Source organism: Macrosteles quadrilineatus, unplaced genomic scaffold (assembly GCF_028750875.1).
Source record: "Macrosteles quadrilineatus isolate MER2022 unplaced genomic scaffold, UCM_ALF_1.0 Scaffold_4__1_contigs__length_99947679, whole genome shotgun sequence".
Taxonomy (NCBI): Eukaryota; Metazoa; Arthropoda; class Insecta; order Hemiptera; family Cicadellidae; genus Macrosteles; species Macrosteles quadrilineatus.
The window spans coordinates 9930238-10190034 of record NW_026542597.1 but is presented as its reverse complement, the minus strand read 5'-3'; the positions used below and the strand labels follow the sequence as shown (position 1 = coordinate 10190034).

At 34.8% G+C, this 259797-nt stretch overlaps 13 protein-coding genes and 1 long non-coding RNA gene across 22 annotated transcripts; 6 read left to right on the top strand and 8 right to left on the bottom strand.

Annotated features, from left to right (window-relative positions):
* Positions 1-6505: 6505 nt before the first annotated feature.
* LOC128992212 (GRIP and coiled-coil domain-containing protein 2) lies at positions 6506-36539 on the bottom strand. Its single transcript, XM_054415677.1, has 18 exons — positions 36360-36539; positions 33370-33856; positions 32560-32699; positions 25513-25599; positions 22826-23010; positions 21553-21731; positions 20262-20362; positions 19230-19373; positions 18747-18937; positions 17666-17891; positions 16391-16558; positions 15247-15683; positions 14382-14562; positions 12317-12523; positions 11145-11253; positions 10361-10587; positions 9975-10083; positions 6506-6872 (listed from the first exon to the last, which is right to left on the bottom strand). The coding sequence occupies exons 1-18, from the start codon at positions 36360-36362 to the stop codon at positions 6817-6819; spliced, it is 3237 nt and encodes a 1078-aa protein (XP_054271652.1). The 5' UTR covers positions 36363-36539; the 3' UTR covers positions 6506-6816.
* Positions 36540-44911: 8372 nt separating this feature from the next.
* LOC128992222 (nose resistant to fluoxetine protein 6-like) lies at positions 44912-72769 on the bottom strand. The gene is made up of 14 exons (XM_054415693.1): positions 72558-72769; positions 70118-70309; positions 69380-69549; positions 67741-67940; positions 65209-65279; positions 63649-63851; positions 63285-63448; positions 52050-52218; positions 51364-51554; positions 49844-49976; positions 49113-49308; positions 48445-48587; positions 46419-46527; positions 44912-45157 (listed from the first exon to the last, which is right to left on the bottom strand). The coding sequence occupies exons 1-14, from the start codon at positions 72610-72612 to the stop codon at positions 45081-45083; spliced, it is 2073 nt and encodes a 690-aa protein (XP_054271668.1). The 5' UTR covers positions 72613-72769; the 3' UTR covers positions 44912-45080.
* Positions 72770-74467: 1698 nt separating this feature from the next.
* Positions 74468-76440, top strand: LOC128993522 (dnaJ homolog subfamily C member 21). The gene has a single exon (XM_054417484.1). It carries the CDS (start codon positions 74595-74597, stop codon positions 76344-76346), a length of 1752 nt encoding a protein of 583 aa, XP_054273459.1. The 5' UTR covers positions 74468-74594; the 3' UTR covers positions 76347-76440.
* Positions 76441-85991: 9551 nt separating this feature from the next.
* LOC128992568 (ras-related protein Rab-39B) lies at positions 85992-92292 on the bottom strand. Its single transcript, XM_054416213.1, has 3 exons — positions 92044-92292; positions 88066-88175; positions 85992-86861 (listed from the first exon to the last, which is right to left on the bottom strand). Exons 1-3 carry the CDS (start codon positions 92149-92151, stop codon positions 86423-86425), a joined length of 657 nt encoding a protein of 218 aa, XP_054272188.1. The 5' UTR covers positions 92152-92292; the 3' UTR covers positions 85992-86422.
* A 1420-nt stretch (positions 92293-93712) lies between these two features.
* On the top strand, positions 93713-104139 carry LOC128992563 (uncharacterized). Its single transcript, XM_054416201.1, has 5 exons — positions 93713-93891; positions 96031-96183; positions 98087-98278; positions 101128-102145; positions 103939-104139. The coding sequence occupies exons 2-5, from the start codon at positions 96031-96033 to the stop codon at positions 104016-104018; spliced, it is 1443 nt and encodes a 480-aa protein (XP_054272176.1). The 5' UTR covers positions 93713-93891; the 3' UTR covers positions 104019-104139.
* Positions 104140-106927: 2788 nt separating this feature from the next.
* Positions 106928-135004, bottom strand: LOC128992566 (torsin-1B-like). 7 transcript variants are annotated; one of them, XM_054416204.1, is made up of 7 exons: positions 134898-135004; positions 130312-130638; positions 124490-124755; positions 116461-116609; positions 115305-115450; positions 112756-112903; positions 106928-107820 (listed from the first exon to the last, which is right to left on the bottom strand). In XM_054416204.1, exons 2-7 carry the CDS (start codon positions 130529-130531, stop codon positions 107682-107684), a joined length of 1068 nt encoding a protein of 355 aa, XP_054272179.1. In that variant the 5' UTR covers positions 130532-130638; positions 134898-135004; the 3' UTR covers positions 106928-107681. The 7 variants fall into 7 exon arrangements, with proteins under 7 accessions (XP_054272179.1, XP_054272183.1, XP_054272182.1 ...); XM_054416208.1 differs by having other exon boundaries at positions 130565-130638; XM_054416207.1 differs by lacking the exon at positions 134898-135004 and adding an exon at positions 134760-134777.
* Positions 135005-136129: 1125 nt separating this feature from the next.
* LOC128992565 (abl interactor 1) lies at positions 136130-153607 on the top strand. Of its 2 annotated transcripts, none has more exons than XM_054416202.1 (8): positions 136130-136326; positions 137085-137181; positions 141426-141564; positions 142036-142245; positions 148259-148663; positions 149644-149724; positions 150453-150659; positions 152126-153607. In XM_054416202.1, exons 1-8 carry the CDS (start codon positions 136320-136322, stop codon positions 152264-152266), a joined length of 1287 nt encoding a protein of 428 aa, XP_054272177.1. In that variant the 5' UTR covers positions 136130-136319; the 3' UTR covers positions 152267-153607. The 2 variants fall into 2 exon arrangements, with proteins under 2 accessions (XP_054272177.1, XP_054272178.1); XM_054416203.1 differs by lacking the exon at positions 136130-136326 and adding an exon at positions 136391-136450.
* A 1212-nt stretch (positions 153608-154819) lies between these two features.
* On the bottom strand, positions 154820-163610 carry LOC128992571 (cysteine-rich hydrophobic domain-containing protein 2). The gene is made up of 4 exons (XM_054416216.1): positions 163394-163610; positions 160643-160853; positions 157353-157469; positions 154820-155997 (listed from the first exon to the last, which is right to left on the bottom strand). The coding sequence occupies exons 1-4, from the start codon at positions 163510-163512 to the stop codon at positions 155947-155949; spliced, it is 498 nt and encodes a 165-aa protein (XP_054272191.1). The 5' UTR covers positions 163513-163610; the 3' UTR covers positions 154820-155946.
* Positions 163611-169568: 5958 nt separating this feature from the next.
* Positions 169569-176384, bottom strand: LOC128992574 (uncharacterized). The gene is made up of 3 exons (XR_008490722.1): positions 176241-176384; positions 171115-171259; positions 169569-169718 (listed from the first exon to the last, which is right to left on the bottom strand). It is a non-coding gene; the product is annotated as an uncharacterized LOC128992574 (long non-coding RNA).
* Positions 176385-179367: 2983 nt separating this feature from the next.
* Positions 179368-190016, top strand: LOC128992573 (short coiled-coil protein B). Its single transcript, XM_054416218.1, has 4 exons — positions 179368-179711; positions 184457-184582; positions 187468-187554; positions 189320-190016. Exons 1-4 carry the CDS (start codon positions 179648-179650, stop codon positions 189460-189462), a joined length of 420 nt encoding a protein of 139 aa, XP_054272193.1. The 5' UTR covers positions 179368-179647; the 3' UTR covers positions 189463-190016.
* A 5344-nt stretch (positions 190017-195360) lies between these two features.
* Positions 195361-202141, top strand: LOC128992569 (fibroblast growth factor 9-like). Of its 2 annotated transcripts, none has more exons than XM_054416215.1 (4): positions 195361-195492; positions 198614-198786; positions 199047-199153; positions 200878-202141. In XM_054416215.1, exons 1-4 carry the CDS (start codon positions 195422-195424, stop codon positions 201064-201066), a joined length of 540 nt encoding a protein of 179 aa, XP_054272190.1. In that variant the 5' UTR covers positions 195361-195421; the 3' UTR covers positions 201067-202141. The 2 variants fall into 2 exon arrangements, with proteins under 2 accessions (XP_054272190.1, XP_054272189.1); XM_054416214.1 differs by having other exon boundaries at positions 199047-199159.
* A 1390-nt stretch (positions 202142-203531) lies between these two features.
* LOC128992572 (prefoldin subunit 2) lies at positions 203532-208189 on the bottom strand. Its single transcript, XM_054416217.1, has 4 exons — positions 208147-208189; positions 207907-208111; positions 206165-206288; positions 203532-203880 (listed from the first exon to the last, which is right to left on the bottom strand). The coding sequence occupies exons 2-4, from the start codon at positions 208056-208058 to the stop codon at positions 203713-203715; spliced, it is 444 nt and encodes a 147-aa protein (XP_054272192.1). The 5' UTR covers positions 208059-208111; positions 208147-208189; the 3' UTR covers positions 203532-203712.
* Positions 208190-220917: 12728 nt separating this feature from the next.
* On the top strand, positions 220918-239402 carry LOC128992562 (cilia- and flagella-associated protein 52). Its single transcript, XM_054416200.1, has 16 exons — positions 220918-221119; positions 222660-222859; positions 224588-224765; positions 225303-225490; positions 225843-226032; positions 226799-226956; positions 228013-228182; positions 229938-230086; positions 231239-231384; positions 233180-233331; positions 233877-233952; positions 234430-234591; positions 235777-235847; positions 236585-236826; positions 238062-238130; positions 239207-239402. Exons 1-16 carry the CDS (start codon positions 221053-221055, stop codon positions 239263-239265), a joined length of 2277 nt encoding a protein of 758 aa, XP_054272175.1. The 5' UTR covers positions 220918-221052; the 3' UTR covers positions 239266-239402.
* LOC128992567 (40S ribosomal protein S3a) lies at positions 239306-257417 on the bottom strand. Its single transcript, XM_054416212.1, has 6 exons — positions 257291-257417; positions 248859-248962; positions 245339-245535; positions 244351-244476; positions 240738-240899; positions 239306-239476 (listed from the first exon to the last, which is right to left on the bottom strand). Exons 1-6 carry the CDS (start codon positions 257350-257352, stop codon positions 239336-239338), a joined length of 792 nt encoding a protein of 263 aa, XP_054272187.1. The 5' UTR covers positions 257353-257417; the 3' UTR covers positions 239306-239335.
* Between the last annotated feature and the right edge of the window lie 2380 nt (positions 257418-259797).

Sequence of the window (259797 nt, the reverse complement as noted above, 5' to 3'; positions counted from 1 at the left end):
CATATTACACTAAACATTTTATAAAACATAAAGAAAAAATTTTGTATATTGAAGCGTTGTTTTACTGAATGTCCAACGGTTACGGAGATAATTAAAAAATTGTAAATTTAAAATTCCTATGTTATTCTTACGGAGAATAATGGAAATTTTGTTTAATTAATACTAAGCTATCGACATTGCAATAAAAAAAAAAAACACATCTTAATATCTTCCCTGTAGCAGCAAACTTAAATACTCACTAAAATTAATGTTAATTAAATAGGAAATAAATCTGACAATTTTTAGGGAATATTTTAGTATAAATCCAGCCAGGTAAATGGAAATTCGCTTAGTCTGCAGGTTTGCTGCGGTGAGGGTATTTACTTTGCTGCATCAATGTATGTATGTAAATGCTGTATGTATGCTACATTATCCTATGTAGCTTTTATATTTGTTCAACTATAAACTGTTCTTGAAAAATCTGTTTTTTTCTTACTTTTATATAAAAACATAAATAAAAATGAAATGTCGCATATATGCTACGTTTGGGATATTTCAAGATATCCCAGCAGATTTTCGCCCGTGGTCTGCGTGTACTGTTAACCAAGGGACAGCCGGTCTATGTATAGATTAAATTGTATACCTCGGTCCGTGGCAATGACCGCGGCGACGCTCGGTAGTGAACGTGTTAAACTTTGCAATGAAGTTAAGTATTGCCTGCAAGATGTTCTTTTCAAACCAAAGACTACCCTCTTCAGGAGTTGGAAAAGGAAAGACATTTTCCCACACTCACCCCCCACATCGACACTGTACATCAGGTGCGGTATAATTACTCCATAATATGCTGTAATTAAAATATCATATTTTGCGAACTTAAAAAGTTGGCGGGAGGAAAAAATAAAAAAATGAAAAATGAAAGAAACCCTTCTACTCACAGCGTCAATATGGAAAGCGCAGGTTTCTATTGAGCACCAATTCCAAGAACTTAACCTGATCAGTTGCTTCGAGCTCAACATCATTCAAAAGGAAATTGTTTTTGTTTTTCTCAGCTGAACTTTTAGAGAAATTTACAAATTAAGTTTTTCTGGCATTTCGACTCGGCGAGTTGTTCTCGAACCACTGCATCATGGAGCTTGCTTGCAAAAATTGTGACTCCTACTAGTAGGTTTAGTGAACACCTTGTAATCTTCCATTTCCATAGGAAGAGACGGAAGAGACGTTGTTTTGTATGTGTAGCAAGGAATTTAACACATATTGTCTGTAGATAGTCAAGATGCCAAGACAAGACATTGGGATAGAGGCCTGAGTGAATTCATTCTTCATAATTTCATTGACGTCATCACCCTCAAAGTCTTCTTCTAGAGGTCCTCCACTGCAGGGGGGAGCATGGAGAGGAAATTTTAGTCTTAAAAAAGAAGTTGGTTGGAATTTTATATCTTATGAATCCCTACAGGAACACTGTAACCCCCTTGTTCATTCAGCTACAAATTCCAACAGTGATTAAAATTTATTTATTTGACTCTGTATCATATATTTTAAAAAATCCCGACTTAAACAAAATTCTCATGTTCACAATACAAGGAATAAAAATTTTGCTACTAGATTTTTTCAGACTGTCAAAAATTCTTAAAAGCCATATTATCATGCTATTCTCTAAATGATTTTTTTTAAATGCATTAATTTTTAAGTAGAGTTAGCAAACTGACTAAAGTACTGTTGGATTTTGTTGGTAATGGGGTTTTATCACTTCGATTATTCTAAAAACCACAAAACTTTCTTAGGAATAAGAATAATCAATTGTAATATTTAAAATGTGTATTGTAACATGTCTCATTTTGTCTAGTTCGCTATATTGTATTTATAACAGCTGTTTTATGACATTGTCAAAAATTTGTAAAAATTCAAAGGGCAATAAACACATTTCATTTCATGACACCAGAGGAGAATATCATAAAAAATTACGTGACTGTGAAATAGTGAGAAGTAATACGGTAATGAAGTACTGTTCAGTGACAAGAAGAAGAAGGAAGACAACCCCTTGACAATTTTATGCAGGATTGAGCTTATGAGGTGATCTCAGTACAATTTTTGGTCCAAAATCAGAAAGCAGCTTTACTGGAATGATTTCTTTGGTAACGATTTGATGTAGAATACCAAAAACTATGGTGTCTCGTGTCCAGAGAGAAGTTTTAGAACAGTTACCCATAGTCCGAATCACACCCAACAGTAAAACTGCTCCACAAGATTTAAGTAGTGTTAAATATTTTATTGTGAGTCAATCAATCTAATGAACTAAACACTCTAAGTACTTCGTCATCCAGGCTGCAGCAAATATCAGTCTCAACTTTGTTTATTACACGTTAGTTAGTAACAAAGCTGTCATTTCATCCATTCAACACACATTCTTACTCCTCTTCGCCTTAAAATACCTCGGTCTGTCAGCTTCTTAAAGATCTACATATAATCTAATCTTTGATACTCTGAAAATCATCTGAGGGTAATCTTTACAGTATATTATTAAATTGATAGTAAAATTTGTTGTCATTGTTTAAGGCCATTGACCAAATAAAACTATAGGCATATATTACATCAAAATGAAGCTAGAGTGTGTCGATTTGCCAAAATTATTGGGAGAATGAATTCCCTAAGGGCTAAAAGAATATTGGCAAAAACCAGAGGTCTCTATCTCAACCCATTACAGAATGGCGACCTTTTTTAATTTTTTAGGTTAATTGTTTAGGCGGCCAGGGAGACTAAAAACTCATTATTATTGAAACAAGAAAGTTAAAACTACTTTTTCATCAGTATGTTTTTAGGAAAAAGCATTTAGCTTGGATTAAATAAATAAATATAGGATGGAGAGGACACAGCTAACTCACCTGATGAAAGGTTGCAGATGAGTCAAAGAACACATAAAATCACACACATAATTTACTTAATATTTCGCCTCTTTCAGAGGCTTCTTCAGAAGTAGGCCTAGATGGTAGTAACTACCATCTAGGCCTACTTCTGAAGAAGCCTCTGAAAGAGGCGAAATATTAAGTAAATTATGTGTGTGATTTTATGTGTTCTTTGACTCATCTGCAACCTTTCATCAGGTGAGTTAGCTGTGTCCTCTCCATCCTATATTTATTTATTTTTCATCAGTATGACATTTTTGCCCGGGACCCCAAAAGGGAGCAGAGCAGCTCAAAATCTTTGCCCCCAAAATAGCCCATTTTGGGGTACCGTACGGGGCAAAATCGTCATACTGATCAAAAAGTAGTTTTTACTTTCTTGTTACAATAATAATGAGTTTAGTTTCCCTGGTACAACCAATAAAAACGCTAATAGGGTATATTGGTGTATATTTTTACATGGTCTCTCTCATGCCGATGAAAAAAACATGGCTGCCTTTCTGTAATGGGTTGAGATAGAGACCTCTGGTTTTTGCCGATATATTTTTAAAACTAATGGCCTTTTAAATCTTTCTTTCTTAAAAAAAAAAGAGGTTGGCGGCTTCTTAATGATGTGCTACTTAATAGGGGTTGATATTTAAACATTTTAAGCAGCAACCCCTATTGGGGGTGAATTTCAAAATACCCTTAACAGTACTTTACATTACCGGTACCCTAGTATTTGTATATCTTGTTGTTGTTGTAAACGTTTTTGTCTTGTTTATTAATTTTGTTGTTACTTCTTTCAATTTATATTGATTTTACTTTATTGTTATTATTATTATCTTGGTACTGTCTTTTAATGAATAACTGATGAAGCCTATTATGATCATGTATTACTTAATGGTGAATATACTTCTTAATTCTTGATTCTAGTAACATGTGTCGAATATATGCAGCCGTTTAAAAATCAACCAGGGGGCCTATTATGGGACACCCGGTATAAATCACCATCTTTTTTAGTGTAATATTATTATTTAGTCTCAATAACAATTGTAAATAGACTCCTGCTTTTATGATTCAAACTAGATTGCTAAGCCCGCTCAAATTTCCCACCACAGTAAGGTCTATTTTCCTCTTTACTAGATTAACCATAACTCACCTGACGGCGTGTATGCTTCTATCGCATTTCTGATGGGAATCAAATTGTTGGGCCCCCTCTAAACCACAATTGTATTTCAAAGTGAAGCCGGTCATCGACATCCTACCAGTCTTCGGCGTCCATCACTCACGGTGTTTAACTACTCTTTACTCCGTTTCTCTTCTCTCTACTTAATTCCCCTTTTTTACCCCTTTTTAATGTATTTTAAGGCTATGTCACATAAAGAGATGTCACAGGAAAACACCCGTATTGTATTATGTATAGAGAATATAGATTACCCAGCTGTTGTTTACTGTTTTGTAGGTTCCTGAATAAGAAACTTGCTGGAATGAAAATCGGAGATTGATTTTACTCTAACTTGGATTAGACTTGTACAATTTTTGAAGGCCGCTATTTTGAAATTATAAACTAGACAAAGTAAATTTTGAATATAAGTCTCATCTACATTAACATATAAGCCGAGTTTCAAAAAGATCGGTTGACTAAGTTCAAACTCAAAGGTTAATCTTTTTTAGAAAAAAACATTTAAAATGACTGATATCTGGTAAATTAATCAACAGGACACTCTGTATTTCTGGCAATAAATATCTAATTGTTCATTAACACCAAAACACTTATGTGCTTGGTTACTTAACAGCAAATATCTAGTCTGGTTCCAGTGTACCAATGATCATAGTGATGTTACAAAAAGATACCAACATATCAAAATAATCATTGCAATGTGAAATTCATGGGCTAGAACTACAACCATCACTGTTCACACAATTAGGTAAACTGGTTTGTTAACAGCACAGCCACGAGACCACAGTCTTACTTTATATGCAGCAATCAAATAAAGCTGCTAGATAATTATCAATTATCAATGATTGAGATGGGGACGCCCCCTAGGTGCGTATTTTAACCCAAATATGAGTGAAGGATGAGTGTAGAATGGTGTGTGATGACCTGTGTAGCTTTGTTACTAAGATCAGCGGTTTCAGGAATAGGATAATTCAAAACCTGTGTACTTGAAAGCCAGACCGGTACCTCACGCCCTTCGAGAAGCTGTTGAGAACGAACTATTTAAACTGGAAAAGGAAGACATAATAGAGAAAGTGGATCAATCTGAGTGGGGTACACCGATTGTTGTGATTCTGCAAAAGGTAGCTGGTTAAAATTTCAATTTATAAATACAGAATAAGGAATTCCTTATATATAATACGTGAAGGCGATTTCTACGAAACACTACTCCTCCGTTAATAATGGACGGATTTTTACAAACGAGGTGTCGTAATTAAGTATTTGTTGTGTAGACCCCCCCCCTTTCAACAATTCCTGCATTAAAAGTCCTCGGGCTTTGCCCCACAGGCCATCAAAATCCCAATGTACTTCTTATGAAGGAAAGATTTTGTGTACTTAAACACTAAACAGACAAATTTGTATTAATTGCAGCTGTTCATAATACACACAAGAGCCATGACAAAACGTTTGCCCGTGCCGCGTCGTGTGGGAACTAGTTCCAGATTTTTATGTTAAATGTTAAATAGTATTCGTATCGTATCCGTCAATGTTTTTATTTATTTAAATGTCAGTGTTTTGTGTGTTTGTAAAACTCGACGACCTCGCAAGAGTGACAAGAGCCTGATGATGAGGTTATAACATCGAAACCGGTAGCTCATACTACAAATTAGGATCATAGACAGAAACAGGTAATCTTATACCATTTTAACACACAAGAGCGTTTGTTTTCAGAGACAACACTGGAGTGGAGTGAGCATTTGTTTTCAGAGTGAGTTCGTTTTCAGTTTCGATAACTAGAGTGGAGTGATTGATAACATTATCTTTGAGTAGACTTTTTTCGGAAATTATGACTGTTATTAGTTTTGAAATAACGCCTGTAATACTTAGCAATTGCTCGAATTCGAGCAACAGGTGTACTAGTAAATGATAATCATGTGAAAATAGTTTGAGCTACAAAAAATAGATAAATAATTTCAAGCTGAACGAATAATTCGAACTCAAGCTTTACAATGATACATACAAATATTTATCTTGACTCTGATACACCCCTTTGTCTTTTAATAGTGAAAAACACTTTTGCGTTAAGAGTTTTAGTAACCCTTACATAAGGTTATAATATATAATAGCTTAAAATTTACTTTTTTAAATTTTACCAACAAACATGTTTTTTATACCAGAATAATAGTTGAATCTTTACTTAAACAGTACATGAGTAGTAGTACTCACGGCTACTGAGAAACATGCATATTTGTCAGAATTTGTAAGGGAAATACAAGGCTTCTATCAGCTATTAGACTCATTATTACTCATGAAAGGGAAATATTATAATGGTGAGAACCAGTACTCTGCACATTTTGTTTAGGTTTTCCATTGCATTATTACTATATGTAGCCCAGATCATACATTGACAACACTAAAACTATAATTAAGCATACAAAGTACACTACAAAAATAAAATGCAATTTGGATTAATAAAATAACAATACACTTAATACTATTTGTGTATTTATGCTCTTAATGTGTAGGCCTACAATAAAACTATTTACAAATAATATTAATGCTCAACATTTTACAATTTAAATGAGCGTTTAACAAACTTTCATTTACAACGTGTCCGTTAATAATAACTTTACATTAGGAAACATTATTTGGAATATTTAAAAATGGTATTGAAGGAAAAACTACATAAGTAGCAAATCTAAATCGTGAGAACTACCACAGTTCACCTATGAACCGGTTATCACAAGCACAGCAACTAAGGCACAGACGAATAATCATGCGATGGGAATGTTCTTGTTCTTATCTCCACACAGGCAAGTAGCTGCTCCACCCCCCTCCACCTTCAGGGCTTTGTCCTGCGGAAACATACATTTCCAATTTTAAATACACCATATCTTATATTACAATTGTGATAATTTTGTAAAATATAATTTAAACCATCAAGCTCAACTTTGAATTGAATGTGAATCAGCACAATCTAACACATGATTTTATTCTTGTGACTCCAATAAAAATTAATGACAATGTACCACATAATTACAGTTATTTTTTATAAACCAATGTATGCCTACGTTTAATTGTGTATTGTGTGATTAGTTACAACATAAGTACATATACTTTTTAGATAGCAACAAATACAACACTAGCATTTCCAGAGTTTTGGAAACCAAATTTAAAAATTGACATATATAACTTTATTATTAGATTAAAATAAGTTAAATTTCATAGTAAAGAGAATGGGTCTTAAGTTCAGTTTTATGTGACATAAATAAGTCAAGAAGACTGCGGTCTAGATGTGCTGTATTAATCAAAAGAATGATTTAACAATCTATCAGATATGAGCTTCTGACCCTAGGTCAGCAAAAACGTGACCTCTGTAGCAGCTATTTCTGACACAGCTGAATTTTGTATCCAACTGACACCATTACCATACTTCATACCTGAACATCATTCACCAAATATGGCCAAACAATATCAACTTACAAATTGTATTCACATTACATTATAAAAAGAGTTACCTTACCTTTACAAGTATTATTAGTAAAAATATTAATATACTGTAGGTATATTTTTTACTAACAAAAGCATACAGTATTGTAATATTCATTTAAGAAATACCATAGTTTCTTTTTTGATATTTTTATTTACTGAATCTTATTTCGACACTACTGTTTGTTAGGATGTATGTAAACAATAAACATACAGAACAAAATGAATATAAAATAATTATTAAACATAATATCCTAGTAAAAAAAAAACAAAAAAACATATTATATCCTAAATATCATGCAACAGCAAAATTATAATCAAACATTTTAAACAAAATCAAATAAGTAATACAGAATATATCAAGACGCACATGGAAGAAATGACATGATTTTTTCATTTATTTAAATTTTGTAAACTAAACTATGAAATTCTAAGTAAAGTAACTGTGATTACCTTAATGTTAATGTAATCACCTTAATTACCTTAATGTAATCAGCAGGCCTAAATAAAATTAAAATATCAAACAAGTACTCTGGTATTTCTAATACAATAATATTATTTCCCTGTCTTGGCAGTACCTAATAGTGTACCTCGCTAACTAACTACTTGGTAAATTATATAATGTACCAACATTTATTTGTATACGCCTTTGATATTATTGGAAACATTTTGAATCGTTTTACTAATTTATTTTGAAAATATCAATTTGCAACCAAACATAAATGTTCCAATGAAATATAAAAACAATTGCAAGTGTCTGATCAGTGATCATTGTAAAATATGTACAGGGGAAGTGATAAAATAAAAGGAACTAGTTTATGTCGATAGCTAAAACAAGCAAGATATAGCTTTTTACTTTACCCATGACAAACAGACAATGAATGTACACAATGATTGTGTTTCACGGTGAATATGTACAATCTTAAACTATAGAGTAGAAAGGCTAATTGAATTTTCCAGAAACTGACTCTTTAACCAGGATAAATAATTAAAACTGGTTACTAAAACTAACTTGGAAACTAAGCCACCATTAAGAACTTAAAAAAAAAATAATTAAAATTAAGAACTCTGAATGGAGTCACCTCATGAAAATAATAAACATAAAAAAAAATCTATAAATTAATTTTTAAATTATTGATAAATTGCAACTTATCTGCTTTATTTATAAAAAAGGTCACAGAAAACAACTTTGTATCCACGATCCACAGAATTATTATTTTCTTAAGTGAGCTAGCAGTACCTTATCTATTCAAACTACCCCTAATCAGCCACATGGCTTTTCCTTAAAAGAATTACTGATCTAAGAAAATTGAAGAAAATATTTACAAAGTGGCCAATATTATTTTACATTGTTACCTCTAGTTTATAAACCACCTTTTTCTGTATGGATAAATCTAAATTCACTTTCAGTAGTGTACTTTATGTAAGTGCATCCCTGTTCATGCTCACCCATTCAAAAACAATTATAAGAATCTTACTGTTCTGTCCAAGGTAAAACTCGCTACTTTCACATCGTAGTTCAACAAATTTCAAGAGCGTAATACATTTGCTCAGTTTCACCTATAACATTTTTACGATATTGCATTCAATATACCTTCACTGATTGTTAGGAAGCAAACTTACCGGTACCATTGACTATTGGATACAGAAGTTGTATCAATAGTCAAAGCTGGTACCATGAATGTTATTAGATTTTATTATCACAAGGAACATACGGGGGTGATGTTCATAGTGGGCAGACATTGAGATTGACCCCGAATATTTCCCATGTCTCGTAATGATGTAGCATTGGCTTACTACTCCTTAAAATTTGCATTATTATGAAAATAATAATTTTATGAAAATGAACATTTCAAAGATTTCTAAACAATAAAGTTGATTAAGAAAAAAAATAAAAAAAAAACAGAGAAAGAAAGGCAAGGATTTCATTATAGAAATGATTTATTATTTCTTTCCTTCCTTAATTTTGAAATCCTTGCATTTCTTTCTCTGTTTTTGGTTTTCTTAATCAACTTTATTGTTTAAAAATCTTTGAAAAGTTCATTTTTATGATATTATTATTTTTACAATAATGCAAATTTTAAGGAGTAGTAAGCCAAGGAAGGCTACATCATCACGAGACATGGAAAATATTTAAAGAAACTCTAAAAATGTTTATAAAGTATTTTGATGTATCATACGGTACAATTGGTTTTTAAAATAACTGTTTTTAAGACGCAACATTGTAATAATATTAGTATTACCTATAAATATCTCTGATTAATATTATTAATATTATGACAATTCAGGTATACCTTCCAACTAAATAATTTTATTTTTTAAAAACTAATGATTCAATAAATCACATAGGAATACGAGGATGGAGAAAATATCTAATACAAAATCTATTTTATCTTAGAATATCACATTAAGTAATAAATTTAAGTGTCCTAAGATAATTAAACACTACCAACTGACAAATATGTTACCTTTGGCTATAGTGGTGAGCTGTTGGGTTTCTTCAGGACTGAGTTGTAGCAACGTAGTGATGACAGGAACCAATCTCATCCTGTCTTCTCCCACCTCCAGGGTAACAAACTGCCAACAACAAAATGGTTCATTAGGTGGGAGAAAGGTTCTTTCTTTTGCCCAAGCGCATTCGGCTTGCCACTCTAATTGACACACTCATTCAAAGTAACTTACACTTTACATGGATTTTATGTTATCTTTGCTGTGAAGGGAGTTCTTACGAGTACTATCGCTATTAAGACAACTGGCTGTGGTGAGTGTGGCGTTATTTTATCCATTTCAATTCACTTTTCACAGCTTCAGGAACATTAAAAAGTATCTAAAAGTAAAAGGCAATAACAATAACCTTGAAAACGATATTCTTCAAGTACTCAGTGTTTTTGGCGTGAGGCTGCCGCTGGATGCATCGCTCCAGTCGTCCTATCTCCTGCTTCAGCACAGCTATGAGGTGGTCTTTACGGGCAGCGTCCTGCTCAGTGTCAGCTAGCAGTGCTGCCTGGTGCTGGGCTCTCACACGACTGTGCTCCAGCTCAGATCTCAACTGAGCCAACTCTGCCTCCAACTCCCTCTCTCCTGGACATACAGACATAAACTAACTTTGGCTTCAATTAAAATTTCATTGAAAAAAAAAATTACAAAGAAAAACTAAATTTTTGTGATAATATAAACACATTTAATCTTAAACTCTTTATTTATGTCAGCACACTTTGTAGTGTCAAATGACAATGATAAAGCAAATTTGCACTGAATCATAAATTAAACTACAGTACTGCCTTAAATATTTATTATCCTTATGGATCCGCTGATCACAATTTCAAAGTTAGTTTTGACTGGTTCATCTAGGGGCGTTTTGCCTTTTGCTGTTTGTTTCACTTGTTATTTAACTTACGTTACAACTATTTTAACCAAATAAAACAATAAACAACAGCTTTCTTCCAGTAAAAAAAAAGCACAAACCGTAAAATCCACTAGACAAGAAACATATTCTGACATCAGTGTTCTCCAAACAAAATACCAACATAAAACACAAGTAAAACACTGAATTTTTACGATAGGATGAGAAGGGTCTACTATTCAAAGTAGTTGATCATATCTTGTTTCATTGGATGTGTAAAAAATATAAGACTGACCGTGGAGATTGTCATTGGATTCCAACAGTTTGTCCAGTGGTAGCAGCGGCTTAGGAGAGATGGGGGGAGGGGTGTTGCTAGGCGAATACTCTGGGATGTACTCCGAACCCTAGAGCGACACAAAGCTATTGTTAGCGGTTAATTTAAAAACAATATGGTATAGAAGACTAAAGTGTAGAGTTAATTTTAACACAAACAAAACAAAGTAGGACACTTAAAGAAGAAGGAAGAATGAGTTAGGTAGTAAGGATAAAATAAGATTGTATGTATGTCAAACTCATTTATCGGGATCAATAAAATCCCACCAAATTGGTAATTTGAGAAAAAAATCTTATATAATAACAACAAAACAGTAATCGATATTAATAAAATACAGGTTTGTCAGTACTTTGCACACAATCATGAAGTTTAGGATTATTTTTAAGTTTCATAGCGTAAGAAAGAAAAAAAGTCTTATCTCAATTTCTGATGGTGACACTCAACATGGCAATTTAATTTACTCTGCCTACTTGGGTAAAACTAGGGCACCGATCAAGATTAAACTTTTTCCCTGTATTCACTAAATTTTTGAGAATGTCTTATACAATTTGAATAACAACCAGTGAGCGGTATTGGTCACATTTCCCCCAAGTTTCACACAAATAGAATAACAAAAATCACCGAACAAATATCAAAAAGCTAATTATAGAAAGATTCTTTCTGCCATCTGTTACTGATATTTAATGTTATTAGTTTTTTACAGCTGTGATCGTTGGTGTTGAACCTTTTTACAATCATACTAGCCTAATAGCCAACATTTTAATTTTCAAGATGTAAAGGATTTGTGGTTTCAAGAAACATGATAAAAAACAAAACATTTAAATAATTACTATGCATGTAATCAAGTTGTGTCGTAGTTTTATTCTGTCTCAATATAAATTTATGAAACAAGAATTTAAACAAGGATTGCAACATTAAATACACAATTGGAGATTAGCATCCAACATGGGACCTTGGAAGCTGAAGACCACTCTACCACTAGAGTAGCGTGATCCCCAGTAGTAACTAATTAACTAGAGAGACAAAACCTAACATTTCCTGTGTTTCTTTATAGGATAACAAATCTACGGAATGCTAACAAAATGTTTTCAACGTAAAAATTAAGGATTTACGCATAAAGTGTGTTTTCTTGCCTCTCCGTCTTCTCTCTCTAGCAGCGGGGGCTCTTGTCGGATTCCGGCCCCCCCGCCAACAACTACAGGGAGCTCCTCCGCCACTGCTGCAGTCTCCGGCTCCTCTGTCAAGCTACGCTCCCGCAGCTGACATCTGACTCCCTCCAGTTCCTTGGTCAGGGACGCCAACTGCTCCTGCAAACTCTTCTCCTTCTCCTCCAATTGACTCTGGTAAACAATTAAGTCATGGAATGCCAGAACAAAAATGTACTCAATTAATTTGAATTTTTAATGTTCATGTTTAACTATTTACAGCTGAGATTTCTGCCTCGAAATATGTCTGGCTACGTTTGAGAGCATGCAACATTGGTTGGCAAAGCAACATCACAGACAATGCTCATAATTGGTTGAAAATGTTGGTTTCCTGAAGAGTCGTTGCTTCAGTTAGTCACCGGCATCGTCTCTATTCTTGTACAAGGGACACTGTACATGTATGTACAAGCTGTTCTGAAAATTCTAGATAATTTTCTTGTCTCGCAATCTTTTTTCTGTTAACTGCGCACTCGCTAATTATAACTCATGATATACATCTTTAATTGAAGTAAGAATTTAAAAGAATCTAATTTATGTTATTTGGTCAAATAACTCAGTAGATAAAGAACAATAGTGCTTGATGGTAAATCTGTGTGTGCATACCTTTTAATTTAAGACCAAAATTAAGAAAATCGGTTGGAGAGAAGGACCAAACCAACTCGGAAAAGAAAAAGTCAATATGTTTTTAATATATAGATAAATAATCATGATATACTGCAATTATTTGTGTACCAAATTTTTTTCTATCTAGAACTTGTAAAACAAATTTATAGCTGAAGTAAGTCTTTTTCATAAATTTTCAATTTGAGTTTGCCAATTTAAATGAGAGTCTATTTTTATTCCTAAATAATAAACTGAATTTTGAGAAACTATCAAATTTGAGTTTGAATAAAGAGTTATCTTGTCTTTTATATTTGAGACAGAGAATTGTATCAGCTGTGTTTTGGATACATTCATGGAGAGGCTGTTGACAGTAAACCAGTCCTCAAGGGAATAGAGCTCTCTGGTAATTGTGTGATTAATGTCAACATCTTTTTTCTCTTTGAAAATTATTGCTGTGTCAACTGCATACTGAAATATTGGAATTCTTTATACACTTCCTAAGTCATTTACAAATAAAATGAATAGACATGGTCCAAGAATTAATCCTTGAGGCACTCGAAACGGAACCATTTAATTGAGCCTCTCATAGGGTGATAAAAGTGATAAAAGATGATACAGCTTACAATAAGTCTTCCTTTCTGTTTGACTTAATTGAAAAGTTATAAATCAGTAATATACATCAGCACAATCTGTTGGTCTGGAGACAAATGTTACATTGAGGATGGAATGTCTAATTAATCAATAAAAGGTTACAGTACCTGCAGACTGCCTTGTGGGTTTTGTTAATCCAGTAGGATTACGTACGTTTCGGCAAATATATTGCCATCATCAGATCCAGAACTTGAAGGTTAAAATCTTGATTTTTCGACACACATGGTCACGTCAAAGTTTAAAATAGAACACATACACAAAACGAACATTAAATACATGTAGGCCTACTATTAAAAAACCGAACAGGATATAATATGATGCAAGCATCTCTCTTGCCGAGTCTCGACTGGTGGTCGTCAGGTCCTGTGAACTGGACAGAGACCGACACTTATGATACAGGATGCCTTGGGGTCAGAGTCCAGTTCACAGGACCTGACGACCACCAGTCGAGACTCGGCAAGAGAGATGCTTGCATCATATTATATCCTGTTCGGTTTTTTAATAGTAGGCCTACATGTATTTAATGTTCGTTTTGTGTATGTGTTCTATTTTAAACTTTGACGTGACCATGTGTGTCGAAAAATCAAGATTTTAACCTTCAAGTTCTGGATCTGATGATGGCAATATATTTGCCGAAACGTACGTAATCCTACTGGATTAACAAAACCCACAAGGCAGTCTGCAGGTACTGTAACCAAAAACAACTACATTATGAAGAATGTCTAATTGTTTAGTTTACCTTGTAACACTGGACTAGAGTGTCCAGACTGAGTTTCTGTGAACGGTGTTCAGCGACAGCCCTCTCCAGCTGTTTGGTCTTGTCATTCAGAGCAATGTTGAGGTTGACACATCGCGTCTCAGCAGCCTCTCTCTCATGATTGGCTGACACTAGCTCGCCCTGCAGCTTGTCTATGCGCGTCCTGGGGTCACAAGGAGTAATGTTTGAGCATTTAAGAAATGTGAAACCCTGTATTAGTCTTTTGGGGCTTTTAGGGCTCAAAATGAAAATTTATAATGGGCTGGCTGGATATAAAAATAACTGCTACCAATATCAGAAATCAATAAAAATGTAAAAAAAAATTTAATTCAACTTTTAAAATGCTAGGCCTACCTCTTGTTACAGTAAAATTTATACTTAAATTAGTTAGACATTATCATTAAAACTGAGCTCTCCTTGAATACAATCATTGACATTTGGATGATTTATAATTAAACTAAATTTGAATTTAAACTCCTGAAATACCATGAGAATAATACCCACAGTCTTAAACAATGTAAAAAAACATACAATACACACAGAGTTTAACCAAAATCGATTTTTTTTAAATAATCTATTTCAGTGCACTTTGTCAGTGGCTCAATTAAACCAGATTCAGTTTTATTGCAAGAATCAACCAATTCAAAACTAATCTGCGCAGAACATATTAGATATTTAATGCTTGGCTTTAAATCTGTAGTTCGCTGGTTTGATTCTAAATTATATACATCCTGGATCCCTGCCATTCAGCCCAGTTGTGCTATAAATTAATCAAAACAAGACTAAGGTTTTGACTGTTCTCTTACAAAAACTGTAAAGAATGCTAATGACACGAAAAAAATCGTACGCAGTTTCATCCAGTTTGGCCTTCAGTGTCTGGTTGAGCTGGCGCAGTTCCTCCGCTCGTTGTATAGCGTCTGTCTCCGCCTGACTAGCAGCCGAGCTCTGATGTTTCCGCAGCACACTCGCCGCTCGTACCTTGTACTTGTCAAAGTCTGCCCGCACTGCTGCCAACTCCTCCTCCCTGGTCTGCAGTGTGCTGGTCAGTGTTGCCACATGTGAGTCCAGACTTGCCACCTGCTGGGACAACTCTTGCTTCTCCTTCAGCATGATGTCCGTGTTGGTCTGCACTGCGGACGACAATGATGCCAACTCGAGTGTGGCTGCCTCAGCGCTGGCGCGTTCACTCTCCAACTGTGCGCTTAGCTGTCCTGCACGGCGCTCTAGTTCCACCATGTTCTCCTCACATTGATGGAGTGTGGCTCGAGTGCGGCTCAGCTCCTCCTGCGCATTCAAATTATTTTCTGAGAGGAACTTTTCAAACTATTTTGAATTTTACTTTTTCATTAATTTTATTCATTCATTCAATTCCACTAAGCACTGGTTGGTTTTGTTATATATATATAATACAATATTATAATAAGCATAAAAAGGCAAAGTAGGTTTACATTTCTAAATTTACAGCTCCTGTGATTCTGAATTATATCTTACCAAAAACAACCACCATGATTCACTTAAGTTTCGATTGAAACAGCTGGAATACAAGGAGTGTAATACCTTTGTAATACCAAATTTGCATGTGGTTAGTTTATGGAAAATGAGTACAATATTCTTTTACTTTTATTGATGTTATTGTTTCATTAATTTATTTTGCTGTGCCTATTTAAAATTTATATTGTATTTTTATTTTATTATTATTATTATTATTAGGCTACTATTATCTTAGTAATTGTCTTGATGTAATGTATAAGCAGATGTATAACTGAAATCTACTCTAGTATTACTCAATGGTCAATAAACTTCTTGATTCTTGAAGTAGTCACATAAATTTGAATGGTTAACACTTTTGTGTATTGGACAGGAAATTAGGTAAAAGTAATTTAAATCAGCGCTTTCATTCAGTGGCTCAATTCAGCTCTGTTCACTTGAATCTTTTAGAATAGAATGCCTAGTTCTAGTCAATAGTTATATGTAAGGGGGAAGAGGGGTACCTGAGCCTGTTGACACCTGTTGTCCTCTGTAGTCACTCTGTCCTCCAGTAGTCTGATTTGCTCCTGTAGGGAGTCCCGGATGTCCTGGAGAGTCTGTACCTCAGCCTCCAGGCTAGACACTCTGCCTCGCTCAGCTCCCAGCTGTGCATCCAACTCTGACAGGCTCTTCTGTAACCAACAAAAATGTGACCAAGCTAACACTTCCAGGTGGTTTGACAACCTGTCACTTGTAAAAAGACACTCCTATGGTTTGACGAGACGTTCTTGCAACACGATAAATTTTGGCATCTGACCACGGACCAGTGAACTATTTTGAACTAGGACTTTATACAGCACACATTACCCATGACTTACTTTACAGCTGCTCTAGGTGTTAGTAAGTGGGATGGAGACAGATGTATTATTTTCAAACAAGAAAAATATGAAAGGTTGGAAATTATAAATTCAATCATGACTAGCACTAACAATTATTCTGAACAGCAAAGGGCAAAACAAGAGATGGTTTGGCGTGACTTGGGAAAAAAACATGGGGAAAAACATTGGAGAGAAATGTTATGTGGATCGATCAGGTTGAAGCTATTTTAAAACGTTTTTATTAGTTCGCTTTCTTGTCCGGTACAAATTTTGCAATCAATTTCATACTAACTTCCCGATGAGCTAGACACATGAAACTTGAAACATAGCTCACAAATGGATGACAATGCAATATTATATCATTTAATTTTCATATTTCCCTAGAGCTACGCCTATTACACCTGTTCTAAAAATATAAAACAATCATTTCAAAGTAAAGATAAAACATCTGATTACAGATAATAAGGTTTTGGTTGTTTATTAGGCCATATAAAATAGATTTTACATATTTACACATTAAAGACTAAAAAGTATAAATTATTTTATACTTTTTAGTGTGTTTAAAAACGTGGCATTTTTAAAAAGTATTTTTGTTCATAAATTATTTATCTTACTGTGCATTGATGTTTTCATCTTTTGAAAGGATGTTTACCAGTTTCTTTGACACTTAGACTTGATAGTGCACATTGTTTTTAAAACATTTTAGGTCACCATGGAAGCTACCTCTGTCCCCTGACAAAAATACAGTAATCCAATCCAATAACTGAAACTACTTTAGATAAAATGTTATGCAGTTTTTTAAAAAAGCGCATAAGATACATTCAAGACCAGATTGCTTAACACCTTGATTAAGGCCTGGATAAACAAACATTTGCGATTGGTATAAAAAAAGTATAACTTAACTATAAAACACAGCTCTACCTCATAGTTCTGTATTTCCAGGGACAAAACACCCTGTTTCCTCGCCTCCAGTTTGGCAGATTCCACAGTCTTCTGCATGGTGGCCATCTTGTCTTGCTCCTCCTTCAATCTCTCCTTTAGTTCTGTGACCTCCTTCGCCTTCTCCTTCCTTATCAGTTCCTCAGCAACTTTCTCCTTCACAGCTGTCTCCAGTTCTGCTTCCTTGACAGCCAGAGTTTGGGCAATGCTAAAAAGTTATAAAGAAAGATTTGAATGCTGTACTTCTTTATTTAATTGGTATGGAGATTATTAACTACCAAGTATTTAACAACAAGCAAAAGGACCTACTTTTTAATTATTTTTGTGGAGATAGCATGTTTAAAATATGGTATGGCTTAATAGATCCGAATGGGGAAATACTCTGACAAAACTTTGCTCTATACACAAAAATTAGAATATTTCACTTTCACTGACAGCAGGTTAAGTGCAAGAAAGGGCCATGTGGCCCTAACTTTGCCTGTTGAAATAAAGGATTTTCATTTTCAAAGACAGGTTTGAGTTGGAGAGATTTATCTTCAGTCACAACGCAGGCCAGAAAGTAGTGACTGTCGGGATCCATGCAGACCACTACATCTGGCAGATCATTCAGGAAGGACCCAAGAGTAAAGAGAATTGGGCTGTGGAGGGGAGGGGTGTGTTCGTGTCAAAGTATGTGAGTCGCATCTTAGTCAAAGTCCGCTGTACAACATGTTTGTGAGTTCCTCTATTAATGCATGCTCATGTAGAATAACTACCCAGAATCAAAAAGGAACATGAGAGAAGAGCGTTTTACTTTGTTTTAGGACGGAAAACTAAAATCGCTGGAAGGCTTAAGAAACCTCCTAATAAGGGAATTTATACTGTTTTGAACTATGGGAGTGTTGATTGAAGAAGTATACGCTGTGGTGAATGGTGAGTATTTTAAATGTGAACAAAGTTTTATGTGATAAAAGTATGAATCATGCAATTATAATACAAAAATTATACCTCTGAGGGACACCATGGGGAAAAACTAGTTTTTAATAGGTCTAGTGGTAAAAAATGTAACTGCTTGTGCACCAACCTATCCCGTTCTTTGATGGCCAGATCAAGGTTAGTCTTGAGTATCTCAATGTTGGTCTGAGCCTCCTCCAGTTTAACCTTGAGGTTAACCTCTGAGGTCTTGGCGTCTGTCGCAGCCTTCCTCAGAACCTTTACCTCTTTACGCTCGGCTTCCAGGTCGTCTGCCAGTCGATCCAGCTCTTGCTGCAGCGTCTGTCAACAGATAATAGGTAAATCAGTGATCAAGACCTTCTCTTTAACGACCTTCTGTTAACCTCCGCTTGGATTAACTTCCACTCGGATTAACTAACTGCCCAAGCAAAAACAGAGGTTGGTTTGTACTAAATTTAAAAAATGGTTGGTTCAATCTTTTTCTATTAATCTAGAGACTCTGTTATTGTTATTGCAGTTAAAAATAACGTTGTTTGAACAGGTCTGGTTTTGTTACAAAATGCACAAATAATAATTAGTTACTCTATCCAACTTAGTTGTTGTGTTGTCACACCTGCATATTCCGAGCTGATGCAGTCAACTGGTTCATTTTGTTGACCATTTCTGTTCTCTCCGTTGTCCACTTCTGTCGCTCATTGTCTAACGTCTGCTGCGTCTCAGTTGCTCGTTTCTTCAACTTTGCTGCCACTACTTTAAGCTGGAACAAAACAGAGAAGATAGAAAACAAATTGAAACACAATTAGAAATATTTACTTACACTAGCATTTTATCAATTAACAAATTTTAGACAGCTTAACGGTGGGAAACTGGGCCGTAAATTGAGTTCATCTTTAATTTTTTAACTATTAATTACTCTAGACTTTTAGTAATCTGTGTCAGAATGCTTTGCTCTATGGTTAGACGATCTTCCCATTGCAAAATCTCTTATATCAAAAGTAGAAGCCCTCATGCCTGTCTATCAGTGTGACTATGTATTTATTTGTTTTGGGACCAAATCTACTAAACTGAGATGAATGTCTACACAAAGGTCAATCATAAACCCAGCAAACACATCCTATTTGAATTCTAAAAATCTCCTAAAGCTATGCCTTTTTTTGTACGTACAAAGTTTTAAGAAAGAGTTTTTGGAAGAAATTTTACATTGTCTCCCACTAGTCCAACGAAAAACCCTACAATTTACATACAAAATACCTAATCATGTTTGCTCTATTTCTAATAATAAACATATCACACATTGTAACTAGACAATATAGCTTCAACCATTTCCCTCGATCCCATAACTACCCAACCTACACAACAGCCTACTGTGTCAAAGGTCATAAACATACGGCTCATTTGGAGTCAGTTACTGCCTCTGAAGATGACAAACAAGGTATTCCAGTTTGCTTAAAGACTACAATAAGAACTTCCCAAAACAATTTAGCTTTTTAACGTGTTTTGGGCTTTTTGAAAAATGGCATTCTCAAGGAACATTAATTAAGGTCCTATTTATTCACAGGTAAAATTTTCAGATTGTTTTGGCACTCAATCTACAGTAGGATTAGCAGTTGTTTATAGAAATCATGAGACTAATGGCTTGTCTTACCTTGCAGTAACGATCCTCGAAGCTGTCCTCAACGTCCCTCAACCTGCCAGACTCCTCTACTCGACTTACTGTGCTGGTGCTGAGATGATCAGTGTCTCCTCCTGTAGTTGTAACATATACACAGCTGATAGTAAAACAGCAACACAGCATTTAAAAACAATATTCAACAACAGTTGATTCAACAATGAGTTGTTGGAAACAATAATTGTTTAATGGTAGATTGTGAAGGTGTGAGACTCTGTATTTCAACACCAGAATAGTAGTAAGCAATATACTTTGTGAGTGCAAAGGAGATTTCACTTTGGTAGACCTAACACAACACTATAAAAATTTCTTTTTATATTTTGGTCAAAACTATTGCATTGCTATCTTGTCTTGTTATAACATGCTATGTGATTATATATATTTTGTGTTAAAACCAATTATGATATTATCTTTCTTGAGTACTTAGCAAATTTTTTTTTTATAGAATTAATTGAACCCAGTTTTTACCACTTTACTATGTTTTATGCCACTCATATTATAGTCCGTTCGCAAAATGTGGGCGGTTAGGGGAAGTTCCCCCACCACCTTTCTGTTCTGAATTCATCTTGCAGCTGATTGACATTTGATTGTTAATATTCTAATGGTAGCGGGTGGTTACAAACGAAAACATAACTCTCAGAAAAGTTTTAAGTAATGATTGTTAAGTCCTTAACATATTGGATGCTGCCTGCAGGTAATCCCGCGCGCCATGCCTTCTTGAGAGTGACATCATCGATCGAGGGTGCCCTTGTCGTCTAAATATAAATGTGTTATTAGCCATCTAACGCTGCCCTGAGAACGTTCAGTGTAGGATATATTAAGTTGTAACAGTATATTAAGTTACTAGTCCTGAAAATAGGTGTTTACCGGACAAGTTTGGTGGTTCCCGTGCGAGACAAAGTCATGTGCGGGATTACTCTACAAGTCCGGTAAATACATTTTGGACGAGTGACGTACTATATTTTACGCCATACAGTACTACTCTAAGCTAACTTAAGAATAAAAATCTGGACCAATTCTTATATTCCCACCGACTAAAGAATTAACAATAACTACTCTTAACCCCTAAGCGAGGTTATGTTTTTGTTTATAACCACTCATTGCCAAATATAATCAGCTGGTTGGTGTCCAGTAAAAACTCATTACAGTACAATAGTACGTAATGAAACCCCATTTGATTAAGCTGGCGGCAAACAGCTGTTTCCTGGACTAAATCCTTGAGTGGGAAGTTTGTTAAAACAGCGTAGGGTGGCGTAAATGTTATTACCTTGGTGTTCTCTCAGTCTAGACACCTCAGTCTCCAGTTCACTCACTGTGTTGTTGGCAGCACTGAGCTGATCTCTCAGCTGTTTGATTGTATTGTTGCTCACGTTTTGTTGACTGTCCAGATCCTGCAGTCGAGCTGAAGCGTTACTCAACTCATCTCGCAACTGGCTCATCGTATTACTGTTAAAACATATCAAATTAGAACATCTTAATCTATTAGTGTTTATTTGTTTGTCTTAAGTGTTGTAAATTAGAAATATACATGAACAGATGTTTATTAATTATAAAAACAGTTGGTAAATGTGTTTTTGATTATTTGTGGTTTGTGTATTGTTTTTTTTTTTATATGTGAATAACGTTTGATATTATACTTGAGACAAGTGAACAAAATATGTGATGCCACACAAACCCAAAGTATTACAAATAGTATGAATATTACGAAAGCTATCTACAAAACCACTTGGTTAATCTATTAGTGTTTATTTGTTTGTCTTAAGTGTTTTAAAGTAGAAATGAGGAAATATACATGACCAGATGTTTATTAATTATAAAAACAGTTGGTAAATGTGTTTTTGATTATTTGTGGTTTGTGTCGTTTTTTTTTATATGTGAATTACGTCGAGCTATCTTCAAAACCACTTGGAGAGGAAACCGAAAGGATTTTATTTCTTTAAATAAACTAAGGAGGACAGCTAAGTATGACCTTTTCCAGTGTTTTTAATAATTTGTCAAGAGAATGGTCAGGAAGTAAGGAAGACTTACTACTCTAGAGAACATCCCCAGAAAGTGCCACTTCGCCCACTAGCTACACAAATAACTATTTAAGACAGTATGCTATTTACACATTGCAGTAACAGTCTAAGAATGAGTACAAAGACCAAGTTATTTCAACTCTCCAAAGTATTAGGCTTACTAGACCAGAGTTTAGAAGAGAGAGAAGTGGCCAGCTTTGCACCGGCCGATTGATTGATGGTTATTCTTGGTCCTTAAGGAAGGTCTCTCACTACTACCACCACCCTTCCTCCTTAAGAGGCTGCCAATGTGGCTACTGCTGGCATCAGTGATTTCCCCTCAAATTTAAACCAAGGTTGAAGAATTTGTAAAACCGTTAATCATTTCGCAAGTGTCTACATAAGAAATTCATGGAGAGAGAAAATGAACCCAAGAGTGGTTGGAAAATACAGGTAGGTCTGATAAAATGAGTTCCAGTATCGTTAACTTAACATTTTATGGCTACAATAAACCTGTTAAGGTGAACTGAATTGCATTATCACCTGTTGGCCTCCTGTTGGTTGGTGAGTTCTTGCAGTTGCTGGTTCCTGTCGGCCAGATCGTCTCTCAACTGTTTGATGGTACTGAGGTCGCAGTTTTGCTGATTGTTCAGCTCACTGACTTTCTTCTCGTACATGGACACCACTTCCTTCAGCGAAGAGATAGTTTCACCTCGTCTGTTCAACTCCTGTGAAAATTATATTTTTCCTACAGTCACCTGACAAAGTGATATAATTACAGACCAAAAACATTAACTGTTTATTTCTTGAACAACTGAAAAATATTGGTAAATGGGTAGTGACTATTGCTGAACTATCTATATTGTGTGATAATAACAGTTTGCCAGTATTAGACAAATATTTCAGCACAACATATCAAACCATTGATGACCAAAAATATTAACTTATTACCGTATTTCTTGAACAACTGAAAAATTTTGTTCAAAGGTTTATTGCGGACATTTTCCATCACGATGGTAAAAAACAATACACAAAGTTTCGGGATCTGGAATCTGATCCCGTCCTCAGGTGAAAAAATCTTAACTAACACATTACATCTAACAGTACACAAACGTCCAACCTAAGTTGGAATACACTACAAGGGTAGTAGTAAAAAAAAAATGTCCCCAATAAACCTTTGAACAACATTAACTCACCATCACCAACAATTAACTTCAAACAAAGAACTGAAAAATATTGGTTCATAGGTATTATAGTCGAACTAACCATGTGTGCAAATAAGTTTGCCAGTATTACAGACCTTTTAATGCAACACCATCACCAGCAAGTGCAATTTAAAGCCAAATTAATCATCAAGAACATGAAGACATTTTAAATGCCCCAAGAAGAAAAATATGACAGCACTTACAACTTTTCCCTTTAACTTTAAAGGAACAAAACAGATTCAATAAAAAAATATTCCCTTAAGTTAAAAGTTGAGGAGACTACGACATTGATTGAGCTGCCATTGAGTCTGATAGAATATAAATTACTCCATGAATCACTATTTGATTAGTAATGGAGTTAGTTAAAAGCTCGTCAATATTATTGTTTGGAATCAATCAACCATGATGTTGTCAATAATTAATTTGACAGTAAATACAAAATACAAATACAAGATTTGGGGAAGTATAGCATAACAAATATGTGGATCATAAATTGTCTGATGCAATTTATATATAGATACAATTTGGCTCCGTACATAGTTGGATTTGTTACAAACTCTTATTACATAACCTAACAGGAGCTAAAGGTGTTGAGAACCTAAACCTATATTTCCAATCTAACACAAACTATCCGCCATAGCATAGATACATGACAGTCTAAAGCTGCATCACTGCAAAATAACAGCAAGGCAGCATTTGTCTTAAAGTGGAATATAGCATAACTTGATAGTTCGACACTCCCTGTAAGTTGATAAGTTTGTTTATGTTTCTCAAGTTTTATCTATCTATTAAATTTGTTTGATTCATCTCACCTTTTAAAAATAATCTCCCTGATGTGTGTATATGTCCAGTTTACTACAGTTTGACATTTAGATAGTTCAACACCCCCTTAGACCACAAAGATTCTAACAACTTTTTACTTTTCTTTGAAATGGCGACCATACAAAGGTAGGCATTTTAAGCCAAGTATGAATGGAGATCGAGTGTAGGATGAGTGGCACGATCTTGTAGTCTTGTTAGTGACTAAGCCGACATATTCCTTAGACACAGCTGTTAATTAATAGCCCATACAGCTAATGGCAACTAAAGGGACCTACAGTTTATAGTGGAATCCGAACCACATTTTTTCCTTGGTATTAACAAATTGGTCTATTCAGGTTCTACTGTATTTTATTACTCTTAAAGACTTAACTTTCTCTTGTTAGTTTGTACCTAACCATGTCAGTTGTCTCAAATGAGCCTACATAATATTTACAATAAATCAAAAGCAAAAGAGCTTTGTTACAATGCATATGTATGTTAACTCTTAAGTACTATCCATAAGCCAAATTTCTTAACTACTATCGTGGGGTCTGAGGGACCACATTTTATTTAAAAAATTTTGTGAAAAAAATTTTTGTATTTCATATTTATACATTGTGGGTTTTGTTGTTTATATATATATTGTTTATATATGTTTATATTGTTGGGTTTATAGTTGGCAAAGCACGCTCCACAAATTTTTGCACGTTTTGTGCAAACACCCCGTCCTTTTATTTCTATTGTAGAAATAAAATGTGAGTTTGGACTTGTAGCCAGTAAAAATACACCATTTTTCAAATGTCGACGTTACAATAGTTACTGCACATATTACATTCAAAAGTCATTACAATCTATCCAGACACGTATACTATCGAAGGTACCATGGACCGGACAATGCTAAAAACACAGTAGCATTTATACTATCCACGGTCTACAAGACCACACTGTACAAACTTAAAACTTGCAGTAATACTATCGTAGGTCTGTCAGACCTCAAAACATAAATAGCTCGAGACAGGAGAAGAGTGACACAACCTCACTTTTACCACACAATGTCCAGGCCAAGACTGGAAGGTACTGAGCGGAACCAGTTTAGGGGATGAGAGGGTGGGGAGGGAGAGCATGGCAAAATGGCGGGGCGGTCCTGCAGACCTATGATAGTACATAAGGGATAAACAGAAGCAATTTAAGTATCCTTATACAGTTACTAATGTTAAGACTAACCTCATTCATGCTGGTCATTTCTGAGAGAAGTTCCCTCTTTTCCTGGCAATCTCTTTGAAGCTGCCCTTCAAGTGACCGAAAAGATTGCTAAAAGTCAAAATATTTAAATTATGATCACAAATCACTGAAAATAAAAATCATAAATTTCACGAAGTTTCTAATACAGGGTTATTACAAATGATGTTCATGATTTCATACATACATAAACTATAGTTTTATTTGTTGTACAAAGAATTAAAATGGTTACAACTTTTAAAAAACTCAAAAAGTTTCGACACAGATACACAGAACTACAAATGCTCGATACGGGAACCCCTTGTGGTACGACAGATGTCAATAATGTAGTCAAGCTCTTGCTAGACTTTGAAAAGTGTGTCTAGGTCTATTGTTTCGATAGCATTGATAATCCGTTGCTGGATCTCAAGTATGCTATCTGATAATGGTGGTGTGTACGCCTTATCTTTGATGTATCCCCACAAGAAAAAAATACAGGGGGTGATGTCCGGAGATCTTGTAGGCCAGTTCAGGGGTGTGTCATTATTCGGACCACCGAGCTCGTTCCATATCTCAGGCAGCACATTGTTAAGTTCAGCCCTACTACAAATAACATTCAAATGCAGCCATTTCTCATAAATTTCAAGTGTCACTTGACAATATAGTGGTTACTAGGAGGATAATCGTTAAACCTGGTTCTTAAGTGTCGTCTCACACTAATAACAGATTGGTTAATGTAATATTCCAACTGGCAAAAAGCTTTCCTGCCTTCAAATTCAGCCATTACACAACACTTACAACAATTGACTTGACAAACAGCTGATATGCACCCAAACCAATGTAAATGAAAGAAAGGTTAAGGGTGTAGCATAGAGCACAAGGGCCTAGATTTTTTAGGATTTTTTGAGAGGATAGCAGGCTTACCTGAATGGGAAAGAGTCCAAACTGGCACAGGAAACACAAAACATAACTTTACACTATATACACAAAACATTAGAATATTTCACTGTCACTGACAGCATTTTCAACTAAGGAAGAGAGAGTTTTTTAGACCATGTAAATGAAACTTTATGAGTTTTTCTTTCCAATGGTACCAACTAAAATAGTCTTGAAACAAATTAAACCAGTAATATTTATAATTAAAATCAGGAACAACATTTGTAATAACCCTGTACTGTACTTAATCCAAACATGGGTCAGTAAATAACGGCTTCTGTGGATTATCCTTTAAGGGATGATATCTGTGGAGGTGTTAAATTTAATTGCTACATCCAACCATGAATTTTATCCTTAATTCTACAGCCTGTATGTTATCTATGTACGAGTACAGTAATTTAATTCCAAAGTTTTGTTACGAAAATGTTCTTGTTTGTCTTTCAAAATCATCAATACTTAAACTATGATTATGTGCTAAGTAAAATTAATAGTACCGTATTCCTAAATAAGTATAACTCACAACGATTTGTATAGACAGTGTTTCTCAGTTTTCATTATGTTGGTTGTACTGGCTTTTAATGTAATAACTATTACTGTACTCATGTAGTCCTTTCCTTGACATTATTATTGCCTATAGTTTACTGACGAATAATTAGAATAGCATGAATGCCTGCTTGCAGTAACAGGGGTGGCTTTTAACAGTTAGAAGTTAGATTATAAAAACCACCCTGAAGACTTTGGTTTATTCTATACAGTAGAACCTCAATTACTCGAACCTCAATATCTCGAATTCCTCAATATCTCGATTTTTTTTAAATCCCCTTGAAATCCACATTAATCATAATGTTAAAAGTACCTTTATAAGTCGAAGTTTCTAAATATTTAACCTCAATAAGTCGAATTTTAACAACTTTTGAACAGTAACATTCTACCTCTATAACTCGAATTTTCCCGTCATCGAGCCTCAGTAACTCGAAGTTTACCTTTATAAGTCGAAGTTCGCATGAATGTGCCTCAATAATTCGAAGTTTTGCCATAACAGTGCAAGTCAGTTGTGATTCCTGTCGAGACGTGAAAATCAAACTTCCTGTGTTTGCTTCCCGTGTCTGTTTGGCTAGGCACTGTAGTCAGTGTAGTTTACCCGTTTTGCCAAAGTAGATTCAGTACTTAACTACATTACGATGCATTTTGTTTATTATTTTAATCACACTAGAATTTTCCCTTTAAATATTACTCTCTACAGTCTACATACTTTTTGTATGTACAGTATTGTACCTATTCAGTATTTTTGTTGCTACAGTACCTAGCTTGTTTTTACAGTACATATAAAGAGGTTGACTAACGTTTGCTTTAATCAAACATTATACACAGTAAATGTAGTTCCGTGTATGGATGATATATACTGTATTATTGTTTTGTACAGTATTTAAACTATTTTTTTTGTCATTTAAAATGTTTTTTATGTACTTTATCAAACTTATTGCCAAATAATAAATACAGTACTTTATGTGCATTCAAATTGTTTTATTTTGCTTCCAAAGTTACTCTTCAGTAAGTTACGTATAAATACAGTTTGAGTTCGATTATTAAGGTTTAACATGTATAAGTCGAGTTATAAAGGCCATGACGTAACATCACTGTCAGACCCCAACACCTCAGTATCTCGAACTTTTTCATATGGAACCTTCATAACTCGAACCTCACTAACTTGAAAAACTTGATAACTCGAATTTTTATCATAACCCCTTCAGATTCGAGATATTGAGGTCCTACTGTATTATACTAGTCGCCATCGCCATACCCGTGCTTAGCAATGGGGAAGAGCTAAAGAGAATATTTATGTTCTATAGTTGAATAACTTCTTGATCAGCATCGTACATGTTATTAATTAGCTGAAAAACAAAAAGCCATACAATAACACTAGTAATAATATATTTACACTTATACTGTTGGGAAGCTCACTTAGTCTACAGGTTTGCTGTGGGTGGGGGGGGGTATTTAGCATATTCTATGAAATGCAGAGACTGCATCACAACCTGTGATTACAAGGAAAATGAATAGGTTGCTGCAGATATCTGGAGGGAGTTAAGAACACAAAACACTGAAACATTTTTATTATTTTAGTTATTAGCGGCCTCCATTTCGAAACGACTTGATCAAACTTGACCATTGACAGCCGGGGCCGAGATAATGTATTCAAGTACTTGTATGCCAAGTTTCATTAAAATCGGTTCACGCATATGGGTGTTATAACCAATTCATGGCAACCCAGCATCCTTTTACAGCCGCCATTTTGATAATGTCACTACGGACGACTGAGGTCCTTAAAAATTGGGGTCTGGGCGGTTTTAAGTTCAGGGACTTGTATACTAAAACTACCTCAAGTTGCATGTTCCCTGCCAGAACTGAAATATTTTTCGGCTACCCATCCCCACTATTTAAAGTAAAGGCATCCCATTGGCCAAAATTAACGCTAGATTTATTTCTGTTCAACATAAAAAAAAAACTACTATTAGCCTAGTGTAAGATTATTGGTGATATTCCTCCTAAAGGTGCAATTGGCTTTACATATTCTATCAAAAAAGGGCCTTCTCAACGGCTGTTCCCTAACTATTTTGCGAATGGTTAGGGTTCCATTACCCACTTATCAAAACCAATCATGAAATTACTTTTCATCAGCATTTTCGACATGCATACTTTTGGTTAATTTTAAGAAACGGAAACAACCTCTAGGTTTTATTGTTATATAAGGATGCTCCGTTTACCACCGTGGCTATTTTTTAACGTTGCTTGGAGCAACAGGCAGTACCTGGTTAAAATCTCCTCCAAACAATATTTTTCCTGTCCATTGGAGCTTGTCAAAGTACTTACTTAATGAACAAATGTATTGCCTGTAGGAACCTAATTCATCTTTATTCCCAGGTTGTTTTCTAAGAGTGGTCGTTAACGTTATTCCACTTCATACAAAAAATAGTGATTAAACACTACAATAAATCTAAAATTAAAAATCTTGGTAAAAAAAAGTGTAGAATAAATCTATAACATATGTTTTGAAATAAAACCAAAGCAGAAGTTTTTCATTCAATATTGAATAGTTTTTTCATGTTAAACATTCCTTCAACAGTACAATAAACTTCAAATTAAAAGAATAAACTTCATTATTTTTTCAGCCATTCTAAGTTGAATTCCTTTGAATTGAGCCTTCTCCTATGATTCTACTACTTATCATACGCTAATTAACTTAAAAATACACAAGTTTGAAAATTGTGCAGTAAAATAATTGATTTCAAGACGTAACTAAAAAGTCTTAATTATTATAGGCAACGTTAACCCTGGTTTTATATAGTATACAGTACATTGCAGAATTGACAGGCAAATTAGTAATCCAAATATAATATTGTTTACTGGCTTGGTGATAAATCACCATCAGCTGTATTGAAGTAAACAAAAATCAGCAGTAAATGGCTTCTAATGCTATTCTTATAGAGGACAATTTATGATATATCTAATTTTATGTTAAAATTTGGGGGATTTCAATATTTTTCCCACCATCACGGGATTGAGACCTATAATTCGAGCAGTCTACCATCGTTCTACGACTTCCCAGTCGCCCACAATTTTATCGCAAAGAATCGCTTTACGTAATTAATATATAGATATAAATGTATATGAATTTGAACGGATGGTGTTTTTGACCTCTGGGGACATAAAAAAAAGTAAATCGGTCCTGGGTCCAGGTCTTTTCATAAGACCTACGGTAATAGCTTATTCCCTATATGGAAAATTCGCTAATATTATATAAGTAGTCTTAATATTAAGAACAAACTTAGTTATAAGTTCAAAATGTCTTTAACTTTTCGTTGGAGAACCGTTGTATTCAGTAATTGTCTTACTAAATGTTGATACTACTGAAATAAGATTTTGTTGTTGTAACATCAGAGTTGACAAAATATAATGTGCAATTTATGTAAACAGAAACAAGCTTTGTGCGTCAATATTTTTCTCTAGTTTCAAAAAGGGTCACTTTTGCTCATTAGTAGCACAAAATAACTATTCTTTAAGTTTATGATGATGATATAGATTCAAGATGTTATTGACTCCAGAAGAAAGACAAGAATGATAGCATTATCAGCTGGTGGATAGTGATAGCAGCATTGCTATCTTCCTGTCACTGAACATGGCAAATAAAACTCCAAGTTATAACTTCCAATTTATCTGTGAATAAACTTTGTTCGAACTTGTACCTTTCTCATTTACTTAATGAGTCAATATTTTACAGAATAATAATATATAGCCTATGCTTACACTTTTTAACACTTAATTTTTCACAACATTGTTGAATTCACAGTAAAAACTGTATTGTTTTGAGAAGTAAGTCGACTTATGAATATTATCCTCCTACTAATAATAAGATTAATAGTAATTAATATAAAGATAATTAATTAATAAGATTGTGTTGACTTTGAAATTCTTATTAAAAAGTTAGTACTGTATGGGTTTAACAGATCTTCTCTAAATTTTCTTTCATCTTATTTAAAAAACCGGAAACAAATAGTAAATTCTAATGGGAAAAAGTCACAAGAAAGGGAAGTAACTTGGGGCGTTCCACAGGGATCAGTCCTTGGCCTACTTCTGTTTTTAATTTACATTAATGACCTTCCAATGGCAATAAGTACTAAAACTATTCTGTACGCGGATGATACAACTTTTTTTCATGAAAACAATAACCATCTTGTAGGCCTACTTCAAAATTTAGTCCATGTCACAAAATTAAACGCTTCCAAATGGTTTCATGCCAATGGCTTCCTATTAATGACCGTAAAACTCAAGAAATATAATTTACATTGAAACACAATTCTGCCTTAAATAATGAAAACAGTGCTGTCACAACAAAATTGTTGGGTCTTCATATTGATAATAAACTATCCTGGAATGAGCACATAAATTATTTGTCTACTAGACTATCTTGAGTAATTTTTCTTCTTGGTCGTCTCAAAGATGTACTGTAATTCCAAAGAACTATTTGAGATCGGCTTATTTTGCATATTTTCAGTCTGTAATAAGATATGGATTGATATTCTTGGGTGGGTGTGGAAGAATTAATGAAATTTTAATCCTACAGAAGGGGGCTATCAGAGCTAGACGAGCACTGCAAGCCTCTTTTTAAGGGTTTTAAGATTCAAACTGTAATCAATTTGTTTATTTATGATCTTGCCCTTTATATCTTAAAAAACCCTATCACCTAAAATTCAGTAATCATAATCACAATATTGATGCTTATCCGCAGGAAAAATATTAGTCCTTGTTTTATAATTGGCTAAAAGACAACCCCTTCATATAGCCTGGACGATTTTTTCAAATCTCGCCAAATAAGTCGATTGTATAACCCTGCTGCTAACCTGTTGCTTTATCAGGTCCATATATTGTTGTTTGTTTAGTCATATGTACATATTTTAGTTATTAAGCCCTATTGTTTTGACAAAATATTGAAAGTGTTTTTGATTTTGTTTTGTTTGACGATTGATGTATGATCATGATTTTGACTTTGTCGATGATCTAATGTATCCTTATGACAGTTAAAGATTTTTATTATTATTATTATTATAACTATCAAAGACTGGAAGTTATCTGAATGAAGCCTAATTCATACAGTCTCGCAAGCTTAAAGCTTGTAGAAGCACACTTTCAATGACAACAGAATCATTCCCAAAAAGCATTACATTATTGCCTCAATATTGTTGTCTACATTAATTCAATATTGCCCCAATATTGATCAACGGGGTAACAATATTTTTACAACGTTTTTGTGAAACAAAATACATTGCCTTGACAATTTAGTTGTCTTAATATTTTTATTTTTTTCAACATCGTTTCAATATTACAGTATAAAGAAACATTAAGCCAATACTGTATTGAGAAAATGTAGAAACATAACCTGTATTTTGGTCAATGTTTTCCAATATTGTTAAAATATTTTTGTATCAGCTTTATTATCCTGTCAATATTAGACTGGAATACAATCTATTTAAAAGTTTCAGGATTATTTATTATGCTGATTAAATCTTCTGCTAAAAATGTAAGTTTAGATGTAAAGATAAAAGCTGCCCCATAAGTTACCTGAACATCCTCTTTAACTGTCGTTAGCCACCTTTCCATATCTCGATGGTAACTAGCAATGTCTGAGGCCAAGCGGAACTTGTCTTGCTTCAAGATCATCAACATGTTTTGCAACTTGCTGATTTCAGATGATTTTTCACCTAAATCAGAAAAAGTTGCAAATGAAACCATGAGTACCAACTTAATATTGTTGAGTCGGGAGACTTTAGGCCCAAGGCAAGGATGTCGTGGATTAGGATCCTGGTTCTTACTACTACTTTTTATCAGTGCAGTTCACCCTTGTACTGTATCGCCTCACCCCTTGCTTTGATGGATATGTTTCCATCACATGGAAGCAGCTGGACATATTTGTTTTAGAAAACTTTAACAGACAGTCCAACATTCTATGGCAGTTCTTCGTACGTTTGTAAGAAGGAAAGATGCAGGGACATATTAGTGTTTAAGATTTCCTGTAACAGCAGGAACAAGGCTGAGAAATAATTTTTAAATTGGTTTTATACTGACATCGTGCTAATGTTAAAATATATCCAATTCTAGCAATGTAATGTAAATGTCAAAAATTGACAGGATTCAGTTTGTTCAGTTTGCAAGGCTCAAAGTCATTACAAGCAGGCTCAACAGCGGGTACAAAACTGCAAGTGTAGACACTGGCAATCGGTTCGAGATAAGCTCAAAACGATTCAGAATAAAGTAATTAGGCGGATTATAGCAATAAAATTTACTATGAATGAATCTACTGTGCATGACTAATTATGTATAGTAAAAAAGAATAAAAAATAACAAAGTGACAAAATAAAAATGTTACCTTACCTTTTTCATTATTGAAAGTTTGACGAAGCTTTATGACTTCTCTTTCCATTGTTTGTTTTTCTTTGGTTAAGCTCTCAATTTCATACAATAGTTTCTTCTTGATGGTTTCAATGTGTTTGACTTCTTCATTATCATAATTTCTATGAGTAGGTAACATTTCTTGGACATTACCAACTGAGACCGCTTTGTCACAAACACTTTCTAAAGCATTCTCATTCCCACTTGAATCAGTATTTGGACATGTTTGATTGGTGTAAACATTTTTATTTTGAGCCTGTTGAATCTCACTAAGTCCTGTGAGCCCATCATCTTCCATACTTGAAGATTTTTTAGAATCATCGACATTGATTATGCGATTTGGTGTTTCATTAGATAACGTTTGGTCTGTATCTTCATACAACACTATTAAATTTTGATTTGCATTGTCACTACTAACTTTTTGATTAGGATTCTCATCATTCAAAATATTTTCTTCTTTTAAATCCTCCTAAAGAGAAGAAAAAAACATAATTAAAGTATGTAGCCTTAGGCACTGTAAAACGTAGCCTATCTTCAAAAAGTTATAAGGTTAATGTTAGTTTTAAACGCAGCTACTAAATGCTGTAGCTAGCAGCACAGAATATAGAGTAGCCACAGAAGTCTCAAAAGATGGGGAAAAAGCGTAAGCCGATTCTTATAGTTTTCGAGTAAATGTAGCCCGCTGTTTTGGCGTTCAATCCAGTTTGAACACGCTGCGTTGTCACGCCGTGCAGTATTGGAATCCCCGTTTCCACAGGGCACTAACACTGCAATCACACCTGCGCCTGATTGGGGTGTAGCGTCTGTTACTTACTACAGTAGGTGCAGTACCAAAAGCCTTCACTGTTCTTGTACAAACAAGAAAACAAACCATAAAAAAATATTAATTCAGTCAATTGTTTCGATATTTCCTCTTTTATTTGAGATGGATGTCTGATTACGTTAACAATAATAATTAATGTTATAAATGTTACTTTATCATTGATTCAATAAATTCCTAAATTAAACTTTAATTGACATGAGTGTGTAGATTAATAGAGGCTGTAATAATAATATATCTATCTAGGGCCTATATCCTTATATATAATATGAGAAGGCGATTTCTAGGAAACACTACTCCTCCATTAATAATGGACGGATTTTTACATACAATGTGTCAAAATGAAGTATATTTTGTGTATACGCCCCCTTTCGCCGATTAATGTAATAAAAGTCCTCAGGCTATGCCTCACAGGCCATCAAAATCCCAATGTATTTCTTATGAAGAAAAGATTTTGTTTACTTAAACAGACGAATGATTTGTATTAATTACAGCTGTTCATAGTAAACACATAACACACAAGAGCGTTCGTTTTCAGAGTGAGTTCATTTTCAGTTTCGATGACTGTAGTGGAGTTGTGATGGTAGGATGACTTTAATTTTTGGGGAAGAATGTAATTTAATAATAAACTTAAAAGTTCATATTGTAAATGATTTTCAATCAATCAAACAATTGTAGAAGTATCAGTTACAGCAGTTGGTTGTGTAAAGTAGATTGCTGAGTGTAAGCAGTTTTGTGCTGCTTCTTGCATTCAGTAGGTTCAATACCCAACAAATTGCTGATTATGGCCTTACCCTCTCTCTTTGCAGCCAAATTGAAAGTACCATCGGTGGTAGACCTTTTACCAATAATTCACTCTTCCTTAGGAACCAGCGCCGGCTGGCCAAGGTAAGGCCGTTATACTCTTTTAATATTTTTGGACTTAGAGCACAGATAGATTTGAAATACTAATAAAGACACTTAATACTTGTCATATTAAATTCATACTTTTAATAACACAGAGTTATTTGAAATAATATATATAAATTTACCAATTTCTATTGCCTCTTTGGTTGAATAGTTATTTTGAGAATAATAACATAAACAATTATTTTTGATTGAAAATCATATTTTGTCATTTAGTATTTGCCATTCATTGTCCTTGATAAAATATCTATATTCTATTTTTCCCTTTATCTCTGTAATTATTAAAACTACTTGTGTTGAGAATATAATATAGAATTTTGTATAATCGAATCTCGAGTACCTTTCTTTGTGCTCACTGCCAAGCGAGCTCACCCCCCACAATATACACTATATAGTAAGTTAATAAACATTATTTAAAAGAAGTAACACATAAAAACAAACCGTTACATAGTGATTGATTACACATTATCTTTGAATTGACTCTTTTAAATCATCGGAAATTATGATTGTTATTAGTTTTGAAATAACGCCTGTGATACTTTGCAATTGCTCGAATTCGTAGCATGCTAGAAATGTAATGACATAGAATAGAATAACGATACGATACTGAATGTACTGTAGCATAAAAGTGAAAGGAACGTAACCTCAAAATGGTTGCTTGATCCCATTTTTGCGGTTTGTTTTGATGGAGTTTCCGGGTACTTTGCCCCCTTTATTCGGCAATACTGAGGACATGCTAGCAGTTTTTTTAGTAGGCCTACTGCTATCTATTGAGGTTTTGTAGCATTACGTCCACAACGTCTGGGACGTAGTACATGCTATAATATGGCTCTCCTATTGGATGAAACTAAATTCAAACATGTTCGCGCACACATCCACGCAGCGCATTATTAGCTGTCTGCGCTCCCGGCAGCGGAAGGCCATCACGCAGCCATGTAAAGAGCACTATAGCCTACTATTCTATAAATCTATCTAATAACATTAAGTTTTTGTTCTTACCAGTAAACAACTAACATTAGCAGCCTGATATTTGTCTACCAGTCAAAAAACATTAGTAGGCCTACATGTTTGACTGACATCCAAACTGTAGCATAAACATTTCAATTTACATAAATTATGTTTTTTTTAATAGGCTACCGCACATTAATTAATTTCTATTTGATTAGGCCTAATATGCCAACAACAAACGTAGACTGATATTATTACAAATAGGCCCATTATTAAGAAATCATATTCAAATACTTACCATTTTAGGACTAATAAATCCTACGGTAAACAATTGTTAATGTGTCACCATTCATAACTTATTTTTTAATACTTATAATGCAGAAATCGCGTAAGTTACTTCGATTTGATTGTTAGTAAAGTAAACATCGCCATGACAAGAAAATGACATGGTTGGTTTGGTTGACGAAGACGACAACATGACAACTCAAACAACAACAACTAACCTTCAAAACGTCAGACACAGACACACAGAACACAGAAGAACAGAACAATCAGCTGTGAGCTGTCTTAAGTTATTGTTTTTTGTTTTTGTTTTTTTTCATCAAAGACGAAAAATCATTTTTACATCAACACTAATTTGATGTTGTAACATTGTGTATAATATAATTAATCTAATATAATATATATTGCATATTAATCTAAGAATTTCATGACGGATTTCTTTTCAGTACCAACATTCAAAAGTACTGTGTATCACTTGTTTGACCTATAATTAGTTTAGTACCCTTACCAGATAGCCCACATTAATTCTATATTGAACTATCCTAAATACACTTTCTTCGGTTGGTCAGTGTAAGATTTTGCATTAATTTTGCCGATTACCATAGATGGGGGACGCCACCTACACCTTGGTACACATTTTTAACACAAATATGAGTGAAGGATGAGTGTACAATGGAGTGAGATTGTCATGTAGCTTCATTTGTTACTGAGTAAGATCAGCTGTTTCAGTAGACAGATAATTTTTTGAAGCCCAATGATTGAATAGTTGCAGCTGGGTCCGTTTTTGAACCATCCACTTGCTACTGTCTTTTCTCAGGATCGAACAGGTGACCTATTAATTTCTAGGCGAGCACTAACCATCACTCAGCTCCTCAGTCAGTTTACACACTGATATAATTGTTGATATAAGTGAAAGAGCAGCTGTAATTTCTGTCCTCATCAATCAGAAGAACAGCCAGTGGCGGATTATGACCTCAGTGGCCCCTAGGCACATGTAAACCTGGGCGGCCTGCCCCCCCCCCCCCATGGGTGTCATTTCAGACTTTTAGCTGAGTGGCAAGATCTACCGGGGTCTGGTTTGTACCCCCTCACCCGGGAAATTGTAAGAAACTGGCTTTAAATTTGTCCGTTTTTAAAGCTTTTTCAGAATATTTTTATAACAATTTTTTATTTTTATTTTTTTGTCTGTGACCCCCTGAGATCTGCAGCCCCTAGGCAGTGCCTAAATAGGTAATCCGCCACTGAGAACAGCATTTATTGGCAGGTTTGGACTGCCCTGAAATTGTTTGCAAAGCTGGACTTTCAAACACCTCAAGGAACTCCTAAAGCAGCATCTGTTTCCCAGAGAGCTTTACCCAACTTCATACCTCGGGGTGTGTAACCATTTCGGTAGATTAATTTTAAGGATCCAAATTCCCTGTTCTAGCTCATTCCTTTGCCAAGTACAGGTGTGGCGGTTAATTCTGCAATATATAACTTAGCTATGGACACATTACCTGTGTCATAAAATAAAAAAAAAACTTTTTAAAGTAAAACAAACAAACAAAAAATAAGAAAGTAGTTTCAGGAGTACAGGGAGATTATTTTAGAGTCTCATTTGTGACCCTTTTTCCTCCAGACTGTCCATAGCTATAGAGCTACAAGTCCACACTCGTGCACTATAGATTGAAAGGTCTAATGGATATTATCTCAATATAGTGTGTATGAACTTTATAAACAAGTAATTAATGATATAATAAATAACTTGTTAATTTTAAACTTATTAGACCCTTATGAATATTTTATTTAGTTTGCTATATTAAAGATGGACCATAATTAATTGTAGTATGGAAAAATAAAAAAATCTCAGCCAACTCACTCTTACCTTGGACAACAACTACTAATTTCAGTAAACAGTAACTTGAGATTTATTTAATACTCAAATCTGCTGGGTGACACTATAGGTATGGCCTGAGAAAAATCTCAACTCTCTTGGATACCATGGTTCGGGGACGCGCCAAGGTCCGCGGCCAACAAGGTCTACGACCACCAACCTGACCTACGATTGGTGGTGCGAAATGTCCGAGCTGAACCAGTTCCGTGACGGGTGAAGGGGATGTAGTCGTGTTTGCTGCCGGTAGACCTTGTTGCCAGTGGCCAACGCATCTGTTAGGCTGGTGCGGTCAGGACAAAGTCTCCTTTACGTAACTAATATGCATTTGTTTATTGATACTATCATTATTATAGTATTTAAATGGGATAAGAGTAAGACTAATACAAAAGTAACCCGTGCTATATATTTGTATAGCATTTTTGCTACTAAGATAAATAAATCTGGTTTTTGCTTATTTTCTTAGAATAAAAAAATCCTTTTGTATTTTTTGAAGTTAATTACCCTTTTCGAAGCCCTCCTATAGTAGGTGAATAATTTACTTTAAACTTTGTAATGTTAAATAAATATTTTAAAATCAGAACGATAATTAAACTTTTGGCCAGAAGACATCATAATAAGTTTTATTTTTAAAAAGGCAACTTAAATTTTTGGGGAATGCTATTATTGTATTAATTGTAATAATAGATGAGTGAACGAAGTGAACGAATCTTCTTACTACACTTATATTAACAATTGAGTTATTTGCATTTACAAGGAAATCAATGTAAAAATAAAGCTTGTTATACATAGCCGGCACTTATTGTATATGTATGGCTGAGTACCATACGAAACAACGCCTGCAAAAACTAGTATACCTTTTGCAAACTCCGCCGTATTGTGGGATGACAGGAACGCCTTTTCCATTCATTTAATCAATGGATTGTTAATCTTTGTTGCTTTTAATAATATTTTATTTATGCGCTGCTATGTTGTAGTTTTGTAAATTTTTTCAAAATGACATCATATTTTCAATTATTGTATAGTACTAGAGAACCCGTGAGGCTCAATGAGCCGCATAGTATGAAACATAATGCTCAGAAAAACATTAAGCTTAAATTCGAATAGTTTTAGTTACATCTTAGAGTTGTTTGAAAACTTATTAGAAACTAATTATATATATCTCTATTTGTGTCGTCAAGGCTCACTTACATTACCGGTATTTCTGCTCTCAGTTTTAACTGATGACTTCTAATGAATGCTAAACGATCTGCTTCAATTCGAGGTAACATGCTGCAACAAAGTGTTTCCAGAATCGGGAACTTAAGAAAACCTTATATGCCTTGCTGATAACCTGTGTTAAGTAATTTAGTCGAGTCATTTTATTTCTTTGATTTGAGACATACACCAACCTACTCAAACGAATTTTCCCCGTAGAGAATCCTGAAAAATGGGGTGATATCAACCATTTCATGTGCTACATAATTTAACACAGAATACAGTACCTAATACAAAAAAATCACACTTATTTTAATAAGGAAATAAATTGAAAGAATAACAAACAAATAAGTACAGCTAAGGTATTTTTAACATTAGGTATATGGAAAGTTCGCTTTAGAAATGAATTACGACCTTAAAGGGCAATTTACGAAATAATGGATAGTTTGGATAGTAATGGAAGTTTGACAGTTTAACAGTTTGCTACAAACACTTGGTTGAAATGAAACATTTACTAGTGTACATGTTGCTCGAAATCGAGCAATTGCGAAGAAGTAAAGTATGGTAGTTGTTTAAAAACAAATAACTTATTTAAAACCTAATAAAAGTCATAATTTCCGATGAGTTTAAAAGACTCAACTCATAGATCACGTACCTAACAGTTCCATATAATCAACATTTCTTGTAAATATTTTATCATTTTTCAAAAGCTGATCTAGTTTTTTAGTGTATTCTACGAATATTTCCCACTTATAGCCGCATTAGGTTGTCCATGTTGATCTTCGTCAATGATAATGTAGTCTGCATGGTACTACCCATTGTTGCCAATACGTTTACAAATTTCTATAATTTTTTTACAATGGTAACATTTTGTTTACATTACTTAAGAACTGCCTGATTTTCTGCATAGCCTCGTTAGAGAGCGTAACGTTAAGTTGTGCAGGAAACTTTCTGCTTAGGGAAATAATTAGAGAGTGAGGCCCAGAGGTCATTTAAAGTTTCGCATTTCTCCATAAGATTAACATGGGAAACAAACACTGTTATGAAATTCCAACCACTGTTGGCAGAAACTAAAAGTGAGAAGAAGAACATATGTTAATTGTAAACAGTCAATACGTTTGCTAAGAAACTATTGATTTCCTATAGGGAAATTTGCTAAAAACCAAGTGTTGCACGTGGTAGGGACTTAAACGTGAAATCTGTCCATAAAGCACATTTGTCTGATATAAGGTTTTTGCGTAAAAATTAAGCTCTTAATTAGGACATTGAACTATGATAATTATTATAATTCATTTTTATTTTAACAATATCTATCCACTACCGTCAATGCGTCGATGATATTATTTAGCTACAACTGCAGCGACCCTTGTCGCGGCTGTAGCTACCTGCCACCGAGAGAAAGCTCGCACCCCAACACAACAGTCTTTGTTAGGGTTTCAAGGAATGCAAACTCTTTGTTCTCTTGCTCGCAAAACTGGACCCTCTGGTCATCGAACCGCCGCGCCGCTCCGCTTCTGCGGTGTTATGCAGCCCACGAGGCTTTGCACCCCCTGTGGCCACCCCGTGTTTTGTAGTAGGTGTTTGGTGTTTGAGGGCATTTGTCTCTCAACAGTTATTCTCTATTAATGGAGATGGTACTCAAGTAAGAGTACCGATAACGTGCCCAGCATGTCATTCCATTGTGGACCGAATAATTAGGGGTTGTTATTTAAATTAAATGAATTGTTGTGTTTACATATTTTATTTTACCCAATCTGGCTGCTTCCATAATTTATGTTATTTCAATTATACATACACTCACTCACATTTACGTACGGAAAACGCTTTAATCTGTCATATTATTCGTTATTATAATATGTCGTATTATTATTATATTAAGAATCTACACGCTGAAGAAACACTCTTTTCCATTTTGAAATTCATAATCTCATATGTAATAATTTATTTATCTTAGGAAGGTGGCTAAGGGATGAATGCGTCCTAAAATAGCCTACTATTATGGAGGGCCCACCACAAAAAGCAGTTTTCTTTTAATTAAAAAAAGTTTGCTTATTGCCACTGGGGACATTGGGTCACTTATTCTTGCCCCATAAGGAAGCCAATGGGCCCCATTTTTAGGTAAATCTTCTTCTAATTAAATAACAAATACTTATCATTCTATTTTCACTCACAATTTAATAACTCTTTATAGGTGTATTAAATCTTTTAACCATGATTGAAGGGGTATACTGTAAGACATAATAAGTGGGCCTACAACGTATGAAATCACTTTATAATGCAATGTAATCATTTTCGAATTAAATAATGCCAGAGAGGAGATATGATTATCAAAAAACTAGCTGAAGCCGGCAGACGTTGTCTTGCCTTTGGCTATTTATATAATTTAAGTATCGAGTAATGAAAACCCAAACTAATTCCAGGAATATTACAAAAATGTGTACGTTATCTTATATATTGAAACGTAACAGGGTTTTTTTATTTTACGATTCTGAATCAACCAATTGACGGATTTTCATCGTTTTTGCGTTGAAAGAAAGATTTGAAAGAAGCCAATTTTGGGAACTAGGGAATGTCGAAGCCACAATTTTAGTTTAGGGTTTCAGTTTTTTTTAATTAAGCTTAAAATTTTAAAAAGTCCAGCAGCCGACGCTAACATTCTACTCTAGGTTTTGGTATAATACAATTTGCTTAACGTAACAGCTGTAAACAATCAGCGTTTTCGACACAAATTCAGCATTTGGATGAAAATGAAATGACATACGTAGGGTTGACTTTCTATACTATGTGTAATGCTTTAATAATTGATACGTTTATTTATTCGGTTAGAGGACGAGAGATAATTTAAATATACAAAGTAAAATTAAAATAATAGATGTTCTAATTTATTTTTTCAACAGTCTATAAAATCTTTAGTTTGTTTTAGTGCAATATAATTTGTTATAACTAACAGCTGGTTGAATAATATTCTAAGAACTATGAGGTTAGTTTATTTACTCTGTGATTTTGTCATTGATTATAGAAATTAAGTAAGATTCTATAACCATTGCTTTATACGAATCGAAGCTCACGAGACTTCAAAAGAAAGCTTATGAAAATTGTTTTACCACCCGAATTTTTGAGGACAGGTTGGGAAAGTAACAACGACCAGAAATTTTAATTAATCTTGGTAGCTTTTTCTTTACAATAAACTTTGAACTGCTTTAAACTAAGCTTGAATTAGGAATAGACATATTGATACAACTATATACAATTTTAATGGACTGCTCGATTCCCGTACGTAGGACGGGCCAACAGCTCGTTTTAAAATAAAACTATTTATTCCCGAAACATACCATTAATTTACATAGCATGTTTTGAATTATACTTCATCCATATATTTTGTTAGAAAAACAAATCTATTTAAAAATCATAAAATTTAAAATTCCTGCCGGACCGATTTTGTTTCTTAATCGTTGGAAAGCCTGATTCGTGTAGATTTTCAAATAGTTATGAAAGTGTGATTTTATTACTTTTTGAGGAGAAAAAATCAAAATAAAAAATAATACATTTAAAACACCTTTTTTCCAAGTTTATATTTGTAGCCAACTTTAGACTGTCTTTATTGAGTATTTTCCGGAAATACATGATAGTAATTTGTAGGAAATTTTATTCTCTATCAAGAATATGACCGTCTACTTTGGTCGATTTCCTCACCATTTAAAAGTTACTCTATTTTCAAAAACGTTAAGCAACCTCCCAATTTATAGTAGTGAGAAAATACTGAATGAAAGATGTTGTTGTTAAACTTTGTACAATTAAATCTACAGTTCTACTAAACCGATTTTATTAATTAATAGGTCATTGGTAAGCCTAATTTGTGTAGATTTGCAAATAATTATGAAAGTTTGATTTTTTAAAGATTGACTAGATGAAACCCGTCAAAGTCGACAGTTACTGTTGAGGTTGCAAGCAAGATCGTTTGACTATAAATCGATGATAAATAACTCTATTTTTTGAACAATTTGTGTTGTTCGTGATTTAGCTGTGTCCTTTAGGTACGTCCAATCTTAATAATCAATAAATCAAAAGGAAGCTGGTATTTCACTGAAGGTTCTTAGGTCAAAACAAATAGAATAACGTAATTTGAATTGAGTAAAAATATCACAAACTAAATTCCACATCCAAGATATAATCAAATTTATGTTTTCTGATTGAGCGATACAGTATCTTGAAGTTAACTGATTACAGTGCTTTAGGTACGATTATTAAGATCGGAATCTTAATAATAAATAGCTCAAATGAAAGCTGGTATTTCACTAAAGGTTTTTAGACCAAAACATATAGGGTAATTTAGTTAGAGCTGCTGAAATACATCTTTAATTGAAGTAAAAAAAATTAAATTTTTTCGTTGGGTAATACATTAGAAAAATTAATGATTATGTTTGATCACAAATATTTGCTTGCATAACTTTATTTTAAGACCAAAATTAAGAAAATGGGATGGGCAGAAGAGCCAAACGAATTTAAAAAAACTAATTTAACTCCCATAAGAAAAGTACAGGGACACATTTTGTGCATAACTCGAAATATACGTAAATAAAAATGAATGCCGATTCTTGATTGCAAATCTGTAGTGCGTCCATACCTTTAGTTTGAGGCCAAAATTATTATGAAAATCGGTCGAGTAGAAGAGCTAACCCGACTCGGAAAAGAAAACCCAAATATTATTATAGATGGCCATAGGTGGTTTATCAGTATGCATAATCTAATCATACGAAACCTTTTGTGTTAATAATTAAACGGCTTATTGTTATTTGATTGATTTGTCTTCAATTAAATGTTGTCGTTAACAATTTGCATTTGTGTTTAAAGTGAATTATCATTCTAATGTTATGTGCTTAATCTGTACCATTAATATTAGTGAGTAAAGTGGTGTATGGATTTCAAAACCATTAATAATCGTGGAATAGATATAATTGAATAATTATTTTTCGTAGCCAAGCAAGTGTACGGTAATTTGTACAATTACTACTTTACAGAAAACGGTCTCATTAGTCAGCCCGCAATACAGCAGTGTTTTGATAAAGTACCCTACATTTTGCAGGCGTAGTTACGAGTGAAGTAGTCTCCAGTTGTCCGCCGCACCGTTTGGTTAGGTCGGCCAAACCAAACTGTGCGACTCAGAGGCAAGTGGGAGGGATTGTTGGTCTCATGCTCCGCCGCCCGCAGACCTTGCGGAAACTAGCGCGGGGGAGATTGACCGCGGTGGACCTAGGTATGACTCCCCATGGTTCTATGGCGTTGGTGACGAAGCACATGCCATTTTTTTGTTATCAAAACTCAGTCTGAGTTTTGATGAGAACCATGTATAACATATGGATTATTGAATACCGATTATTTTGAAAGAGTAGGACCTATTAAGATTCTGTGAAATAATTTTATTGATTGCCCATAGGCATAATAATTAGGATTGAGAAAATATAAAAGAACCTAGGTGTAAAATAAAATATATAGCCTACATTTTTAATGTACAAAATCATATTTAATACAAAATATACATGATTGGAGTGTACTGTTATTTGTTCCATGAACAGAAGATAATACCAGGACCCGTATAGCCCTGTCCAGTTCACAATCTACAGTATAGTCATAGTCATCACAGTTGGTTGCTTCATTATTTTCACTACTTTACTATGCTTTATCCTCAATCATACACCTTGTTCTCTTTGTTTCCTTGTTATTTAAACTGAAAGAATCCTTTGCTACTGCTGTAATCATAAAAAATATAAATTAATATCAAAATATGGGGAAACACTACCAAAACAAACATAAATAAACTTCTAGTACTTCAACAGAAAGCTGTGAGGTGTATGGCGGGACTAAAGCTTTGGGGGCCGGGTCTTGTAGGGTAACTTTCAAAAATCTTGAGATTCTTACCATTTCTTGCACTATAATTTACAGAGTTTTAATATACAGGGCTATTCAAAAATATAAACCCAACTTCATGACTTTGTATCTCAAAAAGTATAAATCGGGCAGACATAAATTTTACACCACTCAAAAGAGGAAATTTCAAAGTTTTTTTGACCTTGGTTCTGTAAACGGCCAAAAAAGTTATCACAACAATGGGCAGCCATTTTGTATTACTATCTGTTAGTTATTAGTAATTAAGATGGCTATGCAGCATAAGATTTCCTGTGTGACAGAGTTTACAAAAACTGAGTCTCCTATAACAGTTCAGTGGGCTTTTCACTCGAATTTTATATTGAACCACTGACTAGAACCATATAGACAAATAGAACAAAGTCTTGTTGGAATTCCTCCAAATACAGCTCTTTTAATAAGCTACCTGTATTGTTTCAAGTGCTTGACTTTAACAAATTTAAAAACAAATTGGCTTCTTGACAGAAGGAAAAGAATTATATCCGAGATCGCACCAACATCCACGATCACCCAGTGTAGTTGTGATTTTTTAATGACACAACAGCATTTGAAACGCCGTTAAAATGCTAGGAGGATTAAAAATAATGTTTAATCCTCCTAGTGTTAATAAGTGGAAACCTCGATTGTAGGCGTTTGGTGCCGTTATCAAAACTCAAGTTCAACTTGATAGGTACTCACCGAATCTCCAGTTCCCAACCTGGATGATGGATAGTTATTTGATTTAATTTACAGTTACATATTGCCTATGCGATCAATCAATCCTTTTAGTTTATTAAAACTTCAATCAAACCATAGTTTGTTAATACTTCAGTAGGCCAATTTACATGGGACCAACATGGAAAATTTTGTTTTGTGATAACCAAGAGTACATTATTTTCAGATATAACGAATTGATTGTATTTTAAATTAATTAATAATTATATTTACGCATTTAAGTGGAGTATACAGTGAAGCGTGGTTAGTGGGATTTACTCCAAGGGTCGGGAGAGTCCATCGGAGGGACAGTATAGGCATTGTCCAGCTCTACCCTCTGGTCAGGTAGTCTGTCTTAACTTATGTTGAGACAGCCTTTACCATAATACACACCTTTTTGGAAGAAAGCTTTTTCAAGTCTGATGAAAGGAGCTTCCACACTCAAACTCAAGAGAACAGCTTGACCTATCGACAACATTAGCTCACCCAAGACATCTCGAGCCTTGAAAAATAATATCAACATTACTTGTCAGATTTTTTCTCTAGGCTATTAAAAAAATAGGTTTGTTGTACAGGGAGAGTGGTAAAGTGTGTTTTAATTAAATGCATATAATATATCCATTTATGCAAACTACAACATACATATTCTCTATTAATAAGAACTAGTGGTCGTCCAGTGGTCGAAAACTCAACCAAAAATATGTAATGTACAGGATTCTCTATTTTCACCCCACGCTGTAAATAAAACATGTAATTAATTTCTTTTTATTTTCTTCTTCTTTAATTCTTAAAGAATTAAAATTAATTAATTATTTTTAATTTCTTCCATTTGTTTTGATTTTCTCTTAACATATTTCGTTGTTATTTTGTCACCAGCCTGGCAACCCATAGGACCATATTAATTTTTCAAAGTTTTAAATTCATTTGTTGTGCTTATTTTTTAGCCTATTTTAATTTATAAAGAGATTCTGCACATCAACAGGAAAATATTTTTCTATCAGTGTCCGTAGATTTTCCCTGCGATGCACACGAGCTGAGAAAAAAGGTTTTAAAGATGCTTGCCTATTAATATATTTTTAAAGGTCCAAATTAATTTGTGTGCTTATTTTTTAGCCTATTTTAATCTATAAAAGGATTCTGCACATCTACAGGAAAATATTTTCTATAAGGGTGTATAGATTTTCCCTGAAATGCAGCTGAGGTTTTAAAGAAACATGCTTGCCTATTAATACTGTATATAGATAATGTATAATTTTAGCGTATTTCCAATATAGGGAATAAGTTATTACCATAGGTCTCGTAAGACCTGGACCCAGGACCGATTTACTTTTTCGTTTTGAGGTTCCCAGAGGCCAAAAAAACCATCCGTTCAAATTCATATATATGTTGTCCCATGGCACGATAACTCGAACAAAATTGAAAAGTTTTTGATGAAATTTGGTATAAACGTATAAACCTACATTTATTCGAACAAGTTCGCAAACCAGCATGATCGGACTATGGAAACGGGGGTTTATGGGGGGGGGGGGGGGGGTTTATGGAGTAAAAATGGGGTTTTCTTTTTTTTGACGCTAAAAACATAAAATTTTGGAATTAATTTCAAACAATTTTGTAGAGTTAAAAAAAAAGAAACAATTTAGTATATTGAAGCATGATTGTATGCCAAATGTTACAGAGAAAATTCATAAAAGTGTAAATTTAAAATTTCCATGTTGTTCTTAAGGAGAAAATGAAAACTGTTGTAGTTGTTTATGGATATATGTTGATAAAATTTGGCAAATTTATTTATTTCATCTTATACTTTTGACGTTTGTACATAAAACACTTTTTACCTTCCCTGTAGCAGCAAACCTAAGTACTTGTTAAATCCAATGTTATTTAAATTGGGAATAAATATATCTTATGTATGGAAATATTTTAGTAAAAATGTAACAGACAAGTTGAAATTCGCTTAGTCTGCAGGTTTGCTGTTGCGGGGTATTTAAATTTAAGTTTTTTCCTAAATCTTCTCTATAGTTGTAAGTCTACAACATTGCTTCAATCTACTAAATTATTTGTTTTTTAAGGCCTACAACATGGTATAGAAAGAAATTGGGAAAAACCAATTTTTACCCCATCTAACCTCCCATAAAACCACACAAGTTTGAACGTTTGTTCAAATTTTCATCAAAATCAAATAATTTTCTGTTGAGTTAGCAAGCTAACGGAAATATAAATGAATTTGAATGGATGTTGTTTTTGGGTTCTGGGGACATTATCAGGAAGAAGTAAATTGGACACGAGTCCAGGTGTTACCAAACCAATGAGGTCTACGGTAATATCATTATATGGGAAATTTGCTACAAACAGTAAGAATGTATGATATGAATAACTTTTAAAGAAATATATTGTAAATTGCTACAGGAAAAGGCTTGATTACCATATACAAAGAGCTGAAATATTGTGGCGCTTGTTGAGACGCCACCATTGCATATTGTATCCCTCCGTGAACCATGTAAAGACTGAATGCAAGCCTTCCCAAAGGCTGGAATAATCTGCTGGCCAGAAAACTTCTTAAGAGACCTATTGGATCGTAATTATAATTTATTCACTAATATCATCACTAGTAATAAAATCAGAAGATAGAGCAAAAGTAAAATAAAGTTTTAAAATCACATAAATGCCAATCATTTAAATACCATTAAACTCAATCAATTAATAACAAAAGAGTACATCACAAACTTTACAGCACTAAAAGAAAACATGTTCTGGCTTTGATATGTCAAATGTGCATTAGTCAAGTTACCCTAATTATGGCACTTTACTCTAAACATTGGTTAACTTTTTGTACAAATGTGTAAATGTTTTTAATTTCCATTCAGGCTGGAATAACTGTGATTGCTGTTGATTAGGTGCTCGGCAAAATTGGATTATTGTGTTATTTTAAAAATGCTCGTCACCAATCTATATCATAAACACAAGTCTCAAATTGCTGTAATACAAGCAATTTTAAAAAGCAGTTAAATACCTCGCCTTTAAATCTGAAAGTTACAGGTTCAATTCAAGGGCCGAAACTGATTTAATTTAAACTACACATTAAACACCAACCTGCATTGTCAGTTTCACAAGCAAATATGAGCCAAGCCACGGCTACAGCCCAGCACACCCTGTGTAGACTGATGTACAAGGCGGATTGTAGAGGGTTGTAATGCAACATCTGATAGTCCTGGTGAAAGTATGACACTCCGACAACACTGACACTAGCTAGAACTCCAGCACAGACCCATCCTGTGACCACCATCACCTGTCCACCAAAAGGTAAATCAGTACCAGCAGATCCAAGTCTTACCATGAGACCTACAGCAATAGCTTATTTCCATATGGGAAATTTGTTATAGTTCACAAAACATAGCCTGGATTTATTGAAGGACTTTTTTCAGAGAGTTAGTCGAAGAGAAATATTTTATTGTGTATAAATAGCATGGACTCTAGAGTATTCTAGATAACAGTAAGTTAGCTGAACTTTATAATTTTTTTTTAAAGTTATACGCCACTTGGATTTCAAATTTAAGGAAATGTTTTTAACAGTAGAAAACTGGGAACTAAATCTAAGTTATAACTTATAATTACTTAAAACAGAAAACAATTTGTATTTTAAAATAAAGGCCATACCTGTTGCCTGTTGTCCAATACCACTTCATAAAAATATGTTAGTTTATGTTTTTGAAATTTTTTAAATTATCAAAAAGGGAGGGCTGGGTTAAGAATCTAATTGAAACCGACATAATCATTAAAGAATCCAGCAATTGATAGGAGGAATCGAGGAATGTATGATTTACTTGTGACATTTTGAACTTGAAGTCTTTCAGACGATGAAGCATGTATCCTAGTCCGATACCCACAAGCCAGGGAGCTGCTCTTGTGTGTGTTGTTGTGTACTCAAGCCGGTAATTGTCTGCTGTCCTCAAATCTCTATGATGAAACATGGCCAAAGTCAAACCAATTAACAAGACAATGTGTAAACAGCAATGAATAAACCTTTCATTCTGTATAAAAAAAATTGAGAATCCTACATAAATACACAAGTCAAATTAATCGTGTATTTTATTGGGACAAATTGAGAATAACACCATTGTATTAGCCAAGTCAATGCAAAGAATCTAATACCGTACCACCGTATTACATTTGTATTACTATACTAATAACAGTACTAATATTAATTATAATATAATATAGAATCTCGTTTAGTCGGACCAGCCAGTACCGCGGCCGATCCAACTTGACAAAAATCTGTGTTATTCAGACAAAAAGTAAAAAACAATAAAAAAATACCCCTCTTGCAGCAAACCTACAGTCTAACCTAATTTCCAATTGTCGGATTTGATTTTTACTAAACTATTTTCTTTAAAAACATGTAAGATTTATTCCTTATTTTAATTTATAGGTTACCGTGAGTACTTAGGTTTGCTGATACAGGGAATAGTAACAGTTTTTTTTGCTTAATATTAATAATACCTATATTATGAACTAAACTGATTAATTTGTCAATCTGATTCAAATTTATCAATAAACAAGCAAACTACAACAGTTTATTTATTCTCCATAAGAATAACACAGGGAAATTTTAAAAGTAAAATCTTTTTGAATTTTCACCAAAACCTTTAATTGTACTTAACAAGCTTCAATGAACAAAATTGTTTTTTTTTTTAACTCTACACAATGTAACTTATGCAATGAAAATTTGGCGTTTTCTTGTTTTAAGGGTAAAAATATGAAAATAGTTATTTGTGCAACTAGTGAGAAAAGTGATCAATTGACTCACTCGAGAGAAATCCTTACTCACGAGCCGTAGGCGAGTGAGGAATGGTTTCTTGAGTGAGGCAATTGTACTTTGAACTCGAGTTGCACATTATACTTTTCCTACAGTTACCATAAAATAAATAAATTGGTGAAGAAACATAACCTATTTTTACACAGAAGTGAACTTTTAATATAACATTTAATGTGAAGTGACAAATGCAACAGTACAACAGCTGACCAGCTGATTTACAGCCAGTGCTGCCAACGTATTTCGCACGCATACGACGTTGCCTGCATGTTACGCGCTCACTATTTCGTGCCTTCACGTTGAAAATCTGGAGTGAGACAAAGTAATTAGAGTGAGACAATGTTAAAATTGTCTCACTGATGAGCGAATTCGCCACTTTGCTTTCTCAAATCAGTGAGAGAACATGTACATTGTTAGGTAACTGTAGGAAAAATCTATTTGTTACGGTATTTTAAGTCTACCTACCTTATTTCAACAACAAGAATTAATTGTCAATCATGAAAAATCAAACAGTGAGGTAAGGTACAGTACCTTGTTATAAGCGATCCAGCAGGTAGTTTGTTGTAAAATGCGACTAGAAAATTGACAGAAACAGCAGCTATAATGAGTAGAGGCAAGCCAATTCTAGAGAAATTCCTGTAATGTAGCAGTGGAAACAGCACAAGCGGAGAGAAAAAGTAAAGATGCATGTCAACACACAAATACCAGGTGAAAGAAACACACTGCAACAGGAAACAATGTATTAAGGGTAGAATTGTGATGTTTTGATGACTATGTAATATGGATCTTGATTGTGGTTTTAGTAAATAGTTCTGACCAAAGAAACAGCTACTACACAGGTATCTCTCACTCCATATTCTATACAAACACTCGCCCTGCAATCAATTCCAGCTTAAAATATAGATACAAAATTGGTTCAATGTCTTAAGTGAAGAATTAAACAAAAACAAGCTATCATAAGACTAAAAAGAAACCATAATTAGTTTGAAATATTTGACTTAGTGGGTTGGTAGTGTGGCGGATGATCCCTATACATTAAAAAATGTTTATATTCAGCAATAAATATTATATAATCGTAAAACTATTATTATCTTGCAATGTACTGGCTCACCTCTTGCCTTGCCTTACCTTGCACGCACAGGCCAGAGGACTCCCAAAGATTCATTGAGGCCACCTACCTAAAAATTGTGATCAGAGAGACTGTAATGTGTGCATACCTGATTGTCAGTATAAATATAATTGTTGAGATATAGCAGGTTAGTCCAGCCATGCGCTCTGCAATCCTCCTGGTGTCTTAAGTAGAACGTTTGCCACAATGGACCTCTACCAATACGAGAAGACAACGTGGCAGCCAAGAGAACAACCAAAGCCAGCGCCGGAGTCACACTGTGAAGTGTTAAGTATTTGTTAGTTGGGCATTGTAAAGTTGAAAATAATTTAATACATTCAGATTATTTTACGTATTTCTTAGTGGCAAGAACTAGAATATTTAATTATTGAACTGTTGTTACCTTAGGAGGATTTTAACATCTTTCTGCAAGAACAAAGGCTAAGGTAACAAAAAATGTCATCTGTCAATTCCGATGGAAAGGAATTTTGTGTTTGGCTTCGACAACTAGAAATATACCCCCGTCGCAGCAAACCTGCATACTAAGCGAATTTCCATTTACCCGGCTTGATTTCTACTAAAATATTCCCTAAAAATTTACGGATTTATATCCTATTTAAATAACATTAATTTTAGTGAGTAGTTAGGTTTGCTGCTACGGGGAAGATGTTGAGATGTGTTTTTTCAATTGAAATATTGATAGCTTAGTATGAAATAAGCCAAATTGCCAAATTTGATTACTTAAAATATATCCATAAACAAGCAAACTAGAACAGTTTATTTATTCTCCATAAGAATAACATGGGAATTTTAAATTTACAATTTTTTGAATTTTCTCCGTAGTCAATGAACATTCAAAAAAACTTCAATATACTAAATTATTTGTTTTTTTAAGCTCTTCAAAATGGTCTAGAGAGAAATTTAGAAATTTAAAGTTTTTAGGGGCAAAAATGAGAAAAACCCATTTTTACCCCATAAAACCCCCCATAAACCCCTGATCCCATGGTCCGATTATGCTGGTTCGCGAACTCGTTCGAATAAATGTAGGTTTACACGTTTGTACCAAATTTCATCGAAATCGGGTCAATTTTGCTCGAGTTATCGCGCTAACGGACACATATATAAATATATATATATATATATATATATACTTTTGTGCCCACCCGGTTTGGCAGTCAGTGCGCTGGTAATTTACTCGGTGTGGCAGTCACCCGCCCGAAAGCCAGTCAGCTCTCCCATAAGCCAGTCAGGTATGGCTTCCCGTGCACTTTATACGTATGAAAACAGCAAACCGGTGCTGCTGCCTGTGTCGATAAGCGTAACTGCAATACCAATGCGGAGACTGTCTCATCGTGTGTTCTATCGTGGAGTAGTGTAGCCAGTACGGCACCCTACCCTACTTTGTAGCGGTAAAACCCAGCGGTCTGTAACCTTCGTTTACTCCTTGTTACTATTTGTGTTGGGATAGTGATTAACTACGTGTTAATGTTTAAACATGTTCATACTCCAAATAAATATGATGCACCTCTAATAAGGATCGTCGAATATTAATTAATTATAATTGGTCGAATCTTGATCCTACCCGTTCATCATCTCATATTTTAAGTTATTTTGATTTTTTTTCCTTCAGTTGAAATTTTAGTCAACTTCTCCTTTATACAATATTTTTTATCCTAGTATTTACAGTGTTTCCACGGACCGGGAACTATACGGATTTTCTTTATCTCGAGAAATATACGTGAATCTTGTCCGAGATACTGGAACTGTTTTTTACGCAATTGCGTAACGCGAAGGAGTAACTATTACATATGACAACGATATTATTCTATCTGATAAGAATAACCATGAAACTACACTCGAAAGATAAAATATTTTTATAATAATTTCAATTTTACAAACAAACTATTACAGGAATTATATTTTGGGGCGGAAGAATGATAAGGAAGCAACAAAAAGTGGTCACGAGTGCAAATACGGGGGGGGAGGGGGGTACAATATAACGAACGCCAGAAACGATTATTTGTTTACTTTTCAGATTCCTTATCAAATCTCTCTCTCTCTCTCCCTCTCTCTCTCTCTCGCTCTCTAACAATGTACAGATTGTGGACTTTACGATTTAAGTTTTCCTGCAATTATTTCAGTTCAATCCCATACCTATCCTTATGGTTTCCTATCTATTATTTTTCAAAATAAATAGTAAAGCAGGTTAAACTATTTTTTATTTTATTTTCTTGAAACCAAACACTCTTTACCATCCGGTATTCTGCAGAGTCAAATGTTTAACACTGTGTTTATAAAAATTGAATGGCCACACAATTTTGTGTTTTATTTTTATTTTTTTACTAATAGTAACTGGGATATTTATATATACCAATAAGTGCTGCAAGCTGTAATAAATGCTGCTGATTAATATCAAAATGAGTTATAATTTATTTTGTATAATACATCGGTCATTGAATACAAACCATAATGGGTTTTCTATTTGTAACTTTAACTTGCAAATACAGTAGAACCTCGCTTAACTGGAGTCGCATCATCATGATGCCTATATATTATATAACCTCACAAATCCCAAGAAAATGTTTTATTAACTGTGTTTTTCAGTCTAATATTTCGATATGAACGATATATTTAACTATTTACGGTAATTTTTAGGTGCAGTAGGTTCCCAATTATTGAAATATTACAGTTCATTTAACAAAAATAAGATGGAAGCAAAACGGAGAAATATCGATCAGTATCGTCAAGGTCAACCTATACGCTAGCACCTACAGACTGACTGACATACTGACAATCGTCTGCTTCTGTCTGCTGTCACAACACTACAATATTTTGTGGTTGGGTCGTTGGGTGATTAGTAACCATGACAACTTGTGGATGTAGATGAAACCAAAGAAAGAATAGAACAAAGAGAAATAATAAGAGGTGTTTTACATCATTTTTATCTTTATCTTATTTTTATCATTGTTATTACTACCAGAAAGACTTAAGTACAGTACTATGATTTTATGGTGTTTTATGAGTTATTTAATATTTTTATCCCCATACTTCTGTTCTGAAACATCATGTAGTAGTAGCCTAGGATGACTACGGTATCAGTAGTCTTCTAGTCTACATTTTCATTTTGTTTTGTTCTTTACGTGATTTATTGCTGTACAGTAAGCAAGTTTTGTTTTGTTTGAGTAAGCATACGGTGTAGTTTTTATTAGTTAACCAAGGTTAATGACTTAACATATCACGGTTGCGCAATACCTATTGTATTTTGACTATGTAAAATGCAAATTTATAATCACGTTAACGTCCATTTATACCGGGTGTCCAAAACCACCCGTACACCCCTTTCAAAACGATGGAAACCATTTCTTACAAACAAAAAATAATACAGAACTAGCTAAATTGGGCACGGTCTACCAAATGGTGATAATTTCAAATCCAAAATCAAACCGGAAGTGGCTTTTTCAGACCCGAAGTTGACTTTTTTAAATGTAAACTACCAATTTTGATTACAGAATCGGATTTTACGTTGAAAAATACTTAACTTTTGTCACAAACATTTTTTGAAACACTTGTTTTCTACCTCTAATCCCCCATTAAAGTCAATAAATTTTGGTCATTCATGTGTCAAAGTTACTTGAAACAATAATAGAGACAAACAAATAACAAAGTTTACATAAATACATATGATTAATAGAATCAGCTGTTTATTTTAAACTCCTTAGCAATTGAGTAACAGCTGGTCTACACATTGCTAAGTTGAATTTTTTTTATAATTTATTGTTACATATGACTCCTTAAATGTAAAAATAAATTATTTATTTTTAAAATAAAATGAAATTAAGCAATGTGTACACCAGCTTTATCTCAATTGCTAAGGTGTTTACAATGAACAGCTGATACTATTTATCACATGTCTTTATGTAATATTTGTTATTTGTTTTTCTCTATTATTGTTTCGAGTAACTTTGACAGATGAATGACCAAAAATTATTGACTTTAATGGGGCATTAGAGGTAGAAAACAAGTTTTTTCAAAAAATGTTTTAGACAAAAGTTACGTATTTTTCAACGAAGAATCCGATTCTGTAATCAAAATTGGTAGTTTACATTTAAAAAAGTCAACTTCCGGTCTGAAAAAGCCACTTCCGGTTTGATTTTGGATTTGAAATTATCACCATTTGGTAGACCGTGCCCAATTTAGCTAGTTCTGTATTATTTTTTGTTTGTAAGAAATGGTTTCCATCGTTTTGAAAGGGGTGTACGGGTGGTTTTGGACACCCGGTATAGTGTCCCGGAACGGCATTGTTCCTGAGTAAGAAACATATAAATATCATATTTAAATTATCCAGAAGTCCTTAGTTACTCACACGGGAAAAAAAGTTTTAGGCCTAAATCATTTTAAACCTGTACATTACATATTTTTGGTCGAGTTTTCGACCACTGGACGACCACTAGTTAAAGTTAATTGTATTACAACAATCTTTATAGTAAGCAATATAAGCTTGAATCGGACTTATCTGCCTTCAGCTAATCCATCATATGATAGTACGTTAGAGAGTATGCCCATGCTGAAGTTTTACTTATACTTGAAGAATGACTTAATTTAGTACCAAGAAATAAATCACACCCCTTACATACACTGTGCTGTTTTAATGCTGTGTAGTTGATTGCTACTGTATTAACCTGTGATCGCATATTAATTCATTCATTAGGAACGTATTTAAAAAAATACTACTTTTATTTTTTTTTAATTTCTATGATTTATTTACAATAACAGAAATGTGTAAGATTAAAATAAATTAATGTGTTGCATTGTCCATTTAAAGTTACATCATAGTAAATTAAAATTCCACTGAAACTTAAACAATAAAAGCCGAAATTAGTTATAAAGAAAACACGAGTTTCCTTTATATTGCTTTTACAATCGAAATATACATACTGAGCCACGGCTCGGTCCCCCGGTACTTTTCATTTTAAATATTCAAATGAAGTCGATTATTTTTAATGTTTTATGAAACGTGACATAGCAAATTTCCACGGAACTTTTTTTGTCGGCTACTACTTTATTTTATTTTTTGGTCAGGTTAGTTTAAAAACAGTGGATTCTGTATACAAAAAGTTAAATGTTCTAAATCATATTTTTTTATTTTTGGCTTATGTACGTAATTTAAATTGTACGAGAGGGGCTTCCCACCGTGCCGGATTGCGCCGTGCGGGCATATTTTGATCCAGTGGCGGGTGTTTGGTGTTTTGAATAAGAATACTGAATTGCTCGTTTTAAGATCGTATCATTACAAATCCTATCATTTTAAGATTTGCTTACACTTACGAGAAATGCATTTTCCATTTGTACATTTCTCAGGTACAAATTTTATGAAATAACGTACATTATTACGCTGTTTGACAAGTAGCTGGGGTTCGAGCTTTGTTCGGGAAACTTTACACTTTGAGAGTATTCCTTAGTCAATGTAATGCTATCCCAAAAATAATAATTTGCGGTATTTTTTTTCTTGACATTTAACTTCTATTAAAATAATAATATCATAGTTTACTGAAATGATGAGATAGAAGAGTTTTTAAAAATTTGTTTGGTTCCCCTAAATGGCCGAAACTATAGAAATTACCCAGTATTTTTCACGCTGAATTCAAAGAAGACTATTAGTAGTATGAAAATCTTCCCACCTTCCTTCCTTTGAAGTATTAGTCACTGCAAGAACTTGGACTCGCTCCAAAACCAGAACCGAAACGTTTAATTTACCCTCAATTTTTAAAATGTAATAAGTTACAATTTTCTGGAAACTCAGGACACTTTCTGACTGAAAATAATTACGGTTGATCCTTGTTGGTGAGTACCAAAAAGGAACCTTAGGTATAAACATGGTTGTATATCCAAGTTTGGTTGTCCTTGATATTGCACTATTTCATTGACACTGACAAATTAGGGCTAGGCTGCACTATAAGTTAATTGGGAGTTTATTTTATATCTAGTCCTAAGCTTATAGCCATCTTAAGGCAAACATAACCAAAACCTAACCACAGACATATAAATATAAGTGATATAAATATAAACACTCATCCTCTGTAGGCCTAAAGCTACCTATCTATATTTTTTTTTGGGTTAGGATTAGTACTTTTTTGAGAGAGTGTCATTATGTACTGAGCACACTTAGATGATATAGGGTATTAGTGATTTATGAAATTATTTATTTATAAAAAGCAACCTAACGGAGTTACCTTAATGATGCACCCAGTATTTAATACAAAAATTAAAGCTTATGCCTATGTATCACCTATGCAAATGTAAGGCACCTATAATCTAGATTAGGCATTGATTAGTGTTTATAAACTTAACATGGATGAACCACTAAGTCAAGCTACTAATTCAGTTGTTCAGGCTAGGCTAAACTGAACTCTGAAAGCATCCATCTCAAAACGGCCACAACTTAAGAACAGATCCTGGAATTTGATTTATTTTAAACTTTATTTTCCTGAAATAGATAGCTAAACTGTCCAGTGCAATCATCCCACACTGCAAATAGCAACACTCAAACTTAGTTAGGTAAGCTAGTGGTAGGTTACAACTAATTATTATCCCTGTGACCGATTCAGTGTAACATCTGACATCAGTCAGAATCAGACGACATTATTGACAACGACACTCGTCGTGTCGTTTCTTTAATTTACGGTATAATATAGTATAAAACATCTACCATATCCATAATAATGTTCTACCACTGCACCTAAACAGCAGAAAAAAGCAAATCACCAAATTCAAATCACCAAGATTCGCACAATATGACAAATTATTTATAAATTAAAAACAGTATATCTTCTGTGCCAGTAGTTAATGCGGGATTGAACTTCAAACAAACAAACAAACACACAAACTTTCACATTTATAATAGTAAGATAAGATGTATTAATTAAATATTAATTACTAGCTGTGTGCCCGTTCTACGCACGGGGATCCTCTAGTGGTCAGTTGAAACCTTCCTAAATAAAGAAACACTATTGTGACGTGGGGCCCATATCCCACGCAAGTCGAGAAGACTGCTGAGACAGCATCCCCGAGCCGTGGTGTCTTGGACGAAGGCAGAGGCAGTGAGCTGCGAGACACGGGGCCGAGAAGGTCTCCGAGTACAGAGAGCGTCGGTACTTCCGCGTCGCGCCGACACGGGAACGGGTAGAGGGTCGGTCGGTACCTTGATGTTTTAGCGCAGGGAATTTTATTAATTGTTTTTGTTAGAGTTTAAGTTAGGGAAGTTCGTTATTAATTTTTTTTCAATAAATAGTTCGTTCGTCTGCTGATTTTGTTGTGCTGTTTTCAACCCCTCACCACCTCTCACCCAAACGAGCACCCCCCCCCCCCCCGTCACAAGGGTAGACGTGACACTATTGGTTTGCATATTTTCAGATATGCTAGCCAAACTATTATATACAAACAAATACAGTATCTGACAGTTTCAAGTAAAAAAAAAAATGCGTAATAGATCTATGAGGGGTACACTTCCATATCTGTTGGCACAAACAACTAAATTAGTAATATTGATTATTCGATTGTTTAATTCCATATATCGTTTGGTTAGTTAGGTTAGGTTAACCTTACCTAACCAACCAAACGATATATAGTTAAAATACTATACCTCAACCTCGCCATTAAACAGTCAGGTTGGAAATTTCACTATCAAAGGTGCTCTTGGCCTGTCCGTACGGAACACTGAGTTATATGCGCTACCAACTTATGAATAATTGTACGAACCCAAGAGATGGATAATTGGTCTGTTGGACGTATGGTCCAGCGAGCAGCACATAGCGTTGAGAAGACACATTAGAAATACGATTTGAGCATAATCCGTAAACCTCTGTTACAATCACCCACTGCAGTTGTCTCTAAACACTTTACACAACCACCATTGAAGTGCCGTCAACGAGTTGAAACCTTATATGTAAGCTATTGGTAACGCTTATGTAAAAAATGTAAGTTTCCCAGGCATATAGAACACTGAGTCAAAGTCTTTTCCCCGGTTATAAACCCAAAACTCGATAGAAATTCTATACACAAAGAAGCTCTATTTTCATTTACGGTTACCCTACACATTATTGCACTTGCGATTAATTAAATCCGTTATGTAAGGAAAAACGGTTTTAATCCAACTTGGTTTGGATTTGCTTTTGAAACTTGATCTGAAATGATTGCGGTATTTGTAAACAATATTCAATGTAAACATATCAGTGACAGCTAGAGAAAAATAATCTTGATCCGAACAGCTGTTCGCTATTTCATATGATGATTATGTGATAAACATTGTGAGAAAACTTGACAAAAATCACACAAAATTGGGTTTTAAACGTCCGTAAGTTTTTTTTACAAAGTAGCGAGGCATATTAATAGCTAAAGACACTTTCGCCAATCCAGTGAATACATTAAAATGATTCGAGGATCTTGATAGGCACTCTCGTTTTCAGGAGAAAGCCGCGTAAAATGGCCTTTGGACCGTGACAGACGGAAGATAGACAACAACGGAATTGAGATAATAATTGATGATTGAGATAATAACGGAATTGAGATGAAACTTTTTTCGGATTCTTGAATGTTTAAAACGTAGAAATAATCTAAAAGTTGATGATTCTGAGCAATGTACAGACAAAACTCTAATTTTATTTATATAGATTAGTACCTGTGGTGATTTTTATTAGAAATTTATTGAAGTAAATAAACAGCAAAGTTAAAAACCATCTGACCAGTGTTTTTATTTAAAAAGTACGTAGGCCTATTTGATTGGCTTTGTTTTCTGAACCAAAATATCTATTTCCTGATCTATTTTTAGTTCCTGTTTTCGAAACATAATTTGGCAAAACAATTATTTATTCATTAAACAACTTGATCGAAAAATAATTTCTAAACATTGGAGGACAATTAAAAAACTTTTGAATTCTAATAAATCTAGCTGCCGTACCTGTGTTTTACATCGGAGAGGATTTTGAAGAGAAAAAGTTTGATACACGTCACATATTTCAAATCCCACTCCAAACACGTCATGTTAATACGTTTACTTCCTTAAATTAAGAATGTCAGAATCTCCAATTAACAGGCCCGTAGCAAAAGTTAAAAGTTTCACAAATCGAATCGTTTCTACCTTTTGGACCGCAAAATCAAAGAACTTTATTGACAGCATTTAAAGCTGACTTCGTTAAACATTCTGTTATCTACATTCTTCAAAAATGTAAACATTGTGAAACTTTAGAATCCCATGGGGCGTAACTCAAAGAAAACACGTTAAATGTAATCGGTATATTTGTTAACCAGGTACAGGGCTACCTCTTGAATTGATATAGATAATAAATCGAAAAATAAAGAAATATAAGTTGATTGATTATTGGCTCTTACAAAAGGGCAAACAATCAAGGAACATGATTTAATTAAGTAACCACACATCACTGAGTCTATATCTTCATTCTTTCTTGTAAAAATCGCTTTGATTGTGGCTATATAAAATAGGGAAGTAATATTTCACTGTACAACGAGCTCAAAAAGCTCGAGAACCAGCAATAAGATGGAAATAACCGGCAGAACCTTTAACCATCCACTGGCTCGCTAGTCGCTACCCCAGGTCGGTCGGTAGCCGGGTAGCCCATCAATGGAACCCGTTAGGCTCGCCCCTACCTCTCGCCACAAAAGAGACAAGAATTTTGCCTTGTTCCACACGCCTTTGATTGTTTGAGGCGGGAAAACTATTTGTGTGCTACGGCCTGCGCAACACAGGATATTGTTTTCGTATTAGTTGGCCTTTTTCCAAGATGACCGTGACCGTTAACTTATTTTATGGACTCCCTTGGAGAATAATTCAAAACTACAAAGAACATTTCTAATCCCACAGTATACTAGCTATTTAAATTATAAACACTTTGGTGTTTGAAAAATATTTTTGGACGATAAATTTTGCAGCTTTTTGAAATCATCCAAGATGGCCGCTTGCCTCCAAGGACTCAACAATAGGCCTAATTGTGCGACTATAAAGCAATAACTTCCCACCTTACGCTTGCGAATTAGTACGGTACATATTTGTATCCACAGTTGCCAGGACGACTATTAAGACGACCAAAGATTACATTGACATTTAGGTATTTAATCTGTAGAATAGTAATTGTTAAGTAATCTGGAAGACAACTAATTAAAATGAAGTGCGCAAGATGGGTTATGAGAGTGCTCAATGCCTGAAGCATAATCCATTTGTTTGAGGTGCGGATTTTCAAGCTTGTAGAACAAATAAATATCACAAAGTAGAAGGGCAGGGGTGAAAGTGACTGAAGTGACGGGATACCCGGGTGGATTTTCAGTGACTGGATTCCAGTGGTATGCGGTAAAATATATAGTGACTGGCTTAGCAGCACAAATTTTACGTGACTGGCTTTCCCATGCAAATGCGGTGGTGACTGCATTAGCATAGCATTTTTTACGTAATTATTTTTTAGTATTTTTAAGAAAAAAAGAGATATATACGTTCAGATATGTCTAGGCTTAAGATATTTACCAACATATATTATATATATATCATAGTCTTGAAATATATTGGGGGGTGCAACTGACTGACTTCCAGTGTATATTTTATGTGACTGGCTTCCCGGGCGCGGCCGTGTATAAATATATATATAAATATATATATATATATGAATTTGAACGGATGGTGTTTTTGGCCTCTGGGGACCTCAAAACGAAAAAGTAAATCGGTCCCGGGTCAAGGTCTTACCATGAGACCTACGGTAATAGCTTATTCCCTATATGGGAAATTCGCTAAAAACAGAGAGACCTTTTACACAAAGAGTACAAGGATGTTCATCTTAACAAAAAATAATTTGATTATTAGTTTGTTTGAATATTAAAATAAGTTGTTTTTAGCTTTTTAGGGACTTATGTCCCTATATGCCACTAGTATCATAGAACCAAACTTGTGTATTTGAAGCAGCTGAAAAAATTCTTTTATTCCTTTTAAATATAAATACTCATAGGGTTGACTTGGGTTAACATATGGGAAACCCCCAATCTTTTTTTATGCTCTATAAAAGTTGAGAAATAAATAATTGCAAAATTTCATGATTTGGGGGTCGAAAACGGGAACACATTATTTCCCCGTAAAACCCTCTCCCCATCAGGACTGTGGTACGCGGTTTTTATGTGATGCCTATTTTTCTCTTCCTTGTGACCCCAAAAAACTTTATTCCTCTTCTGGGCCCACTTATAAATGTGTCCCATTGTCCAACCATACTGGTTCGCGATTAACAAAAGTTTTATATTAGATAATAACAGAACCATGGCTGGGACCATTTTCTTAAAAAAATTTTGTGTTTACCGTATGATTCTGTGAAAGTAAAAAGGCAGCAGTTTAAAAGAACGTCTTCTAGTTCCAATCTCTTCCAGAAAGAAGTAAGCAATGAGTGTTCCAGTGATAACTAGAAACGTGTCAACTGCCAACATGGCATTCTGCAGCGGACTGAAGATGGGTCTCGGCATCTCCTGTAACAGATATGAACATAACTAGAGGAGAAAATACATTGAAACTATCAGAACCATACACATCACAACTACTCAGTTCAGAAAATGATTAAAGCCAGAAGAGGTATAACTATTCAAATTTTGATACTGTAAGTGACAAAATAAACATACCAGTTACCTTCTTTGATAAGAAATTACAGATGAGTGTTTTGTTTTCTTACCATGTAAGGAACTATCCAGTTAATGGATGGCACCAGAAAGTTCAACAGTGTGTGATGGCCAAGGATCACCCAGACCATGGAAAGGAACCTGAGACCTCCGAGGTAGGCAAAGGAGCGACGAGGGTCGGACGTTGAGAGCAGACGACGGCAGTTAGACACCATCGAGAAACTGAGCAGTAAACAACAGCTTGCATCATCTTCAGCTAGAAAAGTTGCATCAAAGAGTTTAGTGACTACTGGTATGGTACTGCCCTACGTCCTATGGGACTTGCTGAGAAATTATAGTCAGTCGTTACAATATTGGCTAAGAAACTAATCAGTTATTGCTTTTGTTATTGCACAGAATATAAAATTGTTATTCAGTAAATGGCTCTGCCTCATACACTTGCAACTTCTGTTAACTGTTCTAAGCTTAATTGTTATTGCAAAACCGCTCAAACATGATACAGGGTGTTCTTTTAACGCAGTCCAAATTATGAGTACCATATAAGACACTGTTTAACGACAAACAAGATCACATTGTGGTATTCCTGTATTCTTTATTTCATTGCCAATTTAGCTGATATTCATTGTTACATCTATGAGTTTTAGTGTTATTGGGAATCTATTATATTAATATGTATTTTATTGTGAATAAGTCTCAATTTGTCGTTTTTGCAAGCTCTATTTTATCATGCAAAAGCAATAACAGCTTTAGCAGTAAAGCCACGTTTACACGAGACCAGTAGAGCAGGCAGGTTACTTGCCTCTAATATTTCAAGTTTCTTGAGGCAAGTAACCTGCCCGTCAACTGGCCCCGTGAAAACAGGGCTTGAAATGCACTTTGAAAAATAAAAAAAATTAATTTCAAAGAAATCTTTGAACTATCTAAGATTGTTGTATGTTTTGTTCTTTATCGAGTTGTCAACTTTGCAATTGGATTTTTAATTTTGCATACTAATGATAGAACATGTTATTCTTAATCTTTATACAGAATGTCCCTGAATAATGTTGTGGTTGGTAAGTTAAAAAATGTGTTTAGTAATGCTGTTGGAGACCTTAGAGTTTTATCGCTCTTTTAACATATTTTAAAGAGTTATAACCTTGAGAAATATTTCGGAGAAATGTTGGACTACTTCAATTCCCACAGAACAATTAATAGGAATCAGGAAGTGTCCAGAAAAAAACAATGAGAACTGACTCCTAATTAGGGTGTTTTAATTTACATATCTACAACTGATAAACTAAACATGGCACGAATTGTAAATCAAGTTCATTGTTTATGTTACATGATCATATTATCTATGAGGACATATAATAACTATATTCCTAAATTATTCGTAGGTAAGAAGCTTATCATTTTTTTTTTCAAATCCTTTTCACAAAATAAAGGTGTCAAAAGACAGAACTTTTATGTTGTAGCTCACAGTAAGCACACATTTTGTTGTTAAATAATAATTTTCACCCATTTTTGTGAGTGAACAAATATGATCGTGAATGTGTCTCATTAGGTATACTTTGTGAATTACCAATTTATAGCCGTAAACAAATGTAGGTAATGTTTACAGTACTTTTACGTACCTTTGCTAGGATACCAAAGTTCATATGCTGTACTGAATGTGAGTAGAAGAAAGATAGTACAAGACACCAAACTGTAAAAACACAAAAAACACTCTATTTTATAAGTTAACAGTAATTAAGAGGCAACTATAACAAATATATAATCTCTGCTTGGTCTGAAACTAAAATAATAAACGGTATCAGCATTCTGACACATACTTTCTCCCATAAGTTTGTCAACAACCTTTATCATGTGTAAGCGGTGAAAGTAAATATATGGAAATGTAATTTGTACGATTTTGTTCAGAATTTAAAGGACTACATACTAATTTTTTTCAAAATCGTTCTGGCCATTTTTGTGAAAATCAGATTTTTCCGTTATTTTATGGTGTTTTTATGGGAAAATAACATAATTTAAAATAACTTTTAAACCGTAATTTTTACAGAAATGGGATTTGCACAATTTTTTCAGAATATAAAGGACTATAACATACTAAATGTTTTATCAAAATCGTTCAGGCCGTTTTTGGGAAAATTCTATTTTTCCGTTATTTTATGGGAAAATCCCCATTAAAAATCCAAATTTCTAAAAAAATGAAAAAACTATCAAAATTGTAAGGACCATAACATACTATGTTGAATAAAAACAGGATTTTTTTTCTAAAATCCTATTTTTTGTTATTTTATGGGGTTTTTATGGGAAAATAACATAATTTACCATAACTTTTGAACCGTAATTTTTAGAGAAATGGGGTTTTCACCAGTTTGTTCAGAATTTAAAGGGCTACAACATACTAAATTTATATCAAAATCGTTTGGGCCATTTTTGAGAAAATTCGATTTTTCCGGTTTTTTATGGGTTTTTATGGGAAAATCCCCATTAAAAATCAAAATTTCAAAAAAATGAAAAAAACGCCTGGAGATACCATGGATTAGAACCTACATACCAAATTTCATCGAAATCGGACCACAGGTGTAGTCTCTAGGTCTGTACACATCCAGACACACAGACACACACACACACACACACACACACACACACACACAGACATCACTTCGAAAACCACTTTTTTGGGTCCAGGGGGACCCAAAACGAATATATCCACTCAAAACTCAAACTCGAAAATTTTGACGAAAACAATACTTTCTCCATATACTATGGTATAGGGGGAGAAAGTAAAAAAACGGTAGGATTGAAAATTGAGGAATCTTTTTAACTAATTAAATTTATAACTTTTGAAATGTCTTTTGCAACTTAGCAAAAAGAGGATAGTGGTTTTACATTGAAAATTTTTTGTTTGTCTCTGCCATGGGCAGAGACTACTCCATAAAAAACACTCTTAAGGGGGAAACCAGTCAAATGTTCTATACTGCTTTTTAATTACGAATCAAAAACCTTATACTTTTATCAGCGGACAATCTTGTTTTTTAAAAAATCCATCATTGTTTAAAAAAAATAAAAAACTACAAGCATAATCTTAATTAGCATCATATTTAATCAATACAAAAAAAAAACCTTTAAATGAAATAAGAAGTCAAACCCCAAGCTGATCTAAAATACACTAAAGCAGTTAAAAATAAATTATTTGAACAATTTGCTGTAGCTTTAGACAATAACTATACAGGCCTGACCTGGGACCTTTTGAGGCCCTCAGCTAAATATTCTGTAAAGGGGCCCTCTACTAGGAAAATGCTTTTTAAATTGCAGTCCTGAAAACAAGTTTTTATCCAATTCAGGCACTGACAAAGAAGAAAAACCAGCTATAGGTTTCTAACAATTTAACCTGCCGCATGAATGTTCTCTAGGAATATTTTATAAAGAATTTGTCTATATATTGTCTATTGTCTAACAAAATATTGAATTATGCAATTTATTCACTTCATTATTATAAAAAAAAACACATTATTGTATGATACCTTTACACTACCAAACACCTACTATGTTCACTGTTGTTGCACCTTGTTGTTTTGTATTGTTGATTTGCATGGATTATGTAAATTGAGCACAACAGTGGATTTGTATTTCTTTGTAAAATGGATTGTCCGTAAATAAATGAACATGAAAATTAAAACATTCTGTATCCTACAACTAAACTTCCAAAGCATACGACAAAGTTTAAAAATAAAAATGCAGTACTGTATTTTATTGACGCCGAAGTGTTAATGAATTATGTCAAAATTATTTGCATGGTAAATAAAATAAAAGATAAAAACTTCACTTTCTCCCATTAACTTGTCAACAACCTTTGTAATGGGTAAGCGGTGGGAGTATCATGTTACTTTATGGGTAAAATATTGCAATAAACTTGTACCTTATATTGTTCAGAGTTAAAAGGTCATACACTTTTTTACATAAACTACTTATGAGAGTTAATACTAATTCCATAAATTAGCTTATGTTCTAAACAGTACAGCACATAAACATGTTAACTTGTAAGACCAGAATAACAGCACAAAATTCTTGGGTATTATTTATTTATTCTACTGGTTAGGATTGGTTCTGATGGTTTATACTTTGTAAAAAAGGAATTTCTAATAATGTTAGAAACTTACATTGCCATCCAGTCTAGTGTGTCAAGAGGAACAGACTCCAGCTTGGAGCAAGAGTATTGTTTGACTCTCGCAGAGATATTCCACGGAGATAGGACACGGGTGAAGTGAATTTCTACATCAGTGTCCATACAGGAGGCTGGCAGGCAAAATGATAACTTCGGATCCTTAATGAGCAGCGGCAATCCACCAAGGGTAGTTTCCTGCATAATTAAATTTTATAAACAAATTTAGTTGTACAAAAATTCATGATGAAGGTACGTCCCCAGACAAAAGGTTTGGACACCACTGATTGCTGATCTAAGATAATAAAATGCATTATAAAATGTAAAGTACAATATTTGTTGCCAGTTCAATCCTGAGATTTCCTAAACTGGACACGTCTGTCCTTGATCTGAAATAAACTAATCGTTCTGCTGTGCTTCGCAACCAAAACAGTTACACACTTACAACGGATTACAGGAATATTTCAATCGTACTTATTGTTAAATCAAAACTTTTGTGTGTTTGCATTAAAACTGAGTGGCTGAAACAAAACTAATAAACTTTATTGCAATGTAAATCTATGATGAGAATCAATAATTGATCAAACTCAGGGAAAAAGTAAACAAACAAACTGTAAATAAAAACAAATGTATAATGGCTATTCCAATATTTTGAATGAGATTAAATACAACCATGTGGTTTATTTTCTTTGGAGAGGTTTATAAAAAAAAACTTATATTTTTTGGGGAAGTTTCAGATCACGATATTTCATTCAAGTATGCGGTTGATGGGTGTGCGCCTTACAGTTTTCTCACCAGTTTAGTGATACTTATTACCTTTATTTATAGAAGATAGATTACCCTAGCTGAACGAACAACCAGCGGCTGATCTTTGGGTAGAAACACACATACAGCAACTCTGGGAGCGGGGCGGAGAGGTGTGATTTAGAGTGACAAAATCAAACCTATACAATCAAGTAGTAACTCGCACACAAACAGCTGTTAACTGTTAGCAGAGCGGAGCGGTTAACTTTGGAACAATCTTGTTTGTTTTTCTAGGGTTTGGGAGCGGAGCGGGCAACAATCTTGTGGACATTTTTAGTTCCACTTTTGCCAGTAGGCCGCTCTGTACGCCCATTCTACCGGAAAAGGAACTTACCCAGAGCATTTTGCAACCTTCTCTTTTTGTATTCAAATGTAGACATTATTCCATGAATCACAATTAACTTCATCAACAATTAACACTTCATAAGAACTGGAAACAAATTGTGAAATTCACCATGTACCTCCCTTCCTCCATTCACTCCATGCAACCACTCCTATCGGTTTGAAGCACGCAAAATGAATTTGGCTGTGCTGAAAATTGCGTACGAATTTTCTATGTGATATCTTAGAAATGATCAAACTCCCGCTCATGTCGCTCTCGCTAGTCGCTGCATGTGTGCGACGTCATTCGGTCTCAGTCGCGCCGCTACAGCTCGCATCTGGATCGCCCCGCCCTGAATCGTTGTATATGTGTTTTTACCCTTAGTCAGTAACAAAGCTATCTCCAACACTGACTTTTGACTCATCTTCCCATTATAATTCGCACCTAGTGTGTCAGGATCGTAGAACTAAATCAAACTATAACTATGTAAGCCAATTTTTCTAATACCAACCACTTGAGTATGAACAAGGCTCAAGGGTGCAGAGAAGTTGTGGATGTCAACAAGGCAGAACTGCAAGGGGAAGGGTGCATCAGCCGTGGCCAAACATTGATCAAAGTTGCCGAGGTCGTGAAGGTGACCCAGCATGAGTCCAGAGGGAAGCTTAGACGAGGAGTCCAACACTGTTGTGAGGGTGAAAACACAACTCCAGATAAAACATTGAAAACAAACATATTTGTTAGGTGGGAGGAAGGGAAAGCAAACCTTGTCTTAATCAAACATTCAAACAATAGACACTTTTTTGATTGACTTCAGAAAGGTGCCAAAACTCTATTTAGGAAGTGAGGTATTATTATATCGGTACAGTATTATTTTTGGGACTACTCCATAGTCACCAGTGGCATTTTGTAATGATGAAACTCAAACGCTTTGTAAATATTCTGAGGTATTATTTTAACATTAGGTAGGCCTATATGAAAAATTCCCTTTAGAAAGGAATTACGACCTTAACGCAATTTATGAAATAATGGATAGTTTTGTACAAGGTTTCTTGTCATGACGAACATTTCAAGTAGGCTATATGTTTTATGGGGGTGTGACTTTTAGTTTTCTCAAAAGTTCATGGGTACTTTGGAATTTGTATATGGATGCCACCTGAACTGTTAGAACAAGCAAATGAAATAAATAGCGCTGAATGTGTTTTCTTTTAACTATAGCAAGCATGAAGACTAGCGGTTATTAGACACTCACTCTGCAAGGCCCATGGCTGGAAGGACTTCAGCCCAGATTGGTAGGTTGCAGCGTCTCTGAGACATTGCCCGCTGATGGCCTGAACAGGACTATAGAACGTCACGAGCCAGGGTGGAAGCCCAGCAGGCAGCAGTTGTGACAGTTTAGAAGGTAACTGTTGTAGCCTTTTGTCATAGCTATCAGGGAAACTGGCTGAGGAAGCAAACACATATAGAATATACTACACTAGAATTATATGTAAGTAAATTATCTCCACATTTTGAAAATACTTTGCCAACTTCACGGCTGAGAACTGGGTTTATCTAGGGTTGAACTCTGCAGGAAAAAATTCTAGTTGTGTCTTTTATAAGAAAATAAACCTAATAAGAGAAATGTATAATTGTATTTATTTGCTGATATATATGAAACAGTTGAGTAGTAAACCGTCCTTTTAAAATATGTTGTTAAAAAATTAGAGGTAAGTTACCGCATAATTTAAAACAAACTTTGATACACATAATGCAGATATTACACTTATTGCCTACTTTTTTAAGAGTGCCACTTTGGACTCCTTGATAATCTATTAGGTTTAATAATACAAGTACAGTAATTAGGTTTTAGCGAATTTCCCATATAGGGATTAAGCTATTACCATAGTACTTGTGGTAAGACCTGGACCCGCAGGACCGATTTATTTTTTCGTTTTGAGGTCCCTAGAGGCCAAAACCACCATCCGTTCAAATTCATATTTATATATATATATATATATGTGTCCGTTAGCGTTGATAACTCGAGCAAAGATTATCCGATTTTGATGAAATTTGGTATAAACCTGTAAACCTACATTTATTCTAACGAGTTTGCGAAACAGCATGATTGGACTATGGAAACGGGTGTTTATGGGTGGTTTTATGGGGTAAAAATTGGTTTTCCCACTTTAGACCCAAAAAACATAAAATTTAGTAATTTCTTTCCAAACCATTTTGTAGAGCTTAAAAAAGCAATTAATTTACTGTAGTATATCAAATTGTTACTATGTGTCTATTGGTTACAGAGAAAATTCAAAAAAATTGTAAATTTAAAATTCCCATGTTATTCTTATGGCCTCTAGGGACCTCAAAACAAAAAAGTATGTGTCCCGGGTTCAGATCTTACCATGAGTACTACGGTAACAGTTTATTCCCTGTATGGGAAATTTGCTAAAAAAATGTATGGTTTTACATTTTTAGTAAGTTGTGTTGATTGAGCGAAGCTCTTATATTTTTAAAATATGTTAAAAATAATATCCAAATAAATTGAGTTTGAAACTAAACAATATAGTTAAACATCTTGAAATACTTCAAAAACTAAAATAGAAAGGGGATTGTTTAAATCTAGCATGTCTACAAAAGAACTGAAACATTAAAGCAAATACTGATACCAATAAGATACTATTTTAAATGTTTTAGATATGTATTTAAAGCTGAAGTACTGACCAAAACCTAGGAAGAGGTTAAATTTCACTCAGATTTATGCCAAGCCACCAATAGTGATGCTTATATCAAGTTATAGGCTACAAAGTTTCTAATAAAACTTGAAAATTTTAGCTTAAAATAAATATAAAAAACATTTAAAATGGTCTCTTATTTGCTATCAGTATTTGCCTTTAAAATGTTTCAGTTCTTTTGTGGACACTCTGTATGATTGAAATTCATCATGACAAATTGAAATAGTTACTTGTTACCTATGAGGTAGTTATTTCCATATTATAAAATAACAATTTTGTAATGTAAAGTTTAGAAAATTCCTATTTTTAATTATAACTAGCTGTTACCCACAGGCTTCAACCCGTTTGACATCATAAGTATTAATAAAACTATTGATTGGTTAAGTTAACCTGAAATAAACAAAATACAGTAAAGGAAACAAATAAGTACAGCTGAGGTATTTTTAACATTAGGTATATGAAATTTTCCCTTTAGAAAGGAATTACGACCTTAAAGGACATAATGGATAGTTTTGCGCAATGTTTCTCGTTATGACGAATATTTTAATTATATGGATGATGGGGGTGTGACTTGTAGTTTTCTTAAAAGTTCATGGGTACTTTTGGCTTTATGTATAGATTTATAAATCTGAGCCATGCGAACGAGATCATCTTGAAAATTAAGAAGTTAAACGGGGCAAAGTCCGCGGGTTACAGCTAGTAGATTTATAAATCTGTAATATTATTGATGACAATACTTTGTTGCATCACAGTTAAGTGATGATTTATTTTTTCATTTCAAAATTTGACAATCCAATACAATTGATTTGTAAAGCTTCTACTGGTGCAATATTGTGTCAACTTTGTTGGTATTGTTGCATTGTTGTTACCAAATACATTACAGATGATTTAATAACACTCATTGTTTATCACAAAATGTTACAAGATATGTTGGTGAAAAAAAGTAGATAAATAAATTTGTGTATTTTTACTCACCCCTCGCACTGAAGTAAAGAGCTGCTAATACAAACAGATGACATTGCAGCTTCATAGCTAACTAATAAAGCTGCCTAATCTTAAGTAACTGGCTTGTTGTCAGTCAGCTGTGAACTAACTGTTGAATTCTCAAGCTCCTGGTTCATTGACAGTCAGATGTTAACTGATCTCCTACTTCATTGTTAGTCAGATGTTTACTCACAGGTGCCTTCAAGGTTATTTACATCCTGCTGATCAGTAGAACCTATCAGCCCTTTGTATGCTATTCTGAGCCACTGTGGCAGGAAATAGAATAATTCATTGCAATAAAGAAAATTTGTTACATTCAGATGAATTAAGTTTTAGATTAATATTTTTCCATCAATGGAGAGAGTTTTATTAGAAAATTAATAATTTCTAACTGAATTTTAAACAAAAATAATATTTAGAAAGAACATTGTTTCCAGTATAATAACATTAGTAGTAAATTAAATAAATATAGGCCTACTGTACATTTAATTGTCCGGGCTAAAATAAAATAAAAACAAAAAATACATACATATATACAGTATAAACATGGTGAAAACATAAATACTTCCGCCCATGTCCGGGACCCCAGGAAACCTGCAGATTAAGTGAATAATGTCCATTTACCTGGCTGGATTTCTACTAAATTATTCCCTGAAAATTGTCAGATTTATTTCCTAAATAACATTAATTTTAATGAGTACCTAGGTTTGCTGCTACAGGGAAGGTACGTTTATTATTGAAATTTTGATAGTATGAAATAAACAAAATTGCCAAATTTGATCAAAATTCAAAATATACCCATAAGGATGCAAACTACAACAGTTTATTTATTATCCATAAGAGTAACATGTGAATTTTAGATTTAAAGTTTATTTAATTATCTCCAGGGTCACTATTATCTCTATATAGAAACGTCCCATTACCTATATTATCACAAATAATACACGTTCCTGCTAGTGCACATGCGCGGCACTTCTTTATCCAAACACTCCTCGTTAAACCCGGCCCTCTACCGGCGCTAACTCGTTTTTTGGTGGAAGGTTGTTGCCTCTGACCATACAATGTGGCGGGTTGTCGTGGTGGCACTTGACAGTGACCTTAACGCAATTATCGTATCCAACCATAAACATGGTAAATCCTGACTGAAGCGAGAGGCGGTTATCGCTTCCACAATGCAACATTCTCCCTAATAATGTATGCCACAAAATCAGAATTATAAGCTATGTACAACAAAATTGGAATTAACTATAGGCTGCGCCTCTATTTGAACATTATAAGTTGTGATACTTAAAATGTCTCATAAGTTACATTATATGATGGCACTAAGGTGAGGTTACACCGGTGGTTTGGAATACCCCCATGTAAGAAGGGGGGGGGGGTTTCCGGGAAAAATAGTTAAAGTTTGGACCTGTAAACTCTCGTTTTAGACTATTCACAGACATATAAAATGTATTTTAAATTGTAGGAAAAGAAAATTAATTGTCAAAAAGTCATGTTTTAAGGTCAAGGGGGGGGATTCAACCCCCTAAAACCCCTCTCTGGATACGTCACTACATTATAACGTTGTAGAGAAACTGTGTCATAACTTTAATTTTTCGTGAAAGTTTAGCATATCGTGTACCTAACATATTATAATAAGATAGGCTACCACCATTGATAACACATTCTAGTCTAAGTTACCTCATACATCACATTTTACATTTCCTCAGTGCCACAAATTCCTGATTATAGGTTATGCCATTAGGTATGAGAACTCACGATGAAAAGTCAAATCACTAAATGAAATTCTATGATCGATGACCGAAACAATTTTTTTTGTGCGTTTAGTTATCTGCCGTTTACTGTATCCAAACAGGATGACTCGATCCACAGCCACCTCTAATACGTAAAGTCGTAAAATTGTCTGTTCTGTTGTTGTTCGTGTCGTCTGTCATTTCAACTTTTAGGTTATGTTGAAACCAGATTTTTACATCATAGACTAATCGTATATATTTTTTATTTTTTTGAGATTCAGTATCTAATTAAACGATGAAGTGCTACTATGAAGTTTTAGGAGTTCCAAAAGATTCTGGAGAGGAAGAAATAAAAAAGGCGTATAGGAAATTAGCATTACAGTGGCATCCCGATAAAAACCCCAGCAACATTGAAGAAGCTAAAGAACAGTTTCAGTTGGTACAGCAAGCTTATGAAGTTTTAAGTGATGGTAATGAAAGGGCGTGGTATGACAAACATCGAGAATCCATTTTAAAAGGAGGTGCTGGCGAAAACTATGTTGATACTGCTTTAGATGTTTTTCAGTATTTTTCTTCAAGTTGTTTTGTAGGTTATGGCAATGACGAAAAAAGTTTCTACAGTGTGTATAGAGAGGTTTTCAATAAGATAGCAGCAGAAGATTCAGAATACTATTCTGATTCTGATAGCGAGTTTGAAATACCTACATTTGGCCAGTCTGATAGCTCGTTCGATGATGTTGTTCAGCCGTTCTATTCATACTGGCAAGGCTATTCGACAAAAAGGTCATATGCATGGTTGAATGTTTATGATATTAAAGAAGCCCCTAATCGTAAAGTTGCACGACTAATGGAAAAGGATAATAAGAAGGTCAGAGATGAAGCGAAGAAGCAGCGGAACGAAGAAGTTAGAGCTTTAGTGCAGTTTGTCAAAAAAAGAGATAAACGTGTTCAAGCACATGCATTGTATGTGAAGCAAAAGAAGGAAATCAACGAGAAGAAAACTGAAGCAAATCGACAAATGAAAATTAAAGAAAGAAAAGAAGAAATTGCTAGCTGCCAAGAGTCAGAGTGGTCCAAGTTTTCTAATTTTGAAAAAGAACTAAAAGACATCGAAGCCTCCTTGGTCGCTGAGTTTGGTGATACTTCTGTGTCTGAGAAATCAGATGATGATTCTAGTTCTGAATCATCTTTCAAAAATGATACTTTATATTGTGTTGCATGCAATAAAATATTTAAAACTAGCAAAGCTTTTCAAAATCACGAGAATTCAAAAAAACACAGAGAAAATGTGTCTATTTTAAAACTTAGTGTCATAGAAGATGATGCAAATTTTGAAGAGGAAGAGTTTGTTGAAGATGTAGAAAAAATACCTAGCAGACTTTCTTCCCCTGGAGAAACCACCTATTTAGCGACAGATAATTCTGAGGAAGAATTATTGAGTTGTAGCACTCTTCATCTTGAGAAGAGCGGTGTAACTGAAGAAACTAAAGTAAAGAAAGATAAAAAGTCCAGGAAGAAGACCAAACATACCAATTTACTTTGTTCAAGCGAGTTGGCTAGTAGTGTAGATCCATTGGAAGATATTAATTTTGGTGCTAGTAAAAAGCAAAAAAGGAACCTGTTCAAACAAAAGATTCTCCTTGAAAAAGAAAACAAACAAATAGACCACTCAGATTCAGACGTTTCAGATGCTGATGAGGATATTACCTCAAAAAGAAAAAATAGAGCACAAAAATCCAAATCACAAAATAAAAATTATAGAAAAGTTGATGAATGTGATATTAGTTCTGAAAACAAAATCGATTCTTCGTCTATGGTTTTGGACTCAGTCAATAAACCTGACAACTTGGGCCCAGTTAAAGAGAGTGAATGTAGGCCTAGTAACGAATTGACACACATTTGTAAAACATGCAACAGTTCTTTTTTGTCCAAAAACAAATTATTTGATCATCTTCAAAAATCAGGTCATGCTGTGCTTTTAGGTCAAACAGCAAAGAGTAACAAAACGGACACCAAAGCTAAAAAGAAGAAAAAGAAGATAGCTTAAAATTTTCTTGGCAAGTAAGGTACATGTACATTTTTTTTTAAATAGATGTGTATCTAAATTGCATCTTATGTATATATTAAACTAGTAGAGATTTTATTTGTGTTTTTAACTGCCTGCAAATCTCTTAGTAAAACAATAATTAGGCTAGAACACGGGAATAACATAAAATAATAAGTTGTTCACAGAAAAGACATCTGATGATGGATTATTTCAGTATTTAAATGTCTGTTTAATAAAGCACCAAACAAAAAATGAAATCTATAGGTTCTGATGGTCTTAATAATAGGCTACCTACCATAGACGTTGGATAGGCTAGGTACTGTAACTTCAGACTTCTTATCGTATTCTAACTGAAGCCATTTCTGATGTGTTTCATGCCTGGCAATGCTTTTAGTGTTTTGAGTTTTTAAGTCGACAAAATATTTTTTTATATTAGGATACATTATACAAGACTCTAATGTGGTTTGCTCATTGATGGGTATAATACCAAAGACGTACAAGGGACTCTCAATTTTATTAATTTTGATGTTGATATTTGACTAAATAGCCTATTGTTTTTTTTGAGGTAGGCCTATAATTTATTCGAGCAAGTTAGGCTATCCAACCAATTGCTTTAATATAAGCAAATCCAATTGTATGGCATTTTCGACCTAAAGCAGTTTCAGTTACATATGCTTGTGGAGAAGAAGGATTGTATTATTTATTAAACATGTTAGGCTAAAAGCTTTTGACAGATCCATGAAGATTCTTACACATTTGATTATTTTCACCAGCATATTTTCTTTCAATGAGAGTGTCAATTGCAAATATTGTTACTGATCGTAGTGATCTACCATTGCAAAAACTAAATTGTCTTTGTTTTCTTTCAAAACCTTTTGGAATTGATTGCTAGCTCACTTTTCATAATCTTCTATAAGTAGTTGGTCACAGAGATAAATCTAGCCATGTTTGTATTATAACTCCTACGTGGATTTGGAAATATTAATAGCTTAGTATAAAATAAATAAATTTGCCAAGTTTGATCAAAATATATCCATAAACAAGCAAACTACAACATTTTAAAATATTCTCCATAAAAATAACATGGGAATTATAAATTTACATTTTTTTTTATTTTCTCTGTTACCAATAACTGTACAAAAACACTTAAATATAGCCTACTAAATTATTTGTTTTTTAAGCTCTTAAAAAGGTTTAGAGAGAAATTGGGAAATTTTGTGTTTTGAAGTTCAAAAATGAGAAAAAAACATTTTTTAACCCATAAAACCAATGGTACGATTACAAAAATAATTTACAAAAATTACTCAAGTTATAGCATTTATGGACGTATATATGTATATATATATATTTATAAATCTATATATATATATACATATAATATACAGGGTGAATAAAAAGTCAAGACCCCCCCCCCTCTAACATTTTTCTAAGTAAATATACAGAGATATCCTTTTGGTGGTAGTGCAATCTTAGCAGGAAGTTTCATTTGATGATTTTGAAATGTCCCCCAAAAAGGGGGAATTTTGGGGGCAACTCAAATATTTTAAAGGTAAACCCTCTTCAAGTGACACCTCACACTATATGGGCTTTGGTTTATTTAGTTTGATTCCTATTAATAATTTGTGATGATAAAAATCAATTGGGCAATTAAATATTACTTGCTGACATAAGAGAACTGCCCGAAAAAATTCTAAGAAAAATTTATTCAGTAGCCTATATTTTTCTTTTCACTTTCATAATACGTTTTATTCAAATATTTATACTAGCCTAAGTAACCAAAACCAAAAATTTTAAATGTAAACCCCCTTCAAGTGACACCTCATTTTGAAGTGTTTACAAAAACTTAAATAATGGTGAAAACCAGAGTTCGCTATCCCCTCTGTCCAAAATGGTAGCCAATATTACAATTACGAACCAATATTACCATTTATTTTCCATAACATATTACGGGCTACCATTTTGGATGAAATGAAATGAAAATCCTTCTTTATTGAGGCGAACTTAGGACCTCACGGTCCTTTCTTACAGTTAACCTCTAAAAAACTAACAATAATGATAAACATTAACAAAATAAAACAATAAAGATTGAAATAAGCAAATAGGTGTAACAACATTACATAAATGTATTTCCCTAACACACAATCACACACACATACACCCTCTGTTGCACCCAGGCCTAATGCACGCCATCCCGCCACGCCACGGCCATCTGGTTAAGGTAATATTCAGCGCCACCGTCAGTCGGGATCGGCTTTCTAAGGATTTAATGGGATAAGGTACAGAGTTCCAAAGGTGGCATGCAGTTACTACAAAAGATTTGTTATAAACAGTCGTCCTGTGATGAGGAATACGCAGCGTGGACGAGCCAGAGCGAGTATTCCTTGCGCCTCTTTCATGCAAAAATTCAAACTTGTTGGCTCGATAATTTGGAGTTCCAAGATTAATGGCTGAATGAGTAATTTAAAGTATTCGGATTTTTCTGATGTCATCTAATTTCAAAATTGATTCATTTATATAACATGGTGTGACATGATCGTCACTTCTAAGATTGAACGAAAATCTAATGCAGTAATTTTGAACACGTTGTAATTTTGTTGCCAAAGCCACAGTCATATCATTAACCACAGTGTTGCAATAGTTGAAGTGTGGAAATACGAGTGATTTGACCAGTAAGAGTTTAATATGAAACGGTAGGAGTCGTTGCATCTTTTTCAGTGTGTGAATGGCGGTAAATACTCTTTTACAAGTATTTACCACCGCGTCAGTCCAGATAGAGATGAAATAGCAAACTCTGGTTTTCACCATTCTTTAAGTTTTTGTTAACACTTTAAAATTAGGTATCACTTGAAGGGGGTTTACATTTAAAATTTTTGAGTTGCCCCCAAAATCCCCCCTTTTTGGGGGACATTTAAAAATTTCAAAATAAAACCTCCCGCTAAGATTGCACGTCCACCAAAAGGATATCTCTGTATATTTACTTAGAAAAATATGATTGAGGGGGTCTTGACTTTTTATTCACCCTGTATATATACATAATTATACAAATTTGAATGAATGGTGTTTTTGGCCTCTAGGAACATCAACAAAATGAAAAAGTAAAACGGTCCCAGGCCTACGTCTTACCATGCCACCTACGGTAATAGCTACTTCCCTAAAAGGAAATTCGCTAAAATCACAAAAGTTGCAATAACTTTAGAACCGTAACTGTTGCGGCAATGAGTTGTACTATTTTTTAGAATTATAAGGACCATAGCATATTAATTTGGATAAAAACGAGCTTTTTTCCAAAATAAAATTTTTTTATGGGAAAATGAACCGTAATTTTTACGGAAATGGGATTTGTAACATTTTGTTCAGAATTTAAAGGACTATAACGTAATAAGCTTTTATGAAAATCGTTCGGGCCATTTTGAAAAAATTAATTTTTCCGTTATTTTATAGGTTTTTATGGTAAAATCCCCATTAAAAATAAGAACTTCAAAATATTTTCAAAAAAACCCCTGGAGATACTTTGGATGAGTACCTACATACCAAATTTCATCAAAATCAGACCACAGGTTAGATCTGTAGCTCTGTAAAAATACACACATACAGACAGGGCCGGTTTAACCCATACGCGAACTATGCGGCCGCATATGGCGCCACGATAAAGTGGCGCCAACGGAACAATTTTTTTGCGTGAACAACGTAATTTTGTTTATTTTCGCTCAGAGTTCAAGTATTCAAAGCACTACAATAAAGGCATTTATTCTGTTTGTACCAACAGCACTTGAAAATGCGTATATTTGTACAGCATATAAAGTCAATTAATTATACAACTCAAGGACTCAATGCCATTTGCAGTTCCGATTTGTAGTGAGCTGACGCTCGGCAGCGTACGGCGTGGCGCCTGTGAGTTTCATTTCACGACTCACTCATGCTCGAGATAAGGTAGCGCGCAGCGCCACTTGTCACAACAAGAAACTTCCCCCTCCCTTCTGCCTCGTGTGCTCTTAGTCTTATCCTAGAGCAGAGCATTACGTTGTATTACACTCTTTTAGTTTTATACGTATACCGTATATCGGTATCGTATTGGCATTGATTTGATGATTTATGATTGTTGATAAGTGAATGATTACGAGTGTTTTAAGTTTAATTTATAATTAGCGCATTAAATAAGAAGAAAGTATAAACTAAATAAATGAGTAAAACATCTTGCGAGCCGATACTAAGAAAACAATGGCAGAAAAAAAGAAAACGTCTGGCACTTACAAGCCAAATCAATGAGTAGATTTTTGTTGAAATCATCTGGTGGCGAGTCCAGTCAGCCCAAAGAAGCCACGATAGAAGATGGCAATGACGTAGGTATTTATTTATTTATTTTCCAAGGAAAGATTAAAACAAGCAGCTGATCACAAACGGCAAACATTACGTCATTGCCGTCTTCTATCGTGACGTCATGCTTGACGAGCATTACGGCCTGTTTTTTTTTAGTGTGGCCTTGGTTTTGCTTAAGTTTAAATGATGAGTAAAAGTGTAAAAATGTTCAATTTCTGCGAATAATACACAATCTTTTATTTCAAGTATTCTACTAACCTACCCGCAGGGGACCCATGCTTGCGTGGGTACGTGGCCTGGCGACCACGCGGACCCTAGCTCTCCCAGAGGGGAGGTAACTGCCCGGTGTCAGACCCGGCACTTCAGGTAGACCACAGTTATGGACGACTGGTAAGCGCCAGCCCCTTATGGGGAGCCTCCAGTGACATTCCCTCCATTCAGGGTGGGGGGGTGTTTAGCTCTCAGTGACGCCGTTAATTCCGCCTCTCCTCATCTACCTGTAATTGTGGTTGTGACACTGTCCTACCTGTTGTGTTCGACTGACATTTTGTGAGGCATATCCTCGACTTTGGAAGTAGCCTCGTCCTGGGAGGTGAAAAACCTAGCCCCCAAAGGGGAGGTAACTGCTGCAGGTGTTGGTATCGGCATTTTCAAGTAGGCCACAGACATGGACGACTGGGCATTGGGTCCCAGTGACATTCCTTTATCCAGGATGGAGGGGTGTTTAGCTCTAGGAGAGATGGAAGTGCATCATATTCTCTAACCTACCTGTGTCTGTGGTTCTTTGGGCTTCGGCCTGCTTGTTGTGTGCGACCAGCATTCAGTGTGGCAAATCCTCGACTTTGGAAGTAGCCTTTCCTGGAGGTGAAAACGGGCAAGTACCCGTAGCTCACGGGGACACTCAAGGGCAACGTAACTTTCCGCAGTGTGAGGGTAACGGTTTGTAGGCACTTATGCAAACCAATCCCTGTCTCTGAGCACGGACGGTATGGTTATCTTGAGTGTGGGGGGTTCTTTCCGGAACTTCAATTGAGTCAAGGGTGTCGCCACCTCTGGTGGATAGGTTCATCCGGGTGGGTCCCACTTCTATACCTGCCTCCTTTTGGGAAACCCTGATGGCAGTGATGTTGGGTCTGACGGGCAAACGAAGTAGATCGGGTGCTGGGTCCGAGCCCGCCAGGGGTATCTGGGGATCTATCGCTCTGGTTATCTCTGGTTTCCCAGCAATGGGTAAGGCCTCGATCGGGTAGTGGTGTAAATGGGAGGTTGGGGTTCCCCCCGTCAGCGTGCTGACGGTCCCCTTCCTTCTGGCTATGATGGCGGGTTCTGCCTGTCAGGGATTAGATAGGTCCCGAGTGTTGCTTGCACTAAATGCGTCGGGGCGCTCCATTATGGTCCTCTAGGGCTTGTACCTGGTGGAACCCAGGTGGAGTGACGCTTAAACAAGCAGCCGGAATCCCTGGTTAGGATTGAGGGGCAACCCTCTTTCCGAAGGGTCTGCTTCGGCAGCCGGCGAGCCTGATGACCTTAAGTCATCCGCCCATGATGTGCTAAAGGTTGATGCGTAAGCTTCGGCCTACATCATGGGGCCCGGGTATGTCCTCAAGGATAGGTACCGGGTACGCAGTCGAGGGGGCTTCGGCTCTCATGACAAAGAAATAATAACTAGAGGTCGTCCAGTGGTCGAAACTCGACCAAAAATATGTAATGTACTCACTTCTCTATTTTCACCCCACACTGTAAATAAAACATGTGATTGGAGTTTCTTCCATTTGTTTTGATTTCCTGTTTATATTTCGTTGTTATTTCGTCACCAGCATGGCAACGCATAAGATCCATGTTAATTTTTTCAAATCTTTAAACTCATTTTTTGGAGACGTAGGAATTGGCTAACTCAGGAACTCACTAACTCGGTCGTGTGTCGGAACTGGCTAACTCTGGAACTGGCTAACCATCTCAGTCAGGAATTGGCTAACTCCGGAACCCGCTAACTCGATTTTGTCTCGCGGCGGAATTCGCTAACTCTGGAAGTCGCTAACCCGGCCGCGCCCACTGCACGGAGCGTTGCCAACCTTGTTCGACGAAATACTCGTACACTGCCGTATTTCAAAATGTAAGTGTCAATGAAGATACAGTAAATGTTATTGTTTTTTGTTATCAATTTCAAAGACAATAAAAAAATCATGAAAAAATATTTTTTATTTTTATTTACTGTACAATGGCTAATTAAATGTTTATGATTTCGATCTTAAATATAATTGCCATCAGTATAAAAGAAAATTATATAATATGAAAAATATTTAAAATTCAGTTTAATAGGTACTAAATAATTAAACCTCTACGAAATTAAGCTAAAATACACGCAAGTTCTCAAACACGGAAAACAAATTTTATCGTAATGTCGTAATAAACCAAAACTATTAATTAATACAGTCATGAACCATCGTAACTTTCATAACTAATTCATAGACTTAAAATTAAATATTCGTCGTTGAATCGTCCAACCTGTACAAATATGACATAGACCAAGTTTCATATCAACTTATAGAATAGCTGTAGGCCTAATGGTTTAAACCAAAGCATTTTAGGCCTACTAGTAAATAGTTGCCTAATTCTAAAATGGGTTGAATTTTTTAGTAATAATGTTACATGTTTTAAAACAGTTTTTAGATTGTACACCTAAGCATCACTAGTAAATAATAGGAGAAGATATAATATTCATATAATAAAACGTGAAAGGTTTATTTTAATTCACGATTTTTAATCAACGACTTGACGGATTTTCCTGATTTGAGTGTTGGGTTTCCTTTATATTGCTTTCACAATCGAAATAAACTATACTAAGCCATTGCTCGGTTCCCTGTTCCCCGTTACTGAGCTACTCAATAGACTATAGCTTTGTTTTTGGATAAGATCAGGTAATTTTAGCTATGGCCACCATTCATAAAAATGATAACAAACAAGAACGACTGGGTCCATTTAGAACCATAAAAAATCCACACTTTTAAAAAGTAGGCCTACTGAAAGACGTAAAATTAATATTATTTAACAAAATTAAGAGGATGACCCGACTTCTAACTAATAACCTACGATAACAGAAATTTACAAGTTGTATTTATGCATATACAAATTTGTAATGCAATCCACGAATACATTAGTCCTACCACTTTATAATGTATTGATCAATATTTATTTAAATTCAATAGCTCTATTTAAAAAAAAAAAACACTACCACTACAATGTATTTCTGTAATGACGTTTAACGTGTACATTTTATCATGATTTATGATTCAATTTTATGATTCAAGGTTACAAGCCCAGTATATAAAATACGAACTTAATAATTCTATTTGCAGAAGTTCACAAAATGGTATTTATTTCAATAAAAGAAACAAATGGCGGACTACGAAAATAGATATTTCATAACATGTAAAAGATCAAAATTAAATGTACAGTAATATCTTTTTGCATCCCAATAAGGTACTATTTAAGTGAGAAAACCACATATAAAACCATAGATAAAACATACCGCCTTATATTAGTACATTTCTCATCCTTATGGATCAGCTGAAGACAGTTTTATTGTTAGATCTGTCCGGTGCACTGTCTTTAGAGGTCGTGTTTTGTTTACAATTGTGTCTTGTTTTCAGTCATTTAAAACCTCGTTTAACCAAATAAATCGTTCTAATCACAACTATTAACACGTCTCCTAGTTATATAACCAAACATTAAAGAACTAATCATAAAGTTAACTATAAAATAATAGAAACACAATTTCGTCGACACTAGCATCAGTGTCACCGGACATGAACTAGACACGAAATACGAGCTTCAAAGTTTACTTGTGTTGGTTAGGCTATGGTAAGACTATAATACATTTTCCACTCTAATAATCATAAGAATAATATTAAACATACTTCTAAATATAGTTTATCGACTATCAACTATAATGTAAGGTATATTTTTTTGCGATTTTATCTCTTTTAAAGGAGTTTTATCTAACTACGTTGCTCTTAATCCTATAGTTATTCGTAGGATACGACATTATGGTACTGATACGATATAGGTACCACACTTTCGGCAACACTGGCTATAAATCTTCGTGCTTGGCTCCCATTGGACGACCCGCGAGGCTTCTGATTGGGAGTTAGCGAGTTCCGCCGAGGGACCGAGTTAGCGACTTCCGTACGAGGACGGAATTCGCTAACCCGGCTCTAGAGCGGGTTAGCGGGTTCCGGAGTTAGCCAATTCCGAAACCGAACAAGTTAGTGAGTTCCTCTCATCGACCAAATTTGAAGATAGGGCGTTTAACATGGGGTTAGCGAGTTCCAGAGTTAGCCAATTCCGCGGACCCATTTTTTGTGCTTATCTTTGAGCCTATTTAAATTTATAAAGGGATTCTGCACACCTACAGGAAAATAGCTTTCTAACGGTATGCGTAGATTTTCCCTACGATGCACACGAGCTGAGAAAAAAGGTTTTAAAGAAACATGCTTGCCTATTAATATATAAATAATAATAATTCTTCTAACCTAAACTAATAAAAAGTTTTCTTCCCAAAATTATTGGGAAAAAATTCACAAATACGGTTAAGTTATGTTCGTGGGTTGGGTGGGAATTCTAAGTGGCGCTGATTCGGGTGTTCGCTTAACTCTGAAACATTCCTAGAACCGGCCCTGCATACAGACACACACAATTGCATACACAGACATCACTTCGAAAATCATTTTTTTTATTTAGGGGGACCCAAAACGGATATATCCACTCAAAACTCAAACTCAAAAATTTTGACGATAACAATACTTTTTCCATATACTACCTATGTAATGGGGGGAGAATGTAAAAATTACCCATTATACAATTAACGAAAACCGTTTTATAATGTCCCCAAGACTAGTAGACCACAAACAAATTTTCAAAAAGAGTTAAACATTTTTAGCTTCAAAATGTTTTAATAGATTGCCAACTAAAATAGAAAATAAATAGTTTTAGAGTATTGAAATCTAGGCTTAAGCATTGTTATCTTAATGAATCCATTTAAATATTGATTATTAAATTACTTATTAAAATTATTGTTTGAGTTAAAATTATTATCACGTTATTAATTTTTCTGGCAAAGTGAGAATAAATTATTGCATAGCTCATTTGCTTAAGTAGTCAATTTATTTCAGCAATAGTGGAGGTTTTGAATGACCAACAATTTAAGCTTAAAATATAGATTAACTAAAACCTTATCACTTCAGTTAACTTTTCTCTTAACAGTAAGGTAAGATAAGAAGAAGGCTTTAAGGGGGATTACACGTGGTGGAAATAAAATCAATACTGCAGTTTTCAAATAAATAAATTCATATAATTACACGTCTTTTAAGTTAAAACAAAATTAGCTATAATACAGTGAAAATAATGAGAGCTATTTTCAAACAAGGTATGTTTAAAATAATGTGTTATAAAAGGTCTAATACATTTGTAAGTAGAGTATAAGACTAATGAGTAAACATATTTAAGGTTACTTTGGGTAGGCTTCCGTATCTGTTGTCAAAAACAACGGAATGAAAATATCGATCGATATATTAATTATTTATTATTTCATTCGATGTATCATTTAGTTGGTTAGGTTACTAACCAAAGATATAGAATGTAATAATCGATAAATGGAATAATTTTTCATGTGTTTTTGACTACAGATACAGAAGTGTACCTGTTACTTTACACAACCTCGCAATCGTTAACCTAATATATTACATTTGCAAAATAGCGGCTTAGCAGCAAGTGGATTTAGCCGGTTCGGCTTCGACTAGATTACAATCAAATCCACTTGGGCGTGTGAATCCTGTTTTGATGCCATCCCATCCGTCTTCTAGCTTGTATTCTCCGGACTGTATCCTGTTGTATACTTCTTGTGTGATGGCTGTGAATGCCTCTTCTACATTGAGACCTGTCCGTGCCGAAGTCTCTATGGAGAAGAGACTATGCTTTTCTGCGAACGCTTTGACCTCTTCCTCACTCACCTCACGCACGGCTCCTGCACGCACCAGGTCCAGCTTGCAGCCCACCAAAGCAAACACTGGCCTGTGAGGCTCAATGTGGCGCTTGGCCTCTAGCATCCATGCCGGAATGTTTTCAAAGCTTGTGCGGTTGCAAATGTCATAGACAAGCAATGCTCCGACAGAGTTCCGGTAATAGGATTTGGTTATGGACCTGAAAATAGTTTGGCAAATGAATATTAAGTGAAATATATTTGAGCTAATACTATAAGGCATATATCTAATTTATATGACATCTTAAATGTGATTTTTCATAGTCCAGTTGTTAATGGCTGACACTTCCGTACATTTGGCTGTGATGAACTGTTTGTATATGTTAACAAATATTGTGAACTAAGATAATACTTTAATACTTTTCAATGAAATGGCGACCATACAAAGTAGGTATTTTAAGCCAAGTATGGATGGAGATCAGTGGTGCGATCTTGTAGTCTTGTTAGTGACTAAGACCGACATTCCTTAGACACAGCTGTAAATTAATAGCCCATACAGCTAATGGCAACTAAGAGACCTACAGTTTATAGTGAAATCCGAACCACATTTTTGCCTTGGTATTAACCAATTGGTCTAATTATCAGGATAGTACTCACTAGTGCAGACATTAATCCACACCAGGGAGTATTGTAACCACTGTGCATGCCTATAAATATCCACAATTCAGGGGTTGTCAAAATTAAATCAAACCACAAGATAGGGTTGTCTTAATTACACAAATTGGCATTTGATACACAAGACTGAACAATAAAGGTATAGAATGAGGTAGGCCTATTATATTATAATGAGTTGGGCTGTGCTTAAAAAAAACCCGTATTTCACACCTGGAAAACAGCAGATTCACCAGAGTTTTTTAAGTAACAGCATTTTTTGCTGTAGATTACGACTACTTCCTTGATAAACATATAATATTAATACAAACAGTAATACATTGGACTCTATAGCTATACTAGCTATTCTAGCCATGCTAGCTGTTCCAGCACCTGCAGTGATCTTGGTAACTCATAATTAAAAAATAACATAGGTATTCGTTTGTACCAAAATTTTATCGAAATTCAATCTTTTTTGGTTGCATTATCATGCTAACATACACACACATACCCAGGTCTAACCCTGAGAGCTACTGTAGTAGGTAGCTTATAACAAGAGAAATTCGCTAAAAGGATGGGATACTGACCACTTAGGATATATTTTTAATTTACGCTAACAAATATTGAGGGAGCAGTTACTTGTCAGATCGTATTAGCAAGTCACCTAGACAGAAATGTCAGCAAGTTAACAAAAACTACTAGGTACATTAAATTTGAAACCATTCAACACTTACTCGTTGTCGGGACGGTAAAAATTAAAAAGGCCATAGTTACCTGAATCTTTCTTGCCCAGCTGTATCCCATAGCTGAAGTTTGATTCTAGTCCCATCTTTCACTTCAATCAGTCTTGCAAAGAAGTCCACTCCAACAGTGGGGTCAGACACCTGTTACAAGCCAGTATATTATTGACTGGTTGTAATTTGTAAAGCTTAAGTACCACTGTTTGATATAATGCTTAATTTGTTCTACTGTATATAACAAAATTGCACTTTTTGAACACACATTCATAACTATGAAGGTTATAAGGAAGTTCCCAAATGACCTGGGAAGATCAAATATATAAATGACTCAGTTGCTCTTTTGGATGAATGGAAAGTGTTGTTGACAGGATTAGGCAGTTATGAAAAGCTATGAGAAAACTGAACCAAGAAATTTTGGATTTCAATTTTTAGTTGTGTATTATTTAAGTTATGGAAACAAGAAATTGCCTTGAATAAATTTTGGAAATATATCTTTATCAGATCTCTGTTATTAAATAAGAATTGTAGTAAAGTAATGAGGAGCAAAGTTTTACCCTCTCATATCATGGATCATTGTTTTGCAATTTTTGTTGTTTTTGTTGTTTGTACAAAAATTGTTACTATCTGCATAACGTGACCACAAAATTCACTGCTGGCAACACCAGACGGCGAGTATTTGTCAGTGGCTGGCGAAGTCAGACACGTTCAACTTTTGGTAGCAAGGTAGCAACGACTAGAGGTCACGTGATCACTCACACTTGATGGTGCTGGCAAATAGCATAGTCTGACCACATCTAGAAGCGCACCAGCGGTGACCAAAGCAACACGTGGTTTGTTGTGTACCTACTTGTTTTGTTTTACTGGATCCATTAATCGATTAGCCTATGTTAATAATTTGAAGCGCTGAAATGACTGAGCTAAAGTGGTCATGGAAGCAGGTTATTGATTTTTAAATGTAGGCCTAAACTTATTTCAAAACTCTTCGTGCATGTGGGACGTTTCTTCAAAGGAGGAACTTATTTAGATAGGAACTCAAAAAAAAAACAGCTTACAGTAAGTTGCAATACCTCACAGCTGTTCTTTCAAACATCCTCAATAATCGCTTAAGTACTCGTTTGCTAGGACCCACAGACGACATAGACACTAAACACTGAGCTTTAAACTAGCCAAATAGTGTGACCGGACTGCCAGCCGCTGCTTGGTGGTACTGTTGCCAGCTGCTGGTGATCAGCGCAGCCTAGTGTGACTTTAGCATGCCTCGCCCTATGGCCCCGGGAGTTTTACCCCCCTCCTCCCTCTATGAGATGTTACGATTTGACAAAAATTGTAACAGATCAATGAAAAACTTAAGGCTTGTTTTATTACTGTTTACTTTTGATCATATAAGAGTACCCGAGTTGTAAAGTAAAAAACGTTAACCATCAATTAAATTCAATAAGCTTGTTTCATAAAGACTGCAAATAAAACATGTGTTTTATTTATTAGGATATTAATTATGATCAGCATCAGATCTAAACAAATATAGTTACCGTATTGCTTTTAACTTCTGACAAAAGACATGTTTAAATAAAGTCTTATTTAATTTAGTTCTTTCCTGATTAAATTATTGTCACAACAACTACTGTATTATGGTCTAAATACAAAGCTTAACTTTTACTGACATAAGATAACTTACACATTTTCATTTCCAAGGACACTATAAAAAGATTGAATTCAAACAAAAAATTATGCTTTATTTAATATTTAATTAGCTTGCAAACATTTACCATAGAAAATTTGTCATTAATTTCCATGACTTTACATGACTATCCATGACCATTTACCATTGATTTGCATGACTCACAAACTTTAGTTGAAAACTATAGCCTAAAATATAATATTAGTTCACACACAAATCCATCCATCAAGTTGGGGATTTCCATGACTTTCAATGATCAGAATTTTTTCCATGACAACCCCTGACTTTCAAGAATGTGGACACCCTGTATGCCTAACTCATCACTCAACATTTTACATGATAGGAAAATTGTGTCTTTTCCACACTTTTTTGGCAAACTCATTAGGGTAAATTTTTAGAGTAACGTCACTTTTAATCTACACATGATCATTAACTTAAACGTTTTTAAAGGGGGAATGCCCGGACGGGGTAAATTTTCTCCAGGTACATTTTTTATGTGAGTGTAAGTAGCCTACGCGAAAAGATACCCCATGCTTCCTACCCTTCCAGTCGACTCTTTAACTTTGGAAGACCTTGAAATCTAAATTGGTAGTTTGAGATGGTAGATATTAAGTTGTATATGCCTAAAGTTAACTTCAAGGGCAGGTCCAGGGTTTATTTTCGGAGGGGGCCATTCTAGAGATCGAGTGTGTGGGGTTATTCTAATTCTAGGCCAGCTTGGCCACAACTTCCGGGGGGTTGTGGGAGGGGAGTCCGGGGTCCTCCCCCGGAAATTTTGGAAAAGTTATACTTACAAAGTCGACATTTTAAGCACTCTGACGAAGAAAAAGTATAATCTCTTGTAATCTGAAAGGGAGAGTTTAAATGCAAAACTTCCTTAAACCATTGATAAACCTTTTTCTGTTCTTACCGGCCCTGTAATTTCACCTATCTATTTTTAAATGTTTTGTTTCATAATGTCGACGCGCATTGTATTCCTTTAACAATGATTGTTTTCAGAAAATAAAAAAGTTCCTCGCTTACTGCATTTTTGACGTTTTTAGTGCTGTTAAAAATAGACCATCAATCTTAATTTGCCTAAATTAACTATAAAAAAATATGTTAAGGTTCAAACTAACTACACAGTAATAAGCACTGTCTAAAAATATATAAATTTGAAATCTTTATGTTAAAAAATAAGTGTAGCAAAGGTATGTTTGTGTAAAAGAGAGAGATCCATACGACCCGCCGGTGGCGCTGGCTGGCCTCAGTATCCCACCATTTTGAATGGTGGGCACGGCCCGTTTTCCCACCACACAGCACGCCAGTATCGCATACTCCGTATTAAGTTACAATAGATGATATCTGTACTACATTTCCCAGCCAGGCGGGTGAGCGTACGACACTGTGACGTTGATGATGTATACACTTGAACGCACATGTCTTCGTACGTGAGTGAATACTCTGTAGAAACGACAGTGTGGTAGTCAGGTAGACATCGGTAACGTCACACTCGTAGTACTTAGTACTGTAATGGCGGTAGCTCAATCATCAGTCTAGACTAACCTAACTTAGAAAACAGCTAAGCAAAGCTTAAGCCTTAAACGCTTCAATTACTTACCATTATAATTTTGTCATGTGCTTGTGCTTAAGTGGAGGGATGTACATAGGTTGAATCTTGTAAAACTGTGTTACTAATAAAAAAACCGTAACAAAACAAATACTCAACTGACTACTGAGCCGCATTTTTTTTATAGTGGGTAGTAGGATGTACTGTATGACTGACGAACTGACGTGAGGAAGGCATAGGATGGTGGGAAACGGGGATGTGCGCGGCAATTTTAAGTCAATTTTTGAAATTATAAAGCTTGACAAAAATAAAAAAAACTGATTCTCGGGGGGGGGGGGGGGGGGGCATGGCCCCCTCTCTGGAACCGCCACTGGTTAACTTAGTGCTGTAGGACTGCCAGGAGACTTGTTACCCCTTATGGGTAGGCCCTATTGGTGTTAGAACTTAAGTTATATGATGTTTTGTCTGCAGTGAGCAATACAGTACTTTGCATGGTAAGTTAGACATTGGCATTATGGTTGCTAGCTGGCTGATGGATTTTAGGGCACGTCTAACAATCAAAAGGTTAACAGTTCAAACCTTAGAAGTTGGTTAAAATTGTTGAGTAGAGTGAGTTTATCATATTATAAAGTGGGCCTGTAGGGTGTGTATTATAACTTAATAGCCATAGGATGATATTGGTGTGTTGTTTTAGTTATAATTTTTTAACTAAATTAGTTATAGCCTGAGTTATAAATCTAATCCTAAAGTAGGCCTGATTAAACTAAAACTAGGTCTAATATTACCTCTGCAAATTTTCCATCCGTGAAGTATTTTAACAAGGAACTTTTTCCAACAGTGCTGTCTCCAATAAGAATTAAACGAAACTGATAATCAAATATTGGTTCAACCATTTTGCTTTTAAGATTAGTTTAAACGTTTAGCTTCCTGTAAACATTTTAAACATAGTCCACAATAACAATTTATAATTATTACAGTAATAAATTAAGAACAAAATAGAAAATGACTAAATGACAACACTTTTGTTTTTCCGGATTATTCATTGTATTATTATTACTCTTAGAGTCAGCTGATTTAATCATGAGTCCGACTCTGACGTCATTCTTATGTTCAGTCGCGGAGGTCGGGATAAGAGCCATGAAGTGTGACTATGATGTATCATAGATTATAACAAAGATTCGTCATAATTGCCATTGACGTTGGCTAGTGCATAGTCAATGATACTTCTCATCCTACTGTAAAAAAATAGACAAAACCAACTCATTTTAAAATTTCAAAATTAATAGTAAATTTATGGTTAACAGTGTTCCATGGTGTAACATAACTATCACATAAACATGTATTGTTTTTCACAAATATGAAATGGACTTTGTAATTTGATGTATCTTTGTCGACTACAATAAACGAATTATCATATAACTTGTGGCCAAATCCTTGGCTCTATGACTATGACACATATTCATTTGAGGTAGGGACCCCAAGAGATCCAAGAGATTTATTATACCATTAAGTAAATAAATACAATATAGGTAACGTCAAACTATTCTAAAATAAACAAACCAATGCATACAACTAATTAAATGTTCATGATTACAAACCATGCTGAAATAAAAAAATGGTTAATCTTCACAGCAAACAAAACAGCAAACCATGCAGTTATGGCAAACAAAAGAAAATGAAAATTGTGACACATACCTGAGTGTAAAAATAAAATTACAAACTAAAAACAATGGCCAGCCTTCAGAGCATCAAAAAATTCTATAGTTTCATAAAAAGGATTCATTTCAAGCCAATCTTTTACAATTTTTGTGAATTTTGACTTCCGCAATGACCGTACACTTTCCGGGAGAGCATTATAAAACTTTTTGCCTGTAACAGGAAAACAGTTATTAGTTTTACTCAATCTATTGCTACTTAAATGTACATTGTTTCTATTTCTTGTAAAATATGAGTGGACATCCTTGTTACAAACCAGATCTTCTTCCATGTCCTTAATAGCTAACAAAGATTGATAAATATATACATTTACAACACATAACCACTATAACCATAGACAAAAATCTATTACGTATTTTAACTCATCATAAAATGAGTAAAGGGTGATTGTAGATTCAAATGTGACGTTTCACTATTTGATCATTCCTTATAAAAAGTTTGCATTTTCACAGTACATAATCGTAAATAGTGTCACAGTGAATAATTTAAAAATATGCACAGTGGGATTATGCTCGATGACATACCACGTGCTTAAAGGAACATGAGAGAGCTGGGCTTCATGATTTTAATTTATTGCGCGCTCTGTCTCTCTCCTCAGTTGGCTTTGTTTTGCCAAATAATGTTTGTGTTTGTTTTGTTTGTTATTAAGTTGGCTGGTTAGTGGTTTTAGTTAGTTCATGGACTGGACATAACCAACCTCATTCTATATTCTAATATCTCTTCCTCATTAACTTAATTATAAGGCTAAATTTATATTGACTAGCCGAGAACAAATATTGCAGCCGCGTTACTTTATTTTTAGTTATAGTATTATACGTTTTACACCATAATATAGGCCTAGAGTAGTATTTATAGTAGGCCTAAGTAACCAGGCGACTGTACCTACTACCTTTAAAACAGATCTCAGTAGGCCAAAGGTAGGTACTGTGCAATTTTGAATTTAAATTTACATTAGTCTATTCTGTTTTGAATGTAGGCCTAGGAGTTTATTAATAATCTCTTTGTGGTCAAAGGTAGGCCTAGCCTTCATTAATTTTGAATCTACCACAAACTTACTGGAGGATTTGTTGGGTTTACATTTACATGCAACTCTGGAATCCTCATCTGCATACATATTTTTTTCTCTGTAGGCCCGATTTGGGCTGCACTTAAGTATCGGGTCCTACACTCATTCAAATGAATATACCCTATTGATCGATATATCAATTATTCATTCGGGTAGTTAGGTTAGGTTAACCTAACTAACCAAACTTGATATAGGCTATCAAATGAAATAATCGATATATATAAGTTATGGAAAATTTAATTAGAATGAATGTAGGACGGATACTAAAGTGCAGCCCCAATTTTTTGTTTTGAGATTTGACCTGTAGGCCTAGGCCTAACTTAAGTTATTCCTTTCTTTAAGTACAATGTGAGCCATCAATATAGCCTACACATGGGTAATTATTTAGCATATCTAACTTACATTGGGATAGGATGTAATTTTTAGGGGTAGACTTTTGTATCTGTTGGCACAAACAACTGAATGAAAATATTGATTATTCGATAGTTAGGTTCTAGGTTAACCTTACCTAAGTAACCAAACGATAAATCAAATAATCGATATATCGATCGATATTTTTTTATTCGGTTGTTTGGGCCAACAGATCCGGAAGTCTACCCATGTTTAGATGTATACTTACAGTTTTTTCACGCTGAATCCAAAAATACAATCTTTGTTTCTGAACACAGTGCCTCCCCCCACCGCGGTCTGGCTGGCTTCAACCAAACTTGAGTGTGTCCTCTCCTCATCGAAATTGGATCAATTTTGCTTGAGTTATCATGCTGCTATCGGACACATGTATATATAAATAAGAATTTGAACGGATCGTTTTTGGCTTCTAGCTTTGACTCTTCTAGGGACATCAAAATGAAAAAGTAAATCGGTCCCGGGTCCAAGTCTTACCATGAGATCTACAGTAATAGCTTATCCCTATGTGGGAAAACCGCTAAAAATGTCTGTAGAGGCTAATTTTGCAACTATGTTTACCAGAGTGGTGTCAATCAAAACTGAAGAATCTCCTCTTTAATTGATTCTCATCCGGTGATTGATAGGTTGGATAGTTTTTCATTTATAGAGTTCCAGAAGTGTAACAATAATTAAAGCCGGGTTTTCCTAGGCGCGTAGTCGGCCAGCGGAGAGAGGAACGCGGAGAGCGGACTCAGCTTGTCTTAGGTAATTTAATGTTACTGTTTTCCTAGCAGCGGAGCGGAATGCCATGTTAATTTCAATTCCGCTCTCCGTTGTCCGCTCTCCGCTGGCCGACTCCGCGTCTAGGAAAACCCAGCTTTAGAATCACCCTGTATAAGAAATTACAAACAAATAAATTTGTTAGATACTGCTTACTTCTGTTCACATCAACTAGTTAACCAAGTGTAATGTGAACATAAGTAAATAAATAAAATGGTAGGCCTAATAGTGTAAAATAGTAAGTAATAGTGTAAGTGAATGTCTGTACAGTTGAGCACTCTGGGTTAGATCCTTTGTTTACAACACACATAATTTTGACCAATTTAATGCAACAACCTATCTTAAGGTTGTCAGGTAGGATATCGTTTTTAAAGTATAGGCCCTAACAACAATGGTTTCATAAACTGTGATATAATAGTCTTTCATAATAATGTTATTACTGTCAATGTTATTTAGAAATTTATTGTCATTTAGTTTTAAACTGTATCTTTCTGCCAATTTTAGCCCTAATTATTTTTATATAGGCACTTGCCCAACTTGTTTGACTATCAACAGTATTATTGCCATCGTTATCAATGCATCTGAAATACTTTTATGTATAAAAACCAGTACCGGTATTATTAGTTTATTTGTATATATATAGCATGTTCATCACTATTTACACTTGACACTGTACATTGTACTATGAATCGTATATTATCTCCATTGACCTGGCCTATTGTATGACATGTAGGCCTACTTAATGGCAATAAACTACCTATTTGCATTTGAATAAGTTATATGGCTGAATTGTGATCAATTTGTAATCAACTCTTGGTTTTAGATGCCATTACACAAGCATAAGAAAAAGAAGAAAAGTCGCAAGCGTTTAAAAAGACATTCATCCTTGAGCTCTGAAGATTCTGGCCCTTGGAGGGTTCTACTATCCGACGAAGATAGCGAGGCACCTTCAAATGAGGAACAGCTGACATTATTGGTAAGACAAACATAAAACAATAATGGTTCAGAGACCCTGCAATGTATGCAAAATCAAAAATGTTGGAATACAAAAAATATTACTTGATAGTTAACGTAAGAGTTATTCTTACATTAAATGTATATTCTTCTGCATGATTAAAACTATGATTCAGATTTTATTGTTTGAAGGATTAACAATATGTACATTTAGTTTTAAATTACACACTTACCAGCAAAACCCCATAACGTCATAGTAAGGGTTACTATACTTTTTTATGCTAAGCAATAACGATGCATATTGTAGATTTCCTAACATAAATACTCAAGGGCGTAGTTAACCCTTGATAGTCTCATTTAATAGTCCAACACTGGATAATCAAAAGCTTTAACACTGGATAATCAAACGCTTTGTAGAATGAGCCATTAATTTAAGTTGTGACAGGAGTCTTGTGTGTATCCAGTCGCTGGGGTCAGTCCGATTCTGCCGTCCTTAGAGTGAATAGTAGGCCTAGTGATAATTGGGTGGAATAAGTATTATATATGTTGACTAGGTGAAACCCGTCAAAATCGACGGTTGCTTTAAAGGCTTACGTTAATTCTTCTAACTGCGACAGAGTGAAAAAAAGTGAGGATTTAGCATTGTTTAATGAGTAATAAATTGGTGTAGAAACAATAATGACCATTGCGTTGTATTGTATTACCCAATCGAAATATTTAAAACGATTGAAAACATGTATATAAATAATCTCATGAACCTATGATGATCTGTCTTGAATATGACAAAATATTGGCAAAAGTGGTCAAAAAGGCGGACACCAATCCATATAATCGATATAAGATAATTCAATAAGAAATCATTTTAAGAACTACTGTAATATTAAGATTTTTTAATGATTTCATAATGGAACGTTATACTGCAAAACATGAGATGATGCAGAACAAAATAAATTTTAAAATCAGAAAATTACACTGCAAATACTTCTTTTTAACAAAGTCAGTAACACCCTATAATATGTGTTTTTTAAAATACAATTTAAATATTAACAGCTGTTTCATTAAAAAGTAGTGATAAATTATCCATATGATGATAATGTAAACAAAGATGGGAAGGGAACTTTAAAGGCCTCTAGGGCATAGCCCTAAGGGAATTTACTTTGTTTTTCTTTTAATGGCTCATCTACAGATTGAGACCTTTCTTTGGACACTCTACCAAGTTTCTACGCCCAGATGTTCTCTCAAATTAGTGGAGACAAAGTTTCCAATTAAATATATTTAAATTCCCCCATGTTAATCTTGTGGGAGAAAACCCAACTTTGATGGATGATCCTGCCCAAACTAATAAAGATTTCAAAAAATGGCTTAGCGTATTATATAGAAGATGTTATTTGATGGATTATTATCTCATGAATGTCCTATTTGAGTTAAGAATACAGATTATACTTAACCATACATGCCAGCGAGATGCAGCTGTATGAGAGAACAATAGCTGATAAGCTGGATCAAAATAATATTTTTTTGCACCTAGTAAGGACTGTTGTTTTTATGATTTGTTAAAATACTTAGTTTTGTTTATACACCCTATAGTCAATTTGTTAAAATACTTAGTTTTGTTTATACACCCTACAGTCAGAGAGCGTCTAACAATCTCCTTAAGTTATTTTTCTTTACCATTACTTTAAATTTGCTATAATTTTCAGTAGTATAACGCTTTAGTATCAGACAATGTTCCAGTCCTATTAGGGATGGATTATTGAGCGCCAACTGCACTTAGGGAATTTTTATGTTCAAACATCAAACATGTAGGTTCAACTCTAAAAAAGTTAGTTATAATAGAGTTCAATGTAGCACCAACTAACTTTTAACATAGGTGGTATTCTCTACTTTTTAAAATGGGAATGATTTATTTTAGTTTCTCATTCCAGGTGCGGAAAACCTATGTTAATCATCTTAAAGAGGCTCTGAGATTTAACTTTGAAAACTGCAGCCAGCATTCAGATGTGCCTGGTTCAGAATCTGTAGAAGAAATGGTCCAAAAGTGGTCATCGGCCCTGGAACAGAAAGCTTTGAGGTCATGTATGATTTCCGAGTTGTATCGCACAAGTATGGTTTCACTTGTAAGTAGTAAATAGTTTTCACAAGTAGAATAGGCTCAATAATTGATTTATTTCACATATTTGCCTACTAGCATATAAAATATGAATAGTTATTTTCACTTGTGTTATGGTGCTTTTACTATTTCATCATAGTAGGGAATAACAAAAGAAAACTGAAATTAATTTCAAAAAGAAAAGTCTGTAATTTGGGTTTTATTTTTTGTTAGCGTGTTATTGCATATGGATTAATTTAAATCATAAATATTGATATGTTACCAAGCCCAACTGATTTTGTCAACTGAATTCATTGCTCCTTTTTTATCGTAAATCTTTCTATTATTATTTTGATTTATATGTGACTAGCTGGTCGACAGACGTCGTCCTGTCCTAATGTGGTTTTATGTCAATGCTCGTTCATTTTCAAGATGAGCTCGTTCGCATGGCTCAATTATGTCCTGGATGAAGTTTGTTCGCTAGCTTACTCACCTTTAGGTTTGAACTCGTTCTCTGCGCTCACTTGCCTTCAGGTTAGCTCGTTCGCTGAAGGTTGAAGTTCGTTCGCTACGCTCACTCACCTCTTGGTTGCAAATTAGCTGTTGTCATAAATTTAAAAAAATAATAGTGCTGCACCCTGTTGGTAAACCGATTAACTTTTTAATGCTATTGATCATCACAGAATCAAATTGTTTAGTTGAACCAGATTTATTTCAATTCCTTATTAAATTCCGAATCACTTGTGGTGCAAGTCCCGTGCATCTACGATTTTTCTTGTCAGCCCTATGTTTTTCTACACAACATAAAAAATGGTACCACTTGTCGGGACCGCAAAATTTGTGAGATATTTTGTTCTCTGAAACTGAACTTTGTTGTAGGTAGTTCTCTAAATGTCCACTACAATGAAGGACAATTAATTTTTTGGAATAAAGTCTGATTATAAAGTGAATATTAGAAATGGGACCTCTTGTCGTTATGGGGAAATACCATTGAGCGACAAGAGGTACCTTTTCTCAGACAGTGCAGAGGCTTACAAAATGATTTATTTCAACCTTTTACTTCTTCCATTCGATAATTTTTACCAACACTGTCCTGTTCTATTTTAAACAAGGTAGGTATAATAATCGATAACAAACCGAATTTCGATATTTTTGACGTTGGTTACTTATATCGGCAGTTCTAAAAATTTTGCATCACCGACAAGAGGTCCCTTTTCGCTTTCCACATCACATATAATGATTTCTGTATGTTCTGTTTGTCTAAAATATATCTATCTTGTCATCGCCCCCCACCTTTTATGGACCCCTACTTTATGGACTCTTCCTCACAAAATAGTCATACAATTCCAAAAATTGTACAGGGTTTCCAAATGAGTGAAGCTTATTAAAACAATATTTCTTAGTAACTCACATGATATAATAATAAAGCTAATAAGGATCACGATCTTTTGAGAAAACCGTAAGCCGCACTACTATCAACCGCAATACTTCAATGAAAGGTCTTGCTGTGAAACTTCCTTGAAAAATATCAGTTTTTGATAAGCCCTCTCCTAAGGGCACATACCTTGACTGTATTTAATAACATTTAAAATATTGAAGATGCATCAGCTGTTAGATTTGTTTTTATTTAGTTTATTTGTTTACTTTTCTATGAGTTAATTTTTTGATTCTCATTATAGATGTTAACAATAAAGTTAATTAGTTTAGATTCTGCCACACTGTTTGATGGAAATCCACGAGATTTTCATTTCATTTAAATAAGCAATAAGTACGATTGAGATGTACATGGTAAGTGTGCGCAATGTGTAGCTAGTTTTTAAAGACCCACATTATTCTGTTAGGCGAAGCACGGGCAGAACAACTAGTTAAAGTTCAATATAATTCTGGCAGCCTTGCAAACTTTCTAGTCTGATTAAATTTCATCAGACTAGAAAGTTTGTTGCTTAATCTCCATGTTTCCTATGCCGAAGAGTTATTTTTAATAAGTTAGGCCTTATTATTATTTGTTTTTTATTAATGTTTTTCAATAAAAGATTTTAAATATTTTTGTCTATTATTATTATTTTTGTATTTAACCAGTCCGTCATAAATCAGTAGGTATTTAAAAATGTTAAAAAATCAGATCAAAATGTGGAACGTGCATTTCCCGTTATGTATGAGAATGGAAATCCCGTCTCAAAATTTTATGAGAAATAAAAAATCCCATCTCATCTCGTCTCAAACTGAAAATCCAATCTCGTCCATCCCTACAGTTTTAATACGCTCAGAGCATCATTTTTAGCTTGCACATCTCTTTTAGTAACATTAGAACTCACAGTTAATCAACATTTTTATTTAGCATCAGTAGATATGGGCTAACAAGTTCATCTACTTCTCTAATGGTTAGTTTTTATATGATAAACTTGATATAGCAATGTCCAAGCTTATAACAAAGAAAAGCAATATTCAACGCTTTTGCACTCAAATATAGAGATAATTTTTTGGGCTGCATTCAAGTAATCTAAATATATGGGGAATCATTGATTATTGATTTATGAATTGATTAAAGTACAGAATGACTCACTCCCACGCACGGGTTCTCCCATGTGGGATTAATTTCGTTTAGTTAAAGTACTCAGTTATATTCTTATGGTAATTTGATACTGTATTTTGTAAAAATGTAAAAATGATTACTTTTACGAAATAAAGACATTTTGATTTGATTTTGATTTGATCAATATAAACGAGACCTGTTAACATTACAAGCTTGTTAACTATAGATTATTAGGCAATAATATATCTGTTTCAATAATATTTGCACAATTCCTTAATACATTGAACTTTTAGTTTGAATGGAATGTTGAATGTGTGATCTTGATCTTGATGATTTTTTTCCAGATAAAGGCAGTAAAAACAAGCACAGTTGATAAAAAGCTGTACATTGAAGACAGCTCAACAACCAGCATGTCAAGGTTGAAATTAAAAGTTCCAATGAACAAATCATCTCAGACTGAGTTTGTAAATTTACGCCACGAAGCTGAAACTCAAACAGACTTGGTAACACCATCTGTGTTGCAGCTAAACTTAGCTGAGATGAGTCCTTCAGAAAGACCGTACAATCCCGCAATTGATTTTGATGATATAGATTCAAATAATGGTGGAGTAAGTAGCTCTCTAGGTTCCAACCAACCCCAGTCAAATACAGTGAAGAGTAAGAACCATGATAATTGTAATATCACATCCACCTCTGATCTTCTTGATTTTGCTGATCTGCCTACCCAAGAATACAAGGTGAATGTAGACTCTGCAGACAGTTCGGGTCAAAAAAGGCTGATAACTGAGTGTGGAATTCAAAGTAACATGTCGATTACAGAACCTGATAAATGCCAGACAACCTGCTTAAACCATGACAAATCCGATGGAAAACCTGAAAATTTCTGTGACGAGTTCCATACCGGTTCAAAAACTTTTATAACTATAAAAAAGCGACGAACGAGTTTTGAAAAAACTTCAAAGATGAATAAAAATCTTGATGAAAGACTTACTGAACTTGGCTTAATGGTAGAAAATGAAGACGATAGTTCATTACAGCAGTTGGGCAAGTCAAAGAGACTTAGTAACTGGTTTGCGGAGGAGACAGCTCAGTCTTGTAATCTTTCCAGAATATTGATGAGAATGACAACGAAGCAAAGAGAAAAAGTAATGAAAAAAATCAAGGATCTGTTTGGAGATGATCATTGTTCTCAGTTGGAATTATCAGAAGCCAACATAGCCATTTGCAGGAAGAGGATTGCCTCTGTAGTTGTAATGGAACTAACTCCAGTCTATCAGGCAAAACGAATTGCCTCGAGGCATCTGTTTAAGTTTCTGGCAAAAAAAATTACTCAGTCCATAATGGAGAAATCACTTGCCCCAGGTAAGCATATTGCTTATAGTTCAATTCAATTCATATAACTTTATTCATTTCAGTACATCAATACAGGAATGGCGTCAAGAGTGATTTAATAAAACTAACTAAAACACTCATCATTATCATGCATGAGGTAACATACCATCAATTTTAATAGCTTTTCAGCGCAAATAAAGTAAAAAAAAAATAAAAATAAGTGCAATATACAACTTTTTAAATGCATTCATAAAACTCAAAATTAAAATAATAAATAAAATTATTTTAAAACCAAAAGTCTAAATAAAGTAAAGCAAAAAAAGAAGTAGCCTACATAGATTTTTTCTTTTTTAAATTTTATTTAAATTTATTTTTGAAGTTTTAAATTTGATTTTTTAGGAAGTTTGTTATAACATTTGGAACCGGCATATTTAGGTGAATCTTTGTGAAAATTTGCAGGATATGTGAGCTTGTGGTCAGGTTTTCTCGATTTCTATTAAAGTAATTTGTGATAGTCTTCAATAAGTTGTACTATACATTTAATCTGTCTTTTACTGATAATACTGTTTTATAGACATACATTCCATAAAAAGTCATAATATTTTCAGTTTTATAATGTTCTTTGACTGTAGTTCCGCGTTTTAAATTGCATAATATTATAATAGCCTTCTTTTGCATGTTTGGAATTGATTTGAATTTTTTTAATTATAATAATGCTTAGAGACTTTAATGTCTTTTCCGAGAAACTTCATTTTTATAAAACTACTTATTCTTCACCGAGTCATCCTAACCAATTAGAGCATTTATCTTACTTGTCTTTGCGTAATGATTATAATATTTAGGAAAGGGACCTGAAGGTCTCTTCTCAGGTATTAATTTTTATAAACAATTTCTATTGTACAAAGTCATTCTAATTTAGTCAGGCAATTCTGTTCCAGTTTTTTGTTGTTTTAATATGACTGTTTGCTCCAAACAGACAGAAATGTGTGCAAATGTGTATAACTAAAATTCATGTTTTACATAGCAGTCAAGAAACATTTTTTAAAAGAGCATAATACAAAAATTTATTTTCGATAAATCTTTCTTTAATGAGCTAATTTTAATTTCATTTAAAATTGTTATTTTGTTGCGAAACCTACAAATATGATGTCAATTTTTGCTCAATGACTTTCTTCTATATACTGGTTGTTACATACAAGTACACACTATTGTGTTTTTATGGTGTTTTAAAGTTAGTTTATTATTAGGTATTCAATATTCAGTTCCGACTCAACCCTGTAGCCACCAAAACTTGTACGTACCTGGAAAGGAGTATTTCTGTTTGTCGAAGGTTAGGAAAATAAATAGTTAAATTTGCTAATATTTCCAACGAGGTTGGCAAAAAAATATCAATGGTCCTAGAATAGACCCTCAAGGTACTCCACATTTCATCTTTTTACATTTTCCCCTTTTACATAGTATATGAAGAAAATAGCTATTGTTTTGAGTTTTGGGTAAATATTTCTCTTTTGGGCCCCTCCTGAACCCAAAAAAGTGGATTTTGAAGTAATCTGTGTGTGTTTGTGGATGTCTCTTGGGGTCTGATTTTGAAGAAATTTCTTATGTGGGCACTAACCCATGGTATATCCAACTGTTTTTCCATTTTTTTTTATTTATGGTTTTTAATAGTCATTTTCCCATACCGATGTAATTGAAAAATCGGGTTAAAACAGCCAGAACTATTTTTTCATTTCTGAGATGGAATTTTAAAAATTAAATATTAAACTTATTATTTTAAGTACTGATTTGTGTGTGAAATTAATCTTGTGTTTTGCTTTTTCCAGATACCAAAGATATCAGGTGGAGGGTAAAGAAATATTTTGATGACGGAAAAGTTATTATGTCTGAAGCAGACTGCAAGTAAAATTTTTTAGTATTTATCTTATCTGTGATATTATTTACTTAAGAATGATTGTAATTATATTGTGTACCCGTTCACCCAAAAATGTGATACTCCTAGCTAATAAAATAATGTAAAACACTATTATGGCTGTCTAATGTATTAATTACAGTTTTATTTAAAACCTTGCGCTAACACAAAATAAAAATAGGGTAGTTGAATTAACGGTTGTAAAATACTCATATGTATAAAATGAGAGACAACGTTGAATGTTATTGATTTTCATTTAAGCCCCTCAAGCCACAAAGATTGATACATCAAACATCGATAAAACCTTTACTTAAATAAAAAAAAATGTTGGACTTGTAGAACACTCTAATGGATTATCCTGGTATGATTTAGGAAACTATTATGCTAGGGTACTGTATTGTGTTCTTTATTTCAACCGTAAGGGGAATGCATCACCAGGGCACTATTGCTAGACACCACCTATCCTCTGTTTGTTACTTCTCTGTGACAAATGTGACGTAGCAACCTTTCTCATCAACTAATTATATATACAGTGTGTAAATTAAGTATGGAAACAAATCTGTATTTTTAAAACCGAAATAGATAGAAATATTCTATTTGTGGCAATAATAGTTAACAAAGATTCCGCAATTTTTCACATGAAAAATATTTTTTTACCCCCCTAACAGGGTAGGTGGTAGGGGGTGACTTATTTTTTTCAAATAGCAACCCCTATTGAGTGACCCCTCATTTGGAAGAGTTTGTCAAAAGAAACACAATGACGCAAATCCGAGGTGAATATCTCACTCCTAGCCCAAATGGCGGATATTCCAAAATTTGATTTATTGTACGTGAAAAGCACCAATTTCACAAATAATGGAAAGAAATCTGTATTTTTAAAACCGAAATAGATAGAAATATTCTGTTTGTGGAATTGATTGTTGACATAGGTTCCGCAATTTTTTTAATCAACAATATTTTTTCAACCCCTTTAACAGGGTAGGGGGTGGGAGTGACTTATTTTTTTCAACAACAACCCCTATTGAGTGACCCCTCATTTTGAAGGGTTTGTTAAAAGAAAAAGAATGACGCAAACCCGAGGTAGATATTTCACCCCTAGCCTAAATGGTGAGTAATGAAAAATTTAATTTTTGTAAAAAAAAGCCCATTTTGGAATATCCGCCATGTTAGCTAGGAGTGAGATATTCACCTCGGATTTGCGTCATTGTGTTTCTTTTGACAAACCCTTCAAAATGAGAAGTCACTCCATAGGGGTTGCTATTTGAAAAAAATAAGTCACCCCCTACCACCTACCCTGTTAGGGGGGTAAAAAAATATTTTTCATGTGAAAAATTGCGGAATCTTTGTTAACTATTATTGCCACAAATAGAATATTTCTATCTATTTCGGTTTTAAAAATACAGATTTGTTTCCATACTTAATTTACACACTGTATACTGATTATATGGTTACATTTGAAAATAAATTAGTTTAATATAAAACAGCAATTTTGTCGATCTGTAGGAAATCGGGGGATAATTTCCTTGCTAGGTTTTATATACCTACACACCATGTTCCCATTGCATGTTTATTGTTAACCTACCTAGCCTAAACTTTGTGACCACTGAAACTTAAAGAAGTTTTTGTCATGCTACAGCAAAAACAGCACGAAATAGTGAGCGCGTAACATGCAGGCAACGTCGGATGCGCGCGAAATACGTTGGCAGCACTGGCTGTAAATCAGCTGGTCAGCTGTTGTACTGTTGTATTTGTCACTTCACGTTAAATGTTATATTAAAAGTTCACGTCTGTGTAAAAATAGGTTATGTTTCTTCACCAATTTATTTGTTTTATGGTAACTGTAGGAAAAGTATAATGTGCAACTCGAGTTCAAAGTACAATTGCCTCACTCGAGAAACCATTCCTCACTCGCCTACGGCTCGTGAGTAAGGATTTCTCTCGAGTGAGTCAATTGCTCACTTTTCTCACTAGTTGCACAAATAACTATTATCCATTGATCTATTAGGTAAGGTTTTAGTTTATTGTTGCATTCTTGTCAATAGTTTGACATATCGATGGTATAATGTACAGCAACACAATCATAATAGACAAAATTATTGTATCAAGTATTTGTAACAAGCTGGAAGTAGTTTTGAGAGGTTATCTTTAAATTAAAAGTATTTTTGTTTTCAAGCTTAGTTTGTTGAGTAATGATGCAGTATGGAAAAAAAATATAGTTCATCCAATGGGCAAAAAGTGTCTTTTCAACCCTCGCTCATTTTATTACCTCAGCTTTGCCTCGATCGTAAAACTTGAGCTTGGGTTGATAAGAGTCACTTTCACTTTACGCCCTAGTGATGAAATATACTATTTTGGTCTTGCCAAAAATTCAGCTCAATTCTTCTCTTTGTTATCAACTACCTCTTCTAATATAGACTCCAGTCTGGAGGTGTCTTTCACTGGTCTTTTTACTTCATTGTTAGTCTATCCTTTGGTACTCCTTGGAATACAACTTTAAGTTCTGTCTTCCTCACTTTGCCAGCCCATATTAGCCTTTCACTTTTGGCTGTCACCGGTGTGTTTAAGCATATAATTTTTTTAACTCTGTTTTTCTCACCCTCCAACCATCGTTATTGTTTACTGGTCCATATAATTATTACCTCCAACTATCGTTATTGTTTACTTTCTCACCCTCCAACCATCGTTATTGTTTACGGGTCCATATAATTATTACCTCCAACTATCGTTATTGTTTACTGGTCCATAGGAATGATAGTAGGAAGGAGTGCCTACATGCACTTTAAGTAAGCTAGCTGCTATCCTCCTTATTCTACAATTCAAAATTCTGGCCTAGAGCTTGAACAAAACTAACATTACAAAGGTAAGTTGAAAGTTAAAAAAATATGAACTACAATATAGTCTCATACAAATTTATCTTTCTAGTGCTTATTTACATTCCATGGATCGAGAGAAAAGAATTTATTTATAAAAATAAACACGTCTGCCTTAAAAAATTAGGTTGCCAATGACACAGAAAAAATATATACTATTAAAGGATTATAAAAGCTATAAGACTGATTAATTTTGATATTTGCCATACAAATGATTTCTCATTACAGCAATGAACCTCTTAATGTTTCATGGATAGTAATTTTCAAAAAGGATCTGTCCAAATCATATTGTTTCCAAAAGCAATACATTTCATAAACGTATATTATAAAAATAAACATTACTACTGATTAACAACATTACTCATGTGCATAATCCATTGAGGGACAAGAGTTCGTTGAACAACATAAGGTAACTTAAATTTTTATATTACAACTTAACTACTGCACTAAAAAAGCTAGTACACCATAATATGGACATATGGTGCATATTTTTAGGAAAAGGTGGATTAATCGGAACCCTTATTTCATATGTTAATTATTTTTAACCACGCTAATGTTTTGTTTTTAGCTGTTTTACAAACGTTAATTGTAGGCTGAATGCTGGAGTCATATTCCTCATTCTACTATACAATTATTGGATCCCTCTTTGATTTTATACAGTAACATTTTCCTATAGGATATTACTTTGCTTAATCACTCTGATTTGGTTTGAAAAAAAAAAACTATATAATGTGGATGCTTTTGTCCGAAATTAGCAAGTTGTTAATTAAAGATCATACAACTACTGCTATGCCGGTCCTCTTCCTCGCTTTCTTCTTAGCTGTCCTTCAATGTGTATCACTGCTGACTCCTCCACTCCCTTGCAGCCAGAAGTGGAATATAGTTGCTCATCTTCAGGTCTAAAAGTCATATCTTCCAGAACTAGCCTGCATCATCAAAACACATCAAGATAGTAGTGTGTGAAAACGCCACTGTCTGAGAGTAGTTACATTCATAAGCGTATGCAAAAAGGCCACATATACTTTTATACAGTACATGACTACTAAAATATCTTAATTATTTTGATTTATTCTCAATTGGCTATCCTTGGTTAGTAAGTAAGATAGAACACAAGAAAAATAGTTGTATACATACACACTGTTTGATTACTATCATCCATAGCCTATAAAAGAACTACTTATTTATTTTACCTGCGATAAAATGATAACCATACCTATTTCATTTTTCATTAAAATATGACGTTAATTTAAATTTTCTCCCATCAATGTGCTTGTTACTGAAAATAAAACCTCCCTAATTTTAAATAAATAAATAAATTGAAAACAAATCTCCCTAGTTTTATAACACACTTTGTTAGTAGGTTATTTTAAGTTGATGTTGGGCAGACTAAAATCTTTATCTATTTAAATTCATCCAATTCTTTTTGGATTGCCATCCAAATTGGCCATCTAGATAACTAGGTGGCGTTCGCAGAGGCATCCACAAAATTGAGCGGAGTCATCAAGGGTTTATATTATATTGTTTTGGTCATACTGCAGTAATACCAGTCGTTTTTAATGCATGTGTTGCGGGTCTAAAGTAGCATTTTTACTCTTTAGGAAGTAAAAATAGTTTTGATCCTCTATGGAGTAAAAATCAGCTGTTGTCAAATCAGTTGTAAATTACTATTATAAACGATTGCATGTATCGAAATATGTATCGATTCGTGATTCGTAATTATTTTAACCTACAGTCTAGAGTCTCTTCACATAGTGTTTTAGCATTGCAGATACATTAATCCATTCCCACACACAATACGCTCACCTTTACTACTTCCTTCGCCACCCCCTACGTCGTAGACCTATTTCCCTCTCTTCCCATAGCATTTTAGGATTGCAGATACATTAATGTAATTGCCAAAGACAGTTCCCACACTCTGCACTGCAAGCCTTACTACTTCCTTCACCATTTCCTACGTCATAGACTTGTTTCCTTCCCTTCTCATAACATTTTTGGATTAAAGATACATCAATCTAACTGCCATATACGGTTTTCACACTATGGTTCGAACTATGGACACTATGTAAGTATTTTAGATACATTAATCTAATTGCCACAAACATTCCCCACACTCCGCACTGCTAGCCTTTACTACTTCTTTTACCATTTTGTATGTCGTGGGGATGCTTCCATCCCTTCTCATAGCATTTCAGCATTGCAGATACATTAATCTAACCGCTACAAACGGTTTCCAGTTAACACACTCCACACCTCTCACCTTACTACTTCCTTCACCTCTTCTTACGTCGCGGACATGTTTCCCTCTCTTCCCATAGAATTTTAAGATTGTAGATACCTTAATCTAATCGTCATAAACAGATCCCACTCTCCGGACAGCTCACCTTGACTACTTCCTTCACCACTTCATACGTCTCGGACCTTTTACCTCCCTTCCCATAGCATTTTATGATTACAGATACATTTATCTAATCGTCATAAACAGTTCCAACACTCCGGACTGCTCGCCTTTACTACTTCCATCGCCACTTCCTACGCCAAGGACCAGTTTCCCTCCCTTTCCATAGCGTTTTATGATTGCAGATACCTTAATCTAATCGTCAAATACAGTTCCCACACTCCGGACAGCTCGCCTTGACTACTTCCTTCATCACTTGCTACGTCGCGGACGCGTTTTCCTCCCTTCCCACAGCATTTTATGATTGCAGATACCTTAATCTAATCGTCATGAACAGTTCCCACACTCCAGACTGCTCGCCTTTACTACTTCCTTCACCACTTCCTACGTCACGGACCTGTTTACCTCCCTTCACATAGCATTTTAGGATTGAAGATACCTTGATCTAATCGTCATAAACAGTTCCCACACTCCGGACAGCTTGCCTTGACTACTTCCTTACCACTTCCTACGTCGTGGACCTGTTCTCCTTCCTTCCCACAGCATTTTATGATTGCAGATATCTTATTCTAATCGTCATAAACAGTTCCCACACTCCGGACTGCTCGCCTTTACTACTTCCTTTACCACTTCCTACGTCGCGGACCGGTTTCCCTCCCTTCCCATAGCATCATAGGATTACATATACCTTATTCTAATCGTCATAATCAGCTCCCACACACCGGACAGCTCGCCTTGACTACTTCCTTCATCACTTCCTACGTCGCGGACCCGTTATCCTCCCTTTCCATAGCATTTTATGATTGCAGATACCTTAATACAATCGTCATAAACAGTTCCCAAACTCCGGACAGCTTGCCTTGACTACTTCCTTTACCACTTCCTACGTCGTGGACCTGTTTTCCTCCCTTCCCACAGCATTTTGTGATTGCAGATACCTTAATCTAATTGTCATAAACAGTTCCTACACTCCGGACTGCTCGCCTTTACTACTTCCTTTACCACTTCCTACGTCGCGGACCTGTTTCCCTCCCTTCCCATAGCATCATAGGATTGCAAATACCTTAATCTAATGGTCATAAACAGTTCCCACACTCCGGACTGCTCGCATTTACTACTTCCTTCACCACTTTCTACGTCACGGACCTGTTTACCTCCCTTCCCATAGCATTTTATGATTGCAGATACCTTAATCTAATAGTCATAAACAGTTCCCACACTCCGGACAGCTCGCATTGACGACTTCCTTCATCACTTCCTACGTCGCGGACCCGTTATCCTCCGTTTCCATAGCATTTTATGATTGCAAATAACTTAGTATAATGGTCATAAGCAGATCCCACTCTCCGGACAGCTCGCCTTGACTACTTCCTTCATCACTTCCTACGTCGCGGACCCGTTTTCCTCCCTTCCCTTATAGTTTTTGGAATGCAGATACCTAAATCTTATTGTCATAAACAGTTTCCACACTCCAGACTGCTCACCTTTAGTACTTCCTTTAGCACTTCCTACGTCACGGTCCTCAAGCTAGTGTCGTCATTTGATTATATTTATGATTCATACCGTTTCTGTTCTAATATCTGTGGAATAATGCTATCAGCTATTTCTTTATCTACTGCATTCAAAAGTCAACAGCTGATCATTTGTCTTTGTTTATGTGTCAAATACTGCTTGCATAAGGATTACATTGAAACTTTGAGACCCAGTGGGGCGGATTCCTGAGAGTTATTTTTAACGCCATATAGATGTTGGCACTCACCGATATGGTCTTTATCACCATCCAAAATTTGAAAACGATTGATTCAGCCGTCTAGGAGGAGTTTGCGTATTACGAAATGCATAAAAGTCGATGTATAAGAGCTTCGCTCGCTCCGCTCAAAAATGGACCAGCTGTACCCAATCTATCTATTATATTACTAAATTGATACAATCAAATTTTATGTAAATGGTTACGGCCATTAACCAAATAAAAATATAGAAATATGATGGCACATTAAAATGAAGCTCAAAGTGTGTAGATTTGCCGAAATATCTATTGATGTGAACGGATTCTATTATTGCTCTGCCGCATAGGCTTATTTTCAAAGGGCTATGCCTTACATGTTTTAGAAGTTTAAGTTATTCGATTAAATTATTGAACAACAGCTGGTCAATGCAATTGACAACAGTTTGTTTATTTAAATTTTTATTTACTTATTTTATTTTACTTTAATGTTCTTAAAAGAGGTGCGGTAAATTAACATTGATGCTATTTCTATGAACAAATAATGTCTTTGGTCGCCCAAGAGGTTGTCGCCGATCTTTACAGATCGTCGTGAAAGAGAGCGATGAGTTCAGGTTCAACCGTACCCACCTCGGCCACCTCAGGACGTAAGGTATGTAGATACCGCTGCTTTAAATGAAATAATGAAATATGTAGACATTGTAGTGCATGGCATTTTAAATATGAGAAATCTAGGAGTCGTTAAACCCTGTGTATTTATAGGTGTTTCATCTGGGAAATATGATAGATGATAGATTTTTATAGAACACGTAAGTATATATAATTCAGCTCAGCATTATCATTTGTAACATTTGGTGCAGACGTAAGACATCCTAAAGGTTATGGACCCTATTGTTTTATTGTATGTGGACAGGTCCATCACTACAAGGGTGATCTCTATGCGTCAGACCCTCGAACTCTCGGAGGATAACTTTATGTGTGAGGCTAATAAGAAAAGAATGGAGAACAATTCTCATGAGTTAGATCAGACGATTTTGTAGGAATTGGGAGCAGTTTTGACAGAAATATATCCATACGCGAGATTGTATAAGAATCTACTAGAATTTTTTATACCTGCATTTCTAACAATTTTTTTAATTGCCCGAACGAAGAGCGGGCAAAACCGCTAGTTTTTTTTATAAAAAATAGCATAGTTGTGTGAGCCAGTCTCAGATTGATTTGTTCTTTCAAAACACAATCTTATCTCCTGCACCGAACAGAACTAACAATAAAATTGTCATCAGCTGATCCAAGGATGAGAAATCTACTAGGGAGTATATTTTATCCATGCCATAGCTTAAATATAATGTAATCCAGCTACTAGGAGATCACAAATTGTGGATATTTATAGGCATGCACTGTTGATGCGATACTCCCTGGTGTGGATTAATGTCTGCACGAGTGAGTACTATGACTATCCACAGTATTATCCTGATAATTAGACCATTTCTTATATACCAAGGAAAAAATGTGGTTCATCGGATTCCACTATAAACTGTAGGTCCCTAGGTTGCCATTAGCTGTATGGGCTATTAAATAACAGCTGTGTCTAGAAGGAATATATCAGCCTTAAGTCACTAACAAGACTACAAGATCGCGCCACTCATCCTACACTCATCTCCATTCATACTTGGCTTAAAATACCTACTTTGTATGGTCGCCATTTCATTGAAAAGTATTAAAGTAAAAGTAAAGTATACATACTCTGTAAGTTCCGGAGACATGACCTGTTGTTTGGTGTTAACTACAAAATGCTCAAGGCACTGAACAATATGACTTCTCTCAAGAGGTAAGAAAGGCACATAATATGATATATCAAAATTCTTCACAAGTTGTGAATTCTTTAGACCACCTGAAAATAAAATTTACTAATTAAGTATGGATGTCTGCAGGTTTGCTACGGTAGGGGGTATTATTGTTTTCAACACCATTTCAACTATGTTAACAGTCTTGTGATAAAGCAGCACTAGTAGCCTATTGGCATCACAAGCAGTAGCTTACAGAATACACAACTCTCTACGGTTTTGTTCTTGAACATGATTTATTGCTATGTATAGCTATGATAAGCTGTGACTTTAAACGTTACAGTTTGTAAACTGAAACAAGGTCAATAACTTGAAACGTCATGATTGCACATGCACATTATGATTGTGTAATATTGTATTTTGTTGATAAAATAAATAAATTGTGACATTAATGGACATTTTTGCTTTCACAGTATTATTAGTGTTTTAATGGGTTTGTCTTATTTTTTCTGTACCATGTATTAACTGTGGTTTTACCATTTGTGGACTACCTCCCCCTTATTACCCTGGAAAATCAGGGTTCTTCTTTACAATGTCAATCCTGTTCTGTTAAAGTATTGTAGCCTATGCTACTTAATTGTGTTTTAATGAAGTTAAATCTCGACCTATGTTGTTTCTGATGCTGTTTCTAAACCTCGACTTAGCGAAATCCCTGCAAACCTAACATTAAGATAAATAACCAAATCCTTATATAACGAGGTTGGACTGTATGTATGAATGAATTTGAACATATTGTGGTTTGGCCTCTGGGGATATCAAAACGAAAAAAGAAAATTGGTCCCGGGTCTAGGTCTTACCATAAGAACTATAGTAATATCTTATTCCCTACATGGGAAATTTTTTTAAATACACCCCCTTTAGTGTTTTAGCAAATTACCCTATAAGGAAGTAGCTATTACCGTAGGTCTCATGGTAAGACCTAGGCCCGAGACCGATTAACTTTTTCATTTTGATGTTCCCGAAAGCCAAAAACACATTCCTTTCAAATTGTTATATATGTGTCCGTGAACGCTATAACTTGAATAATAATTTTCCGATTTTCATGAAATTTGGTTTGAAGGTAAGTGGCGGGGTAAACTTGAATGAGTTCGTGAACCAGGGAATGGGGTTTTACAGGGGATTTATTGGTTAAAAATTGGTTTTTCTAATTTTTGTCCCCCAAAACACAAAATTTCTCAATTACTCTATCGTCCATTTTAAAGAGCTTAAAACAACAAATAATTAAGTATATGAATGTGTTTTTGTACGGTTATTGTTTACTCAACAATAATTTTAAATTCCCATTTTATTCTTATGGATATATTTTGATCAAACTTGGCACATTTTTGTATTTTATACAGTACTAAGCTATTAATATTTGATAAAAAAAAACACTTTATTACTCTCCCTGTAGCAGCAAGCCTAGGTGTTTTTTTAACATAAATGTTATTTAAATAGATTGACTTGACAATCCTATCAGGCAAATGGAAATTCGCTTAATCTGCAGGTTTGTTGCTGCAGCGGGGGTATTTATTATAAATATCTTAACAATTAAAATTTAGTCTAAAAATACATTACAATACGAATAAATTAAATACATAAATATATACAATACATTTAATATATTATAATACATTACAATACATAAATACAAAACAATTTTCCTTAAGAGCGTTTAGGGGTAATCAAAGTAAGGATGAAAAAATTAAATATTTTACTTTTTTTTACTATTTTTTTTTTAAGTTTTAAAAACAAACTTTATTTAATTAATTAGTATATATATGAGCAAAATCTGAAACCAGAATGAAAAAAAATTATCCCGGTAAGCAGTTGCCTGCGCACAGGCTCAGAAACCGGCAGCCACTACGGCCACTTTCCATTTGAATTCCTGCTGCCGAAAATCTGAATCGGCGTGCACTCTGGACGTACCGTTACATAGGGGAGCGAACTGGTCTAGTGGTAGAGTGCGGGGTACTTTAGTGTTTGAGGTCCCGGGTCAAATCCCGCCAATCGCCAATGGATTTTACCAAGTGATAATGCCACAAACCTCTAGGGCTAGCCTGAAGCACAGAAAACGTACTACTATACCCAGAATGCCAACCGCATGGTAAAAAGCATTAAGCGGTTTGAGAGAGCTTTGCCTGTCAATCCGTAGGCAGCGCCACCAGCGTTGCCATGCAATAGCATAGCAACGCTGGTGGCGCTGCCTACGGATTGACAGGCAAAGCTCTCTCAAACCGCTTAATGCTTTTTACCATGCGGTTGGCATTCTGGGTTATAGTAGTACGTTTTCTGTGCCTGAAGTCACCACATGTAAAACTGTTTGGGGCTAGAACTAGCGTCACAGAAAACACTACTATACTACGTTTTCTGTGCTAGTGTCCTAGGATGTGAAGGTTGGACATAAAAAAATTACACTTTACATACACATTCCATGAGCTCTTTTAGACATTAAAAGTAAAATGTTACCTTCGTTTACTGCTGCAGTTGCTATCAAATTGGTCAGTCTTCTGAGATTCATATCTTCTCTTCGAATGCCTTGTTTGTAAGATGATAAGGCTTCTTTGTTGAGTTCCGTACCACCTGCGTTACTGAGCAGGATGAATATGACTTTCCTGGAAAGAAATATTGTATAATTCAGATGATAATTTGTTATGATAAATAAAACCAATAGAGATATGTGATAATGGATGATATTATGCATCGGAATCTATTATTCTAATTCCGTAAGGAATTTCTTGTGCACAGCAAAAAATATTTCCTACACAGCACACATTTCCTGAAAACGCAAATCCTTCTCGGTTGGAAAAAAAACTACACTAAGTATGACAACTGTACCTACGATCAATATTTTGTGAACAACATCAAACATCTTTTCAGTGACAGTTTGCAGAATGAAAACTGTTGGTTGAACTAAATTCTCTTGCACTGAAAGAAACTAAATGTTTAAGCGTCGGTCACTAGACTTTTTCAAAATTAAAATTCATTAAAAAAAAGCTATATACCCTAAATTAAATAATCACTTTGACAAGTACTGTGAGACACATTTTAATGACAAAACAACCTTTTATATTGGTATCTCTATTTTCTTAACTTCATTGCTGATCAGTTGATATGTGTTGTTTTGTTACATAGTTATCTACGATTTTGGTGTTGTTGGGAATTTATTTGAAATAAGACACGTTTCACCAATCTCGAAGAGCTAGAATAATATGCTGAAAGTAAATCATTGGTTTTATGCGAAGAAAGGTTTCAACTTAAGTTTCCAGGTGCAATTCCAGTACCTAATAAATCAACTTAACAAGCAAATTTATGGAAACCAAATCCAAATATGATTAAAACTTAAATCCCTAGATTTAAGTGAAAATCAAATTAGGCAAATTAAAATTAGCTTAGTCTGCAGTTTTTCTGCGACAAGGGTATTTTTTTTTACTATGGATTCGGTTTCTTTAAATTTGTACTTCAATACTTGTACTTTGTACTTTAAGTACAAATTTAAGGAAATCGAATCCATAAACAAATGCAGTCTTTACTGGTTCAATTGTTAACGTTATGCAAAAAATCATTGATTTGACTTTACTTGAGAGTAGTGAGGCGAAAAATAAATATGCAGAAGAATACTTGCCTAAAATCATATTCGCTAGTTTTCCCAATTTGTACAGCAGCACTGATAACGTCCAATATCCCATCAGGTATCTTTTCGACTTCATCAATTACAAACATAGATCTATGGCATTGACGGACTTTCTCTTGTATTGTTTGAACCAAATCTTTCTGAAATATAATGAGTTTGTTTATTGTATGCAATGTATATGCTTTTCGTATTAAGTACGGTATTTTATAGTTTTAGTTTTATTGAAGCAGTGACTCTGTAATCATATTCTAACTTTAATAGTATGATGGCTGACTGAAAAGCCAAAATACGAGCAGAGGTGCCCATCCCCCCCAAACCCAGAGGCGCAATCCCCCCCAAGCAAAAGGAGTAGTCCCCCCCCCCAATTTATGCTGCCGTCTATTTAAACCTACCCTTCCCTCACCAATTTATCTGACAATTTTCCCTTTAAATCATAAAACAAGCATTTAAAGTATTTAGTAAACTTGAGGTACGAAAAACAAACTTGCTGATAATCAAAATTAAATGTTTAATATGAAACGTCATTTAACAATACATCAATATAAATCTAACTAATGGACGAATTAGAAGTTTTTCAATTTACAATTCAGAATCTGTATTGTCAGCCAATATGTGTGCTCAGTATTGCAATTGCAATAGACAACGTCTTCAAAACGTACAACAATATAGGCCTACTCGGTGAATTACTCTACTCCAACACAGTACTGTAACTGTACAATATATTAGGTGGAGTTAATTTTTACAGGGCTTAAGAATTCAAACAGCTTTAAGTGCATTAATAATACTTTGGCAAAAAGTATATTGTTTCAAAATTATAGGCAGAGTCACGAAATAAGACAGACTTGTTGCTCGCCACTCCCAGGCTGCCTTCTACAAAAATCGCCGGGCAAAATACCCACAGTATCTCTTAATAATTGCCACCAGTACAAAAGGTTTTTGTGACGAAGTAATCTTATAATTCATTTTGATAGCCCCAGGATTGCCTTTTATGACTAATAATGGTGGAAACGCATCTTGTCAGACAATCCGTTTGTACACAAAACACGAAACGATAACAGATAGGCCTATCAATTCACGCGTGTATATATTGCCGCGGGCAGGACTGGAAGTAAACTGAATCAGGTAATGACGGGAAGACGTGGTCTCTGGATTGGTGTTTGTGTTATCAAAAGCTGAAATTGGACTAATTCTAGTGACGGAGGAGAGCGTTGAAAATATAATGGGATTCATAATTGATTTTTCCATTCAAAATTATTGACAATAATAACCAATTTATATGCTGGATGGTCTCGACATTCTACATTACTGCAGAAAAGGAAATTTATTAAATACTTTGAGGAGTTTGAAATATACATAAAACTATTGACATCACATATAATTATGAATCCCATTATATTTTCAATACTCTTCTCAGTCACTACAATAGTCCAATATCAGCTGTTGAAAACGCAGACGACAATCCAGAGACAACGTCGGTCCGTCATAACCTGAACCTGATTCAGTTTACTTTACTTACTTCCAGTCCTGCCGACGGCAATGGACGAATTGACAGGCCTATCTGTAATCGTTTCGTGTTTTGTATTAAATGTTTGTCGTATTCTGACGACACCTCCAGAAGTGGATCTTTTTTAAATCCTGACGATGGTGGAGTTAAAGAACCACCAAAACATATGTAGCAAGTAACATTCGACACTGGTGTATTTAAGGATTGTCTGGAAAGGTCCGTTTTTACCATTCTTAGAAGCTATCTTAATTACGAACGGCAAAATGTTGTTGGTGGTGATGTGAGCTACTTAGAAACACTTTTTCGGGCTGCTTATACAAAATTATACATTCATTATGACAGCTAGCAAAAAAATATCCCCCCCAAAAATCTCAAAATAAGTCCCCCCCCCAAAAATTCCTGTGGCGCAGTACCCCCCCTCTGGGCACCCCTGAATACGAGAGAAAGTAAGGAACGTTTTGAAATAAAATGAAAGTTTAGAACAATAAACATTTTATAATATCCATCTGAAAGAGCAACTAAAATACTAGTTTTCTACATAGTCGCCAAACAAATTGAGACACTTATCGTACCGGTGCACAAGCTTTGAATTTCCTTAACCATAGAAGTTTGCCACATGCGATCTCAACCATAGAAGTTTGCCACATGCGATCTTAACCATAGAAGTTTGCCACATGCGATCTCAACCATAGAAGTTTGCCAGATGCGATCTCAGCGACGTGCACCTTAAGCTCCGCGTTGTTGTCAAAGAACTGTGTTGCTAGCCAGGTCTTCATTCTTGGCAACAAGTGACAATCGCTTGGAAAAAGGTCAGGACTATAGGGTGGATGAGGAAAAACCTCCCATTTGAATGAGTCAAGTTGTTCTTTAGTGCGGTTTTTTGTGTGAGGTTGGACATTGTCATGCACAAACAAAATTATCAACGTCAATTTCCCTCAGCGTTGTGTTGAACTACTCTCCTAAGGTTGCGCAAAGTTTCACAGTACCGCTCAGAATTTATTGTTTTACCACGTTCAAGAAAGTCAATAAGAAGCACACCGAGATGGTGGCAAGAGGTACCCAGACAGCACACTTTATCCCAGGGACATCCCATATTAGTCCCATATGTCCTGAGAATGTCTCGGGATATGTGCGCTATCCTCAGGATATCCCGCAAAATCCCGGGACGAGTACGAAATCCACAGGATATCCTACAATATACCGTAATGTCCCGGGATTTGTAAGTTAACCTCAGGATATCCTGTAAAGTCCCGGGATATGTACGAATGCCATATGATATCCCAGAATGTCCCATGACATCCCGGGACATGTGCAAAATCCACTGGATATCCTGTAATGTCCCGGTAACAAACTGAAGAAAAAAATACTACCACTGATGAAATGTACAGTATATCTAAATTTAAATGTTCAACAAGGCCAATATATAATAATTTGTTTTTTTCACTAGTGCTTTCAGAAACTTGGTTTCCATCTTCAGGCTGTGTTTACACTAGTACAAAAAGTAAATATTTACTTAATAAATTAATTTTAAACAAAGTTAAAACAGATGATTTAAAGGATATTGGAAAAATAAAAAATAATATTAGAAAAATTAATCTTTTAATTTTTGATATGTTACAGTGTTGTTCTTGATGTAATTATTTTCAGTAATTCCGAATTTATAATTGGGCCGTCTTCATTATTTAACAAATAATTTTGGTCTGTTTTTTTTTTCTAAAAATAAGATTCCCACGCACTAAGATGTTGAGGTTTTATAATTTATTTTAAAAGTTTAAGGTTTCCCAGATTGAAAATATGTCTTGTTAATACTATGGCTAGCAAGGGTTGACTTTACTTTACTGACATATTACTACCACTGAGTTCAGGAAAACTAGAGTTCTATCATAGTTGTGTGGAATGTGAATTTAATTCTAACTTTAAATTAATAAAACAACAAAAACTAATTTTAATCATATAACAATCAATTATTACAGTGCTAATCTAATGGTGATTAAATAATCTATATTCAAATACCAGTATCCTCTCCAACTACCAGAAAAACAATTCAACTACTTGAGGCCTAAACAGATTAACAGAATCATATATAGCCTATACTGTAGTATCAAAAATATTTTAAGTATTGCGACCATTACAACTGTCGGCTACTCTTTAACCACTTGAAAACACCCATAATCAACAAGCGCAGATAGCTCAGGAGGTAAGGTAAGAGGCTCACAAGGCGAAGGTACCAGGTTCAAAACCCGTCTGGGCCAAAAACTTTTTTCTCGTTTTTTTCTTCAAAATTTGTGTTTATTAACTATTTAATCAATTTACTAAACTTATAATTAAGCTTTTCATACTAAATCTATATTATTTTGTGTTTTTTATGTTCAGGCCCAGACCACACTTTATCCCAGGGACATCCCATAGTAGTCCCATATGTCCTGAGAATGTCCTGAGGACTACCCTGGGATGACCTCGGATGTCCCACGGATATGCGTGTGAGCTTATCCGTAGGACATCCCCGGGCGGGGACATTAGGCATTCCTGTGGATATCCTGTGATATCCCAAGTTGTCCATAGGACCACTATGGGATATCTTGCATATCCTGTCGCAATATCCGTGGGATGTCCTGAGGAGAAAGTGTGCTGTCTGGGTAAGCCTAAGCCTCTCAGGGGGGATGTGGGCCCTTACGGATACCCTTCCCTCAAGACCGTGTGAGTCAGTTAATCTGTACTGTGTCCTTAAGTCACAGCCTACAAGAAGTGCCACTGTTATTACTAAAGGCAGCGGATCTATGGCAGTACGAATTTCAGCCCTAGAGTCAGGGAGCAGCGACACTAGTATAACCTGGGGCCGGGGTGATGGACACCGGTTCGGGCCCAGTGTCAATGAGCAGCAGGCGGAGTAAATGGATCACGGTAAGGCTGCTGCACTGACCTCCAGTTCTGGTATGTGTGCAGCCGTGCTGGAAATGGTATTGATAGGCGGAGTGTACGGAACACAGTACGGCCTTCAAACTGCTAACTGGTGTGTTTCAGAGGGAAATGATGTCTGCTGATAAAACGACGGAAACTACCCAAAGTGGGTCAACACCTAGGCGTGAATCCCACCAGACAATCTAGGCCCAGGTCCAATCACAATGGTTGCGACAAGATGCAAGGAGTCCGGACGGTGTCTTCTACTCGCGTCGGTGTACAAACCGCAGGATGGGCCCATGCAGTCACCCTAAGAGGAGGTCACGAAGCTGGTCGATCACTCGGCCAGAACTGGCAATAACCTTGTGCTGGGCTGTATCACCAACTCTAACAAGACTGTATGGGGATGTAGGGACAACAAGACAAGAGGTAAAGCCCTTCAGAATCAGAATCAGAATACTTTATTCTTGAACATAGAGTACAGAATAGGCGTCAAACATTACAGAGATTTAATTCTAAAATAGCATAAAGTTGTTGGGCTTTGAGGTGGTGTCGGTAGTGATGGTTATTACTATAGTCATAGTCATAGTCAGAGGATTGTTTAGTCCTCACTGGAACATCGGTGAAGTTCTCCAGTTCATGAACTCCTCAACTGTGTAGAATGGTCTCTCCACAAGCCAAGACGATAAGCGTTGTCTGGTGCTGCTTATGCTGGGGCCTTTTATTGTCTCTGGTAGCAGGTTCAGGAACTTCACTCCCATGTAGGAAGGCTTTTCTTTAAAAAGAGTTAGATGATGGACTGGAAGTGTGTAATTCATAGCCTGTCGGGTGTTATGGCTGTGCCTATCCGTACCTTGTTGGAGCTGTAGCCTGCTTGCGTGAGTAGCCACAGCTAGGATGTACAGGCTTGTAATCGTTAGGATTTTTAGCTCACGGAATTTCGGTCTGTGACTTTCTCTCTTGTCCATGTCTGCTAATATTCTTACTGTTTTTTTCTGGTGGATACGCACACGTTGGAAGTTGGTTGCAAATGAGTTTCCCCATACTTCAAGGCCATATCGAAGATGTGATTCAAACAGTGAGTGGTAGGCAATCTTGGCTATGTTGGTGTCACTTATGGTTTGTATCCTTCTTATCACGTAGACACTGCTACTCAGCTTACTACACAGGCTGTCAATATGGGGGGTCCATGTCAGTTTCTGGTCTATTATTAAACCTAAATACTTTGCTTCTTCTGGGCCTTCGATGTCTGGGATCCTGCATACCCCACCATTTCTCCTGCCAAAGACCAGTTGTTGTGTTTTCTCTTCATTTACTACTAAGCTGTTGTTTTGGCAATATTGTATTGCCATGTTTATGGAAACAAACAAGCTGATTTCAAGGGCTTCAGGGTTTTTTCCCCCAAGGAGGAGTACGGTATCATCTGCATACATAAGTCTTGCTGTGGTCTTCCAAATAGTGAGGGAGATCATTTGTAAACAAGATGAAAAGGATGGGGCCTAGCACAGAACCCTGTGGATCACCCCTTACTACAGGTAATAACTTTGTTCTTACTGTTTGTGTAGATCCCTTTTCAGTGTATTTGAGTTCAACCATCTGACTTCTTCTAGTTAAATAGCTCTTGAACCATTCTGCAGTTTTCCCACCAATTCCAATTTTTCTCAACTTGTTACACAGTTGTGTATGATCTAAGCAGTCAAATGCTTTGCTGAAATCAAGTAAAATTGCAGTTGGTATGTTTCCTTCTACTAGATTATCTATTACATATTCAGTTAGCACTATTGTGGAAGATGTGGTTGATTTTCCCAGTACAAATCCATGTTGATGTGGTGTGAGCAGTTCATTGGATGATAGGTGTTAAAGAAGTCTGTTTAGTACTATTTTTCGAATACTTTGGAGGATGTGGAAATTAATGAAATTGGGCGGTAGTAGAGTCCAGATAGTTTCCTTTCTTGAATTTTGGGTATAGCTTTGCAATTTTAAGCCCACTTGGGAAGATTCCTTCTTGGAAAGAACGGTTGATGATGTATGTTAACGGTCCAACAAACATGGACAAGTTCTTAGGATATGGTACCGATCGGTGGAGTCTAGACTCAACTTCCGTGTCGCCCGCCGCTCCACCGATCGGTACCATAATAGTTATTGGCCATTTTTCGTGTTTTGTGTTTTAAATGTTAAAAACTGTTAACTCAATGTTTTTTAAAAAACGACGTGTTCGCAAGAACGAAAAGACGATGACGACGTTCGCCTGAAGATGATCCCGTGAGGATCGAAACCGGTCGCCTTTCAAGGTCAAAAGGATCACTTGACAGCAGGTAATTTCACCAGTACACGTATTGATCAGTGATTTGGAGGCTTAACTCAAACAAAAAAAGGTAAGCTTAAAGAAGAAATAGTTTTAATCCCAAGAATACCGATGATTTAATCCAAATTCAGAATTACCCTTTAAATCCAAGCGACTACAATTTCCTTTGTGTCTTGCCTTCGCAATCACCATTATAAGACACAAGGGCAATTCCTGACTATCGCCGGTTTAAATTTAGAAAATGCATGCTTTTCACATGGACAGCTGTATGTTGTGTGCTCACGTCGTGGTAGGTACGCTTAAAAACTTATATATTTATACACCTAATGAAGAAAACAAAAAACATTGTTTATCCACTGGCAATTAAGCAAAATAAATATTCTATTTTTGTTTTTGGTGTTTTGTGTTTTAATTACCATTTCAAATAATAGTTGTTAGCGTAGCAACGCACGCCGGGTAACTGCTAGTAGTTTTATAGGCTACTTATGAAGTCAAACGGGGTGAAGCCCAAGGGTAACAGCTAGCGTTATTTAAATAGGAAATAAATCTGAAAATTTTTAGGGAATATTTTAGTATAAATCCAGCCAGGTAAATAGAAATTCGTTTAGTCTGCAGGTTTGCTGTGGCGGGGATATCCCTTACTGTATCAGCAAACTTAATCATTTAAATAGAAAATAAATCTGATATGCTTAAAGAAATATTTTAGGAAAAACCCAATCAGACAAATGGGAATTTGCGAAGTCTGCAGGTTTGCTGCAGCAGGGGTATTTAAATTATTTATACTGCTGCTGAGGGTGAACTAAACAGGTTCTAACCTGTATAACATGGTAAATAATCAACAAATGAACACTACTATGCCATCATAAGTAGTTAATATTTGATAAATAATAATTACCTAATACCTAGATTGAAAGAATTGTGAATACCAGCATAGACTAACCAACACAAGTAGACTTGTCATCCCATTGTAAATTTTGAAGCACGTTTTTCGTGTCTAGTTTAGGTACGGTGACACTGGGCGCTAGTGTCGACAAAATTTTGTTTCTATTATTTTAGGGCTAATTTCTTGATTTGTGCTTTACTGTTTGGTTATATAACTAGGAGACAAGTTATTGTTTATGATTAGATCGTATTATTTGGTTAAACGAGGTTTTAAATGACTGTAATAACTTGAAACAAATTGTAAACAAAACACGACCTCTACGTAAACCGTACAGAACTAACAATAAAATTGTCTTCAGCTGTTGCACAAGGATGAGAAATCTACTTGGGGGAGTATGTTTTATCTATGATACCAGTAACTAGTGTCTTACCTGGTACTGGTCTACTTTATCCTTTGATCGGAAATCAATACTACCTTTGTAAAATTTGACATATTTTGAGCTTTCCCCTTTTATAAACATGTTTTTTAATATCTTTTGAGTAACAAAGGTTTTCCCGGTTCCAGGGCTTCCATGAAAACTAAGCACTAAAGCTCTGTCAGGTTCCTCCTTACTGAGATGATTTTTTAGGATGCTCAAAATAATATTAATTGCTAATTCTTGTCCAAAAACTTGACTTTTCAGATCAAATTCTAATCCTGGAAAAAACATTATAACACACATAAATAAACGGTATTACTTCATGTTGTTTCTTGTCTCAGGATTACTGTTTTTAGATTATAAAAGGTATAATATTACCTGGATCTGCCAGAGTAATCCTAAGGCTGTCTGTCGAGACTACGGGTTTCGAAGCAATAATAGCTTCATCATCAGGTCTTCAAGAACACTTTTCACTCATCAGAGGTCGTCAAATAAATATAATTTTTACAAACATACATATACAAAAAATAGTAGGCCTACGAACCGCGTGCGCGCACTTAGACAGGTTTGTCATGACTGCAGCGGTGAAGGTTGGTGTCGTGAACTTTGTCCCTTGCCTGTCAGCTATTCCTGGTTAGCTATTACAGTATCATACAATGCATTTGACTGGAAATTTAGTTTGTCGTTTAATAGATCATAACTATGGCTTTTTGTTGCTTTGTATTTCTCGTATTCTTCTATGGCGTTCATGAAGCTTCCTTTTGTGCAAAAATGTAGGGGTGTCATGTTTGTTTCGAAATTTGTATAGTTATGATTTTCATTAATCAGATGGGCTGCATAATTGGATTTTAAATGATTTTTTGCTTTTGGAAGGTGTTCTTTGAATCTGGTTTTGAAAGCACGACCGGTTTGTCCTATATAAAAACTATTGCAATCATCACAAGATAATCTGTAAACTCCAGTTTTTTCCCCTATTTCTAGATTATTACTGGACGATGGATTTAGTAATCGTTGTAGTTTGTTGGAAGTTCTAAACGCTATCCCAATGTTTTTCTTTTTTAATTCGTTTTTCAGTATATTCGGTAGCCTTGTACCATACTCTGATGTTACAAAAATTTTGTCAATTGGGCTATCTAATCTGTTATCATTGGCTTTTTTCTGTAATTGTTTTTTGATAAGTTTAATCATGGCGGTTTTAAACCCATTTCTTTGGGCAATGTATTTGATCGTGTTTAATTCTTTGTTAAAATGATCTTGGCTCAATGGGACGGTGAGCAACCGGTGAACAAAACTGTTATATGCTGCCATTTTTTGTTTTGTAGGATGGTGTGAAGTTTCATGTATGGTTGTGTCGGTTAGCGTAGGTTTTCTATAAGTATCAAATTCAAATGAGTTTTCTGTTTTAATTAATGTTATATCAAGAAAGTTTAACCTGTCGTTGCTTTCCAATTCTATGGTTAACTGTAAGCTAGGGTTTATTTTATTTATATACTTAGTAAATATCTCTAGTTGTCTTACGTTGCCATCATAAAGGATTGCGATGCCATCAACATAACGGTGGTAAAATACAATCTTATCTTTGTAGCGGTTTTTATCTGTCCATATGTTATTGTTTTCAAAACTGTTCAGATATATTTCAGCTAGGATTCCTGAAAGTGGCGATCCCATTGCTAGTCCATCGTTTTGTATATAATATTCATTGTTAAAAGTTAAGTATTTCTGTTGGGTTACTATTTTTGTTAATGCGATGAGTTCATTAATGGCTTCCTCACTAAGATTAGAATTGCTCTTGTAATTATAAAATTGTAAAATATATTGTCTTTCCTCTGAAATTTGAAGTAGCGAGGTTCTACTGTATTATGCAAGTTTATGAACTAGTTTAAGTAAACAAACGTAAACCATCAGAATTCCATCTATTTTTAAAGTTTGACTGAGACTTAAATAAATGCCTATTTTACCCATAGAGTAATGGTGATTTTGATTAGCCTACACCATTGTTGTCTTTGGACTGTGAGACCATTTTCGTATTTTATAAATATTTTATGTGTATAACTATGGAAATACAAGATATATACTATGTAAAATGATTATAATTATATAATTTATATTTTATAAATGTATTACACTAGGGTTTCTATAAAATATTGGTGCGGTTTTAACATCCTGTAACACACTGTGTTTGTGTCGTGTTTAAATGTTTATTTATTTTCGTGTAAATATGACGCTCTTCGTATGAAGAAAGAAAACTGTCCTTGTGCAGCCTGATGATGGTGTCACACAGACACCGAAACTAGTTGTTCTAACAACAAAATTGGATTGCTTAAGAGCAGGTATTTAAACCTTTTCTAATATTATTTGGCAATCCGGAGGCTAACAAACAGTTTTGTTCACATTAGTTAAAACAGCTGTTTTGATTATTGTGGTATTCAAAACACTTCTTATTCAATAAGTTGAGTTTTTTTTTTTGACCAACATGTTTTCAGATCAGGAAAAAGCTAAGTTTGTATTGTTATTAAGTAATTTAAAGTCAGTGACTTTAGTGCAACGGGCATTTTGAAGAATATTCAATAAAGCTCCACCTCATAAAAACAACATTAATCGTTGGAGTAAGCAATTCATAAACACTGGGTCAGTTAAAAAGCATAGTAGACCTAGTACAAGGCGTATGAAAGGAGGTGTGTGCATAGTGACGTCACGTGCGAGCAAAACGTGTTTTATTTTACCAAATCATATGTTTTCTTGTAATTTCCCAAAGACTTTCGAATGAGAATCATTACAAATTAGCATTGAATATATAACACTATTTAGCGTTTTATATCCAATATAGTGTTGTATACAATATTGAATATACTGTAGTAGTGTTATATAGTATATTCAATGGTGGTAGTATATAACATTTTGATAGTGAGTACCTTTCAATCGAAAAACAGTAAAGCAGTAAATACTGTAACTGTGTCTGCCTAACAGGCAATATATTTTTAGGTGACCATATACAAATAGTTTTTAATATAATACCTTTTTTGCAGCTCCTACAAAACGTTATGTTTTATATAATTGAAAATCTCTCATTTAAGTAGCCTTAGTGGAAAATAGTTACAAATAAATTGACAAGACTGTATTTATATATATTTAACAAAAACATCACAAAACGATATATAGCTTAAGTTGTAGCGATTTTATTACTTTTTAATGACATACACTAAACCCAAGCACTAAACTACTAAACCCGTAGGGGAACCCCTCGGACTATTTTCTTAATAACTTCAAAAATTTACTAGAAGCTTACCGAATAGCCTCTCTCGTTTTGCGAAGTGGAAAATCGTGACCGCAGCAAACGATCACAAATACAGGACGTCACCGCAATCGCCAGAAATCAGGCTGTTGTCGCGATACGGAAAATCATGACGAATCTCGTCTTGATTAAGATATGATCAGGGATATGGCCGCAATCACAAATAAGCCTATAGTCATGGATGCTGAGATAATCGCAGGAGATTATCGCGGATGTTGCCGCGATTGTGTAAGACGCGAAAAACGTGACTGCAATGAATTATTAAGGCGTTGCCAACATCGCAAGCAACGATCAAACAGGGCTATATATATTTTTTTGTTTTTAGGTGGTTGGTGGCCTTTTATTGAATTTCCCATATAGGCCTAGGGAATAAGCTATTACCGTAGTAGGCCTATTCATGGTAAGACCTGGACCCGGGACGGCAAGGCGTATAAAAGAAGGTGTGTGCAAGCGCATCCCCCACCCCTCCAATCAGCCAAAATGTGACGTAGTGTGCGATGCACAGCTGATGCTACAGCCGAGCTATGTTATGCAGGAAACGCTAGTCCACTGAAGATTCCTCAACATTAAGTTGTAATTAGTTGGCAATGCCCATTTGCACTGTTTTTGGATGTGGTAATTCTAACAAGAAAAGTACCTAGTTGCTCTGGAGTAAAGTTTCATCAATTCCCGAAAGAATCTGGATTGCAAAACAAACGGATTGGAGCATGCAAAAGACAAGAAAAGATAAACATAAAATCAGGGAAATAATTTATTGAAAACATTATTATTACCGTAATTAATTAAATTATAGACCTAACTAATTTAATTTAAAATCTGTCGTCGTAACTGTACGCGATTCACTAACGATTGTTTTTGAACCCACAGATGGATTTGAGCAAGGGTATCAAGTATCAAAGTATTCGTATCAAGTATTTACTGCTACTGCTTTACTGTTTTTCGATTAAATGTACTTAATTTAATGGATTTAATGGTACTTAACTATCAAATGTTCTAGACTACTGCCATATTGTATAACACTACTAGGCTACAGTATATTCAATGTTGAATACACCGCTATATTGGATATAAAACGCTAAATAGTGTTATCAATGCTAATTCGTAATGGTTCTCATTCGAAAGTGTTTGGGAAATTACAAGAAAACATATGATTTGGTAAAATAAAACAAGTTTTGCTCGCACGTGACGTCACTATGCATACACCTTCTTTCATACGCCTTGGACCTGGTAGACCACCAGTATCTAACCAGACAGTTGAAGACATCAAAATATCTTGTGTCAGAAGTCCAAAGAAATCCCTCCCTCGCCGTAGTGAATTAGGAATACCTGTAAGTACTCTTCACAAAGTTTTACACAAAAGACTCCATCTTCATGCCTAGAAAATTTAACTTCTTCAAAAAATAAAAACAACAGATTTCATAAAAAGAGCAGGATTCGCTACAATTATGTTGAACCAAATGGCAGAAAATGAATCATTTTTGAATGAATGAAGTAGTTTTTTCAGATGAAGCCACATTTCACATCATTGGTTGTGTTAATAGGCAAAACGCAAGAATTTGGGGAGCTCAGCATCCTCATGAAACTTTTGAAAAGGAAAGAGCCTCGCCAAAAATAAACGTTTGGTGCGGCCTGTCCAGAGAAGAAGTAATTGGGCCATTTTTCTTCGCTGAAAAAACTATCAATGGAAATGTTTACTTGGACATGTTAGAAAACTATTCTTTTCCTCAACTTGATGACATGGAAAATGCAAACAGCTTTTATTTTCAGCAGGATTGAGCACCTGCACATTATAAAACAATTGTTCGAGATGCTTTAGATGTTAAGTTCCCAAACAGGTGGATTGGAAGAGGCGGTTCTATAGCATGGGGATGGCCCCCCCGGAGCCCGGACCTGACTCCACGTGATTTTTTTCTTTGGGGTCAGGTAAAGAACATAGTATATGCTCAAAAAATTCACAATTTGGACCACCTAAGGGAAAGAATCATTCATGCAGTTTCAAAGGTGACAAAAGAAATGTTGCAAAATGTGTGGGCTGAAGTAGATTATCGTTTGGACATCTAAAGGGCAAGGAATGGTGGCCATGTTGAGCTTTATTAGATATGTATAAAATCTGTTTAATGTAAGGAATCCAATAAAATAAATAGTTTTTTTGTACCTCTTTATCATTCTCGTTATCTTTTTATTTTTTAATTAAACCGCACAATTTTTTTATGGAAACCCTGTAGGTACATAGTATTATTACATTATATATAGTAATATTATTCATTTTAGGTGTCTTCGGTCCGTTGGACCAATCCCGAGTTGGGTGTCTTCGGTGTACGGGACCGAATTATACAATTGCAGACGAATCTGTAACCTCAAAATTTCGCCCCAGTGTCTGGTGGTAGACTAGGTCGAGGTAGGAAGGTAGCAGGAGACACAAGTCCTGAATCCTAGCGGGGGGAGCAGGAACTTAAAAATATTACGTCATCGCACTCACAGACCGAAGACAACAATCTAGGGTTAAAGAAACAATAGCTTAGTAAAAAAAAAAGCAATTTACCAATCAAATTTTCATGAATCCAATAATCTTCACACCCTTCGCAATATCCCATTTTTTCGCACACTTTCTCTGCAGTCCGATAAAGAGGGGTTTTCAATAAATATGTGATCAAACTAATTCCTCCAATAACAACAGCAGACAAGGGATCAATCAAACTATTGACTTTAATAGAAAATGTAAACACCAATAGAAAAAATAGTGTAGTCTTAAAAAAATCCATTCCTTTATAATTATATGCAGATGATTGTAAAACCTGTTTCGTTTGCTTTCCAGGCTACAGTTCAATCAACCAGACAGCCTCAAAGTTGTGATTGCTTTCAGTTCAACCTGCAATAAAAATCCTTTGTTAGTTCACAATCAGGTTATTTTTTACAGGTTTTTTATAGGTTATCTACACACGACTGCGGGAGATGATTACCATTTTGCCGCAATTGCAGGAGACAATTACTACGTCCCCACAACTAAGACGATATAATGATGTCTTCATGACCACGGGGGATGATCAGAATTTTACCGCGATCGTGAGAGAGAAAAGTTCAGAATTTTCTCTCATTTGCGGTAGACGATGATAGATAAACTCCTCACACACCTTGGCAAAATTTGTGACAAAAACAACCGCCGAAAATAAGTAACATTTTGCCACAATAGCGGGAGACGATTACGATGTCTACACAGCTGTGGAAGATTGTCAGAAGTTTACCGCAATCGCATGCAAATACAACCCATACAATTTTTTTTATTTTCCAATTTTTGCGCTCCCCCAAAAAAGTCGATTGCCTCGTGCCTATTCGGTAAATCGGCCCTGCACTGGAACGGATAACAATAAGGCTAGTTTCCCTCACACACTCCATACGCTCGCACGCACACATCTATTGGTGAAGTTATAGGCAGATTCACGTTGATGCTCTGCAGTCAATAGCAAAAAATACGGCTTGTGACAGAAAAAAGCGTTTGTTTGGACGTAGTCTTTTCTACAACCAAAACGCCACATCCACAGGTTATATTAAAGTGATGTAGTGGATCCATTCTTCCAATAAACATCGTAGTTGGTTAAGCCAAGCTCTGAAGAAAAAGTTCTGGGCAACTGGTTTCTCTCAGTTAGGACAAGGATACAGTGAATGCGATGAGACAAAGAAACGATTAGTTCGTTTGATTTAGTACATAGCCCATTGACATTGTGTCAAAAAGTTGTTGATAAGTCTTCAAAAATCGCAAAATACCAAAAATGACAGGTTTTTGATGAAAGAAAAACAGGATATTTCTCACAAGCATCTATGCAAATACCAGTGGCGGTTCCAGAGAGGGGGCCATAGGGGCCATGCCCCCCCCCTCCCCCCCGAGAATGTGGCTTTTTATTCTTTTTTTTATTTAAGCTATAATTTGAAAAATTGCAGCGCACATCCCCGTTTCCCGCCATCCTATGCCTTTGTCAAGTCAGTGCGTCAGTCATACAGTACCTCCTACTACCCAACCCACTAGTGGCTCAGTAGTCATTTGAGTATTTATTATTGTTTTGTTGCGGGTTTTTTTAGTAACACAGTTTTACAAGATTGAACCTATGAATAGATAGCCTATTTCCCATACGCATTTTCTGTTATCAAACAAAATTTTGAAACAGTAACTTAGCCTACAGCAAGTCTGGTTAGTTATGTTAGGTTAGTTTGGAATAGTTTCATTTCCTTATCCAATATATAGGCTATTATTTTTGCCTAAACAAGGTTAGTTCTTAAATTGTAATTGAAATGCTTTTAAAGATATTAAAACAGAAGGAATACGGATCGTCAAGTAAATAAAACAAAAATATCGATATAGGTATCAAAAACAAATCATCGATAATAAGAATGTTCCCTTTAACAGGAAAGTACCCTAAAAACTTAGGTAAGTTATAATAATATAAGTCACTACATGCATCATAAAGTCTTAGAAACTAGCCAGCTTGACAAAAGAAGAGTCCTAACTCCTTTACTAAATTTGTCATTATTAAGTTAGTTTCCATCTCAGGAAAGCAGGCTCTGGGCAGTGCATCAAACAGTTTAATGCCATTGAAAAGATATTTTCAAAAAAGCAGTTTTTGTTTTAGGATGTTTAAATTGTCCCGGTGCCTCAACCCCTAGGAGATGATTTAAGAAAGAGATAAATTTTGAAAAAACTCAAAATTTTTCTTAACAAATAGGCGTTCAAGATATACATGGACCAGAAAGAATTTTGTTGTCAACAAAAAGTGTTTTACAGGAAAATTTACAATAATGCTTTCTTAAAAACTGTTCAGATGGCTTTTTTTGTAATTCAAGACGCTTTTGGAATGCAGACACTCATGATCCAAAAATTGCAAATGCGTATGATAAAAAAGGAAAAACTAATCCATATAAGTTAGTAAGCTAAGTTAAAACAAGAACTTTTGAGTCCAAAAATTTGTCAAAAAATTTCTCAATAAGAATAGGCTACCTTAGAACTAAATGTTTTACAAACAGAATACCTAAACCCCACATTAAGTGTGAATTTCAACAGGCTGTCAATGTGGATGCCCAGAACATACCTTCTGAACAGGACGGAATTAAATTAATTGTTGTCTATAGAGATTGCAAGGGGTGCTGTTTTCTGTGTTTCTCATATGAAATTCGATAATTTGAATTTTGGTACAGTACTACAGTAGACTCCTGCAAACTTGGCGTACTGTGGACTGGAAGAGTGCCGAGTTTTTGAAACGCCGGGTTAACGGGAGCTAGGGTTAAAAATGAGGACAATACAATTTTTAAGCTTATTAACTGCCTCTTTTATTTATATTTATATTACAAGTTAGTATTAAGTAATTAATCAATTAGTGTTAAGTCATAGTTCAACAAATCCTTGGTACGAGCTGCTAATGATTTCAATTGAGCTGGCTTAAGTCTATGTTTACTCAGACTAAAAAAATCACTAATTTTCTGAGCAAGGTGATGGGCGAGTTATCCACCGGGTTATTGAGTGCGGGAGTTTGCGGGACTCTACTGTATTAACCAACAAGTTAGGACTGTTGCAGTTAAACCAATGTAATATTGAGCTGACCTGACCAATTACACCTTGAGGTCATAATTAGGTACTGTATTATGAGCAAGCAAAGCAAACCCTACCTTTAGACCCTAGGCAGACAACTTGGGAGGTCATTGATAAAAAGGGTGAATAAGACCAGACCAAGCACCGAGCAATGGGGACCCTTTCAGTGATTTCCAGCAAACAAGCTTTTATCGCTGCAGTATGACAAAAAGCCTAAGTAATAACCATTTATTTTAAATTCTTATTGGTTACCGGTAATATGCATTTTAGGGTCTTCATTCGAATTTTGAAATTTTTTTATTCTAACTTTACTTAGCCTACTCTAAATTCAATGCTCACGATCGGGAAACTACCAAAAAACGTTTTTGACCAAAACTCGTCATGTGAGTGCTCAAATTAACTGGAATAAGTTAACAAGCTGATCATGAATAACCATTGGTGTGAACCTGGCAATAACTTAGCAATAAGTAGTGTGCGCACCTTATAAAATCTACTGGCCGTTTTGCAGAAAAAAAACGGCCGCTTAGGTTATTACCGATAGTGTCAACTGATAAGAGGACACACTAACGGAAACGACAGTATCAAATATCATGTACCTGAGGACTAAGTTAGGGGGGTAAATGCAGCAATAAGTAGTGTGCGCGCCTTATAAAATATATTGCTAGCAGTTTTGCGGAAAAATACGGCCGAGTAGGTTATTACCGATAGTGTCAACTGATAGAGGACACACTAATGGACATGACAGTATCAATATCAAGTACCTGGGGACTAAGTTAGGGGGGGGGGGGTAAATGCAGCAATAAGTAGTGTGCGAGCCTTATAAAATCTATTGCTGGCCATTTGTGGAAAAATACGGACGAGTAGGTTATTACCGATAGTGTCACCTGATAGAGGACACATTAACGGACATGACAGTATCAATATCATGTACCTGGGGATTAAGTTAGGGGGGGGGGGGTAAATTCAGCAATAAGATAATTTGTTAAGGCGCGCACACTTCTTATTGCTAACTTTACCCCCCCTTAACTTAGTCCCCAGGTACATGATATTGATTCTGTCGTGTCCGTTAGTGTGTCCTGTATCAGTTGACACTATCGGTAATAACCTACTCGGCTGTATTTTTCGGCAAATGGGCAGCAATAGATTTTTTAAGGTGCGCGCACTACTTATTACTGACTTTACCCCCCCCCCCCCTTAGTCCCCAGGTACATGATATTGATACTGTCCTGTCCCTTAGTGTGTCCTTTATCAGTTGACACTATCGGTAATAACCTACTCGCCTGTATTTTTCGGCATTGTTAATGCGCACACAAACACATAAATACAAACAATCCCCTCAAAACAATTTAAAACTCCATGACTGTGAAGAGGAGCGCCGATGTAAGATGTAATAATTTTACATGCTAGCCCGGTACCTAACTTATTCATGTCCACTGCCCAGTCGATTTCGATTAGGTCTAGCCATAGGGTCTAGCATATTATAACATTAACATTCTTAAATTTATTTGCCAACGGATTTACACCACACCATTTTAACAGTAAAGGTTACCTACCAGGGTAAGGTTAGTTCATTCATTCATTGGTTCATATGTTGCATGTTCATGTTCATGTTGCATGGTTATTGGTTGCATCGTTTTTCGTTGACATTGACATTCCATTCATTGTCATTTGACGTCATTTGAGGATTGACGATTTTACTCTTTACTGACATGACATGACATGAGCCATGAGCATGACAAGACAAAGACATTCAAGACAAGAGTACCCACTCAGTCACGGCCGCCTTTAACTCCAGGCCGCGGCCTTCGAACTGGCAACGTCGCAAGTGGTGTTGTAACAGCTGTTTTTGTTTAGAAGCAGCTAATGGTATTTGTGTATTTACGAAAGATTGGTTACTGGACTATGACAAAATTTACTCCCCTTGAAAATGTACAGATATAGATTTTTAATTCTTATTGTTTCGGTTTTATTTTAATAAATTTATGTTCATAAATTTAAATCAATAAAGTGCGAATTAATGAGCTGATGACACATGTCTGGCATGTTATCTTATGGGACGTCTATCACTGAACAACACCACTTGCAACGTTGCCAATTCTACCAGGCCGCGGCCTGTAGTTAAAGGCGGCCGTGACTCAGTACTCAGTACAGTAGTCATTTAGCTCAGTGGTAGTCATAGTCAAGAACGAATACGCCAATACGGTCGTCGTATTCGCAGCCACAGCGTTTTCATGTCTAGAGTCACGCCCGCCTTTAACTACAGGCCGCGGCCTGGTAGAATTGTCAACGTTGCAAGTGGTGTTGTTCAGTGATAGACGTCCCATAAGATAACATGGCAGACAGGTGACATCAGCTCATTAATTCGCACTTTATTGATTTAAATTTAAATTTATGAACATAAATTTATTAAAATAAAACTTTAACAATGAATTAAAAATCAATATCTGTACATTTTCAAGGGGAGTAAATTTTGTCATAGTCCAGTAACCAATCTTTCGTAAATACACAAATACCATTAGCTGCTTCTAAACAAAAACAGCTGTTACAACACCACTTGCGACGTTGCCAGTTCGAAGGACGCGGCCTGGAGTTAAAGGCGGCCGTGGTATAGTATAGTTTCAGTTCAGTTCAGTTTATTGAGTCATTCATTCTAGTATTCTATCCCATTCCATTCCTATTCCTTCCCTTCATTCTCAATTCTCATTCGTTCATTTCATTCTAGTATTTATTTATTAAGTAAATAAGTATTAGTATTAAAGTGTATTATTTATTATCTTAATTTTGTGTTTTGCATGGTAGAAGGTAGGCAGCAACTAAGAAACTTCATTTGAAAAGTTATGCCACTTTTTCATATTATAACAGGGCATTTTGTTAGTTGTTATGAACAAAAGATGGTATTGCACTGATAAAAATCAAGCTGTAAAGAGATAAATTTGAAAATTTTAAGACGTCACCAACTTAGCCTAAAAATAAAAATGTCAGGTAAGCTTGGAGTGCTTTCACGATAAGATTAGTTAATTTCTGATAGCCCACCAGGAATTGGTAACTTAATCCCACTACTGTATATGGAATACCTTTGCTTTCTAGGGTTAACCAATCATATTGGGTAAGTTAGGCTCTGTTATTCTTAAAGTAGGCCTACCCCACTTAGTCATTTAAAAGTTCCATAGGCCTAAATCTAAATTAAATGTATTAGCCCAGACCCTATTACTTAAGTTTAAAAAAGGTTAGAAGGGTCTGACTCAGGGGACGTATAAATGAGGTTTTTTCAGTTTTAAGTCCCTAATTTCAAAATTTAGTCAAACTCTTTTGCTGGATATCACAGACATACAGACAGACAAACAAACAGACATAGCTCGTAATTGAGTAGCCTATAGGATTTTGATCAAATTTATTTATTTTATCCTGTACTATTAAAATTTGGTCAAAAACACTTCTTCCCTTCCCTGTAGCAGCAAGTACTCATTAAATTTAATGTTGTAAAAGGTAATAAACCTGACATGTTTAAGGAAATTGTTTATAAAAATCTAATCAGGCAAATGGAAATCCACTTAAATTTAGTCTATGATAGGTTTGCTGTGGCGGGGGGGATAAGTACTCCTCATTCCTAATTCCTACTTAGTACACTTAACTGACTTAACATGTGTGAATGTCCAATCTGGTGTGTATAACAGAACAAATTTAGCTCAATTTAGGCAAGTACACTTCACAGAAATGTTCATTTTTTGTATTTCTTGCAGATATGAAAATTCCAACACGACCAGCACCTGAACCTCCATGTTCAAAAATGCCAAAACAAAAAAGTTTAAGACATGTGACTGCAGCTTCAGAAGTTAGGTAATTTAAAATATCAGAAGGGTGTTAGGTATAGTCTGAATGATGGAACGTGTTTCTTAACCTTTCGTTTACCTCAAACTAACCTGGACCATAAACCTGAACTCTGCGACACCACTGCAGCGGTTTTCATTATAAGTTACCTTTTAGTTTCCCCACTAGTGTCAGTAATTATTTTACCCCCAACCTCATCAGTTCCTGGAAGAGGAAAACGAGGCGCTATAATCTATAACCAACACAACCGAAAGTCTAGAGATAGAAGGATACAGCTTGGAAATGGTATGCGAAATAACATCAATAAAAAAAAAAACAAGAAGAAGAGCCTTTTCCTCCTTGAAGTCTATCAATCACCTTGTGCTGACCTTGATACGTCACTACAAGTTCTGTCAGATGCACTAGACAGCCTTCCTACTCAGAGAAGTGACACACTTATCATGGAGGACATTAACATTGACAGTTTGGATGAGGTCTCTAGAGAATCTGTTACACTAAATTCGCTATTGGATGGGTATAACATAAGAAGACTAGAGCTCCCAGCCACAAGAATCTCAAAGACCTCAGCATCCTCAATTGATATGGTGTGTTCAAATATTCACACCATGATTACAGTTGTGGTCTCTCACACAGGTCTATCAGACCACACAGGACAATAACACACACTGGACCTTCCAAAAACAAAAGCAGCAACAACATATACATCACGATGGAACCCTAACCACAATAATCTGCTGATCTTGCTACACATAAGAAGAAATCTTACATCCAAAAATTAAAAAAGGCAAGGCAAGAAACAAGTGCTGCATACATTGAACTAGCAGAAAACAAAGACAAAGCCATATGGGACACCATCAACAGTGAGAGGAAAGAGCTTGACAACAATTCTACAATAGAATTAAATGACAATGGAAAGAAACTTACTGACCCAGATGTAGCAAACCGCTTTAATTATTATTTTGTAAACATTATAGTTGAGGAAACATTAAAACAAAACAGCAGATACAACACACCACCAATAGCTCAAAATCCTCTCCAGCCTTTACATTTAACACTCTCTCTTCCTTCCGTCCAACAACACCTGACGAGATAGGCCTCGAACCATTCAATCACTAAAGAACTCCACATCATCAGGCATTGATGAAATATCTTCAAAAATCCTTAAAACATGTGCAGATGAATTAATAATGCCGCCAATGAAGATTGTAAACATGTCGATGGCAGAGGGGACTTTTCCAACCAAGTTGAAAACAGCCAAGGTATTTCCTAAACACAAACAAGGGGACCTACACAACATCTCTAACTACCGACCTATCTTGCTGCTCTCATCTGTCTCCAAACTCATAGTGAAGATTATAAAAGTAAAAATCCAGGAGCATCTTTGTCAAAACCAAGCATTGACAAACAGCCAACATGGGTTTGTTCCTGGAAAATCAACCACAACTGCTCTGATAGACCTTGTTCAATATATCATTGAGAACATAGAAAATGGCAACACTATCACCAACCTGTATCTTGACTTAAGCAAGGCTTTTGATTCCTTGGGACATGATCTTATTCTAACTAAACTTCAAAATTTAGGAATCCAGCAAACAGCTCTGAAATGGTTTGCAAGTTATCTAAAAGGGCGAAGCCAAATGGTAGAAATAAAACACACGACAAAAAGGTTTACAGATACTGTCAGATCTGAATTGCTACCGATTAACAGAGGAGTTCCCCAGGGCTCTGTCCTAGGGCCAGTTCTGTTTGGGCTGTTTATTAATGACTTCCCGGAACACCTTGAGGAATACAGCAAGATGGTCATGTATGCAGACGACACTGTGCTGCTTACAGCAAACAGAAACAGAGATCAACTAAAAAAACACCTATATTGCTTTCAATATGACACAGGACTACTGTATGAAAAATGACTTAGTCCTCAATGAAAGTAAGACCAAGCAAATGACTTTGGAAATAAAAAGTTTACAGTGTCTTCTGAAATGCCCAACCTGACAGCAGCTGAAGAAATCAAACATCTAGGTGTCATATAATTGATGAAAACTTATCCTGGGATCGTCATGTAGCTTGTCTTTGCCAAAAACTCGGGCCAGCTCGCTTTGCCATAAAACGAATCAAAGAGACTAGTACCCCTGAGGCAACGAGGACTGCATACCATACATTGTTTGAAAGCCATGTACGCTATGGTATTACTGTCTGGGGTGGATCCACTATGGACAATCTTAACCGGGTCCTGGTTATGCAGAAAAGGGCTATCAGAATAATAGCAGGCATAAGTAAAGAACAAAGCTGTAGAGATGCCTTTAAAAACCTCAACATCCTGACGGTGACTCCCATCTACATCCTAGATACTGTTTATTACTGTGTAACCAAAGACCCACCTAAACAAAGAGATATATACATGAATACAACACCAGATATGCAGGAAAATATGTGCTGCCTGGCCACAGAACAGCAATGTTTGAAAAGAAACCACTGTATGCAGGAGTGAAGATGCTAAACAAGCTACCAGACCACTTGAAAATTTGAGGCCCTGTGCTGATGAAGAGGAAGCTATGGAGATGGCTGCTAGACAAAGCTTTCTACACCCTAAAGGAGTTCTTTGCATGGCAAGACCACACACAACACTGAAGAAGCTTTTCCATTTCACTTTGTATCTACAGTTGAGCTTGTACGAACCTCGATAAAACAAATTCCTCGATAAGACAAATTTTTTTTTAATCCCCTTGACACTTTCATATAGGTCAATGCTAAAAACACCTCTATACAACGTAGTAATTAAGTTAAAAACCTCCATAAGACGAATTTGTTTGTGACATGGGCTAGGACTGATTAACCTCTATACAAAGAATATTCTTAGCACAAAACCTCTACAAGACGAACGTGACCTCTATAAGACGAATTTATCATAATCTTAACCTCCATAGTACGTCGTTTTCAAAACAAACAGAAGCTTGTCCCAACATGAAACCCCCACCCATCCCTCCTCCTTCCTCAGTCATTGTTTGGAGAAACCTTGGAGCGAGGAGAAACCTCTATAAGAAGAATAACAGCAGCATTAAACCTCAATAAAACGACCCTCTTTATTAAGAATACCTCTATATTACAAATTTTTCCCGTACCCCTTGAAATTCGTCTTATAGAGGTTCAACTGTATTATACCAATGTTATTTATTGAAATTTGACGCTGTATCATTTCTTGATGAAATTGTAATTTAAAGGAATTGTCTATATATGACCAGCTGTTGCCAACCCTTTATTGAAAAATTACTTGGATGTGTGAGCCAGTCATAGAATGGACTATCTATATTTATAAAAGAGAAATGAAATGAAAATGAAATGAAATGAAAAATCATTTATTTATACAGGCAAAGTTAGGGCCACATGGCCCTTTCTTACACTTAACCTGTAAATATTGTTGATAGTGTGTGAATAAGGAGTTTTATTTTTTAAGTGCGTAATTCATTAACTTAAGACTTTCTTTTTTCCAAAATGTTTATAAAAACCTATTGAATTTGTATGGTTTATTTTATTTCCCAAAAAATAATGTCTAGGAAACTAAAGTAACCAGTTAATTTTATTAATACTTTTAGTGGATTACTAAAAGTTTATCTACATACAGCAGATCTGTGGAATGATAATTATTCTCTTAGGCGTTCTCTTCCCGTTGCGATGCACGGGTATGGTGTACGGGTATGTGGGTATGGTATTGTTTAAAACTCTTTTTTTCTAGCTTATTTTTGGTTACTGACATGGTTGATGAGTCATAACGTTATGACGTTTGATATAGCTCACCATAAGTTGTTTCACTAGGTAATAAAGTATTCAACATAAATTAGAGTCCGGACCACATAAGTTTGCAGTTGAGGGAGGAGCCTATTTACCATATGGGTTTAAATGAACCAATGAGAACTGTGCGGTGTTGCCAAATCTAATAATACCAGCTGATTTGAAAATATTGCTTAGTATATTTTATTAGTGCGATGTGGCAACGTTGCACTAGCCTTGTCTTGTGATTGGCTGTCACCAACTGCAAACTTACGTGGTCCCGACAATAGTAATTTAGATCAGCACAATCTGTCGGTGGCTCACATCAACTATGACAATATTGATTAAAATTACTCGTGACAACTTTAACATGGGGATGGAGTTTCTAGATGTATCAATAATCAAAGGAGTAACAGATTGATATAGGTCTTGAAGATTAGATAACCCTACATTGGAAATAATAGCAATAAGTATAAAATCTTTTTCAGAGACACCTGTTTTGAACGTTTTAAACTAGCTCGATCTCAATCAGCTGGAAAGTTGGGGGAAACTAAAAAACCACCTCCTCGGCCGCCACCTCCATTAAAAGTCGTTACAAGCTTGAAATCCACTCCGTCTTCACGACAGGTATGTATTATATATTGATTTTTGAGGATCATAATTAATTAGGTACTTTTTCATTAAATAAATATACATTTTACTGTTGTTATTTGTATTTGATTGTAAAATTAGTTATTATTAAAATAATACTTAAAATACATACGATGTGATAATAATAACAACTTTTTTAATATCGAGAGAGAAAAGTTTAAATGGGAAAGAGGAAATTGATGAAAAAATAATCACTTACCTATGATAATTGATGTTGGCAAGCTTATGGGAGAAAGTATGTGTCAAATTGCTGATGGTGTTTATTTTGTTTGTATACATTATTATGCACGAATGAATAGTGTAATTGAAACTAAGACTTAAACTAATGTACAAGATTCAAATCATTAAAAGAGTATAGGAACAGGTTTACTGAGTATTCTTTGTAACGTTTACAAATTAAGTTGTTGGTATTTTATTTTTTAAGCATTGAAGTTGAATTGTTCACAGCCAAGCCAGTTGCTCTATGGCTTGCTCGGACGCAGCAAAGGCAGCAATAAGGTGCCGAAGAGCCACTCCAGTACAATGTTGTCAGAACCTGCATCATGTGGACTCCTGATAGACCTGAGCTCTCCCCCAGCCTCCCCTACTCGCTCCAGTAGTGATGGTTTCAGTCTCAACAGTTTTGGCAGCGACAGTCACAACAACGCCAACTCCCAGGTTTGTTTAAACATAAGGCCACAACCCACTATTAAGGTATCAATATTCTATTGGTAATAAGGAATACTAATGGTATTTATTGTTGTTATTATTGGGAGGATAACATAGAAAAATCCTGGATTTAGCTGGCTAGACCATATAGTTTTAGCTCTAGTCAAAGCAGTGTTAGTTTATAACAGCTGCTGTTTTAGCGAATTTCCCTATAGGGAAGTAGCTATTACCGTAGGTGGCACGGTAAGACCTAGACCCGGGACCGATTTACTTTTTCATTTTGATGTCCCCAGAGGCCAAAAACCCTATTCGTTCAAATTTTTATATATGTATATATATAAATATAGACTTATATATATATACGTCCGTAAACGCGATAACTTGAGTAATTTTTGTCCGATTTTGATGAAATTTGGTTTAAAGGTGTAAAGCGGGATAAACTTGAATGAGTTCGCGAACCAGCACGATCGGACCATGGGAACAGGGCTTTACGGGGGGTTTTATGGGGTAAAAATTGGTTTTTCTCACTTTTTACCCTCAAAACACAAAATTTCCCAATTTCTCTTTAGACCTTTTTAAAGAGCTTAAAAAAACAAATAATTTAGTATATAAAAGTATTTTTGTTCGTGATTATAAATTAAAAGTCATCATAGTTTGGTATTAACTATCTTTTAAAAAACCAAAAGTAAATATTTACATAAACAACATAAACAAATGAATATTAAACATATGTTATTTGTCATCTTCCCCTTGAGCTTGGAGTCCTAATCTTTTTTTTATAAATCTAAACTCACAAACTGCAACAAAATGGTCGGATTATCATATACAAATAGTTTTAAGAAAGTGTTTACATATATATGTATGATATATTTTACTGACTTTTCATGATAATTTACCAGAACTTTATAGATTACTTGTAGTGAGTTTTGAATTTATAAATTTTATGCCATTTACAAATTTTAATAGGTACATTTATTGTGTTTTAATGTTACCCTATTAGTGAACTTGAATACCAATTTAAAAGACTATGCACGTAATATCTATATGTAGAACAATATTTTCATATTGTATTTGGTAAAAAATGAAAATTTATTATGATAATAATAGCATTGAATTTGGATATAAAAGTAGATACTCATCTTCATGAGTTGGCGGCTGTAGTAATAGCTAAGTTAATCATATTTGGATTAGTCTCTTGGCTTCTCAAAGAGTAAATTACTATACTCAAATGTTCTATTTTAGTTTTTTATTCCATGAAATTGATTGTCGGCGTAAAATAATATTCTTCCTGATTATAAATTAAAAGTCATAGTATGGTATTAACTATCTTTATAAAAACAAAAGTAAATATTTACAAACACAACATAAACAAATGAATATTAAACATATGTTATTTGTCATCTTCCCCTTGAGCTTGGAGTCCTAATCTTTTTTTATAAATCTACTAGCTGACCCGGCGAACTTCGTATCGCCTAAGTTATAGGTTTCCCCTAAGACAGACCGATGGAAAGAAAGTACCGTTACGTTTAATTTTCAAAATGATCTCGTTCGCATCGCTCAATCACGTCCTGGTTGAAGTTCGTTCGCTACGCTCACTCACCTTTGGGTTGGAGCTCGTTCGCTACGCTCACTCACCTTTAGGTTGGAGCTCGTTCGCTGCGCTCACTTGCCTTCAGGTTAGCTCGTTCGCTACGCTAACTCGCCTCCAGGTTGAAGTTCGTTCGCTACGCTCACTCACCTTTTGGTTGCAAATTAGCTGTTGTCATAAATGTAAAAGAAATAATAGTGCTGCACCCTGTTGGTAATCCTTGTAACTTTAATGCTATTGAACATCATAGAACAGAACCAACTTGTTTAATTGAAACAGCTGTTAAGATTCATTAATTCCATTTCTCATAAGGTTAACATGGGAAACTCCAGAGCCACTGGGGCGGAGCCCTTTTAAGAATTTCGAAACGGGAAATAGTTTACGTCCGATTCGCATACCTACAGAATTTACACACCAAATTTCATAACGATCGGTGAAGTCGTTCCGGAGGAGTTTGCAGACAAACACTGTGACACGAGAATTTTATATATTAGATTATTTCTTCTCTTTATACCCTTGTCTTTAATAGAAACTAAATAAGATCTGGGTTGTTGAAGTTTCTTCTCTATTACTCCTTCATCCCATGTTTTATTGAATACATCTTGAACCCATACTTCCTGCCCTTCAGTAAAGCTATCTTCACGGTTTAAAGACTTTCTATCATAATGTGACTTTTGTGCTTTCTGAGTTTCTATCATTTTTTCATAGATGCTGTCCTCAACAAGTTTGGATTTTAATAGTTCTTCTCTCATTGGAATTTTACTTCTTAAGTGTCTGCTGTTAAGAAGCTGAGCTGGAGAAACTTCAAGGTTAGATATTGGGCTGTTTCTGTAGTTTAATAAGTATAACTGCAGATCTTGTTTTGTTTCTTGACATTTTTTTAACATTTCTTTCACTATTCCAACAGATTTTTCCACTAATCCATTTGATTGGGGATAGTATGGACTTGTTGTTATGATTGTTACATTCCATTCCTGAGAAAACTGCTTTAAACTCGATACTGTTGAAAGGCATATTATCAGCAATCAGTGTTCTAGGTATCCCAAATCTAGAAAATACTTCTTTAAGCTTAGAAATAATAACTGAACTACTTTTTGAACTTATCTTCAGAGCCTCAATCCACCGAGAGTAATAGTCCACAATTACTAGATAATAACTTTGTTGAAATTCTGCAATATCAACTGCAATTTTGCTGAATGGAATGTTTGGAATATCATGATTCATCATTGGACTTCTGGTTTTTGATTTCCCAAATTTTTGACAAATTTTACATGTTGACACTACATTTATTACATCAGAAGTCATACCTGGCCAGTAAAACAACTGTTTCATTTTTTTGTTGATTTTAGAGGATCCTAAATGAGTTTCATGTAGAGTATCTAATACAAACTTTCGCAAACTTTTGGGTACAACTAATCTTTCACCATAATAAATTAAATCATCATTAACCTGCAGGTCTTGTCTGATATTAAAAAAATGTTTTATCTCACCCTCAAGTACTTTTGGATCCGGCCAACAGTTATGTAGATACTCACTTACCGAGGTCAAAATATTATCTGACTTAGTTTTGGATTGAAAAAGTTTTAGTCTAGGTTCGTCTTCAGTTATTTCGTGAACTTCCACAGTGTGAACGAAATCATCCATTAGAACATCTTTGGGTTCGTTAGTTTTTATTCCACATCTTGACATGAAGTCGGCAATGAACATATATCTTCCTGGTAAGTATTTTACTTTCAGCTGGTAATCAATTAGTTTTAGTAGGTTAAATTTAATACATGTTTCAAGTCCTAAAATAGGTACTGTGTTTTCATTTTTTACAATTAAAAAACTAACTACATCAATCTTTTGATCGGTTTCAATTTGAACATCGATTATACCACAAGGCTTAATGGAAAACCCCCCAAATGACTGCAATGTGGTGTTACAAGGCTTCAATTTACTAGGCAAGTTTAGATTTCTTAAATAGCGAAATGGCAATACATTGACATCTGCCCCACTGTCAAGTTTGAATTTTATTTCTTTGCCTTCTACCAGAAGAGTCTTATACCAAGCGTTTTTATTTTTTATGCTATCAACTACACAAAGGCTATTGATGTCTGATTCATGATTGTCTTCAACTGACATGCTGTTATCACAAACATTTTGCAAGTTATTACATTGTTTTGAACCAATGAATTTATTATTATTTCGGCAAACACTAGCAAAGTGGTTTGGCTTACCACATTTTTTACAGATTCTTCCTATTGCAGGACACATTCCATGATGGATACCACCACATCTATAACAATTATTAGTTTTGCCTACCTGTCGGTTGTAACCTCCTTGTGACGTGTTATACCCCTGCTGCTGCTGCTGATTAAAACGTCGTATTGCACTCATGCCCTGTCCATCTGTAAATTTAGAATTCAAGACCGTGTCAACTTCAAAATTGTTTTGATCTGTTTTACCTTTATTATTGACAAGTCGCACATTTTTTTCTGCAAGTTCAGATGCTTTACAGAAGTTGATTACTCTATCAAAACTTGTATCTTCTCTTAGTAGTTTTTCCTGCAACTCTTTATTATTCACTCCTAGAATTATAAGTGCTCTCAATATTTTTTCTTCCTGTTCTTCAAACTTGCAACATCTTATTAGATTTCTGAGGTCTGCATAAAACGAGTCAAAATTTTCATGAGGTAGTTGTTTCCTTGAAAATAAAAGATGAATGCTCATGGTCATATTTTGTTTTGGTACACAGTGTTTTTCCAATGTCTTCATCACGTTTTCAACAGTTTCAACCACAGACTCATCTTTTATTGAGTTGTACAATTTCAAACCATCTGTCCCCAGTAGATTTTTCAGTCTGGCTAATTGAATTTCCTTACTTTCTTTCGTTGTTTTTGTAGCAATAAAGTAAATGTCGATTTCTTCCTTAAACTGTTTAAATCTGTCTGAAATGTTTCCCTCCGATAGGTTCAGTGGATCTGGTTTATTGAACTCCATAATATTTAAGCTTTACTTTCTTTTCTTCTATTTAAACTTTACGACTGCGCCATGATTATAAATTAAAAGTCATCATAGTTTGGTATTAACTATCTTTTAAAAAACCAAAAGTAAATATTTACATAAACAACATAAACAAATGAATATTAAACATATGTTATTTGTCAGTTCGATTATTAGTAACGGAGAAAATTAAAAAAAATTTAAATTTAAAATTCCCATGTTATTCTTATGGAGAATATTGTCAAATGTTGTAGTTTGCTTGTTTATGAATATATTTTGATCAAACTTGGCAAATTTATTTATTTTGTACTAAGCTATCAATATTTTACTCAAAAACACACTTTATTAGTTTCCTTGTAGCAGCAAACCTAGGTACTCGTTAAACCTAATGTTATTAAAATATATTTAACTGAAAATCAATTCAGACAAATGGAAACTCGCTTAGTCGGCAGGTTTGCTGCGGCGGGGGTATTAAACTAACAGTTTCCTGCTTAACTGCGATTGATGATTTTCCTAACCCATTGGCACCGGAATATGTTTTTTATTTCTCTATTAATTAAATATGTGGATGATGCTGTCAAATTCTACCCAAGCCAGACACGGTTTATTTAAGGTGGGCTCATTAGTAAGCACACACATTAGTAAGCCTAACATGGATTGCACATGTACAGAATTCAAATCCATGTATGTAGAAAGAATGCTACACTTGTCAGCCTTAGCCAACTAAGCTACCATGCCACCATCGACCGAACATTTGCCACTATAAACACATAAGACTAACGCTTGCAGGTTAGATTCGACTAACTACTTTAGTGTCAGAGGGTTAGCAGTATAGCTAAATACGATGCGAGCCTACAAACATGAGTCGTCAATGAGTTATGTGAAATGTGTTTTATCTTCCTTCAATAGATTTTCTAAACATTCACTTTGCCAATCTCCTCATATAAATTTGAAGCAAACTACCACTAAGTTTTTGAAATGCTTTATTGTCTTTTTGAAACACTGGGTTGTCTAAAATTTTAATGGGAATTGAATTGATTGTGTTAAGTGTAAAAAAATGTTTAAACAATTAGATCAAAGGTGTGTGTAATAAATTCCTTGCATAAACCAATGTACTATATAAATGCGGTCTAAGGAACTTCGTATTACCTATGCAGCATCTTATCAAATATAAAACTGGGTAGCTGAGTTGCTCTAATAATCAGCAAATCATTAAATTCAGTAGGTAATAAATAGGCTAGTAATCGGCCTAGTAATCAGAAGGTCACCAGTTGGACCCTGAAAAAGTTAGAATCTATGGTATGAAACTGGACCCAGAAAATAAATGGCCCTGGACAAAGAACTAGCTGATCTTAAAGCCATCATCTCATCCTTCACTCATTGTCGCCATAAAATACCCACTCTGGCATGTCAGCGTTTTATAAATCTATTCCAATCTATTTCTTACAGGTAGAAAGTGGCTTTGAAGATGACTTTGATTCGCTGCTAATGTCAAATTCATCGACACCTACAGCTGCAGACCCTTGGTCAGTAGATACAGTCTCAAAGCGGTCACTAAATTCTGTACCTTTTGAGTTGAGCAATGAAGACCCTCGAAGTAAACACAAGGCTGTCAATGTAACAGTGAGTGTTTCAACTAAACCGACCATTATCCGGGCTAAGAATTTGAAACCGGCAAGGCCACCGCCACCTAAGCTGCTGAGACCTTGTTCAACACCTCCATCGTTTGTGAGTGCTCCGCTGGACCCACCTTCAGACTGGTCACCCCCACCACCTAACATGCCACCTCCTCCACCCCCGCCTGAAGCATTGTCTGGACCTAACCTTCCACCTAGACCCACCAGCTTGGGGCAGGTTAGTTGTAGCAATAACTACTAAAAAAATAATTTTATTTGATTGTAGTAGCCATACTAATCTATACTTATTTAATACGCAAGCATGTTTTTTTGTGACAATTACTCCTCCGAAACTACTGAACCGATTTACATGTTCTTGGTGTCATTGGAAAGAGCGTAACGTGAAGTTATGCAGGAAACTTTCTTTTTAGGGAAATAGTTAGAGGATGAGGCCCTGGGGCCCTTTAAAGTTTCGTATTTATCCATAAGATTAACATGGGAAACAAATACTGTTATGAAAGTCCAGCTGTTGTCAGAAATTAAAAGTGAGAAGGACATATGTTAATTGTAAACAGTCAATAAGTTTGCTAATTTAACAGTTTGCTACAAATATTTACTGACTTGGTTGAAATGAAATAGTTACTATTTGAATTTGGGTTGGCGTAATTATTACAATGGGAAAAAACGAGAGAGCCTGGATAAATTGATATACTAAAAAGAAAACTGAATTAACACTGTGATACATTTCTTAGTAATCATTGAAAGAGACGATTTGCAAACTATGGAAACATAGGAAAGTCATAGAACACCACCAAGGGGAAGAAATAGAAATAATGTGTGTAATAAACACTAAAAAACAAAATCAGCTTTTGAAAAATGATCAGATATTTACAAGAAATGTTGATTATATCGATCTGTTATGTACATCTTGAGTATTCCATAATCTTTGAGTCGAATCTTTTATAGTCATAAAAAAATATGACTGTTATTCGTTTTAAAATAACGCCTGTAATACTTAGCAATTGCTCAATTTCGAGCAACAGGGACACTAGTACAGTTTAAATCTGAAGTCAATGTTGAACTTCACTCAAGGATTCACACTGGCTTTAACATTATTTCCATTTGTGCACGGATAAAAAGTGCTGTTGAAATATCACATACCATATGAAAATATTTCGGAATTTGAAATTCTGTACAAGTGTGATCATTTCATTTCAGGAAGGTGAACAGAAGAAGAAGCCATACTGCATAGCTTTGTACAGTTATGAAACTGGACATCCAGATGATTTGTCTTTTAAGGTAATTTCAGTTGGTAGTTGGCTAGTTTATGCTAATAGTTTTCTATGTACAGTAAAACATTTAACCATAACCAAAAATCAAATTAACCAGGCGGCAAGAACCATTGCCAGTCTATAGTAATAGTTGGCTGAGATATTTGGAGTGTTGCACGACGTCCAAGAGTCACAACGTCCAAAATATAACTTGTGAGCTGTTTCACGACATACAAATCTCACCATGTCCAAAAGCACAGTAACTGCAAGAAACATATTCTTTCTACAAGCTTTGGACTTCATGGGATTGGTAGTCGTGCAACAGCACATTTTATACTCTAAAAAAGTAGCTGTTGCACCACGTCCAAAGCGGCTAAGCCGCACAATGTCCAATAGCTCAGCGCTGTTGCACGTCCAGAGCTTCTGCATACGGAGAGTATAAAGTGCACTCTTGCACGACGACCAATCCCATGGCGTTGTAGAAAGACTATGTTTATTGCAGTTACTGTACTTTTGGACATGGTTAGATTTGGATGTCGTGCAACAGTCAACTATTTTATGTTGGACGTCATGAAACAGCTAAAAAATATATTTTGGACTTTGTGACACTGACATATCATTGGATGTCGTGGCACTTAGATGTTTGCAATGCAGCCGAGATATAAGTTTTTTCATTAATTGCTTAACTGTTGAGAAGTTGCATTATGTTCGAAATCTGGTTTCAGGCGACTAATATGATTTATTTTATCATTTCAGGAGAATGATATAATTTATTTGATAGAGAAAATAAATGATGATTGGCTCAAAGGGACGCTGAACAACAGTGAAGGCATGTTTCCTGCCAACTTTGTCAATGTTGTGGTGCCGTTGGAGGAGATGTCCACAAGAATCACAAATAATTACAAATATGTCATTGCGCTCTATACTTTTACGCCCGAAACGTGGGACGATTTAGCTTTTGAGGTAATTGTTCATGTCTAGATATCAGACATCAATAGTTGACAGTTATAATTTCAGCTAGACTGTTAGTAGGCTGATAGTAGCTAGCTAGATTGTATCTTGTAGTCATTTCAATCTTCAAGATTGTAAATAAAGCTCTCTCTCTCTCTCTAGCAGGCTATATCTTAATGCATGTTTTTTTCCTTCTATGCATCTTGCTCGCCTTATTCCAACTTGTATACATTATTATCTTTTTAAATAAAGGTTGATCCATCGATTTTGCTTGTGGCAAAAAACCAAGACAACCCTTTAATTTTTATAAATAAATTATAGGGATGGATGAAATTGGATTTTTAGTTCGAGATGAGACGAGATTTTTTATTTCTCATAAAATGTTGAGACGAGATCGAGACGGGATTTCCCTTCTCATACATAACAGGAAATGCACGTTCAACATTTTTACCTGATTTTGTAACATTGTTAGATGACTGTTTAAACACAAAAATAATAATAATATGCGAGAATATTTAAATCTTATATTAAAAAACATCAGGAAAAAAAATTATAACTACGCCTAACTTATTAAAAAATGGTTACGATTAGGAAACATTGTGATATCAGTTAGAATAGAGTTAAACTTATCCTAAAATAAAAATAAAATAAAACAAAAGCAATATTAATTTGTATAAAATAGTTACTTGTATTGGTTATGTATTAGTAGTAAAATATGCCCCACACTACTTACACCGAACAAAACTTTTCAAATGATAAAAAAAAGGTAATATGTACATGTAAAGAATTAATTAAATAAGAACGCCTCCGCAAAAGAAATTCAACTACAACGCGCTCCTGTATTGCGGGTATTGCATTGACTTTCTGCAGGCGTTTTTAATTTTTTTTTTACTCTCGTCACGACAAAATCTTGATAAAAAATCTCATCTCGTAGAACGAGATTTAAAATTTCCCCAAATTTCGAGACTTGCCCATCCCTAAAAATTACCAGGAAAACTGATTCAGGTCAGGTGGTTATTGCATTTGTTCAATTATTCAACATAAATAGAAAACTGTATACGTTTAAAGTCAGGCCTGCTGATTACAAGCCCAACTTGATAATTCATGTACACAGACAGGTGGAACTGAAGATAAAAAATCTGTAATTTTGTATCTTTCTGTATCTTCTAAGATCTTAAGAAGTTTAGAACCATCATTACACACATTTCTTTGAGCCAAGTCTCTAAAACCACTGAAGGTTGGATTTGAACTGAGCCCTAGAAATCTGTCATATGATGTATCCCTTTATCTCGCTGCCTGATGTCCAGGATACAAAGTATCAGGCATCTATCTTCTTATCTTGTCGAGTAAACTGGGCAAGCTTTCAAACTTGTTCATATGATAGTCTATATGATTTCATTAACTGAATCTTGTCTATTCCAAAATTATTTGTCAAAACATATTTTTGTGGTAAATTAATTGTTCTTTATACTTTTCAGGAGGGAGACACAGTAAAAGTGTTAAAAAGAATCAATGATCACTGGCTGTATGGTGAATGTAAAGGCAAACAGGGTCAGTTTCCAGAGAATTATGTCACAGATGTCTCGTCTTTTTTCCCTTTACAGGAAAATCACTCGTAGCAAGTATTTTTTAATGTAAACCGGGACCTTGTGCCTTATTTGATCACTGCTATTGTGTAGATATATTTAATTTCAGCATATGTGATAATTTCCTTTTAGCACATTGTGATAACTATTACTTGACATTATTTAGGGATTAAACACAATATTATCATTTTAATCATTAAAAACATATTATTGATATACTTAAGCCTAAAATATTAATTGTTTAGGCGGCCTATCGGATTCAAACTGAATTAAATATTTCGCTCATAGTGGTAAAACACATTTTCACACCATATTTGTCATCGGGTACAAAATGTAGTTGGTCTATTTGATGTTACCAATAATTGTGTGTCTTTTCAAAAGACTTAATTTTAAATGTATTCAGTTATAAAATGACACTATTTAGTTTTATAAATGCCAAAAAAGCTTTCAACACTGTTTTAGTATTTTTTAGATATGTTTGTATTTATTTGATAAGGTTTTATAGTTAGTTAGTTATAGGGAAGGTTTTCAAATGACACTTCTTAAGGCTTGTCAACAATATATACCTGTATTTATCAGTACAGTAACACATTCACACCAGCTGAAGATAAACGAGTGCTTTAGTCCGTTTGTCCTCAAACTTCAAAATCAAAGCATTTTTTTAAAACTCTCACAGCTATGTACGTTTTTTCAAACCCATTCATTGCTAAACACATGCAGGTAATAGGCCTGGTGCCTATTTGAGACATAGAGTTGTTTAAATTGTTTAACTGTCCAAAGTATTATGTGAATGAACAATAAATATTTCCACCTTGTCAAGCGAGAATAGGAGGTAGAACTTGACTTTTAGTTTATGTAAATTTAGATACCTTGTGATGTATGCAATTGCCTTAACGTAACAGATAGACTTGGGAATTTTATTCATATAGGTTAGTAATCAAGGAACTAGGATATTAGAAACTTTGTTGTCTTGAAAAGTAAAATCATTTACTGTCAAATGTTATGAACCTCTTGATCACAACTTTTCATTTTCTATTTTTGTATCAACTTTAGTGTATGTTCAGTGAAGTTTACTCATTAATATACTTTTATAGAAATGTTAGCTACATTAAAATTTTGTTTAAAGAATATTGATTCATTTAATTTGATTTCTGTGTTGATATCCAGTCTTGGTTTATCTGTTCTTTGTCATTGTAAATGACACTACATAAAAAAGGCCTTTTTCCAATACACGTGGAACTCAAGTAGCTTTCTCATCTCCGAGTTGAGGACATCAGCTGTTCATTTGTTATGCTTGTAAACTTTGTTGATTTGCTGAAGAAATTCTCATTATTTAACTTATTATCATATTGTTATTAAAGTTGATTTTGAATTATCTTATACTGTGTTTAATTGCCTATTTTACCTAAACGAATACACCTTTATCCAGGGCTCGATTTGTAAAAATTGAGGAGCTGGAACTGTAACTTATTTAATATGATTAGTCATTGTTGACCTTTTTTCACTTGGTTATGATGGATGTAATTTTTTCGGCCGCCATCTTGGATCCGCTATTTTGGAATGTGATAAATTATTTTTAATATAAAGGGGGTGTTATGACCCATCATTTCTAATTACTTTTTTAAGCTGATCACAATTCCAACATCAGTTTTTCATTTTCATATTTTGATTTTGAAATATAGAAATTTTTTACGAAAAAATTGCATTATTTCGTAAAGAAAACTTGATAACAAAAAATGGATTGCGGCATTGAGTTGCGCTTAAAAAAGTAATTCGAAATGATAGGTCACAAACCCCCTTTCATATTAAAAATAATTTATCACATTTCAAAATGGCGGATCCAAGATATCGGCCGAAAAAATTACATCTATCATAACCAAGTGAAAATAGGTAAACAATGACTGGTGGTGTATACTTATCTTTATCTAGCACTATTTTGAGATTATAGTCTTAGTTTGTAAATGCACAATGTTAAAATGGGCTAAAAATAAAGTTATAAAAAGCCCTCATAACTTTGGAATGGATTAAGATTTTTTGTAACGGTTTCTGGCATTGTAATCAGGGTAAAAATCTAGTTCAAAATAATGGGTCACAACCCCACCTTTACATTTGACAAAAATATTTTGCATCCAGTATGGTGAATCCAAGATGGCGGCCGGAAATGACGACCTTGTCAAAATGAAGTACTTCCTACCCAACAATGTTTGGAAGTGGTCTGGGATTGATATTTGAAAAAATGTAGAAAAAAGTTGGGGGGGGGGACAATTAAAACTCACCCTTTATATAGATATCAGCTGCTATCGAAAATAGTTACTTTCGGTAAGGAGTGATGATAAATAATTTCCCTGAAAATGTGTCGATGTATAGAAAGTAATTAATATGAGTAAGGGATCAAGGTTCCAAGCAGTTATTAATATTAATCTCATTGCTTAATTAAAAATACACTATTAATCAAAGATCAAAATGTACCAAAACCCAGTTTGGTAAAAATTCCAAACTTTTTTGTTTGAAAGATCACCAAATCTATTCAGAAACAAGAAAATAATTGTCCTTAATAAAAATAAGGCAGCATTAAGATTAGACAAGTTAACTTCAGTATTCTGTCATTTATTTACAATAAATCTATTTTTAACATTATAAAAACTAAACATTATTTTATTAAAGTAATTACAATCCTTATAAATTCTAACTTCTAAACAAGATTTAAACAGATGTAATAAAAAAAAGTCTGTCACACACCAATCAGGTTAAGTTTGTGTGAACATCGTTGTTTATAAGAATAATGAATGAATGATTCATGTTGAATAATGATTTATAGATGAAATTTGCTACGAATCATACGTACCTGGAAGAAAAATATTACATAATTACAGATAGCTCCTTGCCAAATAATAAGACTCCACTAATATTTACAATTAAAGCTAATACAAATAATATTTGTATATGTCTTTCTTCAATCTTTCAATAAAATAGGCCGTATTTCAAGATATGTCTTCAAACCTCTATTGGTACATGAATTATTATTTTCATTTAGTTGCAAAGCACAGAAAATTATAGAAAAAAAGGGTTTACATTACATGATAAAACTATCCTTTTACAAATCTCATTTTGAAATGATTTTTTTTTCTTGCATTCATTAAATTTAACATATAAACAAGTATAAGTTTTATGAAATTGAATTTATCTGCAATATTATGTGACATACATTCGGCTCAATGATTTTGTGGAGACACATGGTTTGGCTGGCTATAACAAATTTTAGAATCACAATGGATTGCCATTTATATGTATAGACTTGGCTCATGAGCTTCAGCATTATGTTTTATCCATTACCTAACATTTTTAGGTAGGTAAAAAAAATGCATGTCACACAAAAAATTATTAGGGCTCAATGATAATTTAAATGTCTTAAAAATGTTGTGGTCTACATGAAAAGAATATGCTCTAAAGATGATGGCTTAAAAAGTGTTACTAAATTACCAACCACGGTATTTATTATCGCTCATCTTGTGGTATTTTGTGACTTAGAAAATTTAAACAAATTTCAGGCACCTTGCAATATACTTAACTGCCTTTCGCTACATACTACTTGTTAGAATGTAAATACAAAATTGGCTGATGACGTGACGTAAGTACTATTTGCTGAAATGTCCACCAGTTTACCAGGCACGGATATTTGTATGTCAACTGCACTGACACCCACTAATGCTCCACTAATCAGGCCTGTAGATGGGAATTTTTGGAATAAATTCAATTAACAGCACCTAAAAAAATTCACTTATTTAACATGTGTTTAAACATAATGGTACATATGAAACATCCAGTTTGATGTGCGAGGCGTGGGGGATGCCCTCAACTCCCCGTAGCCTACAGGTAGCCTTAAACACACTATTCAATAGTGTTTCATTATTACTGCCCATTATAAATTCAAAATGTCAAAAAGCTATGAGCGTTCAGTTTATAAGTGTACAGTTATGTCAGTGGTTAATATTAAACGAAATGTTATTACTCAAGTCACGGTACTGCAAATAATGTAAATGCTATATGATCTACGACGACATGGGTGTAATTAGACACACATTACACAGTTGATATTATTTCAGCGATTATATGTTTTTGTTTTGTATTAAAACTATTTTTGTAAATGATAAAAAGTGTCTGATCGAGATATTATTTTAACTACTGTTAAACCCAATTAACCACAACTGAGCAAGGCTCGGTCCCCCAGTACTGTTATACAAAGTACACAACACACACATGCATGAGGTATGGTAAGGAAATATTTGAAGCTATTACATATATATGTGTACATGTGTGTGTGTATTTGATATGTTGAAACCAGAACTTGAATATTAGAACTACTGAGACATAGGGAAAAGTCAAATTTTGTCTGACAGTATCGTCAATTCTAATTCTCACTGTCTTTATTATGAACGAACATAATAAATACCTTAACTAGCTGATTACAGACTCCAATACAGTCTTACATTTGTATACAGAGTTGAAAAGTAACACAAATACTAATATTCTGTGTTTTATTTACTACTCACTTGTTCTTTTTCATTCAGTTATTAATAAAGATCTCTATCATTATTTGTGAGATTTCAACAGAAATCAGCTGTACCGGTATTGTGCGATACAGTAATGTAAGGATGCAGGCCAGTGTTACCAGCACTGAGTGTGAGATATTTTACAGAGTAATATGGTAATATATTTTTGCCCTGCCCCCAAAAAATTTTTTTGAAGTATTACGATAACTTTGACATATTATGTAAGATTTTTCATCATTAAATTATTTTAGGAGTTAAGATATAAATTTATGTTATTGATAAAAAATTAATTATGCATAACTTACAAAACTACATAAATCAAACATCCGAATCCACTGCTCTCGACTCTGGTTACCGGAAGTAGTTGAAGTGAGGTAAGTTAAGAGTTGAACATTTTTTAATAGAAGTTATTTATTTTTACCTTCAAACATGCATAAAAAGTCAATCAATTAAAATAATTATTAGCAGTCTAACTACTGTTCTTGTCATTTGCTCGTGTATGGATAGCACTTAATGTGAAGAGTTGCATTGTAAAAAAGTTAGCTTAGTTACACTTAGTTAACACTTACGTATTCCATCATCGATGATGAATCACATCTCTGTTTTGTTAGTCTCCAATGTAAGCCCAGTTTGTGGTACAAATGACTGTTCTCCCATTCAAGCAGTTTGTCAATGGAATGTTGAGTCTACAAATTTGAACAAACAAAATTTAGAAAATAAAGTCAATACGCTAAGCTTAACTCATATGCAAGAAAATACACAGATTATAAAATTTTAAGCGAATTACTTATCAAATAGTGCCATGATAATTTTATTGGATTAGCATATTTTAGGTGTATTAATTAAAGCAAGTAAATTAAATATGACTGCTGGAGAGTTAATTTTTAGTTTATTTTTACTTGTTAAAAATAAATGTCAGCAAAATATTCTCTAAAATGTTACTTGTTTACATATTGAGAAACACAATTACATTCAAACTCACAGCAAAGATTAAAATATTATTTAACATTCTTTTGACAATGGTGTGAATACCTACCTTAGCAAATATATTTCTGTAAGTTTGACTTAATATGTTATATCAGTATTTTACTACTATATCAACCACACACCAGATTTTTATACCTATACAGTCCACTCTTGGTAATTCAAATACTTGATAATTCAAAACTTTCGATAATTCAAAATGAAGGCTCAGTCCCTAGAGAATCTCTCAATATTTCAAATTTTTACCATGCATTTTGATACACTCGGTATTTCAAAGTCCAAATAGAGGGCAGGTCAATTTGTAACACGCAGTAATTCGAAGTTTCGTCGGAAAACACTCTATAATTCGAAGTAACTCAGTAATTCGAAGTTTTGTCGGTTAACTCTCTATAATTCAAAGTCATGCTGTAATTCGAAGTTTCGTAGAAAAAACACTCTATAAATCAAAGTCACGCAGTAATTCGAAGTTTAGTCGGCAAAACACTCTATAATTCGAAGTGATCTCTTCCTGTTATAACAGGAAACTATACAGTACAGTACATCCTGTTCCCATGGTAGGCTAGTGTTGGACGTTTTGATGTTTGTTTAGTTAGAACAGTTAGAGAGTTAGTTCGCTGACTTGTTTTTCTAAGTTGGCAACCCGATCTATAGATTGCGCGACATCTCCTTGAACACAAACGTAGTTGTCGACAGCTGATAGTTCAGCTATTGTCAAAATATATAGTAGCGTTAAATAACAGATGTCTTTGCAACTACAGTAACTGAAAAATAAGCCGTTGATTGTTTAAAAATGTGTACTAAAATACGGTATGATGTTTTATTGTAACGTGCTGTACCTTTGTATGTATTAAACAAATGAACTCTCTATAATTCGAATGGTTTATTTTTCTCCCGATAAATCGAACTCTTGATAATTCAAAACTCTTGATAATTCAAATTTATATGCTTGGCCCACCAATTTCGAATTATCAAGAGTCTACTGTACCAACCACTCCAACAGGTCACCAGCCCATTCAAAAATAAATTTCCTTTGATGAACACTTTAAAACTTAAGCCCAAGAATAGCTCAAGGTGTTAGTTCTTTGAATCTCACCTGCAAGCGCTAGTGTGCTTATGTAGTGCACTTGTTGTGTTCGGCCAACTGTGGCACAGTAACTCAGTTAGCTAGGCTTTATACTGAAGAGTGTAGTGTTAAGGTAGGTTTGAATCCTGTACATGTGCAATCCTGACTAAGATCAATCATGCGTGGCTTAGCTGGTGGGAGAGGCTCAACTTAAGGGTGCGCTCTACCCCTGCCATTTTGTGTAAACGCATGGATCTGGGGCAACAGTGTTTCCCGTGAATCAAAGTTAGGGTGGCATTTTGAAGAGGATTAAATTATCTAGATTGTTTTGGTTTCAATATGTTTAATATTGTACCATAAAGCCTGAAAATTGTCTTTGAATGTAGACAAAACGGCAATTTTAAACTGCTTTACCTCATTATAGAATTATTTTAAAATTCTAAAACCAGGGTTGCATAGATTGTTCTTTGTTCTATAAAACCCCACTCATTGCTTTTTACTAGCATTTATGGGTAGTTTACAAAGGCAGTTGCCGTGAACGTCTGCAAGCGCTTCTCGCGGCGCTGTTCAATGGCGCAACGTAGCTACTGAAACCTGAGCTGAGGTAAAGCGCACCCTTAAATAAACGTTGTCCAGCTTGGGTGGAAGTGGACGGCATTATTGAGATTAATAGGGATTGCAAGCAACACCAGTTATGCTTCTTTTAACGATTGTATAAAGAAGGACAAAGATTAGACACTGTATTAAAATAAATACAGTAACACCCTGTTTAACTGGACTCCGTTAAACATAAACCTGGGTTAACAAACACCATAAGGTATTAAATTTTGTAACACACACGCAGGTAGAAGAAGTCCTTATTGAACCAAATAGAAATACTTTTACAAATTAATGACCCAACGCCTTCAGATTGTTCTGCTAATAAAAAGATGGAGAGACAAAACTGCCCGAGACTGTTGTAAAGAAAAAGTTCTGGAAAAAACTGTGAAATATTAAATTAAAGGATTAAATTTGTGTGTAGACTACATTTTAGATTTTAATATGACAATATGTACCGGTAATTATAAAAATATCGTTAAAAAAGAGACTTTTGTGGATCTTTCTATACCAAAATAACATTTCTAATTGGCCGACCATTAATTAACCAAAATAATGGGTTATCCGACGGCCCCGTCCTCTTTATTTTGGTTAAACAAGGTGTAACCTCTAGGCTGTAATAGCCTATAGTAAACTGTAGCCTACGCTATATTATAAACCTCAAAAACAATATTGACAGCAAAATATCTAAATAGGCTTCGGGCTTAAATTACCTGACCTAACCTAAACTGTTGTGGTTAGTAACCTATAACAAACAAGTACTGTTATATCTATATCTATGAAAATTAGAAAGATGTTTGGTGAAAGGCAAGCTTTCCTTTGTAGCACAGCTCTTGAAAGGTGAACTCTAAAATAGTTTTTTTATTTTTTTTTATTCATATTTTGTGCATGTGAATTTATTTTATTTTTGTATGTTTTCATGTTAGATTATTGTTTCATATAAAGTAATGCGTTAAGAATTTAGAACAGTTAGCCTAATGAATAATTGATATTAGTTAATGTTAATTACTCAATATAACTTTAGCAGTACATACTGTATAACGTTTTATATTCTCTAGATTGAATATTATTTTTCTAAATCATAATAATTTTGTATAGGTAGTTTGACATTGACATCGAATTGTGCCAGTGTACTTAGACTGATAAACATTATTGGATTTGTTTGGAAAAATCTATGTTTAAATGTATTTAATTTGTTTTAGCCTTAAAACTTACCCTTTTACTGAGACATATAACTGGCCATAGTGAGCACCCCAGAGTGCAACAGCAACAAACGCAGCCACAAAACAGCCACTTCACATTCACTGGCAATGTCTTTTTCAGCACACTGTTGACACGACACACTGTAGCCTTAAATTCTTCTGGAGCAACTCTCGAGACAAGGGCTTGAGGAAATTCTGATTCAAAACGGTTACTCAGTCCAAACCTGCAGTATTGATTCACATATTAAATTATTGAAATTATAAGTTAATATAAGTTATCACAGGTTCTCCACAGAACTGTACCCGCCTCAAAAAACAAAATCAATCCAATTTGATGACAAAATAGCCACGCTGCAACAAACCTGCAGACTAAGCAAATTTTAATTTGCCTGATTTGATTTTCAATTAAATCTATTTCAATAACATTAGGTTAAACGAGTACCTATGTTTGCTGCTGCTATACAAGGAGGGTAATAAAGTGTGTTTTTTGGTAAAAGATTAATAGGGTAGTAAAAAAATAGATGTTCCCAAGTTTGATCAAAATATATCCATGAACAAGCAAACTAAATAAGTTTACTCAGATTAAGTTACAGTTTTTGTTAATTACAGATGTGTTATTTTCCATAAGAACAACATGGGAATTAAAAATTAAAACTTTTTTGAGATTTCTCCATAGCCAAAAACCGTATACAAAAACAATTTAATAACTTATACTAAATTATTTGTTTTTTAAGCTCTTTAAACTGGTCTAGACAGAAATTGAGAAATATTATGTTTTGAGGGTCAAAAAACCATTTTTACCCCATAAACCCCGTTCCAATTGTCCGATTGTGCTGGTTCGCGAACTCGCTCAAAAAACTTAAATGTAGGTTTACACGTCCATACCAAATTTCATCAATATCGGGTCATTTTTGCTTGAGTTATCGTGCTAAAGGACACATAAATATATGAATTTGCACGGATGATGTTTAAGTAGGTAGGCCTACATTGCTCTTTCCATTTATGATAACCCAACCTATCATAACTGCCGCAGCTCGCTGTATAAAGATGGCCTTCAGTTAATACCAAAGTAGGCCTACCGTTGTTTCTAGGCTAATGATAAATAAATATTATTTAGTTTCTTCAATTTTTAGTCGTTAGCATGAAATAAGAATAAAAAAAACAAACAACTTTATCGATTTTACTTTAGGCTAATGGTTTAAGTTATTCATGTTTTTTTTACATCATAAGTTATGGTACCGGTAAAATTAAATTTGATGCAATAGGCTAACTTAGGCTAATAATATTGAGCCAAATCAATATAGTAGCCTACTCATGGTAAGACCTGGACCCGGGACCGATTTACTTTTTCGTTTTGAGGCCCCTTGAAACCGAAAACACTATCCGTTCAAATTCATATATATATATATATATACCTATATATTTATATACGGTAGGCCTATGTGTCCGTTAGCGCGATAACTAGAGCAAAAATCATCCAATTTTGATTAAATTTGGTACAAACGTGTAAAACTACGTTTATTTGAACGAGTTCGCGAACGCATGATGGACTATGGGAACAGGGGTTTATGGGGGGTTTTATGGGGCAAAAATTGGTTTTTCCCATTTTTGACCCTAAAAACTTAAAAATTTAGCATTTTCTTTCCAAACCATTTTGTAGAGCTTAAAAAAAAATAATTTAGTATATTGAAGCGTTATTAAGTGCCTAATGGTTACGGAGAAAATTCCAAAAAACTGTTGTATTTTGCTTGTTTATGATCATATTTTGATCAAATTTGGAAAATGCATTCATTTCATACCAAACTATTAACATTTTACAAAAAAACACCTTTATACCCTCCCTATTGCAGCAAACCTAAGTACCGTACTCGTTAAACTTAATAGGGAATAAATGTGATATTTTTAAGGAGACATTTTAGTGTATAGCCTAAATCCAATCAGGCAAATGGAAATTCGCTTAGTCTGCAGGTTTGCTGCGGCAGGGGTATTTTTTCATTAAGTTTATCAGCAAGTTTGGGTGGTTAGGTTAGGTTATCCTTTTCAGACCCGGGAATCTTAGTCATCTCGACCGTTGGTTTTTAACCTAGATTTCAAATACTAAAATTATTGATTAGGTTTGTTTTAAAGACGAAACCTTCATAATACCAGGCCCATATTAACCATTTCAGTTTCAGCAATAATTAGCATTAGGATACGTTTAAAAACATGAATAAAACAGTCATTAACCTTAACAGTTGCCTCTTTCTCCTATCTTACCGTGACATTGCAACAAAACAATCAGTGTTACCATAAGACATAAAGGCAGACTGCAAAACAAAAAATTCCCAGCTGATCTCCATAACCTACACAATCGATGCGTACAGGTCTGAGCAACAGAAAGATCCAGAAACTTCAAAAAAACAAATAAACATCTAACCTACACAATCGTGTTGGCTAGGTTGTCAGGACTTAAAAATTTACTTACACAAATGAGTGTGCTGGGTCTGAAAGGGTTAAGACGGATTCATTTTATAATAACCAAGCAAAAACACACAGATCCACGTGAAGAGTACCGTAGCTCTGTAGGAAGGGAAAGCACTACCAAGGCCTAGTTTAATAAATACCTAGCCTAGCCTATAGCTGCAAGGAAATACCAAAAGATTTTCCATGGAAATGCTTTTGATGTTGGCAACCTGACAACTTAACTGATAGCGGGTTAAAACTAACCATGAAACAAAAACTGTGATTTTAATAAGACTATTAAGGCCTAGTGAAAACAACTTACACAGTCATGTTGCCAGCTCCTCTTACAACAACTGGATCAGGTACAGGTGCAACTAAACTTTCTTCCAAGCTTTCCTCATTTTCTTCACGTTCCTCATATATTGCGTCAAAATCAGCCATGTTAACGATTAAAATAATAATTTAAAATAATCCTTCAAATTTATGAATATCCAATTTCGCTTTTATGTGACATTAGAAGGTCTATGTCTATCTTTTCTTTGTTTTGCCATCTATATTTTTATTGTATTAGCAGCTGGCTGCTAGGGCTGACTGCTGCTTCAGGGAATGTTTTTCTTGTTCTATTTTTTTCCTCTTCTCATAAAGGTCGGTCGAACGAACCATTTACTGTAAATACCGTTAGAGCATTGAGCAATTAGTTATAAGATTATAGTAAATGTATACGACACCGACTCGGGATCCCTTCAAGTAGGTAACCTTTCAAACTGGTGAAGGGACCTACCTGCCCGATATTGAAATCGGTCAGGTTGGTTACTTTTCAATTTGGTGAGGTAATGAACGCCCTCTTGCTCTTGTGGTGGGGGCATCGACTGCTCTCATTGGCTGCAAGGTTTCTGGGGGAGGGAGTAGTTGTTATGGGGTGAACAGTGCTGCCAACCCAAAAGTCTGGAGCAATAAACATTCCCATACAAGGGTAATGTGGGTAATTCCAATATTTACGGCTACAAAGTAGGCAGTATAAATGCCGAAGGAAATATATGTATAAAATATCTAGTTAGAACTTTTCATAGGTGAAATACTGTAAATAACAAAATACGATATTAAGTCCATCATCTTGCGAACCTGTTTCTCTCCATGCCCCTGGGTCACTGCTAGGCTACTTTCTCTTGTAACTAAATCTACAGTATTAACGGGTCAGATTTTAACTAGCTGTTGCCGTTGGCATCACCCGACATACTTTTTCGTCTTTTATTCTTTACTATAAGCCTGCTGAAGTTGTCACTGACTTCGCTACGGAACGGAACTACCCTCTCTGGAACAACCTAATGATGTTTTTACCAAAAATACTAAAGTATTCATATCTTCTTTCATTCATAATCATACTACAAGCCAAATTTTCCAATGGTACAGTTAGTTTTCTCTAACTTTATTGAAAAGTATTTCAGATAGTCTAAAGTAGGATTAAAAGTAACACAAAAACATTGTTTTATTTAGTGATATACTGTATATATGATGTTCCCCGTTACTGTCTCGGCATGCTCTTGATTTGATATTATTCTTGAATTTTGTTGTCCCTTCTGTACATTTAATAATTACTAGAGGGCCCATGCTACTCTACAACGTTGAAATGAAAATCATATTCGAGCAATAATCAAATTTATAAATTTTTATTATTGAGTATCTTGGTCTTAACTGATTCAAACGATAAATAGCTCAAATTAAAACCTTTAATTAACTTACTATTTTGCGTCAAAATCATGAAAAAAAAACATAAACAATAGTGGACCTATTGATTTTTAATCATAGAAAACCCTTATAAAAAAATAATTTATATGTTGGTTGTTCACATTGCAATTATTGCTTGTAGTCCGTCCGATTTGGATAACTAATTAATAGCTTAAATGAAAGCCGGCATTTCACTGAAGGTTCTTAGACCAAAGTATGTAGGATTATAACTGGTGAAATGCATCTTAAATTGAAGTAAGAATTCGAAAAAGTTTAATATATGTTTTTTGGACGAGTAATACAGTAGATCAATGTATATGCCGATGCGTAGAGTGAAATCTGTGCACACCTTCAATTTGAGACCTCAATCATGAAAATCGGTTAAATTTATTTTTGAATATAAGAAGATTGACTCTATTAACGTTTAACGAAAACTATCACCGTTTTACAACAAATTGTGTAGCAGTTCCGGTTAATGACAACCTATACTGAAAGCTTTTTAGAATAGAAGATTTCAAATGTTTACGGGAGCAAGCTCCTAAAATGTAATAATGTCGGTAGCTATATACTTGCGATAGTACACTTGATAGGTTTTTAACAGCTTTTATTGATTTATGCATTATTATTATATAATAAATAATGCTATTTAATAAAATAAAAGATTTGGTAATCATATGGTTAAACGTACGGACACTGACTAGTTTTTAGGTGGCGGAACAAGCAAATTTTCACAGTTTATTTGAATGTAAACCTATTTTACTCGAAATATGTTTGAGATAGAAAAACACTCTTGAAATACAAAAGTTGTGGATAATTTAGTTCTACACTACCGATCTTCCATAAGATTTAAGATCCAAGCATTGTAGCTTATAAGTTACAGACCAAAATATAATACCTTGCATACTCGAATTTATTCTTAAAATAGGTTTAATCCCCTAAACCACCCTTGAATTTAGAACTTTGCAAAACCCCCAACTTTGTACATCTACACCATATACATGGATTGTCGTCCCAATGCAAAATTGTATTATTCTAGGTCTTATATATGTTTTGAGATACATTATAGTGATCATTTGTCATCAGTGATATGCCAATCAATGTAAAAAGGTAGGTCAATGGAAAGCATTTATCTACGTGGTGATCGGATGCATAGCAGCTTCAAAACGGATACGTCACAAAATTCGTGTTTGCCTATTATATATATTGGGTATCTATATTTAATATATAGATACCCAATATGCCTATAAACATTCAAACTTATGGGTCAATTTGCTGCACACAAAATCCAACAAAGTCTTTTAATAATATAGATACTTATAAGGTTAAGGAAACTCCAGAACCACTTGGGTGGAACCCAAAAGTCAGATCAGGATAAAAACTACTTAGTTTTCCTATTTAATGCCTGAAGAATCAGTACACCAAATTTCAACGTTCTAGCTAGTCTGGAAGTTGGATTAATAATGAATCATTGAGTGAGGGCTTTTACTTTTATATGTTAAGATTATTAGCTAAATATAACACATATGAAAGGTACAAAATAAAATCCATAAGTTAAATACAGTAGTAGAATATATAAAAATGGAGCTCCAGACAAAGCTGTCTTTAAAATTTGAAATAGGTGTTGCTGCAGACTTTTAATTTTATTCAGCGAGATTACGCCCCTGAATTTAGTGTTACTCCCTCAATATGACAACACTGTTGGATAAATCTAGCTCAGTGGGATAAATGCAGGGATGCAGCAGGCACTTGTAGAGCGAAATTTCCCACAATTTCCATGTAACCGTTTGACTGGTTTTCAGGTTATGTGACAAAATCCAAAACACAATTGAACATAGGATGCACAATAAATCGGATGTGTTTACTTTTGGGCTATTGACTTAATTATTACATCAAACAATTAAATGTATTCTAACTTGTGTACCCGTTGCGAAAGCGTACTATAGCTAGCCGACATACCCGTGCTTCGCTAAAGGAGCGCTAAAGAGAATAATTTATTGTTATGTTCCATAGATCTGTTGTATGAAAAGTTAAATAACTCACAAAATAAATGCCTAACATTTGCATTTAAAGCATCAATCGAATTATTTTCAAAAACGTGTTTTATATCAACTAGACAGCTAGCTGTTATCCACGGGCTTCACCCCGTTCCGTTTGACTTCATAAGTATTAATAACACTATTGGATAAAATAAGTTAACTGATAATCATTTAGCGTTGAACTTACTAAACAACATCACAGATGCAATTTACGGACTTGAGAGGCCATCAATTCTGGACCTGCCCTTCAGATTTTTGTAAAGATCGAAAAATTTGTTGTTAACAGCTATTTTTAATGTTCAAAAGTTACTTTGTTGTATTGCATTGCATATTTATCATGAAAACATCAAAAGAAATTTACAGATATTTTTAGTTGTACATATTCTTTAAAGACATCAAGAGAGTTATCAAGATCCCTTAAGTTCGCTGACGATATAAATCTGTTTGTGGAAAGTTGCTTCCCTCTATGATTATGAGTAATTTTGCCTTAGGCTTAATACTTTAATTTGAAATGGCAACCATACAAAGTAGGTATTTTAAGCCAAGTACCAGTATGCATGGAGATGAGTGTAGGATGGATGAGTGGCACGATTTTGTATCCTTGTTAGTGACTAAGGCTGACATATTCCTTAGACACAGCTGTCAATTAATAGCCCATACTTTGGGCTAATGGAAACTATAGGGACCTACAGTTTATAGTAGAATCCGAACCACATTTTTCCTAAGTATAAAAAAATTGGTCTAATTATCAGGATAGTACTGCGGATAGTCGTAGTAAGGGCGTTAATTCAAACCACGAAGTATCACATCCACAGTACATGCCTATAAATATCCACAACTCGTGACCTCCTAGTAGCTGAATTACAGGATGACACCACCGTCTCAGTCTCTTAATGATATCTTAGCTAAGACTTGACCAAAGATAATGGTTGATTCCACCAAGAATAAGTTAAAAATTGTTGGCATTAACAAAATTCTCTGGATATTGACTATTTCCCAGATTCTTATTGACTTGCCATGTGCGTTTGGGCTTTGTGCCAGACATTCAGCACATCTGCGCCAAGACCTCTGGCATTCTCAAAATGATCTGCTGTGCAAGACACTGTTTGAGCATCCATGATTTTTGTATCCATACCTGCTATATATCCAGTATAATTTTTATGTGCGGCAACAACTAGGGTCTTCGGTCTTACTGTGTATTCTGGTCGCTTTTACCAGCACAGCCTTTTTCAATGTCTTAGGCCCCCAATACGGGAAGAATGAGCGTACGCCTAGTATAAATTGTCCTTAAAGTAGTTCTCGTATGTCAAGAAGTTTACAACATAGATTTACATTGTAAGAAAGGGGATTAACCCCGTACCCACGGTGCTCATCTAAGCAGATACTCTGTTTACATTATACTTATAGTCCTCGCCACCCTAAGTTGAGGCAGCCCAAGGCCGCACGGCGTATATCTAGTGCGGCCTTTGGCTGCCTCAACTTAGGGTGGCGAGGACTATAGTCGACCAGTTGGTGTGAAGAGAGTTGAACAGTAGCATGAGTATCGATTTACAAATTCCTTTCCCAGCTGACGTGAGCTAGGCGATGACCGGTAGGGCTGACTTCCAAGAAACATCGTTAACCTATAAGTCAAACACCCAATCAGCCAATGAGAAGGGCTAATGAAGAAAATGGAGGGGTGAGGAGTCTCTCAGCTGGAGCTGGAGGACCTGAAGAAACAAATCGAGGAGTTCACCACGGGCCACTGGACCAAGAAGATCGAGAGTTTCGGAGTGTGTGTATCGGTGCGTGTGCTTCTGGGACAATAAACAGTATGTAAAAAGAATAAAATATATAACTAAAGTTTTGTAAAACAAACATATAGTTTGTCAGTAACTCATTCTTTTAAATTTTTAATTGATTTTCTTTTCTTGTAAATTATAACGTTGTAAATTTATTTATCTTATTATTTTTGATCTTTGCCTTTTCAAAGTTTTCTTTTGCTTTACTTTTGTTGTTTTTCTTAATTTAATTTTGTTCATTACACGTTGAGCAACACCCTTAAGCAGTCTTGTGTCTCATTAACCTAACACCTCTAGACTATCAAGTTCAAACATTTATTCAGAGGAAAATTCTTGAGTGATTTTATTGGGTTGGCTAAATAGAGTTTTTGTTTCAACTTTTGAATTACTTATTTCATTTAAACATCTTTGCCACCAAGACTGATAATTGAATATAATATAATAGGTTACGTACCTTATTCCGTCTTCAGTCTTAACTTAGTCAATGCTGGATGACTAGTTTCGGGAACAAAGTCCCCGAGTAAAGTAAAGTTTAAATAAGGATTTGATAATGGGACTTTGTTCCCGAAACTAGTCATCCAGCATTGACTAAGTTAAGACTGAAGACGGAATAAGGTACGTAACCTATTATATTATACTTATTTCATTTTTACAGTACACTCATTAGTCATTAAACACCAACATTATTTTATTTTACTAGCTATATATTAACTTTGCTTCTTAAGATTGGCACTCGCATATATAATATAAATATAAATATCATTTTATCTTTATGTATAGTTATCTGAGACATGTACGAACAAGAACAATAAAAAAATATATCTAAAAAAAGAATATTTTATCTATAAAACTGTCAAAATAGTTAGAAGATCAAAATAAAATATATAATCATTTTTACATGTTTTCTTTACAAATTACAGAGAAGTTTACTGGTAAGAATTTTAACAAAATTAACTGCTATAGATAAATATAAGGTTTATTGGTGAAGTATAAAAACAGTACATAACAATAAAAGGCAACATATAATGATAACTATAGCTGCCCTCTACAGCGGCCAACCTTCTCCATAATATTTTTGTCCAGAGCTGGGGCTACATCTTTCTTCCTGAAACAAACATTTTAATCTTGGTAAAGAAAGTCACAATTTTAAAATACTCAGGGGTGCCAAATTATGCGGGTTGGTGTAGTTGGTAGTTTCAAATAAAAAGGTCTTATTTTACAATAAATTACCATAGGTACCCTTAACTAAAAGTTTTTAACTGGTTTATTCCGCCTACAAACGTGCGACACAAACTCGATCTTTGAGGGGCTTTCATTGCTTGTTAAAGACACATGTTAACCTCTTGCCACATTACCAAGAGTTATTCTTCTTGGTAGAAGAATAACTCTTGTTAATGTGGCAAGAGGTAGATATCTTCCTGAGGAGGATCTAATTGGGAAGCTACAGGCTTTTATCGGACGCCTGAACTTGTAACTTCAAGACAACAACTGTATGGGGTGCGCAATAATTTTATTTTTGGATGAAGTGCTTTATGGTCTTGGCCTGCCCCTGTTAACAGTTTTAACAGGATCAGCAACAGGTAAATTAAACATTTATATTTTGTCTAGGCCTATATTTCCCTGATCAAGTTAGTGCAGAGAAGTTTTTGTTGAATAATAGTTGTAAAGGCTTTAATTTCCTGAATTGAAATAAGTACCTGGGGACCGAGCCATGGCATAGTTTATTTTGATTGTAAAAGCAATATACAGGAATGGATGCTTTAGAAGAATTTGAAATTTATAAAACAATAAAAATTCAAGCTAACACATTATTAAACGACAAAATCAGTTTACAGTCTAACGCTCTGTATGATACTCTAATAAAAAAACAAGAACAGCTGATGAACAAAGAGCCGAGCTATACAAAGTCCACTGCCCAACCATCTTCCGCATCGCAGTCGTGACCCTCATCTGCAACTGTGCGCACAAGGTTGGGGTTGGACATTGTAAGTTTTTGTCAGTAAGCCTAGTCGTTTTGTTCATAAAACGTCTATGACTGTAAATAGTATATGTCCGTGTTTCGCATTTAAACTCTTGATGACCCTTTCGAAGTTACAGTGTTAAATGTTCTTGTACAAGATCTCATGATGAGGACTTAAGTCCTTAAACCCCGTAATCTATAAGGACTAAACAGGATCAATCTGGCAGTACTGAGGTAATTTTATACCTTTAATAGTTGGTTCATTGATCTTGAGACAAAACAACTCAAATATGAAAATGAATATTATGTTATTGATATATTTTAACGTAAACAGTAGGGCAATTACAATGTTGGTCATAATTGTTTTTATACAGTAGGCCAACATTTGGTGGCTTTTGTTCATAAATTCGGACTACTTAACAACTGTTTGGATTAGGCGGTATAGTTCATCTTCCCGTTGCGAAGCACAGGCACAGAAGCTAATAAATTATTAAGTGATTTAATAAATAACTCTATATATAATATTTACAATAAACTATACCTTCAAAAACCTGGCTGTTTAACGGATGAAATGGCAGACATACACTTATCTCACTAGGTGCTCTTCCTTAAGTTCTTTTACGGAGTACAGCGGCCTATAATTAGTATTCCTTTCAGCGCCTTCTGAAGGAGGGTGCATCCATCTCCTGCAAATGAGTAGGCAGTTATGAGTTGTAGTTAATAGTAGTAGTAGAACGAGGATAGCTATTCTAGGTACGTTTGAGACGACAGCAGGAAAAGTCTATATTTTGTGCTCTTCTGGTATAGTACTCCTGCACCCCAGTGGCGGATCCAGAGGGGGGGGGGGGCTGTCGCAGTTTGGAAATATATCTATATCTATATCTATACTATCTTACTATTATATAAAAATCTAATGGTGTCTGTATGTGTATTACTAATAGGTGCGAAAACTACTGAAACAACTTGACTTAAATTTTACAAAAATATAGTTACCATACCAAGGACCATTATAGGACTATTCACACTTCAATACTGACCGTGGGCTTTGCCCCTTTGGCTTTAAAGGTTCTGAGGAGAGGATTTTAAAAGTAAATATTGATTGGTCACCATGGCTGCAATGAAAATACTTACAATGTTTACATTTGCTTTAACATTTCAAAATAAACAAGAAGAACTGCCAAATTGCATATTTCACAATTGAAGACAGCTGATCTAATGAAATTAAATATACTATAGACAATTATGTGGTTGGTTTATTTAATAAAAAAAAATCAAAGATCATTTATTCAAAAACTATGTCAATGATTATAGAAATAAAAAAAATGCTCTGCTTTCGATTTTACAGTGTTATGAAAATAATGTTATTGATATATTTTCATGGAAACAGTAAGAAAATTAAAATGTATAGATGTTTTGTATGAATTTGGAGGCTACTTTAAATAAATTCGAACTGCTTAACATGTGTTAGAATAACTTAACATAACCTGCACATCACATTGTTTTTTTTTTTTATATGTACCGGTATATTTAGGAAAATTTAGTTAGCCTATTGTGTTTTGCTAAACCTGTTGTGGCTTAAATTAAACTAAAGAACATCATCAATAACTAAATTGTTCGTCGTTGATTTTTGTGTTCCAAAATCTGTTGTATATGTGTAAGTATATTTAATTATCAAATGGTAATACAAAATACACTTATTTTATGTTAACATAGCTTTCAGTTCCCATTTACTTTATTTGATAAATTTATTATTTGTGTTTTGCCACACCACTGATTAAATTAAACCAATGTAAATATCAAAACTAAGCAGTATGCAGTGTTCTTTTCTTTCTAAAATCAATTAAATATCCGTTACTATGTTTACTTAATGGTAAGTGTGAAAATGTAAAGGCAATGGACAATGGAACTGATTAAAAGAACTGGTTTGTATATTAAGTGGTTTGTTGATATTTTTGAAGAGAATCAGAGATGCAATGAAACATACTGTATTTGCTATTACATTTTTTAGTCCTTGATGCTTTGATAATCTTACTACTTTTGTCTGCTGTCTTTAATGCTAAATTATTTATTTAAACTTTGTTATAGTATATATATAGTTTCTTTAATATTTCAAAAGACTATTGATAAGGCACAATATTTTTAAAGCTTATAACAGCTGACTTAGTTTTGCTAATGATTTATTGTGAGTGAAGAAACTGAAGATGGAAGGATTGGTGATTTAATACGAAGAAGAGTGAAATTAAAAACATGTTCATTTAAATTTAATAATTAGTATTTTTGCATATTCAAAGTTGAAATTTAAAATGTTAAAAATCAAGAAAAAAGAAGGTAAATAATGTATGTGAAAGTTGTATTCAAAGATTTGGTCAGTTTTTCTCACATCAGCCTACACAAGATTTAAAATTATTCAAAACCAAAATGGTGGTATCCACTACCAGATTTAAAAGTTATAACTTAAACGTTTCTATTAAGGCCATGAAAGTTGAATTTTGTTTCTAAAAGCGTTGGTGGATGTGTAATTATTATACGCAACAGATGTAAAGATTAAAATGTTTCTATTTTGTGTCTTCTTCCCGTTGCAAAGCACGGGTACAACAGCTAGTGTCATATATTTTTGACTGCACGTAATACAGTAGTGCGTACAAATTGCGTACAATAATTTGTCACACTAACTTAGGACAAAGAAATGGTATAAAACTGCCATTTTTGAAGACTTAGTTTAAACAAATTTTTGGGGAGGGAGGGGGTACCCCCGAACCTCTCAGACACCCTGGTCCCCCCCCCCCCCTTGTGACTGTTCTAGATCCACCACTGACTGCACGTAATCTTTTCTATGGTCAGGATATAAAGCACTACACCGTGAGTACCCTTAAGCTTCATTTCCATTCCTACAAGTCGCAGGCACAAGTCGAGGCACATGTCGAGACCATGACGAGGCATATGTCGCACGTAGTTTGTCATGCCGTTTCCATTCCAGGCACAAGTCCCGCGACTACAACTGGCAGACAAGGCAGTGTTCTCTTTTATTGTGATGTGGTGAGGTTCGGTGGCTGATTTTGATTATATTGTGTTATACAAATCACCATGGATGACATAACAGCCTCTGCTTTTTTATTTATGGCTGGTGCATACAATGAACTTAGAAGAAAACTACCTAGATAGTGGATAAGAAGTTTTTTTGGCTAAAAGAGCATTGGAAGGTGCATTTAATCAATTGATGAGAGATTTGCGCGTACAAAGTGGCTTTGAAAATTTCCTCCAACGGACTCAACGAAATTTGAGGTTATGATTACCTCTCATTTATGAGCATGCGGTAGTTTGGAGGACCTGCGCATGCGCGAGTTGCAGGCACATGTGCCCGCGGCTTGGGCACATGTTTTGTCGCGCAGTCGGCGGGCACAAATTTGTGCCGCGACTTGAGCCAGGATGTTTCCATTCCTACAAATTTGGAGATTTGTGCCGGCACAAATTTGCAGGAATGGAAACGTAGCTTAAGATCCTTTAAGATTGGCCGGCAATGATCCAAATGCCGAACAACTGTAATAATCCTAAAGGTTCTGGACAGCATCGTTGTATCATCTGCAAATAATAATGTTTTCCCATTCAGATTAAGGCAGGATTTTGTATAGGTTAGGCCTAATACCCTTAACCTCATTGACGGGTAGGGCAGTCAAAATCGAAGCAAAAATTAAAGCCGAGTAGGCTAAGTTTATGGGAAGATTTCATTAGCTTAGTGTAGCCTAATGTTTTTAATATCATAAAATAAAAATGTCTTAAAATATTATTAGACTAGCCTAGGCTATTCATGGGGTTACAGCTCTTTTGCTTGATGCATTGAAATGGATTTGATGAAGTAGAACTACATATTACAACAAGTACTATTACCCCTGATCTATTTAACTGCACAACTATACTTATTATTTATTTTAACGTCTGTGATATATATTTGATAGGCTATGCATAAAAAATGTGACCGTGATAATAGGCCTATATCGCTATTGATCAAGTAGCCTATATACCGTGAGTTAATGTGTCTCAGACGAAGTCTATAGTAATCAGTGATTATTCAACGACCAATAAAATGGGCCTACTTAATTACTTGATGTCTTTAAGATGGCTAAGTTATTTTGTTAGTAGTATCAACTAAATTTAGACTAACCTACAAGGTTTATTATCACACATAAAAATGTTTTGATGGCCGTTGCCCTGGCGGTAGGTTAGTTGCGCATTTGCTACCTACAAAATCCGGGCCCTGTAGGGTGGGTTATAATGCGGTAGAATGGCGATAAACTTAGGTTAGTTGCCCATTGACGCCTTGAACAATAGATCTCTTGAAATTGTAAAGAGCAATGAAGCGTCTGCGTAGTCCTACGAAAAAGCCAGTCTACCAAAATAGGCAAATCATTATGAATTTAATGTGTACCATGTAACCTTGTAAGTTATAGCCATCCACCTCCACCTGTCACGTAAAGCCACAATAATCAAAGAAAAAATCTAGAGTGTAGTCTGTATTTACCAAATATAGTCTGTTTTCACCAATAGATCGCAGAATGTTTTTACCAACAGAGTGTAGTCTGTTTTCACCAAAATCACACTACTCCAGCTGCTGAGAGTATCAAATACGTATAGGCTATGCTATAAAATGCTAAAAACTCAATTGGTAAACTAAAACTGTCATACGAAAAACTTTATACTTTGTCAGCATCTTATAAAAAATAAAAATATAAAAAAAACTAGTGCACTTGTTGCTCGAAATCGATCAATAGTCTAGTACCGGAAGTTATATTAAAACTAATAGTCATAATTTTCTATGAGTTTAAAAATCCAACTAAAAGCGCAGTATGCAACTAATGGATAGACTAGGCCTATTTGATGTATCGATTCATTCGGTTAGCTAAGTTAGGTTAGGAACTTTACTAACCAAACTTCATATATTGAATGAAATAATCGATTTATTGATCGATATATTTATTCGAAAAATTATAGTGTAGGACGTAAGGCATAAAGTGCAGTTTAATTTTAAAATAGATATATTTTAAATATCGATTATTAATCAATATTTTCAATTTGATAGTTTCAATCGATATTAGCGAAGCCCAGGAAACTGTACCCCCAATTTATTTTATAGGCTACCAGAAACTAATTTGAATTTGCTTAACACGTTCGCTGCTGAGCGCTAGATGCCGGGACGGCGCCAGGTGCTGAACTAACGCTCGGCCGATGCGTGACATTGCTACCGATACACTGAATTACAGTAAAAACATCAGTAGTTATACTGGATGGCAATGTTCTGCAATAAAACTGGCTTTGGATATAGTACTAAGTGATTCTGATAGATAGCAGTACTACCCAGGTTACATTCGGTAAAGTAGTGTCGCTATCTAGCAGGAAAGAGGTGAAACAAAGCCCTGATCCAAACAAACCTGGTGGTAATTTGGGAAACTATATTTTTTATTGTCAGAAAAGTACGTCCCCACGAGCTGCAAAGAAATATAGGACGCTTGTGTCGTGCTGGCTTATCCATAGCAACGTTAAACAACAATGAACGGTGACGTTCTGGAACGTTCTTAGCTCCTGGCGCCGTGGCCCGGCTGACGTTCCGGAACGTCCGTAGCAGCGAACGTAAACGTTAATATTCTAATGACCATGTCCATGTCAATAAGTTACCTTTCAATTTTGTGATGACAAAAATGGTTCTTTTAACTGTAGTAGTTGTTGTAACTTAGGCCTAAATTGAAAATACACACCTAAAATACAAATTTGTATGACAATTTGACAATTGAAATTGACAAACAATAAATTCTCCAAAATCCAACCTCTCAAACTTAACTAGACAGAGCTAGCTAAGAAGAGCAGCAGCCAGCAGCAGATCTAAGAAGAGAAGAAGAAGAAGAAACGCAGAACAGAACACGAAACGAGACGAAGGAAGGCTGAAATTTGGGTGGAGTAGAGGTAATTCAAAGAAGTCGCGGGAATTTTCAGAAGTGTAGAGGGTAAGCGACCGCACCGCGAAACACGTGACCACGGCGAAGCCACGCCCTTCCCCCAGAAGGGAGGGGCCGGGACCTAGCTGACCGATTTGAGTTGTCGGTACCAACTTGATATGTGATTTAAGTGAAATGGTACCTAGATGAAAGGTTACCTAAATGAAGGCCTCCCACCGACTCATCCCACGGCCACCTTTAACTCATCGGTCGTGGACTCGTGGTGCATATGCTCGTGGCTGACTCGAACGTGAGTGAAAACTCATTAGAGCTAAAGCTACTGGGTCAGTACGGACGTCACTCACAGCAATCTTGACATTTTTAGAGGGTGTATGCGAACTGGATCGGGCGTTCCGCACAGTTCTGAATCCACCTCTCGCAAACACAGAAGTAAGTTTGGAATGGTTTGGAGGAGGATCTGTTGAAAGATGGATGTGGAGGAGAAAATTGCAAACATTAGTGAGTGCATTTTTACAGAACAAGAGGAGAATGCTAAAGTTAGGGGAAAAGGTTTTGGATTCACAACATTATTAAGAAAAAGTTGTTTTGTGGCGAATTCCACACTTTGTTCCCAACCTTATGTATGTTGACGTTATAAGCTTTTTAAATCCTTTAGGAATTATGATGACTAATGACAAGTTCAGAATCAGAATAGAGAGAGAGAGAGAGAGAGAGAGAGAGAGAGAGAGAGAGAGAGAGAGAGAGAGAGAGAGAGAGATCTTTATTTACAAATCGTTAAGATTGAAAATTGCGTCAAATATATTACAGAAACTTCTTTCGAGAGTGTCTTTTAGAATAATTGATCTACAGAGCTTGCCAGTCCAAGAACTCTCCAACGCCGTAGAAAGGATGGTGGTGCAGCCAATCCCGGAGTACTGTCTTCAGCTTCTCAGGACTGGAACTCTTGATTTCAGCTGGCAGATGGTTGAAAAATTTGGCTCCGATGTAAGAAGGCTTACCCTCATATCTTCTACTGTGGTGTGTAGGTGTGTACGCCTGAACGACGCCGAGCAACACTCACGATGTGCGAACGTAGAGATAATAGGTATCCCTGAAACACCAGAGGAAAACGTGTACAGAATTCTTCAGAGGCTCGCCGCTGTTCTGGGAGTGCAACACAACAGAGAAGACGTGTCGATTGCGCACTATGCCATCAGCAGATGTGTAGAAATCGTTCAGTGCCAAGCACATCTGTTGGTGACAGGTTCTTGCCGCAGTGGTCAAGAAGTATGCCTCACGGCATACGATGCACTGGTAGTATTTCATTGTAACACTCCCAACGCATAAGGATGTAGGTTCCTGTAAATTATTACTAACTATTATTAGTGTTGGAATAGTTAGTTCGAAACCCTATTGTTGAAGCTGGAAGAAGAATTATCTATAGTCTATAGAGGCCTATTATTATTGTTTCCTAGATATAGTCTATCTATTGCCAAGCATGTTATTTAATTATTATTATTACCTAGATATAGTCTATTGATCACCAAGCATGTTATTTAATTATAATGGTTACCTAGTTAATTCAACTATCACTCTTCATTGTTATTATAACCGCACGTTATTTTCATTAAAATAAGTTCATCTTTGCAGGTCCCTTTATCTGCACAATAGTTAACAGCATGGAAAAGGTTATGGTCGCATGTACAGTATTAAAATGTAAAATGTATTGTAAAATGGTGTTTATCATCAAAATAAATAAATTACTAGATGAGCACTAAGCCACTCAGATTATTTTAAAGCAATGGTGTACTATTGGAAAATCTTAAGTACCTAAATATTACGATATTACTACTGATACTACAAGATAGTCTATGTTCCTTAGACCATAGAAAAAAAGAATTAAATATAGACTGTCAGCCCGCAAGCGTTCCCATAGGTTCTTACACACACCGCTGGGAGCGTCGTGTAGTTACGTAGTATGTACGCACTACGCTGTAGCTACATGGCGCTTCCAGCAATGTGCACCAGTACCTATGGTAACCGAAGCACAGCTGACGGTCTATATTTAATTATTTTTGTATATGCTTAGACACAGCTGGTAATTAATAGCCTAGACAGCCAATGGCAACTGAGGGAAGGGACACGGCCGCCTTTTAGTTAAAGGTGGCCGTGGAAGGGGCCTTCAGTTTCTAGTGAAATCCGAACAACATTTTTTCCTTGGACTTAACAAATTGGTCCAATTATCAGGATATTACTGCGGATAGTCGTAGTATTAAAGCGATACAAGCCTATTTTAAGTACCGTAAACGGTTAAGGCCATTTACCAACTAAAAATATAGGCATATGGCACATTAAAATGAAGCTTAGAGTGTGCGGATTTGCCGAAAGTTATTGGCATGGATGGATTTCTTAAGGGCTCTGTCCAAGAAAAGCCCCACTAGAGATCAGGATCACCAGACTTTTAAAGGAGCAGTGAAAAGACTGCTCTTGAATGGCATGTACTACAGCGTCCGGAATTTTTTGCTGGTAGTCATAACAGCTTGTAAATAGCTTTACAAATGTGCTACATAAGAAAGAAGTTTTGTATTTTAGATTATTTTGACATGGCTAACGCTGATCGTACTGTATTTGGTTAATTTGGCTAAATAAATGACTATGGCCAAACTATGACTTATGAATGCTTATAGCTCAGGGCTTATGACTCGCTGTAACATTTGTTGGTCTTTGGATCAATTGTTATCTGAACGTATCTGAATTTGGACTAGGAGCTGTCCGCCGTCCGCTGATCGCTGTCATCGTGCTCGTTGGCTCGTTCTGTCTCTCTCTCTTCTGTCTTCTGTCATCTTCGTCGCTAAAAATACTAAATAGGCTATTGCTATTATATTATAGGCTACTACTGTTGAGTGTAGATGACAGATAGTTGCTAGTTTGAGTAGTTACTTTGTCTAATGTCTTTGTCAGTTTGTTTTGTCTTGAGCGGAACAACAGCAGAAAAGTGCAACATCAATGAATAATTCAGTTGGTCTCTAGGACTAGAATGGAGATATTATTATAATACATTGTTAGAAGTTACCTTCCTTTCATTTGGGCCGAGCTTAGTTTAAATTAAACATCGTGTAGGCTTACCATCTAATAAGTACTTGGACAACCATGTCTGCACCAAAAATTCAGGAGGATATAAACAACATTCCCTTGGCCGATGATGACCCCCAAGGTAAGTCTATTGCATGTGCATCCAAGACCAAGACATTAATTAATCACCTAGAAAAAACAATTTTAGATTTGTCTGGAAATACAACTTATCCTTCAAAACTAATCCAAACTAAGTAGCCTACCAGATAGGTCTACTTATACAGGAGGGTCCGCGGAATTGGCTAACTCTGGAACTCGCTAACCCCATGTTAAATGCCCTATCTTCAAATTTGGTCGATGAGAGGAACTCGCTAACTTGTTCGGTTTCGGAATTGGCTAACTCCGGAACCCGCTAACCCGCTCTAGAGCCGGGTTAGCGAATTCCGTCCTCGTACGGAAGTCGCTAACTCGGTCCCTCGGCGGAACTCGCTAACTCCCAATCAGAAGCCTCGCGGGCCGTCCAATGGGAGCCAAGCACGAATATTTTTGGCCAGTGTTGCCGAAAGTGTAGTACCTATATCGTATCGGCACCATAATGTCGTATCCTACGCTTAATTAGGAGTAAGAGCAACGTAGTCGATAAAATAAATATATTTTGAAGTATGTTTAACCACAGGGAAGTTCTTATGATTATTAGGGTGGAAAATGCATTATAGTCTTATCATAGACTAACCAACACAAGTAAACTTTACATCCCATTGTAAACTTTGAAGCTCGTTTTTCGTGTCTAGTTCATGTCCGGTGACACTGATCGCTAGTGTCGACAAAATTGTGTTTCTATTATTTTATAGTTAACTTCATGATTTGTTCCTTACTAAACACGAACGTTGGTTATATAACTAGGGGACGTGTTATTAGTTGTGATTAGAACGTTTTATTTGGTTAAACCAGGTTTTAAATTACTGAAAACAAGAAACAATTGTAAACAAAACACGACCTCTAAAGACAGTACACCGGACAGAACTAACAATACAACTGTCTTCAGATCATCCATAAGGATGAGAAATGTACTAATATAAGGGAGTATGTTTTATATGTGGGTTTCTTACTTAAATAGTAGCTTATTGGTATGAAAAAGATAAAAATGCACATTTAATTTGGATCTATTACATGTTATGAAATATCTATTTTCGTAGTCCGCCATTTGTTTCTTTTATTCGAATAAATACCATTTTGTGAACTTCTGCAAATAACATTTTTGAGTTCGTATTTTATATACTGGGCTTGTAGTAACCTTAAATCATAAATCATAATAAAATTTACACGTTAAACGTCATTACAGAATTACATTGTAGTGGTTATGTATTTTTAAATAGAGCTATTGAATTTAAATAAATATTTATCAATACATTATAAAGTGGTAGGCCTAATGTATTCATGGATTGCATTAAAAGTTAGTCTATGCATAAATACAACTTGTAAATTTCTTTTATCGTAGGCTATTAGTGTAGAACCCGGGTCGTCCTCTTAATTTTGTTGAATTAATATTAATTTTACGTCTTTCAGTAGGCTTACTTTTTAAAAGTCTGGAGTTTTTTCCAGGCTGATTCTATCTTATCCAAAAACAAAGCTATTGTCTATTGTGTAGCTCAGTACTGGGGAACGGTGAACCAAGCAATGGCTTGGTATAGTTTATATCGTTTGTGCAAGCAATATAAAGGAAACCCAACACTCAAATCAGGAAAATCCGTCAATTAGTTTATTAAAAATCGTGAATTAAAATAACCCTGTCACGTTTTATTATATGAGTATTATATCTTCCTATTTTTTACTAGTGGTGCTTAGGTGTACAATCTAAAAACTGTTTTAAAACATGTAACATTATTGCTAAAAAATTCAACACATTTTAGAATTAGGCAACTATTTACTAGTAGGCCTACAATGCTTTAGTTCAAACTATTAGGCCTAGATAAAAACTTAGTCTATGTCATCATATTTGTACACGTAAGTTGGACGGTTCAATGACGAACATTTAATTTAAAATCTATGAATTAATTATGAAAGTTACGATGGTTGATGACTGTATTAATTAATGGTTTTGGTTTATTACGACATTACAATTAAATCTGTTTTCCGTGTTTAAGAACTTGCGTGTATTTTAGCTTATTTTCGTAGAGGTTTAATTATTTATTACCAATTAAACTAAATTTTGAATATTTTTCATATTCTATTATTTTCTTTTATACTGATGGCATTTATATTTAAGATCGAAATCATAAACATTTAACTGGCCATTGTACAGTTTAATAAAAAACACTTTTTCATGAGTTTTTAATTGTCTTTTAATTACTTTGGGCTAGTTATCTGTTAAAAGTGGAATTGATAAAAAAAAAATAACATTTACTGTATCTTTATAGACACTGACATTTTGAAATACGGCAGTGTACGATTATTTTGTCGTACAAGGTTGGCAACGCTCCGAGCAGTGGGCGCGGCCGGGTTAGCGACTTCCAGAGTTAGCGAATTCCGCCGCGAGACAAAATCGAGTTAGCGGGTTCCGGAGTTAGCCAATTCCTGACTGAGACGGTTAGCCAGTTCCAGAGTTAGCCAGTTCCGCCACACGACCGAGTTAGCGAGTTCCTGAGTTAGCCAATTCCTACGTCTCATACAGGATATCACATGATAAGATATAAATTGCAGCCTAGGGCCTAGGCCTAAGCCGTTTTATTAACACAGAGGATACGCGTCCGGTAACCAGACGTGGATGAGGCGTCCGGTAGTGACGTCACCGGGTTGTGGGGTCCCGGAACGCCATTACTACAACGATACGATGTTCAGCCAGCGTTGTTCGTGGTGTAGTGGATAGAGTGCTCGGCTGATATCCAAGAGGTCCTTGGTTCGAAACCCATCGGTTTCTTTAACTTTTTGTAACAGATTTTGCTTTGAATGTAATTTCTTCTTAACTGTACATCTTTTGTTAGAATTTTTGGCATTTATAATTTTATGTTATGAAGAGAATTGAACCATCATTTGATTTTTTCATTATCAGCAAGTTTGGTTGGTTAGGTTAGGTTATGACAGTAACTGCCGGACGCCTAATCCACGTCCTGTTACCGGACGCGTATCCTCTGCGTTTTATTAACTGTCCTAAGTAACTCAGACCAGCACCAGACCTCATATTTTTTATGTATTTTACTGAGGTTTTATTCCCTTTTTAATATGAATAATCACATAAGTTACAGCGGGAAAAGTGTTACCACAAGTTTCCTTTAAACTTTCCCATGCTCTCATTGAAGAATTTCCTAGCTTGAGAGAAGTCATATTAATACCGTACCAATGTTTTAATATTGATCTGAATTAATTGTCCTACTACATCAGCGGTACTAAGTTACTGTATTTACACTGAAATATGATGTAATTTTTATATGTCTACTTTCAGTATTTTTAACTCTGAATCCAAAAATGCAATCAGTTTTTGTCGGAGAGATTCCTAAGTGGCCGTAAAACGAAGGTTAGGATTACGAATCTAAGGATAATTGAGCGGTACTGAAGGTAATGATAATATGGCGTGGTCTGGACGGGTCCGTTCCGTACTGAGTGAGGAGTGAGGACTGAGTGAGAAGAGCAAACAACTGTTTATACTTGATCTAATGCGGAATGAAATCTAATCAATTCGTTTTGAAACCAAATAATCAGTTCTTATTTAGGCATGTGAGGAAGGTAGGTCGGGTTTTATGCGGATTCGTGACTGTATTAAATCTTTTGAAGTGAGGTTAGATTAGGAAGGTAAAGGTTAGGTTATAATGAACCGACTCATTAATTTATGCAACTTCCAGACTGTTTTTGCATAATTAAATAAATATTTAAGTAAATATTTACTCCATGTGAGCTCTCGGTTCAAGCAATAGGCACGGGCACTCTAGGGTTGGACACCAACTTAACTGAAATGTGAGATAAAAGGCAAAATGAAATGATTGGGCTAAATTTAAACTGGGATATAATTTCTAATTAAAACTTTGAAAATGCAGCGTTTTTTTTTTCAACCATTTGATGTAGGCCTAGTGGCAATTTCCCTTGACGTCATGTCAGTTCTAAACTCATGTTTTAATTAACGTTGCTTTATGTATGAAATCACAGGTTTAAAATACTTTTGTTTAATATTATAGGCCTAGTTTATTGCTTTCGGTTTGATTTGGAATCCAAATTGATTATATGATTGTGTTTAGTTCTGAAGTTAGTTATACCTTATATATTTAACAATGGTGATGAGGATCAAATTGCCGAATCAGTTACCTAGCTAATAAAGTTATCACTTCCAGTTGGTTGACTATGATTGAAAACAATTAGCTGTAACCCTAGGCTTACTTCACCCACAGTTCATTCCACTTATAAATGTCTTCCGTCCTACCTTCTTTATTCTAATGTTGTATGTTTTTACAGCGATATCTTAAGTAATATTCATCAGCGGTGAAAAATAATGGTATATTTGAATTTAGCAGGTAAAATTACTATAAAGTAAGATATCAAAATTAAATATCATTTGGAGGTACCTAGCCTATAGTAAATAAATTACCTTAATATCTTTGGTTTTAAGAATGTTTAAAGTACCTAATGCACTTTATAAATTGTCTTCTTACGATTGATTGTTTCTCAAATTCTCACTAACTTAGGCCAATAAAACTGTTCTTTCAACTCATTAAATGGCTTGAATCCTGATAAATGTGTTTTTTTGTTCTTTTAGTCACATTTCCATTTGGTTCTTAAAAATTAATGACAAGCTAAATTGTGCCAAACTGATGTAGGCTGTTTAGATCTGAAAGCTGTGTTGACCATTGAACTTATTTTCATTACACTGAGTGCGATTCTCATCGATATTTGTAATTGCAGCAATTATTCAAGATGACGGGGAGGCAGTTGAAATGTCTCAAACCTCAGATGCTTTGTTGAGAGGTCGTAGTTTGGATTCCATACCCTCCACGTTCACCAACGGAAGCAGTAGTCCTGGGCCAAACAGTAAGTTTTTAGAGTGTAAAAAAAGAAATAATTTTGTATATTGAAGGATTGTAAGCCTAATTGTTACAGAGATAAAAAATAATTAGAAATTTTTAATTCCCTTGTTATTCCTATAGAGTATGGAGTATACAGTGGAGTCCCGATAATCCGAACTTCGGTAATCCGAAAGTCCGCTTAATCCAAAACCAAAAAATATTTTTTTTGAATTTTTTTTATAAAAAAATTTTTTTTGAAAATTTTTAAAATTTTTTGAAATTTTTTTCAAAATTTTTTGAAGTTTTTTGAAAAGTTTTTGAAATTTTTTTGAATTTTTTTATTAAACTTTTGACACAGTTAGCTGTACCTCGTCAAAGTATTCTGTAGTGGCTGGGCGAGACTTTTTTTGTAGAGTATTTTAGTAAATTAATATTTCACCATTTTGTTATTACCGTAACATTTTACATTTTCGTCCGCCAAATCACAAATGGATTTTACTATGTGATAATGCTGCAGCCAATAGGTCTAGCCTTAAGTAATGTGAAAAACAATTCCGGGCTCGTGCCTGCATCCGAAAAAAAGTAGTAAGAAGTAAGACAAAAAATTTCAAAAAATAAAAAAAAATAAAAAAATAAAAAAAATTTCAAAAAAAAACAAAAAATGTTTAATCCGAAATATTCGGTAATCCGAAATGGGCTCGGTCCCAACCATTTCGGACTAACGGGACTCTACTGTATATCAACTTTGTAGTTTGTCTGTTAAGGCTGACGCACACTGATCCAGCATTTCACCTGAAGCAAAATGTTGCACAACGATTTGCTTTGAATCATTTTGTTTGTCAACGTAGCTACTGTATTGTTGTATGTCAGGTTTTGCTAAATATTGGACTAAATAGAAAGAAAACATTGGGTTCACCCAATCAAGACTTTCCTCTCAGAAATTAAATCAGATCCAGGAAAATTGTACAATTATTGTCGAAAATTTGCTATACTAATTTATTTGAAGGGTTTTAAATACCATAAGTGATATCGTAAGAAACTATTATTAGATAATGTCATGATGGTTAAATAATGAACTGAGTATCCTTGGTAATTTCTAAATTATTTTACTACTTTGCAAGGGCTGTATGACAATTAAAGTGGTAGCAAGAAAAATTAATCAACAATATTGTTCAATGGAAATACAAAATATAATTCAATAACTTCTTGATCAGCATTTTATGTGTTATTAAATTTACAGAAAGTAAATAAAAGAAACGTCTTATAACACTTAAAACCAAGTTTTAATCAAATATACAGTAATTGTAAACATTTTTCAAAGAAGAGATAAGTTATTTTTTAAACAACAAAAGTTTTTGAATTTTTGAAGTTGAATAGAATTTTGAGAATCACTAAGAACTACTGGAAAGAAGGGATTTTCTGCATGCACAGAACGTTAAAATTGCTCCTTGAAACATCAAACATCGTGCTGCATCGGATCCATTTGTCAAGCAACTGCTCAAATGTTTCAAGTCGTTGCGAGGCGCCAATTGCTTGATTATTGTGCGGCCTTACATGGGGCACTCGTACACAGCCAAACATTTTGCCTCGATACACTTGCTTCAGGTGAAATGCTGCATCAGTGTGCGGCCTAAGACTGTGAACACTTATTTAGGCTACTTTGCTAATAAGAATCCAAAATCAATGATAGATTTTAAGGTATAATCAAATCTATAGTAGTTTGTACTGTAAACGAAAAGCTATCACAATAGTTCCAAACCTGTCAATAGGCCTAGTGTTCAATTTTCTAACATTTTTATGGGGAAGTTTTAATGAAGATATAATCAGGCAAATGGAAATTTATTTAGTCCGCAGGTTTGCTGCGGTAGGGGTCAAATTTTGTTTATTCCATACTAAGCTATCAACATTTCAATAAAAAAAAAAAACTCTCCCTGTAGCAGCAATTACCTATGTAGGTACTCATTAAAATTAATGTTATTTAAATAGAACATGCATAAAAAAAATAGGGAATGTTTTAGTAGAAATCCAGCCAGGTAAATGGAAATTCGTTTAGCCTACAGTTTGCATTAATAATAATTAATTAATAATTAGTTTGCTGCGGGGTATTTTTAATTTCATAACATTTTCCCAGGACTAAACCCTTAAAGGCTTGTCACAGCATTTTGCAGCGTGGTAGCTAAATAGCCTACTCAATGGTGCTTAAGCAATTCGTTGAATCTCATCTGCAAGTGCTAGTGTCATATTCAACCTTGAGTGCATGTGTAGATTCAAATAACGTATGTTTTAATCCATCATACTAATGTGTGGCATAGCCATTAGGAGGGCCCACATTAAATAAATGGTTTCCGGCTAGAGTAAATGAACGGCATTGATGAGTTTAATAGGGATTGCACACAGTACCTGTTTTGCTTCTTTTTATATTAGTATAGAGAAGGGCACAGATTTTCTTAATTGGGATTTATTTCCGTTAAATGGACAATGACTGAGTCGGTGGCTTAGTGAGTAGCACAACAGACGTCAAACCCATATACCGACAGCCATGCAGTTGTGAGTTCAGATACTTGCCGGCCGACTAAATTTTATCAGTACAGTAGTTCTCTTGTACTATATCAGCTCACCACTAGCTTTGTTGGATTAGTTCACAAATAAGCCTGAGGCCTAGAGAGACACATGCATGAGAGAAAATGCATGTTCAAAGAGTTATTAAAATTAAAATAAAATATTTAGTAATACAGTTCACCATAAGAGACATATAAAGAAAAAAGCAAAAAAATTTACATAGATGAAGAAATCATACTAAAATCCCTGCATCAAAGTGTTAGTTAAGTTAGGGAAGGATTACGACTTGTAACCAGTTACCATTACCAAAATGTTGAGTGAAGTTTTTAATGGAAAATGCTGTGCTTTTAGGCTTGGACCCTGACATCAGTCCAGATGAAATTGAAGAAAAATCCCGACTCATAACACAGGTTTTGGAGCTTCAAAACACGTTGGACGGCAAGTATTTTAAAAACTTGAAATATTTTATTAATCCTAAAATTAAGTTGGTCCACACATTTCAGGAACTTTGTAATATCTGTTTCTGGGTATTTTTGTGTTGTTTTAACCTATATAGGATGCACACAAATTGATTTGTGATTCATTCATTAGCTCAAATCAAATCAAAATACTGTGGAGTGCATTCATTAGCTTTTGCACTCCTTTACATACTTGGTGACAAACCCCTAAAAAACTTGATTACCAGTGCTTGGCAACTTAATTCATTGTAACTAGGCTTCGTTAGCAAAATTACAACAGTCGCAAAAAGTGAGAGGCATAACAGTCAGAAAATGGTAATCTGATGGTCCTGCAATTATAGCTGTTTTTAAAAACCTATGAATAAAAAAGACATATAGGCTAGTTTATACGCCACTGCATTGTAGTAGATAAAATAATGAACATTTTTTTTATCCACTCTCATGATGGTTTATTATGGTTATGTCTATCACTTGATGGTGTGATCTTCTGGGAAAATTCAGATAGGAGAAAAAAAATTTTTAAATGCAGAAGAGAACTATCTGTATTATTTTTGGACTTAAAGGGAAAAAATCCTGTAAGAGTATTTTTAAAAATCACAAAACTCATACTTTTCCCGTTATATACATATATAGTTTGATTTTTAAAAAAATTCCAAATTTGAAGATCTATCTTCCACGAGGTAGGTGGCGAGACGAAGTTGATCACAATCGCAAGATATACTCCGGTGAGATGTGGCTGCGCATCTACTCTGCACCACTGGACACATTTTTACGAAATTCAATCCTGTAAAACAGTATATACTGAGGAACGCTTGCAAAAGACAAAATTTATCAAATTTTCCAAATAACTCTGATTTTCACAACTATAACACAAGACAAAAGAATAACCTTACATACCCTAAACATAGCACTTCCACCATTGAACATTCTCCATATTACTCTGGTATAAAATTGTATAGGGTAATGGCCTACCTAGCACCATAAAGGGTTTGACAGATTTTAAGATTTAAAACCAGTTTATTCAAATTGTTGTCAAATAAATGCTGCTACAAGATTGGGGACTTTTTCAATTAGCTATTAGTATCTCAAATCAATAGTTATGTATATCAATGTATAGTTATGTTTATTCTTGACTTGACACAATTCATGTATACAAATGTACTGTTTGAATAAAGGATTTTTTTATTTGATTTGACTAGCGATTAGTGTCACCGGAGATGAACTAGACACGAAAAACAAGCTTCAAAATTTACAATGGGATGTAGGTTAGTCTATCGTTAGACTATAATGCATTTTCCACCCTAATAATAATCATAAGAATAGGCCTAATAATAAACATACCTCTGAATATATATTTATTTTATCGAATACATTGCTCTTACTCCCAGTTATTCGTAGGATACGACATTACGTTACCGAAACGATCGTAGGCACTACACTTTCTGCCACACTGGCCAACAATCTTCGTGATTGGCTTCCATTGGACGGCGCATGAGGCTTCTGATTGGGAGTTAGCGAGTTCCGTCGAGGGACCGAGTTAGCGACTTCCGTACTTGGACGGATTTCGCTAGTCCGGCTCTAGAGCGAGTTCCGGAATTACCAAATTCCGAATCCGAACAAGTTAGGACAGTAATTCTGTCATTATGCAAACAGATTCTTTTAGTGTCTATATTATCAGATTTTATTTTACATACTAACATTAAAATCTTTCAAAATGTATTAAGAAAGAATTTTGTTTTTAACAGATCTATCTCAGAGAGTTGACAGTGTAAAAGAAGAAAACATGAAGCTAAAATCTGAGAACCAAGTGCTCGGGCAATACATAGAAAATCTCATGTCTGCGTCCAGCGTATTTCAATCAACATCACCAAAGACCAAGAAGAAATAAACACTGTGTATGAATTACTTTTATTTATAACTTTATACCTAACACAAATTTTAGCTAAAGGTTATTGAGTGACACCATATTATCAATTTGTGCTATATGTCTGTAAAAGTTGAAAAAATATTTCTCAGTGGCGAAGTAGCCCAAGGTTAGTAGAGAGACTTAGAGAGAGAGAGAGAGAGATTAGTCTCTCTACTAACCTTGGAAGTAGCCTATCTACTCAAATCCCAGTTATATTAAAGACTGTGAATATCACTTAAGGTTGGACGTGGAAAAGTACTTTTTTCAATCATGCACACACATATATATATACTCAGCTTTATAGTAGTTGGAAGTGAAATTATGAGCTTTTGTGTTTTGATCGCCAATTCCAACTGATAAATTTTTATGTTTAACTAGGATATATCAATAGTTAATTTTTATTTACCTAGCAACCTGTATTTTGCTGTTTGATTTTTGCTGAAAAATTTGTGTTGTAAAATGTATTGTGCCAGATATTGAAAGTGTAGAATGTTATGGCTATTTGTAAGATAAAACTGCATTTAAATATCATTTTATATTTGTTGTTTGTATTATGTTTTTAGTGACTGTTAACCCGTTTTAATGACTCTACGTCCAAAACCTAGACCAATAGACCCCATGAGTAACCGGACAAAAATGGCATATTTATATTCAACAACAACCCAATGAGTTTGGCTAAAGACTGATACAGTAAGCCTACCCTTGGTGACAAATCCTCAACTAATTTACAAGATTCTGTTCGGTCAATTTAGTTGACTTTATCTTTAAATTTAATTGCTGAGAGCTCTAAAGTTTTCCAGAAAACATAGATTTATGGTTTGATTTCTGCCTGATCACTTAAATTCAGGGGAGCTATTCATAGAGAGAGTTAGTAGTAGGAGTCAAACCGAAAAATTTATAGGCTACTCTACACTAGGAGCCACGAGAGTCTGCAGTTGGCGGCAGCCTAACAATCAAAAAGTTACCAGATCAAACCTAAGAAACGTCAGTAGCTTTTTGATAGTTTGGAAGGGTTCGAAAATTGACCCAGCTGTTCCTGATCATTGGGCTTTAAATAAATGATCCTAGCTAATGAAACAGCTGATCATAGTAACAACGCTTCACAGATCATCTCACTTCATTCTGCACTCATCCTTCACTCAGAATTGGGTTTAAATCAAGGTCTCAGGGTCCCACTAGAAAAACAGGCCATGCTGCAGCGTGGGCAGCGCAACACTGTCACAGTGGTGGATAGTTCAGTTGTACTAAAATCTTACACACAGCCAGCTACTTAACCAAAAACATATGGTATATTATGGCAGCGAATCTATCCACTAGTGTGACATCATGGATCCTGCAGCATGGCCTGTTATTCTAGTGGGGCCTGGTTTAAATACACACTTAGGTAATGTCCGCATCGCAATCGATTATTTAGTAAAAAAATTTATAATTGACAACCGACTGGACAGGACGTAAATTTAATATACCATTTTAGCGAATTACCCATATAGGGAATAAGTTAATACCGTAAGTCTTTTCATTGAAGGTTTGATATAGTGTTTCAAAGTTTAATTAAATACATTTTTTTAGCGAAATAAGGTATTTACATTTACAAATTTTAAATTCCATGTTAGGGATAGAATATACCATGTAAATATTAGTTTGCAGTATATTAGCAATAAATAATGTGCCATTCTGAAGAGTATCCCATACAACAAATCTTTCAATCTAGAGAAACGTCAAAACCTTTATCAACAGTTTAATAATCCTAACCTCTACAGTTCTACTGTTTTGAAATGCCAAAAGCCATGTGGCCTTAGTGTCACAAACTAAACTCAAACCTGGGGAAGGGACAATGTTAGAAGAAGGTTTCAGTCATATTATTGTTATGGCCACTCGTGTGTATGTAAGCTCATAATGAATCGGTTGTAAGAAACCCAAGGGCACAAGTTTCTTCAACACATTTTGGATTTTGAAATATAATCTTATGCCTAGATCTATTAGTCGTATACTAATCTGTGTAAACTGTATTATCAACACAAAATCAGAAATAGAATTATCAAAATTAGGTTAATATCCAATATTTTGAGAAATTATATTTGTGTGAAGCATTAGATCTAATGTGGCTTATATTTTTGTTAATTTATTCTTACACCCTCATAAATAGAAAAGATAGTTTACAATGACCCTTTTTTACACTGAATATGCTTTGGCTCTTCTTATTTTATGCTAATTTTCGGATAGTTCCATTTTGTCATTCAATTTTACACCACCCAAATAGTTCCCATGATTTATTGAAGGAGATGGCCTTATCCAGTAATAGTAACTCATCAACATCACAAATGTTGACAGACAAATCGATAGACTTATGTCAGATAATTTCTGATTGTTAGATGTTGAATTCCTTTCTTGCAAGGCAGGAGTAAGGCACACGGAATCCTTGGATGATACCATAGTCAAACATACTCCCATAGTAGATTTATCATCCTTATGGATCAGCTGAAGACAATTTTATTGTTAGTTCTGTCCATTGCACTGCAGAGGCCGTGTTTTGTTTATAATTTGTTTCTTATTATTTCAGTCATTTAAAATATTGTTTAACCAAATAAAACAATCTAATCATGACCAATAACTTGTCCCCTAATTATATAGCCAAACAGTAAGGTTATCATGAAAGTAACCCTAAAATAATAGAAACAAAATTGCGTCAACATTAGTGATCAGTGTCACCAACATGAACTAGACACAAAAAATGAGCTTCAAAATTTACAATGGGATTATAAGTGTACTTTTCTTGGTTACTCTGGTAAAACATATCTGAGTGGTTATTGTATTTGTCTGGTAATCCAAAGGTCAATAGTTCGATCCTGAAAAAAGTGAGTAGCTTTTTGATGGTTTAAAACTGGACCCAGCTATCCTTAATCATTTTGACATGAATGGTCTTGGCTAATAAAACAGCTGGTCTTATTATTCAGTAACAAAGATTCAGTAGGCATCTCACTTCATTCTACACTCATATTTGGGTTGAATACACACCTATTTGGCGTCCTTATCTCAATCGGCAACAAAATTGTAATGATATAATTTAAAATTATCACTATTTGTATATTTTAGAGTGTTCATTAGTTTATTCAACACTACTACACTGCTACTATTTATGGTTAATGTTTTCTGACACTTGTGAATGATATTTTATTATATTGTTAATTATTGTTCTGTATTATATTATTGCATAGCAAATAAAAACAATAAAAAATTTGAATGGGTTGTCTGATTTAACTATAAAGGATGTTCGCTAGTGTATAACTACTGGGTTAGGAGTATATAAAGCCTTGGTAGTAAGTAAAAAACATATGTTACGTTGTTGTATTAATAGTCAAAGATGTTACCTAGTTCAGATGAGTAGACGACTAAAAAATCTCCAAGTGGATCGTGGAGGTTCCAGTGGGCTGAAAACCTACTCTGACTGTTTTAGGACTATGTCCTCTTCAGCCTAGGATGGGATCACAGCTGCAGCATGTACGTGCCTATTACAAATATACACTTACCTGGGCACTAAGGGGTTATGGAAAGAGGGTGACGTGTACATGCTTTTACTCTAAGGGTGTGAGGGTAACAGGAGTACAAAAGTGAACGGTTGGTGAGTAGGATTATAAGGATCAGAGGAGTCTTTTGAGAAGGTGGACAGGGATGATGTCTAGAGGTTGTCAAAAAAATTCCACCTCAGGCATGGACCTATAAGAGCCATAAATAAAAAGGACAGTCAGTTTAGCAACTTTCACTCAAATATCACCAGTTGATGATATTGGTTACGATTTAATTCATTTTTGTTGGATAGATAGGCTAGAATTTCTTGTAAAATGTAGTTTTTTAAAGGAAAAAATATTTTTTTCTTGCTCGTATCTAGTAAAAATGAATTTGTAAAAGGTTTTAATGAATCTGTGTCCTCAAACTAACGCGCTGTTAACTAAACTTTTACTGCAATTAAAAATTTGTTTCTTTTGACGGATTTATTTTCTCTTTAATATGAAAAAGGGATCAAAATAGTTGAAACCACTAAATTCTGGGTAAAATTGGCTGAAAACATTGAATATGACTACTGTAGTATACAGTTGCGCAGACAAATGAATAACTTATTCCTGTGTCAGTAGCAGTAAGTTAGATGATTCATGGTTTCACTTCTGTCAGAATGCATATCCGTATCTACTTTATGTTTTACTTGATAAAATGAGATACCCGAAGATCTGTATACACTGTACAAGCAGGTGGAGTAATTTTATAAGTAAAATGTCTAGAAAAAAAATTTAATAGGAAAACTATTATCGCCATTTTAAAGAAATTTCTATTTTTCTATTATTTTGTCAGTTCATCATATTCCTATTGAAAAAAAGTTCAACGGTCTCAGACCAAAGTCTTACAATCAATACTAATTATGTATATATCATCAAGGCTTGATTTAAATTGCAAACTGTTGTATAAGCCAATAACTGTTGTTGTTTGTGTTTGTCAAATTTTTTGTGCTTTGTTCTTCTAACATCTATCTATATCTATAAAAGAGAAACTATGTATATATGTATGTACCTTATGGACTTCGAAACCGCTCGACAGATTGTAATGAAACTTTCAGGCATTATTAAGCATTATTCAAGGATGGTTTGTGTGAAGTTTGGTGCAGATCCATCAAAAGGGCTCCGCTCCAGAGGGTTTTAAGTGGGCCAATGTCAGACTTTTTGAACTACAATGTTTACAAATAAATAACTAGCTGTTACCCGGCAACTTTTTGTAGGTTTGAATAATCACAATATGCTGTAATAGTCATGATTTGAAATAGTGCCACAAATGTTTCAACAGAGTGCAGCACAGAAAACTATTTTACTTTTGGATAAGTTCCAATATATTAAACCCCAATCGCAGCACACCTGTGCGCTCAACGTTTAAGTTCTCCAATGTTAAATTTGTAAACATAAAAACCTTTATCAAAGTATTATAAACAATAAAAGTTTATGGATGGCAATGCCTTAATATTTTTATATTTTGTTCTATACCCACACAATCTAACATAAATTATTAAGTGAATAATAATCGTGTGTGCTATCTCAGGTATTCAAATGCCTCTCAATTTGTCATTAACCTACCACATTACTGTCATTAAAAGAAGGAACTCCAAATTTTTTTTTTTTTTTATCACAATTTGACATCAAAATTGGTTGAAGCAAAAATTATCAGTGGTAAGTTTATAGGATAAATAGTCTTAATCTTAAGAATACTGATTATTTCATCTGAATTACCCTCTGAATTTAAGCAACTACAATTTCCTTTGTGTCTTGCTTTCACAATCACCATTATAAGGCACTAGGGCAGTCCCTGAATATCGTCGGTTTAAATTTAGAAAATGCATGCTTTATACACGGACAGCTGTATGTTGCGTGCTCACGTGGTGGGGTGGTATGTTTAAAAACTTATATATTTACACCTAATGAAAAAACGAAAACCATTGTTTATCCTCTGGCAATTAAGTAAAATATTCTATTTTTATTTTTGGTCAACACTATTATTATTCATCGTAAAGAACAAATTACCATTTAAATAATAGTTGTTAAGCGCAGCAAGGTGGGCCGGGTAACTACTAGTTTCCAATAAAATTAGTTGTTATATCTTGTGAATGAATTAAGATTATTAAGAATTCAGATTTATATCAAGCATAACAAAGAACGGCAAGACCGAAGCACCTGAAAACTGTATCAGAGTTATTTTAAATTGTATTTTTATAAAACAAAACATAAACGGTACCAAAATAAAAATTTAGAGCCAACTGGAACGGACATCAATTAGCTTTAATTTCTACTGTGATTAACCTGCTGGGTCATAAGTTAACTGAGGAAGTAAGAGCAGTGAATGAGCCAGATTTGGTGTGGGTAGACTGGAGCCCAGCCAGACTAGCTCCTACACATGACATCACAACATGGCCGAACCAATGCAAGATACAACAGATGACAACAATGTCCGCTCTGTTGTCGCCTCCCCACTTGAAAGGTAAAGTCGATTGTTTTTTATCACAGATAATTGGGGTGACTTAATAATTTTCTGTTTATGCTTTATACTTTAAAGTTATGTTTTTTTTTCATTTGATGCTAGACTTGAACATTTAATGTATTTATTGAACATAATTAACTCTGTAACTGGTTACACTACTTGGAAAAGTGACCAATTGAAATTTCTCAATGATTGTTTTTATGAATGTATACTGTGTTTTGTACTATGAGAAATAAAATTATTTATTCATTTCCCTGTGAGAGCTATCTTGTATTTGTATGATTTAAGCAAACAAAGTTAAAATACTGAATTAAAAACTTTAAGATTACCAATAAGAAGTTTTCTGTAATGCAAGGCGAAATAGTTAATGAGGCATTCATGATGCAATAATCAAACAGAAACTGTAATCATGGACCGTTGACTTATCAGTATTTTACCCTATAATCCTGAAAAATATATATTTACTCAACAAAAAACATCTACCCTACTTTGATTAAGGATAACTTATACAATGCTAAATTAATTAGTTTTCATGTTGAGACATGTAACACTCATGGGTAGCCTTTCTTAAGGTGCACTAAGTGCTACTAAACAACATTAAAGTTGGTTGAAAATGGAAAGGTTTCAGTAGGAATAGTAGAAGGAATTGTGATTCTTAAAGCGGTATTATAAATGTCTGGTGGTAACAAAAATTATTGTTTAAAATCAAAGTAAGGATGTTTTTTACCTTATCAGCTAATAATAGCTAAGTAGATTAATATTAAACATTTTTTTAAAAATAACTTTGACTCAACAAGATAAACATTGCTAAATAAATTGGATGAATAAGAGTCCCAATTATAAACATTCAATTGGAAACCAAATATTTGAATCATGAAATGGCAAAAAAAGAAAATTATTCCTGTAGGGGTACTTCCTTTTTTTAATTTTATCTCCATATATGCCTCTAATTTACTAGGTACTTTTAAATATGCTAATATTGCTATCTACTTTATTTTTTGTTTTGCAGAATAGAAAAAGATAGTATTTTCATACTAGAAACTCTTCCTGATTTCTGTAAAACAAACATTCATCAAACCCAATAAGTTTGTTGGCCTTGGAATTCTTTCCGGAGTTGGGAAACCAAAATAGCTCTCCCTCGAGTAGCCTGCCCAATGGAACGTTTTGTTAAAATATTGCCGTTTCCTAAATCTACGACTAGATCAATTGTACAAGGAGCAGATGTTTCAAGTTTGGTTCATCCGATTCAGTTTGATTTTGGAAAGAAAAATTATCTTCTTTAATCAACAAAATTTAACGTTGAACCATTTTATTGTGTTTTACAATTTTTCTAAATCTACATTTTCAATACAGTTTGAAATTTTATGTGTGAATACTAAGAAATGCTGCTATATTGTAAAAAATACTCAAACGCAATTTCTTAACCCAATAGTTTTTTCAATGTAAGAATTACTATTGCTCCTTGAGAAATAAAAGAATGTGATAGGTAGTTATGTTTATTTCAATTAGGCTTCATTTGATTTCAACTTTTAGATTTTTTTTTGTAAATACAGTACATTTCTTGCTTCTTGATAAATAATTATCTCATTATGGAAGGGGAATGGGTAAATATGGTGGTAGAAAGAGAAAACTACTCTAAAATAATGTAGATAGTCTTAACATCCTCCTAACAAATTCTTTTACCGAAACTATACCATGCAATCTCAGTTGGAATTATATCTTGTATTCAAATTTTAACAATTAATTATTATGGTCAGTCTATGCCAATGCAGCTTAGAAACAACTCTAATAAAATTGCTATATACAGTAGAGTGTGTATATTTATCCTTAAATTTGTTTAAAAAACTAATATGGTACAAAATTGACAAATTCATTGCGATACAGCACACAATGTCAATTGTAAATCTGATTTAATTTACAAATTAACTGTGGTTAAAGTACTCGTAAACTGACATTTATGGGAAATTACTTTTTTTACAGGACACAAAACAGATTACAGTCGACTCTTTATCCAGGTATATTGTGACCAAAATAAACAGCACTTTCAAATTTTAAAAATTTGAATCATCCATTTTTGAAATAGTATTTTGCAGTGTAGATTTTTAGATAATATAAATTTGTGTAGAATACCTTCATTTATGCGATCCAATGCGTGGCAACCGGTTTAAACTCACTTGGAAGTCATCCTCAGACCAGTTGCTGAATTGTCATTTTTTAATAAGTTAATGTAAACAAATTTGACAACATACAACAGGAAAAAAACATAATTAATGCACAAAAGTAAAGCTTTACACTCTACAAATTTCCCAAAACAAATAAGTGAACCTAAGATTGAAGTTTATTTACTAAACATTATAACATACAAAAGAAATTATTCCAGTCCTGGTTGTATATGTACATGGATGTAGTTAAAAGGCCCAACTATGATATTTTTGTGTTTTCTTGTTATGTGTAAACTGTATTTGTGGTTAATTTATGACAATACCTAAGGAAATGAATCCTTTTGTAAACTGAGCATGGCGGAGTTCTAAATCACCTCTGAAATATCTATCATAGACTAACCAACACAAGTAGACTTCTCATCCCATTGTAAATTTTGAAGCACGTTTTTCGTGTCTAGTTCATGTACGTGACACAAAGGCGCTAGTGTCGACGAAACTTTGTTTCTATTATTTTAGGGTTAATTTCTTGATTTGTGCTTTACTGTTTGGTTATATAACTAGGGGACAAGTTATTGTTTATGATTAGATCGTATTATTTGGTTAAACGAGGTTTTAAATGGCTGTAATAACGGGAAACAAATTGTAAACAAAACACGACCTCTACAGAAAACCGTACAGAACTAACAATAAAATTGGCTTCAGCTGTTCCATAAGGATGGGAAATCTACTAAGGGAGTATGTTTTATCTATGTATCTATCTAACAAGTCTTACTTCATGCTACTTTCCCGCATGTTAAGGTTTGCACGTTAAGTATGTTTGATGTATTATTTGACGTAATCTTGGGGCTATAAAAATAAATAAGTACAAAAAGTTGCTTGATTTGGCAGAATAGTTTAAGACTATTAAATGTTTAAGGAAATTATATGATTAGCTCCATAACACATTTCCTGGGTTGCAGAGGATGCGTCTGCCCAGCTGGCAGTACTTCTTATCGTTTACCGCCAGGCACTGACCCCTCTATACGGGTTGGCAACCCTCACTATGGGCGACGCATGCAGCTCTACTGCCGCACCGGATTCAATTTGGTCATCCGTGAGGTGGAAGGTGTAGACGAGGATATGAATCAGTTTGGTAGGCTTCCTTCTCGTTAATTTTGCACACAAACTACAAACAAACATTGTGTGTGCAAATGTCATAGTCAATCATGGATGAGTGGCTCAAATTAATAATTTATCTGTAGACCATAAATGGTAGGTAGTTTAAATGCTGGAAAGATTATCTTTAGGATAATTATAATTTATATATTTAAAGTTTAAATATATAAATTATAATTATCCTAAAGATAATCTTTCCAGCACTAAAATTTTGACGTGAATATATAAATGTTTCAGCTGTTTTGGAGTTTACGTCTGCTGGTTTTGGAGGACTCGTACGCATTCGAGGGGTCAATTCCAGCTTGTATCTGGCAATGAACAAAAAAGGAAGATTGTTTGGAGAGGTAAGTGTAAGTATCTCACCAGCGACACTCAGCTGAGGGAATGATTGATTAAGTTCCGTCACTTATCACCTGTACACCTGATTGTCTTGCAATTGAAGTGAACAATTTTGGTTAAAAATAGTACCTATAAAATAAAAAAAACTTTTCTGCAATTTCCTTATATACTTAGCAAATGAAGTTCATTCTTCTACTCCTGCTATGTTATTGGTATTATAACTCTCACTCTTGATACACTACAATGAAGTAAAAATTTTTTGCACATCTTTAAGTTGTAGCCAGTTTGAGATTGCACAGAAATGCAATACTTTGTTCAACTGAGACATGAGTGTGTTTATTTACACATAATAACATTTTATTTTCTTTACAAATACAGTAGAACCCCACTAATTCGACATCTGCTAATCCCACTCCTCGCTTAATACGACAATGCAATCGCCATGGAAATATAATAGTGACTATTGGTATGGTTATGTGGTGATCATTACCTTCCCCCTCAATTGTGGCAAAAATCTGGTTTATTCCACGATCACTTTTTTTTTATAGATATTGATATAGCTAGTAAACGAGATGTTAACTTCAGTATCCTTATATATAATACGTGAAGGCGATTTCTACGAAACAGTACTCCTCCATTAATGATGAACAGATTTTTACAAACGATGTGTCAAAATTAAGTATTTTTGTGTAGACGCCCCCTTTCACCAATTCCTGTAATAAAAGTCCTTGGGCTTTTCCCCACAGGCCATCAAAACCACAATGTATTTCTTATGAAGAAAAGATTTATTTACTTAAACAGACAAATAATTTGTATTTATTACAGCTGTTCACAGTAAACACATGATACACACAAGAGCGTTCATTTTCAGAATGAGTTCGTTTTCAGTTTCGATAACTGAAGTGGAGTGATTGATTACATTATCTTTGAGTTGACTCTATTAAATAAATTTGTTTTGAAATAACGCCTGTAATATTTTGGAATTGCTTGAATTCGAGCAAGAGGTACACTAGTCCAAAGTAAATGTTAGAACTTAGTTCTATTTCTATAGTGCCTATGAATCAGTCATTTTAGAAACAACATAAGTCAACATTCCGTTACCAATGGTTACATCTATTACTTCCCTAAATGCATCGTTCTGTTCAGAAACAACACAAGTCAGGCATGCTTATCACTTTTTAACTACTATTTAAAACAGTGTTCATTTCAGAAACAACATAAGTCAATGACCTATGTTGTTTTTTCAGCAAACAACTGAAGTTAGTTTTTTGACTAATGTAGTTTCTAAAATGACAGATTCCTATGCACAATGTATACCTTAGGAGAACAGGGTAGGCCTAAACAAAATCATAATTAGGGAATTAAAGTTACTTTAATGAATCGTCCCCAGAGATCGATTAATCTAATTATACCTATCAATGTTACTAAGAACAGTAATCAGCAAACAGCAAAGCATTGTTGGTTTGGAAAAAGGATAAGTTAATCCAACTCAGAGATCATTTTAACTTTCTCTCTTTGTGTTGATATTTCCTCGACAGTAAAAATGCCATTTTTATATTATTAAATGGGATTACATATTATGTAGAAGTTAATAATAAAAGGTTTTTTGTTGAATCGTCAATAACAATCAACAGTGACCCAGAAACACTTGTCATTATCAATCTAATGCATGTGTTAAAATAAAAGAAAAATTGAAACTAATCTCTAAAGGAATTTGTATTTATTACAGCCAAATCCAAGAGAAGATGAAACAGTGTTCATAGAAGGAGTGCTCGGCCAATACAACACATACATGTCGCACAAGTATCAGAAAGCCAAGTGGTACGTTGGAATAAAGAAAACCGGCAAACAGAAACCTGGTTATAAAACCAAGTGGGGACAAAAGGCAATACAGTTTTTGCCCAGGAGAATGCCGTAGTAGGAGAACAAAAAACCGAAATACCAGGCGAATACTCATCTTTAATGATTAATCAGTATTATTAGTCCGTTATTATGTGTAATTTTCATTTAAAATAGGTTTTGTCATTTAACGCTGGAATAAAGTGGACTATACAGTCTAGATTTTTCAAATAGGGTTCTGTCTTTGAGCATGAATAGTAACTCTATTGTAACAATTTTAACTGACACAAAGTTGAACCAAAGTGAGAATCGGTAACCTGTTCAATGATCGCTTTTCATCTGTTTGTAGGTTTGATACTACTAACAACATAAAATATTATGCATGGATGCTAAACTGTGCTTGAATTTTCAAATCATTGTTCGGTTTGATTGTTTAAATAATAACTCAATATAGATTGAAAAATTGGATGGTAATTTGTTTAAGATTAAAATTACTAAAAATAATGGTGAAAAAGTCACTATCTATGTATATTTGTTCCTATTTTATCAAGAATTATATAACTTGGGTACACAATGCTTTAATGCATGTAAGCATACCTGTATAAGCCAAGAGGTACAGAATGGTGAATGTGAAAGAATAGAGCAATGATCAACAGGTGGGACAGTTCTTTCATTTGACATTACATTTTACCAAGAGTTCTGTTTTTGCCTTAGATAAAATTGTGATGTAGGCTATCTCTAATCAAAGTAAATCAGGTGTGGTAGAAAACTCAGAACTTGTCTTCCTACCGTTCTGTGATACAGCAGTTAAAAATACCAAAAATAAAAATGCATGCCATTGTCCCACGTATAGCAAAAGATTATATTTACATGTGAACAGAACAATGTATCCAGTTTATTTTCTTATTATCCATTTATATGTTTATGACAACACACTTATCTCACATATGTAGGCTATATATTTATATTACTCATGATTCTTCTATGGTAGCACTGTGATTTTTTCTACCCACAATAAAATATGTCTGATGTAAGCCAGCCTTAAATTACTGACACAACATATTTTTATAAGTTTTTAACAACATAGTTGTATGGTGTAAGATAGTTCATAGTTGTATGTAGTTGTTTCTGTAAACAATAAAGTGTTAACTGTTTACTGTCAAAAACCTTCCCTCGCAGGCGCCTAGAATGCTAGAATGTTAACGTTCAAAACTCATAAGTTGCAGCAATTTTACGACAAACTATTTCTGATGAATTTTACATCATTGAAATTGTCAAAACGGTTGAGTTTTATTAAGAAGAATCTCTTTGTGATTATGAAATTACGTAAAATAACAGACTGATAAAAGTTTTATGTATTTTTCTACTAGTTCTATGGCCTACCCACACTTTCAAGGTAAGCTAGCTGCTATCCTCCTTTTTGTACAATTTAAAATCCTGGCCTAGAGCCTTTCCTTAAACAAGACTGATAAAAGTATCAGATAAAATATTTTTGGTTTCAATCTTTACTATATCCAACTAGGTTACTAAGCACAATTTAAGATTTAGCTAATACCCAAGATGCTCAGTGGTTTGTTAAACTTTAAAACAAAGTTCTTCTCCGTTATTCTAGTAGTCTCGGTGTAATAAAACCTATTGGAGTTCAACATAGTTCTTCCCACCAACAGTCATCCAGTATTCCAACCAATCAACACAAAACAGCGTGCTTTTATTATGCACGTAATTTGTGTACGCTTGAAAATAAATTGGCATCACTTAAAAGATATTACAACTACGATCAGCTGGTGCAGCGTTTCCCATTATGTTCAATGTTTCGATTTAACCTAACCTAAAAACGCTTTGTACAGGGTTTTGAAAGACAAATTATTTATATGATTTATAGTAAGTGTAGGAAAAATATAATGTGAAACAGTGTAACACGAGTGCAAACTGCCTTTGCTGCACTCGAGAAACTTTCCACACTCGCCTACAGCTTGTGCGTAAACATTTCTCTTGTGTGCAGCAAAGTGGCACTTCGCCCACTAGTTACACAAATAACTATTCCTTCATACTTTTTATGTTTGAATTTTATTGAATTGAAAAGTAAAATACTAATTACAACTCATTCAATATAAATTTTGTATAGTGAATGGAAGGATTCTGTGGGAAAGATAATGGAAGTTAAGATAATGGTTCGGATTCCGGGATTCCACAATAAACTGTAGGTCCCTTAATTGTCATTGGCTGTATGGGCTATTAATTAACAGCTCTGTTTAAGGTATATGTCGGTCTTAGTCACTAAACCCCATGGTTTCGAAGACCTTGATGGCTTAGTTATAAAGTTTCCCATATGGGCATTGAGAGCTTGTTCCATGAAACTTTAAAATGAAGCCATCAATGTCTTCGAAACTACGGTAGTTGAACTACATGATACAAATCACTCAGCGATGTAAAAGGCAATGTAACACTTTTATTGTATAATTAAACGTGATTTAGAGGCTATGCCAACTCTCTAAAACATTGAATACGGCCGACTCTTGGTTCATTTGGAATGAAAGATAGTAATATATTTCCAAGTAGTTTATTACAAAAGAGCAATAGAATACAATAAATAAAGAATTAGTCTATCAGTATTAAAATGTAAACGTAAAGTTGAAATAACTAGTGTTAATAAAATATTTCATGATTTTAAAGGAAAACAAAGAGTTATCATTGTGCACCTTAAGAAGCATTATGCACAACAAAATCACAACGGGTTAACCATGACGTTTCTTGCAGGGGCTTCCACTTTTTTTTCTGATGAGCTTTCCTCGTCTTGTCCCTTTACTCTGATGCTGTGTTTTTCTTTGAACTCATTTATTTCAACTCCTTTCTTTGTCAGCTGTTTGTTCAATGACTCGATCAAGTTTGTGAGCTAATAAAAGACAAAAAATATACTAAAATACATATCAACAGTAAATTATTTACTCATTTAGTGGAATCTAGAAAATAATTTCCAACAAACTTGGACACAACATACTCATTGTTGTTTGCGATCAGTGGACATAAAACAACTGTAAAAAAGATGTGGTCACAAACCGGCAAACTGGTCACAGGTGACAGATAGTCAAAAAACGTTGATGGAAGTTACTTTGCCAACACCCAACCTCACACTGCTCGGATAACAAAAGGCCACCTGGGAAAGTTAAATCAAAATCTAGCTAACAGCGACTACCATCTCTTCTTACATATAAAGTAATGACTGGGATCTTGCAGTATTGGTTCTGTGATGATGAAGAACTGAAAGATGTGGTCACAAACTGGCAAACTGGTCACAGGTGGCGGATAGTCACAAAACAAACGTTGATGAAAGTTACTTTGCCAACACCCAACCTCACACTGCTCGGATAACAAAAGGCCACCTGGGAAAGTTAAATCAAAATCTAGCTAACAGCGACTACCATCTCTTCTTACATATAAAGTAATGACTGGGATCTTGCAGTGTATTGGTTCTGTGATGATGAAGAACTGAAAGATGTGGTCACAAACCGGCAAACTGGTCACAGGTGGCAGATAGTCACAAAACGTTGATGAAAGTTAAGATTAGGGATGGACAGGTCCCGAAATTTCGGAAAATTTTCAGGAAAAAATATTCCTGATTTTCGGGACGGGATTACATTTGATTCGGAAATTTTTCGGGACGGGATTTGGTCCGATCGTCGGCGATTTTGCCGCTTCGCAAGTGATGATAACGCCGCTATCGCGAGAGATGTTCCGCGAACGCAGGAGGCAAAGTCATTTCGACAATCGCGCCGTGACAGCGGAGTCATACCGACGATCCGCCGAGACCGCGAGTCATCCCGACGATTGCGCCGTGACCGCAGAGTCATACCGACGATCGCGCAGTGACCGCGGAGTCATACCGACGATCATTCCATGACCGCAGGCAGAGTCATATTGACGATCATTCCGTGACCGTGGAGTCATACCGACGATCGTGCCGTGATGATGACGCCGTGACCCCGAGTCATTTTGACGATCGCACCGTGACCGCGAGTCATTTTGACGATCGCACCGTGACCGCGAGTCATTTTGACGATCGCACTGTGACCACGAGTCATTTTGACGATCGCACCGTGACCGCGAGTCATTTTGACGATCGCACCGTGACCGCGAGTCACGTGTTTCTATAGGTACCTGTAAATTGGTTTTTATAGATAGTGCCACAAACGGTAAAAATTGATTTCGTTTGTCTTTTTTGGTAACTGCAATACTCGAGACTTTCTTTTTATGCTCAGGAAAAAATCCCGTCCCGTCCCAAAAATTGGGAAGGAAATAAAAATCCCGTCCCGTCCCGAACTAAAAATTCAATCCCGTCCATCCCTATATTGAGGTAATTTTGAAATAATGAAATGATTAAGTGCGTTTAACAGAATTACAAAGGCCTCATCACTCTTTCAGAAATGATTCAATAGACAAGGAATAAACGTAAGACCTGGTAGTCAGAAGAAGACTCTGGAGAGAATGGACTTTTTCACCCTAAACCTTTTTTCCTCTCTTAAACTCCTGTTTTCTATCTACCCGCATCAAAATTTTATCAAGACAGTAATTTCCAATCACGGCCCTACCAAGATCATCTCCCACTCTCACAGCAAAACTGAGAGTGTCTCCAACTCATCCTAACATATCATCATTGTCTCTTGCGATCATGGCAATATATTGACATTTTCCCGCCATCAAGGAGACATCACGAACACCTCTGATGATCGCAGCATTCCTCCACAGTTGCAAAGACATAATCATCGCCTCTGATGATCGCAGAAATGTCTCAGTCCCTACCTTCGCAGTCGCGAAGACATAATTATCACCTCTCATGATCGAAAAATAGCTTGACATCCCTCCACGGTTGCATACCCATCACCTCTGTCTGTGTGCCGCAATTTATTGGCATTCGCCCAGCCGCCATAAAGAGATCATCATGGCCTCTCAAGAACGTGGCAATACTATGGTATCTCCACGCATTTGCAAAGCCATCATCTTTGCCTTCCATGATAGTGCCATTATCTTGACATATTCCTAGCGATTGGAAAAACTAGACAAGACCATAAGAACTTTTCAACCTAACCAAACGTTCACTAGGCTAACATATAAATAAATTGTAGACATAGAAAAATATATTTTAAATACTTAAACTACATACAATTGACAAGTAATAATACCTGTTGTTTATTTGTACTTAATACTGGTAAAACTTCTTTGACAGTTTTCTCACACAAGACTCCTCCAACCATCCTGAAGCATTTCCTGTCTCCATCCAGATCTTTCAAGGTGTCAATAACTATCCTGAAAATAACACGAAATGTACTCAAAGCAGATTTAACAATTTTTATTTAAAGATTTAGATATTAAAATTCAAATTACAATTTATGTAGGCTATATGACACTATTGCATTTCTAAAAGAAATCTCAATAAAGAAGACAGGCATTATGTCTTGTGGACCAAGTGGAGGCAGACAAATTGATTTTGATAGTGTTTTACTAGTTTCACTCTTATTCCGTAAACGGGACACCTTATTTTCTAAGCAACAGTACCTCTAGATAACCATAGGCCTACCGGTATCTTATTTCACACAAGTTAAGTTAGACCTGGCATGAATCTCCAATTAATTTTTGTTCATGGCAGTTCATTGTGACATTTATTGGGCGTCTCACAGCAGTTGAAATATTACAATTAAGTTACTATTAACACTGACAATTAAGCCTATACTGTTTCAGGAAAAATAAGTAAGTTACCTAAATATCCAATTTTAGGCCAATATGCTATCTACATTTTTTGCTTAGCCCTGTGCAACAGTTTTTTTTTTTTAAGGGAGAGGAGAGAAAATGCTTTTACGCACACAGGTAGCCAGTCACAGACTACTCACTAAAAAACCCCCTCCTACTCTGTTGGACACAGACCTGGAATTTGTTTGTCACATTACTTCAAGTCAGGCCAACATGTGACCTAAGCCCTCAGGGCTCTCACCGTTTTTGGCATTTAGAGATACTTTATGACCTACACCGCATCCCGATCGAGGTTCTTGGCGCGGAGAATACCCTGGATGTAATGTGACACACAGGTCCAATTGTCCTCCGTCATCTAAGCTTACTGTCCACGATAACCCCTAGGTACTTGGCAAAACTTGGCAGAACGAACGGTCTGGAAATCGACGGCCCCTACCTATGTCAATCCGTTTTTTGTTAATATTACGATCTCAGTTTTGCTCCAAGCAAGCAAGAGACCGTGGTCTGCCATCCATGCGTTTATGGTAGGCCTACGCATAACTCGGTTCAGCTTTAGCTGAGCCAACTCAACGGTACATGCAGCTATCAAAACTGCAATGTGATCTGCGTACCCAACCAAAACAGTTTCCTCAGGCATCTCAGACCTCAGGAGGCTGTCATAGACGACATTCCAGAGGTCTGGGCCGAGTATGGAACCTTGGGCAGCACCGGAAGTGACACTCATCGTCCGTGGGCCTTCTGAAGTGTCATACATGAGGAGGCGGAACCGGAGATAAGTAATCCTCTATGATACGCATGAAGTATGCCGGAACGTGGAAGGTGTTCTCCAGAGCATCCAGCATATCGCACCACCTCATGGAATTAAATGCGTTTCGCACAACGAGTGTTACGAGCAGCACAACCCTACGAGAGTAGTTGTTAAAATCCTCAGCTCTCATAACGGCTTGCTTCACCTCCTCAACAGCGACAACATGTGCAACAGTAGGACTAAATATACCGTTAAATTAGCCCTAGGTTAGTTCTGCAGCAATATTTTTTGGTATTGATGTTTAAGGGCCAGGATCGATGGCCAAACACTAGGCCTATCATGGTTTTCTGTTGATGGTCATCCCTAGACTTAGCCGACTTAACTTAGCCCTACTTAAAATTTGGTTGAATTTATTGAGATGTCACTTACTTGTGTTCATTGAGATCCAATTCCAATTCTGATATCTTGTTTGCTAATTGTCTCTGTTCATTTCTGAGGGCCTGAAAAGTATTAAGGATTTCCTCATTGGCAGCATTTCCTTTATTAGGCGCTTTCTTCTTGTTGTTGGCAACAGTGCTCATTTTCCTTTCTTCTCCTAAGAAGTAATTAAAACTATGTTTTTGTTAAATGCCGCCTACCTCACTATCAATAAGATATTATAACTTTAACTTACCTAACTCGAATTTCGAAATAGACTAACCTCAAACCTGTAACTTGTAGTAAGAGTAAAAGGTAAGAAAAAGAAACTGAAAGTTATGGTTTACGGTTTTTTTTATATATTTTGCCAAAAATGGCCGGCTTTGCTTGGTAAAACAATGCAGCCACGTGGTTCAATATTTTAAATATAACTTTTTAATTTTGGTTGCTTTCTTCGGGTTAGTATTGTCATCTAAAATGAACAGTTTGTTTTAGTTACATGGCTGTACAATTGTCAATAATTTATTTATTGGTTGTACCATTGACCACACCAGCCCAGCACCAGGGCATGATGATTTTTATTGGTTAACTAGCTGTTGTACCCGTGCTTTGCAACGGGAAGAGGACACAAAATAGAAACATTTTAATTTTTATCTCTTGCATATAATAGTTACAGTTGTATCCGCCAACGCTTTTAGAAACAAAATTCAACTTTTATGGCCTTAATAGAAACGTTTAAGTTATGACTTTTAAATCTGGTAAGTAGTGGATACCACCATTTTGGTTTTGATTAATTTTAAATCTTGTGTAGGTTGATATGAGAAAAACTGACCAAATCTTCGAGTAAAACGATGACATACATGATTTACCAGATTTACATTCATCTCCCTTAATTACACATCTTTTAATTTATTATTGACATTTTGAAGTTGCAAAAATACTAATTATTAAATTTAAATAGATATCTTTATTGAGCGGAGCGAGCGAAGCGAGCGATGCTCTTATACGTCGACTTTTATGCATTTCGTAATACGCAAACTCCTCCTAGACGGCTGAATCAATCGTTTTCAAATTTTGCATGGTGATAAAGACCATATCGGTGAGTGCCAACATCTATATAGCGTTAAAAAAGTCTCTCAGGAATCCGTAGAAAAATGAAACTGAAAATCACATTTTTTTAACATTAGTCTTATGGGTTGCTAGGTAACCATGTTGGCTGAATTAAATAACAAGTAAAAAGTAAACAAAAGATTTGAAGTTTTAGCATGTGCTCATAATAAGCCAACTACCCACAGTATACTAGGAAATTACAAATACAGTACAAAAGGAAAAACATCACTTGTTAATATTGAGCAAAGATTATACTTAAGATTACTCGATGCGACGATGCATTGTAGTCAAGGGTAGCAGCACAGACAATATAATACTTTATTGTCTGTGGTAGCAGTGCGAAGTCTAGGATCTGTTTATGACGAATACATAAAGGTATCTGCAATCCTAAAATGCTATGGGAAGGGAAGGAAACAGGTCCGTGACGTAGGAAGTAGTGAAGGAAGTAGTATAGGCAATCATAAAATGCTATGGGAATAGAGGGAAACAGGTCCGTGACGTAGGAAGTGATGAAGGAAGTAGTAAATGCGAGCAGTCCGGAGTGTGGGGACTGTTTATGACGATAAGATTAGGGTATCTGCAATCCTAAAATGCTATGGGAAGGGAGGAAAACAGGTCCGCGACGTAGGAAGTGGTGAAGGAAGTAGTCAAGGCGAGTAGTCCGGAGTGCGGGAACTGTTTATGACGATTAGAATAAGGTATCTGCAATCTTTAAGTGCAATAGGAAGGGAGGGAAACAGGTCCGCGACGTAGGAAGTGGTGAAGGAAGTAGTCAAGGCGAGCTGTCAGGAGTGAGGGAACTGTTTATGGCGATTAGATAAGGGTATGGGCAATCCTAAAATGCTATGGGAAGGGAGGGAAACAGGTCCGTGACGTAGGAAGTGGTGAAGGAAGTAGTCTAGGCGAGTTGTCCGGAGTGTTGGAAATGTTTATGACAATTAGATTAAGGTATCAGCAAACCTAAAATGCTACGGGAAGGGAGGAAACAGGTCCGCGACGTAGGAAGTGATGAAGGAAGTAGTCAAGGTGAGCTGTCCGGAGTGTGGGGACTGTTTATGACGATTAGATTAAGGTATTTGCAATTCTAAAATGCTATGGAAAGGGAGGAAAATAGGTCCGCGACGTAGGAAGGGGTGAAGGAAGTAGTCTAGGCGAGTTGTCCGGAGTGTTTGAAATGTTTATGACAATTAGATTATGGTATCAGCAAACCTAAAATGTTACGGGAAGGGAGGAAAACAGGTCCGCAACGTAGGAAGTGATGAAGGAAGTAGTCAAGGTGAGCTGTCCGGAGTGTGGGAACTGTTTATGACGATTAGATTAAGGTATTTGCAATCCTAATGCTATGGGAAGGGAGGAAAACAGGTCCGCGACGTAGGAAGTGGTGAAGGAAGTAGTCAAGGCGAGTAGTCCGGAGTGTGGGAACTGTTTATGACGATTAGATTAAGGTATCTGCAATCTTTAAATGCAATGGAATGGAGGGAAACAGATCCATGACGTAGGAAATTGTGTAGGATGTAGATGTGTGGATTTATGCATCTCCAATACTACGGTGCTTTCAGAGTGAACTAATGATTTTCCCCGAGCAAAGCTCGGTCCCCAGGTACTATAATCAAATGACGACACTAGCTTGAGGTTCGTGACGTATGAAGAGGTTAAGGAAGTAGTAAAGGTGAACAGTCTGGAGTATGGAAACTGTTTATGACGATTAGATTAAGGTCACAACGTTCCTAAAATGCTACGGAAAGGGAGGGAAACAGGTCCGCGATGTGGGAAGTGGCGAAGGAAGTAGTCAAGGCGAGCTGTTCGGAGTGTGGGATCTGTTTATGACGATTAGATTCAGGTATCTGCAATCTTAAAATGCTATGGGAAGAGAGGGAAACAGATCCGCGACGTAGAAACAGGTGAAAGAAGTAGTAAGGTGAGCAGTGTGGAGTGTGGGAACTGGAAACCGTTTGTAGCAGTTTTAATGTATCTGCAATGCTGAAATGCTATGAGAAGGGATGGAAGCATGCCCAAGACATAGGAAATTGTGAAAGAAGTAGTAAAGTCTAGCAGTACGGACAGTGGGGATGTTTGTTGCAATTAGATTAACGTATCTAAAATACTAAAATGCTATGGAAAGCGATGAATACAGGTCCACGACGTAAGTGGTGAAGGAAGTAGTAAAAGCTGGCAGTGCAGAGTGGGGGAACCGTTTGAGCAGATGGATAAATGAATTTGTAATACTTAAATGCTATGAGAAAGGAAGGAAACAGGCCAATGACGTAGTAAATGGTGAAGGAAGTAGTAAGGCTAACAGCGCAGAGTGTGGGAACTGTCTTTGGCAATTAAATTAATGTATCTGCAATCCTAAAATGCTATGGGAAGAGAGGGAAACAGGTCCACGACGTAGGGTGTGGTGAAGGAAGTAGTAAAGGTGAGCAGTGTTGAGTTTGGGAATGGATTAATGTATCTGCAATGCTAAAATGCTACGGGAAGAGACTGTAGACTGTAATATGTTAAAATGATTACGAAGCACAAATCGATACATATTTTCGATACATGCAATCGTTTACAATCGAAATTTACAACTGAGTTGACAACAGCTGATTTTTACTCCATAGAGGCTAAAAACGATTTTTACTCCCTAAATATTAAAAATGCTACTTTAGACCCGCAGCGCATGCATGAAAAAATACTGTTTTACTGCAGTAAGACAAAAACAATATAATATGAACCCTTGATGACTCCGCTCAATTTTGTGGATGCCTCTGCGAACGCCACCTAGTATTTATATTAAACTCTTCTTTATATTAAATTACAAATCCTTTCAGTTTTTTCACTCACAATAAATCATTAGCAAAACTAAGTCAGCTGTTATAAACTTTAGAAATATTGCTGTGCCTTATCAATACAGTCTTTTGAAATATTAAAGAAACTATATCTATAGGTACTATAAAAAATTTCAAATAAATAATTTAGCATTAAAGACAGCAGGCAAAACTAATATGATTATCAAATCATCAAGGACTAAAAAATGAAATAGCAAATACAGTATATGTTTCATTGCATCTCTGATTCTACTATACAAAAATATCAACAAACAACTCAATATACAAACCAGTTCTTTTAATTAGTTCCATCGTCCATTGCCTTTGCATGTTCACACTTACCTTTAAGAAAACATAGTAATAGATATTTCATTGATTTTTATAAATAAAAGAACACTGTGTACTGCTTAGTTTTAGTTTTATGATATTTTCCTTGGTTTAATTTAATCAGTGGTGTGGAAAAACACAAATAATAAATGTATCAAATAAAGTAAATGTGAACTGAAAGCTATGTTAAGATAAAATAAGAGTATTTTGTATTACCATTTGATAATTAAATATAGTTACAGATATACAACAGATTTTAGAAAACAAAAATAAACGACAATTTAGTTATTGATGATATTTTTTTAGTTTAATTTAAGCATAGGTTTAGCAAAACACAATAACTTAATTTACATAAATATACATTTAAAAAACAATGTGATGTGCAAGTTATGTTAAGTTAATCTAACACATGTGAAGCAGTTAGAATTTATTTAAAGTAGTTTCCAAATTCATACAAAACATCTATAGGCTACATTGTAATTTTCATACTGTTTCCATGAAGACATATCAATAACATTATTTTCATAGCTTTAACACTTTAAAATATCCAAAGCAGAGCCGGTGTTGATACAGCAACGGTTATAGAATCTTTATTTTCATAATCATTGAAATAGTTTAAGAATTAATAATCCATGATAAAAGATTAGATTGAAATAAACCTACCTCATAGTTATAGAAAATATTATGTTTAATTTCTTTGTATCAGCTGTCTGAAATTGTGAAATATGCAGTTTAGCAGTTCTTCTTGTTTATGTTTAAATGTCAAAGCAAATGTAAACAAACATTGTTAGTGTTCTCATCACAGCCATGGAGACCAATCAATATTTACTTTTAAAATGTTCACTTTAGAACGTTTAAAGCCAAAGGGGCAAAGCCTACGGTCAGTATCGAAATGTGAATAGTCCTATAATGGTCCTTGGTATGGTAGTTATATTTTTGTAAAATTGAAGCCCAGTTGGTTCAGTAGTTTTTGCACCTATTAGTAATACACATACAGACACCATTAGATTTTTATATAATAGTATAGATATAGATATAGATTTTAAGATGTTGTCCTATGTGCCGATTTTAAATTCAAAGATTTAAAATCCGCGCCAGGCAATGGACAAGTCAGTCCAACATGACGTAACGCGGAAGGATACGAACTGAAGACCGTTGGGAGCCGTGCCGTGTGCAAACGTCTCGTCGTCACTCGTGGCTCAGTACTCGCGTAGTCAACATGTGAAGTCGCGTTTTGTCGCTGGTGTAGGACGAATTTATTAATATCTTATTTCGTAGCTCGGAAATTAGCGTTCGGGCGGAAATTGTACGTGCATCAAACGATCGCAATTGTCAAAATTTCGCCGAATTGCATTTGGGGGTGTGTTTTATTAGTATTAAGTCGAGACAGTTGAGATGCCGGATTGATTGTTCGCGTTCGTGATGAAAATTCGTACATGCATCATATCGATAGCAAATGTCAGTTTCTAGCGAATCGCGGGTCGTCGTGACGGTATTTTCAATTGAATCATTAAACGCCAGCTCGAAAAACAAGAATTAATAAGTCCTACACCAGAAAAAACCGTGTCGTGATATTCCGCTCGGTCAGACAAAAAGTCAAAATTACCACGAGTCAGTTTTTAAATGTTCGGTACGCGTGAATCTTCGTCGGAATGAATGTTAATGTGTCGACATGTGTACGTAAGTAAATGTTTGTGTTATTTGTGTTTTAGTATTAAAATAGTCTTGCCAATCTGCCACATTTTTTTCACATGTACCACTCGTTTTACAAGTTATGAATCATGTTTTGTTTGGTCTGGGATTTTCATGTTTCATTTGGTCTACTTAGAGCACATGGTCACGATTCAGGATAAAATGTTTTATTAAATTTGGTCATGTCATACAAAGAATTTAAGTTATAATAGTGAACCTAGTCAAATGAAAATTATTTATTAAATTGAATTGAAATGGTATATTAATTTAAAGAGCAATGTTTATCTGTGATATTATTATTTTTGTATTCTATGTAAAGTCAGATTCTATCATCATCAGTATTATTATTTAAAACGTTTGTATTTCATGTGTAGAATAATTTTTGAATAGTATTACATTTTTTAATAGTGAGAGTTTGATTGTGTAACGTAAATGGGGGTAACAGAGTGCTCGGTCGAAGGCTAGGGTTGATAAAGGGTCATGAGGATAGACTCCCATTAAATTCATAAATATTAAATACTAAATAAAAAAATTATCAAATAATCGACTCAGCAGTCGATTGGCCCCGTTGCACTGATCAGCAAGGAGTGATGTAGATCACAAACCTACATAATAGTCCCTGTTTGATTAAATTGTAAACTGGCCAGTTTGATAATTACGAACATCTTTGGAGAGTCTGGTGATCCAAAACAAATAAATAAAATCATCAAGGCTAGGTTTTCCCGAGACTTTGCAGTTTTAAAAATGAACAAACCGCCAATTTGAACATTCAATCTTGCAATCAATTCTCTCACTCTCTCTTTCAAAATATTGTTAAATTGTGCACAAAAAAGGTTATTACATTGTTTATATTTGTAACTTGTATCACAGCTCAATTCGACTCATTATACAGTATTTTTACAAATCACCATCTTTTCATTATCCTGTGTTTCAGCTGTTAGTATCATTAGTATAAAACTGGTAAAGTAAAGAGGTAAATGGCTTAACTGAAAGAGGTATACAAAGTATTCACAATGAGTGTTGATGATCACATTTTGTAAATATATTTTGACAGTGCAATTTTTATAAGCTCAGTTCATAATATTTAATATTAAATTGGTGAATTCATGAGTAATCGGCTTAACCGAATCCAGTATATATAAACATCTTGAAGTCATACTTTTGATAAATATTTCCTGAACAAACAGTTTCACAAATATTTTCAATCAATATTTCAATATTATTATTTGCAATTTTACAGTTTTACAGAGTATCAATTCATATCACAATCTTTCATCAGAACAGCACATTTTATTTCATGGAGTGATCAAATAGACACATCTATTAGTTTTAAGAAGTGTTAGAATTAAGCTGAAGAAGGTGTGAAGGAGGACAACATATCAGACCTCTCACGGTCCATAAATCGGACTTCTGGGATATTTAAATACAGGGCCCACACTTAACATCTTTATTTCCACTGCGCAGCTCTGTGATTGTAATGTCCTCAGTAGTTCAATTAAAAAGTGTAAATTAAATTCATTAAAACCCCACCAGGGGGCAACTTTTTGTTATACTCACACCTGTATGGAATACCTAAATTGTAGTACATAAAGGTGTGAGGTGATTTTGCTTGATGGAATGATCAATTAAGTAAAGAGTATATTTTGAATGTAAGTAAAGAACTTTTATTTTATTTTATTTTATTTTTTTCTTTACAAAAAGTGATAGCACTAATTTGAGAGGTCTGGTAACAAGGAAGCAGATTGGCATTACTACCAAGGCAGGTTGGCATTGATAAGGGTATCAGTTGTTATCTCTAAGGCAATTATCCACATTGATATTTCTGTGTTTGTTTACTTGTTTATTTATTTGTGTCATATTCGTACAGAGATTATTTATATTTACATTTATATTTACATGTGCAATAGTTTTCAATTTTGAGTAAATAGAGTCAAACTGAGGTCAATTGTTTTAAACATTTTCATAATTACATATTTTGAGAAACAATGAATCACCTGAGTCATGTTATGTAACCACTGTGAGCGACATGAAGGCTGGCCAACAGAGGTCACGTTCCAGCTGTGGTGGGGCGAGAGTAGAACCTACCCGCACAGACAGGCAGACATCGGGCCGTTCACCACAACAATGTCCCCCGCCCCCGCCCACTCCATCGGCAACAGCTGACTGTCGACTGCGCTACGGGTCAATGAACTGATTGTTGACATCTACTCAACGCTGAATGCTAGATAATTCTACAGTGTGTTAAGCGTGCGCGTTTACACCATTCAAATTGTTGATGGATTGATGCAGTTTTGGTTTATGACACAATGTGTCAGTTGACAACAATTTTTATTTCTCAAATACCGACCTCAAAGCAAAATGTTTATTATTGTTAAAGTTTCAGAGTTTATATTTTCTGTTATTCAAATTTCAAATGTTTATGTGTAAAATTGTTTCGTGTTAAATGTATTAAATGTAAATCAATGGAAAAAAAAATGTGTCGTATGAATGAAGCGTCTGTTGCCACGTCAAGCGTCGTCGCGCCGGGTCGAAATTGTCCCGGGATGGAAAAGGCCTTCGTGCGGACCTGAAGGTCGCTCGGGCCAATTTCTTTTGGCAGGGGAGATTTCTGTGCCGATTTTAAATTCAAAGATTTAAAATCCGCGCCAGGCAATGGACAAGTCAGTCCAACATGACGTAACGCGGAAGGATACGAACTGAAGACCGTTGGGAGCCGTGCCGTGTGCAAACGTCTCGTCGTCACTCGTGGCTCAGTACTCGCGTAGTCAACATGTGAAGTCGCGTTTTGTCGCTGGTGTAGGACGAATTTATTAATATCTTATTTCGTAGCTCGGAAATTAGCGTTCGGGCGGAAATTGTACGTGCATCAAACGATCGCAATTGTCAAAATTTCGCCGAATTGCATTTGGGGGTGTGTTTTATTAGTATTAAGTCGAGACAGTTGAGATGCCGGATTGATTGTTCGCGTTCGTGATGAAAATTCGTACATGCATCATATCGATAGCAAATGTCAGTTTCTAGCGAATCGCGGGTCGTCGTGACGGTATTTTCAATTGAATCATTAAACGCCAGCTCGAAAAACAAGAATTAATAAGTCCTACACCAGAAAAAACCGTGTCGTGATATTCCGCTCGGTCAGACAAAAAGTCAAAATTACCACGAGTCAGTTTTTAAATGTTCGGTACGCGTGAATCTTCGTCGGAATGAATGTTAATGTGTCGACATGTGTACGTAAGTAAATGTTTGTGTTATTTGTGTTTTAGTATTAAAATAGTCTTGCCAATCTGCCACATTTTTTTCACATGTACCACTCGTTTTACAAGTTATGAATCATGTTTTGTTTGGTCTGGGATTTTCATGTTTCATTTGGTCTACTTAGAGCACATGGTCACGATTCAGGATAAAATGTTTTATTAAATTTGGTCATGTCATACAAAGAATTTAAGTTATAATAGTGAACCTAGTCAAATGAAAATTATTTATTAAATTGAATTGAAATGGTATATTAATTTAAAGAGCAATGTTTATCTGTGATATTATTATTTTTGTATTCTATGTAAAGTCAGATTCTATCATCATCAGTATTATTATTTAAAACGTTTGTATTTCATGTGTAGAATAATTTTTGAATAGTATTACATTTTTTAATAGTGAGAGTTTGATTGTGTAACGTAAATGGGGGTAACAGAGTGCTCGGTCGAAGGCTAGGGTTGATAAAGGGTCATGAGGATAGACTCCCATTAAATTCATAAATATTAAATACTAAATAAAAAAATTATCAAATAATCGACTCAGCAGTCGATTGGCCCCGTTGCACTGATCAGCAAGGAGTGATGTAGATCACAAACCTACATAATAGTCCCTGTTTGATTAAATTGTAAACTGGCCAGTTTGATAATTACGAACATCTTTGGGGAGTCTGGTGATCCAAAACAAATAAATAAAATCATCAAGGCTAGGTTTTCCCGAGACTTTGCAGTTTTAAAAATGAACAAACCGCCAATTTGAACATTCAATCTTGCAATCAATTCTCTCACTCTCTCTTTCAAAATATTGTTAAATTGTGCACAAAAAAGGTTATTACATTGTTTATATTTGTAACTTGTATCACAGCTCAATTCGACTCATTATACAGTATTTTTACAAATCACCATCTTTTCATTATCCTGTGTTTCAGCTGTTAGTATCATTAGTATAAAACTGGTAAAGTAAAGAGGTAAATGGCTTAACTGAAAGAGGTATACAAAGTATTCACAATGAGTGTTGATGATCACATTTTGTAAATATATTTTGACAGTGCAATTTTTATAAGCTCAGTTCATAATATTTAATATTAAATTGGTGAATTCATGAGTAATCGGCTTAACCGAATCCAGTATATATAAACATCTTGAAGTCATACTTTTGATAAATATTTCCTGAACAAACAGTTTCACAAATATTTTCAATCAATATTTCAATATTATTATTTGCAATTTTACAGTTTTACAGAGTATCAATTCATATCACAATCTTTCATCAGAACAGCACATTTTATTTCATGGAGTGATCAAATAGACACATCTATTAGTTTTAAGAAGTGTTAGAATTAAGCTGAAGAAGGTGTGAAGGAGGACAACATATCAGACCTCTCACGGTCCATAAATCGGACTTCTGGGATATTTAATTACAGGGCCCACACTTAACATCTTTATTTCCACTGCGCAGCTCTGTGATTGTAATGTCCTCAGTAGTTCAATTAAAAAGTGTAAATTAAATTCATTAAAACCCCACCAGGGGGCAACTTTTTGTTATACTCACACCTGTATGGAATACCTAAATTGTAGTACATAAAGGTGTGAGGTGATTTTGCTTGATGGAATGATCAATTAAGTAAAGAGTATATTTTGAATATAAGTAAAGAACATTTATTTTTCTTTACAAAAAGTGAAGTTTATTTTTTTCTTTACACCTACTAAAATCCTGACGACCACGTCGCTGATGCGATACCAGTGGGAATTCTCCAAGTATCCAAGTAAGTAAAGTACTTTGTTCCTTCAACGGGAATCTTTGGTTTTTTTACCATTAAGCTATGTTTTAAAGCCACTGGGCTAGAAATACAATTGGAGGTAGCCCTGGCAGAAGGGTGGCATGTCATACCCATTGACTATATAACACTAGTGACCTCAACCTCATAATGGTATAGCATTGACTATTGGATTCTGAAGTTGTATTGATAGTCAAAGGGTATAGCTTATAATTGCGAATTTTCTTTATAACTTATAATCGTAAAAATGTGGCGTAGCTTATAACGGAGTTTCTCAAAATGTTGCATAGCTTATAATGGCTCAAATGTGCCACAGCTTATAAAATCACGTTTGTTCTATAGCTTATAATTACGAAAACGTAGCATAGCTTATAACGTGTGAGAATAATGTCATCGCGGATGAAGTAGTTGATTGATCATCAGTAAACACACAAATTATCGTACAATGGACATCAAATTATCGTATTTACTAGCAGCAGCTACTTGGCAATAAGAGTGATGTGGAAAGCGAAAAAAGGACCTCTTGTTGATGATTCAAAATTTTCAGTACGGCCGATAAGTAATTAAGGTTGGAAATATCAAAATTCTGTTTTTTATCCATTGTTATACCTTATTTAACATATAACTAGACAGTATCGGTTAAAATATCGGATTAAGGCTGTAAATAAAGGTCAAAATAAAATTTTGTTAGCCTCTGCACGGTCTGAGAAAAGGTAACTATTGTCGTTTAATAACGGCGGTCCCATTTCTAATATTCACTTTATAAACAGATTTTAGTCCAAAAAATTAATTGTCCTGCATTCTAGTGGAAATTTAGAGAACTACAGCAAAGTTCAGTTAACGGAGAACAAAATATCTCACACATTTTGCGGTCCCGACAAGAGCTTTTCTTGCCTTATGGAGAAATAACATAGGGCCAACAAGAGGTCCCTTTTCTGAAATTAATGTGATTTTTATGACATGCTTCAATAAACTATTATTCAAATGAAAACTACTGTGAGTTAAGATAAAAATTTGTATGGTATTTCCTCCAAAGAGGACATTATAAGCGTTCTTTTGATAACAAAATCGTTTCTTAAATACGGAAAAACTGTTTTATGCATATTTTAGATTTTCAAAATAGTTTTTCTGAAAATGACCTTTTTCCATAACAAAATTTCAAAGTCCTGTAACTTTAACAAAAAAAATCGTATATGCATGGGACTTGCGCCAAGTTATTCGGATTTTAATAAGGAATTTAAATATATACATAACTCAAAATAAAAAATTCCGATAGCATATTACGTTTTATATTAACCTATGGTACTATAACGATGTTACTTTTAATATTTCATACTCTATGAAGTGCGACAGTCACCAGTGTGAAGACGGAATGGGCACACGGAAGGGACTAAGGCTAAAGGTGTAGTGACGTCATATCTCTAGTGGTTAATGTCTTCTCTTGAGGCGACACGATTACCGTAACGAAACGATGTGATTTCAGCGGCGTTCGTGGCATAGATGGTAGCGTTTCGGATTGATGTTCAGGAGGTTCGGGGTTCGAAACCCGCCGGTGGCACTAACTTTTTATCGACAAATTTTTCATATCAGCAAGTTTGGTTGGTTAGGTTAGGTTATGACAGTTTAATTTTATAATACTAAATTTTAAAATTAATTTTATAATTAATTAAAAATTATAAGTTATCATTAATTAGATTTTTATCTTATATAGTTTTTATATTATCAGCAAGTCTGGTTGGTTAGGTTATGTTATGACAATTTAATTTTAAAAATAAAAAATTTATTTTGTAATTTTAATTTAATAATTACAAAGTTAATTTTATAACAAAAAATTAAAAATTATTTTAAATTTTTTCAACTTAGCAGTCCTAGCGGCGAACGCTGACACTACAAGATATGTTAGCCTTAGTCCCTCCCGTGTGCCCCACCGGTGTGAAGACTTCACTGTTGTCATAGCAACTGCTGTCTCTTTTCTTTCACTTGCCAATTCAAACGTTAGTAAACAAACTTAAAACAATTTGTTATGTACTGTAACTCTTTTTCCAGTCTACTTATTGATTTTTACAATACTTATTATTTATCTGTGTAAGTGAAAGGATTTTTTTAGAGCCAAAGATACACAATTCTAAATTTTTAAGCCGAGGATAATATTTTCAACATAGTTCAAAATAAATACAAACAGAAATTTCAAAAATGAGTGGTGGTGATACAGTTTTAGAAGTAGAAGAGTTGGAATTGCTGTCTATAATAGGTTTTGATGGTAAGTTTTATATTAATTTTAAAGAAATTAATGTAGTCTACCTATGTTATTTAATATGTATTCATGATTAGTCTCATAATCTTTATTATGGGACTATTGGGACTCAAGACATAAATGTTTGAAATAACATAATTAATGAACAAGTACACTGTTTTACAATTTGAGGTTCAAAGACCACACCCTTATAACTGAAAAAGACTGAATGGGTATATTTTTAAAAACTACCGTATACATAAAGGGGTGCAAAATTAGTTAAGTAGCAACAGCAACAGCATAGGGGTACACTTCCATATCTGTTGGCACAAACAACCGAATGAGTAATATTGATTATTCGATTGTTTAATTCGATATATCGTTGGTTAGTTAGGTTAACCTTACCTAGCTAACCAAACGATATATCGAACAATCGATATATCGATCGATATTTTCATTCGGTTGTTTGTGCCAACAGATATACTTTAATACTTTTTAATACTTTTCTTTGAAATGGCGACCATATATGGAAGTGTACCCAATTATAGGCCTACATCTTACTAATATTATAAATGTGAAAGTTTGTGTGTTTGTTTGTTTATTTGTTTGTTTGTTTGTTTGTTTGAAGTTCAATCACGCTTTATCTACTGGTCGGATTGGGCTGAAATTTGGTATAATGATAGCTCACATTCCCGATTAACATATAGACATATTCTTATCTCAAAAATCCTTTCGGGCTCCGCCCCAGTGGCTCTGGAGTTTTCCATGTTAACCTTATGAGTATTCATATTTAAAAGTGATTAAAGGATTTTGTCAGCTGTTTCAATTACCTACACAATTTGTTCTATGATATTTAATATTCTTAAAAGTTATAAGGTTCACCGTCAGGGTGCAGCACTATTATTTGATTTTTCATTCATGATAACAGCTAATTTGAACTAAGCCGCAACAAAAGGCTGTGATGCACAATGAGAACCGTTAAAGTAGGATTATTATGTTATGTAGGATGTGTTAAGTTTATGTTTTAATTTATAAATAATGTTTTCATATTGTGCGGATATTCGATAATTTACTTTTTTATTGTTTAGGTGTAGTAATGGTAGAACATTATTGCTATATTATATGTTATACTATAGCTTCCGTAAATTAAAAGAAGCAAATTTTCTCAAACTGTGTCCTCTTCCATTGCGAACACATAACTGCAATAAGCATTTTATACTTATATGCAAACCCCGTACGAAGGACGGGTATTCTGCTAGTTATACATAATTTAGCTGTACAATAATATAAATGTACACACTATACAGCTACCACAAGCTTAGGTAGACAAATTGGGACTTATTTGGATTAAAACTGGGTTTATTTTGATGAAAAAAAAAAAAAAAACTGGTGACAACTTAAATGAGGAGGGAATGTCTGGTTCTATACTGGGTTATATTTTGTATCCAAAATAATCTACAGTAAGTTATATCCTCTTCCTCCCCCTTTTTTTTCTGTAGTGTGACAACAGACTTTACTGACTCAATACTTTAGGTCTATCATTATTTATGTATTTTTGGTGATTCAGGAAATCCTCGAAATGGTCTGCGAGTGCACCCTGATGGTATACATATAGTTTACCCATTAGGAAACAAATTGGCAATTAAAAACTGGAAAACAAAGAAAGAAAACTTCTTAGAGGGTCACACAAATGTAATATCTACAGTGGCGATATCAAATGATGGACTCTATGTGGCCTCCGGACAAATAAACCATATGGGATTTAAGGTATATCGGGTTATAATGTTAATTTGATATTCTAAACTTGTAAAACACATGTTAATTTTGTACTAGTAATATATAGTGTCAGAAGTATGAAAGAGGTGTCATGCCAGCTGAGTGGCATGCATCTTTGACTTCAGTGTGAAAAAACAGGTTCCTTCCTGACCCCATATATATATTTGATGGGGTTTTTGGTCTGCTTTCACTTAACATTAATTTATGATTCTCAAATAAAGAGTACGGTATCCAAAAAAGAATTCCTGGATTTTGAACGGCCAGTGCTTGGGTACTAACATACGGTAGGTAATTAAAAAATGTCCACACTTAAGTGATGGGAAAATAAAAAAAACCACGAAAAAGATTTAATGAACGTCATCAATCTCATTTGAGCATAAAACTGGCCAAGTCTGCATGCTTAGAACAATCCACGGGTTTAATCTCGTGTCTTGACTGCATTTTGTAGCTACAAAGTATCAATCGTGGGGTGACAAATCAGGAATGTTTAACCAATAACTTTTTTGGGCTTCATCACTTGTTTTTGGGCTTCCAGGTAAATATCCTTTCAAAACACTTCCTGTGTCACAAGACTGATTGAACCAGTGATGAATTGCTTTTATGATCAAGTGAATTTAAATTAAATTTAATATAACAATTAATTGATCTACACAGATCACACTGTCCCTTCTGTTGCTCCGTAAACAACGTATTCCTGGCGACTGGTCACAAAGGCAACCTGCCATCGCGCACTTGTTTTGCTCTTGCCAAGGTCAACGATTCCTCCCTTGCTACACTTAAAATAAAACTTATTTATTACTAATTTATTTAAATTTGACGTTCAAATCGTTTAGTTATCTTCAAATGGTCCCCAAGCAATGACCGTTTTAAATACGGGCTTTCTTGTACCCTGTATTATGGAAGCTACTGGTATATAGAAAAAAAGTATACTATTGTTATCTACTGTAATATAGTACCGGTACCTAACAGCTGATAATATACAGTAGCTAAATGTTTTTGTTAGGATTAAAATTGAACCTGGATGATCCCGCTTACCAATCATTTTCATTCAATGGATTTTAACAGCTCTTTATTATCTTTACTGATGGTTCCTACCAACATCTGATTACAAAAGCAAACCTTTACTTTTTAAATTTTGTATTTGGGTTTACGAGGTTACATAGCAGCTATCATTCAATTTAGATTAGAGATGAAAACAGTATTTGATATCATTCCAACATTGGTAGTTTAGAAAAAGAACTGGTTTAAAATTAACTATTAAATTAACTATCCATACTTTCTGCAAAGGGTAATGCTGATGGTCCAATACTTTCCCAACAAAAAAATAATCTTTAAAACCTCTGGAAAGCCAACTTCACAAAATAATTTACTTAAACTAAATTTTAAGCACCGGTAGTATTTAAACAAATTTAAATTATTTTTAATCCGATGCCTACTTTTTAGTGGAAAATAGTTATGAAGTCACATTGGAATTGATTTCTCAACTAAATGGGTTTTCCCCTGTACTACACTTATGAGATTCTTTACAGGTCTGTTTTACCTCCTGCTGCTTCAGCTTTTTTTTTCAGTAACAGCGTCATCCTCGTGTATAGAGGGTTTCATGTCATGCCTGACATTCCAATGCTTAACATAGGTGAGATAACCTCCATGACTTTTGATTGGTTTTCTCCCTCCCACTTCTAATGGTAACAATTTCCTGCCACTGTTTTTCTTCTTCAGGCCAGCGTAATCTTGTGGGATTTCAAGCGGAGGACCATCTTGCTGCAGTATGAATCACACAAGGTCAGAGTGGAGGCTGTCGTCTTCTCAAGCTGCGACACATACCTCATTTCTCTCGGCGGACCTGACGATAGCAACATCGTGGTTTGGGACATCAATACCAAAGAGGCTTTATGTGGTTTGTGAATTTTTATTTGTGTTTCTACACCATTGACATTGTTCAATTCTGGTGTGTCCACGTTGTAGAAATCTAATATTCATAGGTCAGCATAGCTGATGAACGCTGGTGAAACTGGGCCCAGCCATCCATGATCATTGGGCTTTTAATAAAATGATGGCTAAAGAAACAGGTTGGCCGATGCTTCTGAGAATTCAAACAGCTGATCTAGTCAGTAACAACATATAAAACTACATTGATCGCCTACTCTATTATACACTCACTCTGCATAAGAAGAATTGTCAAGCGAAGTATAAAAAAAATAAAATCCGTTTGAGTGGGTTTCTGGGCTTGAGTGGAGTTCTAGAAAAAATCAGACTAGTGCATTAAAAATATGGTTTTGACTATTAAAGTACCTACTACTTATATCTGGACTATAATGTGAGCATTTAATATTGCTTTATTTTGTTTTTATAATGTAAAAAAAAAATATTTTATTGTTTCCCATTGAGTAATATTTTAAAAGGTTTTTAAAATCAATAAATAATGTTTTTCAAGGCTGTTTTGCGTCCGATCGCACCTCAGGGGATGCACTGACTCTTTCTCCAATGAATCTTCGAGGACCATGCTTCATGACTGGAGGAGAGTGCACACTCAAAGTCTGGACACTCAACATGACCGACAAGAACCTACGCAGCGTTAACGTGTCTCTAGGGAAGATCAAGAGAATCATTACATGTATAGAGGTATGTACAAAAAATTGATCTCAAGTAAAGTAAAAAATGAGATAACTATGCGTACAGCTGCTTATCTCTATATAGGTTCAAAGTAACTTCACTAGTTAATAGCACTTATTTAGCAATTTGGATACCAAATCCTACTAAACCTTTTATCTTTAGAAACTTTTGAGCGCAGTTCATGTACCGGTATGTGGTTGCCATTAGAAGATTTGTATTGTTACTGAGAATATCTGGAACACTAGATGTTAAATGGAATAAGTAATAATAATATATAAAATAGTAAGTTGGATACATATATTGATTACCGTAATTAAATGTATCATTTTTTGAATGATTTTTTAAATCATACTTTTTCCAGATCAACTACAGAGATGACTTTGCTTATTGCGGGACAAGCACTGGGGATGTGATAAAAGTAAAACTCAACTACTCACTGGACCTGAATGTTCTGGACCCAGTGGTCAAACCAGTGCTGATTGGCTGTTTTGCCAAAGTACCCAAAACAACCAAATCTAAACAGCCGTATGAAGCAGATAGGTACAGTCTAGGTAAGAAACTGTTTTAGAACCTGTTGACTTAAAAGTATTGATTTTAATTCAAAGAGTTCAAAGAGACAATTTTTCTAGTTTCAACCGTTGGAGATCATTGAGAATTTTTCCTGCTATTTTATACTACCGCCTCTCATAAGTAATAATCCATGGAATACTGAAGAAATCAGGCCAAATAATTGAGAAATTTTGCTTAGCAAAATGGCTTGACTTTGACTTTACATACAGTAGGTGGATGATGACTAAACAATAATTAATCTTGGAGTGAGATTCAGATAACTATCAAAGGGAATTGGGTTAGAGGTACTTTTGAAAGCCACAAAGTAATAATTAAAATGAAACAGTGATGACCTTTGACAATGACAATGACAGATAACATCATATGTCGGAAGATTGCAAGAATTAATCTGTTAAACATACAAAGACAAAATTTATATTAGATTAGGTTACCCCATGATTGCAATCAATCATAAAAAAAACAACATTTACAGCAATGTGTGTAGGTAGCCTATAGTCCTTGGTTAAATGTAATTGTTATTGTAACCTAAATATTACCTATAAACTATTTCACTTTAGTATAAATTGTTTTTTTACAGATTAAATGTGACATTATTTCAGTACAATAACAGATTTGAAGATTTTAAAAAGTTTTGTTCCTTGCATCTATATTTTTTGCATATCTCTTTCAATTTCATTATTTATTTGAAATATATTACCAATGAAAGATAATTGATGAATCGTTAAACGTTTGATCTTGATTGTTCAGGAGTGGGAGCGATTCTCCTGTTAGATGACAACAGCATCATCATCGGAGCAGGGGATGGTACAGTAGACATGGTGCGAGAGAGGGAGATTAACCCAGACAAACTGGTGCAAAAAGGTCCAGGAAAACTGATCAATCCTTCGCTGCCGATGTTGATTGTGGTGAGGACATCTTACACATTTTATAATGAATATTTTGTCACAAAATACTTAACCTTTTCCTTCTAAAGTACTGTGTTATGCATATGGTTGCCATACAACAATTAACTCACATGCTAGTAACAATGGTTTGTTTATGGGTACAAGTGGTTATTATATACAAGCAGAGTACCCGTCCTTCGTACGGGGTTGGCATATAAGTATAACATGCTTATTGCAGTTATACTTAAGCTTTGCGCTTGCAATGGGGGAGATACAGTTTGATAAAATTTGCATCTTTAAATTTACGGTTCACTATAGTATTACACATCTACCATAGCCATGTTCCATCACTTCACCTAAACAATAGAGAAAAATAAACTATCAAACATTCGCAAAATATCACAAATTATTCATGAAATTATTTTTCAAATTTTGTATTTATTCCATTTAGTTTTCATACTGCTAGGTGTTACTCAAATACTTGACTTCATTTTGTGTTTTATTCCCTCTAAGTGCAGTTTTGTTACATATCTTTAAACATGTTGTTAGGGCATATTGTACCTTCTCAGATGCTCTCTTTGCCAACTAAATTGTCATTATCGATACATGTAATTGTTAATACATTTACTTTAGTTTTGGTTCATACAGAAGTCCTGTTGACACGAGTTAGTAGAAGATGATCTTTGAGGTGTTCTTTCCCGTAACCAGGGGAGGATCCAGGGGAGGATCCAGGGATAATATTTTAACTACCAAAGTTTTGGGGGGCCTACCCTCTCGGGCCGCGCCTGCCCGTGACACTCCAAACTAAGAAAACTCAGAAGTACCTTATTATTGGCTAATCATTCAAAACTAACTTCAAGTTTAAGCCAGTTTCTACATAATTATTGACTTGTACTGGAAGAGCTCTTACAGTAGGCTTACTTATAGTTTTGTCAATACTTTGAATAAACTACTGTGTAAAATTAATTTAGTACATGACAGACAACTTAACAGTATTTATTGAATTTTTCAGCAGGAAATATATAGCTGCTAAAGTCAGTATTGGATTCGTTGCATTATTTCTTGTTCTTTCAATAGATCAAGTCAGCCAACACCGTCTCAACTGTAACCTCTGTCCAGAAGCTTGGAGATGAACTGTTGGTTGGTACAATACAGTGTGAACTTTATGTGATCAACATGAAAACATTTGTGGTCAAACTCATGGTCACATGCCACACCTCAACAATATACGACGTGGCTTTCCCTAGGTAACTTTCGACTAATCATGATAACTTTCTCACTTAATGTAAATTCTATTTACAAGCCGGCAAAAAAATAACTTCTTTCTTACCAATTTTCAAACAGGCTTTAGGACTGTTGACAATTTGGCCTGCTTTGGTGCTTTGTTAACTATTAATTTTTTGAGTCAATTTGTAAAACAGTTTTGTCACTGAAATTCACTCATGAATTAAGACCTTATGTTATTTTTATTTATTTATTAAAAATAAAACATCAACATTGATACTATACAATCTAGTACACAATAAAATAAAACTCTTAGATACTATAGTATACAGGGTGGAAAAAAGTTCCGGGACGGTTAAATATTTCAAAAAGTAATAAAGATAGAGCATCAAATCTTGGTAAGTGAAATGAAATGAAAATACTTTTTTATTTTGGTTATCCGATCGAGGTAGTACGCTTTCAGCGATGCCGTCAGTCTGGAACGGGATTCTATCATAGATTAAGCATACTTCCTAAAGCCCCTGTCATACGGAGCTGGTTCCAGCAGCTAGTTCTCGCTGCGAGAACCAGCAGCCTTAGTTGCTAGTTCTCCAGCGCGCTAAAAGTCCTGTCAGACGAAGCTGGAGAACTAGCGCTACAACTTACAAGTCTGGTGATGTAATTGGATGTAACTACACACTCCGTACTTAACAAAAATAAAGTTTGTATTAGAAGTGATGTTTTGTCAACGATCAGCCATCATAGAAGTAAAAAGTGCAAGGAAAAAATAAAATATTAATATAAACACTATTATTTTGTCTACTACGTTGGATCTGAGCGTTATCAGTAGGGAGAGGAGTGGTCAGGGGAGGGGTGACTGAGGCGACGCTGTGCAGGTCCGCTATACTAGACCTACAGCTCGGCGAGGCGATGACAACGACGCTTGTCAGCATAGATATGGCAGACTCACACACACACACACATACACAGGATGAAAAAGCTAGCGACATAATTTGTAAAACGTTGGAGTTTCAAGCAATTTTGGTTTCGGCTCTGAATATTTTATGACAAAACATTTCTTTCTTTAAAACTGATAGTTTTACTGAATATATTACTGAATAAATCATTCCTGTTAAACTGTGTGGTCATTCATATGGTACACCGTTACTGGGTATTAAAATCATTTAAACACATTATTAGTGATGCGCTACTCCTCAGGGGGCGGGCCGCTAGGAGTCAGAAAAAAATCTGAAATGTAAGCATATGTTTATATGCACATTAAATTAAAGGTCAATACTAGTAGAATACAATGCCACAAATTTGGACTCAAAGGGACAACTGAGCCAAAAATGGCAGCCGTTCAATCTCGAATCATTTTAAAACTTTGAACGGCTGCCATTTTTTACTCAGTTGTTCTTTTGAGCTCAAATTTGTAGCATTGTATTCTACTACGACCTTTAAGTTGATGTGCATATCAACCTATTCATAAGTTTATGATTTTATTCTGACTCCTAGCGGGCCGTCCCCCTGAGGAGGTAGCACATCACTAAATGATGTCTTTAAATGATTTTAATTCCTAGTAACGGTGTACCAAGTTTTGAAGCTCTATCTTTATTACTTTTTGAAATATTTAACCATCCCGGGACTTTTTTCCCACCTTGTATAAATACGTTAAAGACTTTGCCTAAAAGTGATCAGACTTTTATGGATTTAATAAATAAGTTGATATCTTAAAATTCATTCCATTGTTCCAGTGTTCGTATAATCTTTGATCAACACTTCTTTGTACTCTGTTTCAGTGTGTTTTCAGAGGTCTTTGCAACTGCAAGCAAAGATGATGTTCGAGTTTGGAGTGTCCAAACATCACAAGAACTCTTGCGCATTTCTGTCCCTAATTTCACATGTTCAGGTGTCCTATTTACACATGACGGAAAAGCCATAATCACATGTAAGTTTGTTTTAAATTTTAAAAAGTGTGGTTTATAATTTAAGTAATAATATAGTTTCAGTGTATAGTTCTTGAAATTAAAGTTCCATAAAAATAAAGTTATTATTTTAATATGTAGGAACTTATAACTTTTTGTAACTGAGATCTAGCTACAGACTTCAGAGCTTGTGCTCTGTGTACCTTACAAAACTAGAGTAGTAAAATTTTTATGAACTAAGTAAGGTAATTTGAATGGTTTTCTATCCTGATTCCAAGTACATACAACATATACAACCTATATACATAGTTTATAATTCAATTTAGCAACTCTTAAGTACATATCAGATTTAAAAATGTTACTTTTATGGGGGCACACTTTTAGAGTGCACCAACTCAGAATCTTGACTTTGACATTTTATTGAGTTAGTATGATTTGTATTTTCACTAATACCAGCTATCAGTAAATTAACACACTGTTATGAATCAATGAAGTTCCTTATACGATTAAAAAATAAATGCAACCATTTATTTGTAATATATACAAAATCACATGAATACCAAAAGCTTAACCATGTAATATATACAAAATCACATGAATACCAAAAGCTTAACCATCGATGGTAATAGCTATTTACATTACAAGTGTAGTAAGAGCGTTTTTACATCACGCAGGTGAATGTTGTGCAACGAGCGGAAGCGAGTTGCATAATTCACCTAAGAGATGTAAACACGCTCTTGCGCAACGTGTAACGTACAAGATTTTACCTGACTCGACAATATACATAGGTTTACGTACAATATTTTTCATTATCCATTTCACTCATCGTCTAACAGTAACGTTCTTTTACAAACAAAAGCTAGGTTAGGAAAGTACTTTAAAGCATAACAATAACATTCAAGCGCACAGCTGATTTCTAGCGTTGAACGTCGATGCCTCCATAGAGGTATATTTTTTTAAGTTAAGCACTCAATGTTATTTAAATGGGTTTCATTACATCACCGAGTGAGTTTTTTTCAACTTTACATCACTCGAGAAGTAAGGAAGTTGTATACATCACGCTTGGGATAGGGAAGTTTAACATGGCGGGTTAGGTAAAACTTCTTAATAAGGATTTAATGCAGCCTAAGATGTGCCTGAGGAAGTTAATTTTCAAGTGTATCTATTTGTTGTAGCATGGAACGATGGAACGATCAGAGCATTCACACCGCAGTCAGGCCTCTTAATCTTCACAATCCTCAGTGCTCACAATAAGGGTGTGTCGGCCATAGCTATCACCACGGACAACAGTAAGATAGTCAGCGGGGGAGGCGAGGGACAGGCGAGTTACAAATTTACTGGATCCACCACTGAACGTCACTAGCCTACGTAGATTTTTGATTCGTTCCATTATAAGCTTTTGAACACTACTATAATTCAAGGAAAGACATTTTTTGTGCAATTAATTTTATTTTATGACAATGATAAGTAAATTTACCATTGTAGCAAAACGTCACTATCATGTAGCTTTAAGTAAGCTGTAAGTAAAAAGTAAAAGAATTATTACAATTTTTGTGATTTTTCTCATAAAACCCCATGGAATTTTATAAAAAAGTACAGCTACCAGACTACATTTGTAATCCGATTTTCATAAAATATGGTATGTCCATAACTACCCTAGTAGCACAAATATATATTAAATACATATGAATAAATATATTTAAAATCTATTTTATACATCTCAAGTGTGTATTAATGTCAATTTTATATAATATTTCAAATATATTATATATATATAAAATATATTTTTGAATCTATTAAATATTAAAAAAATATGTTCCAATAATATATTTTAGTGAATAATATTTAAATAAAAAATGTATTTAATATCTCTTTCAAACATCCCATGAGGCCTAAACATAAAAAACATAAAATAATGAAGATTTAGTATGAAAAACACGATTATCAGTTGAGTAAATTGATTAAATAGTTCATAAAAACAAATTTTGAAAAAATTACTGGATAAAATTTTTTTAGCCCGGGTGGGTCTCGAACCTGGGTCCCTTGACTTATGAGCCTCTTACCTTACCTCTGAGCTACTTGTGACTGTTGCTAGTACTTGTTTTCAAATAGTGAAAGAGCGGCTGTCAGTTGCAATGGTTGCAATACTTGAAATTTTTTTTATACTACCGTATAATATGATTCTGTTAATCTGTTTTTCCTTAATTCGTTTCTTAAACGGCCGCCAGTCGCTAGCACCCTTTCCTAGCCAATCATTAGAGATTTCTATGATCACATTCATTGTAACATATTGCAATTTACCAAATAAAACCCATCAACACTTTTTTTTCGTTTGACCCAAATGTAGCTGCCGAACATGTATATTGCCTCTTAACCATATGCGTAATTTTTTCTTTACGTGCATGATGGAGTGACACCATTCAGAGTATGTATTATTATTAACTTAATTTTAACGCTTTCACAATAGCAATTATTATGTAAAAAATGCTTGTATAAATTGATAGACACTATAAAAAACAAAAAGATGCAAATTATTTATTTGCTAATTATAAAAGATTATAGGCTATAGCCTATATTCTACAAATATATTATTATTTTATTAATAAAAATAAATGACGTGTTTCAAAATATATTTATAAATACTTTAAATATATAATATATTTTAAAAAATATTTTATATAAATATTTAAAATATTTTCAACACATAATTTTTTTAAATATTTAATAGGAAAAATATACATATAAAATATGTATATTATTATAGATTTTAAACTTATTTGATCAATATATATAATGAATCTATTTTATATATTCAAAACTTATATTTAATTTATATTTTGAATTGCTTTATGGTAATATTTAAAATATATATTTGAATATATCAAACTGTTATTAAAGATATATTATTTATATATTTTATTCAAGGTTCTATGAAATACAACTTTAAATATATAAAATATTTATAAAATACATATTTGTGCTACTAGGGTAACAGCAAACTAATCCAAGGTACCCATGGTAGGTTTTGCTCATAATAGATGTAGGATAAATTCAATGTCAAGTTAATGGGGGAAAGTATATGTCAGTTTGCTGATCTCATGATAGTGTCATGATAGGTGCGAGTGTGGGATGTGAAGCCTAGAGTGCAGACGCTCATGTTTGTACTGAAGGAACACAAAGGTCCTGTGTCATCCATTGACGTCAGCTGTACAGACAAGGAGGCAGTCACGGCCAGCACTGACGGCACTTGCATCATCTGGAACATTGAGTGAGTCTCATACAACAAATGGTTGTAAATGTTGTTACTCATTGTTAATAATATAACAGGTTTAATTATGAATAAGCGGATCCAACCAGGAAAATCAGGAGTACAAACTCCACCACTGCCCTGAGTAGATAGGCATATGAGAGAGGTGCCGGTAGTCTATGTTACTCCGAGTTTGGCAAGAGCAATGAATGATGCGGATAGGCAAATTAAAAGTTTTGTTTGCATGGGTGAGTAATTGTAAGTCTTAGCTGATAGTTTGGAAAAAACGTTGATGGGTTCAGCCCTCCATGGTGTTACTACTTCTTTACAGTTAATTTATTAAATAGTATACTGTAAAGAAGTAGTAACTTAATTGGTTTGACCATTGCCTCAACTATCTGAATCAACAATTGGATTTAACTTCTCCAAATACTAACTATTTAGCCTTCCATGAAACACAGAAAATTAGTTCTTATTTTTATAACTTTTACTTTAGTATTAAATCCTTAATGACTGTATGAAGTTATAAAGTTCAAATCCAAGATTTTATTTCACATTTCCAATAGGAATGGAACTCGCCTGGCCATTTTGTTCTCCTCAACATTGTTTATGTGCGTACGCTATCATCCCAGCAGTTGCCAGGTAAATATTGTCTTTCTTATCAATATAAAAGAAAATAATACAGCGATTCTTGTTACAGTAATGTTTTTATAGCAGTTTGCTCAGTTTTAGCACGTTTTCTCTTGTGTCACACAATTAATCATACCCTCTCTACATATTTTGACTGACCTACTTGGATATACTGAATTTTATTCCTTTTGTTCAGACTTGTTTAAAGCTGAAAGCTGGATTAGCCTATTGACATTGACTATTCACTGGATGTATGAAATCGATAGCTTGAGAGGTCCCTCATGCTTAGACTCTTTTATTTGTTGTTTAAACGTGTGGCAATTCAATACATACGTTAAATCTTCTTAGAGTTTCAGATCTATCAAATATTTTATGAACATTCAGTAAATTCAGTTAAGAGCAATTTTTTGGTAAAAATAGTAAGTATATTCATCACATTCTACACATGGCCCAGACTGCAGCTGTTAAACAGCTTATGATTCATTTTAGGTGATTACTTGTGGCACAAATAGGATGATTGCCTATTGGGAAATCTACGATGGCTCCCTCATAAGGGAAGTTGAAGGTTCCAAGTCGTCTGCTCTAAACACACTGGACATAACAGCCAACGGAAAATACTTTGCAACCGGGGGAAGTGATCAAGTAGTCAAGGTATGTGTTGTTTAAAATCTAGGATATTATACAGAAGAGGTTGTTTCTGTGTTTGTTCCAGGTGAAAGCTAAAACTACTACAAAACCGTAATGTTGTGCTTTACTGGGCTGAAATTTGAAATGAAGGGAGATCATGATCCTGACAAACATAAAAGCAGATTCATGTCCTTAAAATACCCTTGTGAGATGCCCCTAAATGAGAAGCCTTCCTAAATTTCAAGGTGAAGCTTTTGGAAATGACTATATTGTTTTGTCTTTGCGAAGCACTGTCAAAACAACTAGTTCAGCATAATCCCATGGTTCAGTGTCTAACCATTCAGGAGAATTGGTGAGTGTATTTTGCTGATAAGGCATTCATGATATTCAAAGGCAATATGATCAGTTGTTTCACCATACTTTAACTGTGTCGAGGATGTAAATAAGAAATCTTTTGAAATAATCGTGGAATAGGAAGAAATATTTGACTGGCTTGATAGCTATATAGGTATTGACTGTTAGAATAACATTGTTTATAATTTTTTTTTTACGATTTCAACACATTTCGTCAGATTTTCTGGCAATTTCATGATTATTAAGAACTTGATTGTTGTGTGATGATTCCTTTGTAACATTATTGAAAATACACTTTAGTTTTTCCGAGTAAGTTTTTATTGTTTCTTGTGCAATGAATGCCACACAGACCATTCTGCTCCATTATTCACTCATCCTTCACTCGAATATCTGGATTACAATCCTATTTGGTACTCATCTCAATTAATGATAATGATAATGGATGTACTTGGTCCCTAAACATTAACAACCTAAGGGCCAATATAAATTCAACTAGGTTTCAGTTATCATTAGGCCCGTCCCTGGCTCGTATAGGGCTACAAGAGAAAAGTAGCTCCAGCTGGTCTTATGAAACTTTGTTTGCCAAGATGAACTTAATAAGCCTTTTACTTAACGATTTGATAAAGTTAATACGCGTTAAAAAACACTGTGCAAAGGTTTTCCTGTATATTTAAAAACATTGATCTCTTCAATTTCCCGTTATTTTATGTTCCAATCACATCTTTTATTTAACATAAGTACCACTAGATAATAATATTTTTACAGTATTAAAAACGCTGACATGCTCCAGAATTTTAATAATATTATGATTAGGCTGTGTTTTATACTATTCAGCATATGAACATGTGTTTACAGTTGTGGAAATACAAAGAAGGAGTTACAACTCACTTAGGACTGGGTCATGCTGGTGTTATTACTGGAGTTAGGTAGGCTGTTTTGTATTATTTTCATGCAGAACCTCTTAATATCTTTGCGATTATGAATATTATCATTGTTAGTTTTGTTCTCATGTGAATCTCCCAAAAAATGTATTCCATACCTTCAAGGCTTCTTAATACGACTCCAACTAGAAGGAAAAATTAAGAATCAAAGCTTATGTTATTATACCAGACTAGATGTAGTTTAAACATTAAGGGATAAAACATAATCCACTCAAAGTTTCAAATTTGTCTAGCTTAAGATTAATCTGTGAGACATTTATTGGTTAAGACAACCAAATTGCTAAAAAACAGACATTGTAACTTTGTTGCTGCTCTGTGTTGGAATCAATATGACACCTAATAAACCGCACCACATAACCCATTCATGGTTATTGCCTTCTCATCTCATCTCATCGTACAAAGGAATGTTTGAGTTTAAATTTTGGTGTACACTTTGTTTATCCTAGTAAAATCAAGCTACCATGTAATCATTCAAGCAAATCCAACTTACATCTCTGACTCATACTGGAAATATACAAATGAGATATAACAAAGATCTAAATTTACTAAATACACGTTCCTCCATACAGTTATCCAATCAAAAGCATGACTCTTTTATTTTTAAAGCCTTCATTACCAAACTTACCTGGTTCAAACTTTTTGGTATTTTGAATTTTTTTTACTGTTCAGTGTTCCCTCTGTATTTAGTCGATTTAAGTTCTACTGCACTTACATGTTTTCAGATTTAGCCCTAACCTGCGCACTATAGTAAGCACGAGTGCAGACGGAGCGATATTCCTGTGGCGCTGTCCAGCCATGGAACAGCCGACCCCTCCACGCACCGCAGAGAGCATCAGTTCACACAGCACGTGTAGTCTGCGCGAGGGCAAGTTCAGGAACGCAGAGAACATATCTAAAATATCCTCGTCGCAGAGTGTACGAGCGCAAAGTGCACAGGAGCAGGAGCCTGGCCTGTGTCCTGCCGGTGTGATTTCAATATCTTTGTACTTTTTGAGTTTACTAATTCCAATACGGTTATCATTTTGTGGTGGGAGGAAAAAGAATCCCTATGGATTATCCATGGAGCTATGTGGTCGACTACTAAAAACATACCTCAGTGTTTTGTCCTGCGCCATTCTGGTACAGTGATGTGTGTATCGATACAAGGACCGCAAAATATCGATACGTGGGAGTGTATCGATATGCCCGTATCAATACACCTATAGCCAATATCGCATCGAATATCATATTGTTTACTTATTAATATAAATCTTATTTTTAAGGTAAGAAATTTGTCTTCCCATCTTCCTCCCCTCAAAAGTAGTAGTGGAAATTTGATATTTTACCCTACCATCCTCAAAAACACTGATAAAACATGTATTTTCAGCTATGTTTTGCAAATAACCTCAAAACTAGGGCCACCATTAATGGAATTGGGGTCACTCACTATCCATGTTATATTATTTAATGTGTACGTGGCATACCCACCATCATTATAAGTACCTGTTGGTTCAATTAATTATCCCTGTGTAAAAACAAGGAAAACAATAACAAAATGTTTTCCAATTTTGAGGTTTTACCGGAATTAGAAGGTTATGTATGAGAGTTTGATACAAATAAAAAGACACAGAAAGGAAACGGCTTTTCTGAGGTAAGATTACATGCACTAACCCTCTTTACAAGCTTATAAGTAACATAGTATTTGTCTATGCAGCTTGTATATTTGAGATATTTAATTTTTTTTTTTTAAATTTTATAAATAAACAATACGATACGATATTTTATCCGATACGGGTAAAAATCGATACATGAGGATACGATACGATCGATACACCACGAATCCGATATGTATCGATACATTGACCCGTATCGCACATCACTATTCTGGTATATGGTATATCATTGGAAGGCTCATTTGAATAACACCATGAGGTAGTAAAAGCCCCTTTAATGTGCATGGCAGAAAACATGGATTAAGGTAAACGTTTGTTACAACATGTAAATGAATAGAAAACATGTTTTTAAATTCAATTCAAGGGAGACAACTTTTACCAGTTTTCCACTCTGTTTCTCCTTGGTGCAGGGACTCGCCATGCAATCTATACCTACTTGGAAACTACCTTGTATGTAAGATATTATAACTCAGGGAGCAGTGTACCAAATTTATGCACTCTATTACATTGTGTGTGTTCTATTTTACTTAAGATATAACACTTTCAGGTGGGTCAGTTAAATGCTACTGCAGTGGTAAATGCAAGTGCAAGACAGACTTCCAAGTGCATAAAAATGGTAAGAAAACAATTTCAAATCATGTTGGTGTTACATAGTATATTACAGTTACTTTTATGGTAATACATTAGTCACAGTAATTTTTTTATCTAAAGATACACCACTACCACAGCATGGCAGAGGTGACTAGGTTATTGTTGCAACTAATAAGAGGGTAGGCCTACACCTGATTGTACTTAATGAAATATAATGAAAGTTATATAACTTTTTTTAATATTTGTGTATAGAGGTGTGCAAGCAGCTCAATTTTCGAGCCAAGACTACAAACTTCAGAGATGCGAATGCCTAAGCAGAAAATTGTGCTCGAGCTGAGCTTGTGCGATAATTATTTCATAGTGGATCGGTGAAGATTGCCTGTTCTAAAATTTCATGCTTTTGCCTCGATATAGGGAGACATCTAGGATTTTGTCTATCATCGTTCACGCAGTAGAATGTCTGTGGGATATGTGTAGGATATTGTCAAGATAGCAGAAAATGATAATAATATTTGCATGACTGTGGGAGGTATTCAATATTTTGCACCATCATGGGAGACGTTGCATCTTTTGATGGCGCTCAGATTTTAAAAGAAAGAAAATCTTGTTTGTAATCAAAATGGTAGTAGTAGTAATTGTAGGGATTAAAATAATGCAAAACCATGTTAAGGGTGTAGCATAAGAGCACAAGGGCCTAGATTTTTTTAGGATTTTGAGAGGATAGCAGGCTTACCTGAACGGGAAAGAGTCCAAACTGGCACAGGAAACACAAAACAAAACTTTACACTATATACACAAAACATTAGAATATTTCACTGTCACTGACAGCATTTTCAACTGAGTCAAAACTCTCTCTTCCTTAGTTGAAAATGCTATCAGTGACAGTGAAATATTTTAATGTTTTATATAGTGTAAAGTTTTGTTTTGTGTTTCCTGTGCCAGTTTGGACTCTTTCCCATTCAGGTAAGCCACTATCCTCTCAAAATCCTAAAAACAAAACCATGTTAGTTACTACACCGATTTTAACCATACAAAGTAAATATTGTCAAAAAAGTCTCTTTTGGTTTCCATATGTCTGAATTAACTTAATTCATATTTCAGCAAGATGCAAAGAGGAAAGTGGAAACACTGAGGTCGCAACTCCACCATTGACTGAATAAACCTACTATTGTAAGACCAAGGATTAAATAAAAACTGCAGTTCTAATAAAACAGGTTTTATTAGTTAAACTTAGACAGCCTCTTGTACTGGGGGTTCGTAGCCCTCTGGCCTGTCTACCTTGGCCCCAGGCTCCTCACTGCTTCCCTTGCCATCTCCGTGGAGCTCCAGCAGCTTGCTCAGGTCAAACCTTGGCTTCTTCAGCACCTTCACCTACAAAGTCATAGAGGAGAGTTAGTAGTACAACAATAAACTACTGTACAATATATTGTTGAACCATTAACTTGTGGAATTGAAGTAGATCCTACTAATATTATAAATGAGAAAGTTTGGATGTTTGTGACAAGTGAACGCGAAAAATACTGGTCGGATTGGGCTGAAATTTGGCATGATGATAGCTCACATTCCCGATTAACTTATAGGCATATTCTTATTTCAAAAATCCTTTCGGGCTCCGCCCCAGTGGCTCTGGAGTTTCCCATGTTAACCTTATGAGAAATAGAATTATTGAATCTTAACAGCTGTTTCAATTAAACAAGTTGGTTCTGTTCTATGATTTTCAATAGCATTAAAGTTACAGGGATTACCAACAGGGTGCAGCACTATTATTTCTTTTACATTTATGACAACAGCTAATTTGCAACCAAAAGGTGAGTGAGCGTAGCGAACGAACTTCAACTTGGAGGCGAGTGAGCTAGCGAACAAACTTCAACCAGGACGTGATTGAGCCATGCGAACGAGATAATCTTGAAAATTAAGAAGTTAAACGGGGCAAAGCCCGCGGGTTACAGCTAGTATTACATATATGACACACAAATATTCTTTTATTCAAATAGTTTCATGAGACATTCACAGAGAGTGCTATAGTAAAAGTGATATTTCTTTTGTTTGGTTTTTAACTATCAAGGATGTTATTTAAGATACTACCATGTACAAGCTGTCCTTTGTAGTTCAGTTTAGTTAAAATCTATGTGTTCAACATACATCGGTAATTGACATCAGTTCACTTCAGTGGTTTGATTCGATTCAGTAATGTTTTTATTTTATTCTACAACTCGAATATGTGAATGGAACGTCTAGCCAATTGTTCTATCAATAGAAAAGGCTCAAATGTAATAACTCACTACATCAGAACAGTAGAGGAGAGGTTGGTACAAGTTAAAAGTCAGTGTAACACATTTCATGTGTAGCATATCTAAGAAACATTGCCTAATGAATATATGGAATAATGTTGGCCAGGATACAGACTTATAATTCCTAACGGAAGTTAAATCACAAAAAAGTAGACATTGAAACATGAAATACATTAGTCCATCCAAAAGTGAGTATGCTATTCTTACAAAATTTAAATTTTGACCATTAAAAATATGTAACAAAGACTACAGCTATATACAGCAGTACAGCTGCATAAAATTAGGTGTCCAATTTAACTGTGAGAATAGATTTTGCTCACATCAGGATAAACAAGTCTTACCTTTCGGATGTAAACATCGTGGAGGGGGTAGATTCCTTGACAAGCCTTCTCAATGTCCTTGGCAATGGAGTCAGGGAGGAGCTTGTTCACTACTTCCTTCAAGTCAGAGTTGGTCACGTTCTCCATGATTTTTTCCACCATCTTCTTCCTAATGGCTCTGACCTAGGTACAGTACAGAAGGTCAATTACTATTACTTTCAGTGGCATTTATTATTAACTAGCTGAGTACCCGTCCTTCGTACGGGGTTGGTATACAATGCTTATTGTAGTTAAATACTCGTGCTTTGCATTTGCAATGAGAGAGGACACGTTTTGAGAAAATTTGGTTTACTATAATCTACGGTATACTATAGTATATAGAACATCTACCATAGCCATAATGTTCTACCACTTCACCTAAACAAATTGTTTAAAACTGTGGCAAACAATAAACCGAGAAAGGGAAGCGAGATCAAATACTGAAAACCAAATCCATCTTCAAGTCAACAATAAAACAATAGACGACCCAATAGAAGTTTCAAACTGTTTTAATGATTTTTTCTCATCAATAGCCGACAGAACACTCCAAAATAACAATAACTCTAGAACCAATGCCTTAACAGACCACTTACCAGCAACACATCACACACTCCAGTTCAGACGGGCCACACAAGAAGAAGTGCAAAAGGCCATTCAATCTCTAAAGATGAAAAATTCATCTGGAACTGATGAGGTATCAGCTAAACTTCTAAAAAACTGTAAAAATGAAATAGTAACACCCCTGACAGACCTCATAAATAAATCACTCTCACAAGGAAAATTCCCAGATAAATTAAAAATAGCTAAAGTCTACCCAAAATACAAAAATGGACCAACGATAGAAAGAAACAGCTACAGGCCAATCTCCCTAATATCAACATTTTCAAAAATAATCGAAAAGATAGTACTAGCCCAACTCCTACACCATCTTCAAGAACACAACCTTCTCAATAATCAACAGCATGGTTTTATCAAAGGCAGATCGACAGCCACAGCCTTAATACAACTGACGGAGCACATACTAGACCAACTAGAAGAAGGCAGCACTTCAACAAGCCTCTTCCTAGATTTTAGTAAAGCTTTCGACTGCCTAAACCACGAACTTCTTCTACTCAAGCTGGAAACACTAGGCGTGAGAGGAAGAGCAGCAGAATGGTTTAAAAGCTACATTAGTAACCGGAAACAGCTTGTGGAAATAGCCTACATAAAGAACAACACAAAGTATAAGGCCCAATCCAAAACTGTAGACGTGCAAAGAGGAGTACCCCAAGGATCAGTACTTGGCCCAGTCCTTTTCCTCCTTCTCACGAATGACCTACCTAGTTGGATTGGGGAAGATGGACACACCACCATGTACGCAGATGACACGGTTCTCACATTTGCGGACAAAACAATGGAAAATCTGGAAGAGAAAACCAACACACAACTCCAGAGAACAAAGCAATACTGTACCTCCAACGACCTAGTTCTAAACGAAAGCAAAACCGTTCAAATGACTTTCACCACCAAACGCAACAACACAGACATTACAATACCGGGACTACAAACACAAAATACCACAAAATACCTTGGCATCATAATTGACTCCAAGCTATCATGGAAACCCCACATAGACCAGCTCTGCAAAAAGCTAAGTTCAAGTCTCTACGTTATACGTAGGATCAAGCAAGCTTGCAGCCCAGAAGTAGCCAAAGTTGCATATTTTGCTCTATTCGAGTCCCACCTCAGATATGGCATTGCGACTTGGGGTGGAACATCAAAAGGCAACCTGGAAAGAGTACTCCTAAAGCAAAAAAGAGCAATTAGATGCCTTGCCGACCTGAACTACAGAGACAGTTGCCGAGAAGCCTTCAAGAACCTTAAAATTCTCACATCAATTTCACTCTACATAAGAGAAGTCATTATCCACACCACTAAAACAGCCCAGCCAAGACACAGAGACATACACCAGCACAACACACGACATGCCGCCAATTTTTCCCTTCCACAACACCATCTGAGTCTGTACGAGAAGAAACCATCCTACAAAGGTGCTCTGTACTTTAACAACCTACCAGAGCACCTCAAGAGAGAACAACCCAATCTGCTCAAGAAGCACCTGACAACATGGCTTATGGACCGGCCGTTCTACTCTGAGGATGAATTCTTAAACAATAAGCTACCATGAAAAAAAAGAAGAAAAAATTCTAATTGTAATTGCAAATTACTGTAATAGTTTACGTACATACTGTACATTTTATGTACCTGACGCATGAATGTTCTCTAGGAATATTTCAATAAAGATTTTGTCTATTGTCTATTGTCTATTGTCTAAAACAATAGAAAGAAGTAAAGTTCTCACACTCAGGTTTTTTTACAGCTTGGTTCAAATTAGCTGTTGTCGTAAAATGTATAAAGAACTAATGGTGCTGCACCCTGTTGGTAAACCGTATAACCTTTTAATGCTATTGAATATCATAGAAAGAAATTGTCTAGTTGAAACAGCTGGCAAAACTATTCAATTTCTTTTAAATATGAATACTCATAAGGTTAACATGGGAAACTCTAGAGCCGCTGGGGCGGAGCCCGAAAGGACTTTTGAGGTAAGAATATGTCTATATGTTAATCGGGAATGTGAGCTATCATCATACCAAATTTCAACACAATCCGACCCGTAGTCAATGTGTGATTGAACTTCAAACAAACAAACAAACAAATAAACAAACAAACACACAAACTTTCACATTTATAATATTAGTATGATTTCAGTAATAAATTTTTGTGACTTAAGAGAGATACAAAAAGTTAAAGAGAGCATTCAATTAAGTTTGACAAATGCACCATTTTTCTCACACTGATTCAAACATGTCTGTGTTGATACCTGTGCCAATTGTAAAACCCTCTTATTAAAGTCAAATAGTTATTAAATCCATTAAATACAAACTTGGAGGAGTAAGAATAAATTATTAAAGTAGAGGAAGATGCAGAGGACCGGATAACTTGGCAAAGATTTGTTGGTGCGGGTAAATATCACCTCCGATATAAATGGCTCTGGGAGTAAGCAAGTTGGGTTTTATTCAATGGTAATCTAAGTTATTGCACAAAACCACTTGGCTGCCTGATTAAATCCCAACTCTATCCCTTCAATGCCATTGTTGAGGTTCACATAAATAACAAGCAGGGTAAAAAGGACAGATCGATATGAGATGGAAGAAGGTAAGTTCAACCAGAATGAGGAAGATAAGGGGGCCCAGACCAAAACATTGCAGGACTCTGTGATCAGAGGTGCTTCCTACAAGCAACAAAGCCTGAGTTAAGAACACAGGGGACATTTGGGGATTCTTTACTTAAAATAACATTTTTTTTAAATAAAAATTTCCAGGGACTAATAGGTAGGCATATTAAATAAAGTCACAGGATATAACACTGGTATTTGTCATAATATGGGACTTATTCAGAGAATTGGTCAAATTAAAATATTTTATCTAACTAGGCCTAGCTTTCAATTGTGTGACCACGGGAAATAACATTGATTACCGAACAAATTTTGATGATACTTAAAATAAAGAATTGAACCTTTTGAAAACTTAACATATTTGCAATGTTTAACAAGTACCTGTGTATGTTGGGCGTAGCAAGTTTTTCTCTGTGACATTTGATCCTTGTTGGTAAAACCAATGCAGAAAACTCTCAGCAGATATCCATCAGTGGTCTTGACATCCACATTGGCTTCAATGAGGGTCTGGAAGAGTAAGTAATAATAAAATCACCACTCGGCATACAGCAAGTTGCAATAAAATATTTCAGTTGATATCATACAATAAAATATTGTTTTCTATGTTTTTAATTTAGAGCAAGGGTATGATCACCAGATTTCCCCCCTGCATATAACTAGTTTCCAATTTTTACTAGTAAACAATATAAATGTAAACAGAAAGACAGTAGGGCCTACCTTAACTTTGCATTTTAATGAAAGGTATATTTCATTAACATGACGTACTATAGTGTTTTCCCGTGGTTGACTTTGGCTCATATGATTAACTACCTTTTCAGAGTTCAGCTTGAATGTACAAATCAATTTGAATATGAATCCTCATGATCGCGACAATAGCTGTGATGATTTACCAAAATCATAGCAACACTTTATTATTTTACATGATAGCGGCAACATTTAAAATCATCTCCTACTATTATTATCGCCAATGTGGCCACATTTGTGGTATAATCTCTTGGCCGGTTAATACCATAATGATTTCTTGTGATCTCGGCAACATCCATATTTTAATTCCAACGATAATCTCAACATGTGACTAACTCTTACAATCGTGGAAACTTCTGTGATTCATGATAGTTTTCCAATTTTCAAAAGCATAAAACGAGAACAATAAGCAATTTCGGGCAAATTTTTTGCAATGATTCAAAAATTGAAATTTTTCAGTCCCAAATTGATACAATAGGGTAAAACATAGCAAATATTAAGATCTAAATTGTATTGGGACTTAAATTAATGGTTAAGCTGAATTAATTATTAATGATTATTAGCTAATTATCATAGAATTGTAGGCTAAGCCTACATTGAATGAGTTTATTTGAAGTAGACTAACCTGCCATTTCTTGACCATACTCCTCAACTTGTCAGTGGTCAAGTCCATTCCGTGGAAGTTTGTCAAAACGTTACGGCTCTGAACATCTTCTGCGATCAGTCGGAACTTACGGAACGATCTCTCGGCATCGGTGTCGCTCTGAAGATCAGCCAGAGAGACTTCAAACACTCTGTACTTCAGTCCCTCAGAAGCAATCTCTGCAAAAAGTCAAGTGGCATGTTAATTTTGTTATTATTGCCTGAGGTAAGAGAAATTTTCAACTTAAGTATCAAATACTTGTAAGGGAAATCAGTCCAAACCTCTAAATATTGTGGGTATGCCAGGTGGTAGGGACTGAAACTGTTCCTCTTACAATTTATACGTCCAGAGGCGGCTAATGAAACATTGCAATGTAATTGATATAGCCAACTTTTAACACCCTAATTATCTCTCGCAGCCGTGTTTACATCATCATCAACTGCCGCGGTTACAAAAACGTCATCGTCGTCTTGTACGATCGCTGCAAATTCACTAACATTTCTCAGCCGTGTAGACTTACCATCGTATTCGGTGATCGCGGCACTAATATGAACATCTTTCATGCCCGTGTAGACATAATCGTCGCCCACAGTCACAAAAACATGATCGTCGTCTTGCTCGATCGCCGCAAAATCATAAAAATCTCCCGCGATCACAAAAACATAGTCGTCGTCTAGCACGATTGCACCCGAATTCTGTTTATCTACCGCAGCCCATTAGACATCATCGTTGTCTCCCGCGGACAGGAAACATAATCGTCGTCTTGCTCAATCGCGACAAAATCTCCTGCTTTCACGAAAACATGATCGTCGTCTAACGCGATAGCGGCCAAATTCTGTTAATCTCCCGCGGTCGTAAGGACATCATCGTCTCCTCCTTCTGCCGCAAAAACACGATTGCCTTCTAGCTCGATCGCGGCCGTGTAGACATCATCATTGTCTCCCGTGGTCACAAAAACGTAATCGTCGCCTAGAGTGATCGCGGCAAAATTTTGTTTATCCCCTGCTGCTGTATAGACATCATCGTTGTCTCCCGCGGTCATGACACCGTGATCCGTCGCCAGTGTTGGGAAGTAGCGCGCTACAAGTAGCGACGCTACAGTAGCGCGCTACTTTTTTTGTAGCGTTAGCTGTAGCTACGCTACTTTTAAGATTTTGTAGCTTTAGCTGTAGCTAGCTACATTTTTAAGGTAGTTGTAGCGGAATTTTAGCTACTTTTCTCGCTACATTATCATTGTTTGAGATAGTGATTTTTATCATAACCTCAACCTTACGTGAAACAACCTCTTTCAAACTGAGATTTAAAAAAAAAATTAGGCCTTACTTTCTTGGCTTCATACAGCTGGTTGCAGCCGTTTCATTCCCTATTACAACGTTGTGTGGACATGGAGGCCATTAAATGAGTGTTATCCACATTTTTGGCTCTCATTTCCTTAATTTACTACTCTATGATTACTGTCAGATAAAATAAAATCGCTAGATGCAGACGACGTTTAAACGTTACCGGTGACAAGAGAAGCTATTAAATGCTTGCAAGTGATTGACAGGGAAATTAGTAATCAAATTAGTTTCTTTATTATACCGATAGTGTTTCAACTTGGATTTTAATGGAAACCAACACTAAACCTTAAAATAATGAGAAATCTGGTCTATCAACCTTTGCTTCAGCTGTTGATTGTGGTTCATCGTCACAAGCCCTTCCTTGGTTAGATTACGAAGATTTTTCAAAGGTTTACTAAATTAACAAAGAGGAAATTACCTGATGTGATTTAAGATATGTATAGACTAAATGATAATTGTAACGAAAAAATCTCCATATAACATGAAACTTACATTGAAAAAAATAGCATAGTTTGCTCCTGGTAACAGCTCTTGTATAGGACTATTAATTTCTAGGCTATGCTATGGTTTAAGACGAATACCAAGTCCCAAGTTCAATTATTAGGAATATATCTGTTTAGTCCTTGCAAGAACAAGCCTACTATAGCCAACTTGTTACATAGCCAAGTAGGCCTACATGTTATTTTTACTTTACAAATTTCAACATGTTTAAATTAAAAGCCGATTTCAGGATAAGTTAATGGATACTGTTTTCTGTACCAACTAGGTTGAAGCACAATTTGCCCTATGCATAATGACAATAAAGGACGATTTCTTGACATTGAAAAGTGTTATTCATAGTACAAGAAACTTATCACTTAAAAGTTTATAGCAATGTCGTTTTTAACATTAAAAGAAAGGCAATAAACTCCAATTTCAGTAGGCTAGGCTCTGTAACACAAAAAATTATTTTTAAATAATCGTTTTACAGTTTTATTGATCTTAATTGTTGATATAAGACATCTATGAATGAATCTATATTAAAGAAATAAAATGAGCTTTTAAAATATAGTTTGGTTGTATGTCCTTTGAACTTACTGAAATTTACATTTAAGATGCTTAAAAATAATGCAATATTTAAAAATAAGTACTAAATATGATGGGACACCGAACTATTTGGTTCTGTTGTTGTAATGTTAGGTTTATAATGCCAAAAAATTAAATACAATCTAGGAATAATTTGTTTTCCAATTAATGTTAGATACAATACCTACTGACATTTTTTTAATGTTTGTTCAGTAAAAATGTAGTTGCAATTAATTTTACATTTACCTAATGTGCGTGGAATAAAAAGTAACGTCTTTGGAAAAGTAGCTAAAATTGTAGCTGTAGCTACATTTCAATGTAGCTGTAGTTGTAGCTAGCTACTTTTGCGGAACTGTAGCTGTAGCTGTAGCTAAGCTACTTTTTTGGAAATGTAGCAGTAGTTGTAGCTAGCTACATTTTAAAAGTAGCTTCCCCAACACTGTCCGTCGCCTAGGGCGATCGCAGCAGTCATGAAAATTCTGCTTATTATTATCTATTGCATGCACACCACAAATTTTGTTTTAAATCTTGCAAGTATTTATTCTCTCTAAATTAATTCTAGTTCCACATTTTCTACTTTTTAGTGTTTTCAAAAACGTGGAATTTAAAGTTTTTTTTTTAAATTGTTTTTTTTCTTTTAAGTCTTTGTGTAAATATGTTAAATCTATTTTATATGGCCTGTTAATACATAACCAAAACCTATTCATCTGTAATCAGATGTTTTATCTTTATTTTGAAATGTTTGTTGATATTCAGTATCTCTCGGGGGGCAGAACCTGTACCTAACCTCTACTCTTTCAACAAACTGTCAAATTAAAGTACAGCTGACTTCAAATGATATATTTGACTAGGCCTACTTACATTCTTCCAAAATGTTAACATTAAAACTTTGGAAGCCCATGGGGCGCAGCAAGGGAAATATGTAAATAAAATGATATAATATTGCATTGTCATCCATTTGTGAGCTATGTTTCAAGTCTCTAGCCCATCGGGAAGTTAGTTTAAAATCGATTGCAAAATTTGTACCCAACAGACAAGAAAGTAAGCTAATAAAAACATGTTAAAATATACTAGGCCTACCCATGTTTTAAACTTACTTGTTCCTTGTGTTCTGTTGACAAGAGTTTTGCCAATTTGCCTGGTGGCAAACATTGATGGGGCTTTGACATCATACCAGTCTTTCCTTGTGAAAGGGTCAACTCTGTAAAAACACACAACACAATATAGTCTAATTAGTTTATTTAAAAACTGAGATAAGTGAAGGCCAATCTAAAATTCTGAGCCATGTTGCCGGTTATTAATCTGGGTACCAGACATGAAAACAAAGTTATTGGTAGGCCTACCTACTGTATTGAGAATTAACCTGTAAGTCACCCGTATGGAAAATTTTGAGAAACTGACAATATGAGTTAGCCATCCTTATTTATTATGATTGGCCATGAAATTTAGAGCTCAACCACGACTGAGTGGTAGGCCTGTTTTCATCAAAATATCCAGTGTTTAACCCTCCGAGTGTTATTTGTCGATGCTTCGACACACAAACACGTTTACGGCGAAGGCTCTATGACTGACAAAATCGGATTGAACTGGATCGAGTTAGGTAGGATCGCTTTATTTGACAGATTCAGAGCTTTCTCCGGAGGTCTGTCTCTAAGCGCTTTTCATTTTAGTTCCGAAAATATTGTAGCAGACAGCTGACGTGCGTATTTGTAAACAGCTTGGTTAACCTCGGATCGATGACTGATGTGTTTTATTACGTTTATCATTGTTTTAGTGTTAAAAATCAAAAGTAGTGATATACGTGGTGCATTATAAGAAGATTTAAGTGATTTTGAAGGGCTGGTTGATGATCCTGAAGAAGTAGGTAGTGATATTGATGTAAATTATCAGCTAGATTCCTAGCTATGGTTAGGCTATGCATTCTTAGCTAAACACTATGTACTGAAATATGTTTTTTGCCCATAACTTATTTATTTGCAAATCTACTTCCTTATATTATTATATATTTGTAATCCTCATAAAATTTAGAACAAAGTGGCTATTTTCGAATATTTATAGGCTTATAATTTATACAATTTCATTGAGCGCAAACTTATTTTTTTTTTTTAATTTTCCAAAATATTTTTTGTACCTAAAAATTTTTTTTGAAACAAATGTTCCTTATGTTTTATGTATAATATTGAAGCCCATGATTTTCCAAACAAAATGGTATATAGAACAGTATAATTAACATTGTTTTCAAGCTTCTCAGATCCGTTTTAATAAAACCTTGCAAATGAGCAAAAAATAGGCAGACATTAAGGCCAAAACAAGGGACACTCGGAGGGTTAAGGATTGAAAGTTAAATTTATCATATAACGAAAGTGCCTTTTTTGTTTGTAAATAAATGTAGACTAATAAAAAAAACTAGTCTACCAACAACTGAAACAAAAACATTGATTTCATAAATAAAAAACACAGAGGATACGCGTCCGGTAACCAGACGTGGATTAGGCGTCCGGTAGGGGGTCCCGGAACGCCATTACCACAATGATACGATGTTCAGCCATCAGTGTTCGTGGTGTAGTGGATAGAGTGCATGACTGATATGCGAGAGGTCCCCGGTTCGAAACCCATCGGTAACTTTAACTTTTTGTCACAGATTTTGCTTTGAATGTAATTTCTTCTTAACTGTACTGTACATCTTTTGTTAGAATTTTGGGCATTTATAATTTTATGTTATGAAGAGAATTGAACCTTCATTTGATTTTTTTCACTATCAGCAAGTTTGGTTGGTTAGGTTAGGTTATGACAGTAACTGCCGGACGCCTAATCCACGTCCGGTTACCGGACGCGTATCCTCTGTGAATAAAAAAATGAACATACAATTTTTTTGCTTATTGTAAATACCAGATTTCACTTTCTTAATGCTTAAAAATAGTGTTTTGAGAAGTTTATTTTTCCTCCTTTCTCCTGGGGGGGGGGGTATTACATAGGCCTAAGCCCCAGAATCCACCCCCCCTTGACGAGGGTCTACACCACTGCCATATATAATCTGTAAACTTATATATAAAACGCTTAAAAACTTGGTCTCCACACTGAAGCGCTAGTCCCAAGGTTTGTAATTTAAGTTTCTAGCCGTTATATGGCAGGTTGAGCGCCAATTCCTTGTCAGTTATGAGTGGGTTGTCAGTGAGGTCCATTGTGCGAGAGCTCGAAATTCAGTTATTTACCGGCAAGTAATAATTTATAAAATACTTTATAATAAACAGGCGTTTTATGTTTTTATAGTGTAGCATTGGTCACGTTATTGCATTCGTACACGTTTTCAGTTATACATCTCACAAGTATTTATTCTCTCCAAATATTTATAAATTATTTTCTACTTTTTAGTTAGTTTATAAACGTGGTATTTTAAAAATGTTGTTTTCAATTATAAATTATTTAGCCGAAAGCCACCGATATTTTTATTTCACCTATGTTTTTATTCCACCCATGAGATATGCAATTTATTGGTCTGGAATACGGTGAGTCCAACTCCGGCATTTGCTATTTATTCTTAGAGTACTTGCTAAAAGTCACTGAATAGTGAATACAAAGCTTAACATCATAATAGTGGTTTAAGGTACAAAAAAGTATATAACCTATTAACCCTCCGAGTGTCCCTTGTTTTGGCCTTAATGTCTGCCTATTTTTAGCTCATTTGCAAGGTTTTATTAAAACGGATCTGAGAAGCTTAAAAACAATGTTAATTATACTGTTCTATATACCATTTTGTTTGGAAAATCATGGGCTTCAATATTATATATAAAACATAAGGAACATTTCTTTAAAAAAAATTTTTTAGGTAAAAAAAAATATTTTGGAAAATTTTCAAAAAAAAAAAATAAGTTTGCGCTCAATGAAATTGTATAAATTATAGGCCTATAAATATTTGAAAATAGCCACTTTGTTCAAAATTTTATGAGGATTACAAATATATAATCATATAGTGAGGTAAGTTATCAAATAAATAAGTAATGAGTGAAAAACAGATTTCAGTACATCGCGTTTAGCCTAACCATAGCTAGGAATCTGGCTGATAATTTACATCAATATCACTACCTACTTCTTCAGGATCATCAACCAGCCCTTCAAAATCACTTAAATCTTCTTATAATGCACCACGTATATCACTACTTTTGATTTTTAACACTAAAACAATGATAAACGTAATAAAACACATCAGTCATCGGTCCGAGGATAACCAAGCTGTTTACGAATACGCACGTCAGCTGTCTGCTACAATTACGATCGGCTCAGAGAACATACAGCGCTGAGACAGACCTCTGGAGAAAGCTTATAATTCAACGAAAAGAACGATACCTAACTCGATCCAGTTCAATCCGATTCAGTCAGTCCTTTGCCCTTGTTATCCAGAGCCTTTGCCGTAAACAGTGTTCGTGAGTCGCTGCAGCGACGCATGACACTCGGAGGGTTAAGTCAATCAATATTAAATCAAATTGATAGACAAAGATTTAAAGATGTTCTAAAAGAGGCTCAAAAGTGCACAAAAACTGTGTTTTTAAACCTTAAACTACAAACATTTTTCAGGGGAGGACTTCCGATGATTCCCTTTGACCTGAGGGGTATTCCATACCCCCCAGTGAGGGCATGATGATTTTATGTGATGATAGGCCGGCCATGTTTTTGTCATCATCGTTAAGGTTATTGTCGCTAAGATCATTATATTCCAGATCTAACAATCTGTCGTCCACTTCACTTGACCTCAAATCATCACTTATTTTACCACTTGACTACATAAAACTACCTGTTGAAACACAATGAATAATATTCTGTAAATTAAAAACGTATAAAGACCGTTAGTAAACAAAGAACAACCAACACACACGTTGTTGAAACACAATGAATAATATCCTGAAAAAGTAAAAACGTAGTGATGTGAGAGAGCTAAGTCCAAGGCCTTAAGCTGATTTGTAACTACTGTGGCCTACAAATTTAAATTGGTTTAGTGTTCATAATAGGCCTAAGGTCAGATTAGGTTTAGGTAATAAGGATATGAACCTAGTTATTTTTGTGGTAAATCTGAACTTTCTGGACTTAGCTTTTAAACCTTCCTGGATCATTCCTACAATTCCAATAAACAATAAAATACCTTTAAAACATTTTTTTGGGCGCAGAAAACACTGCAAATTGTGAAAATATACAGAACTACTTTTCAAGGCACGGAGCAAATCGCACGCAAAGGAACAAGGAGCGGAGTGATACAGGCCGGTGACTACTTGCTCTTAATTCAAGTGTAACCAGCTGTTCATCAATTTATTATGATTGATGTTTTGATTTAAAAAATGAAACCGTTCAAAACTAACAAAACCGAAAGTGGCTGAAGGGAGCCTCTTGGGATGAAGATGATGACGCCATTGTTTCTCGCGACTCGCGTAATCAAATTCGTCTGCTTCTTTCTTTGCTGGCGTGTGATTTTCAGTCATCGGTGTTCGTGGAGTAGTGGATAGAGTTACATAAGAGGTGCAAGAGGTATTTAGATCAAATTCCATCGGTGACACTTAAAACTTTTTGTCAAAAGATTTTGCTTAGAATGCCATTTCTTTTTAACTGTAGGCCTACATCTTTTGTTAGAATTTGAGGCATTTATAATTTTAATTTATGAACAGAATTTAACCTTAATTTGATTTTTACTTTATCAGCAAGTTTGGTTAGTTAGGTTAGGTTATGACAGTAACTGCGGGCATTGTTTCATCTTGCTTCATACCGAGATGCTCCCTTCAACCGCCGCAAACAAAACCTAACCAAACTTGCTGTAGGCCTATGGTTTCATTATTAATCGGTTTCATAAGAGAAAAGGCATGGGGAAGTCAGGGCGGGCTTTATAAGGATTTGTGTACATTAAGTCCTTTGAAGGTAGGTTAGAGTAAGTAAGTTAAAGTGAGGGTTATAGGCGATTGGGTTGTTTATTGATTTTACACCCATGTTGTTTTTTATCTTTTGGAATAGTTTATTAAACAATGAGAAAGCAGCCACGAACCCGCATAAAATCCCGACCTGCCTTCCCCACATGCCTAAATAAGATCAGGATTCCGATCAGGATTTCGATTTTAGGACCTGTTTTATTTCTTTGTTACATCAAAGGAATGCCCGGGTCACTTCAAAACAATATATTTAATAAAATAAGTTTGTATGCAGACGATGCAAGTTTAAAAGTAAGCAGTACATCTGTTTCCGGTTTGGAATTTAACTCTTTGAATTGCCTAAAAACAATAGATGCTTTCTTAAACTATCATCAATTACTTTCAAATTCCAGTAAAACCAACTTTATGGTATTTTCAACAGGTAAACAAAAAAATCCAATAGATCCAGTGATTAATTTTAAAGATTCTAATCTTAATCAAGTTACTACAACTAAATTTTTGGGCTTAGTAGTTGATGAAAATCTTTCATGGAACTCCCATGTTGACCATGTTGTCAGCAAAATCACATCTGGAATTTATGCAATTTATAGAATGTCTAAATTTTGTTCAGCAGATATTTTGAAAAAGCTTTATTTTGCTTTCATTGAATCCGCAATATCATTTGGCATAAGTGTTTATGGTGGAACATCTAAGAAAAATTTGGATAGAATTTTAATTTTGCAGAAAAGAGCAATAAGACTAATGTTAAATTTAAACTGGGATGTTTCCGTACGTGATCATTTCTTAGCCATGGGTATAATGACTGTGTACGGCATTTATGTTTTCCATACCGTTCTTTTAACTAAAAATCTTTTGTCTGAAAGTATGTTACCCAAACTAGGGGATAACCACGAATATGGCACCCGGCATAGAAACAAAATTGCTGTTGGTGCCCATAGATTGGAATTTTATAACAAAAAACCTTCATGTGCTGGAAGAAAATTTTTGGAAGGGCTTCCAGAGTGGTTGAGGAAAATTGATGATTGTACAAAATTTAAATCCCAGCTTAAAATATACTTAACACAAAAAGTACTGTATAATTTTGATGAACTGTACAGCTGATATTATGTTGCAAGTTTAAGTAGTTTAAGAATTTTGACGCCATTCAATGTACATACTTGTATGATTTATGAATAAAGTTATTTTCAATTCAATTCAATTCAATTCAATTATTCATTGTTTCAGTTTCATCTCAACCGAAGTAGTTCACTTCTTGGTACTAGGTGTGCAATGTGCTCCGCGCGTTAATTAAGAAAGTAGTTCCATATATTTCCACAATTATCGGTAATTTCCGCGTCTTAAAAAGGCGTCTGGCAGTTACTGTCATAACCTAACCTAACTAACCAAACTTGCTGATAATGAAAATACCTCCGCTGCAGCAAACCTGCCGACTAAGCAAATTTCCATTCATCTGGATTGATTTTCAATTAATCTATTAAATTAACATTTAAATGTTTAATGCGTACCTAGGTTAGCTGCAACAGGGAAACTAATAAAGTGTGTTTTTTTATTAAAATATCAATAAGTTTTGGCTTAATATGAAATAAATAAATCCGCCAAGTTAGATCAAAATATATCCATAAACCAGCTAATTAGGCCTACTACATTTTACAATAGTCTCCAAAAGAATAACATGGGAATTTTAAATTACCGGTAACAATTTTTTGAATTTTCTCCGTAACCGTACAAAAACACTTTGATATACTAAATTTACTTATTTGTTTTTTTTTTAACCTCTTTAAAATGGTCTGGAGAAAAATTGACAAATTTTGTGTTTTAAGTGTACCTAAAAAATTAGAAAACCCATTTTTAACCCATAAAACCCCCCTTTAAACCCCGTTCCCGTGGTCCGATCATGCTGGTTCGCGAACTCATTCAAGTTTGACCGCCTTACACCATCAACCCAAATTTTATCAAAATTACTCAACTTATCGTCTGGACGGATATAGGCCTATATATATATATATGTACATATCTCTCTAGGCTATAGATATATATACATATATAAAAATTTGAACAAATGGTGTTTTTGGCCTCTGGGGACATCAAAATGAAAAAGTAAATCGGTCCCGGGACTAGGTCTTACCATGAGACCTAACTTACAGCAATAGCTACTTCCCCTATGGGGAAATTCGCTAAAATCGAATAAAGTTTAGGCCAAAATTCTATTTGTAAAATAAAATTATAAATGACTCAAATTCTAACAAAAGATGTATACAGTTAGGCCTGATCTACACGGGTCGAGTACGGCGGGCGAGTCAGTGTGCGAGTTGCCACTCGCTTGGTGTAGACATGCAAGCGAGTTGAGCAACGGGCGAGTTGATAAAAGAGGTCAGTTGAGAGCGGGTCGAGTGATTTAGTTGAAAACAGAGTTGCCCGGCCCAGTAACAGATGGGTATCCCCACCACCATGATTTGCCTGCGAAACATCTGTTTACTGCTATCAAGTGAGTCCAGCGACCACAGAATTAAATTATTTTTTTATTTTGTGGTCGCTGAGTCAGTCGATCACAAAGATCAGTCAGCACTGACTGAGGTTAGTTCAGTAGTGTAGGCCTGATCACCTTCAATTATCAATGGTTCAGTTGAACAGTTGGTCGTGTTGCATTGTCTTGCTGTTTGTAAATCTACGCTTATTCAGTTCAGGTTCAATTCAGTTTTCAAAATGGTTGTAGAACTTCTACAGTTCTACTGGAACGGTTTTATTAATCAATGGGTTGTTAGAAAAGCTCTCTCCCTAAAAATGTTTTCTATCAGAAATAGGCTACACATTAAAAACAGTATTTTCACATTTTTTATTTGGAGGGAACTTTTGGTTCAGTATATTTTATTTTAAAGAAACACAGTTAGTAACTTGTTAGAAATCTTAAAATCTTTCCGGAATATCACCTTCCACTTTGGTCTATTTTGTTTAAAAGTTATTTGCAAAAAAAACTTTTAAGCAGCCCTTGAATTTAAGGGGTGATTTAGTTTTAATTCTTAATTGCAATCGATTAATCGATATATCGATCAATATTTTCATTCGAATGAGTGTAGGACGTCAAGTTAAGTGCAGCCATGTTTTACAAAATTGAAATTAGCTAGGTAACTTAGTAGGCTAGCAACACACTGCATAGGCATTAAAAGTGATGAGAAAAATCCTATCAAATAACCACCCTTGAAATGGCTCTTCAATTTGTGGGTCCACAATTACTAATATTACTACATATGGTATCATATGTAGAGTAAAGACAACAAACAGCATGGCATGGCAAGCAACTTATCACTGCTCGACAAGCCTAGGCTAGAGAACCTCCTTAGTTCTAGGACTACTTTCTCAGTTCAGTAAAAATTAGTAAAATATATATTTGCGTGGCTAAAAACAAGTTATAAATACATAACTGATTAAAGCTAGTTAATAAAAGTACTGAGTCGATAATAATACTGGTAAATCGATTTCAACACGGCTGAATAAGCTAGTATGCGAAAAGGTAACCTAAAACGCCGCCAGACTAAGTGACGAGAAACAAGTTGTATAAACAATTTATGTAAGATATACGAATGCAATAGTGAAACCTAAGTAAATATATATTGAGCAGTACTTACACCTTCTTTTTCACGCCCTTCTTGCCACCTTTGGACAAACCCTTATTTTTACCTACAGCCATGATTAAACTCTAGGAGAGAAGAGAACGTGGTGTGGTGACAATTCCAAAGGAAACTGTAAAGAAGAAGTAAAAGCAAAGCAGCAGCAGTTAGCTAACAACACTTTCATTTTGTGAAGGATTTATAAAGCGAGGCCAATGTAATATTTGAAGCTGTTACTATAAGAAAGTAGTAAGGTTACGCAGCATCACAAAAATACTGTAGAGCAAATTAGTGTAAATGATAAAGCATTGAATACAAACATATCATCATATATTCATCGTTATGGATTAACTTTTAGGATGTTTATGACCAGATTTGACATTTCTAATAATTAGGCATACTGTATGATTAAAATATGCTTGTAATTTCATATTTTTTAAGCAATCGAAAAACCTACCAACTAGATAGATGCATTGACTATAATACTTAGTTAGTATATAGTCAATGGCATTTGTAAACTATTGTGCTATTGTATAATATCATGATGGAAGCATCTCATGGTGGAAGGGATATCATGGTGGAAGGAAAATACATAGGTGCGCTTTTCCCGTCATACGCCGACATCACTCAGATTGCAAACACCATTTTACCATTAAAAAAAATATAAAAACAATAAAAATTTTTTAAACCAAAACAAGTACGGTACCTAAATACTTTTAAAGCTTTGATATGGCAATACAATCAGGTGATTTTTTGTTTCTAAACAAAACGACATCTGCAGTGCACCGGACAGAACTAACAATAAAATTTGCTTCAGCTGTTATTAGGGTGAGAAGTCTACTAAGGGAGTATGTTTAATTACTTCTTATTAACAAGTCTGCGTTGACCAGTATAGCTGGATAAACTGCGTCAATTTTTAAATATAAATTATTTACAACAACAATATTTAAATATTCCTTGTATCTTTCAAGGAATATTAAATTTAAAAGGTTTCAAAATAAACACTTGCGGGTGACTACGTAGGTGATGTGTGATGTGCTCTCTACCATTTGTCCTCAAAATCCTCTTTCATGGAGTAGTAGCATTATGGCTCTCAAGGCAGATTTTTGTAGTGAGTACTTCATCACACCATGAAGCATTGCCCCAAAGAAGTGTGACTTAGTCCCTGATGGATGATTATAACGATAAGGCTTCACTTAAACTACTCTTTTTAAGTCTACGCAGCAGAAAGACAAATCTAGGTAACTTTTTGCATGTTTCATCAATTTGAGGTTGACAACTTTAATTTCCTGTCCATGGTGAATCCCAAAAGTTTAACTTGTTAGGGTTGGTGGTGTTGTGATATGGCCAAATCTAGACTGTCCAAGCTCGCTCCTCCCCTAATCAGTGTTGTGACAGGATTCGCCAAACAAGTTTTGAGTTGGATATTGTGTGAAACTACCAGAGCGAGAGATAATATTGATTAAAAATCTAGTCAGTGGATATGTTGATCTGTGATTGAGTAGCTTTTTGGTGGTTCAAAACTGGACCCCGCTATTTCTCATTGGGCTTTAAATAAATGATCCTTACTAATGAAGATGATCTTGATCAGTAACAAAGCTACACAAACTTACCATTCTACCTCTGCCTCATAAGAATTTTTTTTTTTGTTCAGTTTGTGTCTAGCATCTATTCTATTCTGAGCAACAGATATAGGTACAGATACCCTGACCATTTCAATTGTCATGATCGTATACTGACCATATACGTTTTGAGAGCAGCCACAACACAAAAAAAGTTTATTTTGTCAGTTCGAGTTTGGCCCTTATTATATTTCGAGCGACAATAATGCAAAGCACACTCAGCACTCTTGCTAATTTAAATTCTTTCATTATTTATTTTAATGTCTATAATACCTACATTTTGAGAAAATGGTAACTACAAAAAAAAAAAAAAAAAAAAATGAATTTTGTGCAGTAGTGCTTAGCAGTTTGCGTTGTCGACATTGTCTTTGTGTCGGAGGTTGTACAGTACAGCTGTATCGGTTTGGTGTTAGGTCTATCGCTATACCCTCAGTAGTAAGTCGATGGCTTGATCGCTCCACGGTGGCAGGTTGTCGCACGTCCATCGGTTCCGCCTCGGACACCAACCTTCGGCTTTGTCTTTCGGCCTTGACGACGCTCCGACGTGACTACCGAAACGGAGGTGGAGAAAAAACGTGTGAAGAACAAGTCTCGTACGTAGCTCGGATAAGGATCCCGGACTGCTGCTCCTCGCCGCCAGTTTCCTAATATCACAAGTGGGAGAATTGAAGAAAAATATTTTTCCATTTGAGCGTTTATGGTATTAGCTTTGACTATTAATACAACTTCGGTATCCAATAGTCAATGGTATTAGTGTAGTCAGTTAAAAGTCATAAAACCGAATCATTCCTAATGCACCTAAAACAAAATTGATGAAAACAGATATTTTTGCATAATACATTTTGAATCTTTGAATCCGAATGCCATTCTTAATTACGTAAACACAACAAAGTATATGGGTTT

Coding starts and splice junctions, on each gene's coding strand:
- LOC128992212 (XM_054415677.1), bottom strand. Junction 19,374..20,261: donor TCGAGGATCGTTACTGCAAG/GTAAGACAAGCC, acceptor GTTTTGTTCCAG/CTTAAAGTAGTGGCAGCAAA. Junction 17,892..18,746: donor GCCATCAAAGAACGGGATAG/GTTGGTGCACAA, acceptor ATAACTTTTTAG/CATTGCCCAAACTCTGGCTG.
- LOC128992222 (XM_054415693.1), bottom strand. CDS start 72,612: ATGAAGCTGCAATGTCATCTGTTTGTATTAGCAGCTCTTTACTTCAGT. Junction 65,280..67,740: donor ACACTAGACTGGATGGCAAT/GTAAGTTTCTAA, acceptor GTGTTTTTACAG/TTTGGTGTCTTGTACTATCT. Junction 63,449..63,648: donor ACTGGATAGTTCCTTACATG/GTAAGAAAACAA, acceptor TATCTGTTACAG/GAGATGCCGAGACCCATCTT.
- LOC128993522 (XM_054417484.1), top strand. CDS start 74,595: ATGAAGTGCTACTATGAAGTTTTAGGAGTTCCAAAAGATTCTGGAGAG.
- LOC128992568 (XM_054416213.1), bottom strand. CDS start 92,151: ATGGTTGAACCAATATTTGATTATCAGTTTCGTTTAATTCTTATTGGA. Junction 88,176..92,043: donor CGGATGGAAAATTTGCAGAG/GTAATATTAGAC, acceptor GGCTTGTAACAG/GTGTCTGACCCCACTGTTGG. Junction 86,862..88,065: donor GCTGGGCAAGAAAGATTCAG/GTAACTATGGCC, acceptor AACTATTTTCAG/GTCCATAACCAAATCCTATT.
- LOC128992563 (XM_054416201.1), top strand. CDS start 96,031: ATGCCATTACACAAGCATAAGAAAAAGAAGAAAAGTCGCAAGCGTTTA. Junction 96,184..98,086: donor AGGAACAGCTGACATTATTG/GTAAGACAAACA, acceptor TTCTCATTCCAG/GTGCGGAAAACCTATGTTAA. Junction 98,279..101,127: donor GCACAAGTATGGTTTCACTT/GTAAGTAGTAAA, acceptor ATTTTTTTCCAG/ATAAAGGCAGTAAAAACAAG.
- LOC128992566 (XM_054416204.1), bottom strand. CDS start 130,531: ATGGATTTTTTTAAGACTACACTATTTTTTCTATTGGTGTTTACATTT. Junction 124,756..130,311: donor GATTCATGAAAATTTGATTG/GTAAATTGCTTT, acceptor TGTTTTTTCCAG/GATTAGAATTTGATCTGAAA. Junction 112,904..115,304: donor AACTGCAGCAGTAAACGAAG/GTAACATTTTAC, acceptor TTTTATTTTCAG/GTGGTCTAAAGAATTCACAA.
- LOC128992565 (XM_054416202.1), top strand. Junction 137,182..141,425: donor ACTGCAGCTTCAGAAGTTAG/GTAATTTAAAAT, acceptor AATCTTTTTCAG/AGACACCTGTTTTGAACGTT. Junction 149,725..150,452: donor CAGATGATTTGTCTTTTAAG/GTAATTTCAGTT, acceptor TTATCATTTCAG/GAGAATGATATAATTTATTT.
- LOC128992571 (XM_054416216.1), bottom strand. CDS start 163,512: ATGGCTGATTTTGACGCAATATATGAGGAACGTGAAGAAAATGAGGAA. Junction 160,854..163,393: donor GGAGCTGGCAACATGACTGT/GTAAGTTGTTTT, acceptor TCAATACTGCAG/GTTTGGACTGAGTAACCGTT. Junction 157,470..160,642: donor TTATATGTCTCAGTAAAAGG/GTAAGTTTTAAG, acceptor TCAAATTTGTAG/ACTCAACATTCCATTGACAA.
- LOC128992573 (XM_054416218.1), top strand. CDS start 179,648: ATGTCTGCACCAAAAATTCAGGAGGATATAAACAACATTCCCTTGGCC. Junction 179,712..184,456: donor GGCCGATGATGACCCCCAAG/GTAAGTCTATTG, acceptor TTGTAATTGCAG/CAATTATTCAAGATGACGGG. Junction 184,583..187,467: donor CAGTAGTCCTGGGCCAAACA/GTAAGTTTTTAG, acceptor CTGTGCTTTTAG/GCTTGGACCCTGACATCAGT.
- LOC128992569 (XM_054416214.1), top strand. CDS start 195,422: ATGGCCGAACCAATGCAAGATACAACAGATGACAACAATGTCCGCTCT. Junction 195,493..198,613: donor GTCGCCTCCCCACTTGAAAG/GTAAAGTCGATT, acceptor CCTGGGTTGCAG/AGGATGCGTCTGCCCAGCTG. Junction 198,787..199,046: donor CGAGGATATGAATCAGTTTG/GTAGGCTTCCTT, acceptor TAAATGTTTCAG/CTGTTTTGGAGTTTACGTCT.
- LOC128992572 (XM_054416217.1), bottom strand. CDS start 208,058: ATGAGCACTGTTGCCAACAACAAGAAGAAAGCGCCTAATAAAGGAAAT. Junction 206,289..207,906: donor TTGGATCTCAATGAACACAA/GTAAGTGACATC, acceptor TGTTATTTTCAG/GATAGTTATTGACACCTTGA. Junction 203,881..206,164: donor TAAGTACAAATAAACAACAG/GTATTATTACTT, acceptor GTCTTTTATTAG/CTCACAAACTTGATCGAGTC.
- LOC128992562 (XM_054416200.1), top strand. CDS start 221,053: ATGAGTGGTGGTGATACAGTTTTAGAAGTAGAAGAGTTGGAATTGCTG. Junction 221,120..222,659: donor GTCTATAATAGGTTTTGATG/GTAAGTTTTATA, acceptor TTGGTGATTCAG/GAAATCCTCGAAATGGTCTG. Junction 225,491..225,842: donor GAATCATTACATGTATAGAG/GTATGTACAAAA, acceptor TACTTTTTCCAG/ATCAACTACAGAGATGACTT.
- LOC128992567 (XM_054416212.1), bottom strand. CDS start 257,352: ATGGCTGTAGGTAAAAATAAGGGTTTGTCCAAAGGTGGCAAGAAGGGC. Junction 248,963..257,290: donor AAGGGCGTGAAAAAGAAGGT/GTAAGTACTGCT, acceptor GTGTTTTTACAG/AGTTGACCCTTTCACAAGGA. Junction 239,477..240,737: donor ACGATGTTTACATCCGAAAG/GTAAGACTTGTT, acceptor ATGACTTTGTAG/GTGAAGGTGCTGAAGAAGCC.